Below are 238,139 nucleotides of genomic sequence, written 5' to 3' on the forward strand. Positions count from 1 at the left end.
GGAAAAGTCAGGTGCTTCACACAAATGTATACAGAGGTCTTAGGGGTGTTACATCATCTTCTGGCCAGGGGGGCCTGCTGACAATTTACGACCCTCTCCTTGTGACAGTGGTCAGTCAACCAGAACAATTTTTTCTCCAAGGGTGATTATTCTTAAAACAGACGCCACCCAAATAAAGTTACATTCCTATAGGGTGAGGGTGTAGTGGGTTTTAGTTAAGGAAAGAATTTACTTAGCCTAAGGTCTAATGTGATTTATATCAAAGGTTAATACTTATTTCTTCTATATATTCATTAATGTGTGTAAGGGCAGGGGATGTGGAGTCTTAGCAACAAACATTGGCTCAACAAATGAAAAACCCTTCACCAATACAATTTCTAATCAGCCCACTATACTTATACTAATGGTTTTCTAACTTTTCTAAGGAACCTGTTTTTAGAAGGTTTAAAGCACCTCGTGCCTCTCACGATTGGGAGGCTGTGAACAATCACATGTGGCCGGACAAGCCTGTCAGGCAGGCTAGAGAACCTTCAGAGGAGTTTGTAGGTTGAAACACTCCTATCACGCCCAGGAATTATTATTAACTGGAGCTCTAAGTTAACTCCTTCTCCGAAAGAGGTGGTGGGGGACAGCCCCCCGTAAAGTCAGAGGTGTAGGTGAGAGCACAAAGTAGTAAAGTAGGCAGGCTCTGGTTATGGGGGTAGATGCTCGAGAATTTCCAGGGGGACTCCTGAGGCTCCATCCCGCCTTTGCGAATGTCGAGCCTCCTTCCTCATGACCTTTGCCATGGGCGGAGTGCCTCACGCCAGCCCCCAACAGTTTATGTCTTTAAAAGATTCCTCTTTTGTGGGTTGATGGGCTTCTGGGGGCAGCATGTCCTCTGTTCATGTCTTAACCTGAACATCTCTTCCACATCTTTGAGGACACAGCATTGTATGGACTTACCATCATTAGCTAATCACCTCTAATTGGATATGCACCTCATTTCCATCTTTTCTGTGTCAAAAGCAAGGGGCCTGCACATGTCCTAAGAGCTATGTCTTTGCTCATCTGATTCTTTTCTCAGGACAAACCCACTTGGGAGATTTGATGATGTGAGTCCACCTAGATCTTTCTCAGTCTGAGATGTGTGTCTGTGTGTGTGTGTGTGTGTGTGTGTGTGTGTGTGTCCAGAGCTCCTTAGAGGCTGGCAGGGGAGGAAAGGGGTGTAGATACAGGTGAGTTCAGAATTAGATTCTCTCTAACCCAGTCTGGCACCACCACCCAGAAACCAGATAATCCCAATCTCCAGTCCTCCTTCTGTCACTAACCATCTGCCACTCAACCTTTGAGACTTTGTGTGAAAAGTGAAAGTGAAAGTCGCTCAGTTGTGTCCAACTCTGTGACCCCATGGACTGTAGCCTACCAGGTTCCTCTGTCTACGGAATTTTCCAGGCCAGAATACTGGAGGGGGTAGCCCTTGCATTCTCCTGAGGATCTTCCCAACTCAGGGATACAACATGTATAAATTGAGGATAAAAATAGCACCTATTTACCATAGCGTTCAGTTCAGTTCTTCAGTTGTGTCTGACTCTTTGCGACCCCATGGACTGCAGCACGCCAGGCCTCCCTGTCCATCAGTGACTCCCGGAGCTTATTCAAACTCATGTCCATTGAGTTGGTGATGCCATCCAACCATCTCATCCTCTATTAGCCTTTGCCCTGCTTCATTCATTCATAGCGTTACTGTGAGGAATTAAAACAGGCTAATATCTGAAAAATATCCAGGGCTCTGTCCAATGTAACAAATGTTTACTGAAAGCTTACACTGTGTCGGGCTGTAGGAATTATTAATATAAAAGAGAGCACAGCAGTGGGGTTAATCAAATACAATACATGGAAGTGTTTCAAGCACTTGTCCACCGCTAGGTTGACTATTGGAGAAAGCAATGGCACCCCACTCCAGTACTCTTGCCTGGAAAATCCATAGACAGAGGAGCCTGGTAGGCTGCAGTCCATGGGGTCGCGAAGAGTCGGGCACGACTGAGCGACTTCACTTTCACTTTTCATTTTCATGCATTGGAGAAGGAAATAGCAACCCACTCCAGTGTTCTTGCCTGGAGAATCCCAGGGGCGCGGAAGTCTGGTGGGCTGCAGTCTATGGGGTCGCAGAGAGTCAGACACGACTGAAGCGACTTAGCAGCAGCAGCAGGTTGACTATTACATTGCGTTACGTTGCTTAGTCCAAAAATGTTTGTGAGGGCTCAGGGTGCGGTGTGGTGTCTTCTTCTTTCCCGCGCAGGTTTAAATAAGCACGTGCCCCTCGGATCCCCAGAGCCCACTAGTTTCAGAGCCTGGGCGGGAATTGGTACCCGCGGAACCTTTCTCCCCGCGGGTGCCTCAGCCCGCCCGGCGGGAAATATATCAAGGACCGCGCCGCGCCTCCGGAAGTCGGGCCTCGGTCGCCCCGGAGACGCGCGAGAGGGCCGGGTTCCCTCACCATGAGTGTCCGGGTCGCGCGGGCCGCCCGGGCCTGGGCCCGAAGCGTGAGCGGCCGCCGCGGCTCCTCGAACTGCCCGCGGCCTCCGCCGGCTGCTGTGGACGTGGCGGCGCTGTTGCGAGATGCGACCGCGGCGGACGGAGGATCCCAGGACGCGCAGGCGGCGGCGGGACGGCGGGAGCCGGGCCAGTGCTCGGTGCTGCTCTTCCCCGGCCAGGGCAGCCAGGTAGTGGGCATGGGCCGCGGGCTGCTCCGCTACCCGCGCGTCCGCGAGCTTTACGACGCCGCCCGCCGCGTGCTCGGCTACGACCTGCTGGAGCTGAGCTTGCGCGGGCCGCAGGAGGCCCTGGACCGCACCGTGCACTGCCAGCCCGCCGTCTTCGTGGCTTCGCTGGCCGCCGTGGAGAAACTACATCACCTGCAGCCCGCGGTGAGTCCTGGGGCTCCCTCCTGTCGGGCTCGTGGCGTCCGACTTCGGTTTGGCAGGTCCTTCCTGAGGTCCCACCTGTGCCAGGCGCTGTTGTAGGCGCAGGAGATAAACTGGCGTGAGCAAACCGAGGATCGGTGCTGCGTTTTAGGGCAGGGAGATAGATCAGTTCAGTTCAGTCGCTCAGTTGTGTCGGAGTCTTTGCAACCCCATGGACTGCAGCACGCCAGGCCTCCCTGTCCATCAGCGACTCCCGGAGCTTACTCAAACTCATGTCCATCGCGTCGGTGATGCCATCCAACCAGTCTCATTCTGTCTGGTTTCCTCCCGCCTCAGTCTTTCCCAGCATCAGGGTCTTTTCCAATGAGTCAGTTCTTTTCATCAGGTGGCCAGAGCATTGGAGTTTCAGCTTCAGCATCAGTCCTTCCAATGAATATTCAGGGATGATTTCCTTTGGGATGGACTGGTTGGATCTCCTTGCAGGGAGATAGATAACAGAGAATAAAATATACTGTGAAAATTGCCTGGTGTGTGAAGGGAGTGAAGGGCCAGGTTTCGATTGTAAGTGATCCTTAATCATTTAATGTATTACTAAACGGTTTTAGAAGGATGAACCTTCGTTCATGAAGGGTCGTTGAGAAGATGATGAAAATATCCCTTCACTTGAAGTTGTGGGATGATTTAATACCAAAACATGTTAAGACAGAACTTTACCCCATTTCATCCTCACCGCAACCTTGTGAGGTCGGTAGCATTATTTTATGGATGGGGAAAGAGGACGGCAGAGATAGTAATTAGCTTAAGGGGTCCTGTGAAGTCGTGATAATAGCATTCATCCAGTGTTTATCCTGGGCCAGGTCTGTGCTGAGTGATTTAGAGGCCTTATCTCCATGTAATTATCTCTTAGCAACCCTGTGGGAGTAGGTCGAGCTCTGCCCATTTCACAGATGAGATAACTGAGGCAAGGAGGTTAGGGGACTCTCCCAGGCTAAGCATCAAGTCCTGCTCTCTGTGACTCTGAAGGGCATGTGCTTACCTTCTGTACTCGGTGCCCTCTGTCTCCATCGGCCTGAGAGGCAGAAGCAGGAGAATCCAGAGCCCTGGGTTGGAGTCACAGCGTAACCACGGAGTCCAGTGGCAGGGTTTGACCTCCCCTGCCAGGGAAGTTCTGCATCGGTAACGGGCTGGTCAGAGATGGTCGAGACCACTTCAGTGTGTCTCCTCTAGCTGGAGCACCAGGCCAGCAGCACCCGGCTCACTGAGCCACTGAACACTGTCAGCTCGCGAGTGCAGAGCCCCAGACTGAACTCCCCTGAGAACTTGGCCTCATGTTCTTCTGCATCTGTCCCTGCAGGTTATTGAGAACTGTGTTGCTGCTGCTGGATTCAGTGTGGGAGAATTTGCAGCCCTAGTGTTTGCTGGGGCCATGGAATTTTCTGAAGGTACCCGGGAAGGGCATTGATTTTATGCATGGGGTGTTGTCTTGCTGGGCCCACTGAGGACAAGGGGCACCGCCAGAAACAATTCTGGACCTACTCAGGGGTTAGAGAAGGGGGCACATGGGTGGGGATGACAGTGGGACCTGAGGACCAGACTTCACCTGATTTGAAGCTTGAAGGATTTATCAGGGAATTTCTTTCTCCTCGTAGTCTTGTGAAAGCGCCTTGCTTCTGTCTGTCCCACTGTTCGTGTGCATTCTTAGTCCAGTCATGTACCTCCAGTGCCTGTCATGTGGTAGACGCTCAGTAGATACTCATTAAGTGAAAGAGAATAAATCAGTGTTTGATCTCGAGATCAGTTTCATTTCTTAAGGTTTTTGTGTGTAAACAGGTAAACATTTTGCTTACAGTTAAGTACAAAGGACTTGAATAGACATGTCTCTAAAGATCTACAAAGAACCAATGAGTACACGACAAGATGTGCGACATCACAGTCATCACATTACAGTCATTCAGTTCAGTTCAGTTGCTCAGTCGTGTCCGACTCTTTGCGACCCCATGGACTGCAGCACGCCAGGTTTCCCTGTTCATCATGAACTCCCCGAGCTCATGTCCATTGAGTCAGTGATGCTATCCAACCATCTCATCCTCTGTTGTCCCCTTCTCCTGCTTTCAGTCTTTCCCAGCATCAGGGTCTTTTCAAATGAGTCAGTTCTTTGCATCAGGTGGCCAAAGGATTGGAGTTTCAGCTTTAACATCAGTCCTTCCAATGAACACCCAGGACTGATCTCCTTTAGGATGGACTGGTTGGATCTCCTTGCTGTCCAAGGGACTCTCAAGAGTCTTCTCCAACACCACAGTTCAAAAGCATCAATTCTTCTGCGCTCATTTTTCTTTATAGTCCAACTCTCATATCCATATATGACTACTGGAAAAACCATAGCCTTGACTAGACAGACCTTTGTTGGCAAATAGTGTCTCTGCTTTTTAATATGCTGTCTAGGTTGGTCATCGCTTTTCTTCCAAGGAGCAAGCGTCTTTTAATTTCATGGCTACAGTCATCATCTTCAGTGATTTTCGAGCCCAAAAAAATAAAGTCTGACACTGTTTCCATTGTTTCCCTATCTGTTTGCCATGAAGTGTTGGGACCAGATGCCATGATCTTAGTTTTCTGAATGTTGAGTTTTAAGCCAACTTTTTCACTCTCCTTCACTTTTCATCAAGAGGCTCTTTAGTTCTTTTTCACTTTCTGCCATAAGTGTGGTGTCATATGCATAACTGAGGTTATTGCTATTTCTTCCAGAAATCTTGATTCCAGCTTTTACTTCATCCAGCTTGGCATTTTGCATGATGTACTCTGCATATAAGTTAAAGAAGCAAGGGGACAATATAAGCCTTGACATACTCCTTTCCCAATTTGGAACCAGTCTGTTGTTCAGTGTCCAGTTCTAACTGTTGCTGCTTGACCTGCATACAGATTTCTCAGGAGGCGGGGCAGGTGGTCTGGTATTCCCATTTCTTTAAGAATTTTGCACAGTTTGTTGGAAAGACTAGAGATCCCTTCAGGAAAATTAGAGATACCAAGGGAACATTTTATGCAAAGATGGGCACAATAAAGGACAGAAATGGTATGGATCTAACAGAAGCAGAAGATACTAAGAAAGGGTGGCAAGAATACACAGAAGAACTATACAGAAAAAATCATCGTGACCCAGATAATCATGATGGTGTGATCACTCATCTAGAGCCTGGAATGTTGAGGTCAAGTGGCCCTTAGGAAGCATCACTATGAACAAAGCTAGTGGAGGTGATGGAATTCCAGCTGAGCTATTTCAACTCCTGAAAGATGATGCTGTGAAAGTGCTGCACTCAATATGCCAGCAAATTTGGAAGACTCAGCAGTGGCCACAGGACTGGAAAAGGTCAGTTTTCACTCCAATCCCAAAGAAAGGCAATGCCAAAGAATGCTCAAACTACTGCACAATTGCACTCATCTCACATGCTAGTAAAGTAATGCTTAAAATTCTTCATGCCAGGCTTCAACAGTACATGAACCATGAACTTCCAGATGCTCAAGCTGGACTTAGAAAAGGCAGAGGAACCAGACATCAAATTGCCAGCATCCGTTGGATCATTGAAAGAGCGAGAGAGTTCCAGAAAAACAACTACTTCTGTTTTATTAACTATACCAAAGCCTTTGACTGTGTGGATCACCACAAACTGTGGAAAATTCTTAAAGAGATGGGAATACCAGACCACCAACCATTAGGGAAATACAAATCAAAAGCACAGTGAGGTACCACTTCATGCCCACCAGGATGGCTTTAATTTAAAACACAAGAGGAAAATAGTAAGTGTTGGCAAGTATGTAGGAACCTCACTGCTGCTGCTGCTGCTAAGTCACGTCAGTCGTGTCCGACTCTGTGTGACCCCGTAGATGGAAGCCCACCAGGCTCCCCCGTCCCTGAGATTCTCCAGGCAGGAACACTGGAGTGGGTGCCGTTTCCTTCTCCACACCCTGATGAAAGATAAAGCGGCGCCGCCGTTGTGGAAACAGTTTGGTGGGTCCTCAGGTTAAACATGGAGTTGCCGTGTGACCCAGTCGCCCTGCTCACAGGCCTGTACCTAAGAGAGGAAAGCACATGTCCACACTGGAACACTTGCACACAGATGTGTGCAACAGCGGTGTTCACATTCATTTCCAAAAGGTAGAAATGATCCAAAGGTCCATAATCAGATGAGTGGATAAACAAATTGTGGTAGCTCGACCCAGTGGATTATTATTCAGCCATAAAAATAAATAAAATACTGACGTGGCAGCATGGATGAACATCAGAAACATGCTAGGTGACAGAAGCCAGACACGAAGCTCACTTATTTTTCTGTGAAATGTCCGGAATACGTACACTCATAGAGACAGCTGATTAGAGGTTACTGGGGGTGGAGGGAGGGAGAAATGGAGAGTGATTGCTCTAGGTTTGGGGTGTTTTGTGGGCTTGTGGGCTGATGGAAAGGGTTTTTTTGGCCGTGCCAGGTCTTTGTTGCTGCCCGCAGGCTTCTCCCCAGGTATGGCAAGCAGGGGCTTCTCTCTAGATGGGGCGCACAGGCGTCTCACGGGGCAGAGCACCGGCTCTAGAGCGCGGGCTCAGTAGTCATTGCGTACAAGTCTAGCTGCCTGACAGCAAGTGGAATCTTCCCAGACCAGGGGTTGAACCTGTGTCCCAGCGTTTGCTGGTGGATTCTTAACCACTAGACCAGCAGGAAAGTCCTATACATTCTGAATACAACAAATATCGCTGCGTTTATGCACTTAAAACTCGTTATATTTTATGTGAATTTCACCTCTTTTTTTAAAAAGCATTATAGAAAGAAATCCTGGTCAAGAAAGTGAAAAAATTTCTCATATTTCTACATCCTAATAAAGATATTTTATAGAAATATAGTTTAACGTATACATAATTTGCAGAATTATTGACGTGTTTTTTCGGTTGACAATTTGCCGTCGTTATTTAATGCCTGCTCGGGAGGGTCTCCACATTGCTGTGTGCTCTCTCCTGCCTCCTAACACAGGCTCTTAACGTGTTTGCTCCATAGTTCTGCTCGTGTAAGGGGCTGAAACCCCAGCACAGACGGACTCGGTGCTAGGTGAAGGGAGGTGTGTTGAGAGAAAGGGCGCAGGGTTTGTTCCTCTGACCCTGTCGTCCCGTCAAACCTGGACTCGTCCCTTACCTGCTTCTTGGTCTGGTCATCTCCTCCCCGCCAGGGAGCAGGCCCAGGGCCAGGGCGATGCTGTCCAGTAGCCTGAATCCAGCCCAGTCTTTTTTCTTCACGTTTTACTGACGTATAGTGAACTTACAACGTCGTGTCCATTTCTGCTCCTGAGTGAAGTGATTCCGTTACACATATGTACCTTTGCATCTTCATCTACATTATGGCTTATCACAGGATATTGAGTATATATCCTCGTGCATAATAGTTGGCGTCTGCTAATCCCAAACACCCAATCACCTGCTCCCCCACCTCTCCTCCCCCTTGGCAACCACAAGTAGTCTGCTGTGTATCTGAGTCCGTACCTGAGGCATGTTATTGGTGTTGGGGGTTTTTTTAGTTGTTGTTTTCATATTTTATTTATTTTTGGCTGCGTCGGCTCTTTGTTACAGCGCGTGGCCTTCTCTCTAGTTGTGGCTTAGTCGCCCCTCGGCATGTGGAATCCTAGTTCCCCTACCAGGGCTCAGACCCGCGTCCCCGGCACTGGAAGGCGAGTGCCTATCCACTGGGTCAGCAGAGAAGGCCCCCGTGTCGTACTTGAGGTTCCACGTGTAACTGGTATCGTATGGTATCTGTCTGCCTGACTCACTTCACTTGGCGTGATAATCTCTAGGTCCGTCCGTGCCGCTGCAGATGGCTTTGTGTTCACTGTTTTTCATGGCTGAGTGGTATTCCCTCGTATATATGCGCACGCCTTCTTGACCCACTCCCTTGTGGACACTGAGACTGTCTCCGTGTCCTGGCTGTTGTGAACCGTGTTCAGTCCGTTCTTGCGTCACGACCACGGCAGCTGCCTCCCGGGCACACAGCCCCGTCCTCCCACTTCACACTGGCGCCGCACTGAACTGGGAGCCCTGCTCTCCAGCTCATCTGTCTTGCCAGCATCCAGCTCTCCAGTGAAGGCAGTCATGCTTGATTTACAACAATTATGTTATTAAAATTCAGATGCTTGTTTGTACATCATTCCAGGCATCTAGAGGTTCTTAATTATTTTCCTTGCTCAGCACCGTTTCTCTGAAATAATTTGTAGTTCTCAAGTTTTCACACAGTTCAGGCAGGCTATAATTATTATCTTCATTGTACTAGCTAAAAATTTGACCTGGAAGGAGGTCATGACTTCCCTTAAGTGATGCAGCTCAAAGTCTCTTCCTTTCCACTCTGTGCCAGGGTTTCTCAACAGCACTATTACGTTTTGGACCAGGTGATTCTTACTTGGGGGCTGTTCATTGTAGGCTGTTGAGTAGCATCCCTGGCTTGTGCCCACCAGATGCCAGTAGCACCCGCCACCCCCCTGGTGATCAAAAGCTGTTTCCAGATACCGCCCTGGGGGTAAAATCACCCTGGTTAAGAATCCCCATCCTGCACCAGCCAGCTCTAAGGCAGGAAGCTCCGTGGGCTCATTGTCCTGTGCCAGGGACTGTGCCTTGCTCTCTGATGACTGGGGACCATCTCTGTGCAGTTCGGATCCCTAGAGCGGCAGCGTGTGGACTGGTGATGGATACCAGTACCAGTGTCTCCAGTGTTTGTGGAATTTGTGCCTTGTTTCTCAGCTCTGGGCTTCCCTTCTCGATCATGTGCCCTGATTTTTCCAAATGCACTTCTCTCCGCATAGGTCTGTATGCAGTGAAAATTCGAGCTGAGGCCATGCAGGAAGCCTCGGAAGCCGTGCCCAGTGGCATGTTGTCCGTCCTCGGCCAGCATCAGTCCAAGTTCACCGTCGCCTGTCTGGAAGCCCAGGAACACTGCAAGACTCGGGGCATAGAGAACCCCGTGTGCGAGGTGTCCAACTACCTCTTTCCTGACTGCAGGGTGATCTCAGGACACCTGGAGGTTGGTGTTGGCGGGAGCAGCCTTCCTAGAACCCAGTCCAGTGCAGAAGGTGGGACTGACTGCACACCTGGGAGCCCACCGAGCCTAACAGGTGCTCTGCTCAGCCCTGGTCTTGGGAAGTGTTTGAGGGCCAGCGTGTCTGTGGTGGGGCGAGCACTCCAGAGGGAGGCTGGGTACTGTCCCCACTCCGCCACGTGCTCCCATGATGAGGGACGACGGGACCCCGGGCAAATCCCCAGCCCACGTGGAAGGTAAAGGGGCTGAACCAGGTCATCTCCAGGGCCTCCCTGTGATACGCTCTGGCCTCCTCGCGGCCTCCCGTCCCCTCGCTTCCTCAGAGGAGCAGCTGCCTCCTGCTGGGTTGCTCTACTTTTCCTGAGGTGTCTGTTTTTGCACACTTTCCTCTGTCCATCCTCCAATCACTGCCAACATCCTTTCTCGGGCAGAGGACACACAGAGGGATCAGCCAGGGTTCCTGCCGTCAAAGGAAGGCAGCTGTGAACAGAAGACTCCAGGTTTCGGGACACCGTAGGGGTCAGGCTGGCTACCAGATGGGCCGAGGCGGCGGCCCAGGAGGCACTGCACAGAGGATGGGGTTGCCAAGAGCAGGGGCGCCCCAGGCCGAGAGGCGCCCCGAGCAGTAGGGGCGGCTCTGTGCTGTGTGCCTGGCTGGGGCCTGAGGGGTGCAGAAGTCAGGCCGGTGGTGCCCCGTCCTCGCTCAGCCATCCAGTCCTCGCAGTCAGTCCTGTGCTCTGAGCAGGGCGGCTCAGCTGCAGGAAGCTGAGGCAGAGCGCCCGTGATGGTGGAGGCGGGAGGAGGGCTCACATCCGTTCTCCTCTCGACCGCCCTGGGCTCCTCCCCTCGGTAAGGCCTTGCCGGTCGGTGTACAGGGGTCCTTCTATATCTCCTCTGAACCGGGGAGAGCCAGCGGGTTCCTCCTGGGGCCGTTCTGAGATGACGGGAAGACCAGCTGCAGTGGCCCCAAGCTCATCACGGAGCTGGCTGTTCATTCCCATGGGTAGCCTTGGAAGAAAGCCCGGCATGGGCCAGGAGGGGCAGGCGTTTCCCTCTCGGGCTCCCAGACAGGTGGGCGGGCATCAGTCCAGGTGGCGACTTCCGGACTCCCCAGGTTCAGCCTTTTGGTGCTGCGGGAAGTGCTGTGGCAAAGAGCTCAGGTGTGGGCAGGTCACCCGGGCAGCGGAGCCCTTCCCAAGGTGGATGTGGAACAGCTTGTCCTCTGCTAGAGCCGGGCCTGGGCTGAGCACCAGCCACAGGACCCTCTGGACCCTGGGACTGTGGCCTTGACTCCTGCTACAACTCAAGTGGGGTGAGTCCAGAGACTTCCCCTGGAAAGGCTTAGACCCAGCAGTGATGCAGGAAGTGCCACTGAGTAGCTGTCTCCAGAGGCCGGTGATCAGACAGCTGCAGGCGAGGGGGGAAGGGCTTGGGCTGTGCAGTCCAAGAGGCCTCTGTGGGGAGGCACCGAAGGCACGTCCCTCAGGGTGGTGGAGACAGACGGAGAGTGGTCTTGGGAGCTCCAGGGCAGGCCGGCCTCTGCTGCAGTGAGGGCCAGACCCCGCCGTGCCGCCCACACGCGTGGGCCACCCTCCGTGATGGCTCGCTGTGCCAGGCTCTGCTCCACGTGGCTTTGCTCCAGGGCTCAGACAGCTAAGTGACCTTGGTGTGGAATAGACAGGCTCAGGGCACAGGCTGGTGACCTCTGATGAGCCAGAGGCTGCACTCCTGCAGGGCAGGGCCCTCGGAGCGGGCCGGACGAGCACCATCCAACTGAAAACATTAACTATTAACCCCTCCGACCCTCTGGGGGCACAGAGAGCTGCCCTGCTATATTTTTTCATGTTACCAACCCCTGGGCTTGGTAAGAAGGCGGTGGCTGCTAACCCTTCTGTAGAGCTTGTATACCAGGTGTAGTTCTTGTCATAGTCCTGAGATAACTACTGTTGTTATCCCCTTTCTTACAGTTGAGGAAACTGAGGCAGAGAGAAGTAAAGCAAAATTTCCCAAGGTCACTCAGCTACTGTGACTTTCCTTGAGTCTTCAGGAGCAGCTGGCCCAGCTTCTGAGCAGGCCATGGGTGGCATCAGGTTGGAGGGACACAGCAGACGGGTTAGTGCCTAGGAAGCCCTTTGCTAGATCCCAGGGAAGGGCTGTCAGGGTTGTAGGCCTTGGGCTGTGTCCTGAGGGCACAGGATATCTTAAGAATATACACCATTTCAAAGAGATTTGCCAAGTATGTTGTGGTGCTGAGTCTGGGCCTGTTAGTCCCAGAGGCCCCTCTGGACGGAGGAGCCTTCAGGGTGTGGCTTCGGGCTGCAGGGAAGGAGAGCTTTGGTCTTCTGTAGAGAAACACCAAATGAGAGCTTTCAGACCCTGGATTGTGAGATGAGACTTGGAGCCTCCTGAATTGTCATCTTGAAGTTTACTGAGTAACAAGGAAACAAGCTTAAACAGTTACGAGGAGTAGCAGGATTAGATAGCGCTTTTTCGTGTATCAGATCCCTTCATAACTCCTGTCTGGTCACTTCCCAGCAGTCTTATGAAGTAGATGAAATTGTGCTCATTTCACGGATGGAATAAAAGAAATTCAAGGACTTGCCTGGGGCCACCGAGCTGGGTGATGGAGCTGGGACAGGACCGCGTTTCCTGGCCTTGGCTCTCTTTCAGGCATAGGGTGGTCACCTGCCGAGGTGGGGCGTGCGAATGGCCAGAAGGGCTTCCGGGACACCGACTTTGCAACTGTGCGGGGTGAAATGTAGAGAGACGCATATTCTCTACGGAGGACTGACGGCATCAGTCAGAGGTGACCCCCCTCGCTGTGTGTTTCTTCCCCTGAGATTCGCTGGCTTAAACCTCCTTTTTTTCTTCCAGGCTCTGCAGTTTCTCCAGAAGAATTCCTCTAAGTATCACTTCAGACGCACCAAGATGTTGCCGGTTAGCGGTGGGTTCCACACCCGCCTCATGGAGCCGGCCGTGGAGCCCCTGGTGCAAGTGTTAAAGGCGATTGATGTCAAGAAGCCCCTGGTGTCCGTGCACTCGAACGTCGATGGGAACAGATACATGCATCCCAAACACATCCAGAAGCTGCTGGCGCAGCAGGTGGTCTCGCCAGTGAAGTGGGAGCAGACGATGCACGCCATATACGAGAGGAGGAAGGGCACCGCGTTCCCCCAGACGTTCGAGGTGGGGCCTGGGAAGCAGCTGGGCGCCATCCTGAGGAGCTGTAACCTGCAGGCCTGGAGGTCCTACAGCCACGTGGAGGTGCTGGAGGCCGGCGAGGACCCAGAGGAGCCCCTGTAGGGCCTCCCGCGGGCCCTGGTGTGGACGGGCCACGGCCGAGGAGGACTCGGGCTCCGGGGGGCTGAGCCCAGCCTGGCCTTCCTGTCAGGCCGCTGCCTCCGCATGAGCAGAAGGGTAGTGTGCTTTGAATGCCCTGTGGAAAGCACTAGAAACGAGTGTTTCTTCACATGCCGATGTCCGTCTCTCCCCAGCATGTCTGAGTGCTGGGGAGCTGCAGCTGTGCTGATCCTGTGAAGACCTGTGGGTTCCACCCCCGCCTCCTGGGCAGCTCACGTCGCCTCCCCAGGGCTCAGGTGGCTGCTCCGTAGGCAGGAGTGTTCTGAGGCCCCAGAAAGCCTGGCCTGCTGCCGTGTGGGCGCCGTGGGCCATGGCTTGAGGCCAGCGCCAAACTCACTCTGCTGGCCCAGCCTCCTCTGGATACGATGCAGCCAAAACCTTAGCTCCTTTGCCCCTGAATCCAAAGGGCTTTAGGACCCAGCGGGCTTTGGCAGCCATTCGGTCCCCATCACTCAGCAGTTGGGAGATGGTGCCCCGTATGTTTACTTACCCAACAGAAAGCATCGAGTGCCTACTGTATGCCAGGGAGCAAGTGGCCTCTGCCTTGGTGGGGAAAAAGGCCCTTTAGCAAGGCAGGAGCACGTGGGGAGGGCGGCCCTGCGTCCTCCCCCACTCCCGTGTCACCCCTTCTGACCACAGTCACTGAGTGCCTGCTGTGTGCCCAGGGCCGAGTCCAGCTCGGGCCGCCCACTGAGCTTATCCTCAACCTGCACCACACCAGAGCATGGCACAGGGCCCCGCTCCTAATTCAGTATTAAATGTGATCAGTTCTCACCTTCTGGGGTGGTTTTTTCATTACACAGTGATACTGGGAAAATCTCACTGGGGATGAAGTGTCTGAGCTCGTCTTTAAACTTCACCATCTTGTAGGCCTATGTCAAACCCTGGGTAGGGTGTCTCTTTTTAAGTAATTGAAGTCTAGTTAATCTACGTTGAATTAATTTCTGGTGTACAGCAAAGTGATTCAGTTACATACGTTAATATATACATCCTTTTTCGTATTCCTCTCCATACGGTTTAACCGCAGGATCACTGAGCATTGCTCCTTGTGCTGCACAGTATGGTCTTGTGGTTCATCTGTTTCACGTGTAGTACTTTGTATCTGCGAACCCCAGGCTCCGAAGGGTCTCTCATTTTTAGTTCTGTTTCTCAACTAGAGTGCCGTTGGCCTTTGAGCAGAACCAGTCTTCACTGTGTGGGACAGTCGCGTGCTCGTGGGCCGCTGTCCTGGCCCCTAGCGATTCCACGGCAGTCGCATTTCTGGGGATTGTGCCTCCAGACACGCCCACCTGTATCCTCAGCCCACAGCCCTCCCACGGCTGAGAATCCCTGTCGCAGACCCTCGTTTCACTGGGGCCTAGGTTTGCATGCTCTTTGGAGCACGATGAAGAACTATTTCTTCAAACTTTGTTTTATTCAGTTCAGTCCGGCCGCTCAGTCGTGTCCGACTCTTTGCGACCCCATGGACTGCAGCACAACAGGCCTCCCTGTCCATCACCAACTCCAGGAGTTTACTCAAACTCATGCCCATTGAGTCAGTGACGCCATCCAACCATCTCATCCTCTGTCCCCTTCTCCTCCTGCCTTCAATTTTTGCCAGCATCAGGGTCTTTTCCAAAGAATCAGTTCTTCATATCAGGTGACCAAAGGATTGGAGTTTCAGCTTCAGCATCAGTCCTTCCAATGAATATTCGGGACTGATTTCCCTTAGGATGGACTGGTTGGATCTCCTTTGTTTGGTTAGAGAATTTCGAATCTTCACAAAGTACTTTGTTAAGTTTGTGTTTTATGTATTTTATTTTTGGCTGTGCTGGGTCTTCCTGCTGCCCAGGCTTTCTCTAGTTGCGGTGTGCGGGCTTCTCACTGCGGGGGTTTCTCTCGTTGGGGAGCTCAGGCTCTAAGATACAGGGCGTGGGCTCAGGAGTTGGGGCACGTGGGATCTTCCTGGAGCAGAGATGGAACCCATCTCCTGCACTGGCAGGCAGATTCTTTCCCACTGAGCCCCCAGGGAAGCCCTCGTTACTTTGTAAACAATTGCTGAGTCTGCTGGAACCCCCTTGGCTGACAGCTTTCAGTAACAGGCAGCCTGGGCGACCATGCTGTCTCCACAGTCCAGTCCAGGCGCAGGCATCTGGCTGTGCCTCGGGCAGCTCTGAGGAACACAGCCCCACAGGTGGGTGGTGGAGGGTGGGCCATCCAGGCTGCAGGCCTCACTGCTCCTCTGGGCGCAACTGTCTGTCTCAGGGGCCGCCCAGTAGGAGTCATGTGGCCAGTGGGTGACCACGTCACCCCTGCCCTCTGCCTGACAGGGACAAGCCTCTGGCTCTCCCTTTTGGACACTGGAGAATCATTTCTGGTGTTGCTGTGGACACAAGATTGAGACCGGTTTCAGCTCCTCTGCTTCTGTGGAAACTGCCATGTGGAGCAGCCAGAGCAGGTTTCACTCTGGATGTCAGTCTGATTGGATTGGAGGATCCTGGGGTGATAGAAGTCTGGGCCACCTCTGTCAAGTCCCCTGCCTCCGGGCCCATTTCCCCCATCACAGGCGCAGTGGGCTGGGCTCCACCTCTACTCCAGGAGCCCTAGGTTGGGGGTGGGTGGGCCCTCTCCCTGCCCACCCCCCCAACCTCCAATTGAATCCTGCAGAGATGGCAGATTGTGCGGGGAGCTACAGGAGTTGTTCTGGGGTGAGGGCCCAGGACCACGGTGGGTCCTGCATCCTGTTTCTCGGCAGGACCTTGGCCAGCTCCTGCCCCCATGGGGACGATGCCAGCACTGTCCTTGGTCTGAGGGCTCTCGCTCACCCTGAGGTGGGACTCACACCTGCCACCACCTCTCTGGACCCCACGTCAGTGGAGAAGCTTGGAGTGCTTCTCTTTCCAGCCACCTGACTCCCCGGATCTGCCTGGGAAGGGGCACCATGCCCTCGGTGGTCTGCGTGTGCACTGTGTGTGCAGCGGTGCCCTGGGGCCTGCCAGAGACCTGCCGCAGGAGATGGGGGGTGGGAGGTGTTGTGTGGAAATTCCCGAGGAGTCATGTGGCCAGTGGGTGACCACATGTCACCCCTGCCCTCTGCCTGACTGGGACAAGCCTCTGGCTCTCCCTTTTGGACACTGGAGAGTCATCTCTGATGTTGCTGTGGACTCAAGATTGAGACCGGTTTCAGCTCTGGCATGGGGAGCAGCCAGAACGGATTTCACTCTAGATCCCAATCTGACTGGATTGGAGGATCCTGGGGTGATGGAAGTCTGGGCCACCTCGGTCAAGTCCCCTGCCTCTGAGCCTCAGTTTCCCCCATCAGGGGGGCTTGTCCAGGTGGACGGGAGTGACGTGCTGGCCCTCCACAGCTGGATCTGCATCAGCTCAGAAGGTCAAGTGCCACGTGGGAGCTAGAGCTGCGGCAGGCACGCCTGGGCTGGTGTGAACCAGGAGACACAGTGGGGCCGACGCTGGCCCGTCTGCCTCCGCGCCCCGACCTGTCCCCGCCCCAGGGCCTTTGTACTGCAGTCCAGCTCCCCCAGCCCCTCCTTGGAGAGGACGCGTCTCACCCTCTGCAGGCCCCGGCGTTTTCTCAGTCCCCTGGTGCCCTCAGCACACACCGGACAATACTCTTAGCTGATGGATGTGCTTCTTTTTCTTCCGTAAAGAGACTGTGAAATCTGAGCCAGGGACCCGTGCCTTCTTTACATCCCCAGAACCTACACCAGCGGTTGATGTAGTACAGTGGGGGCTCCTGGTGCCACGGGTGGAAAGTGTTGCAAACCCCAGGACAGGATGACCCTGGCAAACGGTATCCCTGAATTCGCGCAGAGAAAAGTCACACCCCATCTAGCATCAGCCACATCCAGAGGCTCCATACGATGTTTCCGGCTCCTCTCTCCTCTGAGGAGCCCCAAACTCCTTGGAAAGCCATGGGCATCCACATGGGTTACACAGCTGGATGGGCAGTTTGTCCTGAGAGCTCAAGATGGAGCAAGCCAGGAGGACTTCCTGGAAGAAGCACCTCTGGATTTGGCCGTGCCACATCCTTAGCCATTCTACAGTGGGTCCCTGGGCCTTGGAGTCAGTAGATCACACAGGTTGAGCCCTCTGGTCACTCCCGGGTCTACAAGCTTGGTGGGAATTTGGTACCAGTCTGAGATGGAGAGTGAGCTCTCCAGACAAAGCCAGCTGCACAGATGGGGCATCCCAGCCATTGCCTGGGAACTGGGAGATTCTGGGCTCCACTCCCCAGGCCCACCATGAGGTTCTCGGGGCCTGACATGGTGACACCTCACAGGAAAGGGAGTGAAGTCAGGCCTCAAAGCCGTGGAGGGCCAGACCCTGGGGAGCTGCAGCATAAGGCCTGGGGGCGTGGCGGTCCCTTCAGTCATGAGGGTTGGAAGGTGTGCAGGGGTGTGGGCAGAATGGAGAGGGCAGGGTCTGACCAGCCTGCTGGAAGGCAGGGGGTAGCTGCACCTGCTGGGTCAGCTCCAGGGCGGAGTGGGGGTCAGCAAAGACTCACCATCCCTGAGTCCTGGCGGGGGTGGAGGATGAGACTGCAAAAGATGCTGAGGGCCGGGGAATGGAACGGGGGTGGGGAAGCTGGAAGGTGGCTCACCCCAGCCCAGGGCTGGCACGAGGTGGTGTGGAGAGACAGTACCAGAGGAAAGAGGGCCCCCTCTCAGGGTTTAGAAGCTGCCCTGGGTCAGGTCTGGGGTGGGCTGAGCCCGCAGGGTGGGAGCCTGGCTTCCTGCCCCGGTGCCCCTGCCCAGCAGCTTCTCTGCACCCCGTGGACATGACGATCCCCAGCAGGTAGCCCTGGATGAGCGGACACAAGGAGGGCAGATGGCCCAATTGTAAGAGGCACTGACAGCCCAGAGGAAGGTATCCCGAACAGCAGGCTTCAAGCACTGAGACGTGATGAGGGAGTGATCCAGCTCGTGCAGGCCAAACAGCACGCCAGCCGTGGAAGGTGCAGGAAGGAGCTGGGAGCCGGGTGGGGCCGCAGGTGCCCTGGTGACCCGGGCACGCCCTGCCTTCCCCACACCCCTCCGGCAGGATGCAGCCCACCGACCCCCAGAGAGGACCAGAGACTGGCTGGAAACCAACATTTTATTGAGCTCTCCTCGCCCCGCAGAAATCTATTCCAGCAGATTCTCTGTGCCACGGGCATCCTAGACACGGGGGTGTGACCAGCACTCCCCCCGCCGCCCCCTGTTCGACCAACCCGTGAGAGGGAGGCTCCGTCCCAGGACAGGCCACCGCAGAGCAGGCTGGCGCCGGGAGAGCAGGTCATTAACCAGTAACGACCCCAGAGGTATAATAAATTCATTTCTCTTACAAAAAAAAAAAAAGGAAAAAAATAGTATGAACCTCAGTGTCCCAGCACTCAGAGTTTAAATTAAAAAAAAAAAAGCATCATCAGAAAACAGTTAAAAGACAACACCACCAAAACAGGGCCACCGCCAGGGTGGTGGTCGAGAGGGAGGGGCCAGCCCCACCCCCACACTGACCAGCAGTTCGGTCAGTGGGGGCGGCACCCCCAGCTGAGCATCGCCACCACCAGCAGGGACAGCGCCAGCTCGGGCCACAGGCTGGGCGACACCTGTGGGATGAAGGTGGTGACAGGTGAGGACCTCCAGTTGGCAGGAGGCCCGCCCGTTCAACCCCCTGCCCTGGGGACACGGGGAGCCAGCCAGGCAAGGGTGGGAATGGGGGTGGTGGGGGGAGTCGTCGGGTAACGTGGGGGCTGCAGGAAGAACTGGGGGGGTCTGGGACGGGGTGACCGGAAAGATGGGAAACACGGGAGGGGCAGGAGAGGACCATGGCCCTGAGGAGGCGGCAGGAGAGGAGGCCGGCCCACTGAGGGCTGCTGGTCTGCCAGGAAAACCCATGTGATATTGACAGAATGGACTGGGGCACTGATGGGGAGGGAAGGGGAGGGGTCCGGAAAGCTGCTCGCCGGGACAAGAGGCAACTGTGAGCAGCCGGTCTGCCTGATGAAGGCAATTCCTGGCAGAGGGGGAAAAACACAGCCCAGATGAGGAAGCAGATGCATGCATCCAGCCCATGAGCCACAGCCTCAAACCCAGAGGCCCCTGGGGACCAGGCAGTGGCAGAAGATGCAGGGAGCAGGCCAGACGAGACAGTCGGGAGTGACATCCAGAGAGGGTGAGCCCCAAGCAGCTGCTCCAAAGCAGTCACCACTCACTGGATGGAAATCAAGGTCAGGAGTTCAAGGCTCGCTTACCCGGTCCCTGAGAGTCAGGAAGCTCCAGAGCCTTCGGTTCTCCCTAAGGTTGGTGAAAGCAGCCATAAAGCTTCTCAGAACATCCCTGAGCCCTACGTGGCTGTAGGGGAAAAACAAGCTGCAAGACAGAAAAGGGGGCAGGGCCGTTACACAGGAACAGGGGCAAGAGGTGGCCCACAGGGGACCACTGGGGAGGAGAGGGCCTATCCCCTCCCACCCACTGTCACCCAGCCCTCTGGTTCTTAATTCACCCCGGTGGGGATCTGGACTTGCGTCCTGGGAGCTGGGCGACGCCCCACCGCTCATGGGCTCCCAGAGGCCGGTGCGAGAGGAGTCGTGTTCCGAGAGAACCCCGGGCCCCTCTAAGGCAGGCTGCTTCCCTGGACACCAAGACACCCTGCCAGCTTGCATCCTGGTCTTCGGTAGTCAAGGCTGTCTCTGGTCTCACCCGGGCAAGTCTGCGAGGTTCTGAGAACCTGCAGGGAAGCTGGCAAATGCTGGCAGCTGAGTCCTCCTGCAAGGACCCCCCACCCCCATGCAGAAGGCTCTGCCCATAACGCTGGGCATGGAGCTCCATCCCGGCTCCCTGAGCACTTCCTGTCGTCTTCAGTCAAGACTCTTCTGGAAAGGGGCTATCTTGGCTTGAGGATAGCGGGGAGGGGAGGGCACTGGGGTCTGCGGCCCAGGACAGCTCCAGGGACTAGGTGGCTCTGGGCTCCGGGCTGCCCCCCCCACCAGGAGTGGAGCTGCGGGGGGCCAGCCCTGGTCTACGGGCGTCCTCGGCCCAGTGGGGCTTGTCACCTGTACATGGTCATCCAGAAGGGCTCAACGAACTGGGGCAGCAGCAACCTCAGCTCCATCTCATCGGCAATGGAGGCCAGCTGCATGGCCAGGTAGTGTGGACTGTCACTGCGGGGAGGCAAGGAAAGGGACCTGGGGTGGTTGGGCTGGTGACCCCACGCCCCCAGGCCCCCAGATCCACTCCCAGATCCACCAAGGTGGGGGCAGGGAACCCTCGCACGCCCCCTCCTCTGGCTCCTACTTTGCTTCAGAAGAAGCCAGTGAGGTCCCATCCCCAGGGGAGGTCCCTGGAGCACAGATGCTGGACCCTGGGGAGGGGGCTGCCCCAGTGGAGCCTGCCCCCACCCCCGTCTTGTGGGAGGGCAGGGAGATACTCAATGCCTGTGACAACAGTTAGCCTCCCTTCCCCTCCAAGGTAATCCGAGCGCCCCGGAGAGTCCAGGGAGGTACCCTGGGACATGTTTCCCAGTCCCTAATCCCAAACCCACCTCTGATGTCACCGCCCCTTCTGAGAAAGGAGGGGCTACCTGGCCCTCCCCCACCACTGACTCCCTGATGGAAACGGAGATGCTCACATTCACACCCTGGGCACCTGGGCCGGCTTCAGCCTTGCTCCCAGGGGGCTGCCCACATTCCAACCTGGTGACTTGGCTGGAAATTCCCCGGACTCCAAGTCCCTCCCAGCCTAGCCCCGGCCACCTGCCCAGTCTGGGCGGGGAGGTGGGGGGAGAAGAGGAGGGGGGGATGGTGACACTAAGGAGGGCTGGCTGGCAATCAGGTGGCAGGCTAAAGTCAGGACGACACTGCCCCCAACTCTATTTACACGGAGGGGAAGGGGGCAGGTTTCCAAGTCCCTCCATCCCTAAGATTCCGACCAGCCCCAAGCCCAAGCCCAAGGTCTAATGGCTAAGAGTTTTCCAAGGCCTGAAGTGGGAGGGAAGCCTCTAGAAGCCTGGCGCTGATGCTGGGACAGTCTCCCCCTCCCTGCCTTGATCGCCAGGGTTGGGAACTGCATCTGAAACCGCCTCCTTCTGGTTCTCTAAAACCAAATCCATCTCTTATGAGACCTTGATATGACTATGGTCAGAAGGGCCAGGAGGCACTCTGTCAAGGCCACGAGCTTGAGTCATTCTGATGGCCAGCACCGCAGGGCGGTCCTGGAACTGACTATGCTGGGTGCTTGGAGGGGTTCCTCTGTGAGCAGCTCTGCCCAGGGCACTTGCCTCCGTGACCACGCCCCGGGAATTTCCACGCTGCAGCCCTGCCTGGAGAACGCAGAGGGCTCTGCTAACCACCTGCCACAGTCATTGACCAGGAATGAGGGTGGGCCGGGCCCAAGGTTACCCCTACCTGTAGGGGGAGATGGGGTGGAACTCCAAGATACTGGTCACACCGGGAAGCCCTGAGTCTTGGTCGTCCAGGAAGCCTGGGCCATGGTTTTGTAGGAAGGTGTACAAAAAGAGGTTCCTAGAGAGGGGTCTTGCTTGATACATTTCTTCTCTGGAAGAAAAAGACAAGGACCGGATGCTCAGAAGTGTGCGATCTGGGGTATCATTTACTAGCACTTACCTCTACCCCGGCTTCCCCAGGCATGAATTCTGCTGTGTGCCTCTGGGAGGGTCACCATGCCTCTCTGTTCTTTCTCATCCATCTCTCAGGGATTTGGAGAAGATTTATAAGGGGTCTTGCCTTCTTCCTTTGTGAAAAGAGAATCAGGGACTTCTTCCCTGGCGCTCCAGTGGTTAGGACTTGACACTTTGACGGCCGCGGCCCAGGTTCAATTCTTGGTCGGGGAACTAAGATCCCGCAAGTCAAACGGTGTGGCCCCCCCAAAAAGAGAAAATCGGACTATAAATGCAAGGCTCTGATGCTATCCCCAAGAGGCCTATAGTCAAACAAAAAATCCCAAATGTCTGGTGTCATAGTGGACTAAGGCTGGGCTCCATCCAGAGTGCCAATTCCTTGGGTTCTGCCAGCTTCATACTGCTACTCCCCCTAAGCAGAAAGAGGCACATATCACAGGCTAAGCAAGGAAAAGTCATTCCCAATGCCAACTCCCAGAGAGACAGTGTCAGTTTTTAAACAGGCACAGCATAGCACACACGTTTTCAAAGCCAGGATCACGCCTGGAGCGGGGTTGGATGAACTGGGAGATTGGGATTGGCATGTATCAAAGCCGTGGTTTTTCCAGTAGTCATGTATGGATGTGAGAGTTGGACCATAAAGAAGGCTGAGAGCCAAAGAACTTATGCTTCTGGACTGTGGTGCTGGAGCAGACTCTTGAGAGTCCCTTGGACTGCAAGGAGATCAACCAGTCAATCCTAAAGGAAATCAACCCTAAATATTCATCGGAAGGACTGATGCTGAAGCTGAGACTCCAATCCTTTGGCCACCTGATGCGAAGAACTGACTCATTGGAAAAGACCCTGATGCTGGGAAAGACTGAAGGCAGGAAGAGAAGGAGATGACAGAGGATGAGAAGGTTGGATGGCATCACCGACTCAATGGACATGAGTCTGAGCAAACTCTGGGAGATGGTGAAGGACAAGGAAGCCTGGCGTGCTGCAGTCCATGGGGTTGAAAAGAGTTGGACACCACTTAGTGACTGAACAACAAAATGTATTAAACAGATAACCAATGAGAACCTTAAAAAAAAAAAAAATGGGATCATTCCTTCCCCAGTATTTTATAACCTCCTTTCTTCACTTGACTGTCTCAGCTCTCCACTCCCCGGCTCCTTGCTAATAGATCTAGCTTTCCCTGAGGTGGCCCTGACGTGTGTTCACCAGTTCTAATACTTCTGTTCTCACTTTCGCCGGCATGCCTTGAAGCTAGTGATGGGCCTGTAACCCACTTCCGGTCAATGAGGTCTCAGTCTGACCCGGGGGTTGAAAGGGAGCAGACACGGGCTGGGCAGCTCTGTTTACATCATCATGTGTGACAGCTGGTTAGGCCTATGACGGTGCTCACCAGAATTTACCCCACACTGTATCAAACAGCCTTCACTCCAGAACACAGTGAGGAGCCAAAGGGCCCGAGTTCAAATCCCAGCTCTTCCACTCAGGAGCTGTGAGATGTCACAGTTTTCTCATAGGTAAGGGATCAGGAGCCCCCCCACTAGGCTGCTGGGGGATGAAGGAACCTCCTTTAAGTGTCAAAACAGTTTTGAAAACTGATCCATTTATTTGGCTCAGTGTTGGGTCTCAGTGTATCACGTGGGACCTCTCGTTCCGGTGCTCCGACTCTCTAGTTGAGACGCGCCCATTTAGTTGCTCCAAGGTATGTGGAATCTTGGTTCCCCGACCAGGGTATGAACCTCCATCCCCTGCACTGCAAGGCAGGTTCCTAACCTCTGGGCCATCGGGGCATCCCAGGTACTAATACTTTGAGCACAGCCTGGTGGGGAGCAGCACTGTTATGACCTCTGTACCTCAATCCACTATTCTTTCAATAATAATTAAGAGTAGGGACTTCCCTGGAGTCCCGTGGCTAGGACTTTGTGCTTCCAGGGCAGGGGGCACCAGATCCACTGCTGGTCAGGGAACTAAGATCCCACATGCCATGGATGCGGCACCCCCCCCCAAAATTAATTGTATCAACAATCACCTGGTTTACACCCGGGCCTCCTGCTCCCCAGGCCAGGGTGGACCAATGTTCATTCCTAACTGCGGCTAAGAGGTACGCAAGCACAGGGACGCAGAGCCACACCCAGAGCGCACTCGTGCTCTCAGCGCTAAAGGAAACGCAGACAGGGCAGGGGCTCGTGGGCAGGCAGGTAAGTTTCCTGGGTCCTCCAGGTGCCGCCGGGCGAGTCTAGACAAGTCATTCTCAACAATGCAACCAAGCTGCACGCAGAGATGGACATGACGTCATCCGATGGCGCACACAGGTATCTGGGTGTCTGGGGCACCCTGGCCTTTGAGAAAGAAATCGCATAAGGACAGCATTGTTCCACAGAGAATACATGGCCAGAGTCTGCATCAAAGGGAGCGAGCGGGCTGCTTCAGTTTCCTGGGAGAGAAACAGTTTTACATCTGTTCCAGATGAAAGCGCGACGTGAAAGGCAGGTCGCGGGCGCTGGGGCTGGAGGGAGCTGACGTGTACACACAGCCACAGGGGCCACAAAAGAGCCCCAGTCTGACAGATGCCGCCCGCACCTGTCAGGACAGCCCCTTCCCCCGCGGGCTGAAAGGCGCTGTCGGGTCAGGCCTGGTGGGTGGAGCCAGGAGGGTGGCCCCTGGCACCCAAGGCAGGGTGAGGGGAAGGGCGCAGCCACCTGCCAAGGGCACCTGCAGCCAAAGTGTTAAAAGCAGGCTGCCCCCGCCGCCAGCGACCCCACCCCAACCCTGCTGCCAACCAGCAGGCCCGCACACACAGACAGGGAGGGTCCCGGGGACGTCTCTAAGACCCCTAAAAGGCTGTTAGCAACACAGACACCCAGCGCAGGGGCCACTCCGGGTGCCTAAATCCTCGCCCATTCGTTCTGGGGTCTACCAGTTAAAAGCTATGGAGTGAGTCTAGAGCCACCTGCCACGTGGCCTAAAAGAGTAGATGACATGACGAGTGCGGCTCGAAGCCACTTCTGTAGCCAGGGGTGACTACTATTCCCCCCTTACGATTAGGAGATGCCGAGCCAGGGTCACAGACCCTGCTCCCAGGTCAACGCCCCTGGAAGGAGGGGCACTGATGCCATGGTCGGGGAGGGGAGTGGACTTCAGTTAGATTTATAGGGAAAATGGTAAATGAGTCTTTTTCTTTGGGGCTTCCCTGGCGGCTCAGTGGTAAAGAACCTGCCTGCCAACGCAGGAGACTCAGGTTTGATCCCTGGATGGGGAAGACACTCTGGAGGAAGAAATGGCAACCCACTCTAGCAGCCTTGCCTGGGAAATGCCACGGACAGAGAAGCTTGGCGGGCTACAGTCCGTGCGGTCACAAAGAGCTGGACACAACTTACTAAAGAATGATAACAACAAACTTCTTCTATCTTTCTTTTTTGGGCCATGAGTGTTAACCACTGGACTGCCCGGGAAGTCCTGTAAATGAGTCTTAACAAGCTAGATCAACACAGAAAACTCAAGAGCATTCCTACAAGACAACCTGAAAATACTGTAGACAGGAAATACAACTGTGGAAAGATAAGGTTTCTGATCAGGAAATATAAGGTTTTTTTTAATCTAAGAAAGGGTGCTTAAAATCTATAAGGACAAGAACTTCCGTGGCGATCCAGTGGTTGAGACTCCCAGCTTCCACTGCAGGGGTTAGGGTTCCATTCCCTGGTTGGGTAATTAGGATCCTGCACACTGTGCAACGCAGGGGGGGTGACCCCCCAAAAAATGCCTTTATGGATAGATACAAATTCCATTAAAGGACTTAAAAGATCCAGAGAAATGGAGACAGGTTTTAACGTTAAACAGATTCTAAGCCCAGTGAACTTGACCTCGTGTTAGGCCAGCATTTCAGGAACTCTGACCAGGAGCTCTTGCTGCCCTCAGGCACCAGGCCACAGAGTGTCTATGCAAATGGCCATTTTCAAGGGAAAGCTGGCCCAGCCCTCATTTGCATCTGTCTCTGCTCCCTTAGCCCCTCACTCTCCCTCCAAGCCCCTCTGCATGGGGCTGTTCTCTTCCCAGAGATGGCTTGTGCTCCCATGGACACCCTTGCCCCGCTGGTAAGGGGTCGCCAGGGGACTTCATACCCCACTCCAGTACTCTTGCCTGGAACATCCCATGGACGGAGGAGCCTGGTAGGCTGCAGTCCATGGGATCGCACAGAGTCGGGCACGACTGAGCAACTTCACTTTCACTTTTCAGTTTCATGCGTTGGAGAAGGAAATGGCAACCCACTCCAGTATTCTTGCCTGGAGAATCCCAGGGACGGAGGAGCCTGGTGGGCTGCCGTCTCTGGGGTCGCACAGAGTTGGACACGACTGAAGCAACTTAGCAGCAGCAGCAGCAGGGAACTTCATCCGGCATGTGGCTCAAGCTTCACCTTGAGCCACTATCCCAATATCCTTCGGTTCCCAGTAGACGTGCCTAGAATCCTTGGGCACCTTGGGTACCAAAGGATGAGGGTCCCTGAGTCCTACGGGGCTGGTGCCTGACCTGGGACAGTGATGACTGGCAGCTCGGGCATGAGGCCTGCACTGCATGTGACCAGCTTTGAGGTGGCTGAGCATCATGAGTGGTGCCTCCCCAAGTGAACTCAACTGTCCGGGGGCAGGGCCTGCCCCATCTGCACCTTCATGTGAGTCCCCAGACCCTTCTGGACCTCTGATCAGAGCTGGCCTGGGATAGACACCAGACTCTCCTCTTCCCTTGATCATCATCTGAGCCCTGCCCTGATGCTCCAAAACAGGTGGGGGGATATTGAACTGACGTCCTAACCAACCACTCACTTGCAGTGAGATCTTGGGCAAGACCCTCAGTTTCCTTATCTGCTAAATAGGCATAATGGTCCCACGCTAATAGGGTTCCTTTTCCGAGCAAGAGCCAGCACTAGAGACTTCCCTGGGGATCCAGTGGCTAAGACTCTGCACCCCCAATGCAGGGGGCCCAGGTTTCCTGGTCAGGGGACTAAAGATTCCACATGCCACAGGACCCAGTGCAGCCAAATAAAGAATGTTTTCTTAAAAAAGAACTAACACTAACTGTCTTATAATCCTGGCTGATGTTTGGGTATCAACTATTGTCAAGCACCAATTTAAGCCCTGTATGTGGATGAAAATGCTCACCACTTAACCCCGTATCTATCAACGAAAGAAGTGAAGAAATTCAAGTCCTTAGCCTTCTTACCCCAGTCAGTGCAATGGTTCTGGCTGGTACTAACGGAGGAGAATCAACAAGCAGACCTAGGCTGTTCTTGGGGCTCTAGATCTGAGCGAGAGGACAGTGGGGGCAGGGGCCTTGCAGCAGCCCCCCAGAGCTGGTCCCTCCCAGCGGCCCCCTCACTCCAGCAGAGGCTGAGGGCTGGGCCCGTCCCATCTGGCGCGTCTCCTGCTGGGGGCCTCCAATCTGACCTCCACGCAGCAGCCTCAGATCTGACCCCTCCACCTGCTCCATCACTCCCCAGGCCCCTCGGGGGACACCACCGGGAGCCGCTTCTCCTCCTGGTCACCTCAGCCCTGCCGCCCCAATCCTAACCCGGCTCCCACCACACTAAAGAGCGCGTGCTCAGACACGTCGGGCCTCCAGTCTTCGCCTGGGCAGTGCTGCTGGCCATTCTCGCTCTCCTCTGACACCCCTGTTGGCCCCCGCTGGGTGTCCTGGGGGACAACCCCCGTGCCCAGCTCCCTCACTCCTCAGTGAGGACACCAGCAAGAGCCATTCCACGGGGGACAACCAGGAGCTGGGACTTCCCTAGTGGTCCAGTGGTTAGGACTCGGAGCTTACCCTGCAGGGGGCCCGGGGTTCCATCCCTAGCTGGGGAACTAAGATCCTGCAAGCCCTGTGGTGCAGCCAAACAAAAGTTAAAAAAAAAAAAAAGGAACTGTCGTCACTACCGTTATTAATCCCTGCTTCCCAGCCCACAGCACCGGGCAGATAAATGCTTGTCGAGTGGCTAAACAGGGGGGCGAGAACTGACATCACTGCAGCTGCAGATCCAGGAGCCTGGACTGGTTTCAAGCATCTATTTTTTTTCCCCAGCGTATTTGCAAAGGAGGAGTTTAAAACTCTTCTTTGGTGGAAAGGAAGGCACACCCACGCAGGCGGCAGCCCACGCTCACCCTCCTACACACGCGGTGGAAACCCATTTTCCGCTGGATCTCAGGATGCAAATCGAACCTCTCAGCAGCAGCCCCCACAGTCACGAGGACGCCTGTGGGGCTTGGAAGGAGGGGGTGTCAGCTCTGGACCGGCCAGGCTGCAATGTCACGGGTGTGCCTCTTCCACACACACCCTGGGATGGAAACAGCTGCCCCTGCCTTGTAGAGGGGATGAACCCTGAGTTGCCCCCCAGCCCAACCTTACCCATGTCCCTGAGGGCCTTGCAGCAAAGCAGGAACAGGTGAGGCCCCCTCTGGTAAGTGAGTTCTCGGGGCCAGGCCAGTGGATGCTCTGGACCCAGATGCAAAGCCCTGGCCCCCAGTCTTTTCCTTTGGGGGCCCACACACACACATGTCCCCCCAAGGCCCTGGTGTACAAAGCACTCAGTGCCCACAGCATCAAGCAGAAAAGCCCTGACTTGGGCAGGACAGATGTAGGTTCCTGTCCCAGCCCTGTCACTGCCGTGAGACCAGGAGCAGTCACCTAACTCAGAGTCACCCAGCTCAGAGAGAGTTCTCCTGCACAGAAGCAGCACAGCCTCCAGGGTTGCAAAGAGCATCAAAAGATACAACGGTTGCCCATTTTCTGCCACCTCACGGGAGTAGGGAGCTCCATAGCTGGCTAAGGAATCAACAGATCCAGAAGGGAGTGAGAGACCGCTAGTCCCTACTTCTCTGGGGGTCAGTTTGACAGTGTCTATCAACAGAAGCAGAGATATTAAGAAGAGATGGCAAGAAAACACAGAAGAACTGTACAAAAAAGATCTTCACGACCCAGATAATCACGATGGTGTGATCACTGACCTAGAGCCAGACATCCTGGAATGTGAAGTCAAGTGGGCCTTAGAAAGCATCACTAGGAACAAAGCTAGTGGAGGTGATGGAATTCCAGCTGAGCTATTCCAAATCCTGAAAGATGATGCTGTGAAAGTGCTGCACTCAGTATGCCAGCAAATTTGGAAAACTCAGCAGTGGCCACAGGACTGGAAAAGGTCAGTTTTCATTCCAATCCCAAAGAAAGGCAATGCCAAAGAATGCTCAAACTACCGCACAATTGCACTCATCTCACACGCTAGTAAAGTAATGCTCAAAATTCTCCAAGCCAGGCTTCAGCAATATGTGAACCGTGAACTTCCTGATGTTCAAGCTGGTTTCAGAAAAGGCAGAGGAACCAGAGACCAAATTGCCAACATCTGCTGGATCATGGAAAAAGCAAGAGAGTTCCAGAAAAACATCTATTTCTGCTTTATTGACTATGCCAAAGCCTTTGACTGTGTGGATCACAATAAACTGTGGAAAAGATGGGAAAGAGATGGGAATACCGGACCACCTGATCTGCCTCTTGAGAAATATGTATGCAGGTCAGGAAGCAACAGTTAGAACTGGACATGGAACAACAGACTGGTTCCAAATAGGAAAAGGAGTTTGTCAAGGCTGTATATTGTCACCCTGTTTATTTAACTTATATGCAGAGTACATCATGAGAAACGCTGGACTGGAAGAAACACAAGCTGGAATCAAGATTGCCAGGAGAAATCTCAATAACCTCAGATATGCAGATGACACTACTCTTATGGCAGAAAGTGAAGAGGAACTCAAAAGCCTCTTGATGAAAGTGAAAGTGGAGAGTGAAAAAGTTGGCTTAAAGCTCAACATTCAGAAAACGAAGATCATGGCATCAGGTCCCACCACTTCATGGGAAATAGATAGGGAAACAGTGGAAACAATGTCAGACTTTATTTTTCTGGGCTCCAAAATCACTACAGATGGTGACTGGAGCCATGAAATTAAAAGACGCTTGTTCCTTGGAAGGAAAGTTATGACCAACCTAGATAGCATATTGAAAAGCAGAGACATTACTTTGCCAACAAAGGTTCGTCTAGTCAAGGCTATGGTTTTTCCTGTGGTCATGTATGGATGTGAGAGTTGAACTGTGAAGTAGGCTGAGCACCGAAGAATGGATGCTTTTGAACTGTGGTGCTGGAGAAGACTCTTGAGAGTCCCTTGGACTGCAAGGAGATCCAACCAGTCCATTCTGAAGGAGATCAGCCCTGGGATTTCTTTGGAGGGAATGATGCTAAAGCTGAAACTCCAGTACTTTGGCCACCTCATGAGAAGAGTTGACTCATTGGAAAAGACTCTGATGCTGAGAGGGATTGAAGGCAGGAGAAGGGGATGACAGAGGATGAGATGGCTGGATGGCATCACTGACTCTATGGACATGAGTCTGAGTGAACTCTGGGAGTTGGTGATGGACAGGGAGGCCTGACCTGCTGCGATTCATGGGGTCGCAAAGAGTCGAACACGACTGAGCGACTGATCTGATCTGATCTGATCAAAGTCACAAGCACACAAGCCCTTTGATTTCTAGAAATGTGTCCTCCGTGCAGGCCTGCATGTACCTGGCAGGTACCCCTGCGCCAAGATCTTGAAGGCACGTGAACACAGCGGGGAACACAGATTAACTGTGCTGTGTCATTACTGTTCAGTGGCTACGGTGGCTGACTCCCTGCCACCCCATGGCTCCTCTGCCAGGCTCCTCTGTCCTTCACTATCTCCCGGAGTTTGCTCAAACTTGTGTCCATTGAGTCGGTGATGCCATTCAACCATCTCATCCTGTCGTCCCCTTCTGCTTTTGTCTTCTGTGCTGCACACATATTAATAATAAAAAAAAAAAAGACAAACACCTCTATCTGCACAGATCCATCTCCCAAAAGAGAAAGAAGATTAGGAAAGAGGGGAAGGGGCCTCTCCGGGACAAAGGTAAGAAGGAGACTTAAATTTTTTTAACTCTGCATGTTTCTGTCTTTCTGAATATTGGTGTTTGTCTCACTGATTCAAAAAATCGAGCAAAAATAATTGTTTCCAGTTCATCACCTGAATTTTCGTTCTGAAAGGATGATGTTTGTCTGAAAGGGTGATGTTTGTCTTCAAGGTCTATTTCAGGAATCGAGCATCCAACCTGTTCCAGCCCCCACCCCACCCACGCCCTCCCCACCTGGCAGGGGAGGCCAGACTTAGGAACCTGCAGATGCCCGAAGCAGCTGGTCTCAGGTGGGCGGGGCTCACTTCCTTTAAGTGATGGAGAAACAAGGGGGTGAGAGGGGGTGGGGGAGGTGGGCGGGGGAGCCGAGAAGAAAGTAAGAGGAGGGAAAGGTATTTTAAGCAAAAGGCTGGAAATTCAGCGTAGGAGCTGGAAGCCAGCAGCGTGATAGCCCGCTCCAGTAGTCTTGCCTGGAGAATCCCCATGGACAGAGGAGCCTGGCGGTGCTACGGTGCACGGGGCTGCAGGGTCTAACACGACTGAGACACTGAGCACAGCTCGAAACAGGCTTCCTCAGCCCTACCGCTGCACCGGCGTCTCAGCCCTCTGCCTTGAAGCCTGGCGCAGGTGCTGACGTGGGCCACCTTCAACCAGGTGCAGACACTGCAAGAGATCCGACCTCGGGACTGCCCTGGGGGTCCCGGGGCTTAAGACTTCGAGCTCCTGATGCAGAGGGCCTGGGTTCGATCCCGGATCAGGGAACCAGATCTCACATGCCAAGACCCGGCACAGTCAAATAATTAAATGAGAATAAAATATATTAAACAAAAGAGAGAGTGAGAAATCCAACTTGGCTTCTAGCTGGGGTGGCCTCGGGCAAAGGCTTGCCCTCTCTGGTCCTGTAGTTTAAAGCTCAGTAACCCCACACCCTTTTGATTTGCATCTACTGAGTCCAGCCTCCTGAGGGTTAGAACAGTGAAGGGCTGAGACTATTGGATGGATCTGGACGGTGAAATAAAACCAGGAAGAAAAGGTACCTCTTTAAATCCTGAGCAATGGAGCCAGCTGAAGGAACAGATTTCTGACACTGATGATGCAATAAGAAAACCGTAAAATCAGAGCCATATAAAGCCTGGACTGTTCTAGCTGTTTTAATCCGTCTTTTACATTGGTTTTTGTTTTCTAAACATTATTTTCCAAGCTACTGTATATTTGGATTGCGGGACAATTTGTACGATGAATACTTTTTTTTTTTAAGAAATGTGCATTATTAAAAATATTCTGGACTTCCCTGGTGGATAAGAAGCCACCTGCCAATGCAGGGGGACATGGGTTCGATTCCTGGTCTGGGAAGACCCTACATACCTCAGGGCGATTAAGCCCAAGCAACTCCAGTGCAGCCAAAATTTAATTTAAAAGAATATTCTGAGTGGAGCTAAAACAAAAACAAACAGTGATGGGTCTGTCGCCCACTCAAGCAGAGGAGCTCCATGACATCCGGCCCCAACTCCAGGACACATTCTTGGCCAGAGCTGCTGTGAGATGACTGGGCTCCAGGTCCCCAGGGCCTGGCCCAAGGATCTCAGGAATGTCAGCGGAAAGAGCGATGCAAAATCAGCGCCCCCTTCTCCTCCCTCTAAAATGGAAGGAGGTGGGCCTCTGTGTATCATGGAAAGAAGTCATGGTTAGCTGTGATCGACAGGACCAAGACATGGAACCTGCTCTGAGCTGTGTTTACATCTCACTGGTTACACATTATTTATGAAGGAAAACGCTGAGCCAAGGGGCCCTGGGCTACAGGCACACCTGGGTTCTGATCCAGCTTGGCTGTGGTACTCTGGACAAATTCCTTAGCCCCTGTGCTCAGTTCACTCAGTCGTGTCTGACTCTTTGCGACCCCCTGGACTGTAGCCCAACAGGCTCCTCAGTCCATGGGATTTCCCAGGCAAGAATACTGGATGGGGTTGCCATTTCCTCCTCCAGGGGGATCTTCCCAACCCAGGGATCCAATCTGCTTCTCTTTCATCTCCTGCATGGACAGATGAATTCTTTACCACTGAGCCACCAGGAAATTCCCACACTACACTTGATCTTAGCCAAAAGCCCTGCTGGACCCCCTAATTCTTCACTTACTAGACAAGCACTGGGGACAGATTCTTTTCTGTTCTTTCCCGCTCAAATATCCATTAAAAAAAAAAAAAAAACTGAAGGGTAACAGATGAATAATTCTCTTGACAACTGATTTTGAAATTGGCTTTAAACCAGTTGGCTGAGGTCTGAAAGTTTCTGCCCCGCCCCAAATTCCTCTGTGGAAAACCTAATGCCTGTGGATGAAAAAAGGAGGGGAGGCCCCGGGAGGCAAGGAGATCCTGAGGGCTCTGCTAATGGGTTAGGACTCTGCTAAACCAGGCCCAGGAGTGCTCCCTTCACATCCTCCACTGGGGACACAGGAAGTCTGTGGCACCCTGACCTTGGCCTTCAAGCATCCAGAACAGTGAGAGGTAAGTATCTGTGGCTTATGAACCACCCAGACTAAGGTGTTTGTTAGAATACACACATCATGAAGTGAGGAGGAACCAGGTGGGGATCACGGTGAGGAGGCCTTGCACGGCCGGTCTGCAGGGGGTCCCAGTCGGCCGCGTCCTCGTTGCCACCTAAAGGGGGCCCCGGGCTTCCATCTCCATTAGAAAAAGAACGGTGCCAAGGTACTGCTTGGGGCTGCCGCATACATTTAAAAAGGCTGTATGTCAAACAATAAATGCTGAAGAGGGTGTGGGGGAAGGGAATCCTCCCACCCCGTCGGTGGGAATGTCAACTGGTACAGACACCACGCACAGCAGTGTGGAGGTTCCTTAAAAAAGTGAAAACAGAGCTACCATACGATCCAGCAGCCCCACTCCAGGCACATTTCTGGAAAAGATGAAACTCAGGTTCACAGTAGTACTATTTACAACAGCCAGGACATGGAAACAATCCAAGTGCCCACCAACAGATGACCAGTTTAAGATGTAGGGGGTGTGTGTGTGTGTGTGTTGCTGTTATGTTGTGAAGTCATGTCCGAGTGGGCTGGGTTGCCATTACCTTCTCCAGGGGATCTTCTCGAGTCAGGGATCAAACCCCCATCTCCTGCATTGCAGGTGGATTCTTTTACTGCTGAGCCACCTGAGAAGCCCACACACACCCGTGGGAAATCCTCCCCCAACACACACACACGAAATATTACTCAGTTATAATAAGAATGAGGGCTTCCCTGTGGCTCAAACAGTAAAGAATCTGCCTGCAATGCCGGAGACCCAGGTTCAGTCACTGGGTTGGGAAGATCCCCTGGAGAATGAATCGGCAACCCACTCCAGTATTCGTGACTGGAGAATTCCATGGACAGAGGAGCCTGGTAGGCTACAGTCCACGGGATCGCAAAGAGCCACACACGACTGAGTGACCAACTTGCACTTTTTTTTCAAAAAGAATGAACTGTTGCCATTGGCAGCAACATGTATGAACCTAGAGATTGTCATTCTCAAACAGAGAAAGACAGTTGATATCACTTACATGTGAAATCTAAAACAGTACAGATAAATTTATTTACTAAAGAGACTCAGGCATAGAAAATTTATGTTTACCAATGGGGAAAGAGGGAGTGTAAATCAGGAGTGTCAGATGAACAGATCTACACTACCATATATAAAACAAACAAGGACTTCCTATATAGCACAGGACACCACGTTCAGTGTCCTGTGATAACCTAACAGAAAAGATTATATATACACATATATATACAGATATCCAGGTCACTTTGTTGTACACCTGAAAGTAACACAATACTGTAAATCAAATATACTTCAATTAAAGTTTGTAAGAATTTACATGAAGGACTATGTGCTCCTGGGTCCAGACACTAAGGGCTCAGAGAGACGTGGCCCTCACGGTCTCCTTCCTTCCAGACAGTTTTGGGTCTCCCCAGCGCTGCGGGGTCTCAACCACTTATCAGATCTGGACACGGACCCCTCCAATCAGCAGCCTTGGGGGCTCCCCTTTCTGGGGACAGATCCTGGGCTGCCTACTCCTCTCTTTCCACACCCTCAAGCCCACCTTTACACCTCCTGCTACCTCCCCAGGTTGGCATCAGGGACCTGCGTCTTCCTCCAGGCTCAGAACTTACTTCCTCCCAGGACAGAATTAATTGCTCCTAACCCAGCACCTTGTGTAAACAGACCTGGATTAGGCACACAGCCCATGACAGTCTCATTAAATGTTTACCTGTCTGTCTGCCCTGGCTCAGAGCAGGAACTAGTGAATGAGAACAGCCCAAGGGAACCAGATAATACAGGCCCAACAGAATGAAGGGACTGGGCTCACAGGACAGTCAACTCCTGGCCAGGGCACGCTGGCCCCGACACGCTCAGCTTTTGAGAGGAGGCAGAGGTTGCATGCATGGTATACAGCAGGGTCCCAACCCCTGGGCCGCAAACCTGGATGGGTGCAGGGCCTGTGAGCAACCCAGCCAGCAGGAGGTGAGCGGCAGGTGAACGAGCAAAGCCTCATCCGTACCTACAGCCGCTCCCCGACGCCCGCATGACCACCTGAGCTCAGGAAAACAAGCTCGGGGCTCCCACTGACTCTGCATGATGGTGAGCTATATAATTATTTCATTCTGTATCACAATGTAATAATAACAGAAAAAGAGCATGATCACTGTAGCGTGCTTGAATCATCCCCAAACCATCCCCTCCGCACAAGTCCGTGGAAACCAATCGCTAGTGTCAAAAGGGTTGGGGACCGCTGGTATACAGTCAGCGCTCACTAACGGGAGGCTCTTGGTCCGTGAACTTGGAGCTCCGCAGCGGTGCACGCCCACCCAGTTCACCGCTGGGATTTCCCGGATGCGTCATTGTCTGCAAATGGGAAATCCGCCCATCTCTCTGGCCAGCCTCCGAGCCTTCGCTGAGTTCCATGCCAGACCCAGTGCCTCTGCCCAGAGCCAGGTGGGCTGCCCACTCCGGCCCTGAGCCTGCCTCTCCTCTCAGACTCTGGGTGACCCCGGGTCTTCTCCCACCTCCAGAAAAACAGGTTTACCAGGCAGCGCCTGGCAAGGCCCAGAGGGTGTTTTGTGTTGTCACAGCCCAATATTGACACTAGGGAAATCAGCTGCCCTCCCCAAGCCCGCCCAGGGCCCTGACCACCAGGCCCGGCCTCTCCTGCCCGCCTCCAGGCCAGTGAGGGACTCGGGCCGGGGACTTATTTGCTTACATTCTGTGTTTCGCCCAGGGCCCGGCCCCAACCAACCCACGGCAGGACAAAGCGCCGGCCGCACACGTCCACTCAGACCCGCCGCAGGCTTCCTGGTGGCCGCCGACAACAAAACCCAAGTGTGCCGGGAACTTCCTTGAAACACCGAAGAATTGTTCTGGGCCAAGAGAAAAACAGCCCGACTCTCGTGGGATCCACTACGGCCACGGGAGGGGAAGCCAGAAGCCATTAATTGTCTACAAACTTAATGGGATCACTAAAAACAGGATGCTTTCCAGGGAGAGGGGGAAACACCTCGGAGGTCAGGGTCAAGACTCACTGGTGGATGGAGCCGTTCACCGAGGACCCCCGTCCATTTCCTAGACGACCAGACGTGAGAAAACGGACGACCACTGCTCTCTCCTTTCTTTGCAGCTCAATTTCTGTATCTGTGCTTGTGCTCAGTCACGTCTGACTCTGTGACCCCGTGGACTGTAGCCCGCCAGGCTCCTCTGTCCATGGGGATTCTCCAGGCAAGAAGACTGGAGGGGGCTGCCATGCCCTCCCCTCCAGGGGATCTTCCCAACTCAGGGAAGGAACTCAGGTCTCCCGCATTGCAGGCAGATTCTTTACTGTCTGAGCCACCAGGGAAACCCAGTTTCTACACCTACTGACCACCTAATAAAACTTACAATAAACATATTGATACATACAACCAGCTATGTTTAGAAGCTCTAACCAGCTTCTTCCCAGAGTGCTCAGGTTGTGATGGGCACGGGGGATACTCTAGTGTGATCTTTCTCAACTCCTGTTCTAGGACTTCCCTGGCGGTCCTGTGGTTAAGACTCTGTGCTTCCAGTGCCAAGGGGCCCAGGTTTGATCCCTGGTCGGGGAACTAAGATCCCACAAGCTGTGTGGCATGGCCAAAAAGAAAAAGAAAAAAAATAAAAAATAAATTTCTGTTCCAGTGGAGCTATAGGCTTGTGTAAATCATACTAAGTGAGCATGTGTAATTTCCACACTGTCTTGACAGTCCTGAAAACAATCAAGTAAAATCCTAGGCCAGCCCACACTGTCAATAGAGTGTATTTCTCCCAAGGCCGTTCTCGCTGAGACAGACTCTATTCTGTCTATGATATGTGTATCTCTCTAAATAAATTCACTTCTTACTTATCAAAAAAAGAGAGAGAGAGCTTTAGGGCAGAGGAACCCCCGGGAACAGTGGGAGGGCTGCGGCTCCAGATCAGGTATTCACAGAAGGCTTCTCAGAGGAGGAAGCAATTGCGATAGTGAGTCTGGCATCCACAGGGGCGTTGCCAAAGTACATCACTGCACTTATTTTAGGCCTCACCCGCTCCAATGGAAGGCTGCACAGAACCTCTGGTGCTTAGAGAAATATTCCTGCTGATATAGTTCCCACCGAAAAAAATAAAATCACCTGGCAGCCATCTTAGAGGGTAAGTTAAAACTGTTTCCTGCCCCGAAGGACATTCCAAGGCACTGTCCCCCAGAAGCCCCTCTTCCCAGACTCCACTCCTCCCAAACCAAACACAAGCAAAAGTAAACTTGTACAAGCTAATGTTGGTAAGGCTGGAGAAGCCACAGTGACCCCGAGGTTAAGACGGTGGGAAATCCCCAAATCCTGGACTGAGAAGGGAGGGGAGATGAGACCATGGGGAAGACCAGCACCACCAGCCCAGTGCTAAGACCGGGATCCCGGCCACTGCGGCATCAGATGCCAACCGCCCCAAGTGTGCCGCTCCTACTAAGAACTCATTCCAAGGGCAGCCCAGAATAAGTAGAAATAGAGTTAAAGAGCTAACTCCGGAGAAGTCACTAATGGCCACCAACACTCGGGGGTGGTGTTCCTCCAGACCTGGTGGGAAACCTCATGGACCCATTTTACAGAATGAGCAACTGAGGCTCAGGGGTGCCAGAACCCAGCGAAGACAACACAGCCAGAAAGTGGCTGAGTGGAGAGCTTGGCTTGGCTTCTAGGTAACAGCTCTGGGCTTTTTGGTTAGACAGCATTTGTAATGCCTCCTGAACTCAGGCTCAGTTTCTCCAGCCGTACAAGGAGGCCTCCAGTCCTTGGAGGCCGGCCAGCGCAGAGCCCTCCCTAACGTGGTAAGGATAAAGCCATAACCCTCCCTTCCCGGGGAGCTGCAGCGAAGCTTAGGAAGGAAACCAGGCCGCATAGGTGCTTGGAAAACGCTACAATAGCAGCAGCGGCAAGAACAACAACGTCCTGGCGAAAACTATACTAACAATTAACGGTTTACCAAACGACTCACACCCAGGAGGTGGGGAGCCCGGAGCCCCTCAGGGCTGGTCCTGGCAGCGCGGGGCCGGCGGCGGGACGCCTCGCGGTCCCCGGATGGGGCGCGCCCGGCGGTCCCTGCTTTGCACCAGCGGCCAGGGCGCCTTCCCCGCGGGGCGCACCTGCCCCGGGCGTGGGCAGGCAGAGGGCGCCGCGCCCGCCCGGCGCGCAGTTCCTGTTCCGGACTTCCCCGCGTCCCGCGTCCGGCCGGGCTCGGGCCCCCTGGCCGGTGCGCGGCGCCCGGGCACCCCGGGCCGGCGGGGACCGGTTCCCGACGCCATCTTCCTCCCCCGCCCCCACCCTTTTTCTTTTTGGGGGGACCGCGCCGTCGCGGCCCTGGGCTGGCAGCCCTGCGCTCGGGTCCTATGCCCAGAGGACCTGGGAGTCCGGCTTCGGAGGGAGGAGAAGGGCGATCTGGCGCCGGGTCCCCCGGGCGCGGGGCAGACGGGCCGCCCCATTGCACAGATGCGGAGACTGAGGCCCCCAGAGGCCAAGATCACGCACCGGAGAACTGGAGCCCCGCCCCACCACCCCAGCCAGCGAGGCGGGTGTTTCGGAGCCAGGGTCCCCAGACGCCGCCCGCAAGTAAGTAATCCAGCCGGGACAGGAAAATCTGGGGCCACTGGCCTCTCTACCTTCCAGCGGGCGCCCAGGGCAGCCCCAGGGCGCTCACCTGCCGGGCTCGGGCTGGGCGGAGGGGTGGCCGGCAGGGAGCCAGGGTCACAGCAGGGGCGGGAGGGCTCACCTCGCGTCCGGTGGTGGCAGTGGCGGCGGGTGGTGACGGCGGCGGCGTCCACAGAGCTCGAGCCGCGAGGCGTATTGTCTGCGGCTAGGGGCCCGCGTGCGCCAGGGTGTCAACCGCCGGCCCCGCCCCGGCCCGCCCCCAGGGCCGCGTCCCCGCCCGACTCCAGGACCTGGCGGGGTCCAAAAGGCAACAGAACTGCTAGGGGGTGATCTGCTTACTCGGTTAGTGTCTCTCTGTCTCCTGCGCTCTGCAGGTTTGTGGTTCGCTCCGCAGAACTGTCGGGATGAATCCCCCTGACTGCATTTGTGTGGGTGATCCAGGGTCTCGACATGGATTGCCTCAAAGAAGTCCTTAGGGCTGCTTGATGCTTTTTTTTTTTTTTTTTCATGCACATGCAAGAAAGAGAACTTAATGACCTGCTAAATGACAGCGTGACTTCAGTGCTCAAATATCCCAGCTCTCTGTGCTGGCAGCTTCAGGAGTTAAGTTTTGTTTGAGTTTGTTTTTTTCTTCAACTTTTTTTTTTTAATCGCGTGAAAACGCACAAAACAGAATGTAGGGTCTTTACTATTTGGAAGTGCACTGTGTAGTGGTATTCATGTTGTTCTTCAGTCCCTAAAGCTGTGTCCGACTCTTTGCAACCCCATGGACTACAGCACGCCAGGCTTCCCTGTCCTCCACTATCTCTCGGCGTTTGCTCAACTCATGTCCATTGAGTCGGTGATACCATCCAACCATCTAATCTTCTGTTGCCCCTTTGCCTCCTGCTCTCAATCTTCCCCAGCATCAGAGTCTTTTCCAGTGAGTCAGCTCTTCAAGGGTCATGGTGAAGAGTTTGACAAAACGTGGTCCGCTGGAGAAGGGAATGGCAAAGCATTTCAGTATTCTTGCCTTGAGAGCCCCATGAGCAGTATGAAAAGGCAAAGCACGTTCGACTATCACTACCATCCATCTCCACAACTTCCCATGTTTGAAAACACCTGCTAAACAGTAGCTCCTCCTCCCTTCCCCAGGCCCTGCAGCCATCAGGCGTTAGGCTCTTTTTTTTTTTTTTTTTTTTTTACAATTTATTTATTTATGGCTGTGCTGCGCCTTCGTTGCTCCCTGCGGACTTTTTCTGGTTGTCTGCGCTTCTCACTGCAGTTGTTCTCTTGTTGTGGAGCAAGGGCTCTAGGCAAGTGACTCAGTAGTTGTGCTGCAGGGGCTTCGTTCCCCTGAGGCACGTGGGATCTTCCCAGACCAGGGATGGAACTTGTGTCCCCTCCCCTGGCAGGCGGATTCTTTCTTTCTTTCTTTCTTTGGCTGTGCCAGGTCTTAGTTGCAGCACCAATTCAGTTCAGTCACTCAGTCGTGTCTGACTGTTTGCGACCCCATGGACTGCAGCACACCAGGCCTGCCTGTCCATCACCAGCTCCCGGAGTTGCAGCATGCGGGATCTTAGTTCCCTGACCAGGGATGAAACCCCAGGCTCTGTCCACTGGGATCTCAGAGCCTTAGCCATTGGACCATTAGGGAAGTCCCAGCGGGTGGATTCCTAACCACTGGACCACAGGGAAGTCCAGGCTTTAGGTATTTTTAAGTCTTTTTCACAGATGTGAACAGTTAGACTCCAGCTTTGTAGAAACAGCCTCAGCAGCATCCTACCAAAGTCAGGGGTCTTCCTGCACCCCCTTCCTCCCACCCCCTATCCTTCCAGCTGTACCATCCACTTCACCTGTGTTCCTATAGCCATGGTGAGGACAGCCCCCCGCTGCTCTGGCGCTCCTGGGTCTGGGGGGAAATGGGTGGCAGAGAAGGGCCTCAGAAACCTCCCGGGAGAGAGGAGACATCAGAAAAATTCCAGGAGGGGTGGTCCCCAGCCCTGGGATGGGTTGGGGAGGAGTAGGGTCTTGAGTTCCCAGCCTGATATTGAGTTCCCAGCCTGGAGTGTGTGGAGGTGGAGGAAGACAGGGCAGAGCACCGGGATTACAAAGTAGCTGTTGTCCCAGGAACAGGACAGGCTTGCCTGCCTCCTTCCTGCTGCCTCTTCTCAGAGAGAAACAGCAGGTTCCGGGGAGCTCCCCTCCCCTGAGTTCTGCTGTTTGCTACCCACTGGGAGTCCCCCCACCCCTTCTCCCCACCTCTGGAGTGATGACATGGATATATTTTTTTTTCTTCATTGTTCTCATCTGTAAAATGGGATGGCAGCATGCCCCCTCCCACCTCCACCCTATAGGGTTAGAGGGAGGGTCAGAGGAGATAATCATCAAAGGTTTAGTGAAGACTAAACTTTGAAGGTCAGCTTCAAGACCCCTCCTTCCCTCTCTTCTGATTTTGTAATCCTTTCTGTGAGAGCCTCTCAAATCAGGTAAACTCCAAACCCTACAAAGCCTGGATTGTCCTGGGCTACTTTATAGACGGAAGGAGGAGCCTTCCAAAATAGGGACTTCTCTCTAAATGTGCTCTGCAGATGGGAAAACAGACTCAGAGAGACGAAGCAGACTCCCTGGCGGTCCAGTGGCTAAGGCTCCACGTTCCCAACGCGAGGGGCCTGGAGTTCATCTCTGGTCAGGAAACTGGATCCCACTTGTTGCAGCTAAGACCTGCGCAGCCAAATATATAAAAGTAAATATTTTTTTAAAAGAGGGAGGGGCAAAGCAAGCCATGATCTCACTGCTAAGTGTAAGAATGTTTCCAGAGGGGTCTCAAAGCTGAAGACATGGTGTCTGGGATATAGTTGGTGTGCTGCACTCAATAGGTCTGCAAATTTGGAAAACTCAGCAGTGGCCACAGGACTGGAAAAGGCCAGTTTTCATTCCAGTCCTAAAGAAGGGGGATGCTAAAGAATGTTCCAACTATCGTACAACTGCACTTATTTCACATATTAGCAATGTTATGCCCCAAATCCTTCAAGTTAGGCTTTAGCAATACGTGAATCGAGAACTTCCAGATATAGAAGCTAAGTTTAAAAGGCAGAGGAACCAGAGATCAAATTGCCAACAGTCATTGGATCTTGGAGAAAGCAAGAGAATTCCAGAAAAACATCTCCTGCTTCACTGACTACGCTAAAACCTTTGACTATGTGGATCACAACAAACTGTGGAAAATTCTTAAAGAGATGGAAGTACCAGACCACCTGACCTATCTCCTGAGAAACCTGTATGTGAGTCAAGAAGCAACAGTTAGAACTGGATGTGGAACAACAGACTGGTTCCAAATTGGGAAAGGGGTATGACAAGGCTGTATATTGTTACCCTGCTTATTTAATTTATATGCAGAGTACATCATGAGAAACGCTGGGCTGGATGAAGCACAAGCTGGAATCAAGATTGCCGGGAGAAATATCAACAACCTTGGATAAATAGATGATACTACTTTAATGGCTGGAGAAGGAAAAGGCAACCCACTCCAGTTTTCTTGCCTGGAGAATCCCATGGACAGAGGAGCCTGGTGGGCTACAGTCCATGGGGTTGCAAGGGTCAGACACGACTTAGTGACCAAACCACCACCACCACCACTTTAATGGCAGAAAGTGAAGAGGAACTAAAGAGCCTTTTGATAAAGGTGAAAGAGGAGAGTGAAAAAGCTGGTTTGAAACTCAACATTTAAAAAACTGAAATTATGGCATTTGGCTCCATCACTTAATAGCAAATAGAAGGGGCGAAAGTGGAAGCAGTGACAGATTTTCTTTTCTTGGGCTGCAAAATCACTGGGGACAGTGACTGCAGCCATGAAAGTAAAAGATGCTTACTCCTTGGAAGGAAAGCTGTGACAAATTTAGACAGCACATTAAAAAGCAGAGACATCACTTTGCCGACAAAGTCAGTCTAGTCAAAGCTATGGTTTTCCCAGTGGTTATGTACAGATGTGAGAGTTGGACCACAAAGAAAGCTGAGGGCTGAAAAATTGATGCTTTGGAATTGTGGTGTTGGAGAAGACTCTTGAGAATCCCTTGGACTGCAAGGAGATCAAACCAGTCAATCCTAAAGGAAATCAATCTTGAATATTCATTGGAAGGACTGATGCTGAAGCTGAAGCTCCAATACTTTGGCCACCTGATGTGAAGAACTGACTCATTGGAAAAGACCGTGATGCTGGGAAAGATTGAAGGCAGGAGAAGAAGGGGATGACAGAGGATGAGATGGTTGGATGGCATCATCGACGTAAGTTTGAGCAAATTCTGGGAGATAGTGGAGAACAGAGCAGCCTGGTGTGCTGTGCAGTCCCTGGGGTCACAAAAGGTCAGACACAACTTAGCAACTGAAGAACAACAATGAACATTAGCAGAACAGATGGAGGAGAAAGGACAGTTTAGGGACAGATAGGGGATAGAAGTGCCCAAGGAAGGGCTGGGTGAAAATATTTGCCTTGCAAGGTTCCCAAGTAATATGCAGATTAAATGGACAGGAGGAAGCAAAAACCGTTGGAATAGGAATTGGGCCTGTAGAAGGCCTTGGCTTCCTGTCCAAAAAAGGATCAGATGGCATATGATAATAGCAATAACAATAACAATAGTAGCTGCCATGATCCATTCAGATCCCTCGATCCTACTACCAAGCATTTTCTATTATTGCCTGCAATCCTTACCTCTGTCCCATGTTACAGACACTGGTGCGTATGAACAGTCCATGTATCAGTACAGGCCAGAGAATCCTGGCGGCCTCATCTTACAGATCAGAAAACTGAGGCTCTGAAAAAGAAGGCCAGCCACTTGTCAGAGACCAACCAGCCCATGAACAGCAGAGGCAGATTCAAGCCTGAGTCTCCCTACTCCTGCCACAGTGTCCTTTCCACCCACCATAGCTGGCCTCAGCTTCCCTTTCCCCACTGAGATTTGCTGGCCTGTCCCAGGGCCAGTGGACAGGGAGTCCCTTCCTTGCCTGGGAGCCTCCCTCCCAAAGACTCTGTGGATCCCCCCCAGCCCTGGGTAAGCCCCTCCTGCTGGGGCCATGACTACATCTCTCTACAATTCAGGGATCCATGGGCCAGCAAACCCTCTGTGCCAACTTAGGGCTGAGTTTTGTTCTTACTGTGATTTGCTTTGATCATTCATTTAGCAAATATTGATTGACACCTACCGTATGCCTGGCTGGGGTGTGGGTGATGGCGATCTAGAGATGACTCGTTCATGGCAGTGATACAGGGCTCAGTGCCAAGTGTGGGACACAGTGGAGGAGAAACCAGCTGACCAGAAAATAGAGCTCTGGGCAGCTGCGTACACAGCAAGCACGCAAGGCAGAGGAGTAAAGCCAGGGAGTGCGAGGAGAGTGGGGGAAGGGTGGGTCCTTTAGCCACGATGTCAAGGGAAGCCACAGTGAGCATGCAGTCTTCCTGAAAAGACTTGAGAGACACGAGGACATTCCCATGTCCAAGGCCCGGGACAGGAGGAGAGGGCGGCTGGGAACCCCAGGGAGAAGGTTGACCAAGCATGTTTGCCAAGCCCTGGCCTCGGCATCCAGGGCCCACCCGGGGGACCCAGGGGTCAGAGCAGGTTTTATTTCATTTTATTTTTCTTTACTTTTATTTTATGCCCTGCCACGAGACATGTGGGATCTTAATTCCATCACAAGGGGTCAAACCCGTGCCTTCTGCATCGGAAGCATGGAGTCTTAACCATTGGACCGTTGGAGATGTCCCCAGTGCAGGTTTAAAATGGCCGTCTCTCCATGTGCCATCCCAGACTTTTGTCCCAGCCTTGGAAACCTCTTGAGAGCCCCTTGGACTGCAAGGAGATCAAACCAGTCCATCCTAAAGGAAATCAACACAATATTCATTGGAAGGACTGATGTTGAACCTGAAACTCGAATACTTTGGCCACCTGATGTGAAGAACTGACTCCCTGGAAAAGACATGATGCTGGGAAAGATTGAAGGCAGGAGGAGAAGGGGACGACAGAGGATGAGATGGTTGAATGGCATCACCGACTCGATAGTTTGAGTAGGCTCCAGGAGTTGGTGATGGACAGGGAGGCTTGGCCTGCTGCGGTCCATGGGGTAGCAGAGTCAGACACGATTGAGCAACTAAACTGAACTGACTGGGAACCTTGTCGGGAAAATCCTCCAGCTTTGACAGAGACTCTGTAATACCAGGAGAGACCCATCGAAGGGTTTCAGGGCTCTCTCCTGAGCTGGCCTGAGCTCCTTGCCAGGAGCTAGAGTGACCAGCTTCTCACAGTGTCGTTCCACTCGTGCCCGCCTGGTGGATGCTTTGTGGGGGCACCTTCCCAGGACGAGAGGCCATTGAGAGCCTGGTGGGCTGGGTGTCTTGCCTGGATGGCCCCCTGCAAGGTGGAATGCCCCATTGCACAGATGGAGAAACTGAGCCTCAAAGAGGGGTCCTGATGGGTCTGCGGCCACACAGCCAAGAGACTGGAGGGCTGGGGCTTGAACCCAGGTCTCTCTGACCTGTCTGACCTGGGGGTCTGTAGCTAAGCTTTGGGAAGTCCGTGAACCCCTTTGTTCTTCAGTCGCCCCACCCAGTCATGTCCGACTCTTTGTGACCTCGTGGACTGCAGCACTCCAGGCTTCCCTGTTCTTCGGCATCTCCCAGAATTTGCTCAAACTCATGTCTATTTGAGTTGGTGATGCCATCCAACCGTCTCATCCTCTGTCGTCCCCTTCTCCTTCTGTCCTCAATCTCGGGTAAAAGCATTTTCTGAGTCAGGAACCTGCAGCCTGGTCGGCAAGGGCTGGGACTCCGGGTCACACAGCCCTGAGTTAGAATCCTGACTCTGCCAGTTATAACTTGTGTGGCCTCAGATAGCAATTGGGCCTTTCTGAGCCCATCCTCTGTGAAGTCCCCACCTCCCAGGGCTGCTGTGAGGGTGAACGCACAGGAAGCTCTCAGCATGATGCCCGATACATAGTAGGCGATGGATAAACCCAGAGGATGTTATTGAAGACAGGGTTTAAGAACTGATGAAGAGTTTGAGAGAATCCCCCGGTGGTCCATTGGTTAGGACTCCACGCTTTCACTGTCGAGGGCGTAGGTTCAACCCCTGGTCAGGAACGAGGATCGCACAAGCTGCATGGTGTGGCCAAATTAAAAAACAAACAACGGCAAAAAAAACTGATGAAGAGTTTGATATGTTCACAAAGAAACTGTTATCTTGGAGGTACATCATGTATTTAATGAAATACGCTTTACAAATCAGTGTGTACAGTATAGTCCAACATTTAAAGGAAATCCATACAGAACATTCTGGAAGGAAATTCAGTCCTGGGCTAAGACCCCATGTGAGGGGTGTGTGTGTAACGCTTACATGGTCATCCCTGGAGCTGAAGGGGAAGGATGGGGTATTCATGAGGAGCCCATGGGGATCGATCTCTCTCGAGCCTGGTAATGGTGGTCCAGGCTGGGAGAGTTGAACGTGTGCGTGGGCAGTGCCCCCTGGGCCTTGGGCTCAGAGCCTGGGCTAGGCCAGCCCCACCTGGACTTGCTGCCAGGCTGGTGTAGGCTGACAATGCAATGACCAGGCTGTGTGACCTGTGTAGCAGCAGGACCGCGGGCTTCGGGGTCTGGAGTCCAGGCTGTGTGGCAGCTGAGGGCACTCTGAGAACTCCCAGGGACTGCGGGGCTGACTGAGATCAAGACCCAGGCTGGGACCCCACCGTGTGGTGGGTCTCCAGCCGGGGGCCAGTGGAGATGGAGAGGAAGTTGGAGGTGGGTTGAGAGCCCTGGGTGCCTGCCTGGAACCAGATACTTCTCCAGGTTCTGGGGAGAGGCCTCTGGGGACACGAGTCCGTGGCAGTGAGCTTCTTTTTGAAGGTCAAGGCTGGTCCTTGGCAGCCTGAATGACACCTGGGAAGCTCAGAGGAGGGAGTGGCCCCACCGCCATTTCCCTCAACTCTCCCCTGAAGCTTTGGCAGGAGCCTCCTAACAGCCCTGAAGACACGTGCAGATGGATTTCTGCCCTCCGCGGCCCCCTAGAATCTCCCACATGTTGAGAACCCCTGGAAATGAGCTGGTCCAGCCCAGGCTCCCTGGAGCTGAACTCCTGGGCCCCTTGGAGCCTCAGCCCGCTCTGCTCAACCAGGGCCTCTGAGCGTGAGGAGCTGGCGTGGGGGGCGTAGGGGGCACCTGACGCAAGGGAGCCTCTGGCCTCGGAGGGAGGCCACGGCACTGGCTTGCCTAGGGCCAGAGCGCCGCAGGGAGTGGGGACACCAGGGCCTGAAAACAGGGCTAAGACCGCCGTCCCCCCGCCCCCAGGAAATGGAGTGGAGAACAGACGTGGGCAAGTCCTAGACGGCAAAGAAACTCCTCCATCTCCCCGCCCGATCTGGGGGCCCTTCAGCCCCGTGCAGCCAAATGAAACACATCCCACCAGCTTACAACTCACCCAGTCTTCCCATCTCAGCCGACGGCCACTCTGGCCTTCCAGGCACTCCAGGCAAAGACTTTGGAATTGTTTTCAGCTCCTCTTTCTCCCGTGTTCCAGCTTTCCCAAATCTGGGGACCGGTTTCTAAGGAACATAATGTGAAAGTCTGAGGTCGACCCACATGCACTAATTCAGAAAGACATCTGTACCTGCGCCGTCTCAACTGAGATTCAAAGGCTGTAGAATAAGTCTTAATATGAGTCGATTCACATAGAAGACTATTTTTCATTTGCCCTGAAAGTTGTGTGGCTCAGTTGGTAAAGAATCTGCCTGCAATATGGGAGACCTGGGTTTGATCCCTGAGTTAGGAAGATCCCCTGGAGAAGGGAAAGGCTACCCACGCCAGTATTCTGGCCTGGAGAATTCTATGGACTGTATCCATGGAGTCACAAAGAGTCGGACACTGAGTGGCTTTCACTGAAACTTGTGTAAGGAACATACCAGAAGGTCAAGATCAGGTAACAGGTGTGGAGATCACTCAGTGGTCTTTTCTTTCTCTTGTATAGTATTTATAACTTTTGCTATACATGTGTATTATGTTTCTAGTCATGAAACAGTAACTTTCTTAAAAATTTTTGACTGTACCATGTGGCTTTCGGCGTCTTCAGTTCTTAAACCCTGTCTTCAGTAACAGCACTTGGGTTTCTCCATCACCTACATCATGCTGAATTCCCCAAACACTAATTTTTAAAATATATATATATATATTTATTTATTTACTCATTTTATTTTTGGCTGCACTGGGTCTTCACTGCCGTGAGGGCTTTTCCCTAGGTGCGAGGAGCAGGCGTTCATTGCGGTGGCTTTTCTTATTGCAGTGTATGAGCTCCAGGGTTCTCAAGCTCCAGAGCGAGGGCTCAGTAGTCGTGGCGCTCAGGGCTTAGTTGCTCCACGGCGTGTGGGATCTTCCCAGATCAGGGATTGAACCCGTGTCTCCTGCAATAGCAGGCTGATTCACTGAGCTTCACCGCTGAGCCACCAGGGAAGCCCCCTCAACAGTAACTTTTCAGTAGACCTTATGGTGAGTGAAAGAAGGTGGAAGAAGACACGAGAGAGGACACACTGCATGATTCAGTTTGTATGACGCTGGAGAGCAGGCAAAGCGTGTCTGTGTGATAGAGGGGCCAACAGCCGCCTCGCGAGGTGGGGAGGGTGTTGGCTGGAAAGGGCAGGAGGGAGACTTCTGGGGATTTCTGTCCCACATGGTCGTCGGAGGGTATGTGTGTATGTGCTCAGTCGCTCCAATCGTGTCTGACTCTTCGAGACCCCACGGACTGTAGCCCATCAGGCTCCTCTGTCCATGGGATTCTCCAGGCAAGAATCCTGGAGTGGGTTGCCAGGCCCTCCTCCAGGGGATCTTTTGGACCCAGGGATCAAACCTGGGTCTCCTTGCACTGAGCTGAATGCTTCAGATTTGTGCACTCTGGGGTTTGTAAAGTAAAGCTTGATACAAATTAAAATGCAATAAAACAAAGCACAATGAATCAGACCTGAGACAGCCAAGAGTGAGGATTTACTCAAGATCCAGATTCCTGGCTGCCAGGGGGTACTTGGCAAGCTGAGCCCATGGTGCTGGTGACAGGGGGACTATCACAGTTGAAAACAGAGCCAGCACGTTTCAGAGCAGATTATGAGGCTTAACCAGCCAGGCCACTCCGCTCAGAGCCAGGACGATTTAATAGACACACGCTCCGGCCAAAAACCGAAATGGCCAGTGTGACCAAAATAACCTAATCTCCTGCAACCTGTCAGGGGGACGGAGACCAGGCCTCCACTCTGTCAGACAATTCCAGGAATCCGGGGTCAGGGAGGGGGTGATATCTGCTCCTGAAACACTGTGGAGGCCCTGGGCAGCCGACTGTGGACATCCTGCAGCGACGGCCACCAGTGTCCCCTGCCAGGAGCAGGCTCAAGGCCCCAGGTTATCGCTCAAGTCGGGTCTGGCGGGAGGGACGAGACCCACGTGGGTGCCGGCAGGAAGGAGCCCCGGTCCCGCAGAACCTCCCTTCACCCAGAAATAACATCCCTCCTGACAGCCGAGTTTATCAGCACGATAGCAGATTTTTTCAAAACAATAACAGAGGTCCTAGCGGCTCCCTCGGCCCACACTCAGCAGGGATGACTGGCCATGGTGTCGGCAGCCGCTGCTGTCCACGCCTCTGCTCCAGGAAGGCCCCATCTGTAAATCCCCGGAGGGGAGGCCGTGTATGCATTCACCCCTCTGCACCCCGCGTGATGAGCCCTCGGTAGACGTCTGTTTCACAGATGAGTGAATTTCCCCTTTGCCGTCCTGGTTTTCATTTTTATTTGTTTATTTTTACATGTACGCACCTCTCTGTTTATTTCTGGCTGCGCTGGGTCTTCATCACGGCACACAGGCTTTCTCTAGTTGGGGCGAGTGGGGGCTACTCTTCCTCGAGATGGGCGGGCTTCTCATTGCAGTGGCTTCTCTCGTTGTGGCGCACGGCCACAGAGTGTGTGGGTTTGGTAGCTGTGACACCTGGGGCATGTGGAAACTCCCCAGACTGAGGGTCAAGCCTGCGTCCCCTGCACTGGCAGGAGGATCCTTAACCCCTGGACCACCAGGGAAGTCCTTCCATCCCGTTTCATCATCCACAACAGCCCTCTAGGAGGAAACCTGTAGCTCCCATTTTACAGAGGAGGAAACCGAGGCCCACAGGTGATGAGGTGCATGCGAATCAGGACCCGTTTTCTCATTCCAGGTCCTGGGGTTTCCTCGTCTCACGACTGCTGATCATGGCTATCTCAACTCCCCTTCCCCTGCCTGGAAGAATGATGGGGCTGGGAAACCACAGTGTTCAAGGCTGTTTTCTCTCATAGGAATTGTTTGTTTATTTATGGCCTCCCCAACTAGGGATCAAACCCGGGCCCTTGGCAGTGAGAGTGCGGAGTCCTAACCCCCGGATTGCCGAGGAACTCCCAGGAAATAATTTCATTTTATTTAAAGTTCTGCAGGGGAAATTCCCTGGCAGTCCAGTGGTTAGGAGTTGGCAGTTTCACTGCTGAGGGTGTGGGTTCAAGCCCCGGTCTGGGAACTAAGATTCCCCCAAGCTCACTGGAAAAGACCCTGATGCTGGGAAAGATTGAAGGTGGGAGGAGAAGGGGACAACAGAGGATGAGATGATTGGATGTCTTCACCAACTCAATGGAGATGAATTTGAACAAGCTCCGGGAGTTGGTGATGGGCAGGGAAGCCTGGCGTGCTGCAGTCCATGGGGTCGCAAAGAATCGAACACAATTGAGTGACTGAACTGAACTGAAGCCTCATGGAGCAGCAAAAAAAAAAAACACACACACAACGAAGTTCTGCGGTCTTGTCCTTTTTTCTGAAGAAGCGTATGTCCCCACGAATAACGAAAGAAATGCACGTAAAACAATACTGATACCACCCAACGTGTGAGCCGTTGATAACACCCCGCGCGGGCAGAGCTGCGGAAGCCCTGTCTTCTTGGGCAGCTGTACTGGGAACACACGGAGGTGTCTCAAAACATGCCAAACGCACGTTCTCTGACCCCAATCATTCACGGGGGGACATTCTGGGCCGGAGGGTAATGTGAGCAAAGGTGTGGGGGCTGGAAGCTCAAGTGTGGACGTTTGCCTTGGAAGGAAGGGAGCTGCTCACCCAGCAGGTGAAGGGACACTAAGTCCCCCGAGTGGACCATGCTTCCGGAGAAGGAGAATTCTGGAGAGAAGGCCCTGGCTTGAAACCTGGTGGTGGTGGTGTTGTTCAATGGTTCAGTCGTGTCCAACTCTATGACCCCATGAACTGCAGCGCGCCAGGCTTTTCTGTCCTTCACCGTCTCCCGGAGTTTGCTCAAACTCATGTTCGTTGAGTCCGTGATGCCATCCAACCATCTCATCCTCTGTTGCCCCCTTCTCCTCCTGCCCGCAATCTTGCCCAGCATCAGGGTCTGGAAACAGATGCGTAGCCGCCTGCGTTGAGCTGGTGCCCACAGCCCGAGAAGCCCTTGCAGCACGGAATTGTCTTGTACTCTAACCTGGGGAAGCACGCTTTAGGAGCCCAGCTCACAGACGAAGAAGCCGGCAGGCCAAAGCCCCAGCTGGAGCTCGGGCGGGACCGACTCCCAGCCGCAGGGTCCCTCACCTGTTTACTCCCAGCCTGCCCTTGGCATCTCCCCTGAGCAGCCTGACTCTGGAGACAACACAGGGCGTCCACAGCCCCTGCCCTTGGGGGCCTCAGCGTCTAGACGGGTGGTTGGGTTTGGGAAAAACTATTCAGCTGACCGTGTAGAGGTCTGAGTCCTGTGATACCCAGCATCTGCGAGGTGGGACTGTTGATTCTGAGGGAAGAAGCAAAGCCCCATGCAGCCCCGTCAGGACCAAACATCCGCCCCTGCGAATCTTTTGTGGGGCCTGGGCCAGGTCTACCTGGCCAGGAGAACCGTGGGGCTGGGGCTTCCCTGGTGGTCCAGTGGTTAGAATCTTCCTTGCAGTGCAGGGCTTGTGGGTTCCATCTCTAGTCGGGCATCTCTGATCCCACTTGCTGCTGAGCAACTAAGCCTGCGTGCCACGACTGAGACCCCACACAGATTGATAGATAAACTTTTTTTTAAGTTTTTTTTTTTTTTTTTTAAAGAAGAACTGTGGAGCCTGGGCCAGCCTCCTTGCCCTTGTGCCTTGTTGGAGGGAATGTAAAATGGGACTTCCTTGGTGGTCCAATGACTAAGATTCTGAGTTCCCAATGCAGGGGGTCCAGGTTCGAGCCCTGGTCAGGGAACTAGACCCCACATGCTGCAACTAAGGAAAAAATAAATGCTGTAGCCAGGGTGGTCAAGGTGTGGAATCGGTGGCTGTGGCCTCTGGGCTGGGATGAACCAGGCTCAGGGTGCAGGCAGGGGAGCCGGGCAGGACCCACGGCCAGTAGAGTGGGAGCTGCTGGACTGGTCACTCCTGCTGCAGGACTTGCAGGCCGTTTTATGCCTCCACTCAAGTTAGGAAGCATATGGAACCTCGAGCAAAACAAGTGTTTAAAAGTCTACCAAAATGTGCCTTCCGTAGCGGCTATGACAGAGGTGGGTCTGAACCCAAAATGACAAAATGGGAACCAGCACTAGAATGGGGTGTGAGTCTTACTGCCAATAAGAAACAATAAGCAATGTTTATCAATGAATTATGCTTGTAAGTCACAAACACAAGGGAGAATCTCCTCACATAGCAGTCGAAAATCGATGCTAAAGATTTACTAGAGGGTCAAGTTAAAACATGAAGTAAATGTATGATGAATTTTTTTTTTTTGGCCAAGCTGCACAGTTTGTAATGTCTTTGTTCCCCAATCAGAGATTGAAATCAGGCCCTCCACAGTGAAAGTGTGGAGTCCTAACCACTGGACTGCTGGGGACTTCCTGTATGGTGAATTTGAAGTTCTTATTCATTTATGTACCAGCTTTTTGGGCTTCCCTGGTGGCTCAGATGGTAAAGAATCTGCCTGCAATGCTGGAGACCTGAGTTTGATCCCCAGGTCAGGAAGATCCCCTGGAGGAGGGCATGGCAACCCACTCCAGTATCCTTGCCTGGAGAATCTCCATGGACAGAGGAGCCTGGTGGGCTGCAGTCCATGGGGTCGAAAAGAGTGGGACATGACTGAACAACTAAGCACACACTCACACACCAGCTTTTTATAATGATGTGCCTCAAAACTTAAAAAAAGTTGTAGCCACTGTAGAAAGCAGTATGGCAGTCCCTCAAAAAAAATTATGCACAGAATTGTCAAAGGACCCAGAAAGCCCATATTTGAGAATATACCCAAAAGAAATTGAAAGCAGACCCTTGAAGAGATATTTGAACACTCATGTTCAGAGTTATTCACAATGGTCAAAAGGTCATTCACAACTCAAATCCGTGTCCACTGACTGATGAATGAGTAAACAGCATGGTAAATACATACAGTGGAATATTACTCAATCTTAAAAAGAAAAACATTCCCACACAGGCTACAACAGGGATGAAATGTGAGGATATTATGCTAAGTGAAATAAGCCAATCATAAGAAGACGGATTCTAAATGTTTTCACTTGGGTGAAACACCTGGAGAAGTAAGATTTGTAGAGACAGAAAGTAGAATGGTGGTCGCTAGGACTGGGGGAGGAGAGCGGGAATTAGTGTTTAGTGGGAAAAGTTTTAGTTTTGCAAGATAACTAAGTTCTAGAGATTGGTTACCCATGGACATACTGGATCACAACACTGAACTGAACACTTTGAAATGGTTAATATAGGGAATCAGTGCTGACTGTTCATTGGAAGGACTGATGCTGAAGCTGAAGCTCCAATACTTTGGCCACCTGATGCGAAGAACTGACTCATTGGAAAAGACCCTGATGCTGGGCAAGACTGAATGCAGGAGGAGAAGGGGATGACAGAGGATGGTTGGATGGCATCATGGACTCGATGGACATGAGTGTGAGCAAGCTCCGGGAGTTGATGATGGACAGGGAAGGACAGGGAAGCCTGGCATGCTGCAGTCCATGGGGTCGCACGGAGTGGAACACGACTGAGTGACTGAACTGACTGATTGATAGTAAATTTTCTTTTGCATGTGTTAATATTTTACCACATTAAAAAAATAAGTATGAGATAAAACCACTCACCAGGTAGGGACCTTGAGAGGGTGTAACGAGGGGAGTTCTGGCTAAGATTTTAGGGTGCTGTCCTGTACGCAGGAGGGTGGGCTTCATGGGCCGGCCACCTGGGCAGCCACCCAGGGCCCCCGTGCTCAGATGGGCCCCTCACATGGTTAATGCTGCCGTAGTTGTTTTGAAATTCCTAATAATTTTTGAACAAGAGTTGCCACATTTTCATTTTGCATTGAACCGCAAAATGACGTAACTGAGAGTTCTGGCCCTCAGTCAAGACACCAGCACAGACTTTATCATCAACCTTGTTGGGATGAGCTGGGTGAAGGATGTGCCGTGTTCAGGGTGGAGAAGGGTGTGGGGCCACATGAAGACAGTACGCCTGCCTGGGGAGGGGGAGGGGCAGCGGGACCACCTGCCAAGGAAGGAGAGGGCCATAGACAGCGGAGGCCGGGAAGGGGCTGGGCCAGATCATCCCAAGATGGGGTCTTGACCCCATGATGTTGTTCAGTCGCTAAGTCGTGTCTGACTCTTTGTGACTCTATGGACTGCAGCACGCCAGGTTCCTCTGACCTTTACTATCTCTTGGCGTGTGCTCAAATTCATGTCTATCGAGTCACTGATGCTATCTAACCAGCTCATCCTCTGTCTCCCCCTTCTCCCCCTGCCCTCAATCTCTCCCAGAATCAAGATCTTTTCCAATGAGTTGGCTCTTCACTTCAGGTGGCCAAAGTATTGGAGCTGATCCCATTCCTTGCTGGTATTTCAAGACTCCCTTGGCGGAATATGACCCCGAGGAACCAGCCTCAGAAACCAGCCAGTGCAGGGACGTCTCATCCAGGAAACAGTGTTTATTGAACACCTGCTACGAGCCAGCAGTAAGCACATCATCTGCAACCTTCTGGTTCTCATCACCTCCTGGGGTTAAAGGGCTGAGGCGGGAACCAAGGAAGGGCAGGGGCAGCAGCGGGGTGCATATTAGCTCTGGCTCCACTAGATGGCGCCAAATATAACTGATGATGGACCCAAAGCACGCCCCCGGCCTGGGCAAGGCGGTGCGGACGTCTCAGGAAGCTTGCAAACAAAGCTCAGAGCATCACCTTGAAAGCGCACCCATCTCCGGAAGGTGGCTCTTTGCTTTTCAGGAGGCAGAGGTGTGAACCATCAGCCTTCGTAGGTTCAAATCCAGACTCTGCCACTTAAAAGTTTCACACATTTTCACAACTTAAAACTTTTATTTATTTTCCTTGCTTAATGTAAGTTTTATAGTCTCGTTAGCTTTTCATTACTTTTTAAAAAATTCATAATTTTTAATTGATTAAATAAAAATAGAATAACAATTGAGATCTACGAATGAGAAGAATGGATTTCTTTGGGGGCAGGAGGGGAGATGATTTCACTTATTTGGGGTACAAAGTTAGTGTGTTCGTTATCATCAAATCAGTTGCAAGTGGTCACAAGGAACCAGCATTCTTAGCTTTCTGGAGCAGGTAGTGGGCTGGATTTGACCGATGCTTTGCTGACTCTTGATCTTGTGTATTAACTGTGTTAATGTAATAGGGAAGAACATTTTTGTATTCTATTACAAGTTAATCACTGAAGGGATGCTGCCTATAAACTTAAGTTATACATAATGGCCCACCTCTGGGGATCCTGCTCTCCCGGTAAAGAGCATTAAGCTAAAATACCTTTGTTTAGCTCATAGGAAACCTCCTGACCAGGTCCACCTGTGAATGGTGGCAGGAGGGAGAAATTAACAAATCCCCTCTGAAGGTTGACAGAAACCAAGAAGTGTATGACTTTACTCCCTTCCCCTTTTAGTATAGAAGGAGTCTGAATTCTAACTCAGGCAAGATGGTTCTTTAGGACACGTGCCTACCATCTTCTTGGTTAGTCGGCTTTTTCAATAGTCATTATTCCTTGTTCCCAAAACCTGTCTCTCGATTTATTGGGCTTATTGGCCTGTCATGTGACAAGCAGTGTGAGCGTAGACTCTGTTTCCTTGGCAGTGTTTGTTTTTTTCCAATTAAAGGTTTGTTTTCTGATGTCTAAACCTACATGTGCACTAATTATGAAGTGAAGTCGCTCAGTCATGTCCAACTCTTTGCAACCCCATGGACAATAGCCTACCAGGCTCCGCCGTCCATGGGATTCTCCAGGCAAGAATACTGGAGTGGGCTGCCATTTCCTTCTCCAGGGGATCTTCCCAACCCGGGGATCGAACCCGGGTCTCCTGCATTGCAGACAGACGCTTTACCGTCTGAGCCATCAGGGAAGCACATTATAAGCAATAAACTGCTGCAGAATGATACACACAGCCGTTGCAGATCTGTGCCCTGTAATACATGATGTTGGTGATTAAAAAATTCAGAAGAGTGAGAAACATTAATGCATTTTGTGTGTTATAAATAATGAATTACTCTTTCGGGAACAAAGGCTAAAAGGAAGGTAAAAAAAAAAAGAGAGAGAGAGACTGCAATTGTCCTACGCCCAGGCACCTAGAATGTAACAGAGCAGGTTTGTAAATTGCTGCTCCTCTTTTCACGCTGCCTTCAAGTACACATTCATGGCTGACAGATGTCTGGGGCACATGCTGTTTTATTGTGTATTAATTCAACAAATATTTGAGCAACTAGTGTGTGCTATACTGAAGCACCTTTTTAAATTTTTTTAAAACTAATCTTCCCAACAACCCTTCAATGTAGGTGCTATTGTCTCCATTTATGAATAAGAAACTGAGGCTCAGACAAGTGACATGACCTACCACAAGCCACAAAGCTAGTGCATTCGGGAGTGAGGATTCAATCTAGACCTGGCTTCAGTTTTAAATTTTTCACTAGCCAGGTTGCCATTTCCTAACAGATGGAGTTTTAAAACTTTTCATGCAAAGTTGGGCACAATGAAGGACAGAAACGGTTTGGACCTAACAGAAGCAGAAGATATTAAGAAGAGGTGGCAAGAATACACAGAACTATACAAAAAAAAGATCTTCATGACCCAGGTCACTCACCTAGAGCCAGACATCCTGGAATGTGAAGTCAAGTGGGCCTTAGAAATCATCACTACGAACAAAGCTAGTGGAGGTGATGGAATTCCAGTTGAACTATTTCAAATCCTAAAAGATGATGCTGTGAAAGTGCTGCACTCAATATGCCAGCAAATTTGGAAAACTCAGCAGTGACCACAGGACTGGAAAAGGTCAGTTTTCTTTCCAATCCCAGAGAGGCAATGCCAAAGAATGTTCAAACTACCGCATAATTGCACTCATCTCACATGCTAGCAAAGTAATGCTCAAAATTCTCCAAGCCAGGCTTCAACAGTATATGAACCATGAACTTGCAGATGTTCAAGCTGGATTTAGAAAAGGCAGAGGAACCAGAGATCAAATTGCCAATATCTGCTAGATCATCAAAATAGCAAGAAAGTTCCAGAAAAACATCTACTTCTGCTTTATTGACTACACCAAACACTTTGTGTGGATCACAACAAACTGTGGAAAATTCTTCAAGAATGGGAATACCACAGATAGGAATACCAGACCACCTTACCTGCTTCCTGAGAGATCGATCTGTATGCAGGTCAAGAAGCAACAGTTAAAACTGGACATGGAACAACAGACTGTTTCCCAATTGGGAAAGGAGTATGTCAAGGCTTATACTGTCCCCTTGCTTATTTAACTTATATGCAGAGTACATCATGCAAAATGCCGGGCTGGATGAAGCACAAGCTGGAATCAAGATTTTCGGGAGAAATAGCAATAACCTCAGGTATGCAGATGATACCACCCTATGGCAGAAAACGAAGAGCAACTAAAGAGCCTCTTGATAAGAGTGAAAGAGGAGAGTGAAAAAGCTGGCTTAAAACTCAACATTCAAAAAACTAAGATCATTGCATCTGGTCCCATCACTTCATGGCAAATAGATGGGGAAACAATGGAAACAGTGACAGACTTTATTGTTTTAGGCTCCAAAATCACTGCAGATGGTGACTGCAGCCATGAAATTAAAAGACGCTTCTTGGAAGAAAAGCTATGACCAACCTAGACAGCTTATTAAAAAGCAGAGACATTACTTTGCCGACAAAGGTCCATCTAGTCAAAGCTACGGTTTTTCCAGTAATCATGTATGGACGTGAGAGTTGAACCATAAAGCAAGCTGAGAGCTGAAGAATTGATACCTTTGAACTGTGGTGTTGGAAAAGACCCTTGAGAGTCCATTGGACTGCAAGGAGATCAATCGAGTCAATCCCTAAAGTACCGTGTACATTCAGTCCTGAATATTAATTGGAAGGACTGATGCTGAAGCTGAAACTCTAATCCTTTGGCCACCTGATGCAAAGAACTGACTCATTGGAAAAGACCCTGATGCTGGGAAAGACTGAAGGTGGGAGGAGAAGGGGACAACAGAGGATGAGATGGTTGGATGGCATCACTGCCTCGATGAACATGAGTTTGAGCAAGCTCCAGGAGTTGGTGATGGTCAGGGAAGCCTGGCGTGCTGCAGTCCATGGGGTCACAAAGAATTGAACATGACTGACCAACTGAACTGAACTGAACTGAACAGGAGTTTAAAAAATCTAGTTTGAGAAACTATACCTGTCCCACACTCAGGGAACACTTCATAAATGAGGTGACCTTTGAGTAGGCCACTTACTACTACTTGCTGAGTGCAACATGTATGTTATCCCTATGACAAACCCTATGTAGTTGGTGCTATGAACAGTCCTAGTTTTACAGATACTGAAGCTGAGCAACAGAGGAGATAAAGAGAGGGACTACAGCCCAGGGCCCCAGGCATCATACTGCTCTACCTGCCACTATCAGGCTGGATCCTGGGCCCCGATCCCTTGCAATCTCATTTCCAGGCCCCCGAAGGTTGCAAGACCCCTGGGGATGGTGGCCTGGGTGGTTCCTCGCAGGACATCAGTCAGGCAGTCAGTCAGTTCAGTCGCTCAGTCATGTCCAATTCTTTGCAACTCCATGGACTGAAGCACACCAGGCCTCCCTGTCCATAGCCAATTTCCAGAGCTTACTCAAACTCATGTCCATCGAGTCCGTGATGCCATCCAACCATCTCATCCTCTTGTCTCCTTCTCCTCCCGCCTTCAGTCTTTCCCAGCATCAGGGTCTTTTCTAAGGAGTCAGTTCTTTGCATCAGGTGACCAAAGTATTGCAGTTTCAGCTTCAGCATCAGTCCTTCCAATGAACACCCAGGACTGATCTCCCCCAGGATGGACTGATTGAATCTCCTTGCAGTCCAAGGGACTCTTCAAGAGTCTTCTCCAACACCACAGTTCAAAAGCATCCATTCTTTGGCACTCAGCTTTCTTTACAGTCCAACTCTCACATCCATACATGACTACCAGAAAAACCATAGCTTGACTAGACGGACCTTTGTCGGCAAAGTAATATCTCTGCTTTTTTAAAATGCTGTCTAGGTTGGTCATAGCTTTTCTTCCAAGAAGCAAGGGTCTTTTAATTTTATGGCTGCAGTCACCATCTGCAGTGGTTTTGGAGCCCCAAAAAATAAAGTCTGACACTGTTTCCATTGTTTCCCCATCTATCTGCTATGAAGTGATGGGACCGGATGCCACGATCTGAGTTTTCTGGATGTTGAGTTTTACGTCAGCCCCCGTGCGTAGGGAGCTGTGCAGGTTGGAGGCGCAACTGCAGAAGAGTGGCCAGTCTAACCCCGGAAGCAGTCGCGGCGCCGGCAACGCCGCGTCTCCGGTTGCCAGGGCGCCGCCCCGGAAGTAGAGCGCGGCGGGCGGAGGGCCGGTCCGCGCTGGGTAAGCGGGCCGTGTCCTCCAGCGAGAGCCGAGTGGGGCTGGAGGCGGGGCCGGGCCGCGGCGCGGGGCCGCCGTGCTCCGCGCTCCCGGGCGCTTCTCAGCGCTCTGCGCCCACAGGTGAGGCCCCGCCGCCGGCGCCGCAGCCTCCGGGACCGAGGGTGTGGCCGTGCTGGGTGGGCGAGTGCGCATGCGCGAGCGGTTGTGGGCGCTGGTCTCCGCGGTTTAGATGCTGCTGGCCGGACTCGCTGTCCCTAGGGGGAAGCCCGCGCTGACCATTGTGCTCCTTTTCTTCCTCCGAGTTCCTATGACTTGTGCCTACTCGATAAGAGTAATTGCATTCCTCTTATCCGTTATTCCAGAATTTAATTGTGCCTAGGCTTTTTCATTCATTTGCAATCTCTATTGTTTCCGTTGGCATCTTGCAGGGCGCAGTGTACCTGTGGGTAGCGCTCTGGACGGGAGACAGGAGATGAGTGTCCCCCCGCTCTGCACGCCTCTCTCTGGGGGTCTGAACGTCTGCGTTTCCCCTCTTTTTCCTCCCTGTTTTCCCGTCATTAGAGGGGGTGGGGTAGACATACCCCCTTACAGTAGCCGAGGCATAGGGGGATTCATTCTGAAACTAAAAGTATCTTATGGTTGTAAGCCGTTTGGGATTTGCAGAGCAGTTCTTCGTTCAGGGAATATTCAGAAGCGTAATTGGGGGCTGGGTTGTGGCGGTACAAAAAAGATTGGCCCTGCCCTGCTCTCAGGGAGTTACCTGCGCCGGTAAACACGTGCGAGGAGCAGGGGGAATGAGGAGACTGACAGGCGACACAACTGCAACCCCACGCACTGCGCCCATGTGAAGTCGGCGTTTGTATTACGATTTTATTTCTAGGTGGCTCTTTTTTTTTTTTTTTCCCAAAAAAGACACGCTAAAAAGGGATGCACATGTCCTGGGATCCTGGCGGAGCTGGGACTTTATTGAAACTGATAGTGATCAGACTGACTGGGAGAGTGGGATGAGGGCAGGGCAGAGAGTGCGTCCATGGTCCTATAGCTGGAAGAGTGAAATGACTCCCACGAATGTGGGTTCTGCCCACAATCTGCTGTTTCTCCTGAGAGGTTGTTCTGGCTTTTGTCTGGGAATAGTCGTAACAACAGGAGGTGGAGGCCTCTTGGCAGAGTTCTGTCTTCCTGGGCACAGAGATTCCCCGAGACGTTCCACTGTTCAGCGGAAATCAGCTGGACTCCCTCCCGGCCTCCTACTTCTCGCCCGGATAAATCTGTAGAAGTGTTTACAGATGACTGTTTCCTGGGTGTCTCCCCTGCGAGGCTGATGGCCCCTGTAGGGCTAGGCTGCACCTGCTTCACTGCTTGGCACTTGCTTGTGTGTGGCGGGAATTCGTGTCTTTTTTTTCCTTATTGCAGCACGTGGGCTCCTCGGTCTTCACTGTGGCATTCGGGATCTTTAGTTGTGGCATGTGTGATCTGGCTCTCTGACCAGGGATAGAACTTGGGGCCCCTGCATTGGGAGCACAGAGTCTCAGCCACTGGCCCACCAGGGAAGTCCCTCGTGTCTTCTCTTGTTAAGTCATCAAATACTGACTGACAGCCTGCTGTTACCAGACGCTGTTCTGGGTGCTGGGGGTTCAGCAGAGATAAGATGGAGCAGCATTCCTGCTCCCAGGGTGACATATGTGTATTGAAGACAGGTGGTCACCAAGGGACCAAATACGTGAACTAGACCAGGCCTTCTCAAACTTGAGCACTCAGGAATGCCCTGAGAATTTAAAACACAGATTCCTGGGGCCCACTCCCAGAGATCTGAATGCATTACCCTACTGTGTGTGCGTGGGTTGGGGAGGATTTGTGTTTCTAACAAGCACCAGGTCGTGATGCCGATGCTGCGGGCTCACAGATCATGCTTTGAGTCCACACCGGATTAAACAGTTGTGTACACCATGATCGCCATAGAGAAGTGACAACTTGGTAAATGAGGAGGACTGAGACGGGCTTGGGAAGGCTGCTGTGAGGGGTTGGCCTTTGAGAAAGGGCCAGATTTGGGGGATGAGCAAAGGCTTAAGAGTGGATGTCACTTGGTGGGTGAGAGGGCTGAAAAAGGCTGGAGTCTGGAGAGGGAAGGCGGGTGGAAGGATGCTGGGGGACTGTGAGCTTTAATCTCAGCACAGCGGGCAGCTGCTCGCAGGCTTGTGAGCGGAGTGACAAGGTTTGCTTTGTGTGTGTAAAAAGATGGGTCCGCTGCTGGGTGAAGGATGGCTGCAGAGGGGCAACAGTGGGGCCAAGGAAGCCCGTCATTGGGCCTGCTGTGGGTGTCCCTGATTGTGAGGACACTGGGGAAGTCTCTGAACGTGGAATCTTTTGGGTGGAGTGGGCATGATTTGCCACTGGCCTGGATTGATGGTCACTTTCTCCCCAGGACTGCAGTTGAATTTTGTTGGGCTCTTAAAGCACTTTGAACACACTTCTCTTTTTTTGGCCATACCTCGTGGCATGTGGGATCTTAGTTTCCTGACCAGGGGTCAAACCACACCCCCTGCACTGGCAGTGTGGAGTCTTAACCACTGGACTGCCGGGCAAGTCCCTGAATGCATCTCTTGCGTCCCCTGGATCAGGACTGTCCAGGAGCACCTGGTCCCAGGCAGCTCCGTGTCTCCTGTCACCCGTCTGACACAGAGTGGCTGTCAATGCCGAGTGAGACTAGACAGATGAGAAACTAGACTCTTGGTGGCCCCGACGCCCAGGGGTGTCCCTGGGCAAACCAGTTCTCAAGCTTGAGCACATCCTGCCCACTTGCCCCAGGAGCGGGACCCTTAAATAACCAGCAGCTCTCTGGATTCGGGATGGCTGACATACCTCAGGTGGTGACAGCCCGCTCTGACTTCGATCTGTGATCAGCATGAGGGGTATCTCACCAGTCTCTGCTTTTCCTGGTGAGGTTTTTATGGTGCTCAGTTTTGAAAGTAGGCGACCTCGTGGCTTGAAAGTCTGAGGCGTCAGTTCCTATGAACCAGTAGAGAGGTGATGTGTCAAGTTCATTACACAATACCACTAATCCTGCTTGGTTTTTAATTTTTTTCTATTTTAGGAGGAAGTCACAGGAAAACAATCTGACAATCAGGTATTTATTTACTTTTCTAAGGAAAAGGATTTCTCAGGTTTGGGGAGGAGTCTGGCTTCTGTACCGTGGGGACTGGCTGATGGCTCCTTTGTTCTAAGACAATTCCTGAGCCCCCTTACTGGCCCTGGCTGGGTGCTGGGGGACCACCTGCTGCCCTGTGGGAGGGCGATGACGCCTGACAAGGGGGCTGCCTGTAAACTGAGGGTTGACATCCCATGTGGGAGGGAGGCCGTGTGCGTTCCCTCTTACTCTTCGAGCCCCACTCTACTGGCTGTGAGTGGGGACAGTACCTGCCTCCGTGCGTCGGGTGAGCTGTAATGGTGTGCCCAGTAGACAAGGGTCTGCACACACTGCCCAGCCCGGAGCCCGGCGCATCCTGGTGCTTCGTGAGTGGTGGCTGTCGTTTCAGTGATGACAGAGACATGTCATCACTTCCTGCACGAGGCGGGCTGGTCTCCGGGGCCCAGCGGCAGGAGTGTGAGGGACCGAATCAGGGGCAGCTTCACGGGGAAACTCTTTCCACCTGACGCGCTCGATTCAAACTCGGTTGACTGTTGGGAGAGCCTGCCATGTGCCAGGCCCACGCCCGCCTGACCTTGCGGTGATCCCTGCGGTGCCGCTGAGGGGCTGTCACTTTCTTTTTTCATTTATTTCACCGGGGAGGCTGAGGCCCCGAGGACTTGCCAGGACCCGTGGCTCAGACATTTCCGTGCGGGAGCGAACCGGGTCTCTGAGCCTCAGGTGTGGAGGGCGCCTCCATCCCTCCTTGCTCTTCTCAAGGTGCCTTTGCATCAACTCTCGGTGGTGGAGTCCACGTCGATTTGGTGTATTTCTGAAAAGAGGTTCTTTTAAAGGAGAGGGGGCCTTCTTTCTTTCCTTTTTTAACCATGAATGACTGTCTTCTTGCTCAGCACTTTATACCATGCTCTGTTTCCAAAATTCGTATGCGTGCAGCTCCTTGTGTGTGAATTTCTTCTTCTTTTTCTCCTGGTGTTTAGGATGGTTGTGTCTTGTTGGTTTCCTAGGCCTGCAGTGTCAAAGTGCCACAAACTGGACAGCTCCGTGAGGCAGGAGCCTGGAATCGGGGGGGTTGGCAGAAGTGTGCTCTCTTGAAAGATTCCAGGGGAGGGGGTGCTCACAGCATCCAGTTTCTGGGAGCCCCAGGCATCGTGGCAGCATAATTCTGTAATCTCCGCCTCCGTCTTCCCACGGCCGCGCTCCCTCTGATCTGTCTGTCTTCTCAGGGTGTTGTCCGCCCCGTGTGTCTCTGTGTCCAGCTTTCCATCTCGTAAGAGTATCTGTCGTTGGATTAAGGCTGACCTGAATGACCTCATCTTTTTTTGAGAACAGTTATTTATTTGGCTGGAAATTGAGCCCTTGTCAGTCACATGATTTGCAATTGTTTTCTCCCAGCCCGTAGGTTGTCTTTTCATTTTGTTTATGAGTTCCTCTGCTGTACTAAAGTCGATAAGTTGATTAGGTCCCATTTGTTTATGCTTGCTTTTATTTCTATTTCCTTGGGAGACTGACCTAAGAAAACACTGGTACTGTTTACGTCAGGATGTTTTGCCTGTATTCTCTTCTAGGGGTTTTACGGTGTCGCCTCTTGCATTTAAGTCTTTAAGGCGTTTTGAGTTTCTTTTTGTGCACGGTGTGAGAGTGTGTTCTAACTCTGTTGGTTTACACGTAACTGGCCAGCTTTCCCAGCACCACTTGCTGAAGAGACTGTCTTTTCACCATCGTACATTCTTGCCTCCTTTGTCAGAGAGTAATTGGCTGTAAGTTGTGGGGTTTATTTCTGGGCTGTCTGCTGTATTTCATTGATCCTTGTGTCTGTCTTTGTGCCAATCATTTGTGTATTCATTTTGTTTTAGGCAAGAACCCGAGGCAAGAGTCAGGGAAACTGAAGAGAAATTGGATGTTCCTGTTGGCTCCATAAATACCTATGGTAGGTCAGGTGTGAGATGTTTCCCTTGGTGACCACCTGTCCAGGTGGTCGAAGGAAGGGGGGCCGGGAGGAAACCGCCCTCCTTGGAGGCTCCACTTTCTGCTGTAAAGTGAGAATGAGGCTTCCCTGTAGCTCAGATGGTAAAGAATCTGCCTGCAATGTGGGAGGCCTGGGTTCGATCCCTGGGTGGGGAAGATCCCCTGGAGAAGGGAATGGCAACCCACTCCAGTATTCTTGCCTGGAGAGTCCCCATGGACAGAGGAGCCTGGCGGGCTATGGTCCACGGGGTCGCAAACAGTCAGACACAACAGAGCGACTAACAGTACCTGGCAGTACTCAAGTGAAGGCAGGAACATTTGCCGCATCCGGCTTGCTGGGTTTGGGGTCGTGCCCCTGGAAGCATCTTCTGCCTGTTTTGTGACTGGAGCACAGTGTGGATATAAAGAGCTGCCCGTGCTACCGCGTTATGTTTCTGCTCTTACTTCAGCGTCACCTCCAGGTGGACGTCCATGACAGAGGTGAGGTCGCCCAGGAAGGCCGATGTTTGAAGTGCAGGGTGTGTGGTGTGGGCCCTGCCTGGCTGCGGGGTTGGTTCTCACCCAAATACTGTGTCTGCAGTTGGACTCTAGGGGGCAGAGTAGGAACAGGATCCCTCAAGGAGGCAGGGCTGTTCAGGGTGAAGTCAGATTACAGGCTGGCCTCCCAGATGCTGCAGATTTCCTGCCCAGACTACCCCGGCGAAGTGAATATTGCAAGAAAGCAAGTTGCACGAATGTTTTGGTTTCCCTGGGGTATAATAGTTAACTTTATACTGTACTACAGACTGTACTAGGCATTAGCTACTTGTCTAAAACCGTGTACATGGCTTTAATTAAAAAATGTTGCTGCTGCTGCTGAGTTGCTTCAGTCATGTCTGACTCTTTGCAACCATATGGACTGCAGCCTGCCAGACTCCTCTGTCAATGGGATTCTCTAGGCAAGAATACTGGAGTGGGTTGCCATGCCCTCCTCCAGGGGATCTTCCCAACCCAGGGATTGAACCCAGGTCTCCTGCATTGCAGGCAGATTCTTTACCACTGAGCCATTTTTAAATCAGGGAAGCCCTAATTTAAAAATACCTTATTGCTAAAAGGCTTCCCTGGTAGCTCAGCTGGTAAAGAATCCACCTGAATGCAGGAGACCTGGCTTCGATCCCTAGGTTGGGAAGATCCCCTGGAGAAGGGAACAGCTACCCACTCCAGTATTCTTGGCCTGGAGAATTCCATGAACTGATAGTCCATGCAGTCCCAAAAAGCTGGACACAACTGAGTGACTTTCACCTTATTTCTAAAAAATGTTAATCATCACCTGAGCCTTCAGGGAGTCATGGTAGTAACACCAAAGATCACAGATCACTGTAGCAAACAGATAATAACGAGGGACTTCTTGGCAGTCCAGTGCTTAAGACTCTGTACTTCCAGTGCAGGGGGCGCAGGGAACTAAGATGCCACATGCTTCATGGTACGATCAAAATAAATAAGTAAAAGGTAATAATGAAGATGTTTGAAATATGATAAGAATACTGTGATACAGAGACAGAAAGTGAGCAGACACTGGTGGAAAAATGGTGCTCATAGACTGGCCCCATGCAGGGTTGCCACAAACCTTTGGTTTGTATAAAAACACAAAATAAATCAGTGCCTGCAAATTGCCTGTAGTAGAAAAGCACACACACTCCCAAGTCAGCCTCGACACCATGAGGGGGGCCGCGCCGGTGGGGTTTGCTCAGGCATGGACTGAGCTGCCAGCAGGTGGGGGACTCACGGAGCTTCTGGCGTCACCCTGAGGCAGTGGCTGCTGACCTTCACGCGGACCATGACTGACGGGTTAGCAGCCTCACGTGGCAGTTACGTGACACTTAGCGTTTGCAGAGAGCGGTTCCGTTTACCCCTCACTTTGACCTTGTGGGCGCTGGCGTTGTCCTGAGGAAGCCGCGTTCACAGAGGGAAGGGGTGATGGGCTGTGGAAGAAGCAGCGAAGATAGAGTAGGGTCACCCTGAGCTTCACTCAAGCCACCATCGCGTCCTTTGGTCCTTTCTTACACCGGCTCTTAAGAGCCGTGGCTTCCTCACCCGTGAACAGGGTGACGACCGTGATTCCTTACGTGCCAGGCGTCCTTCTCAGTGCTTGATGCGTGTTCACTCGTTTACTTCTTACTCTCACCTGCGACGCGGGTCAGTACTATTGTTACCCCCATTTCGCAGATGAGGAAACGTTCAGAGGTTGGGTGACTTGCCCAGCGTCACATAGCAAGTGCGTGGTGGAGCTGGGCCTCGAGCTCCACAGGCTGGGCTTACCCACAGCCGTGCCTTGCTGGGCACCCCGCGGAGGGTGTGGCTGCCCTGTGTAGAAGCGCCCCGAGCTGCACCTGGCAGACGCTCTCAGAGCCTGCCTTCCCGTTTCCTCTCCCAGGCAGCGCATACCCAAGTCCCCAGCTCCACATCCCATGCTTTTTTCTGCCTGGTGACGTTGCTCCAAACGTGAAGCCATGACAAGGGGGATGTGCCTCCTTCATAAAAGGCCCTCGACGTTCATAGGGCCCCAGGGCTTCGAGCCTGGGCTGGGAAAGCCCTTCCCCTCCTGTCCTCAGGAGTGTAACGAGGCAGCCTTGGTCTGGGGGAAGCTGGGGGGAGCCTGGAACCCTGGGCTGCTTGAGCAGCTCGCAAACCACAAATCCAGAGGAGGAACTAGGTGCAGAAAGGTCCTGTAACTTGCTCAGAGTCCCACGGTGGCACTGCCAGGCCTGGGACCACGGTCACTCGTTCTCCCTGAAGTGATGGTCTGCCGCGTGCCAGGCACATGCCAGACCCTGGGCATGAGGCGGGGACGGAAAAGAGGCGACTCCTGACCCCCAAGCAGGGACAGAACTGCAGGTGCCGAGGGGCCGGGCAGCTGGTCTGGAGAGTCAGAGAGGCTCTGCGGGAAGTGACACTCAGTTCTGCCCACAGACGAGTGGGCAGAAGGGAGGCCGGAGTGCTGCAGGCAGAGCACGTGCCAAGGTCCTGAGGTAGACGGGAGTCCCGTGTGGCCAGAACAGTGGGTGAGCGAGACGGTGGCACGTGACGCACCTGGAAAAGCAGGAGAGGAACAGGGCACTGCACATTTTAGGGGCAGTGGGAGTCACGTTGGTTGTTAAACAGGAGCGATGTGGTCAGACAGACGCTGAGATCACCCACTGTGAAAGAGTACACTGGTGTAGGGCAGGGAGGCAGCAGGGGAAATATAGGCAGGACTTGAGGGGCCAGGTGAGGGGTGGTGCACGGATTAGAGCAGGTGCTCTCATCTCTGCCCATCAGAGTCAGCTCCAGGGTCCCCTGCCCAGGATACCCTCCCACACGCCGACCCAGCTCCCATGGCCCAGGCACGTCCCCTCGTGGTGCTTGTCACAGCTGCTGTTCAACGTGTGTAGGCTTTATTTCCTGCTTGAGCAGACTCTCAGGCTCAGCACAGCTGGTATTTGGGACTGGGCGGTTTGTTGTGCGGGCGTGAGTAGGCATCCTGCACGTCGAGGGTGTCAAGCAGCATCTCTGCTCATGAGGTGTCAGAGCCTCCCCTGAACCCTGGTCGGTCCTGATGAGCGAGATGCCTTCAGATGTGGCAGGGTCCCCCAGGGGCGTGTTGGGGGGACCTCGCCCAGGCTGAGAGCCTCTGTGGGGGAGATGGAGCTCGGGGCGGGGTGGTCTGTTCACGGTGCGCAGAGGACTCCTTCGGGTGAGCGGGAGGTGAGGCGTCGATGTTCATGGCTCTCATGAGGCGCTGTCTTCCAGGATTATGGCAGGAAAAGTGAAGTGGGTCACTGACATCGAGAAGTCGGTGCTGATAAATAACTTTGAGAAGAGAGGATGGGTCCAAGTGACAGAAAACGAGGACTGGAATTTCTACTGGTGAGTATGGAAGTTGGGCTTCTCTTGCCGTCCGAGCCCGTTCACGAGTGTGATGGCGGCGTGTCCGGGGGGCAGTGTCCGCGAAGGCCCCCCCCCATGCCGTGTGCCACCCCCGCTGCACGTGCTCTCATCCCGGGCCCTCTGTGCGCAGGAGCAGGCGGCCCCGGGGTGGTGCACGTGCTCGAGTGACATGGCTGTCAAGAGGCCTGGGGGCGTCTCAGCCCCGAGAGTGTGGTTGCACAGTGTGCGTCTGGGTGAGAAACAGGAGCCCCCGCCCCGGGGCCAGTGCTGCTCACAGTGGCGCCCTGTTGCCTGGACCTTGGGGTTCCCTCGGGGAAGTTAGCATCCTGTGGGGTGGCGTGGGGGGTGGGGCGGGCTGTGGGGGGTGGGGAGGACTGTGGGAGGGCTCCCTGCTCCCTTTCACTCCGTCTTAGGCCAGCACGGTGCTGGCCGGACTGACTGAGAAACCCCGGAAAGGCCAGTTAGGCTGGAAAGGTCGCATTTCGGCACTCAGTCCCAGGTGGTGCCTGGCCCAGCCGGGAGCCCTGGAGTCTTCCTGGACTCCTCTCTCCGCCTGGCCTCCACCCTCTTCCTCTGGGCGAGCTCCCCTGTCCTGCTTGGTCCAGGCCTGGGCTGCTCCCTCCCTCGGGACAGCATCCACACACCTGGCGGGTTACCCACCAGAAGGCTTCCCCAAGCCGCAGCGGCTCCTGGGTGCAGAGCGTGGGAGTGAGGCTTTGGGGGGATGGGGGGTCGGTGGGGGAGCACGTCAGGGCCTGCAGGGGCCTTTCCACCCTGACTCTCCCCTGCCGCCACCCAGGACTCTCTCCCCCTGCCGCTGCCCTGAGAGATGGTCCTCAGCCTCTCTCCAGCCCCTTCCCTTCCCCCTCTGCTCCCCCGCCAGTGCAGGAGGCTGCACGTTTTCCCCACTGACCCCCTGAGAACACTGTCTTTCTTTTGCACTTTTGTACACTGTGCTTTCTGCCTCTCCTCAGCCCACCCTCCAGAGACAGCGCGCCCGGGGGTTAGACGTCCAGACCCTGGGGCCCGAGCCGCGTGTGGCTTCAGCCCTGGAGCCTCCACCCCACTGTTCGCGGAGGCCTTGACCTGTCTTCCCAGGTTTGGTTGTTTGAGGTTTCAGGGAGCATGGAGTGTGAAGCGGTGCTGGCACGGGGCAGGAGCCCCACCAGTACCTCCCTCACGCGCCAGCGCGTGTGCCCTGGAAGCCAGCTCTGCCCCGCGGGCCCTCCTGGGCTGCTCTCCTCAGGTGGCAGCAAACGCCAAGTCTGTGATTCCCCACCTGTCCCCTCTGTTGGTGTCCCTGCGAAGCCTGGAAAATTGAGGACCCGGCCTGGCTTCTCTCAGCCTCCCCAGAGCCTGGCCGGGCCCCAGGCACAGCGGGCAACCCCCAGCCCCCAGCTCCAGCAGTGGACAGAGGGAGGACATAAGCTGTGCTCCCAACAACACTGAAGTCACCTGCTCTTTAAACCTGATTTGCCCCTGCAGGAGCGGGGCCGGCAGGCAGGGAGGGCATTTGTGAAGTGGGTCAGCATCTCATATACTTCACCTCTCAGAGGTAAAGTGACGTCATTTATCCAGAACCCTGCTTCACGGGAGCTCTGAACGGAAGGCTGAGCACGACAGCATTTAGTACTCGCTGTCTCGTGTCCCGCTGCCTGGGGCCGTGGACCCAGCAGGACTCAGCGTGTGCTTTCGGCTTCTCATGCCGGGGTGGGGGGCGAGCGGGAGTTCAGTGCTGCCGTCTTCACGCCGAGAAGAGTTTTGGATCGCTTTTTTTTTTTTTTTTTTGACTTTTTTTTGTGTGTCAGAGCATAGCCCATTAACACTGTTGTGACAGTTTCAGGCGAACAGCGAAGGGACTCAGCCGTACACGTACGTGTGTCCGTTCTCCCCCAAACTCTCCTCCCATCCAGGCTGAGGATGACATAGCACTGAGCAGAGTGGAGCTCTCCTGAGCCAAAGAGTGAGTGGAGGGAAGGGCTGACCAGTTTGATAGGAGCTGGATATTTGGAGATGTTGAGAGCTCATGCTTTAAGCACTGAGCGTCCCAGTCAGGTCTTGGAAATCGGTTAGGGAAAATTACTGAAAACAGCTAAATATTAACCGGTCGGGGAAAGGTAAATACAGTAACCAAGCAGATTAAGGCGCAGCCGTTAAAATACTGTGATGATCGTAAAGCAGTTTGGGAAACTGAACAACAATAAATGAGAAGAAAAACATATTATGAAATTGTATTTGTATCCTGACAACACCTGTGCAAAAACACCTTACACGTGGGCAGCAAGTAGACGGAGTGTGAAACAGGTAAACAGTGACTGTGCTGGAGGGAGTGTAGGGTTACCCATTGCCAGACAGCGAGTAACAAGCACCAGAAAACCTAGGGGCCTGGGGCCTTCCCTGGCGGTCCAGTGGCTAAGGCTCTGCACTCCCAGTGCAAGGGGCCCAGGTTCAATCCCTGGTCAGGGAACTAGATCCCACATGCCTCAACTAACTGTCCCAAACGCCGCAACGAATTTTGGAAGATCACATGTGTCACAGCTAAGACCCAGGGCAGCCAAATAAATAAATATTAGAAAACAAAACTTAGGGGCTCGAAACAACCACTTCTTGTTAACATGAGTTTGTCGGTTTGGTGGAGCGGTTCTCTTGGTCTGACCTGCTTCACTGACCCTACCTGGGCTCATGCAGCATCTGCTGTCACCTGGCGGGTCATCCAGGACCTGGCTGGTCTAGAATGCCCTTGGCCAGGACAACAGGGGCTCCTCTCCACAAAGCTCTCACAACCCTCCAGCCAGCTAGTCGGGGGCCCAAGAGAGAGGTGGCAGCTCTCAAGGCCGTTAAGGGCCCGTCTCAGAAATGGCACGCCATCACTTCTGTTCTTTTTGGCCAAAGAACTGCATTGAAGTGAAGTGAAAGTCGCTCAGTCGTGTCTGATTCCTTGCGACCCCGTGAACTATACAGTCCATGGAATTCTCCAGGCCAGAATACTGGAGTGGCTAGACGTTCCCTTCTCCAGGGGATCTTCCCAATGCAGGGGTTGAACCCAGGTCTCCCACATTGCAAGCAAATTCTTTACCAGCTGAGCCACAAGGGAAGCCCAGGAATACTGGAGTGTGTAGCCTATCCCTTCTAACTCCCTATACCATCTGAGCTATCAGGAAAGCCCAAAGAACTGCATTGGGTTGGCTCAAATTCAAGGGGAAAGTTATTTTACCTCCAGAAGGGACTTGCTACAAAGTGACACAGGATATGGAACAAGGAGGGTGGAGCATTGGAACCCTTTAACAGTCAGGCTACAGGGTAGGTGAATGTTTCCCTTGCTCCTTGCAGAAGTGCCTGTCGCTGGGCCTCAGGAAGACTTGTACAAGGTGAGCTCAGAATAGCTTGTCTTATGGGAAAGCAGAGACATGGTCGAGGACTGCTAGAGTCACGTTAATAAGACTCAGAAGGCAACTTAGAGAGTTCCTTCTGCCCAAAATAAGGAGAACTAGAGCTGCAGTAAGAATAACTGAAACAGATCGAAATTCATGATGCATGTTTGAATCTATGAGTTCATAAACATGCCCCCAAAAGAACTGAAACGAAACACCATCCCTGCTGCTCAGTCACGTCCAACTCTTTGCAACCCTATGGACTGTAGCCCACCAGGCTCCTATGTCCATGGGATTTTCCAGGCAAGAATACTGGCGTGGGTTGCCATTTCCTTCTCCAGGGGATCTTCCCGACCCAGGGATCAAACCTGTGTCTCTCGCATCTCCTGCAGTGGCAGGCAGATTCTTTACCACCCGCATAATTTGTGACACATTTGAAATGGCCACAGTGGGGAGCTCCCTGGTTGCCTAGTGGTTAGGGCTCGGCATTTTTCACTGCTGTGGCCCAGGTCCAGTCTCTGGCCGAGGAACTGAGATCTCATAAGATGTGCTGTGTAGCCTCGCCCTCCTCTACAAATAGTTGTGTTTTTGATACTACTTCCCTCTGGAGGTGAGAGAAGGGTCTTGTCCCCTTCTCCTGACCTTGGGTGGGCTCTGTGACTGCTTTGACCAGTGGGACATGGCTAGTGTGTTCTTTTTCGGGGCCCAGACCTTAAGCAGCCAGCAGCTTCTACTTCCTGTGTGGAAAGCCCCAGCCGGAGCCACAAGCTGTCAGATGAGAAGCCTGCCCGTCCCAGGACTGTCGTGTGGGAGAACCCACCCCCACAAGGTGCCAGCTGTGGACAAAGCCTGCTCGGGCCCCCAGACCAGCTGTCTGAATCCGCCTGAGTGACCTCAGTGCCACGTGGTTCAGAGCGCTCAGCCGCACCCTGCCCAAATTCTTGACCCCACAGAACCTAGAGATAACATACCATGGTGGTTATCTTAGGTAGCGAACGTTGGGTCGTTGGGTCGTTTGTTCTGCAGTGATAGGGGCCCAGCACAGCTCGTCACACATCCTTGGGTCGGGGCGGGGGAGGGCAGGGAGCCAGCTCACCATTTGGAAAACTGATGCAGGAAAAAAGTCACTCAATCTTCCCTGGAGAAACCCTTCACGGGCTGTCTGAATTGTTCATGAAGGAAAATTTCTCCTCATAGAAACATTCCTGGCAATAAATGAAGGAGGAATGAGAAAGGAGAATTTTCACCATTTTGTAACCCCTCACGAAATAAGGATCTATGTCTGTGCAGGACAGAAGCCGCTGACCACAGGGCAAGAGGGCACTTGCGTGTGGCTGATGCAAACAAAGGTGTCTGTGCCCGAGTGTGGTGTACGCTCCCGGTTCTAGCACGGAGAAATGAATGTAAAATCCCTCACCGCTAATTTCTATGTTGATTATATGTTGAGATGATAAGATGTTGGACTGTTGTTTGTCGTTCAGTCGTTGAGTTGTGTCCGACTCTTTGCAGCCCCGCGGACTGCAGCATGGCAGGCTTCCCTGTTCTTCACGGTCTCCCAGAGTTTGCCCCAGCTCGTGTCCATTGAGTCGGTGATGCCATCCAACCATCTCATCGTCTATCGCCCCCTTCTCCTCCTCCTGCCCTCAAACTTTCCCAGCATCAGGGTCTTTTCCAATGAGTCAGATTAAAATTCTTGCCTCTTGAACTTCTGGTTTAATGTGCCCACTAGAAAGCTCACCATATGACTCAGCTACGTGGGTCACATTGTAATTCTCTTGGGTGGAGCTGCTGACATCCTGAGGGGAAAGGCTCCAGGCTGGATGTGCCGGCCTGTGGGAGCACGCACTGCCCAGGACACAGCTCCGCGTCCACCTGGTCGGACCCCCAGTTTATAGGAAGTGCAGGGCCCGGGGGAGCATGGTAAACAAGGAAGCTGTGAGAACGCCTGCAGAACAGGCACCCAGTGTCTTCAACACATAAATTGCCTAGAAAAAAAAATTTAAGGAAGGTGGGAGAGAAAGTATAGATTTAAAGACATGTGAGAGAGAACAACTAGTGAGAAGACCTGGCTTCTTATTTGCAAAAGCTGTGAAAAGTATTTATCGGACTACTGGGGATTGAACGCTGAGTAACATTTGACGGTTTTCAGGAATTACGGCTGCTTTTTTTTTTCCCTCTCGTGGTAACAGTGTAAAATAGGATATCATATAACATAAAAAGGAGTTCTTGGGGGTCCAGTGGCTAAGACTCCATGCTCCCAATGCAGGGGGTATCCCTGGTCACTTTTAGGTTCGAAGTATTCATTAACAAAAGAAACAGTATACACAAACAGTTTCAATATTTAATAGAGGATTACTTGGCTTAATTTCAATGTACAGTCATTAAAGGAAGAAAAATAGGGACAGCAGAGGAAAGTAACAGCATGCGCACCTCCAAATTGGGCCGACCCACAGCAGGCTTGACCGGCACCGGCACCGGCACGTTCCTTAGTATCTGGAGTCTCAGCTGGGAAAAGGTCCCGGATGGTCTGCCCACCCCACGGGTGAGGCTTCACGCTGCAGTTTGGGGGGTGCTGTTATCAGTGGTTTGCGTAAACTTCAGAAATGCAGCTCTGGTTTTACTTTCACTTTCACAATCCTGTGTGTCTCAAACCTTGTGAGATACAGGATTTTCCTGACCTGAGAGGGCTGGCCAGGCCTCCAGGGGCTCAACAGAAAATCCAGGGTCCTCTCCCTCTCTTATCCAAAGTGCCGCTTGACTTGCTGGTAGCAGTTGGTGTGCTTGGCAACAGGCGTGTAATCCAGGCAGGGTGAGGAGTCAGAGGTCAGAGGCCTGCTCTCGGCTTCTGAAGCCTGAACAAGACTGCTTCCATTTTGCCTTCCCTGACAACTGCGAGGGAAGTCCCTGGGGCTTTGGTTTTAAGGGGTCCCTGTCCTTCCTGACTTGGAGTGCAGATATTGAGTCAGTGAATTTCTTGACTTCATACTCAGAAAGGGTCTCTCTCATGTAATATCGATAATCAATGTTATCATTAACCGAGAAACGTTTATTGAGCATCTACTCTGTGCCAGAGAGTGCAGCCAGTCAGGGCACAGACTCAGAACAGCCCTCGCCCAGACTGTTCAGGTATAGTCACAGACACACATCCTGCTGCCGTAGGCTGGACCCCTCTGGGCTCAGGTGCGGGCTGGGGACAGCTAAGCTCTGAGGAACATGCTTCCTTGTCGGAAGGAAGCCGACAAGGGCCTTAATGAGTCCTCCTTCCACGTGGACACACCCTGAGCTTTCGTCCCGCACGTCCCTTCTTGGCTTCTCTTTCAGGATGAGCGTGCAGACCATCCGCAATGTTTTTAGTGTCGAAACTGGCTACCGGCTCTCGGATGATCAAATAGTCAACCATTTCCCAAACCACTATGAGCTGACGCGGAAGGACCTGATGGTGAAAAACATCAAGAGATACAGGAAGGAGCTGGAGAAGGAAGGGAGCCCGCTGGCAGAGAAGGACGAAAGCGGGAAGTACCTCTACCTGGGTTCGTGTCCTTTCCACCGGCTTCACCTTTTAAATAAATAGCCGTGGTGTTTTTTCCCCCATCAGCACATGGCATGGGGGTGGCAGCTGTTGACTCTGCGGGATGAGTGTGTCTGTGCGAGTTGTGAGCACCTGTTTCTTTCCTAGTGTTTACAGGATACGGAGGAGCAGGGCAGGGGGCGGGGAGGGCTTCAGCTTTGGAATCTTGAGTTTGTGTCAGTGCCTTGGAAATGTGCTCAGGAGGGCAGGGGCCCCTCCGTGGGCTGCAGACTGCCGGGAGGGGTGAATCCTGTGTCTGGGAGGGCCCGGAGAGAGTGGTGTGTCCATTCAGCATCCTGTGAGAAAAGCTGGCCTGGCGGAAAGTTTGAGAATCCCTTTGCACACTTGGGGAAGACGATGTGTGACTTCTCTGGGCCTCAGTGTCCTTATCTGATAAATGGGAATAATAACAATGCCGAGCTCAGAGGTTGCTGTGGGAATTAAATGGTACAGATTTAAAAAGTAACTGGCATGCAGCCAAAAGAGAACTCGTTACAGGCAGACCTTGGAGAGACGGTGGGTTCAGTTCAAGAACACCGCAATAAAGCAAATACCACAGTGGGAATTCGCTGGCGGTCCAGTGGTTACGACTCCATGCTTCCACTGCCAGGGGCCTGGGTTTAATCCCGGGTCAGGGAACTAAAATCCCACAAGCCGTGCGGTGCCACCAAAAATAAATAAAAAAACAAAACTATAAAAAATAATGAAGCGAATATTGCTGTAAAGCAAGTCACATGATTGTTTTGGTTTTGCACTGCATGTAAAAGTTATCATTACACTAAACTCTAGTCTTTCGAGTGTGCAATAGCATTATGTCTCAAAAAAACAATGCACATACCTTCATTTAAAGATACTTTATTACCTAGAAATGCTAACCATCATCTGAACCTTCAGTGAGTTGTCATTTTTTTTTTTTTGCAGTAGTATTGGCTTGGCCAGAAATTTCCCTTGGGTTTTTCCGTAAGTCTCAGCCCACCCAGTAACATCAAGATTACTTATCATAGTTCATCAAACATAATAACAAACATCATAATGAAAAAGTTGGAAATAGTGTGAGAATTACCAAAAGGTAACACAGAAACACAAGGTGAGCCAATGTTGTTGGAAAAATAGCGCCAGCAGACTTGCTACATGCCGGGTTGCCACAAACCTTCATTTTGTGAAAAAACACATTATCTGTGAAGCGCAGTAGAGCAAGCCGTACGTGTCTCACACGGATTGAACGGCAGAAGTCCTTGCTCCATCAGACGCTGGGCAGGGGCGCAGGGTACGGCACAGGCCCTGGAAAGGCAGGCGCGGTGTCTTCCCGTCCGTGGCCGCTGTTGGGCTGACTCACTCACTGTCCCCTCTCCCGTCCTCAGACTTTGTTCCTGTCACCTACATGCTGCCTGCCGACTACAACCTGTTTGTGGAGGAGTTCCGGAAAAGCCCCTCGAGTACCTGGATTATGAAACCCTGTGGCAAAGCCCAGGGAAAGGGCATCTTCCTGATCAACAAGCTCTCGCAGATCAAAAAGTGGTCCCGGGACAGCAAAACATCTTCGTAAGTGGACGGGCGTCCCGTGCGCTTTGCAGCAGCTGTCTCATGTCATTAGGCTTTTGGCCATGGGCTGGTGGGCTGGGGGGGAATGGCTGGGGGGGCTTGCTTGCTTTCCCAGGTGTGCAGCAATTGTGCATGTGAACACCTGGAGGCAGGGCTAGGCCCTGTGGCCACAGCAGCATCACCAGGCATAGAATCTCACCCGGAGAGAGGTGTGTAAAGCAGGGTAAGGGCACTGGAGCAGGGAGCCTTGCCAGCTGCTCTTTGTTCTGAAAGTTGGGGGGAGACCCATCCAGTCCTGGTGCTTCTGAGCTGGCAAAGCACGTGCTTAACCCCTGGGTGCCTGGGCTTGCACCCCTGTCTGACGCTCACCGCCTGAGTCAGTTTTGTTGCATAGACTCTCGGGTTTTTCATCCGAGTAAACTGGGGACACAGTGGCACCAGCCTCACGGGGGCGAGTTGGAGATGGACCCGAGCACTGGGTGGTGTGTGCAGCCAGGGTGAGAGAAGACCTGGGCACAGTCAGGTCGGCCTCCTCCCTGGGTTGGGGGCTCCTTGGAGCAGAGGACCCCAGGAGATTTAGGCTGAGCCTCACTCCTTGCCTCTGTGAGGTTCTTCACTGCTGGGGAATGCCTGGACCGTGGGTGCCGTCCTTTAGGGGTGGGCGATGTCAGGATTTCCCAGGAATGGCAGGGACGCCGCCTCGTGTCCTGCGTTGAAGTCTGACTGCATAGTGCCAGCCCCCGGGGGTTCCTCCATGGATACTGCCCCCACCCCCCAGCCCCTGTTTTCTCCCCACAAACCAGCCTCTCACTTGATGAGAGGCAGCAAGCTTGTCACCAGCCAACTAAGGGTCTCTGGTCTTTTAAAATAAGGCAGGTTTATAATGTTGTGTTAATTTCTGCTGTTCAGCAACGTGACTCAGTTATATATATCCTTTCTCATATTCTTTTCCATGATGGTTTATCACAGGCTATAGACTACAGTCCCCGTGTGCTATAGTGGCACCTTGTTTATCCATTCTGTATATAATATTAATGCTGCTGCCGATGCCAAGCTCGCCATCCATCCCTCCCTGACCCCCCTCCCGCTTGGCACCCTCAGGTCTGTTCCCTGTTAAAGCCCTCTGGTGTTTGCATCTAAGCTCAGCCTTCTCTGCCGCACCCAGGTTTGTGACTCAGTCCACCAAGGAAGCCTACGTGATCTCTCTGTACATTAACAACCCGTTACTAATCGGCGGCAGGAAGTTCGACCTGCGCCTGTACGTTCTGGTGTCTACGTACCGCCCGCTGCGCTGCTACATGTAAGAGCTGAGGGGTTGTTTCCCTCCTTAAAACTGTGCTTTGGGAATTCCCTGGCAGTCCCCTGCTTAGGACTCAGTGCTTCCACTGCAGGGGACCCGGGTTCGATCCCTGGTCAGGGATTAAGATCCTGCAAGCCACGAGGTGCGGCCAAAAAAAAAAGACCGATTTGACACGACACCTCCTGCTCCTCAGGACCCTGGCAAGGGTTGTTAGGTTGGTCGTTGGTCAAGTTCCCCGAACTTGCAGTGCCTGGCACATGGTCCATGTTGAGTAAGACGGTGCCTTTGACAGTGATGTGAATCCTCAAAATAAGAAGCCACTCTCTGCAACCTTGCAAACATACTCAAGAAGGAAACCAGACACAGAAGGCCACGTGTTGTACAATTCCGTCTCTACACCATGCCCAGAATAGACAGAACTGTAGGAACAGAAAGTAGCTTGGCGCTTGCCCAGCCCTGGGATTGGGAAGTGACTGCTGAGGGTCACAGGGCTTCCTTCTGGAGTGACGCAGTGACACGCCTTTTGGGGTGTACTGGTGATTGTTGCACAACTCTGAACCCCAAAACCGTTGAGTTGTACACTTTAAGTGGATAAGTTTTATGGCCTATAAATTATATCTTAATAAACTCCTTATATAAAAAGAACCATAAAAATTTTACAAGGCAACTCTTCTAAAAGGTCAAAACGAAAAGCAGCTCTTTTTTTTTTTGCAATTTTTTGGTCTTTATTTATATGTTTATTTATTTTAAACTTTTTATTTTTATGGGAGCATAGCCGATTAATAATGCTGTAATGGTTTCCGGTAAACAGTGAAGGGACTCAGCCATACATATACATGTATCCATTCTCCCCCAAACGCCCCTCCCATCCAGGCTGCCATATAACATCTGATCAGAGTCCCCTGTGCTATACTGTAGGTCCTTATTGATTACCCATTTTAAATATAGCAACGTGTACGTGTCCATCTGAAACCCCCTAACTATTCCTTCCCCCATCCTTCCCCCGACCCCTGACAACCATAAGTTGCTTCTCTTGAGTCTGCGAGTCTCTTTATGTCTTGTAAGTAAGTTCATTTGTATCATTTCTTTTCAGATTCCACATATAAGGGATGTCATACAGTATTTCTCCTTCTCTGTCTGACTTAACTTCACTCAGTATGACCATCTCTAGGTACATCCATGTTGGCAGCTCTTTTAAGACGAAAAAGCGTGATATTTTGTTTACGCTTGTCCTCAGAGCGTTGAGTTAATCCAAATTCCCGCCTAGGTATAAACTTGGATTTTGCCGCTTCTGCACCGTGAAGTACACCCCGAGCACCAGCGAGCTGGACAACATGTTTGTCCATCTCACCAATGTCGCCATCCAGAAACACGGGGTAAGTACTTCTTTTCAACTAAGCTTAAGGAAGTGGACTGATTTCATGGGTTTCTTTGTTTTTTCTCTTTGCAGGACAGGGTGGGTGGGTAGGAGAGTTGGAGTCAAGATGCCCTGGCACTGATGAGGGGGAGCCCCGGGTATCCAGTTTGGTTGCCCAAGCCGAGTGCCAGCCTGTGTCAGGGTGGGGGACTTGGAGAAAGAAAATCCCTTGTCCAAGCCCTGTCTTTCTAGTTCTGTGACCTTGGGGGTAAGTTAACTGAGTGTCAGAGCCCCAGTCTCTCCAGCTATGAAAGGAGGTAATATTATTACTGTCTTTCTAGTTCTGTGACCTTGGGGGCAAGTTAACTGAGTGTCAGAGCCCCAGTCTCTCCAGTTGTAAAAGGAGATAATATTATCACCTTATGGCTGTTGGGAGGATTATAGGAGAGGATTCATGCATGGTCATTCACTCACTGAGCACCTCCCTGGGTTAGCCCCATGCTAAGGGCTACAGTGATGGGCAGTATTCCCAGGTGGCTCAAGGGTAAAGATTCCACCTGCCAATGCAGAAGATGCAAAACAGGTGGGTTTGATCCCTGGGCCCAGAAGATCCCCTGGAGAAGGAAATGGCAACTCACTCCAGTATTCTTGCCTGGGAAATCCCATGAACAGTGGAGCCTGGTGGGCTCCAGTCCATGGGGTTACAGGAGTCAGACACAATTTAGTGACTAAACCACAACCACCACCATCACCTCAACAAAATCCTAAACCTATAGTTTGCCCACAGAGCTCCAGGTCTTACACAACCACCAGCTGGCCTTGTCTTTATACGTTTCCCTGCTGGCTCAAGCGGTAAAGAATTCGCCTGCATGGCAGGAGATGTGGATCAAATCCTGTGGGTCAGGAAGATTCCCTGGAGGAGAAAATGGCAGCCCACTCCCGTATTCTTGCCTGGAGAATCCCATGGACAGAAGAGCCCTGTAGGCTACAGTCCACGGGGTCAAAAAGAGTTGGACGCGACTGAGCACACACTCACACAAGGGATCAGATTCCCCTGATCTCTGCTCTCATGGAGCCCAGAGCCTGCGGGGGAGATAGCTGTCCAGTAGTTGTGTGGAGGAATGTGTCACAAACGGTTTGCGTGCTCTGAAGGTAGAGACTCAGAGCTGGAGGAGCTTGGAATGAAGGATCCTGGGGGCCAGCTGGCCAGAGGCTGCTGTGCAGAAGCAGGCTTGAGCAGACACCTGAAGTCTGAGCCAGGGGTTCCCCAGGTGGACGTGCAGAAAGAACATTCTAGCAGAGGGCACAGTCCGTGTGGAAGGAGCATTGCAGAAGCTGAAAGTGGTCAAGGCGGCTGGAGCCCCGAGTGAGGGTGCTGGTGAGAGAGGGCCCTGGAGTGGCCAGTGAAGGCTGGGACACGGGGCGCTATACCCAGGCTCTGACCCAGTCCTGGCAAACAAGTCCCAAAGGTCTCATTTCTCTATGAAAGACCCTCTTCTACTTGTATCTTGCTTGAATGGAAGCCTGAATACCCTGGTCTTTTTCTGTAATTGGAGCAGAAAGAGGGTAAATATTGATCGAAAACAAGCTTTTCTGAGTAACCGTACTGAAGAATTTGGTCAGACCCGCTTGGGCTCAATCCGATGTCCATCACTCACCTGCTGTGTGACCTGGGCAAGTCACCCAGCCTCGCTCTCAAACAGCAGCCCTGGTTTTTACCTTGCTGGTCGTGAAATGATGTGACCACGGCCACCTGTCCCTGAGGGTGGCAAGTGGCTTCCATGTGAGGCTGACCCCACGTCACTTGCCCATCAGGTTTTTCCAAGAGCAGCATCGTTACAAGGTTCACAGAGGAGGTGGGGTGACATGGCCGAGATGTCATACTCACAAGAAGGGGAAAGTGACCTTTCAAGTGACACAGCACAGAACTTACGAGCATCTGGGGGACAGCTAAGCAACGACAGACCCTTCATAGCCAAGTAGCACGTTCCCTGAGGTCTGGGCGGAGCTGGGGAATGACAGTGACTGACCTCTTGTCCGTTTTATGTCCTAGGACAGTGCACAGTGGCTGACCTACAAAGACGCCTCGACCTGGGGGTGCCAGACTGAAATTGGGAGGGTGGTCTCATCTGATGAGCCTTCTCAGGACATCAGTCACTAGGTCACTATTTCCGTCAATAAGGAACAGAAATGATTCTTTTTCTTTTGGCTCCACCACCTGGCATGTGGGATCTTAGTTCCCGACCAGGGGTCGAACCTGCATCCCTTTCAATGGAAGCACACAGTCTTAACCACTGGACTGCCAGGGAGGTCCCCAGAAACCATTCGTTTAAAATGGCAGAAGAAGAGAGTGGAGGCAGTACAGTCAGTCTGGCGTCTCTCCACGTCTAGACGCAGCAGTACTTGCCACATTGATCCTAATTGTCAATGCTTTGCTTTTTAACGTAAAAAAGTGCTTACTCCAAGAAACCTCGGTTTCAGCCTTGTGTGGCTCTAGTTTAGCACTGCAGAGAGAACTGATGTTACATGGAACACAGAAAGGCTGCGAATGAGGCAGTGTGTCTGCCTGTCCACCGGGGGCCCCTGGGTGCAGAGTGCCACCCTGCACTCCGTACCAGGGTGGCAAGACAGTCCCTGCTCTCGGGAGGCTCAGCATCCAGCCAGAGGGGCCGACTGCAAAGGACTGCCTGCAACTGAAGGTCAGGAGACCTCGGAGCTGCCCTGGGAGTGCCTGCCAGGAGGCTAGATTCATCCTGACTGCTGGAGGGTTTCCCATGGTGGAAGATGAGCAAGAGAAGGAGATCAGAGACCAGGGCCAGGTCCTGAAATGCACAGTTTTGCAAGTTGATAGGAAAACAGTGCTGTGAGATCATTCTGATAAGATAACGTTCCTACAGGCCCCCAAACAGATGTGTACTCGTGCTGTATGTATCTGTGCATATGTCAGTGTTTTGCATAAAGTGCAAAACAGGCCTCTAGAATTTTTTTTTAAGTAAGCACATTTTTCTCGATGGTACAAAGAATCTGTGCCTGGAAAAGGAAAGGTACTTCTGGACAGTTGGCCTAGTTTTTCCTATGATTTCTCTTAGGGATGTTGTTGTTAGTCATGTCTGACTCTCTTCAACCCTATGGACTGTATAGCCCACCAAGCTCCTCTGTCCGGGGGATTTCCCAGGCAAGAATACTGGACTGTGTAGCCATTTCCTTCTCCAGGGGATCTTCCCAAGGACCAAATCCGTGTCTCCTGCCTTGGCAAGTGGACTCTTTACCCCTGAGCCACCAGGAAAGCCCGATGTGTAATCTAGAGGTGATTTAAAGGACACGGAGATGGGAGGATGTATGTAGGTTATGTGCAAATGCTGTGCTGTTTCGTGTAAGGGATTTAGGCATCCAGGGATTTTGGATTCTGAGTGAGCCCTGGAACCTGTCCCCTCGGATACCCAGGGATGACTGTGTTTTAAGAACATGCATCCCAGATCCCCAAGGGGCACAGCCCATGTGCCTTGTCCCTATGTGCCTGCCCCCCACAGGGGAGGGCCCCAGGAAATGCTCAAGGGTGAGAACAAGCGCTGGGTTCCCCTGGGTGCCTTGCCTGCCCCGTACCCCACCCCCTCATTTCCGTGACCAGGAGGACTACAACCACATCCACGGGGGCAAGTGGACCGTGAACAACCTGAGGCTCTACCTGGAGAGCACCCGAGGCAAGGAGGTGACCAGCAAGCTGTTCGACGAGATCCATTGGATCATCGTGCAGTCCCTGAAGGCCGTGGCGGTGAGCCCTGCACCGGGGGTGGGCGGGAGCCCCAGGCGCAGAGAGAGCGAGGAGACAGCGCAAACCCGGGAATGGTTGGGGATTGGGGGGGTACTTGTGGCTCTTTCGCTAAAAACACCGGTTTTTATGGCCTTACCTCCTGCAGCCACGGCCTTGGGACCTCCCCAGACGGGCCAGGTCCCCTTGACGTCCATCACCCCTGGCTCTTCTGTTCCCCCTGAGTGGACAGTGAGCCTTTGTCACAAGCTGAAGCTTTGGAGATAGACTTTTCAGCAGCCTCCTTGTTTTTAGGCCTCCTGCTCTGCTGTTTCATAGACATTTAGGGCGGGAGAGAGTCCCCTCTTCTTTTCACTCATGTCTCCTATCTGTTGGCTGGTTTGGAGTTTTTGTGTTTTGTTTTACTGTCCTAAAGCAGGTGCGCATCTGTTTTCCAAGGAAAAGTAAAGAATACACCTTGCAGCACCAGCGCGCAGGCTGCTCATTCTAGTGCAGAAGCTGGTGGGCAGGCGAGTACGCGCCCACACACCGGGGGTTGAGGGGCCGCGGACAGAGCTTCACTCCCCGGGCTCGGAAACGTGGGGAGATGAGCTCTTGGAGGAAGTGTGATATGGGCTTGGCAGCGAGGTGGATATGTGTGAAAATACATATGTGCAATCTTCTCAGTGGAAGAGTAAGGTCTTCCCCCGCCCCCGTTCTTTTCTTTTTTTTTTTTTTGGCCAGGGCACAGGACCCGTGAGATCTTAGTTCTCCAACCAGGGACTGAACCCAGGCCCACAGCAGTGAAAGCACGGAGTCCTTACTACTGGACCGCCAGGGAATCCCCTCTCTCATTTTTTTTTTTTAAAGCAAAATGTATCTGTTTGGCTGGGCTGGGTGTTAGCGGCCTCAGGCAAGATCTTTTAGTTGTGGCACGTGGGCTCTCGTTCCCTGACCGGGGATCGATCCCGGGCTGCCTGCATTGGGAGGACTGCTGGACCACCAGGGAGGACCCCCGACTCCCATTTTATCTCGGAAAATGACAGTTTATACTGTTTCCCCATGTGTGGAAAGCTTTGTTGAAACAGCCTGGTAAAGAAAATTATGGATGGAAAATGGGGCTTCTGGTGGACACCTTGGCTTTCCCGTGTCTTGAATCGAGCTCTTCCTGTTTCACCAAGCGCTCCAGAGCCCTGCCAGCTCCTCCTGTCTGCGTCTCGGGCTCACAGGGTGGACTCGACAGGGGAGAAAAAGAACGGGGGCGAGGGAAGACCTTACTCTTCCACTGTTGGAGAAAGACATCTCAGGGGCCATGCTCCACGTCTCTTACCCCACGGAAGCCATGTCTTGAACTTCAACACTTGGGTGAGGGTCACAGTGGGGATGTGTGTGGAGTCCTGGACTCAGATTTCAAGCCAGGCTGTAACACAGGTGATGCGGGCGCCTTAGTGCCTGGTTAACCAGCTTCCTCCACCTCCTTCCTGGCTGGCTTCAGTCCCCCTGGCTGGCAGAGCTCTGAGAAATCATTGGCTGTCTGATCAAGAATGCCTGTGCCCTGGCCCCGGGTGGTCAGCCGGCTCCCCTGGCACAGGGATCCTCAGGTGCCTGAGGGTCTCCTCCTGCACTTTGGGCTCCAGAGCTGAAAAGCTGTGGCATTTCCAAGGCTCTGAGGATCTGGGGAGCAGGGATTCATTTATTCCATTTTTATTCATTTAGGATGTCTCCTTGTTTTTACCAAGTGTGTTGCCTTCCGGGAATTTAGGGGAGAGATAGGGACACGGGCGGCTGCAGTACCTTGTGAGAAGGGCGTGGTGCGGGGGCAAGGACCACGCAGGGGGACCCAGACCCAGGACACGGGACATGGGACATGATGGAGAAGCTGGGAGCCACAGCTTGGGGGCAGGATGCTCAGAGGGCCAGAGACAGCGGGTCTGGGAGATGACAGAGGGTTGTGACTTCCTATTCTGCAGAGGCTTTTTGTGACTGTGGTGTGGGCAGTATCCGGGTCAGGACACCAGAATTCAGTGGAAAGGCAGTGGTTCCACTAGATTTCCATGTGATGAAACAGCCCGCCCCCCAGCCTGGTTCTCCTCCAAGTGGGGCTGCACTGGGCTTCGTTTCCTGTTCTGAATTGAGCGTACTAAGTAGAGTCCAGGCACCCACTGCCACATAAGAAGCCCTCAGGGTCCTCACGGTCGTGTCTGTGTTTCTCCCTCGCTGTGCGGTGCAGAGACAACCCCGGGGAGCACCACTGTTTGCTGGCCTTCTCCCAGAGGGTCTCATTCAGGCAGCATGGAGTCTGTGTTGTAAGCAAGCAGCTGGTGGGCTTTTTATACACTTGGAGAATAGTTTATGAAGTGGAATTAAAAACTGAGAAGAGGATCCAAAAATGTTAAGTAAACAGATTTGACTTTAGTCACAGAGAACAGAGGTTCATAAGCTGCATCCCAAGGGGCCTGTGAAGGGACTGGCAGCCTGGTGGGCCCTGTGCGTGTGTGCGTGCATGTCTGTGTATATATGTGTGTGTGTGTGTCTGTGTGTGCATGCATGTGTGCGTGTGTATGTCTGTGTGTGTCTGTGTCTCTGTGTGTGTGCATGTGGGTATATGTGTGTGTTTGCATGCACGTGTGTATGTGTGTGCGTGTGTGCATCTGTGTGTGTATGTGTGTGTGTGTGTGCGTGAGTATAATGTGTATGTGTGTGTGTGTCCATGCATGTGTGTATATGTGTGTATGTGTCTCTCTGTGTGTGTGCATGTGTCTGCATGCATGTGTGTGTGTGTGCATGTGTGTGCGAGTGTGTGTGTGTCTGTGTGTGTGCATGTGTGTGTGTGTCAGGACAGTCTTGTGCTGGTGGAGACCTTCATTGCTGGTTGTTGAGCCTCTGATGAATGAGACATAGTGGTTGCTTCCTGAATGCCCTATCTGAGGTTGAGGGGAATGTCCACCCTGGAGCCCCACGGGAGGAGCAGGGAGAGGGAGCGAGGCAGAGAAGAGGGAGGCAGAGAGCCGCTGGTCTCAGCCGCTGGTCCCACGCGCAGGGCCCTGCTGCCGTGACATGCCACGTGTCCACAATGTCAGGGGTCTCAGCCGGGACCCCCGACGCTGGCTCTAACCACGGTCCTCTCCCCGCAGCCCGTGATGAACAACGACAAGCACTGCTTCGAGTGCTACGGCTACGACATCATCATCGATGACAAGCTGAAGCCCTGGCTGATCGAGGTACCCGTGTCCCACGACCTTGCGCCTGGTCACCTCACGGCCTCCCTGCGCTCCTGCCTGGCCCCAAATCTGAGGCCCCAGGCCAGGGTGGGTGGAGACGAGGGCAGAAGGATGAGGACAGATGCTCAGGTCTGAGGGTTTGCTGATGGCTGGGAAATGTGCACACTGCCGTCAACCACCTCCTGCAAGCCCAGCCCACAGTGCCACAGCCTGTGGTTCCACTTCCATTTTGGGGTTTGTGTGTTTTTTTTGACCATACTGTGCAGCTTGCAGGGATCTTCGTTCCCTGACCAGGGATCGAACCTGTGGAAGCTCGGAGTCCTAACCACTGGGCCACCAGGGAATTCCCCAGAAGTACTTTATTTTTTTTTTATTTTTGTCCCCCTTCCAGATGGGTCCTTCCGGGTGAGTCCAGCTCCGGAGGCCCCAAACATCCTCTTGGAGGACACTATTCCCATTCAGGAAGGGCGCTCACAGCCCCAGAAGTCCTGGGAGGCAACGGTGTTCTGTCCAGAGATAAGGAACACCATACTCTGGGGACAAAGGCATAGTTTGGAAGTGGACTTATCTGCCCATCTGAAGGCGCAGACAGGATGTAGTGATGGCTGTTCTAGAAAGAGGGGGGGTGTGTGTGCCCTTTTCCTGATGACAGCGGTGGTGGGGGAGGGGCTGGCATGTCCATCAAGGCCCAGACACAGAGCCCACCTTGCTGGGTGGTCCTGCTTTGCTCTGCTGCCAGGGAGAGGGGCATGGGGCCGGGCGGGCAGTGAGAGGGCAGGTGTCCGCTCTGCCCACTCATCTCCTTGTGTGAGCCTTGTGTGACCCACCGGGTGGGTGCAGCTCATGCCCTTTAGCTCAGGCTGTTTCCAGCCAAAGCTGAGTCTCCAGAGCAAGTCATCGTGAGGGGAAAGTGAGGACCTCCTGAGAAGCTGCCAGGAGAGCCAGGTTATAAGAGAAAGTGGTATGTGTGTTGTGTGTGTGTGTGTGTGTGTAGACATATGTACATGTAGAGAGATAGCAGGGCTTCCCAGGTGGCGCTAGTGGTAAAGATCTTGCCTGCCAGTGCAGGAGATGTAAGAGGGGCGGGTTTGATCCCTGGTTTGGGAAGATCCCCTGGAGGAGGGCATGGCTACCCACTCCAGTATTCTTGCCTGGAGAATCCCATAGACAGACAAGCCTGGCGGGCTACAATCCACGGGATCACAAAGAGTCGGACTGAAGCAACTTAACACACCTGCAGAAAAATAGTTAAGTCAGTCTTATCTACAGACATAAAATAATTTATATTTTCTTTTCCTCCGTCTTCGTTTCAGTCGCTCAGTCGTGTCTGACTCTTTGTGACCCCATGGACTGCAGCATGCCAGGCTTCCCTGTCCATCACCAACTCCCAGAGCTTGCTCAAACTCATTTCCGTCTACATGAAGTTTCTCCATTTTATGTAACTTCAATGGAAGTCAATTTTTCCTTGATGAACTAGAATCTCAACGTGAAGGTTATTGCTAAGATAATATAACAGATCTGAACTGTAGCCTGTTTGTAATGAGAATCGCAGGATGGCCTGATAAAGCACAGTGGTAACGTCCAGGGCACCCGAGGTCTGCACCTCCCCTGCCACTGTACACATCAGCTGCCTCGCTGGCAGCACAGACACATGGTCTGACCATTCGGGGGAGGAACCCGAACGACTTTCAGATTTGCTGCCTCTTCCCTCCCAGGCCTGAGAAAGCAGCCCGCCAAGGTCGTTACAACTATGTGCAAAGTAAGAGTCAATAGGTGCTGACCGAGGGCCCGTGGGACTCTCCGCAGAGTGAATGTCTGTGCTTGGTGACTTTGCTTACCTTCCCAGAGGCCTCTGGAACTAACTTTCCACTTGCTGGACAGGCTTCTTCTCTGCTCAGAATGTTGCTTTGCTGGTCAGGCAGCGCATGGGTGCACTTCCTTTTACTTCAGCCTACGATGCTGCTTGGTCAGGGTCACTGGGTCACTGATCCCAGCAAAGCTCTGGGCAGCTCTCCATGCTGAGGGTGGAGCTCACCACACAGGTAGACACTGAAGTTATGTTCGTGGTGGACGTTGACCTAAGATTTTTATTTGTGTGGTGACTGATTTGTAGGTTCTGTTCCTAATCCTGTCTTTAAATAGTATTATGATTATTATTTTCTTTTTTTTGGCCGAGCCGCACAGCTTGTGGGATCTTAGTTCCCTGACCTGGGATCCCAGCCATGAAAGTGCCAGGTCCTAACCACTGGACTGCCAGAGAATTCCCTAAGTTACATTCCACCTAAGGAAATAGACCAGAAAGTGCTTCCTGAAGGTGTTAGGTATGACAGTGTAAAGCAACCTCCTTACCTACGCTGTGGGGTGGCCAGTGTTCGCGTCGGCCCTGCTCACCCGCGCTCCAGGGTGGGTAGGTGGCCCAGCTGAAGGGCGTGGTCTGTCTCCTCCCCTCTTGCAGGTAAACGCATCCCCATCCCTCACCTCCAGCACTGCCAACGACCGAATCCTTAAGTACAATCTGATCAATGACACCCTCAACATCGCGGTCCCTAACGGTGAAATTCCAGACTGTAAATGGAACAAGTCACCCCCAAAGGAAGTCCTCGGCAATTATGAAATCCTGTGAGTTTGTGGGTCTGTGCCGCTGGCTGCGTGAGTGTCAGATTGGTGCGTGGGGTGGGGGTGTGCCAGGGCCCAACCCGGATGTTCTAGGCGCATGTGAACTCGCCTTATCGGGTAGAGTATGTTGCCTTTTGACGTTATGGGAAAGGCCTTGTTGCCGATGAGTGCTGGGTGCTGAACCAAGCCTCTGTCCAGTCTCAGTCTAGTGCATGGGAAATATTAGAGCACTGGCCAGGTGAGCTGTCAGGGCGGAGCTAGTCACTCACCATGGAGCAGTGACCGGCCACGCCTGGCCCATCCCTGAGACCCTTGTGACACTGAGGAGCTCAGTCTGCACACCTTTGAAAGCGTTACTCGCTCAGTCGTGCCCAACTCTTTGAGGCCCTGTGGACAGTAGCCCACCAGGCTCCTCTGTCCAGGGGATTCTCCAGGCAAGAGTACTGGAGTGTTTTACCATTCCCTTCCCCAGGAGATCTTCCCTACCCAGGATTTGAACCTGGTTCTCCTGCATTGCAGGCGGGTTCTTTACTGCCTGAGCCCCAAGGGAACCTGGTGCACACCTTTCGATGGGGATAATACAGCTGAGAGGAGGGCACACAGCATTTAGGGCCTGACCCCTGTCGTCACAGCTCGTTTCCCAGCAGCCTTGTGAGGTGAAGGTCGTCACTGGCTCCGTTTTACACACATATGGAAACAAAGGCTCGGAGGGTTACGTGGCCCCTGATAGTGCCATAAAGTGGGGGAAAGTGAGAACCCATCAGAAGGGCAGTGGCTGAGCGGGTCCGACTCATTCTCAAGGTGGAAGGGTGAGTGGACGTTGGAAGGACTCGGGTGGGGCTGTGCTGGGGCCGGAAGGCCGGGGGAGGAGCTGCAGGAAGGGTGTGCAGTGTGATCCGTGTGACACCGGCGGTGGTCGCCATGCCCTCTCCCCCAGTGTGGCTGGCATTTCCACATGTGGCGGCTGGTCCGAGAGTGGACAGGGCAGGAAGTGTAGAGGAACACTCCGTAGGGGGTTGTCATGGGCACCACTGCCGCAGAAGGTGTGGGCTGGGGAAGGGGGCCTAAGAAAAGAGGGAAATAGCACTCAAGCCCAAGGACTGAAGCTGTTAGGATCGCATTAACTATTTCTGTGAAGTCTAAACATACATTTAACAATTTCATTTCTTTAATTTTTAAAAAAATACTTTTATTTACGTATGGCTGTGCTGGATCCTCACTGCTGAGCGGGCTTTTCTCAGTTGCACGTGGGGGCCACTCTCCAGCTGCAGGGTGCTCGGGCTTCGCACTGTGGTGGCTTCTCTTGGGGAGCACAGGCTCTGGGGTGCTCGGGATTCAGTAGTCGTGGCTCGTGGGCTCAGTGGCTACAGCTCCCGGGCTCTAGGGCTTGGTCTCCATGGTTCTGGCCCACAGGCTTAGTTGCCCCGTGGCATGTGGGATCTTCCTGGGGCAGGGGTCGAACCCGCGTTCCCGGCATTGGCAGGCAGATTCTCCACCGCTAAGCCACCAGGGAAGCCCCTCACTTAACGTTTGTAAAGAGTGAAGAAATAGTTGTGAACTTTACACCCGTGCTCCGATCCCAGGCCCCTGGCGGGTAGCGCCGCTGCTGTGTGGATGTAAGTGTGCAGCCCCAGGAGCACAGGAGGTGAGTCCATGAGAGCAGCACTAGGGGCCTGGGCAGGGTGGTCACAAGCCTGAAGGGCGACCAGCTGGCTGGTTGGTTGTATCTTCCAGCACGTCTGCTATCCAGACGAGGCATAGGGTAGGCAGAGCATGGAAGTGCCCTGGGTGGGGTGCTCGCCAGGTGAGGGGGCAGGACAGGGAAGCAGCAGGTCTGAGCAGCTGAGGACAGGGAGAGGGCGGGCAGGGGGCTGTCAGACACTGAGCTGGGAAGAGAAGGGGCAGAGGTCAAGGGGCATAGGTCAGGCTGTGGCTGGCGGCTGAAGTTTCGCAAGGGGTGCGGTCACCGAACGTGACGTGGTCAGTTGGGTGCCCCAGAGGTGGGGCTGAGCTGGGATGGAGGTCATCGGAGAGGGCAGTAGGTTAGGGGATCAGGGTCTCATCTGTTTGGTCACTCAGGTCACCAGCAGCAGTGAGTTGAGAGCCTGAATCTTAAGGAATTAGGGTCAGTGACCTGGAGGATTAGAGGTGACCGACACGGCAGGGAAGGCTGGTGGACTCTGCTGACCTGGGAAGGAGGTTTTGGAGAGAAGTTGCGGGGGGAGAGGGGGTTCCCCTGTAGACCCAGGAGCATGGTCAGTGGGAGAGAAGACAGGCCCACTCGAGGGGCGGGAGGGGAAGCCAGGTTCAGAGCAGGAAGGTGATGGGGACCTTCCAGGACAAGGCGGAGGATGGGGGAGGCTCTGTCCATTGCTAACAACGGACAGAGAGTCCTTGGTACAGAGGAAGAGTTTGGGGGTGGGGCCAGGTGGGGGCATGTCCAGAACCTCCCGGGATTGGCACTGTGGGCAGTGCAGGGTGACAACCACGATGCAGGGCCTTGTGGGCTCCGTCCTCACAGCCCTGAGACAGGGAGGGGGCCCTGGGTGAGCCCCCCTTCATCGAGCTGAGGGTGCTGGGGAGGTCGGGGAAGTGTGTTCTAGGGAGCCTGTGGGGCCCTTTGCCCGCCATCAACCCATTGCCCCCTTGAGGGTGTGGGCAGACGCCCCGTTTCCAGTAAGACGCATGGTCAGAAGCCTCAGTGCTTCCAGTTGGAGAGACAAAAAGGTGGCCTTCCTTGCAATGCATTGGGCTACCCTCCCCCGGGTGAAGAACTAAGAAGGGGTTCCAGTGCAGAGCCTACGGTGCTGGGTCCTTCCAGTCAGGGCTTGCTCCCCAGTGCTTCAGTGACCCGTCAGTCTCTGTGGGCTTGTAGCCGAGGTGCTGGGGGATCCGGGAGGATGGGTCTGGGAAAGGGGGGCGGACAGGCCCCCGACATCACCGGCTCCGTCCTGTCCTGCCATGCCAGGCACTCTGCATTCCACTGGGTGCCCTCAAGAGCCCTTCAGGGGTCGCAGCGGGGGCCGGCTCACTTGCCCGTGGCCACAACCCTGGTGTGCCACCTGGATGTAGACATTCTTGCTGCTGTCCCAGCTCTCCATCCCGGCCGCGGAGCTGCAGGGCCTGGCACTTTGCATCTGCTCCGTCCAGGGCCCAGTTCAGAAGATGCCGGGTCTGCTTTTACAGTCTTCTAAAAATGACTATTCTGACCCCTGTGAGTGGATCCTGCCTGTGAAAAGCCCCAGAGAGCAGCCCGCCAGCCCAGGAGGGGCCTGAGAAGGGCCATCTGGTCTCTGACCCTCCTCCACGCTCGCCCCGTCATTGGGCACACCACCCCCAGGAGTCACCCGTCCCAGATGGCAGCTGCTCACCAAGCGCTCATTTCCGTTGGTGTTTAAGCTGCACAGACCAGCACCAATGCCCAGGGAAACTGGAAGCCCACCTGTGTGTCTCCCCTCTGCTTGTTCAGCAGGTTCTTACTGCACACACGCTCCCCACAAGAGGGGTGCTGGGGATGAGCCAGACAGAGGGGGTGGTCACTCCAGCCCTTTGGTCAGTAAGGTAGACACGACACAAGCAAATAGAGTGATAACGTATGAGCAGGAGTCCCTGGCGGGAAGAGGGGCCAGTGTGCCTCCTGGGAGACCCCCCCACACCCAGGCAGATCCACCAGCATCCCTGGGGAGTCCTCTGCCCAACATCGTCTCTCCTTAGGGAGACAGGAACAGGAGGGACCCACAGGTTGTGGTCTGACCTCCCTATGTCTGGCAGAGGGAAACCTCGTTGTGTCTGCTGTGAAGATGACACTCTTCTGGCCTCCCTCCTCCCCACCCTCCTCTTTCATTCCCAGTGTGGAAAATGCATCCTTCATCCTCAGAAATCTCTAGCCCAGCCCACCCTCAACCCACACATGGTGATCCTGGGAATAAGCTTTAATGGAAACACACCCTCTTCCAGAGGTCAGCAGAACGTAGTTAATGAAACATCACTGAGCATCTTAGTACCTTTCGCATTTGATGTGGACATCTTGGTGGGTGCTCAGCCAGGGTGTGGTCAGCAGTGACACCCACACACACATTAGAACAGTGGACAGAAGCTTCACACTCTGAGCCGCAGGGTAAAAAGTTCCAAATTAAGAATCCTAAGTGAAGTGAAGTTGCTCAGTCATGTCCGACTCTTTGCAACCCCAGGGGCTGTAGCCTGCCAGGCTCCTCCATCCATGGGATTTTCCAGGCAAGAATACTGGAGTGGGTTGCCATTTCCTTCTCCAAGAATCTGAAGTCCTGGGTTTTATTTAACCCTACCTCTGCCACGTACCAGCTGTGTGACCTTAGCCCACTGAATAAACCTCTCTGAGCCCCAATTTCCTCCAACAGGAAGTGGGACTCATGATGCCTACGGATCTGAGTCAGGAGGGTGATGGAAGCCCTGGGAGGGATAGGAGACCCTGTCCATGGAGGTCCGCAGTGCCAGGGCCCGAAACAGGGCCTGTGGATTTCACCCCTCTCGTGGGGGCCCCACCCCAGCAAGAAAAGGTCACCAGATGCCTTATTGTCAGGGTCGCTGAGGTTCTAGGTTCTTTCTGGTTTAAAAGCACCAGCTGTACGTCCCCCCCGGGCTGTGCTTTAGCACTGCACAAGCCCGATGCAGGAGCATTGATGGGGAGGGGTGGGTAGGTCATGGCTGGTGGAGGTGAAACTGGCCTCTCCCTGTCCTGGCTGCCGCCTCCTGGGCTGGTCACTCACACCCCGTGCCCTGTCTGGACCAGGGTTAGTCATCCTCGCCCCACAGATGCTGAGCGAGGTGCTGAGTGTAATGTGTTTTCAGACATCGCTTGTCTCCTTGGCTACCCTGGGATGTCATGCCTTTCCCTGTGGCCATTGCCAGACCCTGTCTGGTGGCCTGTATGAAAACATCAACTGCAGGGTGTGGGACCCGTCCACAGTGACAGTTTAACAAGGTTGTGCTCGTGTGTTCTGTGGCCTGGGATGGCCCTTGGTGGGCTGCCAAGGCCACCTGCTGGGCAGGTGAGTTTGGAGGCACGCAGGCTGCTTCTCTGTTTGCCATGGCGATGCCGCGGGAACCCTGGAGATGGCCCTCTGTCTCTAGGTATGACGAGGAGCTGGCGCAGGGTGACGGGGCTGAACGAGAGCTGAGAAGTCGGCCAGGCCAGTCGCTGGGGCCCAAAGGGAGCCGATTGAGAGATGCCGGGAGGACCGTCCTCACCACCTGGAAGTGACCACCGGCAAGACCAAGACTTACAGCCCGGACCCGGTCAAAACCTGTCACTGCGCCCAACCCTTGCCGAGGACACCTATTTTGGAATTTCCTTTTTCTAGACCTTTTTTTTTCCCTTTCCTAAACCCTGTAAATAAATAAAGGCACTTCTTTGAAAGGTTAAGGAAGTCTGTTATTGGGGGAACGTCCCTGTTTCTCTGTCACTCCCATCCTCACCATACTTCTGGCTCCAGGCTATCGGGATTTTTCCCACACCAAGCAATTCTGCTATGGCCCCAGATGTCCTACCCCTGGAGGCAGGGGTTCCCCAACCTCCAGGATCTAATGCCTGATGATTTGAGGTGGATCTGATGTAATAATAATAGAAATAAAGTGCACAATAAACGTAATGCCCTTGAGTCAACCCAAAACCACCCCTCACCCCCTGGTCCATGGAAAAACTGTCTTCCATGAAACGGGTCCCTGGTGCCAAAAAGGGTGGGTACCACTGTCCTGCGGTTAACTCTGTTCGGACACCTGGAGATGGAGTCAGATCCCACAGGTAAGGGCTCAACCCCACAAGACTGCCCGCCACACTCACAACTTCAGGCACCAATCACAATTCCAGTTGTTAACTGCTTCCTACCAACTGGCTCCAAGTCGGAGGTTCCCACAACCCTATCCTTGGGTTGAATTAATTTGTGAATGGGGCTCGCAAAATTCAGGGGAACAGTTTACCTACTCCATTGCCAGTTTACATAAAGGATGCAACTGAGGAAAAGCCAGATGGCAGAGATGCACGGGGCAACGTATGGATGAAGGGGCACCGAGCTCCCGTGCTCGCTCTGGGAGCATCACCCTCCCAACGCGTCCACGTGCTCAGCAGCCTGAAAGCTCTTCCAGTTCCATAGTCTGGGGCTATTTATGGAAGCCTTATTACAGTAGGCATGCCTACGTGCATGCTAAGTCGCTTCAGTCGTGTCTCACTCTTGGCAACCCTATTAACTGCTAGCCCCCAGGCTCCTCTGTCCATGAGATTCTCCAGGCAAGAATACTGGAGTGAGTTGCCGTGTCTTCCTCCAGGGGATCTTCCTGAACCAGGGATCAACCCCGAGTCTCTTATGTCTCCTGCATTGGCAGGCGAGTTCTTTACCACTCGTACCACCTGGGAAGCCCCAGTGCATGGCAATGATTAATTAAATCACTGGCCATTGGCGACTGACTCCACCTCCAGCCCCCTCTCTTCCTCGGAGATTGAGGGGTACGCCTTGGTTCCCCAGGCAGCCAGTTCACATCCAAGGCCATCCAGGAGCCCCAGCCACCAGTCGTAGCACAAACTCTGGTTTGCTTGAAAGGGACTTGTTAGGAATAACAAAAGATACGCATTTCACCTTTCTGCTCTGTAGCAGTTTCAGGAACTGGAAACAAAACTAAATATAACACATGTCCCTTAGCTCTTAGAAAGAAAATTACAAAGGTTTTGTATGCTGGGAAAGGAGATGGAGACCAAATACATATTTCCTAAAAATCACAGTATCACAATCTATTTCATTAGGGCTGAATAACTAATTCACGAATGTATAAGATGAGCCCTTTGGACAGAAAGGAAAAGCTTCAGAATGTGATTTAGTTTATTATAAGGTAGGTCACATTTTTAAAATTTGGCACTAAGTTAAAACCCAAACCCAAACCTGAGTATCTTACAGAACCATGCTGCTGTGAGAAAGCAAAGTATTTAATCTGACAACTACTTTGGTTTCATTCCTCTCAACTCGACTGTGATCTAGAGGAAAACAGGCAACTAGAAATATTAGCACCTCAGCATTTATCATTACAAAGGCCCTTGTCTTGGTGCTCTGAGGAGATGCACTGGGTTTTGTAGGTGAGCCTGTCGGTCAGATAAGCCCAGACAATTCCCGCCATGTGGCTTACATGACATCAGCCTCCGGGCTTGCCGCAGACGCAGAGGTAAGTGCAGCTGGCAAGTCACTGGCGGCAGGATAAGCTCTTGACACAATGTGTTTACAGCAAGCCAGCCTGGACTCCCGTGACCCACAGAGAAATACAGGGAGGCAACCCACATACCTCTGTAGAGCGATCGATGTGTCTGAATCACCCTTGGGGGTGTTCTCTTATTAGAACATTTTATTGTCACGTTTGACACCTGCTCACTAATGCTTCACTCATTGTCCTGAGTTTCTCTTTCAACTCCCCACCTATGTGCCATTACAACGTTAGGAATAAGATTTTCTTGTTATGTAATTGTGCCAAGGACACAGAGGTCTTCTTCCCTGGTGGTTCAGTGAATAGGAATCCGCCTGCCAATGCAGGGGACACAGGTTCGATTCCTGGTCCGGGAGGATCCCATGTGCCACGGGGCAACTGCTGAAGCCTGTGTGCCCTAGGGCCCTTGCCCTGCAATAAGAGAAGCCGCTGCAATGAGAGACCCAGGCACTGCAACGACAGAGTAGCCCCCCTCTCGCTGCAACTAGAGAAAGCCAAAGAGCACCAGTGAAGACCTAGCGCAGCCAAAAATAAAATAATTTTTAAAAAGAATATAAAACATGGATCTAGTTCAATATGTGGAGAAGGCAATGGCACTCCACTCCAGTACTCTTGCCTGGAAAATCCCATGGACAGAGAAGCCTGGTAGGCTGCAGTCCATGCATCACTAAGAGTCAGATATGACTGAGCGACTTCACTTTCACTTTTCACTTTCATGCATTGGAGAAGGAAATGGCAACCCACTCCAGTGTTCTTGCCTGGAGAATCCCAGGGACGGAGGAGCCTGGTGGGCTGCTGTCTATGGGGTCACACAGAGTCAGACCCGACTGAAGTGACTTAGCAGTAGCAGCAGCAGTTCAATATGTGTGCTGTGTGCTCACTCACTCAGTCATGTCCGATTCTTTGCAACCTCATGGACGACTATACGTAGCCCGCCAGGCTCCTCTGTGGGATTTTCCACGCAAGAATATTGGAGCAGGTTGCCATTTCCTCCTCCAGGGGATCTTCCCTACCCAGGAATCAGACCTTCGTCTCCTGCATCCCCTGTATTGCATGCAGATTCTTCATTACTGAGCCACCAGGGAAGCCCCTGCTGCTACTGCTAAGTCGCTCCAGTCATGTCCGACTCTGTGCGACCCCATAGACGGCAGCCCACCAGGCTCCCCCATCCCTGGGATTTTCCAGGCAAGAGCACTGGAGTGGGTTGCCATTTCCTTCTCCAATGCATGAAAGTGAAAAGTGAAAGTGAAGTTGCTCAGTCGTGTCCAACTCTTGCAACCCCATGGACTGCAGCCCACCAGGCTCCTCCGTCCATGGGATTTTCCAGGCAAGAGGCCTGGAGGGGGGTGCCATTGCCTTCTCCTATTTCAATACAGAATGAGTGAAATGTAGTACAAAATTCAAACAAATTGCAATTAGTAGGAACTTGTCTGCTGCGTTCACGTTAAGCCTGAAATGGCCCCAGCTTATTGATCAGCGTACTTTGTGTATTCCCTGACATTCAGGCCTGGTGTGGATGATGGGTGTGGCTTTGAGCCTCTGAGTCAGACCTGGGCTTGAGGCCCAGCTCTGCCATTTATTAGTGTGTTCCTTGGACCTTTGCTTCCTAGTGGATAAAAGGGGATTGATTTTATTTGCCTCAGAAATAAAAAGTGCTACCGCCCACCCCAGCTGGTTCTTGCTCCAGCTCTGATCACGTTTTCTTCCCCAGGAGGGGGCCTAATCCTCCACGCAGCTGGGGGCTTCCACCCTCCACTTCTGATCACAGCTTTTCCACCCACCAGTTCTTCCAATCCAGGTTCTCTGTTATGCTGCCTGGTTTTGGAAAGGGTGGAGTCCCCAGCTGGGAATGAGCCCGCAGCCTGAGCGTGGGGGAAGTTGATTCACTGAGGGGAGAAGTCAGCGAGCCCGTGACCAGGTTGCTAAGCGAGAGCAAATGCCTGTTAAATATATTTATATCAAATATTGACAGTGACACGAGTGATGTCATGTTCTAGAGCAGATGTTTCCTCTGGATACTTCCAGTATACTCACGGGGAGGAAGTACGTGGTGTCCGAAGCAGGCCTTGGAAAACCGTCAGGCTGTAAACAGACTGTGAGGTCACTGGGCCAGGCCTCCAGCCGTGGTGTCCCCCTTTGCAATCGTCTGGGTTAACAACTTCTGTTTTCTTATCGGCTCCCATTACTTTTTTCTGTTGGATAAGGTTGAGGGGTGAAGGACAGGTCCCAAAGTCTGAAGGCCGTAACATCTGATCAATTTCAGGATGATTCTATTTGATTTTTCCCAGAGGAAACTCATCATTTGCCTGCTTACTGCATGGGCTGCTCCCCCAGTATTTTTCAGCAGGTGCTCAAGCCCAAAAAGAAGGAGTCCTCCCACCTGTCCCCCGCTCCCAGCGCAGCAGTCCCCAAGCCTGGTGGCAGGCTCCTCAATGGACCTCCCGCCTGGACCACTGCTCGAGCCCCACTGAACTCGGCCCTCAGCCCCCTCCCATACAATCAGGTTGCACCCTCTAGCCCAAAGGATTTTCCTGACCTGTGGCCATTTCCCCCAGCACAGGGCGGTTCTTCAGTGCACCCCACAAAGCCTCCCGTGCTTGGAAGAACCTGGAAGCCCTCCATACATGGTATTCACCAGCCCCAAACTCACCTGACTCGTCTCTGCCAGAGTCAGCCTTCCTCCAGGACACTGGCAGGGTGCGTTCTCCCTCCAGGTCCATTTTCCAGCTCGGTGGCCTCTCCAGCCAGCCAGGGGAGGTGCTTCCCTGGTCTCCCCAGTCTCAGGCCATCAGCCTCCTGTGGTCCAGGGAGGTGGATGAGCGTCAGCTGCAGGGACCCTGCCCAGCGGCCAGTGCCCACAGGGCGTCCTTTTGTGTCACTTACCAGGAGCTACGTCCAAGTGGGGTGCCCTGGGGCATTTCAGGATCCCTGTGGGGCAACAGGAACACCCATCAGATTTTGCTTCCTGTTTCTCATTAGGCAGACAAGGTGTTTCTGTGGACACAATCGCTGATGTAGGTTGGGGGTGACTCTCTTGCCTAAAGGACAGTAAAGGCACTGACCTGGTGTTTCTGTTGATACAAGCCCAGGTGCCCCCGGGGCTGTCCTGGTTCAGGTGTCTCATTCAGAGCCGTTCTCCACCCTCACCTTTTCATTCTCATTGGGAACTGAGTCTTTTGGGGTTCCGCCTCCTGAATTTGGCCCCCTCTGTCACCCCTGCTCCCATTTATTCCACCATGCCTCTTCCCCCAACTGCCGCCAGCACCTCCCCACTCCCCCACCCCAGGAGCTGCCTTTCTGATGTTTCAGATGCAGCTGTGGCTCCTCCAGGGGTGAGGGTGGGCTGCAGAGAAGTGACTTCAAGGGCTCCCTCCTGCCGAGGGTCTCTGTAATGGCCAAGCACACCAGACAGCTCATGCTTCGGGATCCGATTCCCATTCCGGCTAGAAGCGCGGGCCGGGCTGTCACAGGGCTCCAGGTGGCCTCTGATGTGCCCAGCCCCAGAGCGAGGGCTGTGCTTCCCCGTTCACCTTCTGTCCCAAGCCTTAGACCCGACGGCAGAGGGTGCGGGGTGAGAAAGGCACTATAAAAGGGGCCCACAGGGACTTCCCAGGTGGTCCAGGGGCTGAGACTCCACGATCCCAGTGCAGGGGTCCTGGGTTCCCCCTCTGGTGGGGGGGCCAGATCCCACGTGCCACGACTGATTGTTCACGTGCCGCGATGAAGCTCGAAGATCTCACGTGCTGCAACAAAGACCTGGAGCTGCCAAACATATAAGTAAATAAAGGAGGGGCTCCACAGGGGCACCTGAGGCTGGTCTAGCTGGAGAGACCTCATGCGCTGAGTTTTGTCTGCTGACATTGTCCCCGAGGAAGAAAAACCAGCCCCGAGAGCCAGGAGTGGGCCTGGCCCTCAGAGCTTGGTGTTCTCCTGCGGAACGTAAGCAATCACACAGACGGGCAGCCTGAGACCAGGCCACCGTGTGACCAGCCATCAAGAGAGAGCCTGTCCACCACTGCGTCTGAACCCGAAGAGCAGCATCCACATCACCCAAGCCAAAGGATGACACGCTTCCGCTACCCTCTCCTGGCCACAGAACTGACTTCCCCCAATCACCATTCTCATCTGTCCTGAGCTCCCCCACTGACCACCACCATAGACGAGGTTTACTGAGACACCTGGTCACAAAATCGCCTACCCTTCCTCAGAGCAGCCAATCCAGGGCAAAGCCCACCTCCCCAGACCCACCTCAGCCAGCAGCACCCTCCCTCCCACAAGCCCTGAAGTCCCAGGCCATTCTCCTAGGCAACAAGCAATTCATCCACCTGTCACCCATGGGAGCGTTGTTCCTGGTCTTTGACTGAAGAATGTAAGACTATGAGAATCTTTAATGATTTAGCATGGGGGATTTCACTAGTTTTGATGTGAGTGAGTGACTGAAGTCACTCAATTGTGTCCAACTCTTTGCGACCCCACGGCTGTAGCCTACCAGGTTCCTCCATCCATGGGATTTTCCATGGCAAGAATACTGGAGTGGGTTGCCATTTCCTTCTCCAAGAGATCTTCCCGACCCAGGGATTGAACCCGGGTCTCCTGCATGGTAGGCAGACAGGGAAGTCCTAGTTTTGACGTGGCTGGGTTTTAAGAAAGATTGGCTCCTTCCCCAAGGCTGGCAGAAGCCCTGTTCAGTCTTAGAAACAGATAAATACATTTTTCTCTTTAGATGGTACCGCAGGCACTGTGAGTCGGGAGGCAGTAGCAGAGGACCCCTCCCCTGCCACCGCACCAGCTTAGGACGGAAGCTGGCCTGCAGTGTCCCTGCCCAGGAATGCAGCCGCCTCCCTCACTGGCAGGTAAGGGGAGGGGAAACCCAGGTAGGCCCAGGGGCAGCTGGGGACAGCAGTATAGTTCTTCAGCTTTTTCAAATTACATTTCCCACAGAGCCTTAAGGGCCTACAAATTAAAAACAAACAGCAGGAAGGACAAAAAGCCAGCCCCTAACTTGAGAGACACAGAGTGCTTGCTGCCCAGTCCTTCCTGGTGGGAGGAGGTGACATAGCCAGGGAAGAGCAGAGGCTCGCTGGGACCCGGTGCCCGTGACTTCTCATCCAGCTCTTCACAACGCCCCGTGCTGTCTCCTGTGGAAAAGGCAGGGGAATACCAGGTCACTGTGGGATTCAGGGGTTGAAATTGGAGGCTTATAAAATCAACAGACACTGGTTGTCACTTGCCATTCAGAAGGCTTGGGGGGACTTCCCTGGTGATCCAGAGGCTAAGACTCCTCACTTCCAGTGCAGGGGGCCCAGATTCGATCATGGTATGGGAATTAGATCCCATATGCTGCAACTAAAGACCCCGCACAGTCAAATAAATAAAAGTAAACAAGAAAAAAAAAGTTTGGGGAAATTGGAAGGTGCACCAAGGAGAGTGCAGGGGGTAGCTGCACAGACAGAATCTGGTATCAGAAGACCCGCACCCGCTCCCTGCGCAGCTGCTTGCTTGCTGTGTGACTCAGTTTTGCTTTCTCATCTGCATGGTGGAGATTAAAATCTCAGCCCCATCTAGCTCACAAAGCCATCGGAAGAAGGGAAGATGAGGACTGCAAAAGTGCCCAATCCGTATTGTTGTCGTTCAGACTCGATTGTTGTCGGTCCGACTCTTTGCGACCTCATGGACTGTAGCACACCAGGCTCCTCTGTCCTCCACTATCTCCCAGAGTTTGCTCACATTCATGTCAGCATTAGTTAACAGTTTTTGCTGTCACTTTAGTTTCAAGACCTGGGGCCTGCCCTCTAGGAGTTCACAGACTGTTTCTTGTAAGAACAATAAAAGAGATAGCTTAGGCTCAGTGCCAGAGAAGTGGCATAGATAACGCTTGCCCCAGTGGGTGGGGTGACCTGGGTCATTTCCTTGAGGTGTCTTTTTTTCTTTGGAGAAAGATCTTTAATTGCTTTACACAGCAATAGAAAGTATGTATTATACATTGCATGTATGCAGGCTCAGTCAATAAGGCATGTCCAGCTCTTTGGCAGCCCCATGGACTGTAGCCCGCCAGGCTCCTCTGACCATGTAATTTTCCAGGCAAGAATACTGGAGTGGGTTGCCATTTCCTACTCCGTCCTTGAGGTGTCTTGAAGAATGAGTAGACACTGGATGGGGGAGGGGGGCCGGGGATAATGAGAGATGATTTCAGAAAAAGGATTCAGGGCCAAATTATGAAGGATCTTGGATGCCAGGCTCAAGAATTTGGCATTAGGGAGCCATTGAATGTTTTTGAGGAACAGTGTGACAAGGGAGATGTTCTTAGAGATGTGACTCTAAGGGGTGGTTCAGAAGATGATCGAGGTGGGAAGAGGCTGCAGGGAAGCACAGAAGGGAAGAGCTGAGGGTGTGAACTAAAGAGAATATGTGGGGTGGGAGGACTGGGGAAAGAGGTGGCTTCATTGGGTAGTAGGTCTTGAGAGCCAGGAGCAATTCTCAGTTGACCACCAGGGGGCGTGTGCGCAAAAGGGGTTTGAACCTTTAAAGCAGAATTAAGCAAACCTTGCCATGTTAACTAAAGTATTTTTCCAAGAGCTGTTCAGAGAGGTCATATCATCCATGGCTATGAAATAATACTGTTTCCATGTAACAACTGTGTATCGAGAAAGTCACTGGTTTGCTTCAGTTCCTGAATCTTGTACTCAGAATAAGAATGAAAATAATTCTGGACTTCCCAGATGGTCCAGTGGCTAAGACTCCACGCTCCTACTGCAGGGGACCCAGTCTGATCTCTGGTCATGGAACTAGATCCCACATGCTTCAACTAAGACCCAGCACAGCCAAATAGATATACATAAATAAATAAATAATTGTTAAGAAGAAAATAATTCTACCAGACTTATAGGCAAACTCTTCTCTTACACAATCTTCCCCCAGGCAGAAATGTCTCCACTGCACCCAGAATTCCCCTGCTTTTCCACTGTTATTCAGTCGCTAGGTCGTGTCCAACTCTGTGACCCCATGAACTGTAACATGCCAGGCTTCCCTGTCCTTCACTGTCTCCCAGACTTTGCTCAAACTTATGTCCATTGAGTTGCTTTTCCATTAATCAGGGATGGAAGCCCAGTCTCCTGCATTGCAGGCAGATTCTTTACGGACTGAGCTACCAGGGAAGAAACTTTCCATTAAGTCACCCAATATCGAAGGAGCATTAGTGGTTTGACAGCACCGGGTGCTGGGTCACACCGCTGAGCAAGACAAGGAAGTAAGTCCTTGCCCTGCAGAGTTCAGTTTGAGAGAGATGAAAAAGGAACATTCTCAGAGGTGGGTGAGCTCAAAGGGCAGGCTGCTCTGGTGGACCCTCAGAGGGGCCACGAAGAGCCTAGAAAGAGCTGACTGTGACCCTGCAGGGGTTTTTGGATGGGTGGGAGGCAGTGGTCGAGAGAGCTGGCTCTCTGGGCTGTATCTGAATAGAGATACTCAGGATTACAGGGCCAATATGATCTGCTGGGGGGATGGGAGGGCTGGTTGCTGGGCACAGGTGATTTCTCCTGGTCTGGAAGGAGCTCAATCCCCAAAGTGGGTCCTGGCAACATGTCTGGGCTGCTCAGGTCAGGCTGGGCCCCTCACCACAACCTGGCCCAGTGGAAACCCTTGAAGATGTGTTTCAGCAAGAAGAACCATGAGGGACTTCCCTGGTGGTCCAGTGGCTAAGACTCCGTGCCAGATGCAGGGGGCCTGAGTTCAAACCCTGGTCAGGGAACTAGATTCCTGCATGCTGTAAATAAAAGATCTCTTTTCCTGCAACGAAGATCCTGCACATGGCAATGAAAGAGCCCATGTGCCACGGCTAAGGCCGGCACAGCAGAATCTGAATTTTTTATTTTAAAGAACCAAGAGCGTCAGAGGCTTAAGCTGGGGGCTGTCTGGTCACTTTCTTCCCTTAGTCTTGACATTTCAGTTCTTCCTTTGATTGCATGAAACACCGCTTGTCTCCTTCCTGTGATTTCTCTACTAATTTTAGCTACACACAGTTGGCTGCAGTTCAAATAATTTTAACCTGTACAAGTTCACTCAGGTTACAGTCTGGAGAACAGATGGGAGAAGGGTCATCCAGACGATAGCTGGTAGTGTTTGGGAGAGAAAAGAGGTGTTTGGAAGGAACGTTGGCAGGACCTGGCGGGGAGGATGAGTGAGGAGGCGACGTGAGAACTCAGGTTTCTGGAAGGAGGTACCGTTCATGCAGGGCTGAAGGGAAGATGATGACTTTAGTTTTAGAGAAGTTGAGCTTGAGGAATCTTGGGGACTCTCCAGCGGGATGTCAGGTTGGCCCTCAGGATCTGCAGTTGCACGGTGACATAGAATCGAGGACCCATGGCATGCAGCTGGGGAGGAATGCTCCCGGAAATTGTCCGAGGGTGGGGACCCCAAGGAACAACAGGAAGAGGGTGGGAAGGAGCAGGCAGAAGACCGAGGCCTCTCATGGAAGGCTCAGCATCTCAGGGAAGCCAGGATGCAGGAATGAGTGACCAGAGCTTCATGCAATCATTGAGCTCAGTCTTGAGAGGGGCTCTGGGACTTCACAAGCAGGGGCTGTGATAGGCCTGGTGACAGCGGGGTCAAAGTGCAGCAGGGAAATCGAAGAGGAAGTGGATCAGCTGTGAAGGCAAGTCTTCCAAGCAGGGGTGTTAGGGAGAGAAGTGGGAGAGGGAGGCTTCGAAGCATTGTGCCCCCAGCTGAAGACTATGACTTTTTATAGGCTTCCTTCCTTCCTTCTCCCATTCCACCCATTGGGTGCTCACTGTGTAACTTAGCTGTTTGAGGTCCTGGGGACACTTTGCTAAACAAGATGGGTCAGTCCTGGTTATCACGGAACATAAAATCCGGTCGGTGCTAGAGGAGAAAGCGTCTTTCTTGAACAGTTTTATTGAGGTCTAATTTTCATACAAGGGCTTCCTTGGTGACTCAGTGGAACAGAATCCACCTGCTAATGCAGAAGACCCGTGTTCCATCCCTGAGTCAGGGGGAGCCCTCGGAGAAGGAAACCGCAACCCACTCCAGTCTTCTTGCCTGGAGAATCCCTTGGACAGAAGAGCCTGGCAGGCTACAGTCCATGGGGTAGCAAAGAGTCAGACACGACTTAGCGACTAAACAACAACAACAATTTCCATATTATGTACTTGTGTTTAGTCGCTCAGTCATGTCCAGCTCTTTGTTTCCCCATCGATTTTAGCCCACCAGGCTCCTCTGTCCATGGGATTCTCCAGGCAAGAATACTGGAGTGGGTTGCCTTTCCTTCCTTCAGGGGATCTTCCTGACCCAGGGATCGAAGCCAGGTCTCCTGCACACTCATTTTAAGTGTATAATTCAATGATCTCTAGCAAATTTACAGAGTTGTACAGCGATCATCAGAATCCAGTTTAACAACATCTTCATCACCCTCAACAAGACCTCTCAGGCCCATTTGCAATAACTCCTTACTTGTACTTCTAGCAACCACTCATCTACTTTCTGTTTCTACAGACTTGTCTTTTTTGAACATTTAATATAAATGGACTATTACAATATGTGGGATTTTGGTTGGTTTGTTTGCTTCATCTTGTTTCTTCCCGTTGGCATCACATTTTGGAGGTCCATGCATGTTGCAGTGTATCTCAGCATTTCATTTCTTTTTATTCATGAATGATATTTCATCGTGAATAAAAAGAAAAGTTATGACTAACTTAGACAGCATATTGTAAAGCAGAAACATTACTTTGCCAACAAAGGTGTGTCTAGTCAAGGCTATGGTTTTCCCTGTGGTCATGTATGGATGTGAGAGTTGGACTGTGAAGAAGGCTGAGCGCCAAAGAATTGATGCTTTTGAAGTGTGGTGTTGGAGAAGACTCTTGAGAGTCCCTTGGACTGCAAGGAGATCCAACCAGTCCATTCTGAAGGAGATCAGCCCTGAGATTTCTTTGGAAGGAATGATGCTAAAGCTGAAACTCCAGTACTTTGGCCACCTCATGCGAAGAGTTGACTCATTGGAAAAGACTCTGATACTGGGAGGGATTGGGGGCAGGAGGAGAAGGGGACGACAGAGGATGAGATGGCTGGATGGCATCACCGACTCGATGGACGTGAGTCTGAGTGAACTCCGGGAGCTGGTGATGGACAGGGAGGCCTGGCGTGCTGCAATTCATGGGGTCGAAAAGAGTCGGACATGACTGAGCGACTGATCTGATCTAATATTTCACCACACCACATTCTATTTACCCATTACCGAGTAGATGACATTTGAGTTGCTTTCACTTCTTAGTCACTGTGAGTAATGATGCTATGACCCTTTGTGTACAAGTTTTTATATGGACAAGTATCTTCATTTCTCTTGGGTGGATATGTAGGCTGCTAAGTCATAGGTGTGTGTGTGTGTGTGTGTGTTAGTTGCTTAGTTGTGTCTGACTCTTTGTTACACCATGGACGGTAGCCTGCCTGGCTCCTCTGTTCCTGAAATTTTCCAGGCAAGAATACTGGAGTGGGTAGCCATTCCATTCTCCAGCAGATCTTCCAGATCCAGGGATCAAACTCAGGTCTCCCAAATTGCAGGCAAATTCTTTACCATCTGAGCCACCGGGGAAGCCCAGGCCATAGGTAAATGTATGTTTAACTTTTTGGGAAACTGCCAAACAATTTTCCAAAGCAATCGCACCATTTTACATTCCTACCAGCAGTGTGTGAGGGTTCCAGTTTCTCCACATCCTGAATAACACATATTATTTCTCTTTTTATTATTTCTCATTGTGGCTTTGATTTGCTTTTCCCTGAAGACTAATGATGTTGAGCATCTTTTCGTGTGCTGATGGACCAACCATTCCTCAGTTTTCTTGGTAGAAACGGTTTTAAAGAGGTGAATTTTCCATTCCCCCTAGGAGATTGGACTTTTATGATTCTGTGGTAAGAAAGTTCTGTTGACTCTTCCATGAAAACTTCTCTGATTCTCTTGTCTATGCTGGTCTTCCCTTTCTCTTAAATTTTAAGGCAAAAGTCAGAGCATATCTGAGGCTTCAGGCCCTCCCAGAAAACTTCCCCTGTAACTTAAAATAAACTCAAGCTCCAGTCTCGTTTCCCACCATGCTCTCCCTTCTGCCCTTTTGCAGGAGCTGTAGTGACCTTTGAGGATTTCACGTTCACCCCTGCCTCCGGGCCTTAGCACTGGCAGGCCCATCTACCTGGAATTACCTTCCCCTTGATCTCCATGGGGCCAGTTCCATCTGATCATGTGGAGCATTTTCTCAGAGAAACTTTCCTGATTATCAGTCTCTTACCATCTTTTTTGACTTTTTTCAAGGCACTGATTACCAGGCAAAGTTATCTTAGGTATTTCCTTGCTTTTTTACTTTCTCCATCAGAAAACTATCAACTCTGCAAGGGCAAAACAGCCCTGGCCCGATCGGTATGGCACTGAGAGAATACCATGGAAAGAGGAGCCTAGAGGGCTACAGTTCATGTGGTCACAGAGTCCAGCACGACTGAGCAACTGAGCATGCACACCCATTTCTGGAGAAGTCACTTCAGAGCCTGGGGAGGGAAGAGAGCAGGTGCCTGTGCCACCCCGGCACAGCTGGTGGGGAGAGGACAGGCCAGGCTCCAGGGGGCTGAGAGCTTATCCTCTGTTCACTGGCTGAGTTGTGAGTGTCCCTCTCCCCAGAGGGGCTTGTCATCTCATTCAGCACAGTACCCAGAACAGTGGCCAGTGGGTGCTGCTAAGTTGCCAAGTCGCTTCAGTCGTGTCCGACTCTGTGCGACCCCATAGACAGCAGCCCCCTGGCTCCCCTGTCCCTGGGATTCTCCAGGCAAGAACACTGGAGTGGGTTGCCATTGGGTAGTAGGTGCTAAATAAGTCTTTGACTTCAAAGCCTGACGCTGGAATCTGAGTCTGGGGGCGGAGGGGAGCCCTGCCCACTGACTGGCTATGTGACCGTGGGTCTGCTCCTTCCCGTCTCTGAGTCTGTTTCCTTGTCTCCGTAGCGTGCCTGATGGCATGAGGGTGAAGGCCGTCCTTCCTCGTCAGGTGAAAAGAGGCTGTGCCTGGGCTTGTGCACCTGGGCCGGGCGGCCCTGGTGGCTGTTGGGCTATTTTTGGCAGTGATGATGATCACACAGCTTTGTTCTTGGATCTGCCGCCTCTGTTCCCACTGTCCCCAGGGCAGCAGGCTCCAGACCCTACCTGGGGGCTTGCGGAGGAGAGCTGGAGATCAGGGAACGTGGGTGAGTGCCAGGGGAGGCTGACTGGGCAGAGGCTGGGGTTGGGTGAAAGCTGAGTCACAGCCTTAAAAACTTGGGGAGGGGGTTGTCACGGTGACATTACATTCACTTCCTGACAGGAGGGTGCTGTGTCTCATGCCTCCAGGCGACTGAGCCCAAACAGAAAGGCTTTGAGAAAGCAAGGAAACCGGAGGATGGATGAATGGAAAATTTTAATGAACAGCAGCCCAGGAATCCCTTCAGCCTGGAAGCACCTTTGGAACACCAGCGCCAGCACCTGGAAAGGCCTGTCCCTTGGCTGGAGTGGGTTTCCTACTTGCAGATATGGTAGGAAACCTCTGGGCATCCTTCTTCCCCAGCCATCCAGGCCCTGTCCCAGCCTCACAGCTCTGCCTGGGGACCACAGTGGTGGTCCTACAACCTGACACCCTCTCCTCCCTATCCCCACCCATCGAAATCCTGCCCGTTCCTGAGACCCAGTTAAAGCTCCATGTCCTTGAGGCTTTAAACCATCTTCTGGTCCGGTGCTTGCCACTCTCATCTGCCTGCCCTCGATTTTTCACTTCACACTTAACTTACTCTCACCTCTCTCTCCTCTCAGTAAATCATCCTGCCCTTTACCCCCAGCTTGAGTATGAGTCTGGTGGCCTCAAACATTTTCATATAACTCCTCACATGTTTATCCAAATTTCTCATAGATGCTTTTTCTGATCTCAGAGCTCAATGACACCAAAGCCTGTAAATACAAAACAATTCCTTACTGGGGGAAAAAAAAAATCACCATTCCTTGATATTTCCCCAAATGAGAGCTTGTTCTTGCTGTTTGGTCATTCAGTTGTGTCCGACTCTGTGACCCCATGGTCTGCAGCACACCAGGCTCCTCTGTTCTTCACTGTCTCCCAGAGTTGGCTCAAATTCATGTCCACTGAGTCAGTGATGCTATCCAATCATCTCATCCTCTGTCATCCACTTCTGCTGCCCTCAATCTCTCCCAGCATCAGGGCCTTTCCCAGTGAGTCATCTCTTCACATCAGGTGGCCAAAGTATTAGAGCTTCAGCTTCAGCATCAGTCTTTCTAATGAATACTCAGGGTTGATTTCCTTTAGGATTGACTGGTTTGATTTCCTTGCTGTCCAAGGGACTCTGAAGAAGTCCCTTGGACTTCTCCAGTACCATAGTTCAAAAGCATCAATTCTTCAGTACTCAGCCTTCTTTATGACCCAACTCTCACATCTGTACATGACTACTTGGAAAACCGTAGCTTTGACTAGATGGACCTTTGTCAGCAAAGTGATATCTCTGCTTTTTAATACATTGTCTCAGTTTGTCATAGTTTTCCTCCCAAGAAGCAAGCGTCTTTTAATTTCATGGCTGCAGTCACCATCTGCAGTGATTCTGGAGCCCATGAAGATAAAATCTGTCACTGTTTCCACCTTTTCCCCTTCTATGTGCCATGAAGCAATGGGACTGGGTACTATGATCTCAGTTTTTTGAATGTTGAGTTTTAAGCCAGCTTAAGCCTATGACCTTGACCAAGTCATCTTACCCCCCTGAGCCTCAGCTTCCCCAAGTGCAAAGTGGAGCTGGTGTAAGGAAGCAGGAGTTCTCGTATATAAAGCACCATCGTGGGGCTGTCCCCATGGAAAGCGGTCCTTTGGGTGGCAGCTGTGATTGGTATGGAGGGTTGGGAGAAGTCAGGGCCAGTCCGGCCCCTCGGGTCCTCCCTGGGCACCCAGCAGGTGCTGTGTCCCAGCCGGTGCAGAGTGAAGACTGCCTGAATGAGGGAGCGATAACAGTCTCCCAGGCCTGGTCCCTGGGAGGGCCTGGCTTAGGGTGCCTGCTGTCTGGGTACCTAACAAGAAAGCTGTGACCTGTAATTAGCAGGGCTGGGCTTGGCGGGCTGGCTGTCCCCAGGGCCCACATGATACTTCATCAGCCTCAATGAGTGCTCGGGTGAAATCTGAAACCCAAGCCATGGGCTGGAACCAGTTACACAGAGAACAGAGTTGTCACAACAGGAAGGGTGTGTTCAGAGGGAAAGTGGGAGGAGCGTTGGCTCTGCTGTCTTATACCCCAGGCCACCCAGCAGGTGCCAGGACCCATATGCTCAGAGGACAACCCCCAGGAGCAGGCCCTTGGCTGGATACCCCTGACCTTGGTCTTGAACTGTCCGGAAGGACGTTTCCCTCCCACCTCTAAGGATCTGCCTGTGCTCCACCACCTCAGGCTGACAACCCTGCACCCACAGCTCCCATGACTTGCCCTTCAGACGTGTCCTTCCAAGCCCTGCCGTGCCTATCTTTCAGTCTGCTGAAATGCCGCTTTTCTTGGGAGCCCTCTGGGACCCCCAGGCCACTGCTTGGACCCTTCAAGATCATTGTTCACAGGCTGCCCCCTCTGGTACCCACTAGCATGAGTTGCTGGAAAGTGGAGAAAATTTTATTTTTCATTCATGCCCAGCTCGATACCTGGTATCCCATGTCTGCTGTGTCGGAGGGAGAGAAAGACTTGATGTAGGGAAGAAAGGAAGGAGTCAGAAAGCCCAGGTTTGAGAGGGTCTCTGGCCCTGATGGATGGGAAACCTCCAGCAGCTCACCTGGCTTCCCTGGGCCTCTGCCTCCTCACCTTAGGAAGACTCTCTTTCTCATCCTTCAGGGTCTTCCAGCTTTGATGTTCTGTGATCCCCAAAGCAGCCTCCTCCTGCCTATCTCTCCCACCTACCCCAATCCTTGCCCAGTACTGCACTTCAGTGTGAAATCATTGCCCCTCTGCCTGTTACCCAGCTGACCACACATTCTGAACTGCTGTCCATCAGTTTATTCTTCTAGAGAAGAAAAGGAAAAGTCCTTCATCACGCATTCCTGCCTCATGGCATACACAGCTCCAGCTCAGAGAGCTCAAAACCCATCCAGGATCCACTCTGGCAAGCTCTGGTGTGGATTGACCATTTGCTGCCCAGACCCAGAGAAAGTAGGTGAACACAGGCAGTCCACTGGGCATAGGAACTGGTTGAACTTGACCTGGAGGTGGCCTCTCCCACCCCCTGCCCCCAGTGGGGCTGTCTGGATTGGAGGGTGGCTTTCTGGCGGGTCTCTGACTTTGTTGGAGGCTCCCACCGAGTGAGAAGGGTGGACAGGAGGTGAGGCAGGGGCAGGAATGGGGCCCAGGGAGGAGCAGAGGGCCGTGGGAGTGGGAACAGGGCAGCAGAGTGGGGTGGCCTGTGATCTGGAGGGATGGTGCCTGCATTCCTTCATGGGTAATAATGCCAGTGGACCTGGCACTCACCTGGGCAGGAAGTCCGCCTTCCCTGCATCGTGTCCACTCTCGGGAGCAGCACCCGTGGCTCTGCTCCTTGTGGGGCAGGGAGTGCAAAAGGAGAGGGAGCTGGCATGTCTGCTGGGTCCTGCCAGGCTCCTCCCTCCCCTTTACAGATGAGGATGTGCCCGACATACCTGACCGTGTGACCTGATGCAAGCAGCATCATTGGTCGGGCGAGTGCCTCTGTTGCACTGGGCACCGTGCAAATCTTTTTCATCTGTTAAGATGTTTAATTCCTCTACCCCTCCCACCCTACTGTTTCTCTGTCCAGACGAGGACACTGAGGCCAGGAAGTGAGGTGACATGTCCAAACCTGTAAACCTAAACCTGCTTTAAAAAAAAAAGAAAAGAAAGAAAAAATGCTGCAAAAACAAAGCAAAAAAGAACCATGAACCCCTGAGCCTTTGACTGAATCCTAGGCTTGATTAATTGCTGGGAGTGGTGGGTGGAATCCTTTTTAGCAAAAGATAAAACTAGACCTGTGGTGCTCAGACCTCTCCTCTTTTCCTCTGCCACCAGGAAGGGACTGGGACCCAATTAAATGTTTAACCAGAGTTGGGGTGGGAGCCCGACTGCAGTGCTACTTCTTGTACCACTGCCATGATTGTGACATAGAATCACGAATAATCCCAAGCCCTGGCTGGGGAGGGAGCCCAAGTCCAGCCCACCTGGAAGTGCCCATGCCCTCCCAGGCAGATGCAGACACCTCCAAGGCAGAGCCCCTGTCTAGCGTTCCCGGATGGTAATTCAGCAAGTCAGGCACAGACACATGGAGGAAGGTCACTTCTGGTCAGCAGAACCTTTGGTAATAGCTGGTCTGGGAGCCAAGAACAGCCCTTGATGGCTCCCCACTGTCTCCAACTGTGATTTCAAACCCTCTTTATGTTTTTAATGGTGGGAGTCTTTCCATAACATCCTATATGTAAGCAACAGCAGGATTTTATTGCTGTACATTTATTTTATAAGTATTGGTACAACTTCTTTTACCAGTTCAAGTTTGTAACATTTAGGTATTTGTTACAAAATTAACCAACAAGAACAATGTCACTTCAAATGAAAAGAATTATGTATTGATTGATTTGACTGTGCCTGGTCTTAGTTGCAGCACACTGGATCTTCTATCTTTGTTGTGGTTGCAGGATCTCGTTCCTTGACCAGGGATGGAACCTGGGCTCCTTGCATTGGAAGCCCAGAGTCTTAGCCACTGGACTAAGGAAGTCCCACAAATGTCGCTTTTTTTGAAGAATATGCATTTTGAGACTGCTCCAGTTTTTTAAAAACAGTTTCAGTATCTAGTTTTATTTTGTATCAAGGAAATCTGGATTCACATTAGTAGATAAGCATGATAACATCGTAAATCACAGAGTGACTTTCAGTTTATCTGATCCAGGAGCCTGAAAGGCATAAGATGATACTTTGCATTCAGAATGGCATCACTGTGGTATTCAAGACCTCACCCTCCTGAAATGCAGGGACTCAAGGAAGGAGTTCCTGAGGGAGTTCAAATCCTTATCACATGGTAGAAAAGACTTTACAATGTATCACATATGAAGTCTGGGCAGGACAGGTCTTCAGTCAGAGTTTCAAAACACCCAACTTGAAAGTATGGTTTCATTGTTGATACTTTCTCCACCAATGGCAACAATGTAACCCTGTCCACTTAGAAAAAGTTAGAGTTGTCAGTCAGCACTCAGAATAGTGCTTCAGACTGTGTGAGGCAGAAGAATCAACTGAGGAACTTATGGAAAATGGGGAGATCCCAACACAGAGCATCCTGGAGATGCCTACTTTGGGAAATGCTATCCAGATGATGCTGCCAATATCCTGCTGACTTTGGAAGGGAGTGGTTTCCAGGCCCAGGTGTCTTGCCCAATGGTGCCCACTTGAGTGCAGTAGGTATGAGGGAAGCCTTGTACTTGCTGGTACAGCTTTATGTGAGCAGATGTGTGCAGGCCAGCAGGGAGCAAAACTATTCAAAGGAAGAAAGGCTGGGGTAGTTGCCTCCTAGTCAATGACACATTTATAAGGAATTCAGGTTTTACACCACTTGGCAGGGAGCACTTCATTCCAAGGTGTATCCAGAGATGTATTCCTCTGGCCCCAACAGTTAACACTCTGATGTCTCCAGAGTATTAACAGTTGGTGCACAGTACATGTTCTCCTTCTGTTTTGTTTTTTAATCACTTTTTTTTTTTTTTTTTTGCGGTGAGCTTGGCTTGAGGGATCTCAGTTCCCAGGTCAGGGATCAAACCTTCAACCCCTGCAGTGGAAGCACAGTCTTAACCACTGGACCACCAAGGAAGTCCCAATCACATTTTTTTTTTTTTTTTTCTGGGTTCAAACCATTTTAGCCAGGGGCTTCGGGAGAGGGTCAAAATGCTGGGAGGACGATGAAATCCAAAGTCTTCCTCCAGGCCATCTGCTCAACTTCTCAGCTGCTGAAAGGCCAATCACAAATTTTTAAAAAGAATACTTTTACAAACTGCAAAGAGGTCCTTGTAAAACCCTTAACAGCCACTGACTGTACCAGCTATGTCCTAAGAGCATCACAGGAGTGACCTCAAGAATCCTGGCAATTTCTCTAAATACTAGACTCTGTGATTATGCCCATTTTACAGCTGAAAACTGAGACCTGGAGTGGCAAAACAGATTGCCAGAACTGCATGGCTACTCACTGCTCAGCTGCATGCTCCAGCCAAGAAGAACCCGCCTGTCTCCCTGGACAGCAGTATCTCTTGCCTCTGGGCCTTTGCTCATCCTTTCCATTCACCTTGGCTCAGGTAAATATCACTGCCTTCAATATGGCAGGGCTTCCCCAGTGGCTCAGTAGTAAAGAATCTGTCTGCATTACATGAGACACAGGAGAGTCAGGTTCAATCCCTGGGCCAGGAAGATCTCCTGCAGAAGGAAATGACAACCCATTTATAGTATTCTTGCCTGGGAAATCCCATGGACAGAGGAGCCTTGTGGGCTACAGTCCAAGGGGTTGCAAAGAGCTGGACATGACTGAGCACCTGAACACTCACACACTCAATATGGTGACCCTCTGGGGATCACTGGGAGGCCTTTTCTACGTTTAATATCCTTGCTGAGTCTTCCTGGAAGCAAGACAGGACTCAAGTCCATCCCACCCTGAATCCACCCTATCCCCTGTGCTGCACATTCTCTAAACATTGTAATTATCAATCAAATAAGTATCTATAACAGATTTTGAATTTTTTTTCTTGGAAGATGTACCTGTACCACTGTACAATAACTGTATCTGGATATTTTAATTTTTTTGGAAACTGTTTTATTCTCTGTGAAACTATTTTTAAAATTATTTTATTCATTTGATTGGGCACAGTGGTAGGGAATCCATCTGCCAATGCAGGGGACGCAAGAGATGCAGTTTGGATCCCTGGGCCAAGAAGATCCTCTGGAGAAGGGCTTGGCAACCCACTCCAGTATTCTTGCCTGGAGAATCCAATGGACAGAGGATCCTGGTGGGCTACAGTCCATGGGGTCGAGAAGAGTCAGACACGACTGTAGCGACTGAGCACCATTTATTTGACTGCACCGGATCTTAGTGGCAACATGTGGGATTTAATTCCCCGACCAGGGATTGAACCTGGGTTCAATCAATTGGCAGTGCGAAGTCTTAGCCACTGAACCACCAGGGAAGTCCCTGTGAAAGTATGTTTTAACTTGGGCTGCCTGTTTATCCCAGTTGTTTAGTGGGAAATGGCTAATAAAGGACCCGTCAGCCTTTGCCCTAGACTTAGGTAATGAGCATGTTTTTCGAGAAGGGGGAGCCAAATGACGATGACAGAGCGCAACTACATTAACTGATCAGATATCAAGCACCCACACCTGCACATCCAGAGCGGCTCCCCTCGCTTTCACCTGATTTGCCCCATTTACTGCTCACCCTGTGTGGGCCCTGTCATCGCCCACATGCTAAAAACTGAGACACAGAGGTACAGAGAATGGCAGTGACTTGCTCAAGGAGCAGAGGCAGGATGGAGCTTCAGGGCTGTTTGGATCTGATAGTAGGGGGCTGGATGCAACATTGTGAAATTTCTGTGGGGGTCAGAGTTGGAATGCTCACAGCATGGAAAGGGAAGCTCTCTTGGGAAAAATCCTCTGATAAGCTGTAGGGACAGAGGTGAGACTCAAAGAGCTGATCAGCGTCAAACTGCTGGGGAAAGAAATGATAGGAATTTTGTTTTTGTCTTTAGAAGAAAGGAGAGAGAAGAGAAGGGAGCCAGAGGCCAGAGGCCTGCCTTGGTCAGGTGGCCAGGTAGTGGCCTCAGGGTCAAGAGGCCAAAAGGGCTCAACAGGTGTCTTGTGTTGCCAAGCAGTGCCAGGCTTGATGCTTCCTGTGGGGTCTGGGCTGCAGGAACCCCTGCTTGCCTCCCCAGTGCTTGGTGAGATGGGGGACTGTGTGAGTGTGTGCAGTTGGAGACGGGATGATGGCAAGGACCAGCGGGCACGTTGGGAAAGAGCGGGAGGCTGGACGGAGGGGTAATGGGGACTTGTTCAGAAACCATGGCAATGACACTGGATCCTCACAGGAAAAGCGGTGCAAATCACAATTTACCCAGATCTCAGAGGCCTGGGAGACCTCAGGTGATGACTGGGTTCTGTACACACGATCCAGAGGTATTCTGGGTGGCAGAGTGGCCCCTGTGGGCTGAGTCCTGGAGAATGGTCGGGACTTCTTGACAGTAGCTGGATCTGGCACAGCATGGTGGTGGCCTTTCTTTCCCTCTTTCTCAATGATTATTATCACAAGCACATTGCAACGGAACAAATACTTTAGAAAGGGGAAAAAACCCACTCTGTTTCTGTCCACTTCTCTTCTAGTCCTTGTGCAAACACAGTAGCAGTTTTAAGAGTCCCCGCCATTTCCTATCCGGCTTTTCCTTTTAACATTTTAGTTTAAGCGTTTTTCCATATTGCAGCACCATCGTCCGGCTGAATTTCAAGGCGGTTGACTTGGAACCAATACAGGCCTGGGGTAGGCCTGGGATACGGCTGACCCTGCTTCTGCCGTTTATTTACTGTTTACCCCGGGTCGTTGCCCGCCTAGGAAGTTACTTGGCCTGGGATCCCCAAACCTTCTCGTGAGCTCTGTACACGCGCGCGGGACCACACACCACTCTCTGTCCTGCTTTTAAAAACTAAGCCGGCTCAAGTGAATCTATGAATCTAAGAAGCCCTGATGACACGCGTCTGTGAGTGCCGTTTGAAAGGAAACTTTCAGAAAGACTACCTTCCCTGAATTCCCATTAAGCGCGGTGCCCACCCTCCCTCGGCCCCCATCTCGGCGCGCCCGCAAAGCTGAAACACTCCTGGCTCCTGGGAGAAAGTCTCACAGACCCACAGTTTTGGAGCGACTCGGGGAAAAGTGACCCCAACCGCCCTCCTATCAGCTAAGTAGGCACGCCCCCTTCTTTGATGGACAGGCGAAGTCGCCAATGAGGCCCAGGGGAGGTCCCTTTGGCTCGCTAGGGGGCGTGCCGCCTCGGCTCTCCTCCGGCCCATTCAGGGGAGCCGAAGGTGCCTTGGGGGCGGGGCCCGACGCTCAGCAGCCAATGGGAAGAGCACAGCGGGCGCGGGGGGCGGGGCGTTCGGGGCTGGCGGCAGGAGCGGCTGCGGCAGGGTTAGGGCAGGGCCGGGGCAGCGAGGCCGGAGCGAGGGCGGGAGCTGTGGCCGGAGCCGGAGTCGGAGCCGGAGCCGGGGCTTGGAGAAGCAGTCGCGGCAGGAGCGGGGCGCGCAGAGTGCCGGGAGACGAGCGGCGGCCCAGGTGAGGGACGCGCCGCAACGGTTGGGGCTCCGCGGGGTGTGGGGGTGGGGCGGACGGACGCGGGGTGCTTGTTGGCAGCGGGCCCGCGCCCTGTCAGGCCGCGGCCGCGTTCCGCGCCTATGGGCAGCCTCTGGGGCCGCGTCGCCCGCGCGCGAACTTCCTGTAGCTGAGGGAGCCGGGGGCGGGGTAGGGGTGTTGAAGGGCGTCCGGGGGCGAGTCGCTGAGGGAGCTGGGGGTGGGGGGCCGGTGTTGAGCGGCGTCCGGGGGCCGAGGGGAGCGCCGGAGGGGACGTAGAGGGGCCTCCGGAGGGCGCGCGGGGGCCGGGTTTCGAGGTGGGGTGCGGGGTCTGGGCTGGGAGCTGGGGCGCCACAGGGGAGCGGACGAGTCCTCCTCGGCTCGGCTGAGACAGAAGTTGCGGAGCGGGACCCGTTGAGGTCAAAGCGCTGCTGCCGTAGCGGGACGGAAGACTCTCTGAGGGACTTAGCGAGGGGAGGCGGGGATGCCGAGGGGTGCGGGGGTTCCCTCGGGCGGGGGGCGGTGGGGAGCGCAGGAGGAGGCGGCGGGCTGGTCGGCGTCACTTAGAAGGCAGGGCCCGGTCCTCGGGTGTCCTGGAGGGGAGGGGCGGCCAGAGCAGGCGGGACACTTATGCGGATACGCTGGTTCGGGGCGCTTTGAAGACCGTCCTCCATTTCCTTCCTCCCCACCCTCCCTGTCCCTCACCCGGCTCTACATGGGGTGGGCGGAGGGGCGGCGTGGGGTGCAAGCCCTTCCTTGTGAGCAGGTCCTAGGGCCGGGGGACAGGCAGGAGAGAGGCTGGGGGTGTTTGCCCCGTTGGCCCAAGGAGTCTTCCCTGATAGTACTTTTTAGAAACGGGAGCTCCCTCCCTCCTCTGGGGTTGGGGCATCCGGAGAGGCCTGGGATTGGAGAGGTAGTAGTGATTTCTGCCGCTCCGTTTCAGCGGCTCTTTAAGTTTCAGCTTCCACCGGAGGAGGCTGGCTTTCTTTTCAGACGGAGTTGGTCAGGGGAAGCGAGCTCTGTCTCCTCGGGTCCCACACAGCTGAGCCTTCGAGGGTTAGGCGCCTGAGGGAAGATGGCCTTCAGGTGGGGTCTGTGCACCATTCCTGGGTCTTCCCTTTCTCTCTTTTACCCCAGTTGTCCTGTATTTCTGTGGTTAAGAATGGTTGGCTACTCTGAGTCTCCACGGCTACTCATTACGCTGTTTACCAAACACTCCCTGGCTGTCTTGATGAAAATCAGGAGGCCAGCTCAGAGATTTTAAACCTGGGCTGCAAGCGGTGAGCTCACACCAGTTTTTTCCTTTCTCTGCGGTTCCTTGGTCCCCAGTATTCCCAATATGCTGAAGGATGGGTAGGTTGGAGCCCCGGGCAAGGGAACCAACCAGGTTGTCCCTGTTGAATGCCGGCCTTCCCCTTCCTGCCTGAAATTTCTTATTCCACTTGAATCACCAGCCTGCCAGCAGCCTCCCCATAAAGTCATTGAAGGGGAGCCACTACAACTGGGATTCCTCTTGAGTCATGTGGGAAACAATAATCTGTGTGCACTTAATTCTAAAGTTTCACAATCTCCTTGGTGAGGTTATGTTAGTTGAGATATGAGACCACTACATCAAAAACTTTTCTGTGCTGTGTTTTTCTCTTGACAATCGTCTGAGAGCTTTAAAGAAACTGGCCATGAGGCTGATGATATTTATTACGTGGGAAAGGAACGAAGCACAGAAGAACAGATGAGAGATTAGGTCTGTACTCCAAATTCACTATTTGGGAGAAGAATGAAAACTCATTTGAATGGAAATGTCATTCTTAACTCACACTATTGGGGAACTGGAACTTTATTATTTTTAGCCTCAAGTATGTAAGATATAGGTCATAAGATTTAAATAATCTAAAAGTAAGTATGTATAAAAGCAATATCTGGGTTTTGAACACAGCTTGTTGCTGAAACATATAGCTGGCTTTCCCCAGTCCTGGATGCCCAGTCCAGATTTCTGATGGCCAGGCAGTTTCTGGGGTGGGAGCTGAGGGGCATTTGTCTTTAAATTTTCTCATTTGTTTATCCACTTGGAAGTCTGTTCAGACAAGTGCCTCATGCTCAGGTTTCCTTCCTCTGACTGGGTCACGGTTGATTCCACAATGTTATGGAATATCAAAAAGATGACATAGATTCCTTAATAATGGTAAGAGCAGCTTGTGTTTAGAGATCATGATAGCTTTTACCAAGTGCTTTCTGGCCACCCTCACCTGGACCTCTCATCTGACTCGGGCCTGCCTTATCTGCCATCGGATTGTGCTGGTGACTTTGTGAAGGCCACCCTGTAGATTATTTTTGTAATGACCACATTCATGTGAGTGATGGTGCTGGCACTGTTTTTTTTTTTTTCCAATTAAGCTTGTTTGGAAGTGCAGCTGCATACCTGAAGGCAGCACAGCAGTGCCTTCCTTAGGAAGTCAGTTTGCATTCCATCCATAGAGACCTTTCTTTATGGCCCTGGCTGGGATCTTTCACATACCTGAAGGCATGTCAGTGCCTGAAACCTGTTTGCTGATGGGCTCAGTTCTGTCCCTGGGATGGCTGTGTAGGAATTCCTTCAGATTTTTGTATTCAAACGATTGTGCTCTGCCAACTGGAGATGATCTTTAAAGAAGAACTCAAAGCATTCTGTGCAATGCAACATTCCTGGCATACATATAGTTCCAAAGGTAACTATTTCAGGGACAATGGCCATCAAAGAGAACAAGCTTTAGTATTTTGATTAAAGACACAACATGACAAAAATGCCTTACTTTAATATATTATCTTGCATTTAGTCCCATGATTGTATGTTTATCTGTTTGCTTGGTAAAACTGAACATCATGGATTCTAGTTTTCTTGTTTCCTAGAATAAAAGCTTTAGTTTCAATATTAAAATGTCATTTGAGAGTGTCCTGACATTAGGCACTGAAAGAACAAGATATGAGAGTGTAGAAATGAATAAAATGCTGTCTCAGTGATCAAAGGCCTCAGCAAAAAGCCTTAGGACAATGAAAGGAGGGAAATTTTGCTGTAACTTTAGAAAGAACATATGCAGTGGTTTGTATAATATTAATGTGCTCTATGGCTGATCAATGCAAAGAAATATAGGAAAACTACAGAATGGGAAAGACTAGAGATCTCTTCAAGAAAATCAGAGATACCAAAGGAACATTTCATGCAAAGATGGGCTCGATAAAGGACAGAAATGGTATGGACCTAACAGAAGCAGAAAATATTAAGAAGAGATGGCAAGAATACACAGAAGAACTGTACAAAAGAGATCTTCATGACCCAGATAATCACGATGGTGTGATCACTGACCTAGAGCCAGACATCCTAGAATGTGAAGTCAAGTGGGCCTTAGAAAGCATCACTACGAACAAAGCTAGTGGAGGTGATGGAATTCCAGTTGAGCTATTCCAAATCCTGGAAGATGATGCTGTGAAAGTGCTGCATTCAATATGCCAGCAAATTTGGAAAACTCAGCAGTGGCCACAGGACTGGAAAAGGTCAGTTTTCATTCCAATCTCAAAGAAAGGCAATGCCAAAGAATGCTCAAACTACCACACAATTGCACTCATCTCACACGCTAGTAAAGTAATGCTCAAAATTCTCCAAGCCAGGCTTCAGCAATATGTGAACCATGAACTTCCTGGTGTTCAAGCTGGTTTTAGAAAAGGCAGAGGAACCAGAGATCAAATTGCCAACATCCGCTGGATCATGGAAAAAGCAAGAGAGTTCCAGAAAAACATCTATTTCTGCTTTATTGACTATGCCAAAGCCTTTGACTATGTGGATCACAATCAACTGTGGAAAATTCTGAAAGAGATGGGAATACCAGACCACCTGACCTGCCTCTTGAGAAATCTGTATGCAGGTCAGGAAGCAACAGTTAGAACTGGACATGGAACAACAGACTGGTTCCAAATAGGAAAAGGAGTTCATCAAGGCTGTATATTGTCACCCTGTTTATTTAACTTATATGCAGAGTACATCATGAGAAACGCTGGACTGGAAGAAACACAAGCTGGAATCAAGATTGCCGGGAGAAATCTCAATAACCTCAGATATGCAGATGACACCACCCTTATGGCAGAAAGTGAAGAGGAACTCAAAAGCCTCTTGATGAAAGTGAAAGTGGAGAGTGAAAAAATTGGCTTAAAGCTCAACATTCAGAAAATGAAGATCATGGCATCCGGTCCCATCGCTTCATGGGAGATAGATGGGGAAACTGTGGAAACAGTGTCAGACTTTCTTTTTCTGGGCTCCAAAATCACTGCAGATGGTGGCTGCAGCCATGAAATTAAAAGACGCTTACTCCTTGGAAGGAAAGTTATGACCAACCTAGATAGCATATTGAAAAGCAGAGACATTACTTTGCCAACAAAGGTCCGTCTAGTCAAGGCTATGGTTTTTCCTGTGGTCATGTATGGATGTGAGAGTTGGACTGTGAAGAAGGCTGAGCGCTGAAGAATTGATGCTTTTGAAGTGTGGTGTTGGAGAAGACTCTTGAGAGTCCCTTGGACTGCAAGGAGATCCAACCAGTCCATTCTGAAGGAGATCAGCCCTGGGATTTCCTTGGAAGGAATGATGCTAAAGCTGAAACTCCAGTACTTTGGCCACCTCATGCGAAGAGTTGACTCATTGGAAAAGACTCTGATGCTGGGAGGGATTGGGGGCAGGAGGAGAAGGGGACGACAGAGGATGAGATGGCTGGATGGCATCACTGACTCGATGGACGTGAGTCTGAGTGAACTCTGGGAGTTGGTGATGGACAGGGAGGTCTGGTGTGCTGCGATTCATGGGGTCGCAAAGAGTCGGACACGACTGAGCGACTGATCTGATCTGATCTGATCTGATGGCTGTATGAGATTTATGTGACTTTTTCCCTCCCTTGAGTGTGGGATTGTAGAGTGTAGATGGAGACAAGAGCCCTGGGCTTGGTCCAACCTCTTCCTAACTAGTCCTGAGCCCAGGACAACCACATACCTTAGGGTCTCAGTTTTCATGTTTGTAAAAGGAGAGCCTGAGAGGTTCTTAACTGTTTGAGAAACTGATAACAAGTACAGACCTCTTCCCAGAAAGCACACCTGTGGACAGCATCGGAGGCCTGGACCCCAGATTAAGAACTCCTGGATCATCTCACCTCTAAGCTCCCTCTCACCTCTGATATTCTATAATCCTATTTTCCTGGTCATCTTTGAGCTAATAATAATAATGCCTCGTATTTATGGAAGACACTCCAGAGCATTTTCATCTCTCTCTTTTTTTTTAGTCCCACAAACATTTCTGAGCAGTGTGGGTGGTGATGGATACTCCTTCTTAGGGTAGGAGTATTCTTCTCCCCTAGAGAGAGGGGTACCAGGCCTGGCCACCACTTTAGTAGGATTACATAGCCAGCAGCCTGCTCCTGATTGCCAGCCTGGGGTTTTTCCATTAGGTTTAGCTTCCTTGGTGGTTGTCATTATGAGTTATGTTTGGCAGTGTAAATATCTCAGAGTGTGTCACTTACAGAGGAAATATTTGTTCATCTGCTGAAAGGACTGCTTTGTTTTTTTTTTTTTTTTGGTCTGAATTTGGATCACTAAACACCTTTCTTGACTGTCAAAAGGTTACTTATTATGTTTTTGTTATTTTTTTATGCCATACTTTTCCCTGGGAAATGTTTGTAGGACTTGAGTGTTTTGAGCATACTTGTTTAATGTTTATTGATTAAAGAGTACATTGAAATGATTACTTTCCAGTTGCATGGCACTTGAGAAACTTGTGAAATAAATGTTAAGAGAAAATTCCTAACATTTGACTTGTTCTGGCAAATATGTCCTCACAGATGAGACTTTTCCTGCAGCCTGAGAGGCACCTCCCTAAGCCCAGAGCCACTGGGTGGGTGGGTAGAGGTGGGGTGGGGAGGGTGTTTGAGAGTCAGGTGTGGATTGTGCCAATCACCATGACTATCCACAGGGCTTCCTGTGGCCCTCTGGTCAGATTCTGAATATATTAGGGACCTTTTTTTTTTTTTCAGTTTATTAACAGAGTACAGAGTATCAGCTATGTAAAGAAGTTGTGTATGCAAAAGTATACTAAAGTTTAAAGCCTCACAGATATTAAGTGGTTTATTACTGATGAAAAGACTCATCATAATGAAGATGTGTTGAAGAATCAGACTTGGAGGAACTAAGATGGTCTATAGTACATATCTCTCAAATGTAGTAAAAGTATGTGTTCTGTTACACCTGATACCTGTAAGGAGACTGGCCAACTCTCCAGGCATGGAAAAGTGTTATTTGCTCATTTCATAGTGCATTTCTTTAGAATACTGGAGAGACTGAGGCAAACATGCACAGCCTCACTGAAGTCCAACATAAAGCCTGATGTCATGTGTCAGCTTCCTGGGAATTGCTTGCAAGAGGCAGTGGTGAGGTGAGGCTGTCAGAGGGCAAGGCTGGTGATGAAGGGTAAACTCCAGGCAGCTGCCACTGGACAGAGGTGGCATCCAGTTAACTATACTGCATGCTGTGAAGTCTGCTAGTGTTTATGGGCCCTCCTCTGACCTGGGTCCGGAAGATCCCCTGGAGAAGGAAATGGCAACCAGCTCCAGTATTCTTGCTTGGAAAATCCCATGGACAGAGGAGCCTGGCGAGTTACAGTCCACAGGGTCACAAAGAGTTGGACACAACTGAGCACATGCATGCTATGATGCACACACACCGTGGCCAGGAAACTTGCATCTGTTGGCTCTTTTCTTCCAGGGGCCGGTCCATGATTTAAATATTGATAGAGTAGCAGAGTTGTTAGTAGTGAGCTGGGAACTCCATTAGGCTGCTGTGTCAAAGTTCTGCTTTTTATTTAAATTTCATTTCCTGAGCTGTTTGAAGGGAGTGTGCCCTGATGAGGGGAAGTGTGCAGGTTGGGTTGAAGGGAGCCTTCCTGGCCACTGTGTGTGTAGTGCCCTAGATGCTTGGCTCTACTCAGGGTTCTGGGATACTGAGATTCAGGTGACTGTTAGTCAGGAGGTGAGCTTAGAAGCGATCCCATCTTTGTGACAGTAGCAGATGGGAGTATGTACAAAGGAAGGGCAGACAGAGGAGGGTGGAGCTGACTGCCTTCGGGACACTGCAGAGAGCTGACCTTCAGGGAGGTGGCCTTGCAGTGGTTTTACCCTCCAGGCAGATGATGACTGGAAGAAGAGTCCCAGGCAGAGGTATGGAGTTGTAAAGAATGTGGAGGTGTGAGAGGGGCCCCCGAGGGTAGGCGGGCTTCATTTTGTGTGACCTGCCTTGTAGGCCAGGCAAGGATTTGGACCTCCTTCTGGAGGATGAAGGAGCCGTTTTGGGGTAACAGACACAGCAGGTTGAGGCTCTGCACAGGAGTGAGACGTCAGGTGAGATGTCAGGGATGCAGATGGGCAAGGAGTGTTTCAAATGGCTCATTTTAACAAAAGTCACTTACGTCCCGGGAGGCTCAGGGATTTCCATGGAAATTCTTAGGAAGCAGTGCTAATCTCTAATGAGAGGGACTTCCGCAGTGGGATTGGCATCAGTCTTGACTCAATTTCTTTGCCTGTATTTACGTTGGTAATACAGCAGCTGCCTGGGTCCTGCTTCTCTTTTCATACGGCTTATGCTCACAGATCCACGCAGTTAGTGTGTATCTTTCACTGCCAGTTCCTGCAAAAAAAAAAAAAGTAATATTGCAGTAGATATAGCAGGTAGCGTGGCTTCAGAGCCACATAGCCCTGAATTTGAGTTCCAGCTCCACTACTAGGCAATTTCCTTGGCCAAATGCTTCAGTATCTCCCAAACCAGGCTACTGACAGCCCCTCCTCATATGACTTGAGGAGGGTAATGTGTGGGAATGGACTGTAGACCCTGAGCTCAGCACCTGTGCCTGGTCTGTGGTGCCAACTCAGTAATATTGGTATCCCTCGAAGTGCAGTGCCTACTGAGTGAGTTGGCTAATTAAGAAAAAATACACCTTTAAAGGTCTCAAACTGATGTTACACTATCCCGTTCTACTGAAAATCCTAAGATGCAGTATTCTTTTCTCAGCCTAAGTCTATTCAGTATACTCAAACCTTTCCTTAACAGGGATGCTGTTGGGGTGGTTGATGTGGATGAGGTTTCCAGCACTGTTTGGAATACCCTCCCATCCTGCCACTGACAAGGCCTGTCTTTTCTGTTCTCTTCCTCTAAGCTTCTCTCTGATTCTGTCCCCTTGGTTGGGGTGAAGGCCTGAAGGTGATCTCTCCCTGGATTTTGAGGGCAGCCCTGCCACACAGAGGCCTTGTTCCCATCTGGGTTGGTGATTCTGTGCTCGAGTTGAGCATTACATAGGCTATTAGAAAGCCTGACCTTTGGTGTTGTGACCAGCTTTAGTGACTCAGAGGTGGAAGGGACCCTGTTTGATGGTGACAACAGTTCATACTCAGGTAATGAAAAATATAAAGACTTGAAAAAACAAATTGTAAAGCAATAGGTACACTCATCACGTGTAAAATATTAAAACAATATACAGTGACTATAGTTAAGGTTGTAGAATAATGGAAAGTTTCTTGATTTCCGCACTGTTACATTGCCTTTTTACTTTAAAAATTAATATTTAAGCAATAAGTTGACTCTATAATTAAAATAAATAAACAGCTTGGTTGCATAGGCATTTTCAGTTTACCAGGAATCTTCCCATAGTCCTCATTTTGTTTTCAAAACAGCCTTGTTGGTCTGTTCCCCTCTTCATTTTCCAGAGGAGGATAAGAGGGAGGTCTGGAGGGTCAGTGGTTTTGCCTGAGGCTGGCCAGCCAGGACCCCATGTGGGCCTCAGCCTGAATCCATAGTTCTTAGAGAGCCCAGTTATGGGGGTCTCTGCTGCAACCTGCAGGGTGGTCTTTAACATAGAGAATAAACTGTGGCTAGTGTTTTGAAGTTTCCTACTGAATACATGAGACTTTATTATTGTAAAGTGATACCCAAGCCATAGTTTGTGAACATTTTCATATTTTAAACAGTGCTTGTGTTCCATGGTATCCAATTATGTTGTCGCCAACTAAGTGTGCCAAGTGTGAGCTGTGATCTTCAGAAGAACCACAGAGCAGGCTCCACAGCCCATGTGGACCTCCAGGCCTGCTATTAGTGGGTTCTGTAGCTGGCTGATTGCTGGAGGAGGGAGCGGGCCTACCTGGGCGCTGTTTAGCTGAGACATGATGATGTTTTAATTAATGAAGTGATTGTGCCCTCTGCACCAGTGAAGGTGTCATCAGTTAAGGAGCCTGGCAGCCAGTGAGGAGGGCAGAGCAGAGGCTGTTTGCCATCTGGGACAGGCCTCTGGCTGTGGGGGCTCATGGGGGACCCTACAGGAAGCTGTACGCTCCCGCTCATTCAGTTTTTGCTACAGATGGAGTTAACTCCACTTTACACAAGAGTAAACCAAAGCTCTGAGAGATGAAGTGACCTTCACAGGGTCACCAGCAGAGCTGGCCCTCGGCCTGACTCTGAAGCCATGCTTATCTGCTGTCTTGAATAGGTGCATTCTGAGTCACTTGTCCTCAAATATGAAAAAAATCTGTAAGTTAATCTTCCTTCCCCACCTCTCAGAAACACAGAAAAGAGGCAAGTTATGTAGTCTTTTGTTTAAGACAGGATCTCTGCCTACAACTAACTTGATAAAGATAATCCAAGAGTTTGCACTAATGTATGCAGTGGGGAGATATGGCATAAAGGGAGAGGCTTTTGAACAGCTGAGCTGAGACTTCAGAGCTCCTGGCTTCGGTGGGAGTGCTCCTGCCTCATCTTCCACTAGCTGCTTTTTGAAAGGTGCTGTATGAGATTGAAAAAGCACTCACTTAGGGGAGAAGAAATTATATTTTGTCAAGCGTCCATTTGCACTACACTGCGTAAAATTGCAGAAGAGCGTCACATTTCCATTTCATTGGCGTGACAGCAAAGGAAGGTCATCTGTACAGGTAAATTACAGCAGATGTTTGTTTTTATGCTTGTAAATATCAGTCACTTTTATGTCAAAAGACTTTCTTTGCTTTCTGGTCTTTTAAAAATTGAAGGCACAACATAGAAAATAGAGTTCTTTTGAATAAAGAACTCTTTGTGTTCTACTTTCCATATGCTTTGCGGTTTAAAGTTATCTTAGAAGCAGTAGCTGCACCTACTAACTGACTGCTTTGTTCCGAGCTTCAGAAGAGGCTGGAGAGCTGTATTGCCCCTGTCTGTCCTCACAGACACTCGAGACTCCCAGGTTGCCAGTTTGAACATGAGGGTACTGCAGGTAGTGAGACCATGTGCTGAGCCCAAGGTCCCCAGGGTTGTAGACAGGGAAGAGAGTTTGAAGCCTGCACTGGCTACATTGTGTTGAGGGAGAGAAAGATTCCTGGTAAACTGAAATTTTACCAGTGGTAAAGAATCTGCCTGCAATGCAGGAGATGCAGATTTGATTCCTGGGTTGGGAAGATCCCCTGAGAAGGAAATGGCAACCTACTCCAGTATTTCTTGCTAGGAAAATCCCATGGACAGAGGAGCCTGGCAGACTACAGTCCATAGAGTCGCGAAGAATAGGACATGACTGAGCGCACACACCCACTGCCTGGCTACATGTCCCTGTCTCTCCTCATCAGTCTGCACTGTTACAGTTGTGTTATTCAGATCCCCTTAAATATTTTATCGAATATTTTTCCATGTTATCATTGTTCTTAAAAAGATTTTTAATGGGTGTGTAAGCCTGTTGATGTAATGAGATTAAAACATTCCTCTGATAATGAACATTTTATGTTATTTCCACTTTTTTTTTTTGCTTTATTGTAGATGCATTTGCAGTTGACAATTTCATTTTTCTTTTTTTCATTTGTATAATTAGTTCCTGGGTATAAATTCCCAGAACTAGAATTCTTGGATTAAAGGATATGAACATCTTAGAGTGTTTTGTTTGAAAGCCTGCTCTGTCACTTCTGGGTTTATATTTCTGATTTTTAAGAGAAAAAAATAGAGATTTTTTTTTTCCTTTTTAAATTACTTTGGCCTTTAGAACTTTCAAGTATATGTGAGATAAACTTTTGTGAGGTTTTCTTAAATGAGTCATATTTCCTCCCAAGTTTCTGGATATAATTTTACTTGAATGAGATATTTTACTTCATAAGCAAGAAGCAGTCTTTGAAAAAGTCCTTACTACTTTCTTTATTAATCACCTGAGCTAATGTTCTACATTCCCTTAGTGGTAAATATTTGTGATTGCATTCTTTGATTAATTCAGCTGTCATGATGCTCTGAACCAAGGTCTGACTCAGAACTTGTTCTGCTTTTCTTTTCCTCACTTATAATACGCATATTGGGAAAGACCATGCAAGATTGTTTCTGCTGCTGTCATCTCCACCAGGACAGCCTGGGGGATCTCGCCATCCTTTGCATTTCTCCGGTGTAGCTCTGAGGGACATTCCTATATCTGCCATTACTAGAGGCAAACATTCCAGAGAAGTACTGGGATGTTCATACTGTTGGTGTTTACTCTTTCTTTTCTTTCTTTTTGGCTTGTTTGTTTTTTCCTTCTGAAGTCACCTTGTACCTTACCGTGGATTGGCTTAGCTTTTCACATTCCACTGTTCTTGGGTGTTCACCTACAGATTGAACGGAGTCCTGTTTTCTTTCCTGGTGGCTCATTTCTCAGGGTCTGCAAAGGAAAAACTGCTTAGCAAGGACAGGAGGGCCCTGGGTGGGGAGCAGTGGCTAGACCTCAGCCCTCATCCTTGGGTCCCCGCCCCTGGATGCCTGCTGCTCCCCTCTATTGTACCCGAAGGAGGCTGTTTCCTCTTTAGTTCTCTGGCCTTGTCCTGGGCAAAAACTCCTCTTTTCTTGGTTCCTCTTATCCTAGCTAAGAAAGTCTGATGTTCACAACAAAACAAAACATCACTACATATTAAGGCAGAAATAAGAGGAAATAATCACCAACTACACAGAAGCATGACAAGAGCTTTGTTTCTCAGGCACAGGTGAGTTTTTGACGCCAGTGCTGTGGGCCTGTGTTACTGTATTGGCGCAGCTAGTGCTGCCTAGCTTCCTGCTTCCCTTTCCCACCTGTTTGTTCAGTCAGTAAACCCAAATTTTAGAGTAATGCTTTGTTCTGTGCTTGGTAGTCTGTGTTTTTATTACACACATGGAAATTGTACTTTGCCCTGGTTTCCACAGATGCCTAAACATGTCTGGTGGCTGTTGCCTGGTCAGCTGGCTGAGGTGTGGTTTGTGTGTAAGGTGAAGATGCTGGTAGTGGCTGGATGGAAGCCCTAAGGCTTCCTATGGCTTCTCAACCAAGCTAGATGGTAACCACTAAGCTCCAGAGGTACACGGTCATAACTTCCCTTTGTCCTTTCCACATTTCCTGTTTTATTTCCTGAGAAAGCTCTGCCCAACTGCCCCAGCTTGGCAGGGTGTGGCATGGAATGGAATGGGGTGACTATTTCAGGACATGGACCTTTGAACCATGAGGCATGATTCCTCAGCAGCCCTTAGCCCCAGCTTTATTCTGGGTTGGACAGATTGACATTGTTCCATCAAGTTTCTTCTGCTTTTTAGAACTGGGGCCGGTGACTGGAGCCCAGAGTTAGGCCTTACCTGATAGTCTCACAGAAAAGGGGCCTTGAAGTGGGGCCAGAGCTGGTAGTCTGGCCATGCAGAGGTCATGGAAAAAAAACTTGATTGGATGATTGGAGTGCTGCAGTATGCCTCCCTTTATGAAAATGGAGTGAAGTAGTTGGTACAGTGAATTCCAGACTTTTGTTATTTTGCCTTTTAGATTTCTTTCTTTCTTTCTTGGTCTTGCAGGTATAAGTCTGAAGTTGCTTAGCTGGGATTGGACTGGGCTGTCTCATTACCTCCCTTTAAAGCTAGACAAATTTGTTTCCATAATTGGAACAAATCTCCAGAATTGCTATTTTGGACCTGTGCTAGTTTGTCTACAACTTCCACTAGGAACTTGCAGGTTTGTGAAATTTGGAAATAGTTAAAAATAGCATGCCCTCTTAACTTATAAGTAAAAAGGCAGGGGGAAGAAAACCCCAAACCTTTAAATCCTTGCCTTACAAAAACTTAATGTTAGTGGTGTGACTGGAAGAGGGGGAGGCCCACTCTCAAGAAGCAAACTTTGTCAGTACCCCTGCCCCGCCCCGAACTCCTGGGGAGTGGGTAAGAGGAAGGAGCTTTCCCTCCTTGGGGTGGAGGTGGAAGATTCCAGTACCCAGAGGCTGTGAAGCGCTGCTTCTGGTCCCTCTGCAGGCTCCTGCTGTTGATGGGGGCCTGACTTTCCATCTCAGGTTGCTCTCTGCTGTAGGAGGGCCTTCTTGGAGCAGTGGGACAAGCCCTGCTGAGTAATGGTCGTGGGCCAGCCCAGTGTTCTGTGCTGCAGGTGTATGTCGCGAGTTTATTGCCTGGGCTTGAATCCCAGTTCTGCAGTTTATTGTGGGTCCTTGGGAAGTTCCTGATCTTTCTGTGCCTCAGTTACCTCACTTCTAAAATGGGCATAATGGGAGGATTGTTGTGAGGGCAGGATGAATAAGTATGTGTTATGTACTTGCCTGGGACAGTGTTGCACTTTGAGAGCCCTGTTTAGTGTGGCCATTGCGTGCCTCTAAGCCTCCCAACTGTCCTGCCATGTGACTTTTTGATTCTGACTTTGCAGTGAGGAAAGAGGCTCACAGAAGCTTAGTAACTCCTCAGACCCAGATCCACCTTAAAGTTCTCTCTCCAGTGCATTGGTGGTTCCCAACAGGGACCCTGGTTCTCCAGGGCATTAGAGGATGGTTACAGAGGACTGTACCCACCAGCTGTACTTTGTAGATGGGTTTTTTTTTTTAACTGCCCTTGTACACACACAAAGACAGACAGACACACAAAATATTTATATGTTACTGTATAAAAATGATGCTATGATTATGATTAATAAAATAACAATTCATTTTAAAGCTTGAATTTATTGTAGTCTTTTGTCATCTTGATTTCCTGAATCATTGAATCAAAAAGTACTATCGTTTAGGAATCTCAGGACCTTGTTAGTCTTAAAACAAAGCATCCTTTTGTGGGGAGAATTCAGTAACTGTCTGTTGTTGCCCTTTTCTTGCCCGGTATCTTCGTGTATGTCCTTTTGTATATCTGGCATTTGAATGCCTTCTCAAGGACCACTGGGCTTAAAACTAAACATTCAAAAAACGAAGATTATGACATCTGGTCCCATCACTTCATGGCAGATAGATGGGGAAACAGTGATAGACTTTATTTTCTTGGGCTCCAGTATCACTGCAGATGGTGACTGCAGCCATGAAATTAAAAGACACTGGCTCCTTGGAAGAAAAGCTGTGATCAACCTAGACAGCATAGTAAAAAGCAGAGACATTACTTTGCTGACAAAGGTCTGTCTAGTCATAACTATGGTTTTTCCAGTAGTCATGTATGGATGTGAGAGTTGGACCATAAAGAAGGCTGAGTGCTGAAGAATTGATGCTTTTGAACTGTGGTGTTGGAGAAGACTCTTGAGAGTCCCCTGGACCAGGAGATCTAACCAGTCCATCCTAAAGGAAATCAGTCCTGAATATTCATTGGAAGGATTGATCTGAAGCTGAAGCTCCAATCCTTTGGCCACCTGATGCCAAGAGCCGACTCTTAGAAAAGACCCTGATGCTGGGAAAGATTGAAGGCAGGAGGTGAAGGGGATGACAGAGGATAAGATGGTTGGATGGCATCACTGACTCAATGGACATGAGTTTGAGTAAGCTCTGGGAGTTGGTGATGGTCAGAGAAGCCTGGCATGTTGCAGCCCATGGGGTCACAAAGAGTCGGACGTGACTGAACAGCATTTATATATATATATATAATTTATATATATATAAAATTCAGTGAATTCCTGCTCCCTCCTCTGAGGCTCTAGTTTGCAGAATACATTCCTGAACCCAAACCACGGACTTAAAGGCTAGGGCCTGCCCCCGGTGAAACTGCCTATTGCATGGTGGCCGCCCTGAGAGGCCTTTTCTCTTCTAGGAGAGCCCTCCTCTTTGTTAGATTTTGCTCTGTAATTTTACTGCCCTGCTCACCTAACCTTGGTCATTAGTGTTCTGATATATGTGCTTGAAACTCAGCACTATGATTTTTGACCTGTATTTGGGTCTCGGATCTCCTTCAGAATTTTGTGAAAATAGATTCCATGCCACCTTCCCACCCCACTAAGGGGCTCAAACACTTTTTGCATGCAATTCCAAGAGATTCCTTAGTCCCCATTCATGTTTTGAACAAATAGTTGAACTTCTGTCATGTGCAAGGCACAGTTCTAGGCTCTGGGGGTCACAGCAGGAACTCAGTAGACCAGGCCTTACATTTTAGTTGGGGGAGACAGAACATGGTTAGACAGCTCGTGTCCCATACTGAGGGAAGGCTGGCCTCGGGGGCTGAAGCTTCCAGGCCTCATCCCCCTGCTTAGGGCTAGGCTTTTTGCCAATCTCCCGGTTCCCTTTCACCCTCCTGAACTGGTTTTTGAGGTTATCATCGTCATAAAGATTTTAGAAGATTTAATATTTATTGAGGCTTATTTTGAGCCAGTACTATACGTTTCCATGCATGATTATACTTATTCTTATGAGAACTTTGTTTTGAGGTGGAAAACTGGCCTTAAGAGAGGTTAGGTGACAGGTCTCATAGCTAGGAAGGGTGGTGCTTATGATCATATGATCAGTGTGCAGTTTAGGATTGTGGAATTCATCAGAAATGGCAACCAAAAATTTAATGTGACCATTTTGCCCTGGACATGTCCATTCTCTGACTGGTTCCTTTAGTAGTCAGATATTTAATTTTTACCTGACTGTCACATCAAATTGCCTTGCTCAAGAATGGAAACATGAGTGGAACATGCTTCCAGGCCTCTACATGGTGGGTGTTACAGACACTTGGAGTTACCAGATATATATATAGAGACAGTTGTTTTCTTGTTTCAATTTTTTAAGGCACTACCCAATGAACAGACTAACTTCCTGAAAAGTTGCTTTGAGAAAAACTTTGTATCCTCTGCAGAGGGTGGAATAAAACAGGGTTTGTGCTCTTGACTCAGCTCCTGACATAACAGAATCATTATTCTGACTGGAAATTTGCAAGCTGCCATTGCCCTGGCATTAGCAGCTGTTAGTTCCTTAAATATTTAATAACTTCATATCTTATTTGCATTTAATAACTTCATATCTCAGCTTTCTTCTACGGCTTGCTGCAGCTTCATGTCATACGCAGAACTGCATCTTTGGAGTTATTTTGAAACATGACCAAGTGCCAGGGTGAAGTTTCTCTATAGCCATCTCATCTCATGGAGGAGCAGCTGGACTGTGGGTCTGGCTCAGTGTTACTTAAATGCTGCAGTGTCCAGCCATTCTTCCTGGGATTTTTGGGTTTGGAGAAGCCCTGAGACTCGGAGGGGGAAGTTGTCTCTTTCTTATCTGACCAAGGGGTGCTTGTTAGAAGTCCAGTCCTGAGAGAGTTCAGAAGGTATTCTAAGTGGAGCTTTCAGTCTAAAGGGTGAGGCAGGTTTGGAGGAGTCTAGGTTTGAAAGCCCAATAGAATGGAGATTGGGGAATGAGGGGATAGGGTGGTGGACAAGAGAGAACCTGTAGGATTTCTGAGCAGGATGGGATGGACAAGGCAGCTGTTGTGGCTTCTTTCCTTGGCTTCCCCTTCTCAACCATGCACAGGGACAGAGGCCCTGGAATTCCCTGTCCCAGTAACCCCAGCATGATTTCGAGACATGTTTGGGCCTCTTCCCTGGCTGTGTTCCACAGAGGGTGGACCGTGGTGAGGTGCCATCACCTCAGGCTGAGACGTGGCCAAACGGTGGCTGTGTACAGGGTGTGTATGTGTAGATGGGGCTCGGGTGCCCCACAAGTACACTGGGGGTCCTTGTGGTACAGGATTCATTGTGTATTTGACCTCTGTAAATGACAAAGTCCATGCTTAATTATTGAGTGTGCTTGTCCCACACCATCTCTGCTGCTTATGGCAACGTGCAGAGCTTGAAGGTGTCCCTCCCTGTCTGACAGCTGGGACTTGGGGAGGTGGGTTCGATATCAGGCCTGTTTCCTACTCAGCTGTTCTTAGCGTTAATCCAGCCACACCAAAGGAGGACTGCTTGCACTGTGCCATTTACGCAAAACCTGCTTCTCGGGCTTAGCTGATGGAGGTCTTTGGGATTTTGTTAGCATTCTGGCACAGTATCAGAAGGATTCCAGTCTACATCATGGTCTTTTTTAGAGCTCACATTCTATTTCCTCTCTAGCCTGGAAGATTCAGTAAACAACTTTAATACTGTCGTATAGAACTTTAACTTGCAGCATAGCACAGATACTTTGGCTCGGGGGTAAATAGCTCTTCTAGAAACAAGTCAGTTCACTTCAGCAGCAGCAAAGCAGCGTTTACAAGAACCTTTCCGGGCACATTCTTCTTGTGCCTTCTTGTCCTCTGGGAGGGGAGGGACCCCGTGTCTCAGTCACTTGCCCAGCCGCGGTGTTGCCCAGTACCTATGACCGTCCCAGGGCTGCTGGGGCTGAAGTGCCCCTCCGGTTGGAGATGGAGGTGAGCGTGGGGCCTGCCCGAGGACTGTGGAGCCTTCAGTGTGTCCCCAGCTCAGAGAGTCACTAGAGCTGGTCTGAAACCGTGTCCTCACAAAGAGAGAAAAATAAAGACTTGGTAGTTTTTCTGTGTTAAGGTTAGCAACTGTCTTTTCTTGGGCAGGAATCTTTTGGTATAAGATTGTGACCTTTGTATCTCTTAGTCTGAAAATGTCTTTTCTTTTGGTGGTGGTGGTATGAGCTGGTAGTGTTTTAAAGAGTATACTTACTTGACAAAATAAAGTTAGCAGCCTTCTGTAATTTGCCTCCAAAAGTCTATAAAGGATTTTGGTATAACTCGAACTATCAGTTGCACATATGTAAAGTATAGTGTGATGAGGTTTGACACATGAGCACGTCCGTTAAACCATCACCACGTGCAAGATAATGAACATGTCTATCACCCCCCAAAGTTTCCCTGAGCCCCTATAGCCCCTTCTGCCTGCCCCTCACTACTCCCAGATGGATGTTGGTCTGCTTTCTGTCACTGTAGATTAGCTTGCACTTTCTACAATTTAAATAAGTGGAATCATACACTGTATCCTTGTTTTTTTAGTCTGGCTTCTTACACTTCTTATAAATTATTTTGAGATTCATCCCTGTCGTAACATATATCAATATTTCATTCTTTTTAATCCAGTGTATAGATATGCCACACTTTGTTTATTCGTTCACCTATTTTTTTTTTTTAGTATCTTAAAATAATAACTTTATTTTTTAAAATTTTAACTTATTTTTGGCTGCCCTGGGTCTGCATTGCTTGGCACAGGCTTTCTCTAGTTGTGGCGAGCAGGGGCTACCTTTTCGTTGCGATGCGTGGGCTTCTCACTGCGGTGGCCTCTCTCGCTGTGGAGCTGGCCCTTGGTACACAGGCTTCAGTAGTTGCGGCACCTGAGCTCAGTGGTGGCCGACAGGCTTAGCTGCTCCGTGGTACGTGGGATTTTCCCAGCCCAGGGATTGAGCCCATATCCCTGCATTGGCAGGTGGATTCTTATCTACAGAGCCACCAGGAAAGTCCCTCATGCACCTATTGATGGACCTTTGGGCTGTTTGTAGTTAGGGGTATTACAGATAAAGCTGTTATGAACATTTGTGTATCCGTCTGTGTCCAGGCATGCTTTCATAGCTCTTGGGTAAATACTAGAGTGGTACACCTTGATGATGGCAGTGTTGGTTTAACTTTTTAAAACACTGCCTAAATATTCTCTATTTCTAAAGTGCTGTACCATGCTACATTCTCACGAGCAGTGAGTGAGAGTTCCAGTGCCTCCATGTCCTTGCCAATACATGATATGGTCATCTTTTTAATTTTTGCCATTTTAATAGGTCTGTAGTAGTGTCTCACTGTGGTTTTAATTTGCATTTCCCTGATGACTAGTGATGTTGAGCATCTTTTCAAGTGTTTGTTTGCTGTCTGAATATCTTCCTTGGTGAACTGCCTATTCAAATCATTTGCCCATTTAAAAAGTTGGGTTGTTTATTTTATTAATTAGTTTTGAGATTTCTTTTGTATATTCTGGATACAAGTCCTTGTGAAATTTATGATTTACAAATATTTTGTCTCAGTCTGTAGCTTGTCTTGTCTTCATTCTCTTGGCGGTGTTTTTTGAAGAGCAGAAGTTAAAAAAAAATTAATGAAGTCTGTTCTTCTATGGTTTGTGCATTTTTGGTTGGTGTCATAGCTGAAATCTTTGCTTAACCAAGGTCACATGTTTTCTTATAGAGGTTTTGTAGTTTTAGTTTTTACATTCAAGTCTATGATCCATTTTGAGTATTTTTTTGTGTATGGAATAAGGTATGGATGAAGTTTATTTTTTCGCCCATGGATGTCCAGTTGTTTTAGTACTACTTGTTGAAAATTCCTCCAAATTTTGCGGGGGGTTAGTTTTTAGTCAGTGAAATCCAAAAATCTGGGAGTTTGGGTTCTAGGCACACAAATCTTGTCCCTTTCATGACTGTTTCCTGTTCTCATCAGTTTTCACATAGTCTGGCTTTCTCTTTATTTTGTGTGTGTCTTAAGCCCCTTGATGGCAGAGGTGCTGTCGCTGGGCAGTGTGTGAGTAAGGGGCTGAGAGATGCCTGCCGTGATCCTGTGTGGTCTCGTCCTCAACTCTGGGCCTTCCAGAGGTCTGGGCGCAAAGCCTGAAAGATCTTCCTGGTGAGTGGGTTCCAGGCAATGCCTCTTTTCCAGAGGTGACTGTGGAGGCCTGCCAGGTACAGGGAGGTGCAGGGACAATACGCCTTCTGTGCCTGGGTGGGTGGGGATGCGCCCAGGCTGGGGGTGTGGCTGCCATTGAGGAAGTCGGGGGGTGGGGTGGGGGGGAGGGGGGCGGCGGGGGGGCATTCTCATCTGTGTGGCCTGGCAGCAGTGTGACCTGTCATCAGCCTGAGGAAACATGGCCCCATTCTGGGCTCCTGGTCCCCCCTCAGCCCAGCTTTATGACTGTCTGTGAGGGAATGGGTATTCATTCTTCTTTTCTCTTCAGTCACACAGCGGTCCGAGAGGCCCCCACTTTTGTACCACTACCCAGCAGCTTCATAGGGGCAGTAAAATTTGTGTCTGCTTTTTGACCTGTGTGGAGTTCTCTTGGCTCATACACTGCTGGTCGCACTAGTACTAGCACAGTTAGTACATCACCAGCACCTGGAAGCAGTGGAGCCTTTCCTCTGCTCTAAGCCCTTTTCCTGTATTATCCATTTAGTCCTCCAACAGTGCTATGGGGTGGCTACATTTTACAGATGAGGAAACGAAGGTACAGAGAAGACCAGATGTCAGAAGTCTTTTGGCTGTGCTTTCCATTATTCAGTGTTAGAGAAGGGATTTCATTTAACATTGATCATTAACTCTCATGAAACAAAATAGAGATAGTGGTTTATGGGGCTCTCTCTTCTAAGTCTTCATTTCCTTATCAGCAGTGGGGAGCAGTTGAACCATTTGATCAGATTAAGATTCTTTAGTGGCTCCCAATAAACTCCAAACTTGAAATCTGGCCCCTGCTTACCTCTTCAGCCTCATCTCTTGCCACACTGAACTTTTGCGGGTTTCCCTCCTCACCTGTATCTTCCACGAACCCTGTTACATTGGCTGTAGATGCCCTTTCTTCCCATCTAAGCCTGCTGAACTCCTACTTACCCTTCAAAACCCAGTTCTAGTTTTACCCCCTTCTCCTTGACTTAAGGCGTCCTGTCCCTGGGCCTGCAGAGTGCAAGGTGCACACTTGTACCAGTGCGTCTCAGGTCTGGTGTGATTGGCCTACTGTCTGCTGGTTTCCCACTGGGCCAGGTGAGGTGGAGGGCAGGGACTGCCTTGTACCTTGGAATTCACTGTTCTTAGCTTGGTAATTGGTAAAGAATCCACCTGCAATGCAAGAGACCACCTGCAGGGTAGGAGATGTGGGTTTGATCCATATGTAGGGAATATCTCTTGGAAAATGGCAATTGGCACACACCCCAGTATTCTTAACCTGGGAAATCCTTTGGACAGAGGAGCCTGGCAGGCTGCAGACTATCAGGTCACAAGAGTTAGACATGACTTAGTGACTAAACCACCACCACCACCAGCTTGGTAATGGCATATAATAGAAGGCAAACATTTGTGGAATGAATGAATGTGACATGAATGATATGAGGACCCTCAGGTCTCAGGCCTGTTAGTTTGTCATCATCCATCACTGCAAGTGCCCAGGGCAGCCTTCATGGGGGAAATGATGTTGGTGCATTTAAAAAGCATTATTCAGTGATTCCTTTCAATCCTGAATGAGGCTTACATAGATCTTTTTCCCCCTTCTCTGAGAATGAGTTCTTCTGTTGTGTTAAAAATGCATATACTATTTCTTTGACCATCTTTTAAGTGCTTGCTGTGCTTGTGTGTGCTGTCACTTCAGTCGTGTCCGAGTCTTTGCAACCCTATGGACTGTAGCCTGCCAGGCTCCTCTGTCCATGGAATTCTCCAGGCAAGAATACTGGAGTGGGTTGTCATGCCCTCCTCCAGGGGATCTTCCCGACCCAGGGATTGAACTCGTGTCTGTTGCATCTCTTGCATTGGCAAGTGGATTCTGTACAACTAGCAACACCTGGAAAACCCATCTTTTAGATCATAAATTTGACCATCTTTTAGATCATAAATTTAAGTTTCTATATTTTCACAAATGGGTGTGATGCCATTGTAATTTTTGTAGTAAACTCAATAAATAATTTTTGAAATTTTCTTGGCAATGTTGGGGCCAGCATGGATTGATTAGAATGGATCAAGTTTAATCTGATGTCTCTTTCTGAAGGAGAAAGAAGTTTGGCAAGAAATGTTGACTGTGTTTAAGTACAGAGAGCTGCTTAGAGGTGTTCTGCTGCATTTCACTGTAGTCCACATGCCCGTGACTGTGAGTTATACCCCTGAGCTGCTTTAGTTCAAGGACTTTTAGACTTTTGGCTGATGGACTCTGAAGCTGGACTCCCCTGGGTTGTTGAGATATGAACTTTTGAATTAGTTTCAGTTCATTGCATAATGTATTTTTTTGCTTTAATTACTAAGAGGCAGGATTAATCAGTTTCTCCTGTCTACTTTCTTAATGGTGTGTGTGGTGGGGGAAAGGAGGTAAGAGGAACAGAAGGCTGAATTATATCTTTGTGAACATGGGTTTCAGTTTTATTTGGTGACAGTCCATCCCTGCTCAGCACACGTCTGACTTCGGAACATGGTGCCAGTGTGTGCAGTCTTTCCTCCTGAACTCAGAGTGGGCGGTCTTGAACCACCGTGGTGGGTGGCCAGGGATGTCCCTGAGGGGGAGAACCAGCTGTGTTTAGGGGTGTTGTCTAGGGGCTTGAGATAGAATTCTCCTCCATGGAGAGCTAACCAGCTTGAATGCTGACAGTAGAGATCAATGTTCCAACACCTGCCAGATGGGAGGTACTTCATATGCCTTATATCCAGCCCTCACCACAGTGCTTCCAGGCTAATACTATTGTCTCCTTTATATACATAAAGGAAACCTGTTCAGAAGTAACTAAGATACTCATTCAGTATTATGCCTCTAGCAAGTGCAGAGCCAAGGTTTGAAGCCAGGTCTGTCTTGGTCTTTCCCCTGTAACATGGGGCTGGTAGGTGAGCTCCTTAGCCTCTTCTCTCAGTGTCCAGCTGCAGAGAACAGTTAGGACAGCTGGGGATGTGAGCATGTGGTCTCTGCTCACACACAGCTCTGCGCTGGGGCGTCAGTGGTGATGTCTATCCTGTGTCCATCTCAGTGCTGTGAGATGCATGGCTCTGTCCTGGTCTGTTGGTGGGGCAGAGATGTGGACATGCCCCAGCCATGGGAAATGTCTTCTTAATCAAGTGTGGGGAGTGGTAGACTCTACAGTCAGGGTGGTATGAGGGGACAGTGCTGTGGATGCAGCCAGCAGATGGTAGTCAGGGGAAGATTCATGGAGGCAGTGGAGATGTCTGTATCTCTATGTGTAGAGGTCTGTATAATTTCCATACAGTAAAATTCATTAGAAATTTAGGGACTTTATAGGCGTTGGGAATCAATGAAGTTTTTAAATCAGAAGAGTGGAATAAGATCAGACCTGGGTTTCAGGAAAGTTTTCTGAAATGGATAGAAAAGGGTTTGGATGTAGAGAGGCAAATCTTTGATCCAATAGCAACTGCTCCTTCTTAGGGTCTTTGCTCTTGTGGTTCCCACTTCCTTCCAGTTATAGCACCAAAGCCGCCTCCTCACTGTGCTTTCCCTTACTCCTCAGTCTAAATTTGCTTCCTGTCCTGCTGTCTGTTGTATGTCTGACGTGTTCCCACGTGGGCCTCCATCCCTCTCTAGTAGACCATCACCCAGGCCATGACCTGTTTACTACTCTGTCCTCTCAGAACAGTGCCAGGCCTTGCCAGGCCCTGATGAACATGTGGTGTGAACGAGCAGTTGGGGTGTGAGATCTCAGGTGGGTTGGAGCTGGTCTGGTGGTAGCATGGCTGGAAAGGGGAGAGGGGCTTTCTTTTCATTCTTTTCAACTTTGTTTAACCAGATGAATCCTGCCCTTGACTATACTTGTGGATGTTCCAGTTGGGTGGCCACTGCTCTTTCCTAAACAGCTGGGATGTTTGCCAGAAGTGCTGACCACTTCTGTGGCTGAGCTTTGTGGCTTAGGGCAGCAGCATCGTTTTGTTTAGTTTGGATCGCTTTCCCTTTCCCGTTGAGCAAGTTTTCTTTTGCTAGCTATTATTGCCCTCTTTTAGGTCTCCCAGTGAAGCTCCTGGTCTCCCTTTCCATGTTTCTCCCTTGTCTGATGCTCGTTTTTTTTCTGTGTTAACTCTGGGGAAAGGGAAATCAACTTGGGGTTATTTGACCAACGCTATGTAGAGCAAGGGAATTGTGGATTTTGAAATTAAAGTTTGAACTTCCTGATTCTGGGCTTTTGCGGTGTGCCAGACTCTAGGCTCAGTCAAGATGACCTTGATCTGTCCTTTGTGTGGGTGGTGTGAGGGTGAGGACAGATGTCTAGTGGCTCTTTACGAACCCACAATGAACAGGAACCCTGCAGTTGGCATGGGAGGACATGGTGGGCCTGGAGGCGGGTGAATGGCTCCAAGTGGAGATACGGCTGTGGAGCCTGCGGTGAGAATGTGGGTTTACTCAGTCATTTCTGGGTGGAGAGCACTTGTCAAATTTCAAGGTCTTTTCCAGACTTGACCCCTTCTTTCAGCATGTGCTGTGGTGGAGAGGCGGGGTTTGACACCACCTGAGGCTGGATGGCAGGCGTGTGTGGGGGGCGTGGCGTGAGAGGGGGCGCTATTCTTGGTGCTGTTCTCTCTGTTAGCAAGTGTTTCAACAGGCCCTTCGGGGCGGTTCGCTGAGGGGTGGTGTGTGTGATCGGATGGGGGTTCTGGTTGGTAACCGGTAACCCTACTGAGCCCTGGAGCTGGGTCTGGGTGTAGAAGGAAGGGAAGCCAGGGGTGTGTGGGAGGCTGGGACCACCACGGAGCCCCTGAGCACACCCGTCTGCTGGCTCTAGTGAACAGGGTATGGAGCCCAACAGGAGCAGCCTAGGGGAGCCAGCCAATCTCTCGGGGTGAGCACCCCATCCTGCAAGGTACGCAGCTGCAGGGAAGGGTCTCTGGTCACGTCATCCCTGCACACTTCCTGATATCATTTTTATAGGAAGCATCTGGCTTTCCTGACCTTTGGCTATCAAACAGAACAAACAAACCAATAGATATCCATCTCTAGGGTTTAATTTAGAATAAGAAAAATTTAAGTATGGGCCCCATTTCTGTTTTCCAACCATTCCCCCACCCCCCTGCTTTTGGGGGGCAAGCACTTGCCTCTTTCGGTGTAGCTAGTCACAACAGCTTGACTTCTCGATCCCATCGTTATGAAATTGGTGGGAGGACACTGTCTGTTTCTCCATAATGGGGGGGTGTTCAGCGCTTCCCCAGGCTAAGTGAATCTTGTAGCAGATAGGCCAATGCTTTGTAATTTTGGCACAGGTGAAGTGAGGCAAATATAATTTCCATTTCCTTCTGGTTTGCTTTGCCCGTTATCCCCAGATGTCCTGACGCACCAAATAAAGGGAATGTTTTCCCACTTGGAGCTGTCTTCGCGTCAGGCATAGCTCACCAGCAGTCCTGGTCCTCACACCATGCTTCTGTCCCTGGCAGATGGGTTTCATGTTGTCTCCAGCTCAGTCTGGGGAGGTGGGTGAGTGCCAGGGGGAGCAGGGTTCTGTTAGGTTAACATAGCAATGTCAGAGCACCTTCAGGAAAGCCTGGACTTTTCTCTTTTATTCATCTTACTTTCTGGCCACACTGCGCAGCTTGTGAGAGCCTGGTTTCCCGACCAGGGATTGAACCTGGGCCCACAAGCAGTGAAAGCACCAAGTCCAAATCGCTGGGCTGCTAGGGAATTTCCTGGGGCTTTCTCTTTTAGATTGGAAATTGAGACTTCTGAATTAGGTATTTTTATTAATTTGCCCGACCTTGAAGCAAAGTATATAGCTGTTCTGTTTACACTGATGACAAGGAAGAACGTTTTTAATGCCATGCTAAGTGAGGTGCCTCATAGCCTGTGCATAGCTCCAAGTGTTACACTAATTTATTCTATACAAGGCAGTGCTGTCCCCAGTACTTGACATGACCCCTGACCAGTGGTCACTTAGCCTTTGTCTCATGGGACTGGGACTGGCCAGCAGTCAGCTCACTGAAAAAGTTAGATAAAGCAAGAATCGTTAAAAACATACACAGTTTAGGCATTTTATTTCTAACTTAAAAAATTATATTTCATGTGCTAGTCTTTCACTGACCCTTTCTTTTACCTTGAATCTTCTGATCTGAATTGTCAATTGTTTTCTTCCATAAACCATGCCTGTTATTTGTGTTTGATATTCAGTTTTTGCCTGAGAAGGATACAGAACTTAGATGCATGAAGCAACTTGAGTTGCTCAATCCTAGATTTTACAAATTTTCACACAATCCTTTACACTTGTCTTACCTGTCTTAACACACACCTATAATTTAGTTATGGTTTTTAAAGTTTTTAAAAATGCTAGCAACTGTATACTTATTTCATATTATATAGTTAATTGTGAATGTATGGGAGTGTGTGTGTGTGTGTGTATATATATATATATATATATAAAATATATCAGATCAGAGATCAGATCAGATCATCACTTAGTCATGTCCGACTCTTTGCGACCCCATGAATCGCAGCACACCAGACCTCCCTGTCCATCACAAACTCCCAGAGTTCACTCAGACTCACATCCATCGAGTCAGTGATGCCATCCAGCCATCTCATCCTCTGTCGTCCCCTTCTCCTCCTGCCCCCAATCCCTCCCAGCATCAGAGTCTTTTCCAAGGAGTCAACTCTTCGCATGAGGTGGCCAAAGTACTGGAGTTTCAGCTTTAGCATCATTCCTTCCAAAGAAATCCCAGGGCTGATCTCCTTCAGAGTGGACTGGTTGGATCTCCTTGCAGTCCAAGGGACTCTCAAGAGTCTTCTCGAACACCACAGTTCAAAAGCATCCATTCTTTGGCGCTCAGCCTTCTTCACAGTCCAACTCTCACATCCATACATGACCACAGGAAAAACCATAGCCTTGACTAGACAAACCTTTGTTGGCAAAGTAATGTCTCTGCTTTTCAATATGCTATCTAGGTTGGTCATAAGTTTCCTTCCAAGGAGTAAGCGTCTTTTAATTTCATGGCTGCAGTCACCATCTGCAGTGACTTTGGAGCCCAGAAAAAGAAAGTCTGACACTGTTTCCACTGTTTCTCCATCTATTTCCCATGAAGTGGTGGGACCGGATGCCATGATCTTCGTTTTCTGAATGTTGAGCTTTAAGCCAACTTTTTCACTCTCCACGTTCACTTTCATCAAGAGGCTTTTCAGTTCCTCTTCACTTTCTGCCATAAGGGTGGTGTCATCTGCATATCTGAGGTTATTGAGATTTCTCCCGGCAATCTTGATTCCAGCTTGTGTTTCTTCCAGTCCAGCGTTTCTCATGATGTACTCTGCATATAAGTTAAATAAACAGGGTGACAATATACAGCCTTGACGAACTCCTTTTCCTATTTGGAACCAGTCTGTTGTTCCATGTCCAGTTCTAACTGTTGCTTCCTGACCTGCATACAGATTTCTCAAGAGGCAGATCAGGTGGTCTGGTATTCCCATCTCTTTCAGAATTTTCCACAGTTGATTGTGATCCACACAGTCAAAGGCTTTGGCATAGTCAATAAAGCAGAAATAGATGTTTTTCTGGAACTCTCTTGCTTTTTCCATGATCCAGCGGATGTTGGCAATTTGATCTCTGGTTCCTCTGCCTTTTCTAAAACCAGCTTGAACATCAGGAAGTTCACGGTTCATGTATTGCTGAAGCCTGGCTTGGAGAATTTTGAGCATTACTTTACTAGCGTGTGAGATGAGTGCAATTGTGTGGTAGTTTGAGCATTCTTTGGCATTGCCTTTCTTTGGGATTGGAATGAAAACGGACCTTTTCCAGTCCTGTAGCCACTGCTGAGTTTTCCAAATTTGCTGGCATATTGAATGCAGCACTTTCACAGCATCATCTTCCAGGATTTGGAATAGCTCAGCTGGAATTCCATCACCTCCACTAGCTTTGTTCGTAGTGATGCTTTCTAAGGCCCACTTGACTTCACATTCTAGGATGTCTGGCTCTAGGTCAGTGATCACACCATCGTGATTATCTGGGTCGTGAATATCTTTTTTGTACAGTTCTGTGTATTCTTGCCATCTCTTCTTAATATCTTCTGCTTCTGATAGGTCCATACCATTTCTGTCCTTTATCGAGCTCATCTTTGCATGAAATGTTCCTTTGGTATCTCTGATTTTCTTGAAGAGATCCCTAGTCTTTCCCATTCTGTTGTTTTCCTCTATTTCTTTGCATTGATCGCTGAAAAAGGCTTTCTTATCTCTTCTTGCTATTTTTTGGAACTCTGCATTTAGATGTTTATATCTTTCCTTTTCTCCTTTGCTTTTTGCTTCTCTTCTCTTCACAGCTATTTTTAAGGCCTCCCCAGACAGCTATTTTGCTTTTTTTTCATTTCTTTTCTATAGGAATGGTCTTGATCCCTGTCTCCTGTACAATGTCACAAACCTCATTCCATAGTTCATCAGGCACTCCATCTATCAGATCTAGGCCCTTAAATCTATTTCTCACTTCCACTGTATAATCATAAGGGATTTGATTTAGGTCATACCTCAATGGTCTAGTGGTTTTCCCTACTTTCTTCAATTTAAGTCTGAATTTGGCAATAAGGAGTCCATGGTCTGAGCCACAGTCAGCTCCTGGTCTTGTTTTTGCTGACTGTATAGAGCTTCTCCATCTTTGGCTGCAAAGAATATAATCAATCTGATTTCGGTGTTGACCATCTGGTGATGTCCATGTATAGAGTCTTCTCTTGTGTTGTTGGAAGAGGGTGTTTGTTATGACCAGTGCATTTTCTTGACAAAACTATATATATATTATATTATATTTGAAAAGACCCTGATGCTGGGAAAGATTGAAGGCAGGAGGAGAAGGGGACAACAGAGGATGAGATGGTTGGATGGCATCACCGACTTGATGGACGTGAGTTTGAGTAAACTCCGGGAGTTGGTGATAGACAGGCCTGGCGTGGTGCAGTCCATGGGCTCACAAAGAGTCGGATATGACTGAGTGACTAAACTGAACTGATATATATATATAATACACATGCATTCACTATACATTTCCATATATGTTGGGTAAGATGTTACAGAAAACCCAAACAAACTCTTTGGCCAACTCAATATTTATAAGTACATATGCATTTATGTGTACCATTGGCATGAATGTGTTTGGGGACAAACACTTGTTTAACACTCGGGGCAACATATAGTTCTGTTTGCCCCATGTGGCCACAGCGCCAGGGAAGTCTTTTAGTAAATTAGACAGGGATTCTGATCTCAGGAAGCCTCCAGCCTCATGGGGGAAGTTTCTGTACTTCAGAATCTGTAGCACAAGCTAGAAAGTGGCACATGACTTCAGAGAGAGTGGGTACTCCCAGCAGGAAGGGATCAGAAAATTCGCGGAGAAGCAGTATTTGACCTGGGCCGTTTCTTTCTGTCTTCAGTTGAATACTTTTCTGTAAATAGAGGTATAAACAGATGTGACTATCACTGGGCCTTGGGCAGTGGTGAGAACATCTGAAGTGTTTTTGAGATTTCTGCGTCTATCCTTTGTAGAATCACTTGCTATTTCTCTTAAGTGACAGAGTGTCATAATGCCCCTGTTGTAGGGGTCGGCCAAGAGGGACAGCATCCTTTCCATTGGGAAACAGCGTGCCGGCCCCAGCCCTACAGCCCTAAGCTAACCTGAGCTCATAAAGTGCTGCCTTGGGAGATGGTGGGCTAGGCGGCCTCACAGACTCACTGAGTCCCTGCAGAGGAGTCAGGGGAGGGACGGCTGTTTCCAAGGGGTGGGGGGGTTCTGCAAGCCCAGTTACAATGCCATCACCAGAGGAGAAGGAATGGGTGCTGGGCAAGGAAAAGCCTGTTTGGAAACGCTTTGTGGAGTGCCCATGAAATGGATAACACATTAACCAAGGACCAGGAGGCAGCCCGGTGGCAAATGCACTTCTGTATTATCTCAAATGAGTCCACCTGAGCTTCTAGAGGCTTAAGAACAACACATCCTCCATAGGAACTCAAGAAATAGGTGGTTCTCATAAATCCAAGAAATGCTGCCAGATGGCTGCCTGCAACTTACTGTCCGGGTGAGCAGAGCAGCTGTCCTGAGTTCTGTCCTGCGGGGGTGGATGAGCTCAAGTGAGGAGAAGTGGCATCGTCTAGGGGCAAGGAGCCCAGCTGTGTCAGCCAGCCGGGCAGAGGGCAGGCCCGTGGCTCTTCTCCAGCATGGTGTAGACCTTGTGCTCCTCTTTGTGGTGTGCAGCCACAGCTGTTTGCAATATTCTTTATTAGATTTCTCAGAGTTACAGGTTATTGCATTTGTTACCATACATTCATGCCAAGAGAAACAAAAAAAAGATGTATATACAGAAAGATGGTAATAGACCTCCCGCCCCAACTCTCTGAGATGAACCAGCATTGACCCCTGCAGTGTTGCGGGGCCTCCACAGCTTCCCCCAGGCTCTCACACACACTAGTGTGTATTTTAGTAAAAGGAAGAAGGCTGTGGGCATCACTCAGCAACTTGCTGTTTTCACTTCCCTTTGGCTTTCATGCTCCTGATTTTAAACTCTGAGAACAAAAATCTAACGAAGTGCTCTGCGTGTGGCAGGTGTTCATTGTTGAGTGAAGCAATGAACGCTGTGCTCTGGGTATCTCTCCAGGTCAGTAGTTTCTGGAAGTTAGGCCAGATTAAGTTGCTTCAGCCTTTCTGTAGGACATACTTTCTCACCAGCAGTGTATAAGGACACCCTTTCCTGGGCATTTCCACCAGCACTAGATGGTTGTTTTTTTTTTGTTTTTTTTTTTTGCTAATCTGATGGGTAAAAATCATATCCTATTGTTATTTATTTGGCTGCATTGAGCCGATTGCGGAATCTTAGTTCCCAACCTGATAGTGAAAGCGAATGCTGCTCCCACTGTTATTTTAATTTATACTTTCCTAAGTACTAGTGAAGTTGAGCTTCAGTTCAGTTCAGTTGCTTGTTCGTGTCAGACTCTTTGTGACCCCAAAGAGTCTACCCCAAAGTCGACCGACTCTTAGGACTGCAGCATGCCAGGCCTCCCTGTCCACCACCAACTCCTGGAGTTTACCCAAACTCATGTCTATCGAGTCGGTGATGCCATCCAACCATCTCATCCTCTGTCATCCCCTTCTCCAGCCTTCAATCTTTGCCAGCATCAGGGTCTTTTCCAATGAGTCAGTTCTTTGCATCAGGTGGCCAAAGTATTGGAGTTTCAGCTTCAACATCAGTCCTTCCAGTGAATATTCAGGACTGATTTCCTTGAGAATGGACTGGTTGGATCTCCTTGCAGTCCAAGGGACTCTCAAGAATCTTTTCCAACACCACGGTTCAAAAGCATCATTCTTTGGTGCTCAGCTTTCTTTATAGTCCAACTGTTACATCCATACATGACTACTGGAAAAACCATAGTTTTGACATGTTTGTTGGCCATCAGTATTTCTTCTGTGAATTCTATATCTGTGTTCCCTCCCCCAACCTTGCATTGAACTGTTTTTCTTTTCAGTTTTTAGGAGCTTTTTGTATATTGGGCTGTAAATCCTTTGTTGTTTGTATTACAGATACAACAGCCCCCCTTGCTATTGTGTCTGTAATTTCTTTTTCCTTTGTTTGGCTGTCTTTTTCCATAAAATTTAAAGATTTTTGTGTAGTCAAATATGTCTAGGGCTTCCCAGGTGGCTCAGTGGAAAAGAATCTGCCTGCCAGTATAGGAGATGCAGGTTCAATCCTTGATCTGGGAAGATGCCCTAGGGAAGGAAATGGCAGTCCACTCTAGTGTTCTTGTCTGGAGAATCCTATGGACAGAGGATCCTGGTGTGCCACTATCCATGGAGTTGCAGAAGAGTTGGACACAACTTAGTGACTAAACAACAACAAAATATGTCTAAATCTTTATAGTGTTTAGGTTTCCTCTTCCATCCATGATCTACAGAAAACTATAGACCTATCCTCTGTATGTGTGCATATATATGTTTATATATGTATCTACAACATTTCTAAATATATTTCTAAATAAAAAGTAACTTGAACATAGTATTGTACTAAAAGACTAATTCTCTATGACCAAGCAAGGTATATTCCAGAAGTACAAGGGGCATCACATGAAGAATTTTGGTGGCTGGAGGAAGTTCTTGCCCAGGGTATATCCTAGCCCTGCCATGTACTCACTCTGACTCTGGCCAGATTGTTTAACCTCCCTGAGCTTCAGTTTCCTCATCTGTAAAATTAGCAGGACAAGAATGCCATCACACATAATTGATATCAGGACTGGATGGAATGATACATGCAAAGTGGTTAAAGCAGGGCTTGGTACATAGTAAGTGCTCAATTAATGTCATGGATTGCAATTCACTATGCAAAAAGAAAACTTATGTTGACTATATCAGCAGATGCTTGAAAAGCATATTATAAAATCCTTATAAAAATCTAAGTGGTCATAGAAGGAGTGCAGAAATACTTACCAGAACCCAGCAGCCAGCAAGTTAAGTGGCCAGTTCATTAAGCTCCAGGTGTGACAAGGAGGCCCCCATGTCTGTGAATCCCCAGATGATGCTGTGGACTTGACAGGCTCGTGGGGAGAGGGGCTGCAGGAGCAGTGTCAGTCCAGCCTGAGCTGGCCCTGTGTTTCTCTTCCTCTCTGTCTACAGCATGTGACCACCTGTCCCTAAGGCCGGCGTTTCCCATTGCACCATGGGTGTGGCTTCTGGTTTCACTCTATAGGAGCCAGGAATAAATTCCTGAGGTCGAGTGGGGAAGAGGATTGTAAAAGTAATAAGCCACTTCAAAATGGCCAGGGGAGCAGTTGTAATGGTAGGAACCCTGGGAACCAAGTGTCACATCTAGGACACTGAAGGTCAGCACCAGATGGGTGAGCCTGCCAGGTGGCTTCTCTCTGCAAGGAATTAGCCCAGTCATAATTCTTAAACTTCCCCGTCCTTTTCTGCACTCAATAAATAAGTGGACCAGTGTGCTAAAAATAAGAGAGGGAGGGAAGGCCTGAATGATCTGAACCCTGGAGGGCTTTGGTCAGATTAGCCAACCCTCCTGATTGGCTCGGAAAGCCTTGGTGGGAGGGGTGAGTCTCAGCATTGGTCTGATCTTAACCTGGCATTTGGTAAAGCGTCTGTCTACAATGCGGGAGACCCGGGGTTCGATCCCTGGGTTGGGAAGATCCCCTGGAGAAGGAAATGGCAATCCACTCCAGGACTATTGCCTATAAAATCCCATGGACAGAGGAGCCTGGTAAGCTGTAGCCCATGGGGTCTCAAAGAGTCGGACATGACCGAGTGACTTCACTTTCACTTTCTTTGTGTTTTATTCCTTGTCTTTCTTTCTTTCTTTTTTTTTTTTTTATACTTGATAAAGTTGTTTTAAGAGCTGGAGTTTTAAAGCTTTAAGTATTGTTATTTAAACTTAGATGACTATATCATTGCATGAGTGCACTTGTGTATATCCAAGTTATATTAAGGTTAATAATTTAAATATATATATATATATAACAGAGGAGACTTGTTTAGGAAAGGAAAATTGGTCTCTGGGTATGTCATTTATTGTCAACATGAAGCAGGTGGAAGTTCTTTTCCTAAATTATATTCTGGCATGGGAGTAAAAATCGTCACACCTCTGTGTGTGCCCTCTCTCCTTTCCCAAGTGTGACAATATTTATACTGATCCTTGGGGTACTTTTTTTTTTTATTCCTTGTCTTTCTTATGACACTTTTCTTCAGATTCTTTACCAGCTGAGCCACGAGGGAAGCCCACTTCTAGTTTAGGAAAGTTTTATTAGATGACTTAAAATTCATGTAAACAGTGGGTGATGGGTATGTAAGTTCTGAAACGTAATTATAAAAACCTTGAAATCAGTCTCCCAGATTGAAACCATTGTGTTCCACAGGGAGGCTCTTATTTGGAGCTTCCTGCCAAGGGCAAAGGTATTCCAGGATATTTGATCATTCTCTTGCTCTTTTAAAAAGAGAACACTTAAACACATATATCAGTTAGTCAGTTCAGTCACTCGGTCGTGTCCGACTCTTTGTGACCCCATGGACTGCAGCACGCCAGGCCACCCTGTCCATCACCAACTCCCAGAGCTTGCTCAAGCTCATGTCCATCAAGTTGGTGATGCCATCCAACCATCTCATCCTCTGTCGTCCCCTTCTCCTTCTGCCTTCAATCTTTCCCAGCATCAGGGTCTTTCCCAATGACTCAGTTCTTCCCATCAGGTGGCCAAAGTATTGGAGTTTCAGCTTCAGCACCAGTCCTTCCAATGAATACTCAGGACTGATTTCCTTTAGGATGGACTGATTGGATCTCCTTGCAGTCCAAGGGACTCTCAAGAGTCTTCTCCAACACCACAGTTAAAAAAAAAAAAAAGTATATGTATCTATAAATAATATATTCAGTTCTTGTTTATGAGCTTTATCAAAAGGGAATCAAGTAATCTGAAAATTTCATTTTTACTCCTGAAGAGTATTCTGTTGTGTGTATCGTATTAGGGTTCTCCAGAGAAACAGAATCAATAGGATCTCTGTATGTACAGAAAGAGATTCATGTTGAGGAATTGGCTTCCGTGATTATGGAGACTGGCGAGCCCACATCTGCATCGCAGGTGGGCAAGCTCGGGCCAGGAGAGCTGATAGTGCAGTTCTTGTTCCCTGCAAAGGCTGGCAGCCCAAGGGACCCGAGGGAGGTGATGGTGCAGATGAAGACAGAAGGCTGGCAGGTGGAGAATTCCCTCTTACTTGGGGGAGGGTTGGCTTTTTGGTTCTATCCAGGCCTTCAAGTGATTGGATTGGTACTCACCAGCATTATGGAGGGCAATCTACTTTACTAATTAAAACGTTAATTTTAACTGAAAACACCCTTGCAGAAACACCCAGAATAATGTTTGATGAAATATCCATGCGTTTCATGACATGCAAACTTAACCATCACATGCATAGGAGACGATTTGTCATCCTCCTCTCAGCAGGTATTGGGTTGCTTCTTTTTCTTTTTTCTTTGACCCGTAGGAGTACTCTGCTTATGAACCTTTTTTGTAAAGGTCTCTTTGTGGACTCAGTTTCTCTAAGGTTTATATAGGAGTAGACTTGTTGCTTCTGGGGTGAGTGTGCTCAGCATGCAGAAATGCCTTCTCCAAGCAGTGTGCCAGTTTCCTCTCCAACCTGGCCCAGGAGTTCCCGTTGCCCACATCCTAGCCCAGTTGGGCTAATTGTCACACTTCATAATCATACCCACACAGAGGATGTCAAATGTTATCTCATTCTGGCTGGAACTTAACCTACTTACTAGGGGGATGAGCCTGTTTCCACGTGGATATTAGCAATTTGGGCTTCCCTGGTGGCTCAGATGGTGAAGAGTCTGCCTGCAGTGAAGGGTTCGGGAAGATTCCCTGAAGAAGGAAATGGCAAACCACTCCAGTATTCTTGCCTGGAGAATCCCATGGATGAAGGAGCCTGGCAGGCTACAGCCCATGGGGTCACAAAGAGTTGGACGTGACTGAGCGACTTCACTTTCTATTAGCAGTTCATGGGTTCTATTGGTGACATGATTAGGTCTTTTCCCATTTTTCTCTTGGATTGTCTGTAGTTTTCTTATTGATTTGTATGGTTTACACATTCTACAACCCAACCCAGGGATCAAACCCAGATCTCCCTCACTGCAGACAGATTCTTTACCAAACTGAGCTATCAGGGAAGCTCTATACATTCTGCAAATACCAATCAGTTTATTGGTTCTATGAGGTACGGAATCGTCTCCTAGTTTGGGCACGTCTTTTTACTTTCATATGTTGTCTTTTGTTAAACATATAAATTTCCAATGTAGTTGACACTATTTTTTTTGTTTGTTTGTTTTTAAACATGGTTGGTATTTTTAAGGACTTTGAAAAAGAAACCCTTTCCTGCTTGGAAGTTATAAAGATATTCTGTATTTTCTTTTAACAGTTTTAAGTTTTTGCTTTTCATGTTTAACCCTTAGTCTTTCTGGAGTTGATTTGTAACTGATTTTGGGGTTTGGTGTGAGGTAAAAATCTAGTTTTCTTTTCTTCTGAGTGGATGTTCGATTGAGTCAGCATCACTACTGAATTGCCCTTCTACACCCTGGGACTCTGCCTCTGTCACCTAGGGAATCAAGAAATTTGTGTGACTGTGCCTTTTTGTAAATTAAAACTGTTTTTCTGTTTGTAAAATATGCGTAACATAAAATTCACCATTTTGAGTATTTTAATATATAATTTTGTGGCATTAAGTACATCCACATTGTTGTGCAGCCACCACCATCATCCATCCATGCATCTATCTCCAGGGTTTTTTTATCTTTCCAAGCTGAATCTCTGTCCCCACTAAATGAGAACTCTCCCCTCCTTTCTCCCCCCAACCTGTGGGTCTGTTTCTAGTCCATACCTGGTTAATACAGCACAAGAATAGGCAACCCTCCCTTCCTCTGTTCTGCTTTTAAATAGAATTATTTTAGTTCTGTCTTCCTGATGAGTAAATCACAAGAAAGAGGACTTTGATGGAAAGGATCTCTGTATCCCTGAAAGCACTTAACTTTGCGGTGGGCATATGGTGGGAGCTTAATAAATGTTAATAATTGAGCATTGGCATTGGGCTTGAGAGAGTGTGTAAGTCCATCTCACTCAGGTTCGCACCTGTGAGACAGTCAGAGCGTGACCAAAACAGCACCTTTGTAACAGGCCCGGTGGATGTGGTGTGACCTAGCTCATACACAGCGCTCGCCAGTGGACTTGCTAATCCTCCCTGACCATCGTGCCGGGCTTTGGCACAGCCTCCACAGAGGTCAGGGTCTGCAGAGCCGGCACGCTTGCTCTGGAGGCCGCCTTGTGTCATGTGGGGTGGGGAGAAGAGAGGCGGGAGTGCTGACCTTCTTTCCTGCAGTCGAGCAGACTGACGCGGAGTGAAATGAGCTCGTGATGCCATGGCTGGCAGGTGGTGAGTTGGGGTTTGTTCTCGGCTGCAAGTGGAGGCTTGGCATTCACACCTGAGCTGCATGTGCCCAAGGGCCAGGCTGCCATTTCTCTCATGGATTTTTCTCCCCTTCTTTTGATAGGTGCTGTGCCCCTAGGTGCTAAGCGCTGTTCTCGGTGCCAAGGAAACAAGGGCTCTGAGGCAGGTTGGGGAAGGATGGGGGGACAGGCACAGCCCTCAGATTGGATGGAGTACAACAGCCTGGTTCCGCAGCAGCTCGAAGAGGGGAGCACCCACCCTACTGGGAAGGGGGCTGTGCCTGGCACTGGTGTGGGGCCTGTCAGACCTGCTGGAGCCCAGGCATGTGGCCCGAGAGCTTGCCCTCGCGCCCTGCAGAACTGACAGATGTGTAAAGTTAAAGGTATATTTGGAAAGTTTCTAGTTTAAGAAAGCGTTAAAGAAAGAAATGGGGAAAGCCTATGCAGACTTTTTCTTAATGTGCCATTAAAGGGTGGAGCCTCCGTGGAGGGCGGGCGAGGGCAGCGGCGCTCCGTGCAGCTCCCAGTTGTGCACTTCAGAGCACTGGGGAGGTTTTGCCCAGGATGTTGTAAGATGCTCTTCAGGGACGGGGGTAAGCAGAAGGAATGAAGTTGCTCAGGACGGATTGACTGCCTCATCGATGGGAAACATGCGGGTCCGATCCGTTTTCAAATGGTTGTTACTGAGAACAAGCACAACCATTTTAGATTGTCGTCTTTTTTAAAGCTTGTTTTAAAAACATCAGTGCTGGGTCTCTCTGTCTTTCAGTGATTTTGTTGCAGGGCATTTTGGACAGGAGTCTGTCACGTAGATTGTTCTTTGGGCTGACATACAAGCACACGACATGTTTGCTCCTGTATGAAGGCAGGCGTCCGGCTGCTCTACCACAGGTGCTTGCTTTGGCATTGCCCGCAGCCACAAAAGTCATCTTAAATCTGGCTCAGAATGCACGAAACCCCCACGTACTGTTCATAGTTTGAAAATCCAGGTCTGTGCTTTTGTTTCTGGAACTGCGTCCCGTTTCAAATGTAGGACCATGCTGTTATAAAGAAGCACACACAGAGCTGTCTAAAAGCATCAATGAGCTCTCGCAGGCTTGGTTGTTCCAAGCATGGTCTCCTGGTCAGAACGACCAGAGGTAGAATACTGCTCTGCTGCTCCCAGCACCCCCTCGTTGAGTGTGGCAGCTTCAGGTCTCCTGGTGCTCAGTTCTGAAGGCAGTTCAGCCCTTCTCTAGAAACATATAAACTGCTGTTTTTTTAAATGGACTATTATATAGTAGTGTGTAGTACCTCCTCCTCCTATTGCTTTCAGCTTAGTGGTAACCTGCAGCCCCTCAGAGATTGCTGCGTGAATGAAGAGAGGTGCTGTGAGCGGGGGCTGGCAGGGAGAGGACTTGGGGGAGCTGGGAACAGCTTAAGGAGACTGGGTCGATGCCTGACCAGCATGGCTCTGGGTGGAGTGTGGAGAGCAGGCAGGGCACCCTCGCCATGAGGAGGTCTCTTCTGGCTCTCAGCAGTTCACGATCACAGGCAAGGCTCCATGTCCAGCAGCATGTTGCCAGCGATCACCTGGTGTGCAAGGGTCCTCACTTTGGGTCTGCCTGGCATTTTTCACATTGTTAGACCAGCTTATGAGTTTGGGGGAAGAACGTGCTGAGGTGAAGTGCTGTCCTCTTTGCGTCCCCTTGGGGTATGGTGATATCAGCATGGCATGTCATTGCAGAGGTTCACCTTGCAGGCTTAGTATTCTTATTCCTTGATTTGACACATGTTTTATGTGGCTCTGGGCTTCCCTGGTGGCTCAGACGGTAAAGAATCTGCCTGCAATGTAGGAGACCCAGGTTCGATCCCTGGGTTGGGATGACCCCCTGGAGAAGGAAATGGCAACCCACTTCAGTATTCTTGTCTGGAGAATTCCACGGTCCATGGGGTCTCAGAGAGTCTGACACGGCTGAGCAGCTGAGACTTTCACTTTATGTGGCTCTGCCTCCCCACTGGGTCGCTAGTTCTTTCAGCCTAAGACCCCTGCTCTGCTTGCTTTGTGCCCCTTTCTGCATGGGGACGCGTGCTGTGGACCTACCAGGTCGTGTGAAGACATATTTGAGTTGCATGCTTCTGTGAGCCTTTAACACTTTTCATGATCACAGATGAACTAAAAGGTTGACCATGTGTCTGATAATTGTTGAAACTAGGGGTCGTTGTTCTAATCTCTTTTTTATATGTTTAACATTTTCCATAAAAAAATAAAGAGAAAAGCATTTCCAGTCTACAGATATAATGAATCCCAGGTTGTTTTGACAGTGTAGACGTTGTGATGTTGGTTGTTGCCAGAGTTGTTCAGGTTTGTTACTCGTCTTAAATACGTTTGGTTCTTCCTCAGGGGAGCCCAGCCTGGCACTCTGTGATGACCTAGAGAGGTAGGATAGGGGGAGGGGAGGGAGGCTCCTGAGGGAGGTGATGTATGTGTAATTATGGCCGATTTGTGTTGTATGGCAGAAGCCAACATTGGAAAGCAATTTTCCTCCCATTACAGTTTGTTGCTCTACGATGATGTGTTGGTTTCTGCTATACAACAACCCAAGTGCAGAGTGACCGCTGCCAGACTGAGCAGCTTGTTTTCTCCCTGTGGCTCCTGCCAGGTTGCCTGCAGCGTGTCCTTAAGCCATGCTGGGCTGGACACTCTCAGGTACTCAGCCCCGTCGGCCTCTTGGCAAGGTCCCCTCACTTTATCTTCTTTCATGAGACCTTCTGAACCAGCCTGTCCGTATCCATACCTTGTTCCTTGTGGTCATTGTGAATTTGTTTCCATCTGGATTGTTGTGGCATTGATTCACTGATTTCCCAGGTCACTGATTTACTGATTGCCTGCTGTCTGAATTTCCTGGGGGTCAACCCTGTGCTGCTGCTCCCTGAATATGCACCTCTTTTGTTTCAGCCCTACCCCTTGGAGAGGCCCCCTTGACCCTTCCCTGACTTAGATCCTCTGGAGCTTCCAGATCAGGAGGTGGTCTCCATGGCTACCATTGCTAAACACATAGGTATACCTTATCCCCTCAATCTTCCCAAGCCCTGAGGTGGTTACTGAGGCTGTCTTCATATTACAGGTAGAGGAACAGGAAGCTTACAGACTTGCCAAGGTCTGCATCTGCTCACCTCTGCCCCTCTCTGTTGCCTGACCCCACTCAGTGCTGTTTTTCCCATGCAGAAGCCTAGGGAGGGCCCTCTAGGGGACCAGCCTCTAATGTTACCTGGTCTGTGTCTTCACACATGCCAGAGTATGACTGGGCACGTGGTATTAAAAGACTCTTTAGTATAGTAGCTTCGATTGTAAATGGTAGAAGTAGAATAAAAACATAAAATTGTAAAACAAGACACATTTTTGAGTTTGTAATTTGTATTATATTTAAAATCATATTTCAGACTGAGAATGGAAGTTTTAGAGGTTAGAGACCATGTCTTTTAAACTGAATTTACATAACACTCAATAATGCCCACAAGGTTTAGATTCATTCATTTATTAAACACTTAATGTCTTCTTATTATGTGCCAAATTGAAGTATAGTATTGAAAATCTTGAACAGGCATTCAGATGTTTCTTGGTTTTTGGCCCATGGAGTTCTTGGTCTTTTCCATCTTTCCCGTGATCTGATCCCTAACGCAGGTCCACAATGGGGAAGGACAGAGGAGAAGGCAATGATAGCATTCCGGAGTGCTTAGGATCGCGACTTCATTTATTTACGTATTTATACCCCACCTTGTTTCACAGAGGATTTAGTAAGGTCAGGATTGGCTGAGGCAGCTGACTGTAGATGGCGGGCATCTTGTTTCTTTCCTGAGTTTCTTCTGGGCTTGCTATCTGGTGGTTGTAATATGGTGGCTTGATGGCTGCAACACCCTTTGTTTACTGATATGACAGGCTATATTTTAGTTCACATACCCTTGATGAAAGGTGCTGGTCAGTGAAGTTGGGAGCTGTCCTCCAGTGCCCTGTGCACTCCCCTGGGGAAGAGGAAGCCATAGCCAGAGGTGCAGAGTGAGCCAGCTCTTGCTTACCTGACTTGGCTCAGGGTCCCTTCTCCTGGGGAGTCTTCCAGCACCTCCTCCCAGCCTCCCCTGCTTCACGCCTTAGGTTGGAGGCCCAACGGCACGGGCCACTTGTCACACTGTGTGGTTCTGGGAGCTTGTCTGTCTACCGTGCTGCCCTCTAAGCAGCTTAAGGAAAAGTGTGATGAATTATTTAGCTTGTGACTCCAAGACTGTAGCAGAGAGGGGGTCCATATAAATGAGCAAGTGGTAAAATCACACCAATAAGCCTCCAATAAAACCTTAACACAGTGTCTCTAACTCCATTTCTGAAAATACCCCCAAACTCGCCACAAACTTTGTTGCCTCTCTTGAATTCAGACCATCTTCTTTGGGTAGTTGCCCAAAGAAGGCTCAAGGCATTCCTGGGACTCGGGGGCAGTGGGGGAAGCCGCGTGACAGCTTAGCCACCGAGATGGTGTGTTAGAGGCCCAGGTGTTGCTTTTCACGGCATTTTATAAAATGCATAAGGAAAGATATTTGCATGCTTTTCCCTATCACATTGGTGCTTTGAAGTTTTTCTTAATTGGGCTGTCTGCTTTAATTAGTCCGGCTTCATATTTTCTTTCTTGTTTTCGCTTTCTTTCTTTTCCTTTTTTAAAACCTTTGGTTAAGTGCCAGAGAAGCAAAGAAGCTTACATAAAAGGTTTTAATTTTTTTTTTACTTCACCAAAGATAGAACTGATACTTAGTTCAGCTTGTCCTGGCACCTTGTTTGATAGAGAACATTAGAAATTTTGATTGGTTTATTCCTTTTTATGTACATAGGTGAGAAGAGTAAAGAGTAAAGGCTCTATTTACATCTTAGTTCACGAACAATATGAAAGGCTGACGAGTAGGATTTGAACATAGCCACTACCCTCTCCCCAACCAAACCAACCAAATCAAACCAAACCAAAAAAGACAACAAAAAAGATTGGACTGTTTTTACATAACCTATTTATGAGCATGGTAGAGTTATAGAATTTAAGATTTACTTATCATTTGAAAAAAAGAGAAAACTGAATACCTGTAATTATCGTATTAGATTTTACTTGTTTACTGACTGTCAAACAGCCATTGACACCTGTCACAGTGCTGCTGTTCCTGAGTTGCTGACTGGTGTGATCACATTTTTACTGCAGTGATGACAGAGAGAACCGAGCTAACCTGGTTAGAAAGTGGACCATTCGGGCTCCTCAGAGTCATTTGTGTGTGTTAGAGGATCAGTTATCCTAAGGATTGAGACCTGATAAAATACACTGAGTGTTGCCATTACACAGAACTTACTTTATTTAGCCTCTGCACCAGAGGACCTTGCCATCCAATCCCTGGCGAATGCCAGTCGCCGTTGCACAGCTGGTGCCGATGCTGGGAGCAGGAGGAACTTGTGCTTTCCAAGTGGCGCAGCGGGCTCCGTCCCTCCTCTCTTTCTTCCTCCTCTCCTGTCCTGTCTTCTCCCTTCCTTGTTCTTCCCTCTGCCTTTTCTCTTTACGGAGATACTATTTTACATACAGCTGCATGCCCTCACTTAGAGGTTGTGACAGATGGCTATACCTGTGCGACCACTGTCCTTATCAGGACATAGGACATTTCCAACACTTCAGGGAGGCCCCTGTGCAGGCAGCACCCCAGTCCCCAGTCCCAGGCACACTCTGATCTGTCACCCTAGGTGAGTTTGCCTGGTTTACAGTTTCATATGAGACACGCAGTATGTACCTTTCGCATCTGGTTTCCTGCTCACCGTGGTATTTTTGTGATTCATTCACACTGCATCTGTTGATGGCTCTTGCCTTTTAAATGCCAAGGAGTTTTCCACTGAGTGTTGATGGTGCTGCGCACCGTCGGGTCCTGATGTCCTGTATGGAGAAGTGCAGCACAGAAATCAGGGCTCCGGAGGGGTACATGCATAGGCTGTCTGTAATCCCCCCTCCTCCCAGCTTTCCCCAGCACTGGAGGAAGGCTGAGAGGAAGAGCCAGAAGACAAACGGAGTTCTGTGTGGGGGAGGGGGGCGGGGGGAGGGGGAGTGTCACCTTTTCACACTCAGAGCCTTGAGTCTTGCTAGTCTATGTGTTGGGCTTCTCAGAATGCTTTTCTGGTTACCTTCAGCTTGTGGCAGCCAGTGTGATCTTGGTACTTGTCTTTCTAGAGATAGGGGGATGGGCATTCCTAGTAGTTTAAGGTCTTGTGACCAGCAAGACTGCTCTAGGTCTTCTGCATGACTTCCGCCATCCCTGCTGGCACTCGGCCAAGGCCAAGTTCAGAGACACATGAGCTGGGAAGCCCATGTGGTGTGTGGCCGCCAGGCACCACCCCCACCCCGACCCCCAACACCTCTCACCACTGCCTCGGCCTGGGAGTTGTCTAGCTGCTGTGGTACTCTGTCCTGGCTTAGCTGTTAGCTTTAACCCAGTTGGGAGGAATGAAGCACAGAATTGTATTTGCACTGCTCTATTAACAACCCAATTACTGTGCCTGTAACCTTGTTAAGAGTCACCTTGTGAGAGGCAGTGGGCACTTAGGCCTCAGGAGAAAGCACCATGCGGGGGTGGGGGGTGGCAGGGAGAGGGGTGATGGCTGAAGGGTATGGGGTTTCTCTTTGAGGTGATGAAACTGTCCTAAGCCACAGGTGATTGTAGCCATACCTGTGAATATACTGAAACCCACTGAGTTGTATGCTTTAAATGGCTGAATGGTATGGTATCCGAATTATGTCTCGGATACCATTTTTCAAAGTGTGGTATTAGAGCCAGGACAGACCAGTTGATGAGTGGGGGGAAACTGACATCACAGAAATTTTATTCTTTTGGCATATGACGTGACCTGTTGCTAAATATCCTAGTTTTCTTCACAGCCCTAGTTCCATGGGGTGGGGTAGGGGTGTGTGTATGAGTGTGGTTGGAAGGGGATGGACTTCAAAGTGTCAGGTGAACCTGAGTTTGAATCCCCATCTGGCTGTTGTTAGCTGGGTGGCCCTGGGCAAGTTGATTAACATCTCTGTGGTGGTTTCCTTGCCATAAAAAGGGACTGCTGCTGCTGCTAAGTCGCTTCAGTTGAGTCGGACTCTGTGCGACCCCATAGACGGCAGCCCACCAGGCTCCCCCGTCCCTGGGATTCTCCAGGCAAGAACACTGGAGTGGGTTGTCATTTCCTTCTCCAATGCATGAAAGTGAAAAGTGAAAGTGAAGTCGCTCAGTCATGTCCAACTCTTAGCGACCCCATGGACTGCAGCCTACCAGGCTCCTCTGTCCATGGGATTTTCCAGGTAAGAGTACTGGAGTGGGGTGCCATTGCTTTCTCTGATAAAAAGGGACTAGGGGTACCTATGGAGAAGGCAATGGCAACCCACTCCAGTGTTCTTGCCTGGAGAATCCCAGAGACGGGGGAGCCTGGTGGGCTGCCATCTATGGGGTCGCACAGAGTTGGACACGACTGAAGCGACTTAGCAGCAGCAGCAGAGGTACCTATGTTATGGAGTCTTTTAAAAGAGCTTGGCAGGTGCAGCCATTTTCAGCATGTGACAGTCATATAGCAGGGGTATCAGGTGGAAGAGGTAGCATGGTCAGATGTCCTGATGTCTGTGAGCTGTGCTCAGTTAATGACTGTTCACTTGAATCCCCCTGCTGATGTCGTTGTTCACAATGGCAGAGGTCAGCTAATTTGCTGGACTTTCTGCTTCTGAATTTTTTTCTGCTTTAATCCACATGGTTTGAGTAGGTTGAAGATAAGCTCTTGGATAACCCACTTATGTTCCCTGTTTCATGAAGCCTTCCCACTGGGTTGCTGCTCCCTTCACACTGATCCCTTAGCCCTTGAGGCACGCTGGTTCCAGCATTTATCAGCTCATGCCATTTTAGTTATTTATACTTCTGTCCTGCCCATACACTGTGAGCAATGCAGGGCAGGGACCTCGGCTTTTCAGTTATGGGGCCCCGAGGCCCTAAGCACTGTGCCTGGCGCTAATGTTTGTTGAATGAATGCCCAATGGTTTTAAGTCTGGTGACAAATGAGATTGGAACTGGAAATACCAGTTTAGGTACCATGTGCTGGAGGTTAGCAGTGGGTTTTCCTGGAGCAGTGTTTCTGTCCCAGCACCAGTTCAAAGAGCTGCACCCTGCCCCAGGATGGGGGAGCTGCCAGAGGACTGGGAGAGCTTCCCTCCTGCAAGGAAGCCGCTGGTGTGGGGTGGCCGGAGCTGTGAGGAGGGAGAGAGTGCCCTGGCCACACTGCAGAGCTGGTCTCATTACCTCATAGTCCTGCTGCTGTCAGTGTTCTTACTCGGTTCCTATAAACTTTGCACTAAGCAGCAGCTGTAGCCAGGACCCAGTTCTGATCCTCTGGGGAAGCCGAGATGGAGAGGCGGTGTGTGTAGTGGGTGACAAATGGACTCTGGAGGCTGACCCCTGGGGTTCATTCCTGCTCTGCCATGTGTCAGCTCCAGGGCACAGGGTATGTAGCATAAGCTCTCTGTGCCTCAGTTATCCCACCTGGAAAATGGAGGAAAATGAGGCAGAAGGAGAAAAGGGCGACAGAGGATGAGATGGTTGGATGGCATCACTGATTCAATGGACATGAATTTCAGTAAACTCTGGGAGATGGTGAAGGACAGGGAAGTCTGGCACGCTGTAGTCCATGGGGTCACAGAGAGTCGGATACGACTGGGCGACTGAACAGCGACAACAACAGTTACCCTCATAGGGCTATTTTCATGATTACACATAAAGTAAGCACTGTATAAATGCTTATTGAGCAGCCAGTGTTTGTTGGATTTACAAAAATAAAGAGGATGAGGCTTTTAAATTTTGCTATGATTGCCCCTCTAGCCAAGAGTGCTACATGGGGCTCTGGGACAAAGAAGAGAATTCTGTCATGCTACTTGATAGCAAGGCAAGGTACACAGTCGGCTTGCTTTGCTGAAACTCAAGTGTTTACTGCTTCTTAGTGGAAGAAAATATCCCCAAAAAAGGGCTTTGGTGACCAGGGTTTTATGCTGCCTAAACTTAGCTGCACATGCTCTGAAACAACTGCCATTAGTTTTAGAAAGCCTATCTTGGTATGGTCAAGTATGCTGAAATCATTTCTAGAAACATTTTTCGTCTTGCTCAGCGTTGTCCAGCCTTCATGTCCGTCACTGGACATGAAGGGCATTAAACCCTCAGTTCCTGATGCTGCCTGACCCCCAGCAAACCCCGTGATGAAGTGGCCAGCCTCCCCGCAGACCAGAGGGTGCTACTCTGGTGCCACATACCTTTGTAAGGGTGTAACTGACCTAACTCAGCCGGCTGCAGAGCACAGTGAAATCTGGGTTGGGTTGACTTCGGAGAAATGGAATATTTACATCAGTAAACGAGATGTCACATAACTGTCAACTTTTCGACTGAATTTTTTAAGTCAGTGCTTCTCTTTTGTTGTTGTTGTGTGGGGAGGGTGAGGGGAAGGTGGTGTAGTTTTCTGAGTGGTGTGAATTATTATCATATGTCAAATAATTGAGGCTATTGTTGATATTGTCTTTGCTTTATTGGTGTTTTTCCATTAAGGACTTTCTAAACATGAGATTTTGGGAAGAGATTTTTAACCAATTCTGTTCTAAGGTCAGACTTAGATGTCTGTTTTTAACTTAACATTTTTGAATGAAAATGGGTAGTAATGTATATCCACTTAGCATAATTTTCCCTTGTATATTCTTTGGTCAATTACATATTTTCTGAGAAAATATTTTAGGGACACTGAGCCCTTGAAGGATTTGTTTTTGTCTCTTTTTACAGATTACTTTGAATCTTCTCTTTCCTGTAGTGTTTATATTTTTGATGTTGTTGCATAGGTTTTTTAAAACACTTTTTATTCAGGTATAAATATATATGTACACATAAAAGTGCACAAATTATAAGTGTGTATACCAATGGATTTTCACAAGTCATCATACCCATAACAGCTTAAAAATCAGAGTGTTGCTCAGAGTGTTCCTGGTGACCTCTTCCTTTCCCCTCTGCCCTGTCACTCGGTAGAGTCGTGCCGCCTCTTTATCTCACAAGAATTATACAGGATGTTCTTGTGGGCACATACATTTTTAAATGAGACAGAACTTCTTCCTTGTCACCTCAAGTTATATTTTTCTTTTCTTCCTTCACTTTCAGTTCTTTGTCAAACTCTCGGAAGTAAGGTGCTTTGTGTTTGATGTTGACTTCTAGGGGATTACACTTGCATGTCTGAGTGCCCTGGTTCCTGGGAGGCAGCCGTGCTGCTGAGGTCGGGGCCCCTGCCTGTGTGCAGCCTGAGCCTGCGCCGGGTTTCCCTGCATGGCCCCCTGTCACACTGCTGTGCTGTAACGTGTGGAGGCGCAGAGAGAAGTGGCGTTCTACATGTAGGGGAAATGGAAGATTATGCCATGCGCATAAATCCCTGTCACGTTAACTCATGGCTCCTGAGATACAGAGTGGGTCTTTTTGCCCTTGTAAGTGGAAGGATCCTGAGTACAGGAAGAGATTCCAAGATGATCACATACAGTATAAGTTAGTTCATATGCAAGTTGATTTGAGGAGGGGGTGATATGACTTTTGTTCTCCGTCTCTCTGATTTTCCATGAATACCGAGATTTCTGTCTACTTTCTGAAAAAAAAAAAAAAAAAGGAAGCTCTACTGTGATGGTGCTAGCAGGCTCACAGCACCGGTCTGGGAACCTGGTGCCTGTAGGGTGAATGCAGCATTGAAGGGGAATGGCCTTATCACGGCTGCAAGGAGTCAGCAGCCAACAGGAAATGATGAAATGTGCTGGGAGAATTCTGCTGGGAGCCGAGGTCAGACATACCAGCAGGGTCGGGAGGAGGCAGGTACGGAAGCGGATCTGCAAAGTTATGCAGTTGAAGCTCCTGCCTTTGACAAGAAAACGTGAGTGTGCTATTTAGAACCTGCTTTTCCTTTAAGAGAGACCTTTTGAAAGTAAAATTTTCATTGATCTTTTTTTTTTTTCTGAGTGATTGATGTACCAGAACTCTTACCTTTTAAGCACACCTTGTTTAGAGCTTCTTAATGGAAATGCTTACGCAGTTCAATATCAGCTGAAGAGTGTGGAGTGTTCTATCCAAAACACTTTGAGAAAATGTCAGAGTAAATGTTTGATTTTCTTGATGAATACATTTTGACCGAAACTAAATGAAGGTCTATGCTTTATAATTTCTACTCTGGTTTTAGAACATATGTGCATGCTTCATTTCAAAATAGATTAAATAATAAATAATAATTAAAGAGTAAATTAAAAACTTTTGCATGTTTTAGAAAGCTTGCATACCTCTAGCTATATGTTTTTCTTACTGAGTAGCTGAATGAATTACTTGAGTTAGCTGTTAATAAACCGTTGGTTTTTTCCCCCCTACTGTCAGGCATTATGTTTATCACATGCTGCCATTTCCTTTCTTAACAGCCAAATCTAATCTGCAAACATGTAACTGGGATGTGTGAGAGAAAATGAACAAATTAGCTTTTCCAGTTGACTATAATTGCTGTTTCATGACTGTCTTTTCCAGAATCCCATCAGCTTGTGGCTTGCTCCAAGGCCCCTCCTCCATCTTTCTCCTCATTAGTTCTTAATTTTCTTCTCAGCTGGACCCTATGCCCTTGTCCCTATCCATTGCTATCACTGGACACTTTGTTTTCATTTTTATTGGATAGTAAAATGTAAAAGTTTTATGGTTTCAGTAGCTGAGCAGCTTTACATACATATTTGTTTCTTATCTTGGAAGTCATATTCTGGAATTAAAATGAATTGACCCCCTCTCTCTTTCCTTTGTTTATGCAGTACTGAAATTCTAGTTAGAAGATTTTTTTTTTTTAATTCCTGGTACCTAAGTGATTCATCACTAAGTGAATGTATTTATTGGGTTACCTGTTGCTGTGAACATTAGAAAGGTGGTGTACTCTATTCTCCAAACAGTGCCACGTTAGTGCAGTCTGTGCCGCGCAGAGAAGCATGTCTTCTTGTTAGGTCATTCCTAGTGTGAGGTATGTATTTCTAATACTTTCAGGATTGCGTATTTCCTATTTTCTAGAATCCTCCCCCACCCAACATACATTTCTCTCAGACCTTAATCAGGTTTCACCCTTGCTCTTAGAATATCTCCTCAAAACCCTTCTGTCTTCATAATGTGATATCTTACCTAATTCTAGGTGAATTTTAATGCTGCATTTATGAAAATAATAAACAAGTATCCTAGCTTCAAAATGAAGCATATCTTAGAGGCCTGAGATTTATGCCAGTAGTAAAAATGAGCTCCCCTCCCATACATTGTTAGTCTACTGTTTTGCTCACCCATATAATTCTATTATTTAGGAGGTGGCATAATTAAAAAGTGGGAACATGATCTTTAGAGTTGTAATAGCTCTTGAAGTTGTCACAGTCAGGCCCCTTTATTTTTTTAAACAAGGAATTAAGACCAAGAGATGAAATGCCCTGCTGACTTGTTCAAGGTCACTTGGCATGTTGGTGGCTGAGTGAGTCTGGACCCCAGGTCTCCCAATTTCTGGGCCATTGGCCTTTCCTTTATAAAGCAAATAAAGGCTCAAGGTAAATTGGCCAGCGCTGGCTTTTTTCCTCTGATGAGTCTATTTTCAAATACTCAGTTTTTATTCAACAATTTCCCTGAGTACCATTTGGCATAGGTGCGCAATGCATTACCTCCAGCACAGTGTTGACATTATTCCCTCTGAGAGATTTTTCTTAAAAACAAAGAGTTCTCTATTTTATAGTTTTTCTTCCTCTCCCCTAAACTAGGTCTTACTCAATTGATAATGTTATAAGAAAACCTCATTATATGATTTTCTGCTAGATGAGAAATCCAAACTTAATAACATCATAATTAATTTAAAGAAATTGACTGAAGTACATGATTCTTCTTTGAAAAGAGGATTCTTCAGGATGTGAAAGGAGAACCCTGAACTCTAGGGGAGCTTTATGGCCCCTGGGAAGGAATACTGACAGCTCTGTCTTGCTGCCTCTCAGCCTGGAGTAACTGGGTTTGGGAATAGATACACTTTAAAACAATACATTAAATCGTAAGTAAAGTGGGGTAATGATTGAATTTATAAAGATGAAATTTACCCACAACCTTCCAGAAACATTTAAAAATAGTCTCTCCTAAATATTGAATTTGGATCCTCTGAAATTCAAGTATGAGAATTAGATGCAAATAGAGGCATGCTGAGAACAGTGTGTGACTGTTCTCAGCCCTTGATGTGGCTCCCACTCTGCCCAGAGTCACCTTAAGATGCCCTGGAGAGGTTACAGAATAGCACTTATTTGTATTTTCTGAAGTATTTAGAGTATATGTTACGGAGAATTTCTGAAACAAAAACACTATAGGGAAATAGGCATTTTCATAAATATTTTAACTGTACTTGAAATGGTAGTCGATAGCTTTATACCTGTCTTAATTTAGAAAACCTGGGAATGAAGTAAGTCACATGAGCACTGTTTTTCTGTACTGGGTCAGGGCTGTGTCTTCCCTTGTGTTCTGGTAGCCGTCTTTTTGTCACTGTCCTGAAGAAGCTGTGGCTTGCAGTTGCTGAGCCAAATGACCACACTGTGGGGGTTAAAGAAAGGGTGAAGCCTGCTTCAGGGAGTGGTTTAGTTCACTTCTCCCATAATTTAGTTACCTTTCTTCCCCACTTCGCATTTTATATGTACTGTTACATTTTCAGTTCAGTTCAGTTCAGTCGCTCAGTCGTGTCCAACTCTTTGTGACTCCATGAATTGCAGCACGCCAGGCCTCCCTGTCCATCACAAACTCCCGGAGTTCACTCAGACTCACGTCCATCGAGTCAGTGATGCCATCCAGCCATCTCATCCTCTGGCGTCCCCTTCTCCTCCTGCCCCCAATCCCTCCCAGCATCAGAGTCTTTTCCAGTGAGTCAGCTCTTCGCATGAGGAGGCCAAAGTACTGGAGTTTCAGCTTTAGCATCATTCCCTCCAAAGAAATCCCAGGGCTGATCTTCAGAATGGATTGGTTGGATCTCCTTGCAGTCCAAGGGACTCTCAGGAGTCTTCTCCAACATCACAGTTCAAAAGCATCAATTCTTCGGCACTCAGCCTTCTTCACAGTCCAACTCTCACATCCATACATGACCACAGGAAAAACCATAGCCTTGACTAGACGAACCTTTGTTGGCAAAGTACTGTCTCTGCTTTTCAATATGCTATCTAGGTTGGTCATAACTTTCCTTCCAAGGAGTAAGCGTCTTTTAATTTCATGGCTGCAGTCACCATCTGCAGTGATTTTGGAGCCCAGAAAAAGAAAGTCTGACACTGTTTCCACTGTTTCCCCATCTATTTCCCATGAAGTGGTGGGACCGGATGCCATGATCTTCGTTTTCTGAATGTTGAGCTTTAAGCCAACTTTTTCACTCTCCACTTTCACTTTCATCAAGAGGCTTTTGAGTTCCTCTTCACTTTCTGCCATAAGGGTGGTGTCATCTGCGTATCTGAGGTTATTGAGATTTCTCCCAGCAATCTTGATTCCAGCTTGTGTTTCTTCCAGTCCAGCGTTTCTCATGATGTACTCTGCATATAAGTTAAATAAACAGAGTGACAATATACAGCCTTGACGTACTCCTTTTCCTATTTGGAACCAGTCTGTTGTTCCATGTCCAGTTCTAACTGTTGCTTCCTGACCTGCATACAGATTTCTCAAGAGGCAGATCAGGTGGTCTGGTATTCCCATCTCTTTCAGAATTTTCCACAGTTGATTGTGATCCACACAGTCAAAGGCTTTGGCATAGTCAATAAAGCAGAAATAGATGTTTTTCTGGAACTCTCTTGCTTTTTCCATGATCCAGCGGATGTTGGCAATTTGATCTCTGGTTCCTCTGCCTTTTCTAAAACCAGCTTGAACATCAGGAAGTTCATGGTTCACGTATTGCCGAAGCCTGGCTTGGAGAATTTTGAGCATTACTTTACTAGCGTGTGAGATGAGTGCAATTGTGCGGTAGTCTGAGCATTCTTTGGCATTGCCTTTCTTTGGGACTGTTACATTTTAGTACATATTAAATATAGAATATCTTAAATGGCTTCCTTTTCTTAATATGTAATTGACCTTCTTGATATGTGTGTGTATATATATATATATATAATTATACATGTATCAGTTCAGTTCAGTCGCTCAGTCGTGTCCGACTCTTTGTGACCCCATGAATCGCAGCACACCAGGCCTCCCTGTCCATCACCAACTCCTGAAATTCACTGAGACTCACGTCCATTGAGTCAGTGATGCCATCCAGCCATCTCATCCTCTGTTGTCCCCTTCTCTTCCTGCCCCCAATCCCTCCCAGCATCAGAGTCTTTTCCAATGAGTCAACTCTTCACATGAGGTGGCCAAAGTACTGGAGTTTCAGCTTTAGCATAATTCCTTCCAAAGAAATCCAAGGGCTGATCTCCTTCAGGATGGACTGGTTAGATCTCCTTGCAGTCCAAGGGACTCTCAAGAGTCTTCTCCAACACCACAGTTCAAAAGCATCAATTTTTCAGCGCTCAAAACATGTAATTAATATATAACGGCCCTAGTCAGTAAAAAGTAATATTTGACATTCCTCCTTGCCCCTAACTATTGCCTACAGTAGTGTAAATTCCGATTCTGCTTGTGGAGTTTAAAGACGTGAAAGGGGATACTGAAAGGGGATACGGGGTCCTGGCTTTGCTGCAGCCTGAGGAGGGCTTTAAAGGCAGCCCCTGAGGCTGTTCTTGGCTCAGAAGTCCCAGAGGGTGTGAGAGGTTGGGTTGTCTGGGCCATCTTCACTTCTCTGCTTGAGGCTTCTCTTCAGACCTGCTTCTAGTGTGGCCTTAGAATCTCCTCTGAGGCGTTGAAGAAACTTCTGGTAGCTCAAGTAGATCCCAGGCACTAGAGGCAGGTGAAGAGGACTGTGTGTGTGTTGGGGGTGGGGATGGATAGTATCAATGGAAAATATGGGCCATTAATTTGAATGAACGAGTGAATGAATGAAAGGGTTGCAGTGGTCTCCTTCCCATAGAGATTGAAGGCACTGGAGTTGTGTTTCACTGAGCTGGTCTAATGCGTTTGCACCTCAGTTCTGCCTTGATGTCAAGTGACAGACTAGGTGTCTAGCATCTCCAACAGCCCTGGGAATCTGGCCTAATTTTTTTTTTCCCCCTCATTAGACTGTCATACATGAATCATAAGACATGAATCTCTATGTAGACTCACAAGCTTAATGTTCTATTTTTGGATAACTTAAAGAATCCGACAGAAGGTGTCTTGAATTTGAAATGTGTGCCCATGGCCATCACAATAGTATGTAATTAAAATTTCTTACTGATAATGTGAAGGCTGTGCTACACATTTTATACCATCTTGTTTCACATTGAGATTTGTTCTGCAGTCGTTGAAGGAGATCAGGGAGAATGATTTTGCAGGAAAATGCTTATCTGACAAGATGTTATTGATGAAATTAGCAGGGCTAAAATGTTGAGCTTACCAATTTGGAATTCCCTTTGATTCTCGCATTCCTAACACATTAGTAGTGCTTGATTAGCAAACTCAATGAAGCCCAGGGCAATATGGAGACAATGAAGTGATCTCTTTGTGGCTGACACAAAAGGGAAACGTAGCACAGGGCACAATGGATTGATGACCTAGTATCTGTTGACTTGGAAAACAGAACATTTTGTTCATTTAGCAACTGAGGGTGTTCAGTTCAGGTTCACTTTATTCTCGACCCTTATGATGCAGGAGGAGTGTTACACATCAAGACCACAAGGCCGTGCAGAGACGTCTCAGGACCACTTTTTTTTTGAGGCAAAATCATTGCATATTTAATGTTAACTTCTAAGGCATTAATTTATCTTCGGCACATCCAGTAGACTTCTAAGGCTCAAGAATTTGAATTTGGGATGGGCAAAGGTTGTCATAATGATGAAAAGTCATGATGTGAGGCTTATGTAACTCTGCTTGTTCAGCACCTGACTGCTTTTGTTAATAGCTGTGCAGGCACCTGAGCCAGCTCTCTGCTTATTTCCAGCCTCTGTTAGGCCACTACCTGGAGGGACAGTCCATCTGAATGCTGGCTGGCTGAATCACTTGTTTCAGGCCTGCATGTGTTCAGCTTACCTGCTTGGCAGAGTTTGTTGTGTGCTCAGTTTGTGTCAGGCATGGTGCTGGTAGGCCATGGGATCCGTGATGGTTCAGATTGAGTTCTTGCCCCCAGGAAGCCCCAGTCCAGACAGGTAAAGAGACTTCTAAACTCCAGGGTGAGGAGTCTCCTCACAGTGGTACCTTATCTGCTGTGAAGAATGGGGGAGGTCAGGGAAAACCTCAGTTTGGTGGTATGTTTTGAGAGAGAGATTTGTCAGGTGGATGAGAGAAGCAGAGGGAAATACATACTCGAAGGCAAGGAGGTCTGAGAGAACACGCTGTGTTCAGGAGTTGAATGTGGCTGATGGTAGTATGTACACAGCGGGCTTCGGTAAACCTGATAACCTCAGGTTTATCAGGCCCAGGCCAGTGTTTTCCACCCTAACCCCGTTCTTCTGAATTTTCTTTTTCTCTTTGTGGCACCACCAGCTACCTTGCCTCCAAAATCACGAATATATTTTTTTAAGGGTTCTCCTTCCTTTTTTTCCCTTTTGAACTTTTTATTTTGTATTGGAGCTTCCTTGGTGGCTCAGACAGTAATGAATCTGCCTGCAATGCAGGAGACCCAAGTTCCATCCCTGGTCAGGAAGATCCCCTGGAGGAGGGCATGGCAACCCACTCCAATATTCTTGCCTGGGAAATGCCATGGACCAAGGAGCCTGGTGGGCTACAGTCCATGGGATCACAGTCAGGCACCATTCAGCAACTAACACTTTCAACAAAGCTGATTAACCATGTTGTGATAGTTTTAGGTGAACAGCAAAGGGACTCAGCCATCCATCTACTTGTATCCCCATTCTCAAAATCAGGCACTTTTAATCCTTGTTCCCCTCTGCCCCCCATTCACAGGTCGCCATCACCCTGGAGGTCCCCATACTGGTGCTGTGCCAGGCCCAGGACAAATGTCATTTGATCTGCACAACCGCTAAGGCAGATTGGATTCCATTTTACAGATGAGCAATGCCAACTTCATCTGTTCTTCTCTTGAATATCAGTCCTCTTTCTTGGTCTCCTAACCCTTTGTCCTTCTCCAGTCTCCAACCTCTAGGAGCAGCACCGTCCAATATGGTAGTTGGTAATCATGTGTGGCTATTTGTATTAAAATGAATTAAAAGTAGATACAAGAAAGTCAATCCCCAGTTGCACCAGCTGCATTTTAAGCCCTCAGTTGCTAGTGGCTGCCATACTGGACGGCCCAGCTCTACAGGCTTGATGATCTGTTCTCTGCTTTCTGTCCAAGGGAACTTTCTTTGACAGGCTTTTGGTCAGGTCCCTTCTCATAACTTTTCAGATTCCCAGTGTGACCTTCAAGCCCCCGGGCCTAGTGGTACCTGTCTTGCCTTGTGTTCAGCTCCTCCCTGTTTGCTCCCCTGCCACCACATTCTCCATTCTTTCATACCTTTTAACCTCTCTCTCTCTCTCCAGAATACCTCTCTCTCTCTCTCCAGAATACCGCTCACTGTCCGTGCATTCTCCTGCACACTTCAGACCTAGCTCAGGCGCCCTTCACTGGCTTTCTTCAGGTTAATCTCCTCATTACACTCCAGTCCTTGTGACCACCCACCGTATGCGCCCCTGTGAGAGCGCAGATGGTCCTTATCACGTGCTGCTAGTGTTTGTCTATCATCCTGCGGCAGGTGGAGTGGCTAAGCTTTGGGGACAGATAGACTCAGTTTCAAAACTAACCATTTACTTGCCGTGTGGCTCTGAGCAAGATATTTAACCTCTCTGACTCTCGGTTTCTTCTGTACAATAAAGATTATGATGCCTTCTTTCCTGTGGAATGAAACCACATGCGCAGAGCCCCCAGCATTGTCCTTAACGCGACAGCCCTTAAGGCATAGTTGAGGCTGTCCATCTAGACGGTTATCATTAGGGTCTATCCACCTTGCTAAAACAGTATCCTCTACAAATAATGTTTTCATTCTTCTTTTCTAATTCTTATACTGTTTTCTTACTTTTCTTATTGTTTTGGCTAGTCCTCCAGTACAGTTTGAATAGAAGTACACCTGAAGAGATGTGGCCTTTCTTATTCCTGTGCCTTCTGTTTGCTACAGTTCTTCTGTGTGTGCATGCATGTGTGTGTGCGTGCCTTTTTAAAATTAATTTATGGCTGCATTGGGTCTCCATTGCTGCATGTGGGCTTTCTCTAGTGGCGTCGAGTCGGGGCTCCTCTGATTGCAGGCTTCTCGCTGCAGTGGCTTCTCTTGTTGGGGAGCATCGGCTCTAGTGTGCACAGGTTCAATAGTTGTGGCTCGTGGGCTTAGTTGCTCTGTGGCATGTGGGATCCTCCTGGACCAGGGATCAAACCTGTGTTCCCTGCGTTAGCAGGTGATCTCTTAACCTCTGGACCACCAGGGAAGTCCTGTGATCACTGATCTTTGATGTTACTATTGCCAAAAGATTACAAGTCACTGAAGGCTCAGATAATGGTTAGTATTTTTTAGCAATAAAGGACTTTAAGATTAAGGTACATTGTTTTTTAGACATGATGCTATATGTTGTACACTTAATACACTACAGGGTAAACGTAACTTTTACATGCACTGGGAAGCCCAAAACTTTGTGTGACTTACTTTATTGCAGTATTTGCTTTATTGAGGTGGTCTGGAGCCAAACTTGCAAGATCTCTGAGGTATGCTTGCATAGTAATTAGGCATTTTATCATAAACAGAAGTTCCATTCATTTTTCTGCTTTGTAAACTGGTAACTGGAAGTGTTTTATTAGGCAGATAACTTCACAAAAACACGTGTATATACATATATAAATGGCTTAACATTGCAGATTTTTGTTTTACGTTCCTAGAGTTTTCAGTGACACAACTGAGGAATGGGCATGTATGTCCGCTTGCTCAAGTGATATCCGCACCCCCGGGTGGGGCAAGGCCAGCGAGATCCAGGGACCGGAGGAGTTGTACTAGGGACAGGCAGCAGGGAGGGACATTTGCTGAGTGCCTTGTGTGGGCAGGCACTCACATATAAGGTGGTATTTAAATTTCTCCTTACTTCCCCCTGAAGTAGATCAGCCATATTTATGCTCATTTCCAGGTGAGAAGAATGAGGCTTAGAAGTTAAAGCTTGCCCCTGTCATAGCACCCACTGCTAGTACGAGCCCTGCTCTCTCTTCCCCACATAAGGGAAACTTTATTTAGCTCATTAGCTTCAGATTGTTGCTGGATAAGTGGGTTCCCTGCTCTTTTTTCCAAATTACTGGATAGTCCTTCAGGTTATGCTGCTGCTGCTAAGTCGCTTCAGTCGTGTTGGACTCTGTGTGACCCCATAGATGGCAGCCCACCAGGTTCCCCCGTCCCTGGGATTCTCCAGGCAAGAACACTGGGGTGGGTTGCCGTTTCCTTCTCCAATGCATGAAAGTGAAAAGTGAAAGTGAAGTCGTTCAGTCGTGTCCGACTCTTCGAGACCCCATGGACTGCAGCCCACCAGGCTCCTCAGTCCATGGGATTTTCCAGGCAAGAGTACTGGAGTGGGGTGCCACTGCCTTCTCCTTCAGGTTATGGGAACTTTTTAAAAAATAAAATCATCAAGTTAGAATTCAGTTGTCAGTTTGTCACTTGAGGTCCACACTGGCCCTGTGTCTTCCCTTCCTTAGAACAGAATGCTTTGGCTCCAGCTTGTACATTTGAACAAAAAAAATAGTGTCTTGAGAAAGTGTCCCCATAGTTAGGTGCATAATAGCTAAAAAATTAAAACCAAACCCTTTTGTGGTTACATGACTTTTTTTTTTTTTTTTTAATTTCAACGGCACATATTTACAGCACGGCTTGAGAAGTACTTGAACAGTTCATTTCCTGACAGAGCTCTAATGGGTGTGAAGTCTTGTCAATGGTTTCCTAGCCTTCTCATGACAAGCTCTTTTCAGGAGGTGCTACTTTTTAAGGCTGATGGGTGGACAGAGCAGAAGTCACTCTTCTTGCAGCATAATGAGTGACTCAGGCTGATGGCATGACCATCAGCACCCTGGCCCTTGTAAATTCTCTTTCCTCTTTCCTTAAAAGCCATAGCCACTTCCCAGGGCTTGCCATCAGGATCTGTGTGAGCCTCCACTGTACTGGTTTATCCCACCTTCTCTTTGCCATGCAGGTCCCTCTCCTAGAATGCCCCTCCTTGCTTCTCCAGCTGATGAATTCCCACTGAAGTGTCAGCCCCATAGGCCCATTATGAGCCCTCCTGTTCCCATAGCATGTTCTCCCCTAGGCCCTGGCTCTGTGTTTGAGGAGGAGGTTCAAGTGTCCTTCAAGCTTCCCTTGGGAAGGAGAATGCCTCAGTGATGGCGCCTGGCTTGTTTGACTGAGGATGGCCCATGGTCACCATCACCCTGGAGGCCCCCATACTGGCGCTGTGCCAGGCCCAGGACAAATGTCATTTGATCTGCATAACTGCTAAGGCAGATTGGATTCCTTTTTTCCATTTTGCAAATGAGCCATGCCAATCACAGACCTCTTGAGTTTTTTGCCTGAGGTGACGAAGCCATCAAGGGGTTACCCCTGTGTGTTTGCGAAGCATCACTGATGCAGATTTCAGAGGCTAGTTTTCAGTTCTAGACATATGCATCCAGGGGTGCCATGTTCTTTGGTGGTATTCTCTCTCTGTGTCTAGTTTGCAGGGTGGGTGAGTGTCACCCCTTCAGCCGAGCTGTAGCCCCTCTAGAGTGCTCAGCACTCAGTCAGACTTTGAAGGGGGGAAGAGCCTCCAAAAGTGCCGCTGCACAGGAAAAGAGGCCGAGGAACTGCCCACAGAGGCCCTTTGTGTGACAGGAAGTCTGCTTCTAAAAGGGGCAGCCTCAGAGTGGAGGGCTTGAAAGAAGCTGAAGTGCTTGACCTGGGGCCACTGTGACTCACGCGTGTTGTTAATAATGTCCTTTGTCGAATCTTGGGAACCTGCTTTAACAGAGCTCGGAGGGCACCCCCATAAGTGCCCGCTCTCAGTGGTCAGCATTTCTCTCCCCCTCTTTCCTTATTACATCTGCCCGTGTTGAATACCCCCATTTTCTTGTCTGAACAAAGGGCAACCTCCTGACCCATTCTGTACTTTTTCCTTCGACTTTTGCCAGAAGAGTCTTTCTGTCTCATCTGACTTTTCTTCTTTAGTGTTTAAGTACGTCTCTTGAGGTGGAAACCTTGCAGCTCAAGGAAGAAGTATCCGACTGGGTGGGAGCTTCTCACTGAGAAAAGGACTGTTCGGCAAGTTAGGTAAAAAGCTTAATAGCTGTCTCTGGCGGTGCTCCTCAAAGACTGGCAAAGGGGAGGTGGAGCTGCACAGAGACTTTCAAGGAATAAAGAGGACATGAAGTGCCTGAATCCATAGCCCAGTTCCCTGTAACTTTGTCATACATGTCTCTTGTGTCTGTTACCATCTGCCAGTTGTCAGGTACTCTGTTAGGCTGAGGACACCTGACGTGAATGGGGAGGCCATGGCAGTGATGGGCCAGTGCATCCTCTTGTGCTTGCTCCCCGCCCCTGACCGCCAGCCGGACATGAGAGAGGAGCAGCGAATTTCCAGGAAGGGTGTGTGTGTGTGTGTGTGATGCCACTTGTGTGAAGGCATTCTAAGGTTATGTTAGAATAACACTGCTTCAGTCTTTGGCAGGCAGCTTTACGTGCTGTGGTGTCACTGGGGCTCCTTGCCGGGTTGACATGGTGCAGATCAATGAGCACTTGTTCTTTGGAGGTGTAAAACCTGTCTTTGTTGAGTGGGACTGCCTGGAGGATCATCACAGGATGCTTACATTTTGGGAACAGAAGAAGCCACATCTGTTGAATGTGTTTAATCACAGATGATAGCTCCTTTCCTGAGATTCTAGTAATCATGGGTTGTCCCCTCTTTCCATTTGGAATGGTTGAAACTAGAACTGCAAAGACCCTTATCCTTTAGCGCACCCCCACATTGTGGAGAAGGGAAAACCAAGTGTCAGGAGGGTGAGTGGGACAGATCTGTGAATGACTCCAGCCTCCTCCCCATTCATGTGAGGAAACCTGGGGTGAGTTAACCGTTAGTGAGTTTTTCTTTGTGTGAAGTCATGACCCATGCCCTTGAAACGTTAAACTAGCTTTATTACATGAAGGAAGAATGTTGTTTCCCTTTTGCTAATTCAGATATATCATCTTAAAATGTACACACTGAAATCATGTTACAGAAATAAGGAGCACACAACTTCATCTCCAGAGTCTCCTCCAAAGTAACCCCGACATGGTTACTTTCTGGTCAGACATCCAGTCATTTAGCAAATATTTGAGTGTCTACTTCATGCTAAGCACTGGGGTTACAAAGAAGAAAATATATAATCCTTGCCTTTGAATGTTTGTGTGTAATAAAGGTCTGTCCACTATTTTATTTTTTGCTTATGCCCAATTTCAGATATAAAGTGGTTCCCTTACTTATCTTTTATAATGGCTGTGTAGTGTCCACTCTGTCAAGTCACTGATGTCTCAGTTTGTGAGCATTTGACTTGTTCTCCAGTCTCTGCTGTTATAAATATTACTGGGATGAACATTTTGTTCAAGTTCTTTTTTCTTTGAATTTATTTGGTTGGGTCATATTCCCCAGAGTGGGCCCACAGGGTCAGAGGTTAGTAACTGTCATCTGCCTTGTTCTGTTTCCAGATTTTTCCATGAAGTCTGTCAGCAATGTTAGAGTTCATTCCTATTTTTCTGTGGCCCCGCTGGGGTTATCATTTTAATTTTCTCAAGTTATTTCCATTTTTAAAAGCAGTTGTTTTTGTTTGTTTATTTCTGGCTGTGCCAGGTCTTTGTTGCCGCATGCGGGCTTCTTCAGTTGCAGCGAGCGGAAGCTACTCTAGTGGTGATGCCCGGGCATCTCACTGTAGTGGCTTCTCTTGTGGACCATGGGCTCCAGAGCCCGGGCTCAGCTTGTTGTGATGGACAGGCTTAGTTGCCTCGTGGCACGTGGAATCTTCCAGCACCAGGGATCGAACCTGTGTCCCCTGCATTGACAGGCAGATTCTCAACCATTGAACCACCAGGGAAGTCCAGTTACTTCTGTTTTTAAAGGAAAGTTGTACTTTTCCCCTACATGTTAATTTATAGGAGTAGATTTAGCTAGGATAAGCTACGGTAACAAGCTAACTCTGAATCTCAGAGGTTCACATAACAAAATGTCTTCCTTGCTTGCTCTGCAGGTTGCTTGTGGGACATTGGGGCGCAAGTCTACACAGTCACTCTGGGGCCAGGCAGACTCAGGAGTCTGCTCTCCTGTAGCTGCAGTGCAGGCTTCCTCGGCGGATGACGGGGAGACAGGAGAAAGTCGGGGGCTCTGCACAGGCTTTTCACTAGCCACGTGGCCTGCTTTAGCAGAGAGGGCTTCTGTGTGCACTCCTGTCTGTGCCCCAGATGTCTTCTTTCCTGGATATTCATCTTTGACAACTTCTTTGTGCAGTAGAATTGAATCCTCAGTCTTCATATCAGTCTTTATTAATAGTATACTTTAGGTAATAAGATTATCAGTTGTGTCAACTCCATTTTTCTTTGCTTTCCACATTACAATTTATTGTGCAAAGGTTTAAATAATAAGTTTGGGGCACATCCATGTTTTTCTTTGATGTCTTTTGTTCTTATACATCACAAATTTTCTAAAAACCAAAAAATAAGCTATTTTCTTTGAGTTGTCTAAAATAGATTTTTATTTAGCTCCAAAAGACACTTCAAGCTCATCCAAGTATATAGTGTCAAATTTTAGTATGTGGAGAAGTTGGAACCATCATATCCTGCTGATGGGGATAGACGGAAAAACTGCTTGGAAAACAGTCTTGCCGACTGTTGGGAACAACTCAGTTTGGGAAAACAGCTCCTCAAAAGGTTAAACGTAGTTACTGTATGACCTGGCAATTCCACACCTAGTACCTGAAACGCATGAAAACATAGGTCCACACAAAGACTCGAACCCGAATTCTCACAGCAGCATCATTCAGAATAGCCAAAAAAGTGGACACCACTTCTTCTGAACCCACTGACTGTGGTGACTCAGCTTCTTCAGACAGACCCAAATTGTGGTATATCTATACAATGGAATATTACTTAGCAATAAAAGGGAATGAGTTACTGATATGTGCTCTACTATGGCTGAAAACATCATGCCAAGTGAAAGAGGCAAGACATAACACATATGACCACAAAAGATTGTTGCATGATTCTATTTATATGAGATGGAATAGTCCAGAATAGTGAGATTTATGGAGACAGAAACAGATTAGTGGTTGCCAGGCACTGAAGGAGAGAAGGGGGGGAACAGAGTTCCTTTTGGGGGTGACAGAATTGACTGTGGTCATGATACACAATGCTAAACACACTCAAAAGCACTGTATATACGTCAAATGGGTGAATTGTGTATGAATTATGTCTCAATAAAGGTATTGAAAAAATGGCAGAGTTTCAGTTACTTAAACCATCAACCTTCACACACCCCCTCCTGGCAAATAATACTATTCCTTTGTCCTTTCTTGAGATGTGTTCAGATATTTTTCATTCACAGAAACGAAAAATTTTTTGAACCTCCTAAACTGTGACATGCAGGAAGGATCAAGCACAGAACCCCACAGTAAGAGAGGAGCTGGAGGAGGGAGGTGAGGGCTGCCGGCTTGAAGGGGAGCGACGGGAACGGGGGTCTGCATCTCCAGGCCGCCTTGGTCTCCTCGTCCCTAGTGCAGGGCTCCATTCTGGTGACACCACTTCTGCTGAACCCGCTGACTGTGGTGATTCAGCTTCTAAGTCTGTGGAAGGACAAGTGGATATTAAAGAGAGTGTGAACAGTCGCTGGAGCACCGCAGGCTCTGCTCTAACCTTCACCCTTGCCGACTGTGGTGGCTTAGTCAGCAGTAGACACGTAGTGCTCCTCTGCCATGTGCAGATGCCGAGATGAAGACGACATGGACTTGCCTTGAGTAGATCACAGTCTACTTACTTTGCCATGAGTTTCTTTCCTTTTGCTGCATAGAGTATAAAAATCTATTTTTGGAATAAAATGCTATCCTAATTGCCAAGTAGTTAAGAAGGAATTTGAGGTTTTACTCCAACTTTATTTTCACTTTGTTGTAGTTTTTGTTCTTTAATGGCTGACTGTGTAGTAATTGTAATAGATAACATTTGTTAGGCTGATGGTAATCATTGTCCTACTTGAGCCTCACCACTCACTCTCCAAGGAGCTGCTCTGTAGAGGGCTGCACTTGTGCAGTGGGCCAGGGAAAACTCCAACTTTAGACAGCTAGTAATTGAGTCTGGTGCCAGGTGAAGCGTTCTAAATTCACCAGTTTGTCAAAGGCCTGGGATATCCCACTTAAATACAGGCCCCCCAAAATCAGAGACTTTATCTTGCTTGTGTGATTTCCTGAACCCAAACATAGTAGGTGCTCAAGATATGTTACTTGGCAAATAAGTGAATGACCAGAGGGACCAATCGCAGGATGCAGGGATCCTGTTTGTGCAGTGATTTCTAACCATCCTTTCATTACCTGGGACCTAGGCTGGGCGGGCAATGTGTCTGTTTTAGTAAGTGAGGAAACCCAGGCTGGCTGGGAAGTGACCTGTGCAGGTAAAGGCCAGAGCGCGCGCTAGAACCCAGGTCTCCTGGCTCTGTCATCTCTCTCTGCAGCCCAGTCCCACCCCAATCTTAAAAGCATGGGTGTATTTCTCTCAAAATATTGCCCTGTGGGGGTGTGTCCCATTCCCACTGTGGGGTTGGCCCCCTTTAGAAACTTTGGCGAAGGGAGTAGATTTGAAAATGTGTCACTTTTGTCCTTTGAAAGTAACTTTTTCTGTTTTTAAACCTATGGAGCATCAACTCAGTATTTAGCTTAGGGAGATCTTCAGCCCAAGTCTGCACGTTCCCAGGGTGCTTGCCAACCAGAGGTCTAAAAATTATCACAGCAAAAATCAGTCCCAGGCACGGACCTGTCAGCTGACATGTTTCTGTTACATGAGAAAAATTATTTGGGGGAACATGTCTAAATTCTGTTTGCTCCATCTCCTCCTCAAGTCACGTGGGTGGACGGACAGTTGATGGGCTGGGCTGAAGCCAGGTGCCTTGGTGTCTCATCCTGCCTTCACTGCCAATTCTCTGTAACCTAACACAGTTATTACCCAGAACATGAAAAGCCATCAGAAAATGACCATGGGGCTGGGCCACCACTTGTTTCCTTTTAGCTATTAGGATGTAAAAGATACAGGGGCAAAACGTTGTCATCTTAATGGTATTTAGTATTTTTTAATACTAATTTCTTGCATAGAAACTCTGTCACCTTTGCTGACCTTTAAGACTCAGCTAATGTAGCACCTCCTCTTTCCCCTTCCCTACCCTCCACGTGGTGGTCCCGTCTCATTTCTGGAGCCCCTGTTTTGGATTATGCATAGATACAGAGGGCAGAGTCCTTCCCCTGTGGAATTCCAGATGAAGTAGGAGACAGACCTCTGTGAGGCTGCACAGGTGGTGCGTGGCAGGAGTGCTGACTTGACCAGCCTGTCTGGAGGAAACGGCTGAGCCTAAAGGACCCTGGCAAGTTGCCCAGTGGCCTGTTTGGGGCCGTGCATGTTGATACACCCTCTACGTGGTTTGGTCTTTAACACACAGTACAACTCGGTGAGACTTTCCCAAGAGAAAGAACTTCCCTGACTGCTTTTGAAGCCTGCTGTGCATGCCATCAAACGTCTCATTTTAAGATTTGAGTTCATTTCCTGTAAGATAATCAGAAAGGAAAGGTCAAGCCTTTTAACACCTCCTTGCAAATCCCAAAGGTGGAGGTGTTATTAAGCATTTTCTGCATCTGGGACTTTCTTTTCTTCTTCAGGTTCATTGTGAAAATAAACAGACACACCTTTCTCTGGATCTACAGAACCATCATCATTTTCATTCTCAGAACTTAGGAATTCACTGCTGAGTATTGTCTAGTCATATCTTCTGCCTCTTCCTGAGTCCAGAAAGCAATTTAGAAATTAAACCTCACCTGCAGATCCAGAGTGAGTGCTTTCAGAAGATTTTCTCTAAACTTAACCTGAAGTGACTGGTGTGCTTCAGAAACATTTTGCATTCTGCTCAGTTTAAATGGCCTTGGTTTTTAGGATTGTCGGCGTGAATCAAGCATTCAGCAAGAGGATTTTGTTTCGCTCTATGCACATGTGGGTAAGGCTGGTAAGGAAGTGAGCTTGCGAAGTCTGCTGTGCAGAGCAGACGGCTGTTCTCTCTCTGAAGTCACCATGTGGAAGGCTGAGAGCCTCCTGAGAGATGGGGGTGCGGGACTGCTTGGTGGGGAGGACAAGCTGCCCTGGCTCCCGTCTGCACAGCTGCTTTCCCAGACGTGGAGTGCTGGGCTCTCCTGCTTCTCGGAACCACGGCTGCACAGAAAGGGCTTGGGGCGCACATCTCTGCTCCTTGTCCACAGTGGGTCTTGAGAAAGTCTGGGTCAGGCGGAGCTGAGCTCAGAGACACACAGGACATGATTGCTGCTGGGCACAGGTTTGTTGAATGCTTGAGCCTGGGAGTCAGGAAGTCTGGGTGGATAGAAGTTGAAAGAATGAGGGCATTTTGTTTTATCCTCAGTATTCTTTCAAAACTCACGTGTCATTGTTTCTCCTGCTTTCTGTGTGGTCTCAGCCACCATCATTTCTCCCTGGGAAACACTTCAGTAGCTGTTTCACTGTTTCTTGGACATGCCAGACAGACCTTCTGTGCCGTCATGGGTGATCTTCCTTTTGGCATCAGCCTTTCCCCTGGAGCTCCTCGTGGCTCCTCCTTCCCATTTTGTCTCAGATGTCACCTTTTCAGGGAGACCGGCTCCTTTCTGCTGCCCCCCTCATCCTTCTTCCTTGCTTTATTTCTCTGCATAGCTGCTACTGTGTGATTCATTTTCTCTGTCAGTCCTCTGCACTATAGCATAAACTCTGTGAGGGTGGAGAGATTTTTGCCTGCTCCAGCTCCTTTTAGAGTCCCCAGCACTTTATGTGATTATAGATTAGAAAGAATGGAAAATAAAAGCAGTAGGGTAGATAGATTATCAATGTAGTCCCAATGGATATATGCTAATTTAATTAAAACTAACCTCCTTTTGTTACTTTGATTTATTTATTTTTTTAAAAAAGTCATCTTTCTTCATTTCTTATTTTGAAACAAAATGCATAGTACTCGTTTTCACTAGAAACTTTGAGCCAATGCCAGCCCCGTCCGTCCTTTGCCTGTATACCCAGGCTCCACTTTGCATGTTAGAGTTTACACAGAACTCACAGATCACCTACTGCATGAACAAGGAAATCTAAGGCCCAAGGAGTCATGTGCTGAGACCAAGGTCATTCTGTTCATGTGCTGAGACCAAGGTCATTCTGTTCCATCTCATTAGATTTGCAACCAGAGCCAGGGAAAGGAATCAACATTTATTGTTTGCCACATGAGAAATAGGTACCTGTTGCATTCTCTAAGCTAATCCTTGTTGAGAAGTCTGCAGGGCGTGCATCGTCACCCCTCTTTGTTTTATGAATGGAAAACTAGAAGCGCAGAGCAGTAATGTGATTTGCTAGGTGTGCACAACTAGACAGACCTGGATGGATACGCCAGCCCTGTTCCTAGCCGGAGCTGTCAGAGACACCCCTGAAGCCCCTCGTGGGACGCACAAGGAGCCCTCTCCTCGGCTGTGGTGGGGGTGTCTGAGCCGGCTCTCCATACCTGGTGGGTTTGCTGCTGCTGGTCGGTCTCCCATGTTTCCATTGGCTCAGGGTGTTCTGCTTTCTTACCGTGAGCTTGTTCTCAAGTTGACCTTTGTCTCTCTGGGCAACACTTTCCATGGCTCAGAGCCCAGGTGTGTTTGGGTGATTCTTTTGGGCTTTTGGTATTAAACCAAATTGAAATGGTAGTGGTAATTATGGGACTTGATTAATAATTTGTGTTGCAAAAGATTTTAAAAGTCTTCCCTAAACAAAAAAAATATATAAGGGATCACCTAAGTACAGTTACTCCATTGAAGCTGTTTACCAACTGGTGCAAAGCTGTTTCACAGACAAGTTTTTCTGGTGCTCTGGCTACAGACAGAGTTAGTTGTTGGTGCATAGGCAGTATGTCCAAAACAGGTCTTTGGGCATGTGAAGGGGTGGCATGTTGCCCAGGAGAACAATTATTTTCATGGGAGGAGAAGAGATAGCGTGAATAGGGCTGGTAAAGGGGGAACAGGGAGGAACTAGGTCTTGATTAATGAGAAAGATGGCACAGACATGCCAGGACTCTGCTTTCCTGAGAGATCATTCATTCCCTGACTCCAGTTCTTCCTTCAGTGATTGTCACCTGTCACCACAGGTACTGTGATAGGCACCAGGGTGCCCACAGGAGTTACCATTCTGGTTGTCGAGAATGAGTTATAGCAGCCCAGTGATATCCTCTATGGTTGAATTATACCGGGACAGTGGTAGGCAGAGGGTCATTGCATGGTTGAGGGGCTCCACAGAGGAGAGGACACTCAAACTGGCCCTTGCAGGATGAGTAGGAGTGGATGGGAAGGGCAGTCTGAGGGAGCAGAGTGCTGCACGTGTGGGCCTCAGGCCTGAGACCTGTGGGTTTATTCTGTATGTGGGCCCAAGATGGTGCCCTGTGCGGCACTGCCACGTTAAAAGGTGTGTGCATGTAGTTAGAGGACATTCAGTGGAGAGGGGGGGCCAGAAGAGGAGGGTGGAGTGTTCATGCAGGCAGAGCAAGAGAGAAGGTGGTCACACACACACACAACGCCTCGGAAGGTTGTCTATCAATGATGGAAACTGTGCTGAGGTTCTTTGCCACATTAACTAGTATTTGAGCACTTAGTGTCGCATACTCTGGGGCTTTGGCTATTTTTGAATTAGTTTGACTTTTATGAAAAGCCTCAAAGCAGTTCTCTCTGCATGAATGTACATTTCCATACCCCCATCAAACTTTACAACCTATGGGGTCCTATTCATATCAAGTTGCTGGTAAAATTAGAGAAAAATCTCAAAGCTGCTTTTCACTGTCTTTGTCTCACGTTTCTCCAATGGGGAAAAAGCCTGGAAGACTGTCAAAGAACTGGCTGTTCTCATAAGTATTTGAGGAGAACAGTGTGAGTCATTGTAGCTCTTTGCTGGTATTTTAGTATCCGGTTTATTTTTAAACAGTTCTGTGCAACCAGAGTTTCTTCCGTGGTTTCTGTTACTATGGCTCCATAATATTTCCTCAAATCTGCTTGTTCATACTTTCACACACTTTAGTATCAAATTTACAATTCCTTGGAATCAGAACATCTTATTCATGGTATCCAAGAAAGTTTCTCCAACTGCAGCATTTTCTCCCAAATTGGAAGAGTTAGCTGTTTCCCCCACTACAGATGTTGGGGAGAGAGGAGGTTTGGTTCTGTGGAGGACCATGCAGTTAGTGGTGGGTGGAGATGATTAGGGGGCTCCCATCAGCTGTCCAAGCAGGGGACTGGAGTGGCATCCCCCCCAAGGTAAAGGGACCTAACCAGTGGACAGGCTGCCACCTTTGCTGGGAAGTGATGGCCCTGGGTGTTTTTGGTCCGGACACTCAGCAGACTTGGTTCTCTGTAGCAAGAATGTGTGTGGTTCTCTCACTCTTACTTGTTTGTTCATGTATTTTTGGGCTTGAGTGAAGCTTTCACTTCGGGAAGGTCTCTTGTTTTAAGATGCTGCACTCAGAAGGAGAACGGTGCTGGTCTGGCAGTCAGTGGCAAAGTTTGCCTTGTCCTCTCTTCCCACTGTTTGGGACTGTTGAAGGGGATACTTTTCTGCGTTTCATTGCTTTGAGAAATGTGTATTTCTTGAAGGACTGTTCAGGATCTAGAGAAAGTCTGAGAGCAATATGGAATTGTATAGGTAGTTTGTTTCCAGTCTCTTAAAGTTTTTGACCTCTTCCACTTTTTCAGGGATAACCAGGTTGTCCTAGTAACAGACTAGGTTCTGGGCCTATGCCTGGGACTTTTTGTAGGGGACTCATCCGGCCAAACATTCTCAAATTCTGCTATAAATATAAGTGTTGACTCAACGACAGAGCAGTTCGTAATACTTGAGAATTTAAAGTGTGGTATTACTGACTGGACCTTTGGTTCCTAACACAACTGCTTCCACTGATTCAGAGAGAGCCCTTTTGAACAACAAAAACAAAGTAAAAACCGCTTCTGGGCTCTAGAGGCTGCCTAGGACGCTCTAGGTGGGAGGGTCTTCCAACTGAGTGACTGTACAAGCTGGCCATTGTGGAATAATTGACTTTTAAAGAATCACTGAAAATTTTTTGCTTTCCGCTCGAGAAGCATTTGTAGTTAATAATCTGAGTGACTAGTCTTTTCTCTGTGTCATCCAAGAGATGTCACTACACGGCTTCATGAAAGAAATTGCTCACAACAGTATATTATTGTTAAAATCAGACAGATCTTACAGAGGTGGGGGTGGGAGGCAGGGCTGGCTGAGAGGGAATCATCAGGGAAGCTCTTCTGTGGATCTCTGGGCAGAGGCTCCTGTGGTGTTGGCCAGCTAGCCAGGCACTCACTTCAAGGAAGAGCAGCATTCTAAGGAGAAGGAGTGGCAGTTACAAAAGCTTTGTGGTAGAGATGAGCCCAGTATCTTCGAGAAGCAGTGGGAAGATAATTGTGGCTGAGGCAGAGCAGGGTCAGCCAGGGAGGGAAGTCAGCCAGAGGGGCCTGCAAAGCCAGAGCACAACGGGACTGTGGCCAAGCTGAGGGCTTAGGGCTTAGGGTTGAGCTCTGAGTGTGAGGGGTTTGGAGCAGGGAAGTGATGTGATTTAAGTATTTTGAAAGGTGGTCCTGAGGAGACTAGAAATTGAAAGTGAGGGTGGATTTTCTGTTCTACCTAATATTGGTGTGACTTGGAAATACATTAAACTTTTGTTTTCATTTTGTCTTTGACATTTTAGAGTAATTAATACCGCCTGCCTTTCTAGTGATTTGGGATTCTGTCAGGTTTTCTGGGCTCTTTGTGAGGAGAGCTATTGTGTAAATAAGTGCACTCTGGTTGTTAATAATAATTATAATAAAATTGTCTCTGTGTGATCCTGTCAATTAAAACATGTAGTTAATAGTGTGTAAAATAGTTCTCAGCATAGCCAGCAGCTGGAAGATTACAAGTTACGAGAAACTCATCAAGTTAAACCACATGGGGATTTCTATATAGAAGTGTGACACCAGTTCCTCCTTCCCACCTCACTGCTCCAGTTTCAGGGTGTCCACCCACCTTGCTGTCTAACCCTTGAAGCCTGGGTGGCCTGTGCCCCCTGTCTACCCCCACCTCTCCCCAGGGATTCTTCTGTCTAGAACACCCTGCCCCTGTGTATGTACACCCGCCTGCTTCCCATTGGCTCCCAGGGTTCAGCTTGGCGTCCCCAGGCTGGGAAAGTGCCTGCTCTGGACATCCTATTCCTGCCTTCCTCAGCACCATGATGGAGAGCAGCTGTTTCCACCCTGGACTGAGGTATTTCATCTGTGTAATAATCCCAAGGAGTAATAGGAAGTATTGGTTTTATTTTCTAAATGAGGAAACAGGCTCAGAGAGGTTAAGAAACTTGCCCATAGTTATGTTGCTAGTGTGCCACAGGGATTCATTCATTGTTCATTCATTCTCTCATTACTGCCTTGTCATGCTGGGCACTGTGCCCACCTCCAGAATTCATCCATGAGTGAGGCAGGTGTGGGCCATGTGTTTATCTCCCTCCCCAGCCACCTGAGCTCTTGAGCAAGCACGCTTCCAGAGCAGGGCTCCTCCACAGGTGCTCGGTGAGTGCAGAATGAATGAATGAATGCCAACAGCCTGCCCTTATTGGAGCCTTGGTTGGAGTGCTGTCCTATCAAGCCCCCCATCTTTTGTTTTGTTGGAGTCATGCTCACATTCCTAACCTCTCCTCTCCTTCATCTTCCATCGCCCGTGTCGTAGGAGGAAGCATGGCCTGGTGCAGGGGTCAGCTCTGGGGCTCCTGGCCTGGGTTTGAATCCCAGCTCTACGCCTTCCACTGGAGCGGGGGGCATGGCAACCCACCCCAGTATTCTTGCCTGGAGAATTCCATGGATAGAGGAACCTGGCGGGCTATACTCCCTGGGGTTATAAAGAGTTGGACACGACTGAGTGACCAGCACTTTCACTTTTCTGCTACTTCCTAGCTCTGTGGCCTTGATCAAGTTATTGAAGTGCTTTTGTGCCTTATTTCTTCATCTGTAAAATGAGGGTGATAGTAGCTTCCTGGTAGTGCTGTTCCGAGAATGAATGGTACCTAGCACCTAGAAAGTGCTCAATAAATATTGACTTGTTAATTCTGCCATCTGCTGAGGACAGAGACTGTGTCCCATACCACTCTGAAGGCAAATGTGAACACCTCACCACTCTCACTGGTATCTGCAAATTGATTAGGGCTTGTAAACGTGGGCTGAGGGAAGAAAAGGTGGAAGACAGTCCTGGACTATCCAGGTTAGAGTTCCACCCTCGCTGATACATGTCTGATGGCCGTGGGGTATGTGGATGCTGACCAGGTAAGACCCCTGTGAGGGGCAGGCCTGCCTGAACCATGGCCAGCTTTTGGCCCCTTTTTTCCCCTGGTCTTTCTCCCTGCTGTCCTAGGCTTGACAGGTTTCCTGTTTTGCCCTACTTGGCATCTCCCTTCTACCCATTTGGTCCCTATCAGACTTGATGTTTGAGTCCAGCAAATTACTATATCAGCTCATGTGCTGCCAGTGCCCCTGTCAGCCATAGTGACTGATAACTGAAATGGCCCCTCATCACCTACTTTTTGCCCAAATGCTGCGTCTGCTGCAGCCGTAGTAGTGAGGTTTCTCAGTTTATTACTTTCATTTGCTTAATATTTTCATTCTTTTAATCAAGGAAGCACATGTAAATACATTTAAGTCATAAAGAATATACCAGGAGCTTGAATGTTAGTTCAAATTATTCAAACTTGTCTAACATCTCATTAGTAATCATCACACTATACATTTAGCATCTAAGATTAGGGATATCAGTAAGAAAAAAGTGCAGGTACTTCAAGGTTAGATTTACTTTTGTTTTTTAAATTTTTATTTTATATTGGAGTATAATTGATTTACAATGTTGTGTTTCAGGTGTGTAGTAAAGTACTTCAGTTATACATATATCTTTTCTTCTTTCTTTTTTAGAATCTTTCCCCATATGATTATTATAGAGTATTGAGTAGAGATCTCTATACTCTACAGTAGGTCTTTTTTGATTATTTGATATATAGTAGTGTGTGTATGTTCGGAGAAGGCGATGGCACCCCACTCCAGTACTCTTGACAGGAAAATCCCATGGATGGAGGAGCCTGGTGGGCTACAGTCCATGGGGTTGCTAAGAGTCGGACACGACTGAGCGACTTCACTTTCACTTTTCACTTTCATGCATTGGAGAAGGAAATGGCAACCCACTCCAGTGTTCTTGCCTGGAGAATCCCAGGGACGGGGGAGCCTGGTGGGCTGCCATCTATGGGGTCGCACAGAGTCAGACATGACTGAAGTGACTTAGCAGCAGCAGGAGTGTGTGTATGTTAATCCCAACCTCCTACTTAATTGCTATTCCTCACTTTCTCCTTTGGTAATCAGAAGTTTGTTTTCTAAGTCTGTGAGTCTCTTTCTGTTTTGTAAATAAGTTAATTTGCATCAGTTTTTAAGATTCTACATAAAAGTGATATCATATGATATTTGTATTTCTCTGACTTGACTTCACTTAGAATGACAAATTTACTTTTGAACCTGAGCTGTCAGAAGCTTTCATTTTGTAGTTCTTAAATTTTCCCATTGGCTCAAACCAGATAGAAAAACTGGATGACCCAAATCATGGAGGTGTTTTTTTGTTTTTGTCAGCATGCTGTTTATTCTTCTCTCTCTCTTTTTCTTTTTCTTTTTTTTAACTTTTTGGCCACACCATGTGCTATATGGAATCTTAGTTCCCCAACCAGGGATCAATCAAACCTGCGCCCCTTGCAGTGAAAGTGCAGAGTCTTAACCACTGGACCACCAGGAAAGTCTTAGCAGTGAAGGTTATTGCAAATGACCTTACTCTTAGGATGACTTGGCTTGAGTCCACTCTAATTCTCTTATCATCTCTTGCCAGTAGGAGGCTCTTCTAAAACATTGTAAACTCAGAGAAATTTAAGAGTATACTTCATCACACACTCTTTAATTGAAGGTAGTGGGATGTTGAGAAAATGCCCAAGGTCCCACAGCTGTTTGTGTGGCAAATTTGGAGGGAGTCTTCCAAATTTTGGCTGTGAGAGCCCTTCATAAGAGTGAAAAATGACTTCTGAATCATCAAAAAGTAAATACGATCAGTGTAGCTTTATTGGGTTTGTTTATTTGAGGTATATAAATATCTAATGTGTATTTTTGTTTAAAAATTGGCATTCCTAGCAATGTATAGCCAGTGATACCCTAAACCAGACAGATGAACCACTCCCATCGCTGCCTCTTAGGGGGAATTAGTTGTGTACAGGCATTGACAATCTCCCTCTAGGTGAAAGGACATCAGCCCACCAGGATATCCAAGTGTGGATAGCTGTGTCCGGGAAGGGTTGAATGGAGTGAGTCTTGAACATTCTGAAAATGTGTACATCAAAGGAATTTCATATGTAAAGCTTCAAAATTTTTAAAAAATCATTTGTTTGGCTGTGCCAGGTCTTAGTTGTGGCGCATGGCATCTTTGATCTTCCCTGTGGGATGTGGGGTCTTTAGTTGGGGTGTGTGGAATCTAGTTCCCTCATCAGGAATTGAACCTGGGCCCCTGGCATTGGGAGCTAGGAGTCTTAGCCACTGGACCACCAGGGAAGTCCCTCTCATAAATGTTTGTTTACTGGAAGCTTTTAAAATCAAACAAAAACCCCAGGAAGTCTGATCTCTGTATTTACCAAGTGAGAAATTAGAAGCTGTGATGAGGCTCCCTTGTCTCCCCTACAGCTGAAGTCTCCTTTTTACAGGCGCTTATTCTTTTCTTTTCCCTTTTCTATTTCTTATTCATGTGTAATATTGTCAGTGCTATTTCATCTTCTAAAATGTCCTCAGATTCATCGTGTGAAACAAGCAAGTCTCCAAAGACCATGGTGTGTTTTTGAGTCATTTTTTCTCCTATGCCTCTCAAGGTATCTTTCTTGAGTGTGTAATCTCCCCTGTACATGTAGGTTGAGGATGTCGGATCAAACTCTTGCTTTTTGAATTGCATTTGAGAGGTTAACCAAATATCGTTAAAATGCGTGAGCCCGAGCCCCCGGTGAAGTAACAGGACAGGGTGGGAAGCTGTGTGTACTGTGACCTTCCCCCAGTCTTGGTGCTGACTGGGAAAGACCCAGACCCCCAAGGTTACTGACGGTGGGGGCCGGGTGCAATGTGGGCCAAGACGTGATGTCATGTAGCTGTTCAGAGCGTCGGGGAGACAGCACGGACAACAGGGGAAATGCTCATTATGCAACTGAAAAAAGCCAACCGCAGGATGGCATGTTTGCTGTGATTGCAGCAGAGACAGACTGTAGATGGCAGAGGAAAGGGCTGAGTAATGAGAATGCAGCTGGCGGAACTGAGCCCCACTGAGAGGAGCCCTCACTGGTTTTGACAGCCCTGCGGTAGCCGAAGGAATAGACATTTGGACTTGAAACTGTCACAGGTTCAGCAGTATGCTGCTGCTGCTAAGTCTCTTTAGTCGTGTCCGACTCTGTATGACCCCATAGACGGCAGCCCACCAGGCTCCCCCGTCCCTGGGATTCTCCAAGCAAGAACACTGGAGTGGGTTGCCATTTCCTTCTCCAGTGCATGAAAGTGAAAAGTGAAAGGGAAGTTGCTCAGTCGTGTCTGACTCTGAGCAACCCCATGGACTGCAGCCCACCAGGCTCCTCCGTCCATGGGATTTTCCAGGCAAGAGTACTGGAGTGGGGTGCCATTGCCTTCTCCTCAGCAGTATAAGGTGAGTCAAATGAGCAAAGCTCTGGGAGCCAGGTCGTCACGGCCGGGTGGGAACGCACCTGCTTTGGAACTGGTGCCATGCTGTGCAAAAGCAGTGCCACGTCTGACAGTGGGAATAGCGTCCCTGTTTAGAAAAATTTGTTTATCTCTCACCTAACCCAACACGATTGTTTTCTGTCAGAAAAAGAGGCCCTGTAGTGTTGACTAGACAAAATGAGACAGTCCCAAGTTTCAGGAGGTGGTTTTCTCGGCAACACCAAGCTCTGTCTGTGAGAGAGGCTGACAGCCTTGTTAATCTCTGGAAGTACTTTTGAGTGTGTTTGGCCCACTCTGCACACCCTACCCCACCCCGTACGTGCTTCTGGAGGACCCTCCCCACCCCATCCGGGTGTGGGGCTTGCCGAGCCGTGGCCTCGGTGTGTTTCCCTCAGACGGAGCTGTTTTCCATGGTTGAGGTATGCGCACTACACAATGTTCCAGAGATATAAGTCACTTTATTTGCTGATCTCTATCTCTTCCTTTGAGGAATGTTCAGTTTTCCAGATGAAATCATTGGAAACAAAATAGGCTGTGCTGCACATTTGAGCCATTAAAAAAAAAAAAGTGCTTTGTCGGTTGTGTAAAGCAGTATATTGCCTCGGGTCTTACTCTCTGAGCAGCCCCCGTGTGGGAGGTGGCTTGAGGGCTAAAGAAAAGCAGGCAACCCCATTCTTTCTTAAGAGGAACTGACTGGACATACAGGGAGAGCCTGAACTGAGGCTGGAGGCAGAGGGTTCCCAGCAGCTTGTGGGCCCTGCTGGTGGTCGGCCCCCGGGGCTGAGCAGGAGAAGGGCTTCCTGTGTGGCTGGTGGTAGACAGCCTGGCCCTGAGCCACACAGCCCCCACTGTGGTTGCTAAACCAGTTGTGGTTTAGTTTAACGTGTGCAGTAGTGTTTATAGAAGAATTCTAACCACTGGAGCCAAAACATCTTCACATAAATGTCCCAATTATTTCCCATCGGTTGATCTTCAGTCTGTGTGAATCAAAATTGCCCAGACTTTTCACTTCAACTTTTCTCATCCTGAATCCATCTAGCAAGTTTTTATTGAGTGACTGCTCTGTGGTCTTCTGACTTGAGTTTTGAAAGGGTCTCTGTGTTGAGAATAAACTGAAAGGCAGGGCAAGCCAGGACACCATGGGGAGATGACTGCAATCTTGCAGCAGAGAGGTGCTTCCGGTCGGCAGAGCTGTTGGGGTTTCAAGAGGGGCTGGTCGGTCCTTTTTCGAAGCTGTGGTGCAGTCACGTGGCTCAGAGGGCCACACCTTCATTCCTGGACAGGCCACTGACAAAACAAAGTGAGGTATTTTCATTAATGGTTTTTGTATCCTAAAAATATTACGTGGTGATAGTCAAATTTTTCAAATAATTTAGAAGGTGACGAGGTAAAATATGCAAGTTTGCTCTGCACTGCCACAAGTTTGAGACTCACTGGGGCTTTCTGCACATTGACATACTTTGGGGGTTTTTTTGGCTGCACTAGGTCTTAGCTCTGGTATATGGGATCTAGTTCCCTTACCAGGAGAAGGCGATGGCACCCCACTCCAGTACTCTTGCCTAGAAAATCCCATGGACGGAGGAGCCTGGTGGGCTGCAGTCCATGGGTCTCGAAGAGTCGGACACTTACTGAGTGACTTCACTATCAATTTTCAATTAAATGCATCAGAGAAGGAAATGGCAACCCACTCCAGTGTTCTTGCCTGGAGAATCCCAGGGACGGGAGAGCCTGGTGGGCTGCCGTCTATGGGGTCGCACAGAGTCGGACACGACTGAAGCGACTTAGCAGCAGCAGCAGCAGCAGTTCCCTTACCAGGGATCAAACCTGGGCACCTTGCATCGGGAGTGCAGAGTCTTAACCTCTGGACCACCAGGGAAGTCCCCCGATTGTGTTTTAATACCAGTGGGATCAGACTGTATCTATGGTGTCACACTTGATTCCACTTGATATGCAGGAACACTGTGCGTCCTTCATCCACGGCTGTACACACAGTCCCCTGCCCTTTCTCCTCTGGCTGCCTGTGTTCCACTCCGGGGCTGTATCAGCACTTTTGATTCTTGATGCACAGTGAGGTGGCTTTCGGTATCTTATTCTTCCTGCTATTAAAATCAGTACCACCGTGAATTCCTACCTACCTTTGACCTTTGGGTGAGTTTATCAGTAGGAAAAGTTTTAGAAGAACTAGTTGGATCAAAGGCTGGGTGTTTCTTTTTTGTCATACATATCACATGTTGAGAGGCAGCGCAGGTAAGGACAGGTATGGAAGACCATGCATTTGGATGCTTGATTTTCAGTAGTGCATCTTACAGCTACTTGAGGCTTGAATTTTTATCAGTTAGCAGATAGAAGATCTGAGTTGCCATGCAGCTCCATTCCTCCCTGGAGTCCTCAGTGACGCCTCAGGCGGGTCTGTGGGCTCCGGCCCTGCTGGGGCTGCCGCTAGGACCTTTGTTCCCAGGGGCCGCCCCCTGCTGGAAAGGCCCCTCCCTTGTCCTTTACACACTTCACGCCCACTTGCTCTCCACCTTGGGTCCTCAGAGAGGCAGGACCATTCTGCCTCCACAAGAGCTTCCCTCCACTCACTCACAGCACCTCATTTATCTCTGTTCTAGCCCTGTTCACACTCGCAGCTGTTTTCACCTTACTGTGTGTCAGTCTGCCCTGCTCAGACACCTGGCCTGCGCGTGCAGGGCCTGTGTCAGTCCTGCGAATTGCTCCATCCGCGGGACTCTGAGTGACCGGCACGTAGTAAGTTCTCAAACATCGGTGTGTAGAATGAATGGGAGATCCACTCCTTACTGAAGGAATGATTCTCCCCTCACTCTGGGCCAGAGAGTGGCTTAGAAGAAACTGTAGGGACTTCATTAATCAATGAAGAATCTCCCACCCTGGACAAGGAGGGAGGAACAAACCCTAGACCCAGCATATGCTCACGGCCAGGCCTGCAGGGCAGCACAGGCCAGGCTAGTGTTGTGTATGGGCAGCAGCGAGGATGCCTCCCTTCTCTTCTGCCTTCTGAAGTCACCGAGGATCAGAGGTGGCTTCTCCAAGGACGACTTTGAGGGTAGATGAAGCGCTAATGGTAAAGAACCTGTCTGCCAATGTGGGAGACATGAGTCATGGGTTCAATCTCTGGATCAGGAAGATCCCCTGGAGGAGGGCATGGCAACCCACTCTAGAATTCTTGCCTGGAGAATCCCATGGGCAGATGAGCCTGGTGGGTTACAGTCCATGGGGCCGCAAAGAGTCAGACACGTCGGAGTGATTTAGTATGCACGCACAAGCTACATGCGCCTTTTCTCAGAATCTTCTTGCCTTTTGACCTAATGACCTGTTCTATTTCTTTTTCTTGGAACAAATTAAGGGCATTAAGGGGGAGCTGAATGTACTTATGTAATGTGTACCATTACTTACCTGATATCTTTTATCAGGCCCAGATGGGAGGAGAGAAGTTATGCCAGCTCCCAGATTGGACCAAGGGCACCCTTGGCAGCCTCCGTTAACCTTTGAGATTCTGCCCACCGTTTTAGGAATGGCTCTGACTCGGGGCTTCCCAGGAGGCACTAGTGGTAAAGAACCCGTCTGCTAAGAGACAAAAGAGATGCGGATTCAATCCCTGGGTTGGGAAGATGCCTGGAGGAGGCATGACACCCACTCCAGTACCCTTGCCTGGAGAATCTCATGGACAGAGGAGCCTGGTGAGCTATGACCCATAGAGTTGCAAAAAGTCAGACATGATTAAAGCAACTTAGTACGTACTGACTCACAGTGTTTACGTCCATCGGCAGCTGAAGTCACTGAAACCCAGAGATCTGGGCACTTTTTCCCCCACCTCAGTCATGCCTGGATTCCTGAAGAAAGTCTCTTAGAATGTATTCAGCAGTCGTCTTCTGAGGGGGACCACGGATGTGCTTATCAGCAGTGGGAGGAGAGGGCCGATGATTTGTACATCTTTACCTTAGGATTTTCTTGTTCTCAAGTCTCAATTTGTTTTTTATACACTTTTGATGGGAAGATAAGGTCCCAGGACAGCTCAGTTCAGTCGCTCAGTCGTGTCCAACTCTTTACCACCCCATGGATTGCAGCATGCCAGGTTTCCCTGTCTATCACCAATTCCTGGAGCTTGCTCAAACTCTTGTCCATCGAGTCGGTGATGCCATCCAACCATCTCATCCTCTGTCGCCCCGTTCTCCTCCCGCCTTCAATCCTTCCCAGCATCAGGGTTTTTTCTACTGAGTCAGCTCTTTGCATCAGGTGGCCAAAGTATTGGAGCTTCAGCATCAGTCCTTCCAATGAATATTCAGGGTTGATTTCCTTTAGGATTGACCGGTGTGATCTCCCTGAAGTCCAAGGGACTCTCAAGGGTCTTCTCCAGCACCACAATTCGAACATATCACTTCTTTGGCGCTCAGCCTTCTTTATGGTCCAAGTCTCACATCTATACATTACTACTGGAAAAATCATAACTTTTATTATATGGACCTTTGTCAGCAAAGTGATGTCTCTGCTTTTTAATATGCTGGCACTTCACAGGCTCTTAATCGATCTTGTGCAGAACTGATCTTCTATTAGTGTCTAAGCCAGGACTGAACCCAGGCAAGAAAATGACTTCCTGAAAGTGAACTTTTCAGATGTCAAGTTGCTTCTCTGCCCAGAGCAAGCACCGCTCTCCCCTGCACCTGCTCCCTGCAGCTGCTCCCTGGGGCTGGCCAGGCAGCTTAGCCAGTGGCTTGATTTGGCCACTTTGAGACTCGCCTGAGCCAGAGCTCAGATATTCCCTGAGAAGCCTGAAACAGAGACCAGCTGCTCTAGTTAGAAAACTCTCTGCTGCTGCAGTCGTGCGCTGGGGTGCTTCTAGGAGAGCCTTGGCTCAGAGCATGGGATCCCACCAGAAGGGGATGCTGTGAGATGCAGCACCAGGGCCCTGGCCTGTGAAGCCTGCCCAGCCATTGCGATATCCAGGGTCAGGAGGACACGCTGCCTCTGTGGCGTGCTGCTAGGTAGAATGAATGTGCGGCACTTGGGCCACTCTGCCTGCTTACGGAGTGCATGCGTGTGGGATGCTTGGCTGAAGGGACCATAACTTGCTCTTTAAATGTATTGAGAATAGGGGGCTGTGTTCAAGTTTGGAAGCTGGAAATCCATCAGATTAAACCTTTTAATCCACAGCTAGATCTTAGGTTATAAGACACCTTATTTATTTAAACTTGAGATTGTTTCTAGAAAACATCTTAGTATGATAGAGAATAGTACCTTCGTAAGCAGGCACAGTTGGTGTCCTGCTTGGGTGACCATGGACCAGTTACCTAGCCTCCCTTAACCTCAGTTTTATCAGCTCAAAGTATAGATGAAAGTGATTATACCTGCTATCTAATAATAATCGCATTGTAACTTAGTATGTGTCACTTACTGGGGACCATGTACTGTTCTCCTGGTATGTCTGGCCGTGTTGAACCTTCACAGTAATTCTGTGATACATTATTGTCTGAGTTACATTATCGTCTCTTGTTGACAAGATAAGGCCATTGAGGCACAGAGAGGTTAGGTACCTTGCCCACTGTTGCCTGGCTAATGAGTAGCACGTCTGGGATTAGAGCCCAGGCAGCTCGTGTTCCTTACTGTGCTTGTAGACTGTCTCACAGGGAATCCCAGGATTATAGCATGGAAAGGCACCTAGAACAGTCTTGCACCTGTAGGTGTAACAGTGTAGATCACTCTGCCTTCTCCCTCCCATGTCTCAGCTGTCTCCTGACTGTGGTAGGAGCGTTTCAGATCTCTGGCTGTGAGATCTCAGTGCAGGGTGCTGTGAAGGAGACTTGAGTCTCACTCTGTCACTAAGAAGTCAGGGAATCTCATGGGGCTGTGGATGGGTCATTCCATCAGTGTGATTTGTGCTTGTGAACATAGCTGGAGTCCTTCAACTTCTTCCTTCTAGCAGGGGAAATTATCACCCCATTGCCCTCACTTGGATTTAGATCATTGAATCATTGCTCAGAGACGATCACTTTCGCTTGTTTGTCTTTACTCCTTCTAGCTGACCCTCACACAGACTGTGTCAGAATAAACTGGTCTGAATCCAGGGCCTCAGTGGCTGAGATGAGCCAGTCATGGGAAGAGGGAAACAGCCCCCAACACAAGCAAAGCCTGGTGGGAACTGGAGAGTGGAGTCAGGTGTGAAAGATGGATTATTTCCACTCACATTTTGCCCCAGGTCCTTGTCGTGTGGGATGAGTAGGACAGGCTGGAACAGGGCAAGCCCAGAGATGCAGCGACTCTGCTTTTGCCTGTTCTCCTCGCAGGGTCTCTGCCCCTTTCTCCAAGGGATGAGGCGTTAAGTGTATCAGCCTGTTGATTTAAGTGTGCAGACTGTTCTTCAGAAAGCTTTTCAAAGTCTTCAGTAAGATGTTGCAAAGGTTTACTTGTTAATGTGAAATACACACCACACATATAACACGCACATGTATGTCAGTGCTGAGTTTGGAGTGTTTGACTTTCGTCCACTGAAGGAGATTGTGGACTGTGCTGCATTGAAGGCAGTCATGGAAATGGAAGTTGTGAAATGGAGACAGCTTGCTTCTTTACATTGGGAATTTAAAAGCTGCAATGTTGTGTTTTTTGTTTTATAGGTGTGTCCCCAGATTTTGAGCATCTGAAGTGGACCTCTAATTTAAGCACTCCCTGCTGCTCCCTCACCCTTTGGAGAGATGTCTGTCACTTACGATGATTCTGTTGGAGTCGAAGTGTCCAGCGACAGCTTCTGGGAGGTAATGCCCATACTTTCTTCTGGATGAATGCAGAGACCAAGCCAGTGGTGCCTGACACCCCCTCTTTATTGACTGGGGCTGGGGTGATGAGATGACCATACACCAGAACCAGCCAGACCTCCAATCTAAGTGGCAGCGAGTATGGCCTAGCTCTCTGTGAGGATGGTAAACTTACCTTGCTAGAAAAGTTTGATAACAGAAGAGGTTAGAGATGTTCATTTAAGGTCTAATCAGTTTGTCCATTCTCATAGCTTCCTTTCCATGCTCAACCCTGCTGTGACTTGAAATGACATATACTGATTACCAGGCTTGGTCTCAGTAGCGGCATTACTCTTGAGTTTTGTAGAACAATGGGTGGTAGTGATGTGACAACACTTTGGGCAACGCAGGCAAGTGGCCAGGAGGCTGAACAAATTGCCCTTGGACTTCTTGGAGCATCTTCTTGTCTGTCTGTGCCTGCGACGAATTCCTTTCCTAATCAGATTATGTTGTGGCTTGGGTTTTTTTGTTTGTTTTTTAGTGGAGATAATTCTTCCTGAGTCCCACTTATTTCTTTGTTGTTATTTTGTCACTCAGTCGTGTCCGACTCTTTGCGACCCCATGGCTTGCTTGCCAGGCTCCTCTGTCCATGGGATTTCCCAGGCAACAGTATTGGAGTGAGTTGCCATTTCCTTCTCTAGGGGATCTTCCCCACATCTCCTGCACTGGCAGGCAGATTCTTTACTGCTGAGCCACTGGGCACTTACTTCTTACCTGCTGGATAAAACAGAGTCCATGAAATCTTGTTTATGTGGCTGCTTGGGCTTCCCAGGTAGCTCAGTGGTAAAGAATCCAGCTTCCAATGCAGGAGATGCGAGTTCGATTCTTGGGTGGGGAAGATCCCTGGAAAAGGAAATGGCAACTCACTTCAGTATTCTTGCCTGGGATATCCCATGGACAGAGGAGCCTGGGCAGGCTACAGTCCATGGGGTCACAAAAGAGCTGGACATGACTTAGCAACTAAACATGTGTCAAAACCCCTGGAACCATCCCAGCAGCTGTGGGCTTAGTGGAAAGAGCACTGGCTTTGTAGTTGGAAAGCTCCAGGTTCTGATCCCAGCTGCGCCATTACTAGCTATCTGTGTGACCTTGGGCGAGTTGCTTGACTGATCTGAGCTGCAGTGTTTTCAGCTCTAAGAGGGATGATGGTACTGGTCTTCAAGGGAGGCTGCCACCATGAGACAAGAATGGCAACATCGGAGCCCTGTGATGCTTTCCTGACACAAAAGGCCCAGGTGCTGCAGAGCCCCATGGTGGAGCCTGTGGTTTGCCGGAGACAAGCACGGAGTTCTGTTAACTTAGATTAATTAGATGTGCGATTTTGTCTAACATCAAATACTGTCGATACTACAGCCTTAACACAGACAAGTGATCACAGGAGCCCAACTCAAACTTCTCTGAACACTTTTCTTCTCTGTGTATTGGGGGAAAGGTCATCATTGCCTTTTAGCTGACTACTTTATTTTACTGGAAGTCAGTTTTTATTGACCACCTACTGTGTGCTAGGCCCCGTGAGTTCCCATGGGACGTATGACCGCCTGAGTCCCTGTTCCTCAGCTACCTTCCTGGTGGGGATCCGGGCTGGAGCTCAGTCTCAGTAGCCGGAGAGGCATGTGTGACCTGGGGAACACCTCAGCAAAGGCAGCAACAGAGTTTTGGGTACATCCCAGCTGCTCGGCCGCAGCGGCCCCTTGGCAGGGTCAGGTGCACTCTCACGGCGTGCAGAAGGATTGGTGGTGAAGCTGGATCAGAACAGGCAGTTCTGAGATGCAGGTGGAAGTGCCTCAGGGATGTGACTGGGATTCAGGACCTGCATGGCCCATAGGCAGGTCTGGGTTCACAGACAGTTGGGCCCTGGAGCCCGTGGCCTGCCCAGCATCGTGGAAGCCCTTGGGGACCCGGTGCTGACTGCAGAGCCTCCCTGTGAGTGCCTGTGAAGCCTGCCTTTAGAAACGCAGGTCCTCATCCGTCTCAACACTGATCTGAAACTACCGGCAGAATCCTTTAGTCATGGGGAAAGCTCCTGTTTGGTAACTGTGGTAACAGTGCCATTGGCCTCAGTCAGCACCTGCCTGGAGCGCGGTGGCAGTACAGGGAGGCTAGCGCACACAAAAGGCCTCTTGAGGGGTGGACCTGGAGAGGCCAGGGATAGGCTTTGGAACCAAGTGGCCTGGGTGTGACTCCCTGCCTTGTCACTTACTCTGTGTGTGTGTGTGTGTGTGTGTAGCTTTAGGCAAGTTACTACTTTTTCTTATCCTCAAATTTCCCAATCTGTAAAATGGGGATATTAACAGTAGCCACATCCTAGCATTGTGAGAGTTAGGGAATGAAAGTAAAAGTGAAAGCTGCTCAGTCGTGTCTGACTGTTTGTGACCCCATGGACTATACAGTCCATGGAATTCTCCAGGCCAGAATACTGGAGTGGGTAGCTGTTCCCTTTTCCAGTGGATCTTCCCAACCCCAGGATTGAACCTTGGTCTCCTGCATTGCAGGCAGATTCTTACCGCCTGAGCCACCAGGGAAGCCCGAGTTAGGGAATGAATACATGTAAAGTGGTGTCAGGCATCAAGACAGGTGCCAGCTGGGAGCTCTGTCCCTCTGATGCAGGGGGTGGGGGTCATCACACACACACACAACATATAATCTGTTACTGTGGGGGGTGTTGGTTAGCACTGTCTTAATAACCCAGTTGATGTCAGAAACTTCTGTGGAAAAATTAAGTAGCTAAATATAGTTCTATTTTAGAAGTCTTCAGCTGCTTGTTAAAAAAATAAAATGTAGGTGAAAGTTGCAGTGTGTATTGTCAGCATATATTAAGTCAAGTGGCTTGAACAAGCCCTGTCACTGTTGTAAACCCCTAGGCTCCCTGTTAACTTCTTAACTGCAGTGTCAGTAGACGAGAACATCTCTTGTCCAAAGGATACAAAGGCAGATGGGTTTATTTTCTAGACAGGCTCTGCTCATCTGGTGGCACTGCCCCTGACACCGCTCTTCAGCTCGCACAGAGCAGCAGTGCCTCTCCCCCCTCCCGCCCACCTTGACAGTCGTGCCCTGAGTGGAGGTGTGATTGCTCAACCGAACCAGCTCTGAGCAACCCAAGTGCACGCTGCCAGCTGCACGTCTCCAGGCTGCCAGCAAGGTCCCTCTTTCCTATGGAAGGCCACTTCTCACTGGTGTGACCCCACAGGACTGTTGTGCAAATCTAAGGAAAGCATTGAAGTCTCGAGGTAGAAGGCCTTTTGTGTCTGATTTTACCCCTTTCCACCACAAGGTGCTAACTGAATAACCCAGCGCATAACTGGGTCATGCTGGCTTCTTCCATGCGCTGGCTGTGTGCCTGCGCAGGGGACATGTGGCACTTCCCTGCAGGAGCCTGTGGCTGTGACATTCGAAAGTAAGCTCCCTGAGGCAGGAGACACAGGGATCATTGTGCGAGGCGCTGTAGAATTTGCTGGGGCGCCCAGGGGCCAGTGGGGCTCCCCCTGGAGGAGGGGGCAGGGAAGGTGGCATGGAAGATGGGCAGGGTCGGTGCTAAGCACCCAGATGTTCACCAGATGGACGAATGAACGAGGGGTGCTCTTGGGAGGAGGAGGGATTACTCACAGGGACATATCTGCCAGTTAGTAGTTAGTTGGAGGGGACACTTTCTGTATCCCCAACACTGCAACACTGTAGGAAACGATTCAGAAGCGAGGAGGGTGGGGGGCTGATCCCCACAATGGAGGAGCTGGAGGAGAAAGGACGGTGGCTTCCACGGAGAGCGAGGGCAGTGAGGTCAAGCTACAGCTCTGCCCTTGGTATCATGGCGTTCAGAGAGGGGCCCGCTGCTGGCCTCACCAGAGAAGGTGTGTGGGGCAGGTAGGGCTGGGAGCCAGAGGAGGAACAGCTTTCTAGGCCAGAACAATGTCTGGAGATTGCAGTGAGCATGGTCCTGCAGAGGCTGAGGGTCTTGACCTCTTTGGAGTCAACTGCCTGTTTGGGGGCTGAGCAGTCATGTGGGTACAGATAGGTTGAGGCTGAGTCAAGGTGGTTCCCCAAGGTGACTCCTTTAGCCACCAACTGGCTAGAGTTGGAGCCTGGCCCATCCTGCCCACAGGCTTCCCAGCAGGGCGTGGGTGGGTCGGTTGCTTCTGGCAAGTCCTCTAGCTCACTCGGGGAGCCTGCAGGCACACCCCCACATCTCCAACTCCAGGCCCTGCCTTGGGTCTCCTCTCTGGCTCTGGAGGCTGGGGCACAGGGAGAGCCAAGGCCGCAGGCCATGGCACTTTCCCAGTGCCATTGGGGAAGCCTGGCTGCCCTCTGCCCTGGCAGGTTCTGGGAACACGACAGTGGGTTTGGGCCCAGCAGGCCTGAGGGCTGCTGCCTCAGTCTCTGAGGGCTCCTGAGGGCCAGGTTGGGAGGGCAGACTGCTGATTTCTGGGTCCCAGCCCTGCAGCTCGCTCACATCCCTGAAGAGGAGCCCTGTTCAGCTGTCAGCAGTGGTGCTGTTAGAGCTCAGGCCTCCCTGGATGACGCCAGGCTGGGGCTGACCTGTGAGCACTCTCCGTGGGCACAGGGAGCCTTGGTGGAGAGTATTTTGGAGATGAAGAGGACATAGATGTCTTGCTGTAGAACATTAGCCCCAAAGAGTTGCCACATGACTATTTGCTGTCTGCTTCAGAGAAGGTTCTCTCTGCAGTTCCTCTCAGACTTGAGCACTGTGGACTTGGCACAGCACGTGAGAACATCTCCTCGGCATCAGGGTTTTGTCTGGGAAGCCGTCCATGTAGGATGGGATTCCCTGTTCCCATCCTTCGAGACCACTTTTGTAAGTAACATTTAGAAGATGCTGCTGCCCCGTGTTCATGGATTCCGTAAAGCCTGATTTGGCATCTACCACAATCCAGGCCCTAGGCTGAGTCCTGGGGTCCCAAAATGAGTGCACAGTCCTGGGACCCCAGAGCCAGCATTCGTCGTGGCGGGCAGTCCTGGGCGGCGGCGCGGGTGCTGCGCGTGGAAGCAGGAGGGGGTGAAAGTGGCCGTCTCCTTGCCTCTGGGCAGCAGTGGTCCTCCCACGTGTCCTCTGCCTCCTCCTGCCCACACACACAGATCTGGGGGCCCGCCCTGTGCAGCAGCCCTGCTGTAGGGGTGTCGGCCTCCTACTTATCCCGCAGTGCTCGGACAGAGCTCCCAGCAGGCTGGTGGCTTGCCTTTATTTCACCACAGTTTCCAAATAGATCCATCAGTTCATTCTTACAAGCAAGCTCTGGTATCTGTTGAGCCATGACCAAGGCTTAGGGCACCAGCCTCCCTGTCCCACTGGATGTTCTACCTGTTGTCCTCCCTGCAGCCAGGACAGCCCATCAGAAAAGCAACCCTGCGTGATTCCTGCCCTGCGTGGGAAGCTTCACTTTTCTGCATCACCTTCAAAGTGAAACCATGAGTTTTGTGTGGCTAGGACTTGAGCACGTGCTGGGAGCTGCTGGACACCAGCTCTGCCCTGGGCTCCAGCCTCACTGAACAGTGATTTTTGCCACCCCCTGTACCCCACAGCTGGGTGTGTGTACACTACTAAGTCTTTGAGCTGTGTGCACATAAGCTATGTGTTTCTGGTCTGTGTACTCTCTGTGAGTTCTAAGCCAGGATGAAGAGTTTTGAAATGAAAACCAGTGATAGGGGCTGGTACTTGTTGCACACTTGCTCTGTGCCAGGCCCCTGCTCTGCTTTCCATGGGTGCTCTCAGTCCTCACCACTGCCTCTGCGATTGTGAGCTCCACTTTACAGGTGGGGAAACTGAGGCCCGGGTGGGGATTGTGCCAGCTGGGGGCTCAAGCCGCTGCCTCTAGAATGCTCTCCTGCCTCTGCTTGCAGCCTCCTGGGAGCAAGAAGAGACATGTTCATTTGCAGAGATGCCACATACTCAAATGCCTCTGCTTCGGCGTGAAGTCGCCCCTTGTCTGGGTTCAGCCCTGGCGCCAACATTCATTGCTGTGAAACCCTGAGGGCTCAGAGGAGAGAGATGACCTGCCCAGAGTCCTGGGAGGAACATGGCATTGCTAATCCCTGCTTCCCAGGGAGGGCATGAGGACTAGAGATAGTGTCTGCGGGGCCAGGGGCCAAATGACTCCCGAGCCCGACTGGTCCTAATGTGTCTCCTCTTCACGCGTGACCATCACACCTGTGGAGACAGGTGAAGGCAGACAAATCAGGTGGTCTTTGCTCCGCTCGCTGCAGGCTTGTACCTCCCCTGTCTAAACACCAGTGTTCTAAATGCCCGGTAAAGAATCACTCCGTTTTTTCCTGGAAAGAATTGACCAGTCAAGATTTTTTTGCCATCAAGCTTATCCTCTGAAGATTAATTTTTATTTTCTCACTTGATTTCAGTGATGGCAAAAGTGACTTGTGTAAGCCCTATGGGAGAAAACAATTTCTATTTCTACTCAGTAACAAACAGAAATGCATGCTTTTAGAACTGGAGAAGTCCTGAGAGCTCAAGCAGCCTGTGGTGGCTTAGCCCCATTGAGACGTCTTTATACAGACGTGTGGTGTGGGTGCAGTGAGCTTAGTGCTGAGGGACCCAGGTACAGAGGTGGGGTGAAGGAGCTGTGTCCTGTGGGGAAGGGTTTTTTGTTTTTTTTTTTAAGTGGGAGTCATGAAAGGTGGACTGGGGACCTGGGGAGGGTGGGACACTGTGGAAGCAGCAAGTTGAGGAGGGGGTAGGCATGGAAGGGGGTGCTACCTGGAGGAACTGCTGTTTGTTCTCACTTTTCCAGTCTGACAATTTCTACGCTAGATCATTTGGCTTTTTACCCCTAGTGTTCCTTTTACTGCTGGAGTTTCTGCCAGAAGCGGCTTGGTCTTCAGCGAGCCCTTACTTACAGAGCTGGAACTGATCTCACTGTCTGGGTTGGGGCAGCTCTCACAGCAAGGAGGTGCCACTCAAACAGTGCCTGCTGGAGTGTGGGGGAAATGAAAGAGGGCAGTGAGCTGTCACCAGGCAGCCAAGTGCTCCTGCCACTTCCCAGGTGCTTGGCTGAAGGAGTGTGTGCACGTACACGTGTGCCGGGAAGACAGGGGTCCGTGCAGGGTCTTCGGGGCAATGGCTCACAAGTGGGGCATGTTCTGTGCTCAGGCAAGTCCCCAGGCATCACTGGGCCTTTATCCTGACATCTGAGCAACATTTCCTGGAGGGGCAGAGTGCAGTGAACCTGGCTGGCCAGTCTTGAGGAGTTGAGGTCTGAAACAAACTTTGTGTAAACATATCTTTCCTCTCTACGTTATTTTGTTCTGCCTTTGAGTTATATCTGAAAATTGGAATCTCTCAGTTTCCCCTTCATCCATTTTTCAGTTTGTCATTTTGAGCATTTAGATTAAAGGATGATAATGCAGTCATCTTTAACGTTGTTGAAGTTCAGGGTTTGTGCTGTAACACGCTCAAAACAACAAAAGGTGCCTTGCAGGGTAATGAGCCTCATCTTCTTCACCCTCCTACTTGAGTACAAATTCCAGGAACAGAAGGTGAGTCTGGGAAATGTTGGGGGTGAGAACTGAAAACCAGGAGTTGGGCCAGAGTGAGACCCAAGGCAGAGACAGGACCCATGTGGGTCAGAGTCGAGCCAGAGCACACAGGTCGGGCTCGAGGAGGCTGGAAACGGGGACTGCTAATGAACAGCAGTGGCAGGCCGGCAAGGAGCCTCCATGTCTGAGCCTCTTGGGGCCCTGCCAGGTAAACTGCATTAATATCCTGTTTTGAGAATAAAGAGCCTGGTCAGGTTTAGGGTAGTGCTGAGGTGAGGAGCTCCAAGACCTTCTGTTCCAGGGCAGGGTGAGTTGGGAGCCTGGATGCGGGGTGAGCTGGAGGGCAGGTTGGAGAACTGGGGGTGGGATCCTATAGAAATGAGGGCGCCCAGAGACAGTTTGAGCACAAGGCACAGAGCTCCTGGTTCTCCAAGGACACCCCTCACTCTTTGGTGTTTACAAGCATGCCCCACAGATCTTACAGCCTTAAGATCAGCTGTGACCTCCTGTTAGGAAAGAGAGGTTCAGACTAGGGGTTGGGGTAGACTGAAGAAGGGTGCCTGAGAAAGAGGCACTGCTGGTGTGAATGGATGTGGCGTCTGCTGAAGTGATGTGAAATCGCTCAGTCGTGTCCAACTCTTTGCGACCCCGTGAACTGTACGTAGCCTACCAGGCTTCTCCGTCCATAGGATTTTCCGGGCAAAGGTACTGGAGTACTCCGCAAATGTGAGTGGGAAGCATGGCGCAGCAGGGCCACTCCCGGAGCCCTCCCAGCTGCCTGGACACCAGGGACTTCGAGAGAAATCGATCTGGGCCTGAATTTGACTGAAAGCCGGGGGAGTGCTGTGAAAGAACCATGAGGCTCTTCTGCTGGTCTGTACTTGGCAGAATTAGTTGTTCATTTGTCATCTGTGGAGTGTGTATCTGATGATGTGTTCTGAGAGCTGATTTTTAGCTTTCATAAGAACTCATTGGATTGAGAAAAATGAATAAAGGAGCATGACTTCCTTCCTTCCCTGTGCCTCTCGCTGGGCGCTCAGCAACTTCTCAGTCCTCTTGTGTCTACACAGAACGAAATCTCCGCTCCCAGCACCATTCAGGCATTGAAAACACATTAGAGGGTGCCCTTTGCGCTCCTGGCATGGTGGAGGGAGGAGAAGAAAGGCACAGTCCTGCCTGCAAACCCCCCACGTTGCCACGTTTTGCACGTGGCAGCAGACACCACTGCAAGAGTAACAGAGAGGGGACCTTCCCGGAGCTGGTGGCATGGCGTGGAGCTCATGCTCTGTGGGCCTCAACCTCAAGCCTTCCACAAGCAGCCTTGCCCCAGAGGTCGCTTCTGCTCTTACCTCAGACTTCACCCTCCTCCAGGCAGCCCTGACCACCTAGAGTGTTCCTTCCAGAAGTGGCCACTGTCTGTAGTTGTTACTTAACCCCGAGTCCCACAAAAGCAGAAACCACAACACTTTGTTCACCCCTGCATCCCTGGCCCCTGGCATGGTCGTTGGCACACAGTAGGTGTTCACCCCATATTTGTGAGTGGCAAGAGGGTATTGCCAGACCCTCAATCATTGAGTCATGAGTGCTCCAAGAGGTAGCCAGCCAGCTGGCGGCATTGACAGACTGTTCAATTAGGAATCCTGGAATTGTGACGGGCCCTCAGAGATCATCTGATCCTGTCTCCTCTCTTTCTGTTGTGTCTGAATAGACAGCTTGAAGAAATGGCCAGGATTTATTATGTGATGGCTGCCCCCATCTAAAAGCATGGGTACAGCTGAGGGACAGAAATGCAGGCAGAAAGACCCAGTCATTGCTGTCAGGGCAGGGCCAGTTCTTTGTGGCTCCCCTCATGAGAGGAGGTGGAGGGAAGGTGGCCTCATCAGAGAGGGCCAGGGCCTGATGGATTCAAACAAGACAGCCAAGGCCCACTCAGCCCACCTCTGCAGGCCTGTAATCAAGGAATTCCTGAAGGCTCGTCTTTCAAGGTGGTTGAGAAAATCCTGGAGCCTTGGGCATCCTGGAGCAGCTTCGGGTGAAGCATTTGTCGCTAACTCTGTGCTCTTGCCTGGAGGGCCACCATCAGCAGCTTTTCTTTATTGTCCAGTCAGCTTGGCACAGCTGGCTTACTCTTGGACCTGCCTCTCCAGGGTGTAGAGAGGGCAGTTGTCTTGGGCCTGCAGGGTCACAGGTTAAAGGGCATGAACATTCTGAGGGTAAAATCAAGGTCATCTGTGGCCTGTCTTGGAACCTGCAGGGCTGGTTGGAAGCAGACATATCACCTGAGATTGACCCGGTAAGCCTGGGCTCTGCACCCTCTCTCGCCTCAGCCTGAGGAAGAATCTGGAAGGTGGGATCTGCCTCCCTTCGACCGCATGACTATGAGTGACTTTGCTTCTTCAAACCTGTTTCCTTTTCTGTAAAATCTCACTGCCTGGGGCCATCACAGGATTACATGAGGTGACATGTGGAGCTGCGAGCACGCTGCCTAGCAGAGTATAGGTGTGCTCTATTATGATGCCGCCGCTGATGGAAAACCTCTGTGTGCAGGGCCCGTTACCACGGGGCTTGCAGGCCAGCTGGCCAGGGAGCTCAGCGTGCACCATTGTGACCTGTGTGGAGCAGGCTGCAACTGCAGAGCATGGGGACAGTGTTTGGAAGGGCCCTTGTGGCCCCCAAGTGGATCAGCCAGCAGGACCCTGTGGTGGGGAGTTGGTGTTGCCTGTCTGCGGGTGCAGGCGATCTTGTCCATGGGATTTTCCAGGCAAGAATAACTGGAGTGGGTTGCTGTTTCCTTCTGCAGTGTATGTTTAGTGACTTAATTACTGCCTGGCTGTCCCAGGCTTGCCCCAGGCGGTTTTTCCACCAGTGTATTCAGAAAGGGGTCCTGTGTGCCCAGCTCCACCCCGCATTGGGCGCTTCGTACTCTGACTGTGTGCCCACCTGTTGAGGTAAAGAACTGTCTTGCTGCTCTCATGGGCATTCCTCCAAGTCCCACGAGCATGAGCATCTCACTTGGGCCATTAGTCCTGCAGACTTCCACGTCTCTCTGAAGTTACCACTTTACACCTTTGCCCATCTCCCCCAGGGGCCTCTCTTTCATGTTGTATTAATATATAGGATTTCCTGGGACATTCCAGATTTTAGTCCCTTGTCACACTGCCTACTTGCCAAACTAGTAGTCAGCATTTGAGTATGTTCACTTTGTCCATGTTGTTGGTTTCAGAACAGAAATCCTTAATTTGTGTGTGTGTGTACACTTACAGCTTTTACTTCTGAAATTTTGCTTAAGGGATCCTCTGCTGCCCTAAGTCACAAGGGTGTTTGTCTCCATTTTCTTCTAGTCTCTCTCTGGTTTAACATTTCACCTTTTTATTGCGTGCCGAGACCCAGTGAGTGGAAGGCAGTCAAGAAAAAATGGTCAGTGAGGAAGACAAAGGTCCATACTGTTAGGGCACAGTCAGAAGGTGTGTGGGGTTGTGTCCTGTGGGCTCTAGTCTGCACACGGGCAGAGGGGCCGGCTAGGGGAGGGCAGGGTGGTCCGGGGCACTGGCCTAGGAGCCCCCCTGTGTTACGCATCGAGTCAGTAGTGAGACAGCCAAAAGCTTCCTTGGGCTCCTGGGGACACCCAGACTCCACCGGGGTTCTTTGTGGTATTGAGCCATGGGCGTGAAGGTTCGAGTCTCAGGGCTGAGGCAGCATGGGGTGGGAGAGCACGAGCTTTGGGGTGTTCTGCCCCATTCTCTTCTCACTTGGGCCACTGGATTCACCCTGGAGCTTTGGTTGTAATCAGGTAATTTGTCTGGGAAGTGGGCTTGATGGTCACCAACCAAAGAGAAGGGTAAAAGGAGCAAAGGGGAAGATGTCTGTGACATGACCCTATAGGTTCCTGACCTGTCGGCCCACAGTTCCCATGGTAACTGAGCCAACACTTGGGGTGGACGGGTGGCAGGAGCTGTGCACCCGCATTCACGTTCCCGCACATCCACTTAGGATCCTGGGGGGTCCCACTGACCTGCTTCCAAATCCTCCAGCCTTCCTGTTTTCTTTGGCCCCTGTGTTCCACAGAAAGGAGCTGGCCAAGGTAAACCAGCTGTGAAGTCACAGAAGCAAGCCTTCTCCAATGTCCTTGTGAGAGTCAGCTCCAGACTGTTTACACCCAGAGGAGGCTTGAGGAACTTGTGCGACCTGTTTGAACCGCCCTTCCCAGCGCCCCTGTAATTACAAGCCCGCTGGGTTTCAGGCAGAGTCCATCGGCTCTGCTCTGATCCCCGATTATGCAGATGTTTCTGCCAACTCCAGCCTCAGACTCCGTTTAGCTGACCCAAACAAACCAAGGCTCATCTGATGCTGGGTTCTCAGGCCTGGGGGCAGAGCACAGCCAGACACACAGGCAGCCCAGAGCCCAGTGGGGCCTGTGGGTAGGAAGGGTAGAGTGGCTGAGATGCGCTTAGGACAGCAGGCAAGCAGGCGGGTCGGGTTTCCGGGGAGCCCCAGGCAAGACCAGGCGGTTGGGTGCAGGGAGGCGGGAGAGTGGTTTCTGGGGAGCTCTGGGCAGGAGGGGTTCTGCTCCTTCGGCCTCGTAAGTCCAGCCTGCGGGAGCCACCCCCCGCAGTGCCCGGGAGCCAAGTCCTGCTGCCTCTGTCCACCCCCACCTGCCTCCTGGAGGACAGCCTGGTTCCTTTCTCATGCTTTCCTGCTCTGGTCCCCACTGCTGTGCCCCGGAGTCAGCAGGCTACTCAGACCTACCCTCCAGGGCATCCCCCTCCCGCACCCCACCGTTCCCTGAGCATGGCATCCCTCCGGATGATGGCCCGACCCTCAAGATGTGTCACTGTCTGACTGAGCCCATCTCCCACGCCACCCACTGCACCCAGCCCCCCTAAGTCTCTAGTCCCCCTGCGCTCTGTGCCCCCTTTGCAGGTTCTAATGGACTTCTCCAAGGGCCAGGACTCCATGCTGTCAGACCATCTTCATTCTGTCAGCACATTGCCCTCTCTGTGTGGTCTGCGAGGTGGAGACGGTGATACCTGATGAATGTCCCTGAGTGTGGACTGCAGTGATGGCCTGTCTCCAGCCCACATGCAGCCTTTGCCCTGAGCAGAGGGCAGCAGGCAGATGTCGCGGCAGTGTCTGGGCGCCCGTTGTCATGAACACTCCCCTGTCCCCTTGGCCCCAGCAGTGCCAGCATTTAAACCTGAAACATATGCTTTCAGAAACATCCTTCTCATTCCTTGCTGCTTTTCAGATTTCTAGAGTTATCACTTAAAGATGAACCGTATTTATGTACAATATGTGCCAATGCGAAGGGCTGTACCACTGTGTACCTTGTTAAGAAATATCCTTTCCTTTTCCCTAAAGCTTTTCACAAGGGTTTTGAAAAGCAAAGAGGTAGACAGGTTTCTGGGGAGCCAATGTATTTTAATATTGATTGCCAATTTGAATATTGTTAGTAACAGTGAGATGAAAACCAGGTCTGCATCATGGTTTCATGTCAGCTGTCAAGTCTGTGTCGAGCTGTCACTGTCTTAGCTCTTTTTGCCACCAGTTCAGCAATACCAAGTTTGTGTTTTGTTGGTTATGTTTTTCACCCTACTGTAAATTTCAAAATGACAGCAAGACTTATTTTAGGGGAAGTGAACATGTGAAGTCACTTCTGACTGGTTGTGAAATGCTTGCTTTCTCCTTCCTAAAAAGGGGCTGCTAAAGGATGGAGTTGGAAGTTCAGGTTCAGCTCTGTGTCTTGATGAGCTGCTGTTCCCCAGGATTCTGGTTCCCATGGGAATGGGGCCATTTCAGCCTGTCCAGAGCTCTGGCCTCAAGGACAGCTTTTCCTGAAGGGACCACAGTCCCCTGCTCTCCCGATGCCTTTCTCCGTGTGTTCTGTCTTTTTGCAAGGTCTTCCTGCTGCTCCACTGTAGCCTTGTCTTCACCTGACTAACTCAGCATGAGATGGAGGAACTCAGGTTGTTTGAACTGTTCATAAGTCAGAGGTGCACGGCAGAGAGAGAATTGTGCCCTTATCGGTAGAAGTCGGTACTAGTCTTCCATGTTCTCTAGGAACTTCCAGAATGACCCTAAACAGAGATGAAATATGAGAGTGCTCAGCAAGGCAGAGACCTTTAGAAACTGCAAAACTGAGAAAAAGGTGACTACAGTTTTTAAAGACAGTGGGAAGAAAGGGTTGCAAATACAGTAGATTATTTTTCTGTCGTATTTCCTGCAAGGGCTTCAGTATCAGCTACATGATATCCTTTCTATTCAGCTGGTCAGAGAATGAAACACATGAAACACTTCCATTTTTCACTCCACATTAGCCACTGAAATCTTCTCAATTACTCTTCTATTATTTATAATTTAGATAATCTAACTCTTCTCTCATATGTGAGAAAAAGTAGTCAAGCCTCATCTTGGCCCTTGTCAAAGCTGATAGAGTCTGAGCTTTGCCATCAAGCCCTGACCTGGAAGCATGTGGAAAACTCTCAGCAGCAGCCCAGCCTCTAGGGCTGCTACTGTGGGGTCCTGACAAACAGCGCAACTTACTTGAGGCTTGGTGTCCTCATCTTAACATGGGGACAGTTATTGGTGCTCATTAAGGCAGAGGCAGTATTTGGCGTGTAAAATACCTCCTGTGGTGCCTGACACGTGGTGGGTGCAGTAGGTGGGAAATAGTATTTGTTGCTCTAATTGTGAAGTAATAATAATCCAGCATAGGGTGACATCAAGGCAGTAGACACCTGAGAACCTGATAATTCCAGTAATGCTCCAAAGGTCTTTAGCCAGGGGTCTGTAATGTTAATTATAAAATCACTTTAATCAGAGCTACTAAAAAGTTATGTTTCTATTGTTTTTCATCTTTCTAGTTAGACATTCCCTACTCTGGGAAGCTGTCCCTGGCCCTCAGCCTGTGAGATCCCCCTTCGGTGCCCTCAGCCCCTCACTTCCCTCCCGCACAACCTGTCTCACACTGGTCTGCTTCCCTCCCTGGCCCATGGGCCACGCAGAAGCTCCAAATCTCGGTTTTGTCTGCTCCTGCCAGTGGTAGCTTGTCATCTAACAACACAGGGGACCTTTGAAGTGGGAGGGGGCGCAAGCACCCAAGAGCCGGCCGGCGTGGAGGTCCGGCGCTCACAGCGTGGCTCTGTCTCCTAGGTCGGGAACTACAAGCGGACGGTGCGGCGGATCGATGACGGCCACCGCCTGTGCACCGACCTCATGAACTGCCTGCACGAGCGGGCGCGCATCGAGAAGGCGTACGCGCAGCAGCTCACCGAATGGGCCCGGCGCTGGAGGCAGCTTGTGGACAAGGGTAGGGAGGCCACCATGGGGCGTCTGGGGCAAACCGTCCACCCTTTCTGAGCCAGTATCCTCTCTTGGAAGATCAGGGCAGGAGTTTGTCTCACAGTCTGGGAGCTGTGATTTTCTCCCAGCAGCACAGGCCAAGTGAGCTTTCCTCCCCTTTCTGGGGACACAGGACTCCTGTCCTCCAGCAGCATCCGAGCCTCCCGTGGCAGTCCTTGTCAGCAGGGGACACGCCACGCTTGTCGAGTTAACTCAGAGCAGCTCCTTTGGGGCCGACTCCAGTAGCCTCCTGTCCAGTCAAGGGCCTTGCTGCTCAGCACCATGGTTTCTGGCACCAAGACTGCTTATTTATAAGTTCAGCCAAGTAGCCAGTCAGGCAAGACTCAATGGTGACATCCGGCAAAATTGAACTGGATCTCCTACATTGCAGACAGATTCTTTACCGACTGAGCTACCAGGGAAACCCGTTACGTGATGCAGGTTTTACCTCCCCTCTGTCCCTCGCAAAACACTCAGACAATTCTAGAGCTCAATGACAGTGCTGCCATGGATGTGTGGATGGCATTCAGAACGTACTTCCCAGCAGTAGAGGGGGAGCGTTATTGACTACAGGATTTCCTGGGAAAGAAGTGGGTTAGTGGGTATTTCTCAGGGTGGGTTTGGAGGGGCTGACCAGGAGAAGCTAGGCCAGGGCAAGGGGCCCCCAGGCAGCAGGGGTCTAGACTAGCTCCATGTCTTTCCCCGGATGTTGACATGGGCGACTCGTGGAGCAGAGTACAGCGCCCTGGTGCAGAGTGGGGTGGCCATGCGCGGGTGAGGCATGGCTGGGGTGGGCCGGCTCCTCCAGGAAGCAGTGGCTGTCGTTATTTTATTTCCGCCTGCCTGAGTCCCTCTCTCAGGATCCAGCTGTCAGCAGCGTCCATACTGCTTACTCAGAGCCTGAGGTTCACAAAGCACTCTTATTTCCGCCTTTGTGGGTCCTGGTCCCTTCGGCAGGACCAGGAGCTGCTCATCTTGTAGACGTGAGAAGCCAGAGGTCCTGAGGGGCTAGCAGTTACTCACGCACACACACCATGTGTCTCTTGTCATTATCCACTCCAGCAGTCATTGTCCCCTGGGAGCACCCTGAGGGCAGGCCCTGTGTCCTCCCGTTCCATCCTCAGCTTCTGTCACAGCCCATCTCTCTGTCACCTCAGGCCAGCTACACCCTCAGCAAAATGACAGGTCAGATTAGGAGTTTCCTTCCTGAGAACAGTGACTGAGGCAACCCAAGCAACCTTCCCCGCTTTCTGGAGAGCTCCATCCAGGCCAGAGCCAGCCAGATTCCTGTCTCCTCCTCTCCTTCCCCAGCCTGGGGCTTCCATTCTGCTGAGGGTTCAGGCCTTCATTCCACAAGCTGTTTCCAGGGCCCAGCTCCTCATGGAGGGAATGGGCCTCAGGAGAACGTGTGGTCCCACACAGGGGAAGCCAGGAGCCAGCAGGAGCCCGAGGGGTGGGCTCAGACTGGCCTGGCAGAGAGGTCAGTTCACTTCAGAATGCCCTCCTCCTTTAGCCAGCCTCAAGCAAATTAAAACTTCCAAGATGAAGAAACTTCATCTTGGAGTTTTTCAAGAGCTCAGTGTCTTTACAAAAAGGAAATGTGTGTAATCCCCCGGTTTCCCTAACAAAAGAAAACAGATCCAGCTTCAGTTCCTTATTTTCTTCTTGATCCCAGGAACTGAAAAAGGAACAGCACTAAGAAAAATATCTGAAACAGCCAAAAGGAAGCCTCCCAGCCAGGCAGCCAGACTGCCAGCCTCAAAGCCCAACCTAAGTGCTGAGGGGGCCTCACAGAAGGGAATCCCCTCCCAGGGCCTGTCTGGGCCCCACAGTGCCGAGTGACCCACCAGCTTCTCTCCTGTCCCAGGGCCCCAGTACGGGACGGTGGAGAAGGCCTGGGTGGCTGTCATGACCGAGGCAGAGAAGGTGAGCGAGCTGCACCTGGAGGTGAAAGCCTCGCTGATGAACGAGGACTTCGAGAAGATCAAGAACTGGCAGAAGGACGCCTTCCACAAGCAGATGATGGGAGGCTTCAAGGAGACCAAGGAAGCCGAGGACGGCTTTCGGAAGGCGCAGAAGCCCTGGGCCAAGAAGCTGAAAGAGGTGCATCCACCCTGGGGCCCTGCCCTGCCTGCAGGCCCCTCACCCACCACCTGCTTCCCCTGGCCAGCCCTCCTGCCCTCCCAGGAGTTCCTGCCACTGCCTAGGCACAGGGGGCCTGCTGAGTGCCTCATTGCCGTTTTTACAGAACCCTTATCCACCCATTTTCCTGTCCTGGGAGCAGGGTGAGACCCACACACACAGCCTAGAGCTCAAAACTGAAGCACTTCCCCCCCCAACCCAGCCCCTGACCCCTCCATGTCATGAACCTTCTGGTCTATCAGAATAGTAAGTCCTGTTTGCCAAAGGTTATCTGAGATGAAACCGTTGTGGAATAGTGCTTTTTAAATTTAAGCAAGCTTCCTAAAACCCAGATTCCCAGGCCCCACCTCTAGAGATAGTGGTCAGGAGGTCAGAAGTGGGGCCTCTTCATGCTCAGTTTTAATAATCTCCTGAGTGATGCTGTGCCTGCTTTGAATAGCACGGTTTTAGAAGAGCTGTTGGTGGCATGCAGAAATGTTCTCAACCACTAACAAGGCCACTCCCAACCCTGAACTTTTAAATGGTTCTTTCTCTTTTATGAGTTTTTCTCTCAAATTCGCAATGATGCTGATACTCATTATTTTACAAGTAGCAAATGGAAATCATCGAGCCTCACCCAGCCTTGGTTCTCCAGAGACTGTCATACCTACGCCTCAGCCCTTAGCATAGGCAGACCTGGAGCCTGGCCTGCCCCATTGCTAAGGGTGCCCCTACTTCCTACCAGTCCCATCCCCATCACGGACTTCTCTCAGGAACCGCACTGCCTCCCTCCCTCTCAGAGTCACCCCAAGCAGACTTCTGTCTCCAGGTTGTGACAACAGGCTTTCCTTGTCTACTCTGTGTCTTGTCTATTTTGCCACATCCCCTTTCTCTTCTTTCTTGTCTCTGGTCCCATTTGTGATGACAGACTCCCTCATGAGGCTCTGGTTACAAACTCAGCTTTCTGCTGTAGAATGAAATCTGTGACTGTGGCTCAGTTAAGACGCATCTATTAAATTACACACATACACACACACACACCCATATCTATAGATATGTGTGTGTATTCATGTAAAATAGTCGTTAAAAATATGGAATGTGGCCTATAACCCTTTCTCCCAACGTTACACTCCTCTTGTGTTAGGTTTCCAGCTGCTGGGCCAGCTCTTCCCTCAGATCCACACCTCCGTCACAGTCTCGCTGCAGGTCACATGTGTGGCTTTCTCCAGCCGTTCTACGTACGGCTATAGCCCAGACCCAACAGTGCACCTGCCTCTCTTCCCTGCTTGCTTCTCCTCCTCGGTGCTTATCACCTACTCACTTACTCTGTTTCCTCTTTCTTGCAGCTGCCTCCCCCAGCTAGATGGTAAGCTGTGTGAAAGCTAGGCTCTTTGTCGAGCACTGTACTCCTTCTGCCTAGCTGGTATCTGACGACAAAGCAGGCACCCCGTCAGTATTTGCTGACTGAACTCTGTTTTAATGTGCTGGAATTATACTGGACACACAGCTTTGCACCTGATCTTCCCTGTCCTCTTAAGAGCACAGGCACTGCCCACAGTCTGTGTAACCTTGAGTGAGGATTTTGACCTTTAAATGTGGTATTTGGGAACTCCTTCTCCCTGTAGGTTGAAGCAGCGAAGAAGGCCTACCACGCAGCATGCAAGGAGGAGAAGCTGGCGATATCCCGCGAGAACAACAGCAGAGCCGACCCGTCCCTCAACCCTGAGCAGCTTAAGAAACTGCAAGACAGAGTAGAGAAGTGCAAACAGGATGTTCTTAAGGTAAATCGTGTGGATTTTTTTCCATGTTGAGAGCACGTGCCTCACCCGTCCACGTGTCTGGCATGTGACGAGCCTTTGTCACTGCTCAGTCAGATGCATGGACACATGGCTGCATCGTGCGGTCACCCGTCACCTCACCACAGCCCTGAGTGCCGCCTCAGGGCAGGGTGGCACGGAGCACTGGGCAGGCAGGGGTATGACTCCTGTGTGTGGCGGGCAGGGTGCGGGGTGGCCGGGGTAGCCGCAGGCAGGAGGTGGGAAGGAGTAGCTCGTGAATGTCAACAGCAGGCAGCTGATGGCGAGCTGGTATGGAGGGCTGTGAGGACCGGTGAGCTTGACAGTCAGGCCAAGTAAGGGCTTGGGACATTGCTGACAGAGAACTGCTGGAAAAAGCTTTAAGAGCCTGGGAAAGGAGGGCAGATGTGAGCAAGGGTTCCGGAACCCTTGGCTCCCAGCTTGGCCCCTGGTCCCACTCCCTTCCTGTGCCTTCTTCCAAGGGCTGGTAGTGGCTGGAGGCTGTCACCGTCAAGGGCCTGCCCTGCTGCAGTGTCCACAGAAGGAAGTCCCAGCCTGGGTTTGGAGAGAGAGGTGAAGTTAGAGATGAGCTGAGCACTGAGCTTCAGGACTAGGGCATGAAGCCCAGAGGGGAAGCAGGAGTCCTGAGCCTCAGAAGAGCCTCTGAGAGAAATAAGGGAATTAGGCAGTGGCGGAAGAAATGGAGGAAACTTGGAGCGGCTGCCCAGCGGTGTGAGCGGAAAAGCTATGCCCTCTATGAAGCTCCTCACTGCTGCCCCCAAGTGGGGCAGAGACGCTGCTCCAGAGGCAGCAGGGCCGGGCCTGAGGCCGGCAAAAGCTCAGGGAGGGCCACTGCCTGCTCAGAAGGCTCCACATTGTCATCAGGAACAGAAGAGCAGAGAGCAAAGGCCACCCCCCCATCCATGGTCAAAGCCCATTTCAGGGTCTTGAGAGTGAGACGACTGTGATAAATGGGTGACCCCAGCCCCAGCATCCCTCCCTTCACCCTAGGAGGCCCCATCACGCTGATGGTCCCCTTCACTGTCAAAGTCATATATGGGGGCAGGGAAGACTGTGTGGGTTTCTGACCCCAGGCACATCCCTGCAAGGGAAACATGCTAACTTTAGACTCGTCACACTGTCCCTAAACACCCTCGAGAAAAGGCTATACCTATGTTCGTATTTTCTTTCTGGTGAAACCCCCTCTTGAGGACAGTTGGGGAGGAATAACTGTGTGTCGGGGGGTGTCATCGGGGAGGAAGTTGGTGTCGTGGGCTGGAAGAAAGGGAACCAGGACTGTCTGAATGTCTTGGTGCAGCTCGGTGTCCATTGTCTGTCACCTTAAATATCAGGATACTGTGAAGTAGAAGTATTCTGTTTGCTGAAAAGGAAAGTGAGGCTCCCAGAAAATGCACAGCACAAGTCTCCGTGGAGCTCAGAGCCCTGTGATCCTGCCTTAAAGGCAACTGGGGAGCCCCTGCTGCTATGGGCAAGACCCGGGGCACAGCCCTTCCCCCTGCGAGAGGGGATGTGGTCACTGGCTCTGAGGGACTGCCTCTTCCCCAGTGGCTGCCTTCTGGGTCTTACTCCAGCTGAGAGACCTGGCAGATGCCAGGAGTATGGTTGTGTTTCAGAAGTGGAGGGGCTGGAACTTGAACTTGGAGTTCTGTCATACTCTGGAGCTTGTGCTCTTCAGGTTTTGGAATCTAAGGACAGGGGACTGAGACATTTTTGCCAAGGGTGTCTTTGGAGGTGGAGAGGGCCTCAGGATGAGCCTGGGAGGCCTGGCTGTGTTGGGGTGGGGAGGGCTGTTCATGGTCCAGCCTTGGGGAGAGGGGAATGCCCTCCAGGAGCCATGTGGGGCCTGAAGCCTCTAGGCAGGAACTTAGGGGTGCAGAGGAGACAGATTGGGGTGCTTCTTGGGTGCAGGGTCACCCACAGTGGCAGGCTTCATGTTGTCACCCGAGGAGTAGTCTAGCTGCTGATGGATTTGGACCTGGTGGAGGGAGACGAGGCCCTGGAGGTGGACAGGGTGGTGCAGAGCCAGGCTCGCTCACTCTCGGGCAGAGGGGAGCAGGCTGAGTGGAAATGAGTCTTCATTCGCGCACCTGGCCCCTATCATAGAGCAAAGAGAAGTATGAGAAGTCCCTGAAGGAGCTGGGCCAGAGCACACCGCAGTACATGGAGAGCATGGAGCAGGTGTTTGAGCAGTGCCAGCAGTTCGAGGAGAAGCGCCTGCGCTTCTTCCGGGAAGTCCTGCTGGAGGTGCAGAAGCACCTGGACCTGTCGAACATGGCCAGGTGAGTGCCCTTCGCCGGGAGCGTGGGGTGGCAAAGTCAGTGGACGGCGCTTTTGTGTGGAGCTCAGTTGCTGCTCTCCAGACCAGGGGGGCGGTGGTCTCAGAGCCCTCCTGAGGCCCTGCGAGGTCCTGCCATCCAGGACGGCTGCTTGCTGGCCCAAGTCTGATGGCCTCCTGCCACACTCTACCAGCTCTGGGTGCAGGGCTCTGCGTCTGGGCAGGGAGGGAGGGCCGCAGCTTGGACTGGCTGCAGTGACACGTTTGAAATCAACCCAGGGGCAAGTCCAGTAGTCCCCCGGCTGGCGCACCCAGCCTGGGGGTGGCCTTACTGTGAGGACCTTCACAAGCTCCTTTCCATGCAGAGCAGCTGCCTGCCAGCCTGCTCCTGGACTTCCAGGGGCTTGGGGCCTTGGGCAGCACAGTCCGTGAGCCTCTGCTGAATGGAGACACAAGACCATGATATTTCTTCCCCACTTTCCTCATCTTTGGTCCTGTGACACCTTCATTGGGGCAGAGGTCTGTGCTAACCCCGGGCTTCGATGTGTCATGCACACAGCCAAGCCATTTAGAAATGACCTACAAGTCAGAGCTTGTCATCAATAGGGAATTACCTTCTTTTTGTCTCCTAACAATAAAAAAAAAAATGAAAAGCGTTCAGTCGTTGTTCAACTGCTATGCCAACAGTTAATGGGTCGTTATGAGTGTCTGTGCAGTTGGTGACATTGTTCCCCATCTCAGTGATGAGGAAGTGGAGGCTGGGCCTGGTTTGGTCACTTGCCCAAGGCTGCCCTGCAGGCAGAGGCAGGGCGGGGCTGCGGGGCTCCTCTGTGTGGAGTAACTGCCTTGCCTCACTTAGTCCTCCAAGCCACCCTGGGGAGCAGATGGTCTAATAGTGTCCTAGGGCTGCCATCATAAAATACTGATACCTGGGCACCCTACAACAACAGAAATTTATTGTCTCACAGTTCTGAAATCAAGGTGTCAGTGGGCCTCGATCCCTCTGATGGCTCTGGTCTAGGGGAGGATCCTTCCCTGACTTGTAGACACATCCCTCCAGTCACATGGCCATCTTCTGGGTCTTCACATCGTCCCCTCTCTGTCCCTGTGTCCCAGTTTCCCCCTTTGTGTAAAAAGGTGGGTTTTTTAATTTACAGATTACCTCTGTAAAGAACCCATTTCCCAACAAGCTCTCATCCTGAGACCCCTGGGGTGACACCAGCAGTATCTTTTTTGGAGGACACGGCTCACCCCATAACAGGTGGGTTGTGCCCACTGGACAGAGGAGGGCACAGACCCTGAGAGGGGGAATGACTGCCGGCCACACAGACCAGAAGTGAGAGCTCCAGGACCCGGGGTGGTGGTCCTGTCCCTCACGGGCAGCTTCCTAGGGAGGCGAGCCACTCTGGGCTGTGGAGCAGAAGCAGGAGTCCCCCAAGCTGGCCGACGGCATGTGCAGCCCCCACAGCACTGGCCAGTCTTCACTTGCTGAATGTAAACCTACCAGCTTTTTTGAAGGGATGAGGAGCGACTTTCCTGACACTCAGTTGTGGACCTGGTGAAATGGAACCGCACAGCCTGGGGGCCCCTGTGGCCCAGACACCAGCACCTTCTATATTATCTGACACAGAACAAAGCTGGGCTGTTGCCTCCTGGTTTGATTTGTCAGAACCTGAAGCTGTGGCTTCGATGCCACGGTTGTCATTTTTCCCCTCCTGTGTGCATCACGGCCAGATAACTGTCCAGCACGCCAGGGCAGGCGTCTGATCTGCACTGGGACGTCGACCCTGATGCGCTGCAGACCGTGATGCTGGCTCTGGGCAGGCCCTGGGCGAGGCTGACCGGTGGCTTTCCCTTCCTTCCAAAAGAGTCATGCTTCTCTCTCTGATTTAGCTACAAAAATGTTTACCGTGACCTGGAGCAGAGCATCAAAGCCGCCGACGCGGTAGAGGACCTGAGGTGGTTCAGAGCCAACCACGGGCCAGGCATGTCCATGAACTGGCCACAGTTTGAGGTAGGAGGACCCACTGGCCTGGGTGGGACCTGGGCCCACAGCGCCGAGTGCTACACTTTCTCCTTCCAGCTCAGAGTTGGCCTGTGCCCTGTTGACGTGGCAGTGTTTCCACACGGCCACCTTAGAAACCAAGCGGATGTTTAGTGTTCCAAGGGGCTTTGGGCACTGCTGAGGGGCCTTCTGAGTCTCTGGCGACGGTGCAGTTATGTTCTTTGTGAGGACTTTGACGGTCCCCTGTTGACCCTAGGCATTCCCTTCATGGAGAGGCCCTGGCGGTCCCTGCTCAGCCCTGCAGGATGGCCAGGGAAGGAGTGGCCACAGTGCTCCAGGCCTGGAGGGCCGGGGCCACCATCTCAGTAGCCTCTGGCCCAGGGCGGGAGGGGGCACGGTCTCAGAGTGTATGTTCTTACACAGAGGGTCTTTTTCTTATTTCCTTATATAAATTCAGTCAGCTTTGGTGCGGGAACAGCTTTCTTTTCTCATTTTCATGGGTCCAAGCTATCCAGTGTTTTTACATGCAAATTCAAGGGCCTGGAGCCCTCAGGACTCTTCCAGTCTGCCAACTGGGTTCCCAGTACATGGACCCCTGAGGATCACAGAGAAGGCAGTGGCCACAGTCCCAGCACCCTGCCCTCTGGGGGACAGGGCTCTCCCCACATCATGGTAAATCAGGGGCTGGGGAAGCTCCACAGGGTCACCGCTGCTGCCTCCCCCGGGAGGGGCTGAGGCGACCCCTCTATGCTGGGCTCCAGTCACCTGGTTTCCTCTGACTCGTCACAGCCAGAGCCCAGGCTGCGCTCAGACCTGCCCCACCGCCTCCTCACTGTGGGATGCTGAGCAGGTCCTTTGCCCTGGTTGTGCCTCGGTTGCCCCATGTGTAATATGGGGATGACAGTGGTACCCATCTTCTCTGTGGCCGGGGCTTCAGTGGCCTGGTCCATACTGGGTCTTGCCCCAGGGCCCCCCCACACAGAACCTCGTCTAGCCCCATCCTAGTTTGGCATCTTTTCAGCCCTCATACCAGTGCCTTTTTTCTGGAGCTTCTCAAGAAAGCTTCTCCACATGACGATGTGGGTCCCTACAACTGAGCCCTCCCCCTGCCCCCAACAGGGGCCAAGAGCAGAGGCCTAGGGCCTTCCCAGGTGGAAGTGGTTCTGGAAGAAAAAGCACAGCCCCTTCTCCTCCCCCTGGTGAGGGCACTGGTGCACGCACCCCTGGGTTCTAGAGACCCCTGGTGATATGCACCCCTCCAAGCCCTGATTCCCTTAGGACTACAGGTCCCTACCCAGGGAATAGAGTGGTCTGGAAAGGAACACTTGACAGGCAGTCTTGCTGGCATGGGTGTCCTGACCACAGCCCGTGGTGGCTATCCTCTGTGGGCCCCTTGAGCTGGGAACGCATGCCTGCATATGGCGCACGCCTGCAGCTCTCACAGGCCCTGCTGGACTTTCTCTAATGAAATGATTTCTTTTTATTTTCCATGCCACAAGGATGAAGTAAGTTCCTATTTTATGGTTAACTTGTTGAATTCCAAATCTCCTGCGGTGTGGTCAGCCCCTGTGGGTCTCTGTGTGGCATCCACGGCCTGGTGTGACAGCATGTGCTGGTTAAAGAACCAAGGCCGCAGTGTGGCCCAGGCTGTGTGGTTGTCCACATTAACAGCAGGCCCTTCCCTTCGCGGTCGGCCAGCTGTCGATCGCACTGGCCCTTGGAAGCCACCCTGTCAGGACAGATGTACATTCAGAAGGTCACTATGGGGACTCTGAATTCCAGTCGAGTTCTCAGTCAGCTTATTTCAGTTAAGAAGATAGGTGACCTAAGTTTGGGATTGGGGGCCTAAGTCTGCCACCAACTGTAGTGGGCAAGTCACTTTTCTTTCTGGGCCTCGGTTTCCTCACATGACAAATTGGCAGTTAGACTTGATGTTTCTAAGGTGGCTTCTGTAACTACATGTGAGCACAGCTGTGGGCTTGGTCATCCCAAATATTAATTCAGATAAAGTGATTTGATAATGGGTAAAGTGGGCCGGGGGAAGAATTCATCACACGTGTACACACACGTGCTGTTCTCCCCGTTTCCAGCACAGTTGATAAAAGCCTGTTCACATGCTGGGAACAGTGAGCCTTCAGAGACATACACTCTGTGCTTTGTTACCTCACACATTGCTCAGGTGGAAGAAGACAGCCCTGGTGGGGCGAGTGCCACTCCTCAGGGTCCTGAGGGATGCGGGAGCCCCCTGCACCTGATTCTGTTTGCACCCAGGGCCCATTTCCCAAGCCACAGGCTGGCTCAGGTCCCGCACCCAGCTCTCCTGCCTCACTGGGAACGTCAGTCAAGAGATGGGTGGGAGGGTCTTTAGCACTGAATGCCAGCCCCTCAGAGGGACTCTGTCTGCTTTGGAAGCATGAGGAAACTTGGCAAGGCCTGGGGTCTGGAGGCTGAGTGCCACAGGGCTGGGGTGGGGTTGGACGGGGAGGATGCCTGGGACTGGGACTCAGGACCCCTGCGTGCTGGCCCCAGTGTTCTCAGCAGCTGTCTGCCCCTGGAGGCTGGCCCCCAAGGAGTACCCACCTTGCGCGGTGAAGAGGGCCAGTGGCAGGCGTCACGAGCCTGGGGTCGCTGGGAGGCGGGGAGGGCAGACGCAGTGCAGCGAGGTGCCACATTGCGCGGGGCCGGCCAGCGGCTCGCGGCCGCGGCGTTAGGCTCATGTGGCCTCAGACAAATGAGCTTTCTGACTCCTCTTCCCCGGTGCCTGTTGCTCAGGAGTGGTCTGTGGACCTGAATCGAACTCTCAGCCGGAAAGAGAAGAAGAAGAATGCTGACGGTGTGACCCTAATGGGCATCAACCAGACTGGTGACCAGGCTTCGCAGAACAAGCCCAGCAGGTGGGCACTGGGTACCTCTGTCCCTGGCAAGGCCCCCTGGGTCCTCTGCCAGGGCTGGAACGCCCCTACCCAGGGAGACTCCCCAAAGGGGCCCTGCAGGGAACCCCGGGGCATCTTTCCAAACACTCTGCTGGGCAGCAGCCAAGGGCCTCTCTTGGGAGAATCTTCATTTCACTCGGTGCCAGAGCTGCAGAAAGACCTGGAGAAGGAGCCTTTGCCACAGTGCGCTTTGGGCCCCTTGTGACAGAAAGAACTGATGCAGGGTGCTGTCCACTGCGTGTCCCCAGCAGTGCACACGGGCAGGTGGAGGTGACTGAGGGCGTCCTTCACGTGGAGTCAGGGGCCCTGGCCGGGTGTGTGCTTACCTTCCTGTGCCGTAGGCAGGTGCCTAATTCGAGGGTGGGGCACTCACTGTCCAGTGCCCCCTTCTTCAAAGTACCCCTGCTGAGAGCGTTGGTTATTCTGAGTTTGGATTGAACAGGTGGCACTGAGGTCCTCAGCTCGAGGAGGGTCAGAGTTCCCAGCAGATGAGTGTTACTGTCCTCCGCAGAGCCAAGGCTGCCCCCGGGGCCCCAAGGCCTCCGCGCCCTGCTGAGTTTTAACACACCTCAGGCTCCAGACCTCCTGGGAAGGGTCAGCATGGTTCCAGAGGCCTTCTGTGTTCCTGGGCACTGAAGCCCCCACCCGCGCTCTCTGGGTTGATGTGGCTGCTCGTCACTCAGCTCCTGTGCCAGTGCCTGGGCAGGTGGGCTTGGCTAAGTGACTGTAGGCATGAGCATGTGCCAGGGGTCAGGCCAGCACCTAGGGGTGGGGTAGGGTGGTCCATACCAGCCAGGGCTGCTGCACAAATTCAGTTGCCCAGCACCAACCTCCTGTCAGAAGGTCAGCTGCAGAAAGGTGCCAAAGAGGGGGTAGGGCCTGGTGGTCTCAGTCATGTGGCCCAGACGCAGGCAGCAGGCAGGCATAGGCCCAGTGCCCCTGGCCAGGCCTGAAACCCATGTGGCAGTGGCTGGCCACTGGGGGGTCCCTCTGGTGGCATCTGAGGCATGTCTTCTCCTCCCCTCCCCACCCTGGCTGAGCCATCCACCCAGCACTTAGCGTGCCAGCTCCATGCTGACTGGCTAGGAGATAAGAAGTGTTGCTGGCCCAGGCAGCCCTGGCCTGCAGCTTAGTGGTCGGGCCTGCCTGCTCAGATGTCCGTGGCGGGGTCCCCAGGCTCTCCAGGCCCGTCTTATCTCATTACCATCTTGTTCTGTGCTCAGTACCTGTAGTCACTGCATTTCATCACCTGGCTGTCTTCGCTCAGGCCAGGCTGCAATCAGAGTTCTCTTTGGTCCCCTCTGGGCCTGGCACACAGTAGGCAGTTAGCAGACGGGTTTTTCTCTCTCTCTCTGGAGCAGAAAAGGGGTCCTTCCTTTCTTCCTAGAAAGGATTATTCAACAGGCTTTGGTTCTGATTTTGGAAGTTGCAGATCCAGAAGACCCAAGGAGGAGGCTACTGGACCCTTTTGTTGTCAGAAGGAGAGGGCACTGGGGGCTGTGGGGTCTGGAGAGCCCCAGGCTGAGCCCCACAGGCTGTCATCCTGCCGGCCCTCCACAGAGGGCCAGGTGCAGGACTGCAGAGAGAAGCCCTGAGCCCAGATGCACCTGTGCTCCAGCAACAGCCTGCGCACATGCAGGGCTCCTGTTAGGACAGGCTATGTTTAGACACAAGGAGGGAAAATGCAAGTCTTGTTCTTTCTTAGACACTTTAACCGCATTCAAGAGCCAAAGTATTGCTAAGTGTTTCACTAAAACAATCTTTCTGCTCCAACACACTCCTCCCATTTGACAGGGAGCTGATTTGTCCCTTCAAATCCTGGCCCTGTGTTCTTGCAGCTGGGAGCACCCAGGACCGTAGGGGCTGCCGAGTTGGGGTCCCCTGAAAGCTCTCTCTCTCCCCGTAGTGATCTTAGTGTCCCGGGCAACCCCGAACGGTCAGCGCAGTCACTGTCCAGCTACAACCCCTTCGAGGATGAGGACGACACGGGGAGCACCGTCAGTGAGAAGGAGGACATTAAAGCCAAAAAGTTGGTGAACAAACGTTTCCCTCTGGCTTCCATCTCGCTCCCTCTCTCCCCTCTCTCTCTGTCCAAGGTCTCGCCCCCTCGGCACTCAGGGCAATGCATGAGGCCTGCAGGAGGCAGCCCGGCTGGTGGATGGTCTCTGACTTCTCGATTTCTCAGGGAGGGAGGCACCAGTTAACAGTCTGTGGTTGCTTTTTCTCTGCCCTGGTCCAGCCCATGAGCACAGGAACACGGGTGCTGCTGAGGGGCCCGCGCTCTGCAGAAGGAGTGCCAGCCCAGCCCAAGGGCTCCCCGGTCTCCCCGGGCGGGGTCTGGGGCTCCGAGCAGGGCCTCAGGCCTCTGCCAGCCCCACGCTCAGGATCACTGGGTCAACCCTTTTTTGCAGCGTGAGCAGCTACGAGAAGACCCAGAGCTACCCTGCGGACTGGTCAGACGATGAGTCTAACAACCCATTCTCCTCCACGGATGCCAATGGGGACTCCAATCCCTTTGACGAGGACACCCCCTCGGGGACGGAAGTGCGGGTCCGGGCCCTTTATGACTATGAAGGGCAGGAGCACGATGAGCTGAGCTTCAAGGCCGGTAGGTGGGCGCCCGGCTGGCCTCTGGGGCCACTGCTTCCAGCCTGTCCGTTTGTTCAGCTACACTGGGTCTTCGTTGCTATGCACAGGCCTTCTCTGTTTGCAACAAGCAGGGGCTACTCTGCAGTGGCTTCTCTTGTTGTGAGGCATAGGCTCTAAGTGTGCGGGCTTCAGTACCTGTGACTTCCAGGCTCTGGAGCCTGGGCTCGGTAGTTGTGGTGCAGGGGCTTAGGTGCTCCACGGCATGTGGAATCTTCCCGGACTGAGAATCTAACCCATGTCCCCGGCATTGGCAGGTGGATTCTCACCCACTGCACCAGCAGGGAAGTCCCAGCCTGCTTTTTTTAGGTCTAGTTCCATTTGTGTGTCCCCCGCCCCATCCCACCTTCCATTTCAAACATGGCAGATGCTCAACACCAAAGGTTAGAAGACAGTGAGGCACCCCGTGCCTTTGCCCAAGACGCCACCCCAGCCAGGCTAAGGCCTGTGCATAAGAGACACAGATCCAGGCCATCTGGCTACCCCGCAGGCTCCCTGGAAACAGTGCCTGCGAGTCCCCAGGGGAGCCTTTCTCCAGAGGCCCACAGCGGGCAGAGGGGCCCCCAGCCCAGTGGTAGCATCCCCACGGCCCCCAGAGCCTCTTCTCGGGGCTTTGCCTTCTACCCTTCCCTGCAGCCCTGCCACCAACACAGCTTTGTTGCCAGTAGCTGAAACCCGGGTTTTATGAAACAGCCTGGATCCTTATCATATGAGCTCTGTATGTGGAAATTTTCTATCCTGGTTTCTATTTAATGCCGGCTACAGTTCAGCAAATGGCTTGCAACCCTCTGTCTGAAGAGCTCTGTCTTAGAGCCTATCCCCAGAGGTTTGGTCAGCCTGGCTCTAGACGGGCCAGAAGGGAGCCAGGGTTCTTCCTTCTGCTTTGCCCCTCCTCGGAACCACCCCAGATCCAGCATTACCCCTAGCCCTCCACTGCAGGGGTGCTGGGCCCTAACTCAGCCAGCGCAGGCTGAAGTGCTCCCTGAGTCTCCATCTCTGGGGCAGACCCTGTGTCCGGCCTCCCACCCACCCTGGCTGAGAGCTATGTCTAACAGCGGCCTTCTCTCAGCCCTCAGAAAGTAGCTAGCTACCTACTCCACCCCAGAGCTGGTCATAGGGTGGCTCTGGCTGCTTGTGGGACGTTCTCGTGTGTCTTTAAACACCTTTGTCAGTTTTTTTTTGGGGGGGGCCATGCCTTGTGGCTCTCAGGATCTTAATTGCCTAACCAGGGATCAAAGCCATGCCCCCCTGTAGTGGAAACGTGGACTCCTCACCACTGGACCAGCAGGGAATTCCTTTGAGTTTCCCGACATTCTTGACTGGGGTTGTTTCCACCCTACTTTGTTTACTTTATTTGTTGGTTGACTGATTTTTAATTTTTTATTCTTTCTGAATGTTTTTTTTTAAGTTGGGCCCTGTTGTGCGGCTTGCAGGCTTGTAGTTCCCCTGTGAGGGTCCCCAGCAGTGAAAGCGCCGAGTCCTAACCACTGGGCCGCCAGGGAGTTCCCTCTAAATCTTATCTTTTGGACTTGTCAGCAATTTTATAGATTTAAAATGTCTCGTTATCAAAAGCAGACTGGAATGGATCTTTCTAATCACCAGTTTACATTTTTACAATTTGGCAGGTTCCAGTTGGTTTTGTCTGTTTTCTGTGTAATTTTCTTCCCCCCACCCCGCCGAGGTCACATTAGTTCCTGGCCACACCACTTCCTCCTGTCTGGAGTGTGCCCTGGCTGCTCCCCGCTTCTCTGGGCCTGGGGAGCCTAGGGTCTCCACCTGGTGAGCTTCCCACCACATGCCCCCCTCTCAGAGCTGCTGCCCGTCTGCTTCTGGGAGCCTCGCCCCGCTAGACCGGATGAGAGGCACACCAGGCGTCCGTGTCGGCCCTGCCGGAGCACAGAGAGCCCCCAGGGTGGGAGGAGAGGGGTTTCCCACTCGTGACGCCCACCCTGCGGCCCCCTGCATCGCAGGAGCAGCGGTGCTGACGAAGTGGGTCCCCAGCTGCAGGCAGAGAGCCATCTCGTGGGAGTCGGCAGCACGAGGCCCAGGTGCTCGCCGCGCGCTGGCGCCGACCCGGGTCCTTCCGTGCTCTCGCCCCTAGTCCTCACAGCGCCTCTCAGTCTCCCAGCAGCTCTGAGAGCCCCGGGTGCGGCCCCGCGGGCCTCTGGGTCCACAGAATGAGGAGTCAGGGAATGCTGCTGAACAAGATATAACTGCCGGAGGAAAACGGTGCAGCTAAGCCTGAAAAGCGGGCCAAAATGCCAACGAGAAACACAAAGCTGCAAACTGAACAATGAAGACACCTCAGCAGGCCCATCTTCTGCCAGTTCTCAGAGCTGTCCCTGCGGGCTGGTCACCAGGCCACTCCTTCCTGTCCCCTGGCTCTGGCCTGCTCTGGCCACCCTGAACAGAAGAAGGCAGGCCTGATCACACCTGTGGTCCTTGTCCCCTGGCCTGTCTCCTTGAGAGGCCAGGCTCCTTCTGTCCCTCTCTCATCTCCGTATCCCCTCCACCTCCCAGGGCCTTGGTGCAAAGTAGAGGCTCCTTCTTACTTGAGAAAACAGAGGCTCAGTCAGACTGAAGTAGCACACAGAGCCGTGGGGAGAGTCCAGGACCATGCCAGCGCACTCTGGGTGTTGGGAAAGCTTGGTTTCTTCAAGTCAGAGGACAAATGCTCTGAGCTCAGTGCTGGGGAGAGAAGAACGGGCCCCCATGCCTCCCACAGCTGCAGTCTAGACACAGACTAAAGGAAGGCATGGAGACCACGGCAGCAGTGCTGGAGGAGACTCAAGAAGACCATGTGGGCCAGGCCGGGGAGGAAGGCTGCGGGGGGTGGCACAGACCCTGTGGGACGAGGCCTCGGACCTGGCCTGGGCAGTCAGAGGGCAAAATCCTGCAGTCTCTGCAGGAGCTCCTCGGGCAACTGAGACCGGTGTGCTTGAGGGGTACTGTGTGAGAGACGGGGGTCTTTAATCTCTCAGAGCCACCCCCGCAATGGATACACAACTTCAGACGCGACTTAGTAGAGGAAGAGTCAGGCCCTCATCCTGCCAGGAGAATGCCTACGCCTCCCACCTACGTTAGAGACCCTCAGCGGGCCCAGGGTGAGGGCTTGCCAAGACAGCTCCCTTTTTGTCTTGCAGGGGACGAGCTGACCAAAATAGAGGATGAAGATGAGCAGGGCTGGTGCAAGGGGCGCTTGGACAGCGGACAGGTCGGCCTGTACCCTGCGAATTACGTCGAGGCGATCCAGTGACGGGCTGGTGGGCTGGCTGGCGGAGGGACGGAGTGGAGGTCCAGCAGCTCTGTTAGCCGTTGGCCCCGGGCAGCGGCCCCTCCAGCCAGCCATGCGGGCATCCACTCCTCTTCCTGCAAAAGATGATGGTTCCATTGCTGTTGGCTTCATGGTGTCTCTTGAAGGCAGACAAGCTGGTCATTTCACCTGGAGCTCGGCCCCCTTTCCACAGTGCAGATGGAGAGAGCCGATCACAGGAAGCTGCAGGACAACAGGAATCACCGCCCCCCCGCCCCGCCCCCCACGCTGTGTGTTGGCTTATCATGGATCCGTGTATTCTTGACCTTGTCTTTCCTCCTCTCCTCCACGTCAATGGTAACGGTGGGTTCCACTAATCCTTGCTCCACTGATTCCTTTCTCTGACAAGTCCCATCACCTGCTAAAACTTAAATGAACAAACTTACATGCCATTTTGTGAGTGAACACTTTGAGGTTTTTAATTTAAAGGCTGTGTACAGTTACTTTTTTATATTCCCATTCTTGCATTCATTTATACTTAAATTATGACAAAGGTCGATGTCCACCAGTGGTCTTGAGGCAGTGTCTCTGTTTCCATGCTCTTCTGTTAATCACCCATGCCACTGCCTGGGGCGAGAGCCGGCAGCCTGGACAGACCATGTTTGAAGCAAGAGATTGCAGTAGAAAGATGGGAACACATGGCTGGGTTTCCAAGGTGAATGCTCTCCGCGTTTGGGGTGTCCAAATGTGAGTTTTGCAAATAACCTTATGTAGTCCTCTCTAAAGCCGCCATATTTAAAATCTATTTTCACTCTATTTGTGCTTAAACTTTACTCTTGCAAATTAACAATTTTATCAGTGATTTTTGAAAAGTTAAAATATAAGACTAACGTTTCAAGTGAATGCATCTATAGTTAAGATGCTTTATATTAGACTGTCACGTCTTGGTGTATATCTGTATATACTATTTGATATTCAGAGAATCTAAAGAGCTTGTCTACTGTGTTCATGAGACTGAGCAGCTTTTGACAGTGGCTTCAATTTGTAAACTGCTTGAAGACCATCCGGGCATCAGCCTGGCTGGTTGGCTGGGCCCAGTGGAGCCTGCCAGAGGGACGTCTGTCTTCGCTGGCCAGCCGGGAGTCCAGTGTCCTCAGCCCAGCTAGCCTTAGTCCCCTGTAGCAGAACACTGTACAAAACTCCCGCGTCTTTGCGAGCAGCTGCAGATCTCACTGTCATCCGTGTTCCTCGTGAGCAAAGAAAAGCTGGGTCTCACCCCACAGCACCAGGGTCTCCTGAGCACCCTGTGGCCATCAGGGAGCCGACAGGCTGGGGCAGGAAGCTGCCCTGTAACCACGGGCCGGCGAGGGAGGGCAAACCTTTCCTCTGTGTAACTCAGACATGGGAGAAATGGCTGCCGCCACCACAAGCTATGCATTCTACTCGGTGTTTCCAGTGAGCTTGATGTCTTGCTTGGAAAGTGGATGTGTGTCTGTCTGTCCTGAGGATGCGTGTCTATCTGTCCTGGAAACTTACCAGCAGAATCCTCATTCCTTTGCTACAGATGTACCAAAAATTGTCAAGTCTTTTCAGTTTAGGAGTTTCTTTAAACATATAGTATTTTAGAAAAAAAAAATCAATAAACAGTTGATCTCGTGATTATGACCATCTCTGTGCCGTGCGTGTGCCTCCCACCCACACCAGCTGGTGGATGTGTCTTCACCGGCGTCTGGAGCCAGGCAAGACCCCAGGTGCAAGAGCACTGCCCAGGGCCCATGTCCCTGCTAAGCTAGAGGCCGGGGAGTCGAGGCACCCCGGGGTGCTTCCCTCCCTCCAACCTGCTTCTCTGTGGTCTCGGTGCCCCCAGCATGGGCAGCAGGCTGGCACTTCCCTCCCCTCCCCGAGGCCCATACAGCAAGACCAGACCAGAGACCACTCACGGCCCGAGCTGCTTCGAAAACGTGTCCTGAGCACCTGCTGTGCGTCAGGCCCACTTCAGTGGCATCATCTGTAAAGAACTGCCCAGCTCCAGACACGCTGCGAGTGAGGTGGGCCCTGCTCTCTGCTTCTGAGGAGGCGCGGAGCCCATCGAGGCTGCCCACTGCCCCCGGCAGTCACCAGCTTCCAGTTGCACCTGGGGAGGCAGCCTCTGCGAGACAAGCGGGGTCAGGGCAGGCTCCCAGTCCCATGGCCTGAGCTGAGCTGGCCAGTCCTGGGCACTCCGTGAGCTCATGTACTGTGGTGCCAGCCCACTGGGGAGGCTGGAGTCCCCACTTTACAGAAGACACCCTGTCTGGAAACAAGTCCAGCACCCTGCCCAAGGTCCTACGACAGAACTGTAGTTCAAACCTGCATCTGCAGGATTCTTGAGGGCGAGCCCGTTCTCGCTCCCTCCATCAGTGGATAAAGAACAGGGCGGCTGAGCAGGAGGAACCCTCAAGAGTCGGAGTGAAACAACCTCTTTTCTCTGCTTCCTGTGCCCCCCAGAGCTCCTGCAAGGAATCCTGGGAGGCCTGCTGCCCTCTCCTGTCCTGGCCCTCAGGGCGAGCTGGAAACCTTCACCCACCCCTGGGCCTCGTCCTCTCCAAGCCAGAGCGATGCCTGCCCCCCATGGAGGTTAGACTCGGAGTCACAGGCCGCAGGTGCCTGGCACCACGTCCCCCGGCCCCAGTCAGGACCCCCTGGCATCCTTGGCCACCCCTCCTTCACCCTCCATGCTGGGCCACCAGGTCCCCTTTGCCTCTGTCTTCCCTAGCCCCATTGCCACTGCCCCTTCTCCCCCCAGACCATGGCTGCATCCACACCACGCCCAGGGGACCCTCAGCAGCCCACCCCAGTCCCCTCAGCACATGGGGGGTGATATTCCATGCTCTCCAAGCCCCCCCAGTCATGCTCAGAGGGCAAATGATCTCTGACCTAGTGACCCGGACAGCCGCCCCCTGTACCCCTCACCAGCCCTTTCCCCAGACACCTGAAGGAGGTCTGTGCCCCTCTCAGGGGTTTTCCCTCAGCCGAGCGGGCAGTGACCCCTGGGCTGACTTGTCTCTGGAGGGAGCGAGCAGAAGGGGTGGGGCCAGGCACAGCACCTTAATGGACAGACCTGGGGCTGCCTTTGTGGGGAGGCTGAGGCTGGGGAATAGAAGCTGCTGAGGTCTGAGGCTCATCCCCCGCCAGGCAGGGCCACTGCCAAGCACAGGGCCAGAGGACCCAGGCTGACCCCGCACTCCTGCGGGACAGGCAGCTTCTCAGCCTGCTGTTCGCAACCAGCCTGGGGCTAAACATGAATCAGCTACACACCAGGCCCTGTGCTGAGCACCCCTCCCTGCAAAGGACCTTAGAGACCTCCTCACGATGATGAGCCCCATTTTATAGACCAGAGAGCTTGAGTGGCTTGCATCACACCACACAGCAAGTCAGGGGCAGACGTGGGGTCCAAACTCCAGTGCCCGGCTCCAAAGGGCACTTGTTCTCAAACATCTAGAGGGCTTGTTGCAGCCTAGCTTGCCAGGCTACATTCCAGAGTTTCTGAGGCCCAGAGTCTGCATATCTAACAAGTCCCCAGGGGACGCTGACCTGGGGCCACACTCTGAGCAAGACAGAGCTGCCCTAAGTACCCGTATCTGTGCGCTCCGTGATTTGTTCACATGACCAGCAGATGCTCCTAAGCCAGCTCTAGGCCACAGGACCTGGGCCCTGGGGACCTAGAGATCAATCAGCCACAGTCCGGGCCAAGGAGGCAGGGACAGTATGGACAAAGAGAGCCAGGGAGGGGACTTCCCTGGTGGTCCAGCGGTTAAGGATCCGCCTTGCAATGCAGCAGATGTCGGTTTGACCCTTGGTTGGGGAACTAAGGGCTTCCCGGGTGGCTCAGCTGGTAAAGACTCCGCCTGTAATGCAGGAGACCTGGGTTCGATCCCTGGATTGGGAAGATCCCCTGAAGACGTGAAAGGCTACCCACTTCAGTATCCTGGCCTGGAGAATTCCAGGGACTGTATAGTCCATGGGATTGCAAAGAGTTGGACACGACTGAGCGATTTTCACTTTCACTTTGGGGAATTAAGATCCCATATACGGCGGGGCCACTGAGCACACGCACCACAACTACTGAGCCCAAGAGTCACAGCTGGAGAGTCCGTGCGCCCCAGTGAGAGACGCCCATGGTGCAGCCAAGACCCAAAGCAGCCAAAGAAACAAACAAGGAATCTTTTTTTTTTATGTTAAAAATTGTTCTAAAAAAGAGAGCAAGCCCAGGGAGCAAGGGACACCAGGCCAGCGGGACCTCCCATCCCTGGCAAGGGGCAGGGAGGGCTCGGTGGCAGCTGGGTAGTGGAGAGAGAGGTGCCCCCCAGGGTCGATGGGCACCTTGCGTCTGCAGGCAAGTCCCTTCGTATCTCTGACCCTCAGTTTCCTCATCTGGAAAGTGGGGAAATGGTTCCCATCTTTTCTTTTTCATCATCATCTGGGGTCAACAGTGTTAAAGGGCTTGTTAAAATACACAGATATAAGGCACCACTTTATGAAAGTGGTCTCACCCCCAAATACCATCCCAACTCAAGTGGATAATAATCAAAGTATGCAGACCCCTGATGGAGATGCCAGATCCTCCCCAACCAGACGCTGGGCATGAATGCTTCCTCCAAGCCATATATTCATTCATATACGAAACTGTATATAAGAAGGCTGGACTTCCCACCCCAAAATCTGATAAAATATTTTTTTCTTCTCTGAAACTTGAAGTCTTACAAAGGTGAAAAGTTGAAGCCAGTGGTCAAGAGCATGGACTGTGAGGTCGTAGTCCCTGCACTCGAACTTGACTCTGATAGTGGGACCTTAATTAGTTATGTTACCTAGAACAAAATACTTAATTTCTCTGAGCCTTGGTTTGCTCGTCAATAAACGACAATCGTATTCTGGGGTTTTTGGTTACTTAAAATGGCAATAGTAAACGTTTGTGCTTCACTCCATGCCAGACCTTGTTCTAAGATTTTTGACATCTATTAACATTTAACACAGCAACACTCTGAACTACATAAATATTGTTATTCCTGTTTTCATAGGTGAGGAACCTGAAGCACAGAGAGGTTAGGTAACCCGCTCAAGGTGCAACAGCTAGGCTCAGACGTGGGTGGTGCAGTGCCGTCCCTGCCCACTAGGTGGCGCTGTTGGACTACGAGAGCGCCGGCCTCGGCCGGTGAGGGCGTGCCTGCCCCCAGGGCCGCTCAACCGCAGTTACCTACCAGGATGAGAGTCATCCCGAATCAGAGCCACCTGACCTGAGAGGACCCCCTATGTACTCTGGACACCACGCTGTCACTGCTGGCGTCAAGTTCATTGGTTCAGGGATGGCGCCTTACCTTCTCTCTAGCCCCAGTGCTTGTGGAACGAAACTGAAAGGAAACCAATCTATCTTGAACCATCCAATATAACACAGAGTACACTGTTTTAGACTTCTTCTTTGAATCCTCAGTGGGAAAGGCTAAGAAATGAATGAAGGAAGGAACAGATGAACTGCATAAATAACATCATTCTCTGGAGATTTCCCAGGTGATAGCTCAGTTGGTAAAGAATCTGCCTGCACTGCGGGAGACCTGGGTTCGATCCCTGGGTTGGGAAGATCCGCTGGAGATGGGATAGGCTACCCACTCCACTATTCTGGCCTGGAGCCAAGAGTTAGACACGAAGGAGTGACTTTCGCTTTCACCTTCCAGTGGCTAAGCTTCCACATTCCCAATGCAGAGAACATACGTTCAAGCCCTGGTCAGGGAACCATATCCCATGTGCCGCAACTAAGACCCAGCACAGTCAAATACATAAATACTTTTTAAATTAAAGTAATACTAATAACATCACTATCTGAGGAAAGGATAACTAACACCTGGCTTGGTGAGCAGGCTACAGCCGTGACACGCAGTGCGGCAGCTGAAGGCCACAGAAACCCGAGTGCCTGGCCCAGAGGCCTGAGAACAGACAGCCCCCAGCTCGTGGCATTTGATCGACAAGGGGCACCTGACTGCACGCGAACCATGTGCAGCTTATCGGCCACTTCCCGGTCAAGATAGCCAGGCTGCTCCTGCCCCTCTACGAGGTTTTAAAATAACAATGTTGTCCTTGTAAAAGGAGCAAAGGTTCAGATGAAAATTTGGAAACTAAGCAAAAAATATCCAGAAAAACATTACAGGCCTAACATCCAGAGGTAATACCGCTGATATCCTGGTGCGTTTTTTCTAGTCTTTTCTCTGTACGCACACACACGCACCTGTTTCATTGTCCTTCCGTTAACGTGTGTGTGCTTT

The 238,139-nt window shown here is 50.5% G+C and overlaps 4 protein-coding genes, 1 long non-coding RNA gene, 1 other non-coding gene and 1 pseudogene across 14 annotated transcripts; 4 read left to right on the forward strand and 3 right to left on the reverse strand.

The window, feature by feature from the left end:
• Nucleotides 1-2,433: 2,433 nt before the first annotated feature.
• On the forward strand, nucleotides 2,434-14,097 carry MCAT (malonyl-CoA-acyl carrier protein transacylase). The gene is made up of 4 exons (XM_027540574.1): nucleotides 2,434-2,909; nucleotides 4,261-4,348; nucleotides 9,726-9,943; nucleotides 12,833-14,097. The coding sequence occupies exons 1-4, from the start codon at nucleotides 2,481-2,483 to the stop codon at nucleotides 13,259-13,261; spliced, it is 1,164 nt and encodes a 387-aa protein (XP_027396375.1). The 5' UTR covers nucleotides 2,434-2,480; the 3' UTR covers nucleotides 13,262-14,097.
• Nucleotides 14,098-18,394: 4,297 nt separating this feature from the next.
• On the reverse strand, nucleotides 18,395-48,188 carry LOC113893379. The gene is made up of 9 exons (XM_027543384.1): nucleotides 48,184-48,188; nucleotides 47,227-47,277; nucleotides 46,758-46,860; nucleotides 46,577-46,676; nucleotides 39,169-39,337; nucleotides 21,702-21,851; nucleotides 20,352-20,459; nucleotides 19,551-19,668; nucleotides 18,395-18,905 (listed from the first exon to the last, which is right to left on the reverse strand). The coding sequence occupies exons 1-9, from the start codon at nucleotides 48,186-48,188 to the stop codon at nucleotides 18,825-18,827; spliced, it is 885 nt and encodes a 294-aa protein (XP_027399185.1). The 3' UTR covers nucleotides 18,395-18,824.
• A 539-nt stretch (nucleotides 48,189-48,727) lies between these two features.
• On the forward strand, nucleotides 48,728-52,773 carry LOC113893380 (annotated as a pseudogene).
• Nucleotides 52,774-56,339: 3,566 nt separating this feature from the next.
• TRNAC-GCA lies at nucleotides 56,340-56,411 on the reverse strand. Its single transcript has one exon. It is a non-coding gene; the product is annotated as a tRNA-Cys (tRNA).
• A 3,467-nt stretch (nucleotides 56,412-59,878) lies between these two features.
• TTLL1 (tubulin tyrosine ligase like 1) lies at nucleotides 59,879-95,060 on the forward strand. 3 transcript variants are annotated; one of them, XM_027540577.1, is made up of 12 exons: nucleotides 59,888-60,040; nucleotides 63,012-63,044; nucleotides 64,919-64,992; nucleotides 68,799-68,915; nucleotides 75,629-75,837; nucleotides 77,237-77,417; nucleotides 78,583-78,717; nucleotides 79,985-80,093; nucleotides 83,703-83,846; nucleotides 86,957-87,043; nucleotides 89,499-89,662; nucleotides 94,769-95,060. In XM_027540577.1, the coding sequence occupies exons 4-12, from the start codon at nucleotides 68,803-68,805 to the stop codon at nucleotides 94,896-94,898; spliced, it is 1,272 nt and encodes a 423-aa protein (XP_027396378.1). In that variant the 5' UTR covers nucleotides 59,888-60,040; nucleotides 63,012-63,044; nucleotides 64,919-64,992; nucleotides 68,799-68,802; the 3' UTR covers nucleotides 94,899-95,060. The 3 variants fall into 3 exon arrangements, with proteins under 3 accessions (XP_027396377.1, XP_027396378.1, XP_027396379.1); XM_027540576.1 differs by lacking the exon at nucleotides 63,012-63,044 and having other exon boundaries at nucleotides 59,879-60,040; XM_027540578.1 differs by lacking the exons at nucleotides 63,012-63,044; nucleotides 64,919-64,992.
• Nucleotides 95,061-98,306: 3,246 nt separating this feature from the next.
• On the reverse strand, nucleotides 98,307-101,377 carry LOC113893606. The gene is made up of 3 exons (XR_003511311.1): nucleotides 99,764-101,377; nucleotides 99,531-99,676; nucleotides 98,307-99,072 (listed from the first exon to the last, which is right to left on the reverse strand). It is a non-coding gene; the product is annotated as an uncharacterized LOC113893606 (long non-coding RNA).
• Nucleotides 101,378-118,023: 16,646 nt separating this feature from the next.
• Nucleotides 118,024-233,511, forward strand: PACSIN2 (protein kinase C and casein kinase substrate in neurons 2). Of its 7 annotated transcripts, none has more exons than XM_027540579.1 (12): nucleotides 118,024-118,213; nucleotides 199,785-199,922; nucleotides 214,608-214,764; nucleotides 216,664-216,899; nucleotides 218,543-218,698; nucleotides 220,838-221,013; nucleotides 222,903-223,023; nucleotides 224,514-224,519; nucleotides 225,787-225,908; nucleotides 227,854-227,976; nucleotides 228,359-228,555; nucleotides 231,737-233,511. In XM_027540579.1, exons 2-12 carry the CDS (start codon nucleotides 199,863-199,865, stop codon nucleotides 231,847-231,849), a joined length of 1,467 nt encoding a protein of 488 aa, XP_027396380.1. In that variant the 5' UTR covers nucleotides 118,024-118,213; nucleotides 199,785-199,862; the 3' UTR covers nucleotides 231,850-233,511. The 7 variants fall into 7 exon arrangements, with proteins under 7 accessions (XP_027396380.1, XP_027396384.1, XP_027396385.1 ...); XM_027540580.1 differs by lacking the exon at nucleotides 118,024-118,213 and adding an exon at nucleotides 165,880-165,951; XM_027540581.1 differs by lacking the exon at nucleotides 118,024-118,213 and adding an exon at nucleotides 184,856-184,877.
• Nucleotides 233,512-238,139: the final 4,628 nt, after the last annotated feature.

Source organism: Bos indicus x Bos taurus, chromosome 5 (assembly GCF_003369695.1).
Source record: "Bos indicus x Bos taurus breed Angus x Brahman F1 hybrid chromosome 5, Bos_hybrid_MaternalHap_v2.0, whole genome shotgun sequence".
NCBI lineage: Eukaryota > Metazoa > Chordata > Mammalia > Artiodactyla > Bovidae > Bos > Bos indicus x Bos taurus.

Coding starts and splice junctions, on each gene's coding strand:
- MCAT (XM_027540574.1), top strand. CDS start 2,481: ATGAGTGTCCGGGTCGCGCGGGCCGCCCGGGCCTGGGCCCGAAGCGTG. Junction 2,910..4,260: donor TACATCACCTGCAGCCCGCG/GTGAGTCCTGGG, acceptor CTGTCCCTGCAG/GTTATTGAGAACTGTGTTGC. Junction 9,944..12,832: donor TGATCTCAGGACACCTGGAG/GTTGGTGTTGGC, acceptor TTTTTCTTCCAG/GCTCTGCAGTTTCTCCAGAA.
- LOC113893379 (XM_027543384.1), bottom strand. Junction 19,669..20,351: donor TTCTGGATGACCATGTACAG/GTGACAAGCCCC, acceptor TCTGTCTTGCAG/CTTGTTTTTCCCCTACAGCC. Junction 18,906..19,550: donor TCCTGACTCTCAGGGACCGG/GTAAGCGAGCCT, acceptor TTCATCCCACAG/GTGTCGCCCAGCCTGTGGCC.
- TTLL1 (XM_027540576.1), top strand. CDS start 68,803: ATGGCAGGAAAAGTGAAGTGGGTCACTGACATCGAGAAGTCGGTGCTG. Junction 78,718..79,984: donor CGCCCGCTGCGCTGCTACAT/GTAAGAGCTGAG, acceptor ATTCCCGCCTAG/GTATAAACTTGGATTTTGCC. Junction 80,094..83,702: donor TCGCCATCCAGAAACACGGG/GTAAGTACTTCT, acceptor TTCCGTGACCAG/GAGGACTACAACCACATCCA.
- PACSIN2 (XM_027540579.1), top strand. CDS start 199,863: ATGTCTGTCACTTACGATGATTCTGTTGGAGTCGAAGTGTCCAGCGAC. Junction 199,923..214,607: donor CCAGCGACAGCTTCTGGGAG/GTAATGCCCATA, acceptor TCTGTCTCCTAG/GTCGGGAACTACAAGCGGAC. Junction 214,765..216,663: donor GAGGCAGCTTGTGGACAAGG/GTAGGGAGGCCA, acceptor CTCCTGTCCCAG/GGCCCCAGTACGGGACGGTG.